Raw genomic sequence first — 272,039 nt, forward strand, 5'->3', positions numbered from 1 at the left:
TTACGCTCAAGTTCAATTCTCCTCCTTCTACAGAATAATTAAAGTATCGATTTTTCAAAAAAAGGTATCGTGCTTACACTCGTACACATGACAAATTTTGAGGAGCTAGCTCATTAAAAGAGTTAAACACAAATAAACTCCATAGCAAAGCAATTGACTAATTGATTAATTGTACGCAATTAATTATTAATGAGGCATCACCTGCATGAACACAATTTCCTACATCCTAATGTGGTATGGGATCGATAGTATACGTTGTGAAAACTCAAAGGTCAATCAATAAACAAAATTTTGCTAAAAGTTCCAATACACTTTAGTATTTTAGATTTTCCCAAAAAGAAATCGTCGAAATTAAATTATATAAAGTAATCATATCGCTTTCACGTTGTTTTTGGACCGTTGGGTACTCATTGACTGGGCCCGTCGCAGTATCCCAACGTAAACACACCGCCCACTGTCTACTGCCCACTGTTTTTTTGCTCCCAGACCGAATTACCCTTAAGATTCTTCACAGAATCTCGTAGGTGTGGAAGGCTAGTTTAGTAATATGATATGACATAGAATGAGAGAATATTTGCTTTGCCGAAAAGATTCACGAGGGAGGGTCCTTCCAAATAGAAGCTGCAGTCGCCAAGTACAAAGCTCTGCAGTCTGCTCCTTCCTTGACCCAGTGTTGTTGTTCTTCTTCATGGACGGTTCACGGGTCATGGAGGAGACCATGGACTCTCTCTGGTTTTTCAGTAATGTCTTCATCTCTTCAAGAGCTACAATTTTGGGTCCAATTGAGCCTGTTGAAGAACCTGTCAAGGAAGAGTGCTCCAAACCCATGTCACCAATTGCTCAAAATCAGCAGAAAAACTCCCCACCAGAGGCTCAAATGTCAGTTCCATTGTGCCCAAAATGTGAAGAACCAGAAAGTTTGAAGCTTGATATGGAAGTGGTGGAATATTATTATTCTCCAAGTCCAAGGTCAACAGAGAAGGAAAAGAGTAGGAGGAGGAGGAGGAGGAGCAAGAGAAGTGTGCAGCAGCAGAGACACAGGAGAAAGATTCTTGGAGAGCTTGATGAGTTGGGTTTGGATGATCATGTGAAGGAGGTGATTTCTGGGTCTTGGTCGTCCTCTAATTGGATGGTTGAGGGAAATTGTGGGTATAATCAACAATGTCAGAACAATACAATGCCTTCAATCAGTGATAATATGGCCATGAAAGAGCATCTCAAGTCATGGGCTTATGCTGTTGCATGCACTGTCAGATGAAATTAACCAGCTTCTAGGATTGTCTAATTATAGACCTGAAGAACACTAATCTCACCTTTGCTTCTCTCTCTCTCTCTCTCTCTCTCTCTCTCTCTCTCTCTCTCTCTCTCTCATATGCGACTAATTCTGTTGTCTGATCTGGGCATGCCCTTGACAATGTAATGATCTGATATCTGATTCTGATTAATGGTATTTTAATTTAATTCCAACTGAATAAAGCATTTTGCTGTTTCCTCTTCTTCTCTGTTTTTCGGATTTCATTCTTTAATTATGTCAATTTAATATGTGTCAGATGACTCTACATGAAGTTGAAATGTGAAGGCAAGTTAGGAACTTTCAGGGTCAGCTTCCTCCTAGTTCTCTATAGTCTCCGCTATGTGCACCTTGCAAAATGTTGAATGACAAACCAAAGCTTCGCTTATTTAGCAGAAAAAAACCCATTGCTGGGAAACTTCAGTACCAAAAAAATCCAAAATAAGAACTCACAGGGAAAGTTTTGTGTCATGTCAACTTATGCAAGTAAGTGTTCAGAAAAAACCAGAGGGGTTCACATGCATATAATAGACCCATTGACTATCTATCCCTATAGCTAGGCTGACTATTCTACTACAGTGCAGCCCATGTCGTCCAATAAAAAAAAATGCAACTTTCTGCTTTAAACTTTTGGCAGAAGTGAATAAAGGCAGAACATAATCCATCAACCATCTGCAACTTGTCAATCAAAGTTAAATTTTTTGTTTTTATCAGTTTTAGAAGTCGGGGAATGCTAGCAACCTTCTCTCTAACCTTCTCCTTTGGACTTTCTCCCCTCTTTGTTTGACATGTGTCATTCTCTCTACACTTAAAACAATGCCATTAATATAGAGTGTTGCTAAATGAACCCTAAAATTAACTGAGTACACCCTACTATCAAACTATTTATTGAATTACTAATTTACCCTGATATAAAATGACCAAAAGGGATATATTGAATTGTGAAACAAATGTAATTTTAATAAGTACACCCTACCCTAAAAAAATAAGAAGTACACACTACTCACCATGTTCAACCAAATTGGATTTTTTTTTTTTGGTTTGTTTGTTAACCTTAATAATAATAATAAATGAATGATTAGGGAGGGACCAACCATAAAGCCAAGTTGGATTAATAAATGTGTCCAGAAATAGGTAAGTTAAGAATGGATCTTGTACTATGAGACAACCATCACAATGTCTGTCTCATTCATATAGAATTGCAGAATTAATGATAATGATGATATTTCTTCTGAAAAATTTTCAAACAGAAGAACAAATATGAGTCCTAGACTTGTGACTCCGCATACAAAAAAAGGTTCCAGCCAACCATCTGCATTTGATTCTGAATTTGAATGAGGTTCCAGCCAACCAAGGCCAACAACGCTGCAAATTTAAAGGTGACACTACAGTGTGATTCCCAGTTACTCCACTTCACACTGTATTTTAATCCTTGGCCTCCAAATCAACATGCTTATGCTTGTTCTCAACTTTAAATATGGAGCTTGAATTGATCTGGCACCAAACAAGTAATATGATTAAAAATAATAATGTAAAGGTGGAGTCAAGATCAATAGATACCATTTAATTGAAGGTACTAAATAAACATTGGATAGGCAAACCTTGTGATCAAGCAGATCATTGTATCACTGAGTTTGGCTTCATCATATGCTATGCCCGATTCTTCAATAGCCTTCAGAACAAGTTTTTTCCAGTTTCCTCATCTTCAGGACTCCATCATTCTGCACCAATGCATACAAAAAGCAGATTTGAGTGTATATATATATAAACAAAGCTGTTTTAAGTTTTATAATGGTGTATTAGGATGTAATGGGGGTATTTTTGGAAGTTAAATAGGGTAAACTTAGTTAATTTTATATTTTGATTTAAATATTAGGGTGTACTTAGATCATAGGGTGTACTCAGTTAATTTTAGAGTTAGTTTAGCAGTATTCTTAATATATTATACATGCTAACTTTTGCTTTCCGAGTTTACCCTTATTACATGTATTCAATTTATCCAAAAAAAATTCACAACTTTCTTACCATCTTATTAATCTTTTTTTAACGTAAATTATTTTTTTAAAGAAAATATGTGCTTTTTTTCTTAAAAGAGGAAATGTCCCTTTTTTTTAATTTTATTTATAAAACACAAAGGGTTTAGATTTTTTTTATAAAAAGTCTAAACTTGACGTTAAAAAAAAAAGGGGACATTTCCTCTCTTTTTTTATAAAAAAAAACAGATATTTTCTTTATAAAAAAATAATAATAATAAGATGGTAAAAAAGTTGAGAATTTTTTTTGGATAAATTGAATACATGTAATAAGGGTAAACTTGGAAAGCAAAAGTTAGCTTGTATAATATATTCATGGCATTGTTTTAAGTGTAGAGAGAATGACACATGTCAAGCAAAGAGGGGAGAAGGTCCAAAGGAGAAGGTTAGAGAGAAGGTTGCTAGCATTTCTCTTTGAAGTTTTCTCTTGAGTATTGGGGGGTCGTTTGGTACGGCGGACTGTCATGGACTGGACTAAATCCTGGGACTGTCTCGGATTAGCTAAGATTGGCCTAAGCTGGATTAAGTACTGACCTACGTTTGGTGCTGCATCGGACTAAGAAGCTGGAGTGTCAAAATAGTGAAGACCTATGTTTGGTGCTGTGTCGGACTAAAAAATAATTATTTAAATATTTAAATATAATAATTTTTAGATAATTAAATGTAATTTAATAAGATCTTAAAACTATGAACATATCTTAAAACTATGAACATACTTTCTAGATACCAAATTTACATGTAGATTCAAAGTTAGAATTTCTCCACAAAGTCCTAACAAATCAACAAAGAAAGCATTCCAAAAATGCCATCAAGCCCATTCATAGCAATTTTTGAATGCCATTATATATGTAAATTTCAACACCCATTCAAGAATAAATAATAAAAATCAATACCCATGTAGGAAAATTTCATTTCACAATATAAGTGGAATACAAATTTACTCTCATTTGTCCTTACAAACGACTAATTCTTGGGCCTAATTGTAACTAGCATAAGTCTAGTATTTTGCTAGTTCTCTTCAGAAGTCATGATCCAAAAGTTTCAATCATTGCCAAAATACAAGTGCAAGCAATGCAAGCCCTTGATGTCTTCTTCAATCACAAAAAGCCACCTACCAAAGTGAAAAAAAATGAAAAAATCTATCTTAAGTATGTGATTACATTTCATCAGGCAAAGCTAACAATATAAATTAGAAACCTAGTCAATGATGACCGTCCATGGAAAGTAATTGAATACTGAACATAACAAGATAAAACTTTACTTCTTATTGCTTTGATCTTCAGTGAGGCCTACATTTCTTTAGATTTCCACTCCATCTAAAAACACCTGAATCCGGATTGTAAGAGACCAAAAAATCAAAATCAACAAACTCATGTAAGGCTTAAAAGTCAATGTCAATTGCAGACATACAAAAAACATCTATCTCAATTTGAATGTTCAAAAGCACAAAGTGTATGATTCATATCACATATATGACTAATGTAATGTGACGAACCGATGACTACTCAACACAACCACAAAAAAAGGGGACACGTTATCTAATAGATAAGCTAGACTACTCAACACAACCGCAAAAAAGACTAAAATTTGGCATGTTTTGGTGCCAAACCAATGACTAAGCATGTCATTAGTCCTCCAATGAAGCAACTCTTGAGAAACTCACCACTACCTTTGTCTCGAATGCCCATGTGGTAGCCAAGATCAAAATCAAGAATTGCATTACCACCCCATTGCATAACCCAACTGAGTGCCACATTTTAGCAAACAGTTGGAATGCATGTTGTGCTATGGACTTTTGCCCAACACCAGAAGCATTAAGCCCCAAACCCAATTCTTCAAAGATTGAAACCTATGAATCTTATGAACAAAACCAATGGACTCTGAACCAGCAATAATGGCAACAAAATAAGACAAAGAAACAAGCAAACCTTTCGTGCATTTGGGTTCAGGAATTTGCGATGTCGCTGATATCCACGATTGAAAACCGACAAAGCCCACTTCAAGTACAAACAGAGTCGTTCAATTGGTTGATGACCATGTTGTTCACAGCATTCATAGGCTCTGTAATTTCAGGTGGCCTAAAAGCATCATCAGAAACAAGAAATTCACTCTTGCAATCAAGACCGACAAGGATGGCGCCCTCAGAATGGAGAAATATTTCAAGTGCTTCTCACTCCTGCAATCAAATCCGTCGTGAAGGTCAATGGAAGAATTGTGTGGCAGAGTCGATACACACTGAACCAAGATATCACGAAGCAGGACAAGAAGAAGAAGAAACTGGTTTGCGTTGTGTCGGACTCGCTTGTTCTATTCAGCGAGAGCGCTATTTAGCGAACCCATTTTCGGCCGCACTATATTAGAAGGGCGAGTGAGCCCTTTTTTTACTGTTTGGGCTATATAGTCTCATTTAAGTTAGTCCAGCCTTAAACCAAACATGGATTTGAAGTATTATTTTGTCCAGTCCAGTCTAGTGAGGCCTACCAAACAAGGCCCTGCACTGATCAAATTGTTGGGTGTATTTAGAAGAGGAAAAAGAAGAAGACTTGAGGTTGCCCTGATATTACCTCTGGGCTGGGCCCAAGTATATATTGGACTGGGCTTGATTTGGCGGTAAACCAAACCCGACCTAAAGAGAATCGCCGCCACCCACCAATCCAACTTCTCTGCGTACAACATGTCTGATGACGAAAGACCAAAACGAAGAGAGTGAGGAAAGGTGAAGGAGGAGATGACGGACCTAAAACCAAGGCGGCTGAGGGGCCACAAGGCCACTGCCACGTGTTGCATGGCCTCTGTTGCTACCCCTGGCCTCGTCGCCACTGCCGGAGAGGTATGGTTATGGAGGAAATTTGAAAAAAATCAAAATTATGGTTTGTTTACATTTTATGGAAAATTGGGTACTTTCGTGTTGAAATTAAATAGAGCTTGGTGTTCATGTTGTATATTCAGGATGGCTGCGTTTGCTGGTTTGATATGCGATGCAAAGATGTGATAGATATTATGGAGGTGGGAGAGGAACCCGTTTCATCATTATGTTTCAGGCCAGGTAATGATATATATGATTATGTTTCACATATATGTTTAGAATGAAAAGTTTGCAAATTGAATTTTGTGGGTTGGCTCAGGAAATGAAAATATGATATTTGTTTCATCTGAGAAGCAAGTCAAGAGCTTTGATGTGCGTCTGGTAATCATCTCCTCTCTCTCCTCTCTCTCCTCTCTCTGTTTGAGTGTTTTTTATATTTTTACTTGTTCAATGCTTATAAAGTTTTTTTTTTTTTTTTTTTTTTCCATTTTGAAGGGGAGTTCTTGCTCATGGAAGCCATTGGAGAGTTATGATTATAATAAAGAGGAGATAAATCAGGTATCAGTATTCAGGTAGACTTGGTTTTGATTGCTTAATTAACTTAAACTTAGCTACCCATTTTCTGGAGCTTATCTGCATGTATGTTTGTCTACTCTATGTAGATTGCATGCAACTCTAAGTCTTCTTTTCTTGCTGCTACGGATGATGGCGGTGAAATTAAGGTCACTCCTTATTACCCATTTTGCAGTTTTTGCAGTTTTTGCAGTTCATATATAATCTGTTATCTATCTCATAATGTATGTAGTTTGTAATTTCAGCTGCTGACTGTAATCACTGTGGCAGATTATTGACATTTGTCAGAAACGCATTTACAAAACATTAAGAGCTGGCCATACAAGTGTATCCTTTTTTTTATTTTTTATTTTTAATCATTTAAGCACTTCCCTTTTTGTTCTTCTTCAAATTATGTGACTCATGGTTGGCTATCAACAAAATACTCTGCTGCATATCTTTTTATTTTCCTTCTTTATTTTGTTAAATTCCAATTGCTTCCTTCCAAGCATGATCCTTTCCCTTGAATTCTTTGCTATCCTTCCCTTCTATTTCCGTCACCTTAACTATATACTACACACAGATTTGTAGCAGCGTGCAATTTCTTCCTTGGAGACCGTGGGAAGGTATATCTATAAGATTTTCCTTGCCCTCTCTCTCTCTCTACCATCAATTGTGCTGATGGTTCCTGGTTTAAAATATGCCTGAAATATATCAATTCAGCATGTTGAAATCATTGAATATTAGTTGGCACATTCTAAAACGAAGGCCATCCCTTCATGTTAAGCATTTTTCATCTATCATGGTAATTTCAACGAAGCTTTGAGTGTCTCTTATCATGTTTTGATTATGTGCTAACATATACAAATCTTAGCTGTATTGTGAGTCCACTGTTGGGTATCTTTAGGATATACTTGAACAAGGTACATAGAGCATAGATGTCATATCAGTGTGAGTTTCTTGAAGAATCCAGTAAAACGTTTATCTCTTTCTACTCACAGATAATTGACTGCCAACTTCTGTCTTGGGGTATCTTGGGCAGTTATCACTGGAGGTCTTGATTCAAAGCTTGTGATGTGGGATTTTTCCAAGGGGCGCCCTAACAAAATTATGAATTTTGGTAAAGCATCTATCTTTTGTAATCTATAACTTTCTCTGCATATTGGTTGCTTTTCATAGCTCTTATTACATTTAATCAAAGTTGGAATTGTTTCCACTTCAGCAATTCATTGGAACATGAATTCCTTACCTACAGAGTTTGCCACTTTGCATTGCTTGGGGCAAAATATGTTTTATTTTTTTTCCATTTTTATTTCATACTCTTTCAAGTACTGGAGAACCTTTGTAGAAATTTTTTTATTGATTTTCTGGTCTATAAGATACATAAGAGTAGATCTCTGTCCCGTAGCATTCTGAATATGTTTAGGCCATATAACCAGGTGTGAAGTGTGTGGTCTACGAAGTTGGAGATAGAGCAGGAACTGATAAGCTTGTGGTAGGCTAGGAGAAACTTTGACCTTGAGTAATCGAAGGTTCAAGGTGTATAGAGCCACGCATGCACGTGCATGCATGCATATACGCTCAAAAGTTTAAAATATCTAGGGCAAAAAAATGCATGCATCTTTGCAGCTGCAGGTGATTGGACAGGCTGTGCACACAATAATTTAACATGAAAGTTAGAAGTTTAGAACCAAAGCCTCTCAATCCTCTCGACATGTTGATGCACTTTACTTTGCTCCTAAAAAGATGACCATTTGATGATTTTATCTTTTATAAGAACAGATGAAAATCAATGTGGTTCAGTGGTTGGATTGATCTTCTGTACAAATCTTGCTTTCTATTCTTCACTGCAGGCTTGTCTGACGCAAATAATGGTGATGGCAAGGAACAGTGTTTCAATCCTGCTTTTGTTCACGCAATAGCAGTTCCAGAAATTGATATGTTAGACAAATCAGACAAGGTTTGTGTTGTGGCTAGGGGTGATGGTGCAGTTGATGTGATTAATATAGAAGCTGAACTTGCTACCATGAGGTCAAAAGGTTCTAGAAAACCTCAGAAAGGATCTCAATCAAGATCAAAAGAAAAGGAAATCCCAGATCAAAATGGATGGAAAAGGTTGCATTTGGATTACTCATCAGGCGGTCATACTGCTGCAGTCTCTTGTGTGTGAGTAATAGTCTAATAGACTTAAATGCAGTGCAAGGAAACTTAATTCATTTATTGACTAGTATGTATTTTTCAGGGCATTTTCGTTGTTTGGGGATAGAGGAAGATTTATAATTTCAGGTGGAAATGATAAGTTGGTAAAGGTCTGGGATTGGACCAAGTGTCTTGATGCGGGACAGACAATCAGCAGCAGTGATCTTCTACATTTGAATATCAACCTCAGCAAAAAAGTGAGTTATCGTTGCATCTTCACCACCACTGCTTGAACTTCAGTTTCTTGCTTGTTTCCATGTCATTTTATGTGAAGCTTCTGATCATGGAGTTAATGCCTTTGCAGGTCAATTGGCTCTGTACTACTCCGGCTGATATGGAAAACCTAGTTGTTTGTGATACAACTAAGGTGGTAAAGGTCTATTCTGTTGCCTAGATTAAAGCTGCGGTATCATTGAATATAGAAGCTTATAGTCTCGTGTGGCAAACTCATTCTGGCTCTAGGAAAACTTGTCTACTCTTTGCATTTTGTGCCTTGAACGATGCAATCCTTGATCGCCAAAATCAGCTTGATGCAATCCTTGATCGCCATAATCAGCTTGATGCACTTTTAAGGGTTCGTTCACCCCTGTATCCCATGATTTGTAGAAGTTTTCTACTTGTGTTAAGTTGGGAAATCAGATGCTAGTCTGCAACTCTCTATCATGTCACTGCTGGGATCGCCTGTTATTTGTTTTGTTTTTGGAGTTTTTGTTGGTATGTCTTAAACACAAAATTGTGAACTCCATATTGATATTGGTGTTTATGAAGAAAATGTTTATCCAAATATAATTGAAAAGGCCATTTTTCTTAAGAATTTAAAGCTGTAATTATGGATTCTATATTAACTTAAGAACATTTTACCCATTGATTCTGCAGGTTCGAAGCCATTTATGTAATGAGTTAATTGAGCAATTCCCACAAAATTTGAAGTTAAATTTTTCTATCCGATTTATAGTATCTTTCATTTTTCTTTCTGCTTATATATTCCAAAGTAGAAACTAGAAAGACAGAACGTTGCCGATTCTTTCATAAACGTGTGACAAATTCACCATGTTGTTGCCTCTGTGACTTATGACCATCATTCTTAATCATAATGGCCAATTCAAACGTTGAGGCCCATTTTATAAGGCAAGCTTGTAGGGCCTTTATTTGGGGACTACAGATTATAAAAGAGAGACAGCTGCACTCTTCTTCTTGGGTTTTTGGTGGGAAAGATAACAGACGTTGGTTAGTTAAGGATGTACCTTGCCCAACCGAAACCTTCCTTAGACTTCCCGCAAAAATTTCAAATCTTTTTTCTTTTAGGAAAAACAAAAGAAAGAAAGAGGTAGCTTCCCATCTCTCTCTCTCTGCAGATACAATGACACCAACACCCCAACTTCCACACCCTTCCAACCACCATACTCCACCTCCTTCTCACCATTTCAAAAATGGGGTTTGGGTAATTCGTATAAAACCAGCAACAAGACCTAGATTGGGAAGAAGAGTGAGACCCCTTTCAGGCTTAAGGTATTGGGTTTCCAAGGAAATTAAGGAAACACCAATATTGTCAAAATGATGCAGTCTGGGATTCCTCTATGCAACACCTGTGGTGAACAAGTGGGGCTTGATGCCAATGGGGAGGTTTTTGTGGCTTGCCATGAATGTAATTTCCCTGTTTGCAAGACTTGTTTTGATTTGGATATCAAGGAGGGGCGTAAAGCTTGCTTGCGGTGTGGCACTCCCTATTATGATGGTATACTTGGATTTCTCTGATCTATGTCTATATTTTCAGATGCTTTAGTATATGTGTTTTACTTGGATTTTTCCAATATGATGCTTTTACTTTTTGAGGCTCACAATTTAGTTTACCACCATTAGTGCGTAGTGGCAACACCCTGTGACAATCATATGTATAATTGGAAATTATATACCTGTAAGTTATAGAAATAGTTTGGTTGATGACATCATAACAACTTTTTAGGATAGTGATTAAGTTCACATGCACTTGACGGGGGATCAAAATCAGACCTTTTCTTTCTCTTATGCTGATTTGGGCAAGTTAATCTTGTGCAAGGTATGCGAGGTTTGGTTCCCCTAAGTGCTATTTGGATTTAGAAATTATGCAAGGAGAGTATAAAACCAAACTACGCATAAAGTTGGAGAAGTTCTGAAATTATGCCTTTTTAACTTTTAAGCAGTTAAAATAGTTTTTGGAAGGAGATTGAAAAATGGGTTCATTTGGTCTTGATTGATATGTATCTTTTTTACAGCTTGTTACGTACTAAAATTGGTAGCTTTCATGATTTCTAAGCTATATAATGGTTTGTAAAATTCTTCAGAGAACTCACTGGCAGATGATGAAACAAAGGTTTCAGGCACTCGATCCACAATGGCAGCTCACCTGGATAATTCTCAGGTATGAAACAAAGGTTTCTGCAATTCTGTAATTTATAGGTACTTTAAGTAGAATGAGATAGTATTTTGTTTATACTTAAGAATATTAGATTTCTTACAGCTTGCTAATTTTTATATTTGTTTAAGCAGGAGATCGGAATTCATGCTAGGCACGTCAGCAATGTGTCTGCAGTGGATAGTGGTAAGTCATATTTCTTTTTCCTGCATGATTTAGTCCCCTTGTCTCATTTTTTTGATAATTATCTTATTTTGTTATCTTTGAAGAATTAAATGATGAATATGGGAATCCAATTTGGAAGAATAGAGTAGAGAGTTGGAAGGATAAAAAGGATAAAAAGAGCAAGAAGAAAAAGGGTGCACCTAAGGAGGAAAAAGTGGCTCAAATTCCACCTGAGCAGCAGATGACAGAGAACCAGTAAGTACAATTAAAACTTGGGTGATTTATATAAGATGCTATACAAGAAAGAAGATAAAGCCCTTTCAAAAATAAAAGGGCATTGCAGTGCTAGTTTTCTGATGTAGGGTCTGTTTTTAGATTCTTTTCCAAAATTTCTCTATCTCATTCAAACATTCATGTGTTCATGAAAGGAAACATTTATGTGTTTAGGCTTAGATGAGATGGAATTTCTACATACACTGTTATTTCGGGTTGGGATGATGTTCTATTTCCATTATAGTTATCCTGCCATTCCAAATGTTGGATACAAGAAAAGAGAGGAGCATTCATTCTATAGGCTTGTCTATGAGTTATGTTGAGATGTAAAAATCCCACATGGGGTAATCCAAGCTTACATCTCAAAATATAAATCATCTGCCTTTCCATCCATTACCTATAGGTTCTTTGTTTTGGGTTTGGATGCTAACTTTTGCAAGTTAGATCTATGATTTATCAGTTATATTCCATGCTTGGGGATAGAGAGACACAATCAGGTTTTACACAGGACATTCTGTTTCATATCTTTTATATCAGTATCGTGAAAATGGTTCATATACACAGTTAATGAAATGATTATATCAATGTTTTGGGAAGTTTCAGAGTCTAATTTTCTAAAGAAAGGAAAAGAACCAATACGATGCATGTACGAATTTGGATGTGTTCAAATCAGATTCATATGTAGCATTTGATGCTTTTTCTTGTGTGTTATTTGACTTATGGCCTTCTTTGCAGTTCACCAGACGCTGCGGAACCACTTTCAACTATCATTCCACTTCCACCTAACAAAATCACACCATACAGAGTTGTAATAATTATGCGGTTGATCATTCTTGCCCTTTTCTTCCATTATCGAGTGACAAATCCTGTTGACAGTGCTTATGGTCTCTGGCTCACTTCTATCATATGTGAGATCTGGTTCGCTTTTTCTTGGGTGTTGGATCAGTTTCCCAAGTGGTATCCAGTTAATAGGACTACATTTACTGACAGGTTATCTGCCAGGTATATATTTATAGCTGGATTTCTTATGCTTCAACCTGGTCCAACACTAGTCAGTTGATGTTTCAAACCTTCATATAATTACATGTCATGATTAGTGAGTAAACACAGGGTTTTCTGAGACCTTATAACCCGAAGAATATGAAAGGAAAGTACAAATGAATAGTATATGTTTTTAAAAACTGTTAATTTCTGAATTGGATTCTGAACATCATTTTAAATGTTCCTTTTGGATGTTATGTGAAATGGTTGTATAAACTTCCATGCCAGGTATGAAAGAGAGGGTGAACCCTCCGAGCTCGCTGCTGTGGATTTCTTTGTGAGTACAGTTGATCCATTGAAAGAACCACCTCTGATCACTGCCAATACTGTGCTTTCTATCCTTGCTGTAGACTACCCTGTCGATAAAGTTTCTTGCTATGTGTCTGACGACGGTGCTGCAATGCTTACTTTCGAATCTCTTGCCGAAACATCTGAATTTGCAAGAAAGTGGGTTCCATTCTGCAAGAATTTTTCGATTGAACCACGTGCACCTGAGTTTTACTTCTCACAAAAGATTGACTACTTGAAGGACAAAGTGCAACCATCTTTTGTGAAGGAACGCAGAGCAATGAAAGTAAGTACCTAAAGGTTGAAGCTTCCTTTAGTTGCAGCTGAATACTCATGATATTATGATAGCTGAAAGCTTTCATTAATAATCACTTCATGAACTTTTACAGAGAGATTATGAAGAGTTCAAAGTGCGAATGAATGCTTTAGTAGCAAAGGCTCAAAAAACACCAGAAGACGGATGGACTATGCAAGATGGAACAGCTTGGCCAGGAAATAACTCACGTGACCATCCTGGCATGATCCAGGTAGACAGCCTATGGTTTGTTGAGTTCAACTTCTGAAAATTTTCCATTTTGAAAATGTCATACTTCTCTAAGGGGTTCAATATTTGTCGGTGCTCGAAACAAAAGTCTGGACAAGGTTCACTTGAGATATATTTAGATACCTGTAATACATAAACACTCTGTTCATGTGGGCCAACCAAGATTTTGAAAAGCGTTTTGCTTTTGCATCTGGAGTGATACTCTTTTTTAAGTGCCTTGGTGAATACTGTTTTTTCATCAACTATCAGTCCATGCTCCTTGTTGTGTCTCTTTATAAAGAGATTTTCAGCGCTTCATCATATTGTAAATAATTGATTTTGACGTATAACTCCTCTTTTTCACCCTCCTCAGGTTTTCCTTGGACATAGTGGTGCCTATGATATTGAGGGAAATGAACTCCCTCGATTGGTTTATGTCTCTAGAGAGAAGAGACCCGGCTACCCACACCACAAGAAAGCTGGTGCTGAAAATGCTCTGGTATATATACATGCTTTAAGAATGATAATATCCATGTGAGCACTATAAAGTTTCACTCAAACTTGAATGATTGGCTTGATACAGGTAAGGGTGTCTGCAGTTCTCACAAATGCTCCATACATCCTCAACCTTGACTGCGATCACTATGTTAACAACAGCCAGGCAATTCGTGAGGCAATGTGTTTCTTGATGGATCCGCAAGTTGGTAGAGAAGTATGCTTTGTGCAGTTTCCTCAGAGATTTGATGGCATTGATCGCAGTGACCGATATGCCAACCGCAATACGGTTTTCTTTGATGTGAGTTCAAAGCTATCATACATATCCACACATTTTAATAGTAACCTTAAATGTCCTTGTATAGGTAAACTGTTACAAGGGAATGCAAGACTTGGAACATTCAAGCTTTTTTAAAAGTAAAAGAAAAATAAATATAAGAAAGAATTGAACATTGCCTTATCATTAGTCAGAATTTTAGCATTACACTCCTTGAGATTCACACTGTGTTTGAAAAGAACTGTGAACATAGTTTTGAAAATCTCTAAATCTCTAATTTCAGGTTAACATGAAAGGACTGGATGGCATTCAAGGTCCGGTATATGTGGGGACAGGTTGTTGTTTCAATAGGCAAGCCCTTTATGGCTATGGCCCACCTTCTATGCCCAGCTTACCCAAGGCTTCCTCATCCTCCTGTTCATGGTGCGGCTGCTGCTCTTGTTGCTGCCCCTCTAAGAAGCCGTCTAAAGATCTGTCAGAGGCTTACCGAGATACAAAACGAGAGGAGCTTGATGCTGCCATATTCAACCTCAGGGAGATTGATAGTAAGTCTAATCACTCAATGAAACTGGATATAGACAAATGGTTTGTTGAGCTTTCAGTATATAAAATATTTTGGGCTTTCTTATGCAGACTATGATGAGTATGAGAGGTCAATGCTGATTTCCCAGACAAGCTTTGAGAAAACTTTTGGCTTATCAACTGTATTTATAGAGTCTACACTAATGGAGAACGGAGGAGTTGCCGAATCTTCCAACCCATCAACATTGATCAAAGAGGCGATTCATGTCATTAGCTGTGGTTATGAAGAGAAGACAGCATGGGGAAAAGAGGTAGGATTTTATTCCACCTTATGTAAAACAAATGGATGGGACTCTTGCAGTTTTACCAAAACTAGTGTCAATATTATTCTGGAAGATATCATATCTTGCAAACTTGAACAATGTGTGGCATTCTAATCAATTCTTGGCTGCCCTTTTGCTATAATCCTCCTATGTTGTAGATGTACTGCATTTACTAAGCAGTGTGTTCTTTTACTCAAACAGTTTTATATTCTCTTTTTCTCAGATTGGTTGGATATACGGATCAATCACTGAGGATATCTTAACTGGTTTCAAGATGCATTGCCGTGGATGGAGGTCAATTTATTGCATGCCCTTGAGGCCTGCATTCAAAGGGTCAGCTCCCATTAACCTTTCCGATCGACTGCACCAAGTTCTCAGGTGGGCACTTGGATCTGTGGAAATTTTCCTCAGTAGACATTGTCCTCTCTGGTACGGGTTTGCAGGAGGCCGCCTCAAATGGCTTCAGCGGCTGGCATATATTAACACTATTGTTTACCCCTTCACATCCCTCCCTCTTGTAGCTTACTGCACAATTCCTGCAATATGCCTTCTCACAGGAAAATTTATCATACCAACAGTAAGTTTTGTTTACCTTCGTTGTCTCAGACTAACATGGAAAAAGCAAGGATAGTGTGTTACCAATTATCTTTTTATGCATGCGTATGATACATCAATACTTACTGTGGATCATTCTTGTAACTTGATTCAGCTTTCAAACCTGGCAAGTGCCTTGTTTCTTGGTCTCTTCATGTCCATCATTGTAACGAGTGTGCTCGAGTTGCGGTGGAGTGGTGTGAGCATCGAAGACATATGGCGTAACGAGCAGTTCTGGGTGATCGGAGGTGTCTCAGCCCATCTCTTTGCTGTCTTCCAAGGATTTCTAAAAATGCTGGCAGGAATTGATACCAACTTCACTGTCACAAGTAAACAGGCCGAAGACTCAGATTTTGGTGAGCTCTACATGATCAAATGGACAACACTTTTGATCCCCCCAACTACACTCCTCATTGTCAACATGGTTGGCATTGTTGCTGGATTTTCTGATGCATTGAACAAGGGATATGAAGCTTGGGGCCCGCTTTTTGGCAAGGTTTTCTTTGCCTTCTGGGTGATTCTTCATCTCTATCCCTTCCTGAAAGGTCTCATGGGACGCCAAAACCGGACCCCAACCATTGTTGTCTTGTGGTCAGTGCTCTTGGCCTCTGTCTTCTCTCTTGTTTGGGTCAAGATCAATCCATTTGTCAGCAAAGTTGATAGCTCAGCCCTTGCTCAAAGCTGCATCTCCATAGACTGTTAAACAAAGTTTTCCACGATTTTGGCTTCATTATATAGTTTCAAGGTCTGAGTATCAAAAGTTCGCTTCTTTCTGGAAGTGCCAATCATAAATTTTTTATTTTTAAGTTTAGAAACATTTGTAATGATTCTTTTTTACTTTCTTCTGGGTTTTGGACAATCAGTGTGTAAAGAATTAAGCATTCCTGCACAGTATCAATGTAAAAACCAGTGTTCGACAATTCGGCCGCCTAGGCGGGTCTAGGCGGGTCTGGGGGTCCTGGGCGGGTCGGGTCCTTTTTATATTTTTTAATTGTTCCCTTTTCGATTGCGTAGGGTAAGAAAGAGCTGGACGCCACGCAAATACAGACCATGGGCTTTCGGCCTTTGCCTTTAACGGAAAACTAATTTTTAAAAGAAATTTGTCAGACTTAGATAGCCCTTAACTTATTATTTAATTACATCTTTAGCCTGCTGAAACTTGAAAGTTGAAATCGGGCGTTGACTCGTTGACCCATTTTCTGGTATTTATAGCATGAGCGGATATTGTTCATATGTTTTCAAACAATGTACACGTGTGCTCTCACATAACTCTTAACAAAGCCCTTGGTTTTATCTATTATTTACGCACTCAACCTGTTAGCCTTTGCATACAAGCTAGCATCCTTTTATTTTAATAATTAATGTTTCATAAAGAAACGGAAAGAGAAGAGGTTTGGCAATTTTGGATTTAGGGAGATTCATCAACTAAATTATGATCAGACCAAATAATTTCATTCAAAACCAACTAGGCCTGATCAAACTTGCTACCCCAACTTCGTGGCTTAAAAACTGTAAGTGTTAATATAATAGCTTATAATGTCAACAGTTAAGTAGAAGAGTGAATAAAGTATCGATACGGGATATGAAGTAAATTATATATATACAATTTATAAGTGCGAATGTCGTTAAAAGATAGAGCATGAAGTGAGCTATAAACTCAGATACAAACTTCAAATATACATTTTATAGATGTGAAATGTATGTTTTATTATACACACTGCAAATTTAACTTAGAATCCTGTTATGAGGAAATGGATTATGGAATTTTCCTTCTCTCCAAACAAAACGACAGAGAGGATGTATAGTAGAAATTAGACAGGTAAAAGGGTAGCAGCATGAGTACTATCAGCAACAGCTGGACAAAGAAAACAAAGTCCCATTCTGCAATTTTATGCAGAATTCAAGGGCATAGAAGTATTTTAACCAGACAGACACACCATCCTAAATCTGATCTCATGGTCTTCCCAAGCTCTCTCACTAGTCACTGTACACACACACACACACACTCAAATACCTCACATAAATTCATACAAACACTCTTCCCCACAACCCCAAGCTCTCTCTTTCTCTCTCTCTCTCTCTCTCTCTCTAATGGAACCACCATTGCTGCCCACTCTGCTTCTCCACCTCCTCCTCCTCTCCACCACCATCACCACCACCTTCTCAGCCTCTGCTCCTCCTCTCCGCCCCACCCCATCTCCTACCTCCTCCCCAACCCCACCAAAGCCCACCACCCCCAAAGCCCCATCTCCTACCTCCTCCCCAACCCCACCAAAGTCTACCACCCCCAAAACCCCATCTCCTACCTCCTCCCTAACCCCACCAAAGTCCACCACCCCAAAAATCCCATCTCCCATCTCCTCCCCAACCCCACCAAACTCCTCCACCCCCAAAACCCCATCTTCACCATCTTCCAGCTCTTTAGACCCAAAGCAACTCAGAGCCCTCCAATCTCTCAACATCCCAACCTCCAAAGACCCCTGCACCCAACCCTCCCTCCTCCCCCCCAACACCACTCTCTGCGACTCCTCCAAGCCCTTCCGCCACATCCTCTCCCTCCGCCTTGCCAACTGCTCCGACGACGTCGCTTTGTCCTTCACTGCTCTCAAGTCCCTCTCCACCCTCCAGTCCCTCCAGTTCTTCAACTGCCCCATTGCCCCTATCCGCTTCCCGGCCGATCTCGTTGCCTCTCTCCACTCCTTCACCTGCATTAACAGCCTCCGTAGGCTCACTGGCGTCTGGCTCGCGCGCCTCCAAAACCTCACTGATCTCACTGTCTCCAATGTCCAAGTCAATGCCTCTGGACCCTTTGTCATTCTCGGCAACATGAAGAAGCTCAGGTCTGTGACCATCTCTCATGCCAATCTAACTGGTAGTATTCCAAGACACTTGAATTTGAACCTTACCCACATCGATTTTTCGGGTAATAAGCTACAGGGGAAGATACCCTCTTCAATCACACTCCTTGAAAACCTTGAAAGCTTGAACCTTTCCTCTAATTCCTTCAATGGAGAAATACCCACTTCGTTTGGGGACCTGATTTCACTAAAGAACGTGTCTTTAGCTTCAAATTCGTTGTCTGGAGCCATACCAGAGTCAATGTCTGCAATTCCAGGGTTGGTTCATGTTGATCTGAGCTCCAATCAGCTGAATGGTACAATTCCAAAGTTCCTCTCAGATATGAAGAGCTTGAAGCACTTGAATCTTGCAAACAATGACTTCCATGGAGTTGTGCCTTTCAATGTGTCATTTATAAACAAATTGGCAGTGTTCAAGATTAGCAGGAACAGCAATTTGTGCTATAACCACTCTGTTTTGTCATCAAAATTGAAGCTTGGGATTTCTCCTTGTGACAAGCATGGATTGCCCATGTCACCTCCTCCGGCCAAAGGCGATTCATCAGCGGATGACAGCAGTGATTCAGATTATGATGACAGTAATGGGGATGACTCTGATCAGAAGAAGGATCGTCATCATGGGCCAAGTAAGGTTGTTCTTGGTGTGGCCATTGGGCTTTCTTCCATAGTCTTCCTCATTATTTTCTTGGTTCTTCTCTCCAAATGGTGTGGTTGAAACTTGAAATTGAATTGTTTGTTGATTAAAGTTTTATTAGATTAGGCCAAATTGGTTATTGAAATTGAATTTTGATTAATTTATTATTATACTCAATGATGAGGAGGAAGAGTAGATGGGAAGGTGAAAAAAATTGAAACTAAACAAAAAAAGAAAAAGGAGGGAGAGGAATCATTAATTTGGAGTGTTATTTTTATCATTGCTTTGATGGCTTGCTGGAGAAAAGAGCAGTGGCTTTCCATTATTTTGTGATAGATGTGGCCAGTGGCCACTTGGGTGTTATGATTTCTTAGCTGCCAGAGAGCCTAAAAGCGGCTTCATGTGTGTTCCCAGATTATATATATGTAATTTTTTCTTCAGCCACAAGCATTTATCTTTTTTTTTTTTCTTGATCAGGTAGCTTTCTCTGAGTTTAATTGCTTTCTTTTTAGTGTATATATTCATGAATTGATAACAATGTGGATTGGCCAAATATTTTCTTGTATTAAAGTTTTGGTACAATTGGGTATATTCTTAGTTGATAAGTTAAGAGGTCAAGTTCTTTATGCTCTTTTGGTATACACAACACATATGACATGTAAATTTTCAATTATTTTAGGTCACTAGATTCCTTTTGAGCACACCCAGAAAAAGAAATTTATTTACAGCTGTCTCTACTTGAATAGAGAAGAGGACAGTGGTTGGTTGATGATGATTGATTTATAAAGTGGAGTTATGAAGAAGAATGATGGTATGGTAGATATGTGAGAATTTATGCTCTTTTTCTTTTTCTACCAACAAATTTTATACAGAATCACTTTCCCAACAACACAATCTTGCAGTATTTTCTCGTAATTTCATACAAAAGAGAGATAATTGTATAGAGGCCAAAGTCGTATTTTAGGCTCTTTACATTTGTTTCGTTTTTCAACCCCGAAAAAAAAAACAGTAATTCTATTTGGACACACTAAATCAACCACATGCATTTTAAGCAGCCTAATTAAAGTTAATTAGGGCCGTCACGGTGTACCAGCATGAACGGCCATGTTGGTGGCACAAAGACAGAATTTGAGGGGGAAATAATGGCTCTGACAGAATTTGAGGGGGAAATAATGGCTGTCAATGAGGAGAGAAGGGAGGGGGAGGAAGAAAAGCTTGTTTTGCTCCTCTAGGATTTCCGATGGAAACCTATGTCACCGGTGGCTATCAATGGAGAGAACAAATAGGGCAAAAGCTCATAAGGTGAAAGGCCAAAAATAATTATTTTGTATATAATAAATTAGCATTAACAAAATTATAGGCACTAACAAAATTATGATTTTGTTTCATCAAACCAAAAGAAAAAAGATAATAGGTATGGTAATTGGGTGCTATTTCAGTGCCATGGACATGTACCAATTTATCTTTCTATTCTTTCACAAACCAGGTTAAAGCTTTCCTATTTTCAATTTCCAGACCCAAGAAAATAAATAAATAAAAATCAATTTCCAAATTCTAAACTAAAGCAAAAAGGTATCAAATAAATCGTTCAGGCAATTTATTGATTTTTATTTCATAGAATATAATTAATTCCCATAACAATAATACCTAGTAGAAGCCAAAAAAGAGACCCTAAACAAAGAACGAGAAAGAAGACAGAAAAAAAAAAAATACATAAAAGAGACCCTAAAAAAACAATACCCTTTTTTCTCTCCGGCCTGAACATAAAATCTACCGAAGGGTTGCCATCGATTACTTCTTTTACGAGCTCTGGTGGCATATCATTCTTGAGCTTAAACACTTGACGAATCTCGTCAACTTTCTTTCCCTTGATCATATCTGCAACCTTTTGAGAAACTTGAGCCAATAATTCCTTGTTGTATAGATAGTCCGCGGCGATGAAGATATGGCGCAAAACTGCTTGATCAACATTAAGAAACTCAGCGTCCCACTCTTTGAGTTCCTCCCTTTGCATGCCTTTTGCACCACTCCATCACCTTGCCTAGGATTTCAGCAGTCACGTTTGGCACTGAAATCTCGTCGCCGTCACAGCCTTCCTCCACCATGTTCTTGATGGTTTCACAAAGTACGGCCGCAGCCTCATTTACTTCAATTATTTCGTCATTCAAACACCTCAATCTGAAAACCCTACTCTTTGAGGAGGACATGATGATGTTTGAAGAAACTCTGAACCGCTGTGAATTAATTGAGAAGAGAGTGGAAGATGGTGATATATATTGGAAGACTTCTCCTAATTCTTGCAGGACAAGTAATATTGTATTTCCAACTATAACCAGAATTTCCACTTTTGTTCTCCTCCTCAGATAAGGAAGTCTTTTTTATTTTTTTTCATGAATTAAAAGTGCAAATTCTCTTGGGATAATTTGTAGAAAGAAGGTACGGTGTATTGGAAGGCCTTCGATAGGCACTGGGATATCAAGAGCGTATCCTTTCTTTTTTCAATACAGAGATTCACTATTCAAAGAGCTTATCCTTTTCCTTCTCTCTATCTGTGAATTTACAAGACAAAATTCTCATGGTTTCAACTTACAATACAGAGCCTGGTTAGCAATTTCGAGTAATACTCGTATTATACATGCACATACACAGCGGCGGACCCAGAAATTTTTCAAGGAAGGAGCAATATTTCAAAGCCTAAAACGATATTTAAAAAGGCTAAAAACACTATATTAATCACATTAACCAATTCACCATGTTAATTATATACAAATAAACACCACATTGAAATATTAACCAATTCACCATATTAATTATTTAATCAAACCACAACAATCTTTATTAATTAATAAAAACTAAAAATATATACAAAAAAATAAATTCAAAAAAATCTATACAAAATAACCAAAACAAAAACTCAATCTATTAACCAAAACCCAACAATCCATCCTAATTAATTAAAGCATAAAGAGAAATAACTTTGAAATTTGCGAGAGAAGTTAATTTTCCAAACAAATTGTGGAGGGTTGGTCCATTGGTGGATGGCTTATCTCTTTTGGTTTTGGAGCCATGGCTTATGCCCACTTCACAACCCTTCTTTTGCCTCTAAAACAAATGGGTTTCTACCAAATGAATCAAAACATAGAGGGAGAGAGATCCTTTCAGGGTTTCGTTGCTGAATGAATGTAATGGAATTTACTTGTACCAATTTGAGAGAGTGAGAGATAGTCAATGATAATGAAAAAAAGCACAAAGAGAAAAGCTAGTGGATGATGGAGGCAAAGGAGTATTGAGAAAAAAGGAATGTGGTTGGGGAGTTGGCCGGCGTGGGTAGTGGTGGCCCTTTCTTTTTATTTTATTATTATTTTTTTGTTTCACTTGGACCAAAACTATGCGTTTTGGACATATCACTTATAAAAAAAGAACCCAAGCAGCCCTGCGCGCTGTAGCCTGCGCAAAGGAGCTGTTGCCTGGAGCTTCTTTGGAGCAAATAATCAAACAACTGGTGGGCAGTAGCAGAGGGGCATTTCTAGCTTCTCAAAGTTATTTTCCGGCGAGGGGAGGTGCAGATGCACCTCCTTGTGCCTCTGTAGATCCGCCAGTGCACATACATATTTTTGAAAAATACTTTCAAACATACAATACATGTATGTCCATATTCTTCATGTTTCATACACATACTTTTTACAAAATTTTCAATAATACGGACAAAAATAAAAATAATTTATATTAAAACATTATCTAATTTCATTGTCCTTTTAAAAAATTTTGCCGAATAATACACATACGTATTTTACTAATTATGATATAGACAAATCAAATCCTGCATCTCTACTGCAATTAACAGCCGTAAAATAGGAGGCCTCTTCAAGGAAACACCACAGCATAGACAAACTGAGATCGACGCTTAGTTAGCCCTTTGTAAATGAGAATGATCATAGCCTTTCAAATTGAGTCACATCGAAACTGCGGAGCAAGCATCTCTTCAAATTGGCCCATATTAAGATCCTAACTCAAATGTCTATCTAGAGTGTTTTATGTTGGTCGATCGAAAAGCAGTTATATACAACAATAGCTTGATCATGTGCGTGACAATCAACCTTTGGAGGAGGTACTTTGCAAGTGTATCAAAATTGATGAGCCTACTTGCATTCAAAGTCCAACTTCAGTTTACCAGAAACCCCTGCAAGAACAACTCCCATCTTTCATATGGTGAAAGCGGTTAGAATCTCTTAAAACAATCTCCCTTCTAGATGTCTTAGAGATGAACTTGGCCATCTCATGACAGTCACCGCATACTCGTAGATTCTTGGTCACCCGTATGGTTTTCCCAGGTGGCAAGTTCAGTATCCCAAATGCTATGGCTAACTTCTCACTATGCCCACAGAGAGCCACTTCTTTCTCCATCTCATCTGCATCAATCAAAGCATACTGCATTTTAGGAGAATAGCCTTCTTCCTTCATCTTCAATCTTAATCGCTTCAATAGAGACTCTATCTTTGTGGCTTGTGGGTGTGAACTATTTCCAGCGACAAAGATTTGAACTTTCCCCTTGATCTCTATCCAACTACAGCCTGGATTCTTTTTTAAGCCTTGCCGACCAATCCTCTCTCTCAACGTTTTCACTGCTTCCCACTTTTCTGCCTCTGCATAAATATTTGCTAGAAGTACATAATACCCCGTGTTTTCTGGCTCTAGTTCAAAAACATGTTCTGCGACTTTCTCCGCTAGTTTTACATCGTGGTGGATCCTACAACCGCAGAGCAAGGAACCCCAGATAGTTGCATCTGGCTCAATGGGCATCTTGTTAATAAACTTATATGCCTTGGTTAGATTCCCAGTGCGGGCAAGAAGATCCACCATACAAGCATAGTGCTCTAACTTTGGAACAATGCTGTACTCATTTCTCATACTATCAAAGAATCTCCATGCTTCATCAAGTAACCCAGAATGACTGCAAGCATAAAGTATAGAAATGAAGGAAATACCGTCAGGTTTTATTCCTGATTTTCTCATCTCATTAAAGGCAGTAATAGCTTCCCTTCCAAATCCATGCATGCCATATCCAGCAACTATGACAGTCCAAGAAATCAGATCCTTTATGGGAATAATGTCAAAAAGTAATCGTGCAAGAACTAGTACCCCACACTTGACATACATGTCAACAAGTGCATTGGCAACATACCGATCCGAAAAGTATCCATTTCTCAATATATGGCCATGGATCTCTTGACCTCTGTTTAGAGCTGCTAGGCTGGCACAAGCCGGAAGGACACTCGCAATTGTCATGCCGTCAGGTTTTGATTTCCGTTGCATATCAGAAAAGAGTTTAAGAGCTTCATTGGGAAGACAGATTTTCGAGTAACCCCCTATCATGGTATTCCACGAGACAATGTCCTTCACAGGCATATTAGAAAAAACCGAGTGAGCATCTTCCATGCTTCCACATTTCGCATACATATCCATGAGAGTATTGCAGACAAATAAACTGGAGTCCATGCCATGTTCCCTAATGTACTTATGTATATCCCTGCCTTTTTTCAATGAACCATTACAAGCACACGCATGAAGTATGCTTGTGATTGTATAAACATCTGGGCTAACGCCATTCCTTTCCATTTCTGAGAATAATTCGATCGCCTCATCTGAAAGCCCTTCTCGGACATACCCTGCTATCATTGAAGTCCATGACACAACACTTCTTTGACCCATCTTCCCAAAGACTTGAGTTGCACTACTGAGATCGCCACATTTTGAATACATGTCTAGAACATTATTACAGAACATGATATCCATGTCCAAACAAGTTTTTATTGCATAAGAATGAAGCGCCCTACCCAATGAAAGATTTCCACCATCTGAACAAGCCATTAGAACATTGATAACAGTAGCCAAATCCACATCTACCCCAAAAGAAAGCATCTGTCTGAAAATCTCAACCCCCTTCCCCGCAAGACCGTTGGACACATATGCACTTATCATTGAATTCCACGATATAACATCTCGATCACTCAATTCATCAAACACCTTACGTGCACTTTCAATTCTTCTATTCTTAAAATAGAAGGCCATTAGCGAATTACCAACTGTGTTATCAGAACCAAATCCCAATTTGTACAGATACCCATGAACCCATTCACCTTCTCGTACATATCCTAGGGAAGAAAAACACTTTAAAATACAAGAAAATGTATAAGAATTTGCTTGGATACCCAGCTCCTGCATCTTCCTAAATAAATGTATACCTTCCCTAAAATTACCAACCTTTGCATACTCATTGATCATAAGGTTCCAAAGAAAAACCTTTCCATTTGATAATTGATCAAAAACTCGCCTAGCTTCTCTTAAATCCCCACACTTTACAAACATAAAAACAAGTTTTGCACCCAGAGGTCCATCAACTTCTGCGCCATTGTTACATATAACTGAATGAACCCTTTTACCATCTTGCAGCGACTTAAGTCCAGCACAGAGCTCCAAGACGGAGCAGTAACCCTCCAAATCAAGCTCGGATTTTTGAGACCCGCATACCAATTCCACGGCGTTTTTTAGATTACCCATTTCACAGTATTTGCGAATCTTGACATTCTTGTCTATAACTTCCCTGTTAGTGGATATGGCGACCGAGGCTGAAACACGAAATTTGGCACAAGAATGATCCAAATTCGAAGAGAACAGAGAGGTTCTTGAAGAGGGTTTGGAGAAGAAGAAGCCATTTGAGGATCTAGAAGACTTTGCGTCATTGTCATTGTGCGGCAGAGGAGAGACCGACAACAAGTTCGGTGAGGTTGTGGCTAGCATCAACATAGTCCCTGTAAACCAAAACAAAGCCGCGCGAAAATTTCAATTAGCCTGAACCTAGAAGATAACTAACCAGAGTCTTTATTTATACATATAAATTTTATTTTTAAATACCAGAAAGGCAAAATGGCGCGCGTGCTTTACACACACCACCAGAAGTTGTGGACCAGAAAATTTTGTAATAAAATAAGAGTTACTGAAGAGAAGGAACTGTCAGAATCTAATCCATTTGTATACTCAGAATCTTGGTTTCTCATTTTCCACATTCAACTTCAAGAACCCAAATTGGCCTTGAATTTAACATATGGGTGCAATTGTTCATGAATATCATTCTGTGCTTCGCTTTCCCACTTTCTTCTCTTTCAGCAAGCAGCCCAAGCTGGGAAAATCCATTTTCTCTCTGAAAGGTATTAAAAGTTTTCACTTTTTAGGAATTCCACTTTGAATTCTGCAATGGGTTCTTCTTGGAATTGTGTTTGGTATCTGTTAAAAAGAAAGATATCAGCTTGGTTTAAGTGTTTTTCTTGTCTGGGATTGTTGGACTTTTTACTATTTTGAAGTCGAATATGGTGAAAATTATTTCACTTATTATGTTGTTTTTTGTTGAATTGAATTATCATTCCTCTTTTGATTAGCTTGAACTGAAGTTCGGATTTGATATCAACAAATGAATTTGTTGTTTGCTGGCTATAGATAATAGACTGAGGGATCATTTCTTGATGCAGCTTGTTAAATTTGGCTGAGATTGCAGATGTGCCTTCACCCTTTGAGCGAAACGGCCTTCACTTAACTGTGTCCTGCATTAGATCTGAAGGAAACGGAGGAGACCAACCTCCTCGGAGACGTTCTTCTTCAGGAAGAACGAATAAGAACGATGGAACTAAGAAGAAACGTGAAGCAGGTGGTAAAAAATCCAAGGCATCTGACCAGGAAGAGATCATTTCTCTATTCAGACGGATACAGACTTCGATCTCGAACAAAGAGTCTGTAAATGCTAAGAAGATAAATTCCAATGTCTCTGAAGATAGCCCCTCTTCTGAGTCAATTCTTCAGGCTCTTTATGGATCGAGGAAGCAAAAAGGTAATGCAGATGAATGTCGTGTTTGATGCAATCACTTGTCATGCACAACACAGCACAGCTACCACGTCTGCACCTAAACACGCACATGTTCAAGCCTTATTTCTAGTTATGATGATTGAATTTCTTTTCTTTCACATATTATTTCTTAGTCAAATACTAATTACTGCAGGCAAAGCTTTAGACAAGGCAGGGCAAGGGGTCTGGACAAGGAGGAAAGATGCGCAAGAGCAGCAAATACAGGAGGATCCCTCAGTTGCAGAGTTCAAGTTAACACGCCCGCCGTCTAAATTTGTGAAAAGATCTCCGATTCCATCTCAATCAATCCGAAGAGTTCAGGTTCTTGAGCTGAATAACGGAGCATCACCTTCTGCGGCTGGAAGAATAGAAGAAATGAAACTCCCTGAGTTGAAAGAACTGGCAAAGACCAGAGGAATTAAAGGTTACTCGAAACTTAAAAAGAGCGAGCTCGTTCAACTGCTGAAGTCCTAAAGCAATGTAAAAACCTTGCCCATATATTTGTACCAGAGCATTATTTGTAAGTGACAGATTGAATTTCACCTTACGTTCTTCAAAATGTTGTGCAGTCCTAGCTACCCACATTTTACAGGGTGGCCACCAAAGTATGGTTGTTTTTAAACTCTAAACTCAATGACCCCTGGCTCCTAATTGATTTTAGAGTTCTGATACTGTTGTGTTGTGGTTGCTTGTTCCCTTATTTGCTATGTTTCTCTTCCCATGCTATAGCCAAGAGATAGAACAATGAAAAATCAAGCCTGTTAAACAGCTTTCAATACTGGCATGAACATCTGGGCAGCCATTTTATATTGGCAACAAATAATATGACAGATGAGTAACAAAATGGTCACAAAGCAAACTAAAATTTGCTGACAGTAATAATGGCTGCTCCATATAGCAACAAGAGTCGAAACAAGAGGGCATCATCAAGTTTTCAAGATCAAAATTACTGGCACATCTCTTTAATGGAGATACTAACTCCTGATACATAGAAATTGGTAAAAAGTAGCAGCTTGCCAAAACTAAAACAAAATATCCAAGACTAGTAGATCTGTCTAGTTAACAATATTTTGGGACTTGTTAAGAATGACCCCTTCATATTTGACCTGGAACCACTTCATTGCATCCTCCTTGGTAACCCTGTGCTGAATTCCAACACGCGACTTGCATCTGCGACGACGACCCACACGGTATCCTGGGCGCTCTAAAACAACAAAAAAGTCCATGCCATAGATACCAGTTGAAGGGTCATACCTGAAGGAAGAACAACAAAACTGGTTAGTGATACCCAAATATGCATGCCACTTACTGGTCATCCTTTCAAGTTAAGGCAACCTCAACTATCCGACGTTTTAAATAGTAACAGCCCAGGAACATTATAGGGTCAGTTATTTCAAAATTATGCCTCCTATGTTACAACATAATATTCAACACATATTTGAAACAAACTCATAAAAGGTAAAAACGAGTCCTAGATATATGGTTTGTACCTCAAAGTCAGCATATTCAACTGCTTTCGAAAATGGAAAGAAATAAAACCCCTTAGCAAATACACATGAAATTTTCACAAGATGCCCTATCTCCATTGTTACCCACGCTGCACACCTTTTTCAGCCTATGCCAATCGTAAAGGTAAATTGTACGGAGTCAGCCTAATTCCCACCCTATAAGTAGTTCGAACTTGCAAACCATTTTGAGCTAAATCCAAGAAACTTGATGAACAAATCTAATTCCCATATAAAATTATTGAACTTTTCCCAATCTCATTAGAAATTAAATCTAAAGCCCAAACCACAAAACCTATCAACAAACTACACGATTCCACAAACTCAATATACAAATGATTCCACAAAGACAATTATCATGAGGTTATATGCCAAAATCAAGAATAAAGGAGCACTAACTTGATCCCAAGATCGATATGTTCCTGAATACCGAAGCCGAAGCAGCCGGTGTCACTGAAGTTCCTGCGCAAGAGCTCGTATTCCTTGACCTTCAGTCCACTCTCCAGAAGTTGCATTGCCTTGTCGCCTCTCACAGTCACGTAGCAGGCAATCTTCTCATTACGCCTGATACCGAAGGATCGCACCGTGTACCGAGCTGCAGGCAAACATAACTCAAAAAATTAATAAATCCATAAATAACAAAAAATGTAAAAACGAAAAAGCAGAGAGAATCTAATGGAAGCTCACCTTTGGAGAAGACAGGGGTTTGGCCGCTGAGTTGTTCCAAGACCTAGGGAAAAGGGGCAAAATTGGAAATAAAAAGATCAGTATATGATTTTGATATCATTTTTGTTTTGGGTAGTTTTGTTGTGAGGTAAAGGAGGAACCTTGGCGGCTCTGGTGAGTCGATCACCACTTTCTCCAACGGAGATGTTGAGGACGAGCTTCTGGACTTTGATTTCCCTCATGGGATTCGCCAGCTTTTTCTCCGACGCCTGAATTTGACACACAAAGACAACTTCATCAGAACAACCACAACAATAACAACAGCACAGAAATTCCAATAAACATCAAGAGAGAGAAAGAGGAGAGAGAGGAGACCATTGTGGTATGAGAGTGTGCAGAGAAGGCGGAGCAGAAGAAACTCGGAGAAGGAAATACAAATATAGGGGGAGAGACGATGCGAGTGATGAGCGAGCTAGGGTTTTTATTTCTGATTTGGGCTGCCTCAGAACCCAGATTTGAACCCGAGCCTTTTGGGTGGGATGTAGCCCAACTATACTTGTGGGCTTCCAGGAGCTCGAACTCTCAGATGGGCTTGTGGGATTCTTGATCCCTTAACAAGATGAGACAGAGGTTCATGAGTAGGATAATTATTCGCAAGTATCTGATGTAGTAAAATTAATTTGGAATTAGACAATTCCGGGTTCGAATACAGGCAGCGGGATAATTTTTTTCTTTTATTTATTTAAGTAAAATTATTTGCAAGTGAGAGAGTATATATATATACTCTCTTTTCTCTTAGGTTAACAAGAATCCGCTGTAGCAAAATTAATATGGAATTTGACAATTCCGGGTTCGACTCCCGTCAGCGGAATAATTTTCTCTTTTATATGTTTACGTAAAATTATTTGCAAGTGAAATAATATGTTATTTACATAGTATAGCCGATCGGCTATACTCGGGTATTTTTTATTTTAAAAAAATAGTATAGCCGCGCAGCTATACTTGTTTTGACACCTAGTCACTAGGCGGGTCTTTTTTACCCTATAAATAGTATAGCCGCACGGATATACCCTGGTATTTAAAAAACAAATTAGTATGGCCGTATAGCCACGCGGCCATACTGAAATAGTATAGCCGGCTATACTCTCCTCGTGCTTTTTCCAAAACAGGTATAGCCGCGCGGCTATACCTGTTTTCACAAGTAACCCCTTTTTATAAATAGTATAGCCGCACGGCTATACTCGGGTAATTTTTTTTCCAAAATAGAAGGGTAATTTTTATTTTTATTTTTAATAAAAATATAATATACTTTCATTTCTCTTAAATGCATTTGAATCCGCTGTAGCACAATTAAAATTGATTTGGAATTAGACAATTCCGGTTCGACTCCCGGCAGTGGAATAGTTTTTTCATTTTTCCATTTCAAGCTTACCAAGAAAGAAAAAACTTAAACATGTAAAAATTATTTGGAACTAGTTAGTTCCTGGTTCAACTCCCAGCAGCAGAATAAGTATTTCTTTTATTTATTTACGGCAGGTTAGAATTGAAACAATTCTTGACATGGATCGGTCTTGGTCATGATCCCATTCAATATCGCATTATGGCTTTTTGACTGGTCAAATCCATCATTCTTGAGTTGTTTTAAGGCAGAGCAAATCAAATAACACGTTGAAGAGAAGAAGGAAATCCACTCTCTGCAGCAAAGACTTGTAAAATGCAGGCAAGCAGGTTTCTTGAACCCATCTATGGCCTTGACGAGGTGATATCATTGTTGTTTTATCATATATTTGTCTGGTTGGTTGCTGCCTCCCAAGTACCAAACCATGGATGCTTCCTTCCCCTCTCTCTCCCATTCACTAGTTTCTGCTTGTGGGTTTCTTACCCTCTACGGTCATTTTTGCTCTGTTTTAAAGTTGGATTGGAGTTGCTGACTTTTGTGCAAATGGTTTCGTGGCGTGGAGGCAAAGGTACCAAAAAAGAAACAATAAATGGTTGCTTACGCGTCCAGTGTGCGCCTTGGTCTTCCAAAGTAACATAGAGAAAAGTCATGCTGTATGCATCATCATAAGTCTCTGTGACCCAACATTTGAACTAGTACGCAGAAATTACGGAAGCTATGTATATTCAATTTTTGCTATTACAAATTTACATCAAGTGCAGTATAAAATGAAGTTTGTTTATCATATTGAAATAAATCTATCAAACACTAAAATATTAGCAAAATACATAAAACCAATGATGGGTTTTCACTTGTATAATGGAGTCTACAACAAAGATGGCGTATGGCAAAAGGTAGCTCCAAGGAATACGAACAACTTTTTCGCTTTCTAATTTCATGTCCTAGCCCCTTTTTTTTCTTCTTTTTTCCAGCAACAAATGTTAAAGATTATGCCAAAACCCGCCAGAAAGTAAAAGAATATAAGAATATCACCAGTCACACTGAAAGAAAACACCAAATAACTGCACTCTGCTCCTAAGATGTCAAGATGGCAACTCTACTCATTTGAAACCTCAAATCTTCAGGGCTTATATGCAGAAACCGACAGAGTATGTTTACAAGTGAATGGAAGACCAGAAAATCCCATTTAAGGCAACATGTCGCAAGATTCCACATGACGCATGCTACGGATGCAGCCTTGAAACATAATGCAACACGACCTCAATACTTTATTCACATCCCTGACTAGAACATATCTACACGAAAAAACCATGGAAGTACAAAGGCTATTACCAGACATGCCATTAAAAAGTTGCAAAATGGCTGTCCCCGCCAACATCCTCCATTCCTGTCCGATGAGTTATTTTCAATACCAGAAAGCGTTTCTTCATTCCACTCCTCCATAAATCTGCTATCCCCATGACCAGTGACATTGTTCGCTGTCTCACCACAGATTTCGCACGTCCTGCATGAATAAAAATAAGAAAGGAATCAACTTATATTGTGATCTCTGATGCTAGGTTCTTGTGCAGAGAATTTCACTAGCTCTACTGTTTATTTAGACTTTGAAAATACTTCCTGACTAAAAAAAAACCACTCCACAGATAATTGTAACAGAAAACAATTTTAAAATCAAAATTAACCACAGCAAAGCTTAGTTATTGGAAATGAAAAAAGTTTCACTTTCTCTTCTGCTACCTTGCGGCTACTTCATATCAGATTCACTTTAACTTTCCCAGGGTTTCAATGCAGAAATGGAGCAAATGACAAAAGAAAAACTTGAATACCATTTATAAAATAGAACAAGATCTTGTTACTTGTCACTTGTGTCATTTACTTTGTAACACTACAATCATTTCAGAGTCGTAACACTTCCAAGCAGGGAATCCTGACATGAGATTTGTGTTAACTTAAAAAACCAAGTTTGAAAACAAAAGCGGACCAAAAAGAAGAGCAGTAGTGCCATTTATAAGCATTCATGAGAATTTTCTCCGCCTTACTAATACAGAGATTAATAATGTTATTCACATTCTGTAATGCCAAGAGTCTTGGTTCAAGTGGTAGAAGGCTGGGGTATGTTCATATAGTTAGGTTTACATCTTATTAATCAAAGTGCAGAAAACATTTTCTGCCATAACAATACAGTACAACTCTTAACTTTGATCTTTGAATATGGTGAAGCATGGAAAAAATTTTATGGGGTCATACTTAACACTTCTTGGCGGTTCAGTTTCATTCCACATTTCAGAAAAGAAAAGACCATCGTGAAACCAAACATTACAAACGCAGAAATATCAAACAAAAATGCAACAAAAAAAAAAGGTACCCAATACAAAATATAATCAAACATGCACACATGTAAGAATATGCACACACCACTTTTTCACACCCACAAAGCTTAAAGCATATTGTTGAACATCTATTATTACCACCAAAAACAAAAATTGACAGTGGGAAGCATTGAGAGAAAGAAAACAGGGTGGAAAGATGGAAATATTTACCTGTTTCCTTTTAGCTTAAACCATGCTTCGGCACAATGACCATGTGCAACACCTAGCTCATCTTTACACTCACAACCAAGATGAATTAATTCCGTAGGGGTAGAACTATTAGCAGTTTCAATTTTTTTGTCCGGTGATTGTTCAGAACTTAAATGGCAAATCCTACAAACCCTTTCCCCATCCCATTTATCACCAGAGCCTTTACCACTCCCACACCTCACATCAATCACATGTGAATCTTTCTCTGCTTGAGGCACCTTCTTCTTTGATTCTTCCACCGATACCTTACTCGACCCCAATTCGTCAACCTTAGTAACCAATCTTCCATTATCTCCAGTAACACGGGCAGCCTCATCCGAATTAATGACCACCACAGTCTCAGAAACATTCCCATCAGCCAAATTGTTTGAATTCTTATTATATCCTTGCTCAACTTCACTAGGAACCACACCACTACCAGGCTGGTCGCATGCCTCCTTATCATTCAGTTTCTCAAGCCCTTCCACCACTTCTTTTTTGGACCCCAATTCCTTTCCCAATGCTTCCAAATCTTCATTTTTTCCAATAACACAAGCACCCTCTTCTGATTCAATCACAATGACAGTTTCAACAACCGACCAAACAACAGAATTTCTTGATTTCTCAGTCGTCTTTTGATCAATTGCACCCAAAACCTCACTGCTACCTTGCAGATCATGCGCCCCCGAATCCATTGCCAAACAAAAGGTTTCCAACCTCCAAATTCCAACTTTCACAAACACCCAGCAAAAATATACACCATACACCCACTTCTAAAATTCCAAAACAAACCAACTCTAACAGTTGACGCACAAACCCAAGTTCTTATCTTTCTAAAGCATACGCAATGTGATGAAACGGAAAGTGACTAAACGAACGAATGAACCACTCCAAGAGTGTCTATATGGTAATCTCCAATCATCAAACAATCGATAAATAAATAAAAGCTAATAATAAAAGAAACTCAACAACGAAAAACCAAACCTTCTCTTCCGCACAGACCAGTTCAATTCCGGGAAAGGAGCTGCAAAATTGGAGCTTTAATCCTAAGATACTAAAACATAAGGAATTTCAGATCTGGGTTTTATCCAATATCAACTTCACCAAGTGTGTGATTTCATTCTCTAGGAATTGGGTTGTTAATCTTAACCTTATTATATAATGTATACACAGGAAAGAGTATGAGGTTGGTGAAGAATGGAGCCAAAAAAATTGTTAAAAGAATATAGAAAGGTCGAGGGAACAAACAATAAGAGGTTGAAGAGTATTAAACTATTAAATGGGGCAGTGTGTACGCTGTGAAGAAGAAGATAAGGGCTTGAAGTGGATTGGATGAATAGCTATCTGCTCATTATTATGATATTATCTGTGTGCTAGTGCAGAGATTTTTTGCTTTTTTTATGTAAGCTGCAGGTGCAGGGAATTAAAGCTTTTTGATTTGCCAGTTGGGGTTACATTTATTTATTTAATTCCATTTGGCAGAGATTGTGGCCCTTTGGCTTACGTTTTGAATGGGTAAACTTTGTGGTTTGTGAGTGGCATTTTGTGTGTTGGAGTGTTTGTGCCGCGACTTGAGGAATCAGAGGAGAAGTTTACAAGGTCACAATATGTTAGGTTTGATGTCTGTCTCTTCCTATTGGCCATATCATTTTTTATTTTATTTTTTAGTTCCTAAGTTATGAAGAAATCAGACTCTTGCCGGTTTGGATTTAGAAAAAAGCCCGAATAGGTGCACCGCCCCATTGACAAAAACATGTTGATACTCGTCTTGTTTTAGTGGTAGAACATCTTATTTTTTATATTTTATAATAAGTATTCGGTTCTTATATTCGTCCCTTGATCTTATCATACAATACATTTGCGTCAAATGTTATCAATTGGTTTGTAGCTAGTTGATACTGACCCAAGTAAACGCTCGTAAGTAACCTATGAGATGCAGACTGGTGAGGATTTATGCAGACTCATAATTTGTTCAAAGTTGAATAGCCAATTGGGTGAGGTGACTTTACTTCAACGGAGAACCACTTATCTCTTCTAATTAGTATACATCTGGGGGTCTTGGAGGTCAAAACTTTAGATATTTTAATTTAAGTTGGTGTGATATGGGGGAGTTGATCTGTAGGAGAGAAGGCTTTTCTTGGTGCAAGTGAAGTATTACTAGTTGACAACAATATTATGATCATTAATTTATGGTTAAAAAATTATTAGAGTTTCTTGTGCATATACCCAAAACAACTTGGTTTTAGGCTTCCATGTTTATAATCAGAGGATCCTACTTTTATGCCATGACTCACTTTTTTACCTTATCAGTATGGAATTTGAAAAAAGATTTTGATTGGGTTAGATCCTCAATTTAATATATATTTGCATCAGATCCTTGAAACGATTCTATTTTTGGAGGGAGATGCAGAAACTGTGGACAAAATGAATGGAAGCGTTTGTGGTCAAAATGCAATAATACCATTTGTCCTTACAATGACAGAACTAAGTTCCTCAAGAAGAATATCTGATTAAGATAATGGAATGAAAGACCCCTGCAATAATTGCATAAATTACTCAGTCAAATCTGTCTGCACCACAAAAAATGCCATAACCTCAACAATTCAAATCCAGGAAATTCATGTAAGGCCATGGAAATTCTGCAGATGAAAACGATACCTGTGTAAATCCAACACGTATATACCTCAACTCACAGATGACGTTGAGAGAAGGCTGGTCCTACAGGCACTCACCCACCAAATAGGGTTGTACATTTAGCCGCCTAATTAAGAACGAAGACTAAGAACTTTGAGAATGAAACCAAGACTGGCAATTTGGCATTAGCATGTGCTGTGCCAACCAATCTTTTGTGGTACACGTTACAAAAGGGAATAGACTCTTGTCCCAAAGGATCTCAATCATTGGTAAAGTGGATGTTCAATCTCATTTCAATGTGCTGTCTAGTGTCTATTGTGCCATCATTCTAGTCACTTGTTTTTTATTAGGAAACAACTCTATAATTAGTAACTTAGTAACTCTCAACAAAATGCCAAATTCATTTACAGTTAATATTTTGATGTTGCAATTTGATATTTTCATGTCACCGAGGTCCCGAAAGCTCCATAGCTTCAATGATGAAAGAAGACTCTTGATGCACATCACTGCAATTCCTGGAGAAATCACAAGCCCTGGCGTCAAAAATGTTGTTTCCACCTTGTGATGCCTCTGTATGTCCTGATTGCCCAACTAAGCCTTCCAAAATCTTCAAGACCTCTGACATCTTTGGCCGGAGGATGGGACTTGACTGAGTACATTGTAGAGCCAACTCAACACATTGTTCCAGCTCTATTGCATCGAAACATCCTTTAAGATCTCTGTCTACTAGCACTTCCAACCTCTTCTCCTCATGTAGGGTTCTAACCTGCATGATTCAACAATTGGTAAACATTTTTAAAAATTACAAAATAAAACTGAGACAACAATAGGAACAGTGCAGAAATAAGAACCATGAAGGATAAAAAACCAATTTTGTGCAGCTTAGATATTTACAGGATGGATGAAAGACACTATTTTTTACTCAACATAGTCCATGAACAATGAGACTGACAACTTTCAATACAATAGAGACACAGAAAACATGTCAAACTACTTACCCAATCAAGAATCATTCCCTTCTGAACTTGACCATTTCCCGCATCTAATGCTTTTTGCCCGGTTATGAGTTCCAGAAGCAGTATTCCAAATCCAAAAACATCAGTTTTTTCAGAAGACTGTCCGGTCGAAAGATACTCTGGTGCTATGTGTCCCACAGTGCCCCGCACTGCAGTAGTGACATGTGATTCCCTCCGATCTAACAGCTTAGCAAGACCAAAGTCCCCAACTATAGCTTCATAACTTTCGTCAAGTAAAATGTTTGCCGCTTTGACATCCCTGTGAATAATTTTTGGATTACACTGTTCATGCAAGTATACTAGTCCCCGGGCAGCCCCAAGGGCTATACACAGTCTTCTGTTCCAATCCAATGATGGTTTTTCTCGACCAGTCTCTGTTGATTAGACTCAAATCATAAGAAACCACTAGCAAAGAAATAAAAGAGACGAGCTACTTAGACATAAATTCAAATTTCACAAGAACACAAATGCATAAAATAACTTTGATTAGATGCAGAGAAAAAAATCCAACCATGAATTGAATGTTATTACGTCTACAATGCCTTACTAGTCGAAGAATATAGATGTTAATGTTATGAAGAACATAAGTATTTTCTGAAACAATTTCTGAACTAAGATAACAATTGGATTGAGAATTTCTTTAACAGAAAGCACAATTGAGACAGTAAATACATAACATCATTCTGCAGCGTCTAAACCCAGTATTAGTCAAGCAACAAAATGAATTATCAGAGAGAGAGTGAGTTGCACGTGCAAGCAAAAAAGAAAAGAAAACAAACCTCTCAAACGGTCAGCAACACTCCCATTTGGCATAAAAGGATAAACAAGCAACCTCTCATTCGGAGTCATACAAAAGCCATATAAACGTAAAAGGTTTCTGTGCAAAGCCAAGCCAATCATTTCAACTTCAGTTTGAAACTGCACTTCTCCAGTGAAATTCGGATCTCTCAGCCTCTTAACTGCCACCATTGTCCTATTTGGAAGACATCCTCTATAAACGACTCCATATCCACCTTGTCCTAGGATATTTTTGGAACTAAAATTGCTGGTAGCAATTTGCAATTCCCGATAGGTGAACCGCTTCAGATGACTAATATCAAATTCATAATCTTGCTGCACTGCAGATATGAATCAGGGTATCTCATTAATATATATTGTCATATATTATGCTCAATAAAATGAGTTGGCATAGATCAGGAAGTACCATAAGATGTAAAGAGAAGACGAGATCTGTACCAATGCAACCAAAAAGCAAGTAGCATCACAGAAATGACAAATGTGCAACTAATGCCTACAGCAACAGAAAGCACCCATCGGTGGTGACCGTTGGCTTTCTTTGATGAGCCTGTCTCTGCAAATAAATTTTCATGAACATGTAACCTTATCTAAGGAACTGCACAATACAAATTTGAATTTCAGAGGTTGAATTACCATGTACTGGTTTGAAGACGCCAAAGCAGATTTGTGCTGAGTCTGCTGTTGAAGGATTACAAAGAAAGCTGTTCCCTGTAATGCTGCAGTTAATCATGTAAACTCTCAGCAGAATTTAAGCTGTTCAAACAAACCTCATACTGGTTTGAGTTTTATAACCATCCCCCTCATTAATTTCCTGAAATAAACTCTTACTCTCTCAACAAAATCTCTTTCTGCATATAGTCTCACCTGTAGCCTTTTGCCTGTATTTTTGGAGTAGGACCGCTAAGATTATTAAACGACAAATCTCTGTGTAAAATAGTTCCAAAACAATTAGAATTGCTCCAAGCAATCCAGAAATAAAAGTACACAGTTAGAAATGATAGAACACATACAAGAATGAAAGACCTGTGAGATTGGCAACAAGTCTAGGAATTTGACCACCCAACTTATTTCTACTAAGCCTCCTGAAATGCTTGGCATGGAAAGGGTTTCAAACACAAAGAAATATCACTAATAACCAGTAGTTATAGCAAAAATGAAACCAGAATCAATAGAAATAATAGTGCCCTGTCTATTGTAATCCCTACTCACAAGTAACTTAGGTGAGTCAGAAACCCCAAAGAACTTGGAATGTTTCCAGAAAACTGGTTACCCGAAAGGTCAAGAGTTTGAAGCTCTGAGAGTTTCCCAATCTCCATCGGGATAGGACCAGATAACTGATTGTTTTGTAACAACCTGCAATTGTAGAAACCAGAAACATAAATTCACAAGCCATAACTGTAAAAACGCTTAGATTCCTTTACATGTACACAGTTAGTTACGAAAAGAAAGATAAAGAGCTCCTACAATCAGGCCTCCTAACACGCATAGATTTATCCTAGTGTTCCAAAAGTTCACAATCTGAAAACTAATCTACATTGCCATGAAGCATGTTTCAACAGATTTACAATAGAAAATACAGTTGGACAGGCAACCAAACATATTCAGGAATGCCCCCAAAGAAAGAGGCTTACAGTGTACGAAGGTGACTCAAGTTCCCGATACTCGGCGAAAGCATTCCCGATAAACCCGTGCTGGCCATTTCACTAGCAAAAGCAATAACATAAAATTTCAGTTCGAGCTCAGCTAGACATGCATGCCGATAAAAAAATTATCTGATTCCATAAAATTCATAACTTGAACAGAATGAAAAAACACTCTGGTTTCAAGTTTCAACATACCAAGAAAACATCTTTTTTGTTTCATTGATTTCCAAACAGCAAAAATGCACCTCTTTCTTGCGAAACAAACAGAAGCTAATGGAGAATGAGGGACACTTACAGGGAGATTACAAAGCCCTCAACGGAGCAACCGACCATGTTCCAAGTGCATGGATCAACGGAGTTTATGTCCCATCCCTCCATCACTCGCAGCTCATCCTTCATCTCTCTCTTCACTGACATCAATGCAGCCACTGACCCACGCAAAACAACCATCAGCATTCATATTTTTCATCACAAAAAGAACAGAAAAGTAGAAAATGGAACTTTGGGTTTTAAATCTTGGAGGGCCAGACCTTCATAGTTGACACCCTTGGGAGAGAGAAGACTGTCAGAGGCTGTAGCCAATGGCAAACACATCAAGTAGAAGAAGCAAAACCCAAAAGGCAGCTTTACATGTTTCTTTCTCATTTTCAACTGGAAAAAGAGACCGGAAAACAAAAGCACGAAGCAGACAACTTGTTAGGGCAACTTTTTTACTGCAAACTGCAGAGAGTCAAGATTGTGTTGAAACTTTGATTCAACTCCACAGCTTCTCCTCTCTCTCTCTCTCTCTCTCTCTCCTTCTGTTTCTTTGTTAATGGAATCTCTCTTTACTCTTTACCTCGAAAACGAATAAATTAATCATAAAATAAAAAGAAAGCTTTGGTTTAATGGAGATCGTAAGACCAGGAGGCCAACTCGAGATTTGGGAAGTGACAGAGATTGTCTGCCAGGTTAAGATGGTGGAGACTTCTGTGTGGTTAGGTGTAGGATTTTAGAAAATGCGATTGAATTCTGATTGTTGGATTTGTCAACTGACTCGATCGCAAGGACCTTATAGACCTTATCGTTTGGAATCTCTCTTTACTCATTACCTCAATGTCCCTTTTGGAGCAGACAAATAATGTAAAAATTTCTCAAATGGCTACTGGCGCCAACTTTAACGCTGCCGGTATTTTGGACTTTTCTGCGCGCAAAAGACACGCTCACTCTTTCCAGAAACGACTTCGTTTCTTTATCAATTTTAATATTTTCTTCCATAAACTCATGCGGCTCATCTAATGGGAGGAAATTGCTGGAAAATGATAACAACCCTCAAAATGGACGTGTGAGAGAAAAACATCAAGTTCATTTGAGCATGCAGTGCAAAAAATTCTTCTAGACATTAAATTCACCATTAGGAAGGGTGAACCTACAATGCAGCGAGACAAATGGCAGAAACCACGAAAGGTTGGTATGGGGGAAGGGTGTAGAGAGCAGTACATTAAACCAGAGAACAATGCATTACACTTTTAAGTTTGCACAAACAGTAAAGTAATGGCATTCATCCGTAATTTCAAGTCAGCCAGCCACCACAAACCACCTTCAGGACTAATAAGAAACAACATTTAAGTAAAACGAAAACCATCCAGCAACCAACATTCTATTAGGAGCCCTCTTTCCTAGCTATATAAATACACTTTTCCAGTTTCCTAGCTTTTCCTCTCTAGCAGCTTTCTTACCGGTCCAACTCAGACTATCATTACTATCAAACATTTACAGGAACAAAAAGGAATTTCGGGAAAAAGGAGGGAAGGAGTGAGGGATAAGGGAGGAAATCACAGAAGATAACACATTACGGGAAGCCATCCATCCGCCCCAATTTGCACTCTTCTTGGTAGAGCAACAAAAGATGATCGTTAGGCCTCAATACACGGTGATTTAACCACAAAGATACTAAACCTTTGTGTCACACATCAACTGGAAGATAGATTCTGCATATTAACTTCTCCACGTTTATGTGCCGGCTGGATGCAAGAAATTTAGACCCATCTGGCGTTTCACATGCTCAGGTATCAACCTATTGATTAGCTCTGGAGAGGCTCCGGACAACTGTCAGAACAATAGATTAGTCCAGGTAGTAATTGGCTGAAATAATGAAATCTTAGAAATTAAACAATTGAAGAAAGAATATTGGAGTGCCCAGCTTTATATTGAGATTGGACATGTAGGATGAGTTAAATATCATTCATTTTACCAAGACAACCCAACTAACACCCCTCAAAACAGAGTTTTGTTCTTTTGTACAAAAGTAATTCCCAGTAGATTATAACTTAGAAAGGAGTGATGCGCCCATATATAATAACTGACAGCTAGTGAGATATACTCCCATGTGCATTTTCCATACAATGCATTTTTTTTTTTGGTTTCTTCTAATTATGGACAGGCATTTTCAGGCCCCAGAAATATATAATTGGAGGAAAACAACATACATCCTGTTTGAAATTAAAGAGCGGTGGAAACGGACGACCATTCGGTAGGCGAGCATTGGGCTCACGAAGTTCATCAAAGAAAGGATGTGCACATGCTTCTAGCTGCAAAGACAACAGTAAATCCTAGTCAAACAGGAGAGCCACTACAGATATGAAAGAACTTCATATGTCAAAACAAGATACTAAAAGTAAAACTTCTGACATCAGAAAAATCATTTCTCAGTAGCGACCAAAGCTGAACTCATGAGTATTGAGCATCACAATATAACATATACACGAAGAAAACAAAATTCTTTATACCCTAATTTAGAGAAATCAATGACAACCTATAACACAAAGGATTCATTAGCGATTATAGAACAAGACTGGAACCTCAAACAATACATAATGACATCCATATCAAATTAAAAGCATTGAACTTACAGCTGTGCAACGAAGACTTGGTGAGTATTGCAGAAGTCGTGAAGCCAAATCAATTGCTTCTGGAGGCATCCTTTTGTGGAAAACCTATATCAAGGACCCAAGTTAATAGGACTCTACCACCACCACGTTAAAGAAACAAAATAATTGTAATTTTTAAATCCAGTAAAAGTTCCTGTATGTTTTAAAAGATCAATTGGAATTCAACAAAAGCAAGAGCATATATGTTTATCACAAACTCCAATAGAAAATGCCTCAAGGCCCCAATAGATTATCTAAAGCCATAGAAGACCATGGTCATCTACGCTAATGTGACCTGTGCAATATTCTTATTAAGAAGGAAGCAGATCAAATACCTTGTGCCAAGGGTGTGCTTTTATCTGTGGAAACCTAAAATCAGTATAGTTTGGATTCATACAACGAATTTCTTCACGTGTTGGTGTGCCAAGAACCTACAAGACAGATTGTTAGTCGCTGACTCATGATTATACAAATTGCATAAATCAAGAATTGATGATTACTATGCACCTTGATGATCTCAACAAGCTGGTCCACAGCATTTTCTCCAGGAAACAGTGGCTGCAAAACCATAGAATATATATGAACATCTATAGTAGGGACTAAATTACTTGTGCAAATATAATCCACTAACGTCTTGGAATACTATGAAGAACTTCTAACCTGGCCCAAAAGAAGCTCTGCTAGGACACAACCAGCTGACCAGATATCGATTGAGGTTGTATAATCCGTGGCACCAAATATAAGTTCTGGAGCCCGATAGAAACGTGAACATATGTAAGATATGTTTGCTTCACCTTTCACCTTCAGACATGAAAATTTGTGATGAGTGCATGAAACCCTATAATAGAAAGATAGATATACAGACAACCAAAAGATTTAAAGCCTCAACTAGCATAGAAACTTCCTATCCAGAAAAAGAGAAAAAAAAAAAACACAGCGGAGGAAATCACAGGAGCAAGAACAATATCTTCCATATACACTGTCCTAAAGATTATCCGAAAGGGAACTCGAAAGTGGGTCCAGAAATAATATGTTCAACGCTGAAGGATAGTCAACATACCAGCACTTTTGCACTTCCAAAATCACAAAGCTTAACCTGGTGAGTAAGAGGATCAACCTGTAGAAAGCCAAGAATGACATTAGAAAACCAGAGGTAATTGTAGACATGGGTATATGTATATGAGTCTGTAACTCCTCATAACTATATATATTGCGAACTAAGAGAATAAGTAAATAGGATACCAAAAGATTTTGAGGCTTCAAATCTCTATGGCAAACTCCAGGAACGGTGTGTATATAGGCCAGCCCTCTAAAAATCTGGAACAAATCACCAGATTAATGCCATGAATAGTATAAAGTAACAAGGCAACATCTGAAAGGTGCATCATGCATTACCTGGTACATGTAAAGTTTGACATAGATTAGTGGCATTCTCTGGTTTGCATTGCTGTAATGCTTCAAAACCCGGTACATGGTCTCCGGGACATATTCCATAACCAGGTTGAGAAAGAGCTCATTTCTACTCGTTGTGGAAAAGAAACAATGCTTCAAAGAAACCACATTTGGATGGTCCATCACACGCATCAATTGAAGTTCCCTGTTCTTATATCTTCTGTCCTGCAAGACCTTCTTTATAGCCACAGTCTCACCACTTTCCAAGCATTTTGCCTGAGATAAAAGAACTATCAGCATCAGACATGACAAATAAATTGGTACCAGGACGCAATAACTAAGAAGATGATAATTTAACATACCTGGAAAACAATTCCAAAAGAGCCAGTTCCCACGACACGCTCTGCCATGTAACTAATGGTCTGCAAAAAGCATAATAGCCAAACACATCAACTTCCCAAGAGAGGAAAAATTAACCCTGGTAAGGTATAAAAACATCTAGATCCAGAATGTTGATAATCATATTTTAACCTTTCAACTCAATCAAGACGCATACTTTAACAATGAAACAGGGTGAAAATAACAAATTCCAAGAATGGTAACCTGTTTTGGTTCTCCATTTTTCCCTCCGATGGTTGTGGAGATGATGTGGCCCGTTGGATCACTACCGTCTACAACAGGTGCAGAAATTTCCTGCATAACACATCAAGTTAGATCCTGAGAGAAACAAATTTCCCATAAAGTGCATGAAATTTACAGTGGAATTCACGGATTAGCAGCCATACACAACCGCAGACCACGCAAAGAATATAAAAGTAAATAAAGGCTATACAAAGTACATTCTGAGTCCCAAATATGCCTCATGAAATGAAACTAAATGCCTAAAACCCAAAAAGAACATCCACAAAATTTCTTCTTTTTTTTTCTTTCAGAAAAGAAACAGATCGGTTGGCTCATAAGCTAAGCGAGATGCAGATTAAATCAATTGCAAATCAAACCCAAATTACACAAAAGCATCCGACTTTAATCAAACCTAACCAAGCTAATATCCCTATGATCTGAGTAAAAAACTGGAGCTAAGCAAACATCATTGCTCGTCAAACCCAAACAAACCCCAGAGCTAGAGTAAATCTAGCTCATAACAAAACCCAGATCAAAGAAAGAGAAATCAAACTGCAGTAAGCTGAGAAAGTTGCTTTCTTTGGCAACCAAACAAAAACCCAAAAATTACCGAGAAAGTTACCTTATCGTCGGCCATGTTGAGATGGGAAAGAAAGAGAAGGAGAAAAAGGGAAAGAGGAAGACGAACGAGCGAATCAGACTGCAAGTGCTGGGGGGAGGAAGAAGGAGAAGGTCATGGTGGAGATGGAGTTAGAGCGGTGGTGGATGAGGAAGAGGAAGAGGAGGAGGAAGAAGAAGAATGAAGAATGGAGAAGAATTAGAGGTCACTGCCACAGACAATTAGACAAACAACAACCCCCATGTGATTCCAGCTCTTCTTTTTCAGTTTTTGCTTCTTCTCTCTCTCTCTCTCTCTCTCTTCCCCAATGGGGTGGGCCCCTTTCCTACTCTTTGCCTCCAATTACGACTTTACCCCTTTCCTTTCTGTCTTCCGCCGACGTCGTCAATTGCCCGATTCTCAAACCTTTGTCTTTTCCTTTTCCTAGTTTCCTTTTTTATTTTTCTATTTTCTATTTTCTATTTTCAACGGTTAGTAATCTGTCTGTGTATCTCTATTGCCTCTTTTTCCTTCTGCCAAATTTTTTCAGCCAACAAGAATCATACAATTTTTCCAACAAATACCATTAGCCATGAAAGTTGAAAAGACAGGGTGCGTGAATGTTGAGAAAATTCTCGAAATTTGACTGATAAAATGATTAGAGATGGTAATCTTCTGAACCATGGCTTTATATGCATAAAACCCTAATTTTACTAAGAGACATAAAAAGGAAAAACAAACGACTATAATTTCAGTAAGGGACACAAATTACCCATACTTTGACGTTTTAATAATCTCTTAAAACATAAGAAAATTAACAAATAGGAAATAAAATCTATGACTTGACAAAATCAACTTCATTGAAATTGCTAAGTACTCTCAAACTTCCAACAATATGTCTTTACTACTTTTTCTTGCTAAATACTTATTGGTTGAATGTGAATTTTCCTTATCATGTGGTTGTCAATTCTTAGCCACTTTTCCTTTTTTCTATACTTTAATTGACCTATGTTTTCTAAACCCTAAACTCATTATTGTCAAATTTAGATATTTCGATTATACGTCGCGGCTGGTCATTATCTCTTATCACGTGACTCATTTCTTTCTTTCTCTTTTTCTGTTGTATAAACACTTGCATTTAGCAATTATATTCATCGGTAAATGTGAATTTTTCTCTTGTCATTCTGGAACTATGATTGTGTGAAAAATGCCATATTGTTTTATCTTTCACATAAACAAATAGTTGTGTAGTATTGCCTTGTGTTTTGAAGCATTAGTTGTTGTGGTAGATCAAGAGCTTATTGCAATCAAATTTTAGAGTAAACCATAACATCAAACATGTGAAAATTATCAAAAGCTTTATGAATATTTTTTTATATTATAAAACTTCATATCCATGAAACTTTTGAAGTAGCTAAGTTTATGTTTATCCGACAATAAGAATTGCAGGATTGCTATGTGGTCCAATGGCAAACAGGGTAGTAGGGTTACACAGTTGAACTCCATTTATGCCAAGAAGGTCAAGTCTGTTTTTGGATTTGGCAGTTGAAAGGGTTAGCTGTGAAGGAACCAATATAAAATTGAAAGAAGAATAATGAGAGAAGAGTGAGTCACAAAGTTGAAAGAGCCCTTGATTTATTTTGAAGTTAACATTGTCCTTTTCTCAGTCTTCAAAGACTGCATACATTGACCATTTATATGAACTTGTATATTTTATTATTCTTTGACTCATCTCATCTATCAGCCTCTGCATTTTCCCCATTTAACCCCCACAAAAGCATTACATAATCATATTGCCTTTGCCTCTTGATTAGCCGAAAGAAAAAAGTTAAAAACTAAAATAATATACTCTTTTCTTTTTGAAGGTCTTTAAAATAATACTTCTTACTGTTATTTAATCACTCTTGGAAGACAGTGTAATCGATGGAGTTTAGTTCGGTAAAAAATGGCATTGGTTTACAGATTCGTGATTTCACATTCGAACCTGTATAACATCTTTGGTCAAACAAAAAGAATATTAATTTGAATTTTACCTTGAAAGCATAAAATCCACTTTCTTCAGGTCACCAGCCCCTGAACATTTGTCTTTACAACTAGCCCAGCCATTAGCCAAGGTGTGAAAAGGGTGAGCCTAATGATTTTGTCTGAGACTGCCTTGGTCTAGTAATGTCTATCCATAAAGCACTGTTTTGACCACTATTACATATGAGTATGATTTTCTAATAATTTAATGTATATTTCCCTTTCGTAAAAGCTGTTAATATCCTTTTTATTCAATTATTAATATTATCGTCGTTATTACGGATTTGGAAAATAAAAAACCTGTTGTGAAGGTTGCAAAAATACAATAACAACTTTCATGATGGTAATGATTGTGACCAGACCAGATACAAAATTATTTGTTTTCATGTGTTGGCAAAATAAGATTATATAATTACTAATTAGTTTCTTAGAAAGTGATCCACTTAATAATAATAATAATGGGAATAAAGTTGGGTTAGTGTATAATTGTAGCGTCGGTGGTCAGTGGAGCAATAGTATTTGGATTTTGGTCAAACTGAAAAACTTGGTTTGGTCGTCTTCTGAACTCTGCAAGCCTCTGCTCTACAGCTACTGAGGAACCTACTGTAGTGCCCGCACGGTAGCTCAATCACACGGTCCAGACAGCACCACGTGTCACGGTTGAGAGCTGAGTTGATGTTGGGCTTTGACCATAATCAAAGAAACGAGTAGGTTTACAAACAGTTAGGCCATCAGGCCAGTGTATCTTGTGGGCTGTTTGTGTGCGCAAAGCTACTGGGTTGGGAAGTAGATGGCCCAGAAGTGTAAAGCATTGACTGGACCACCATTGCCGCCGCTGCCGCCACCTCAACCACCACCATCACCACCATCGCCGCCACCACTTGACATGATCAGTACCACCACTCTACCCACCACCATTAATGCCTCTACTATCCCCACTACCATCACCGTCTTTACTACCACAACCAACATTAAACATGATGACTCACCACTATTTCGAATTTATTGAAGTTTATAAAAATCTATCAAACAAACAAATTTCATTAAAATTCTTATGAAATTCAAACAAAGTTTATGTGAAGTTTATGAAAATCAAATAAAATCTATAGAGTCCAACAACGTATTTTAAAATCCATTAAAATCTTAATTGAATACGCCCCTAAGTTACAAATCTACAATTCCAACCAAAAATAAGAAGAAGAAAAAGTTACAAATTACAATCACTTTGGTTCCTCCATATGAAATTTGTAACTTGGAGAGCTTAGCTGATCGCCAAACTTTTGTCTTATGGTAAACTCTTTAGACTGTGAGGCTTAATCAGCTGAAAAATCAGAGAGATCCAAAGCAACCAACCAAGAAACGAGTAAGAAATTCAAGAAGATAAATAAATATGCACAAATTAGACCAAGAGCCTTGGTAAAAAATTAAACTTGATTAGTTGCACAGACCAGTCTGCTCTTCTTGCGCTCAAATCCCATATCACCACTGACTCTCAAAACATCTTGGTCATGTGATATCCCTTGACTTTAACAATGTTGAAGGTAATGACTGGTTGCTGTGCGTTATATAGACGGAGCCTTAGTATACATTACAAGGGCTGGCTGGTGAGCTTAATATGTACCTATTGTTTTTTTTTTCCCTTCCAGAAATTCCAAACGAGATCAGCACTTTGGTGGAGGGGTTGTCTATGCAATTCAATGCCCTAAAGGGTCATGTTCCTGCGTTTGTCTTCAACATGTCTTGTTTAACCCTAAACCCTTTAGCTCTCTCAGGAAACAACTCGAGTGGTGGTGTTCCAGACACTATATGTCATCATCTTCCAAGTATTCAACGATTGGCTCTCTCTTACAATCAGTTTGGTGGTCCACTCCCATCCAAATTACGGCAATGCAAAGAGCTTCTTATATTATCTATGGGGTTTAACAAAGCATACCCAAAAGTGTTGGCAACTTGACCCAGTTAAGGGAGATTTATCTTAGCAGCATAGTTACAAGCACTCTTACAGCTCAAGGTTCCACCATGCAAAAATACTAGCTAAACGAAATTGGAGGAAAGGCAAATATGTCATCCTAGGGATCTTATCAGCAATATTCCTTGTGGCCTCTGTATCGATGTTCATACTACGCAGGAATAGGAATGTGGAAGTTATTGCAGCAGAGTGGTTGGAAGGAACTAACTCATCTCTTAACAGAAAAAATCATACAATGACAGCTGGCTACTAGATTACATATGACTAAAGAGTGGTTGCATCTACCTTGGACTAAAAAATGCAACTAGCGACTTTTGTACCCCAGGGTGCATAAGTCTCATTCTTCCTTTCTCACCTGTCTATGTCATTTGCCCCACTCTTTGACAACTTGTTCTATCTTCATAGACTGCCACTGCAACAAATTTTTCAATGATTGCAAGTTTTCAATCGGAAAAAGAGAAAGAAAAAAAGGAAAGGAAATAGACATTGAAGTTGGAAGGAACTTCGCTCTGCTTTCAGTACTCATGGAGAGAAGTCTCCTCCTCTTGTCAATAACGTTGTTGCTGGTACACTATGGTTGTATATATATGGCTAAATCAACTCTAGGCACAGGTGCAGCACAAACTAACATCACCACGGACCAGGGTGCTCTTCTTGCTCTGAAAGCCCATATCACCGGTGACCCTAAGAACGTCTTGGTCAATTGGTCAGCCACCACCTCTGTTTGCAACTGGGTTGGTGTTACTTGTGGTGCTCGCCACCTTAGAGTTTCAGTCTTAAACCTCTCTTACATGGGACTTACCGGCACCATTCCTCCGAACCTTGGCAACCTCTCATTTCTAGTTGAGATGCGCTTCAGAAACAACAGCTTCCACGGCACCTTGCCCCATGAATTATCTTATTTGCGCCGGCTGAAGTTGATTAGCTTCAGATACAACAATTTTATGGGATTCATTCCATTGTGGTTTGGGTCCTTCCCTAAACTTCAATCCTTCAACTTGCATGGCAATCAGTTTTCAGGCTCCATACCCTCGACTATCTTCAATTTATCTACACTGCAAGGAATTGATCTATCAGAAAATCAACTATCAGGCACGTATATATCAACACGGTATCTAAGAATCTATTGTTGATCAATCATTACATTTGACCTTCTTGTTTTATGTGTCTTTGGCATACATAACAGGGAGGGTACCAAGAGAAATAGGGAACTTAACAATGCTGAAGGAGATGTACCTGGGGGACAACAATTTCAACGGTATAATTGTTGCCTTGCCTTGATGCATAAACGGCCTAATCATATACGTGTGTGATCTAGTTATATATATGACTGGGCTTTTGTTGCAGTGCATTATATATGCATAAATTACGAGTTTAATATACACATATATCCTGTTTTAGGGCATGTTCCTGTGGGTGTTTTCAACATGTCTTCTTTAACTACTTGGAATCTATATGGAAACAACTTGAATGGTGGTCTTCCTGACAATATATGCCAGCATCTTCCTAGTCTTCAGAAGCTGAATCTGGGTCGCAACCAATTTGATGGTCCACTTCCATCCAAATTATGGCAATGCACACAACTTCTTTATCTAACATTGGAGGAAAACAATTTCAGTGGAAGCATACCCAAAAAAATTGGGAACTTAACCCAGTCAAGGGAAATTTATCTTGACGCCAACAATTTGACAGGTAATTGATATTTCATTTAGTTAATGAATTATTCAAATTATTCATGTATAAGCCAAGCCGCTGAAAATTTATCTTGGCGCCAACAAACTATGAAAATGATTTGGTAATTATTCAAGTATAACCAGAATAAAATAGATGGATAGATTAGATTACATATGTTGTATCGAAGTGATTCAAATAAAAGCACAATAGAGTACATATGGTTAGATTAGATTACGTATCCGTATGGTTGGCATTTTGGACTAGTGCTAAGGCTACAAAGTTAAACACGCAAGTGTTGTGTTGTGTTGTGTATATGTGGCAGGCACTATACCAGATGAGATGGGTGATCTTCAAAATTTAGAGTTTTTGTCAATCGAACAGAACAATCTCAATGGCCTCATCCCATCTTCAATCTTCAATATGTCAAGGATGAGAGGGCTGTCGCTTAGTTTGAATCAGCTATCTGGTAGCCTCCCAGCAAACATAGGCCTTGGGCTTCCAAACCTACAACTCCTTTATATAGGAGCAACTGACCTCAGCGGAGTAATCCCCAACCTCTCCAATGCTTCTATGCTCACGCGGCTTCAATTGGAGGGAAACTCATTTACAGGGTTTATTCCGAGGACGCTCTGTACCTTAAAAAATCTTCAGCTGCTTGCCTTATACATGAATAATTTGACGATTGACACTTCCACTCTCTCTTGTTTGTCTAATCTTGGAAATTTGACAACACTAGATTTGTCAAATAATCCGTTAAATGTCAGACTTGATGATTCTTTTCAGAATTGCTCTACACCGTCGCTTCAATATCTTTATTTATTCAATTCCAGCATGAGGGGTAGCATTCCCATTGATGTTGGCAACATTAGCAGCTTGGTAACCTTATCCCTGGGATACAATGAATTGAGTGGATCAATTCCAACTTCACTGGGAAGACTTCGGAATCTCCAAGCTTTGTATTTGGATGGTAACAAGTTGCAAGGATACATCCCATATGAACTTTGTCAACTAGATAACCTAGTTTACTTATCTCTGGGAGGAAATCAGCTCTCTGGTTCTATACCTTCCTGCTTGGGCAATCTAGCCGGATCTCTCAGAAATCTATTACTGGAGTCCAATTCGTTGAGTTCCACAATACCATCTACTCTATGGAGACTGGCCTATATCTTGCATGTAAACTTATCATCCAATTCTCTAATTGGACCTCTCTCACAAGATATTGGAAACTTGAAAGTTGTCCTAGAGGTAGATTTATCAAATAACCATTTATCTGGTGTTATACCAAGCACCATTGGGGGTCTTTTGGATTTGAATATTCTATCCTTGGCAAATAATAATTTGGAAGGCCCTATTCCAAGTTCATTTAACCACTCGCTAAGCCTGCAACTCTTGGATTTATCCAGAAACAATCTGTCTGGAGTTATTCCAAGGTCTTTAGAAGCTCTCTTACTTCTCAAGTATCTAAATTTGTCTTTCAATAGGTTCGAAGGAGAAATTCCAACTGGTGGACCGTTCCAAAACTTCTCCGCTCAATCATTTGTCTCAAACAGGGCACTTTGTGGTGCACCCCGACTCCATGTTCCACAATGCAAAAATGGTACACTTGAACCAAATTGGAGGAAAGCTAAATATATCATCCCAGGGATCATATCAGTTATTCTCCTAGTGGCCTCCGTATTTATCTCTGTACTACGCAGGAAAAGGAATGTGGAAGTTGCAAGAGAGGCTAACTCGTTGCCTCAACTTCTTTGGAGAAGAATTTCACACCTAGAACTTCTAAGGGCAACAAATGGACTTCACGGAAACAACTTACTTGGAAGTGGGGGTTTTGGCTCAGTATATAAAGGGACGCTTTCAGATGGAACAGATGTTGCAGTAAAGGTTTTCAGTTTACAACTAGAAGGGGCTTTCAAGAGTTTTGATATCGAATGTGAAATACTAAGCAATATTCGCCATCGAAACCTTATCAAAATCATCAGCTGTTGCAGTGAAATTGATTTCAAAGCCCTGGTATTGAATTACATGCCAAATGGGAGTCTCGAGAAGTGGCTGTATTCTCAAAACTATTCTTTGAATATCTTACAGAGGATGAACATAATGATAGACGTTGCGTCTGCATTGGAATACCTACACCATGGTTATTCAGTACCTATTGTCCATTGTGATATGAAGCCCAGCAATATACTACTAGATGATGATATGGTTGCATATGTTGCCGATTTTGGCATTGCAAAACTCCTGTGTGTAGGAGATTCTACAACGCAGACCATGACTCTAGCCACAATTGGGTACATGGCTCCAGGTGATGTACTTGCAAGTTAGTTTGTCTTTCAATTTATAACTTGTCCTTAATTGTGAAGAAGGTCAATAATTTTTCCATCATATATATATATAATTAATAATATTGCAGAGTATGGAATGGATGGAATAGTTTCAATAAGAGGGGATGTATACAGTTTTGGTGTTGTCCTGATGGAAACATTCACAAGAAGGAAGCCAACAGATGAGATGTTTGTTGGGAAAATGAGTTTAAAGCAATGGATTGCAAATTCACTATTACCAGATGCAACAATAGATGAAGTTGTGGATGCCAATTTACTCGGGAAGACACAACAGGAGAATCATGATGTTGAGACCAGGAGGGATTGCTTATCATCCATCATTAGATTAGCTCTCACTTGTTCTGCAGACTCTCCGGCACAGAGGATTAATATGCAAGAAGCTGTAGCCACACTCAATAAAATCAAGAATAAGCTTTTGAAGGACAATCCTTTTCTTCATGACGAAGAAGGTCAACTTGTGGTTTCTTTTCATCAAGATTAATATGTTGTCCTTCATGATTAAGAAGATCAACTTGTGATTTTCTTTTCATTGTATATGCTAAAATCACATATATAACATTGCAGAGTTTGGAGCCTCTCTGTCTTTTGTTTTTTTTCCTGTTTCTGTTTTGTTTGGGCAGCTCTCTGGTTTTGCTGAAGGAAACATGCATTCAATGCTTAGGAAATGAATTTTAGCCACAACATATACAACAAAAACATTCTAAATGGCGGATTCATTTTGTTTATACTAGTTGAGCTAAACCTTTTTCATTTTAAACCAAGTATCTTAGCCTAGTCTCTTTGAACACAAATAGAAAAGGGAAAAAGGGAATAGATCTTTATCATTGATGACCTTTTTTTGATTTCTCAAGAATGAAACCTTTGTTGGAAAGACCTTTTCTTTCTCTTGATTTTGACTCCTTCACCTTAAGGCTCCAAGATTGGAGTCCTCTACCTCACCACACCAAATGCTCCTAGAGATGAAGAGAAGGTAATCAAGAAGTATGGATGCTAGTTTACTTCTTGATTGGACCAATTTTTGGTTTATGGAAGATGAGATACAAAGATGATCACTCATCAACCAAAGTAGGAAACCAAAAACCCTAGCTAGGTTTTCTCCAACACTTAGCTTAAATAGGACAACACAAAAAAGCAAAGGGCTTAGGTGCCGAATTTTTGGGTGGGTATTGGGGCTTCATTTGCTCTACGGGTCATGTCATCTTATGCCACTTTATCCCTTGGGCCCAATAGCCTTTTGGGCTATTTTGTCCATTTTCTTTTAAATCATATTTAAAGGCCCAATCCAATATTTCTATTTGTCAATATTAATTCAATAATTAATCATTTAATTATAATTATAGTCTTACTCAATTGATCTGGTCGAACTATTAGACTTTGGTCAATTGCTCCGGTCAACATGTTGACTTTTGACCGTTGACATTTGATTATCAACCATTGACTTGTGCTTCCTCATTTCATTTCTCCTCATTTGTACCTCTAATCACGTTTTTTGGGTGTGCAGATCTGTAGGTTCCCTTTAGCAAGGTAGTGGGTTGACTCAACTCCTTAGAGATGATATACGAATTAAATTCCACAATTTAATTCTTCCTATTAATAAAGGTTAATTGAAACCTTTTAGGACATCCACAAACCATGGTTGTCGCCTAGCAATAAGTCACGGTTACCCGAGCTAAATGAGACGTTGTGAAAGAACCTATTCAAATTGGAATGATCGTGCAATTGAATCATTCTCTTATGTCAATACTCCTTATTCACATTATTAGATCATGAAATCCGATTGTCAATATCATAATGTGAATAATTCCTTTTATATGATTATCCTGGTAAAACTTGAAGACTTCTTCTTTCAAGTCTCATCCACTACTCTGCGTAGAGATTTGACAGATTTGACCAATCATATCTTGGAGTATTCTCTCTCCTTTACTGAGAGTAGAGATTCCTTGTTGTAGATTCATTTGCTTCCATGACTCTATTGAGAATCCTGATGAGCACCTTTAAGCTATGCCTAATTCAGCATGATCGTATAGTGCCCTCAAAGATTAATAACATAGCCACAAAACATCTATGATGCCTTAGGTCTAAGGATTAGTTTGCACCATTGCAATTTATGAGTTCCAGCTTGACATGTGAGTAAAGACTTCCAAGCTGTAACTCATGTGTTGGATTGCGTTCAGTGTGCTTATTCTTCTACAAGCACATACACACATATCGATGTGTCTCCACACTTAATGACTTGAGACCTTGCCATTCCCTACATATAGAGACGATATTGTGTGTACTGGTCTTTGCGGAATATTGACGCCCAATCAATATTCCTATGAATAGGAACATATTCAGGATCTAGGGATGATGAGAAGTCTCCATGTATGCAATCTCATTACATAGCTCTCGTATCCACTTGTGTATTCCTTATACTATGGCTGTTCTACATATTGAAAGATAATATAAAATGATTTAATATATAAAACAACCTTTCTTGCCCATTAATAACATAATATGTCTTTTATCAAAGATGTCTTTAACTCTAACTATTATATAATTAGTTGGCTCTAAGGGCATATTTCTAACATTTGCCCCTTTATTGCTTTTTGGCTTTCGTCTTGAATGACCTTAGGCAAAGGATTTATATTAGTAACACCCATTAATTATATATTTTTTCTTCTCATCCAAAGAATTGTTATAATACCGAAAAACCAATGTAATAAGATCCTGAGAAGGAAGAAAGAAAGTTACAAAACAAAAAGCTCTCCACTTCTCCCCCTCTCAAACCCTAGCCGCCACTCCTATCCTAGGGGAGGGGGAGGAAAGGTCATTGTCTTTCCTCCTCCTTCCTTCCTTCTCATTCCCTATCTTCTCTCCTCCTCTTCCTCACTTTTTTTCTAGTTTTTTTTTGTCCCATATCTCTTTAAATCCCTCTCACCTTGGCCTTTCATGAGATGACCCGATTCTTACATCATTTGGTCTTTCATGAGATGAAGTTGGTTCTATATGAAGGAAAATAAGACTGTTTCATAAAAATAATAGACTAATTTAAAGAATTGTTGTAGTTTTACTCATTAAGTAATACTAAGAGTAATTTATAAAACGTAATAATCTTTCAATTTGATTCTAGAAGTCGACAAGAAAATTTGAATGGTAGAAAAAAAAAAAGTCCAACCAAACTATATATTTAATTAGTTATGGCTTAAACTAGCAGTTAGGTCTCATTTGATGACTAGTATTGGATTGGATAACTCCTCATATTTAAAGCATATGTTTAAGGAACTGTTGGAAGTTTGAATAAAATTCATGGACTTTTGTCCTACATTAGTAGAAAGAAGAAAAAGTGAAGTCTTTATAAGTATGGTAGTCCCACACTAAGTAATTGGAAGTTGGGCTATAGAATTGGGGCGCTTGGGCACTTTAGATTTAAATTTCTAAAAGATGGATTACTCATGAAAAAAACTTATCCCATCTATCCCCACAAAATTGAAGGATAGCAACACTTTATAATTAATCCCCCCAAAATGGAAAATCATTCACATCTACCTTCATTTACTCCTTCACAATACCTTAGATTTAGTGACTTATCTAATCCAATCCTAAGTGAGCGATCTTGAGCTGGAATTGGTGGAGTTGGTATATGGAGGAATTGTCGTCGTTGCCGTTGAGTGGTGAGGTGAACATGTTGTTTAGGAGAGAGTGAAGAGAGAAGAGAATAAGGCGTGAGAGGAAAAGAGACTTAGTATACATATACATATTTAAAAAGTTATATATATATATATATATAAGCGTATAGCCGCCCAGCTATACCGCACTTAAAAATAAAACTAAAAAAATCGTACAGCCGCGCGGCTATACCTAAAAATAAAAATAAAACAATAGTATCGCCGCGTGGCTATACTGTTTAAATATATAGATATTTATAAAAATACCCAATCCTAGACATGTATTTATAAAAATACCCAAGCACTATTTAAACATAAAAACATACCCAAAATGGGTTTTGGGTATGTGTGTAATGATGGATTTTGGGTATGTTTATAAATGGGTTTTGAGTGTGTGTAATGATGAGTTTTGGGTATATTTATAAAGTGTTTTGGGTGTTGGGTATTTTTATAATTTCAGCCCCCATTTTGGGTATTTTAGTGAAACTCCCTTAAATATATCCGAATAGTTAAATAGTATTGCCGTAAGGCTACAGTTAAAAATAAATATAAAGTAGTATAGCCGCGCGGCCATTCGTTTTAAATATATAAAAATATATAAAAAATAGTATAGCCGCGCGGCTATACTATACTTTAAAATTAAAAAATAGTATAGCCGCCCGGCTTTACTATTTAAATATTCGAATATATTTAAAACACATAACCGCGCCGCTATACTTAAAATTAAAAGTAAAAAATAAATAAAAAATAGTATAGCCGGACGGCTATACTGAAAAAAAAAAAAAATAGTATTGCCGCGCGTATCTTCAAAATTTAGAGGTTTTGGGAATCCCATCCTCAATCTTCAATATTTCCACGGTAACAGAACTGGGGCTTGGTCAGAATCAGCTATCGGGTAGAAACTGACCTACAACACCTTTTTATAACAGAAACTGACCTCAGCGGAGTAATCCCCAACCTCTCCAATGCTTCTATGACCATGAACCTAGACTTAAAAAACCTAGACTTAGAAGATCAACTCATTTACAGGGTTTGTTCCAAGCACGCTATGTGCCTTAAAAAACCTTCAGTGGTTTAGCTTATACATGAATAATTTGATGATTGATAATTCCACTTCATAAGCAAGCACTCTCTCTTGTTTGGTTAATCTTGGAAATCTGACCACACTAGACTTGGGAACAATCCATTAAATGCCAGACTTGATGATTCCTTTCATAATTGCTCTACATCGTCGCTTCAACATATTGATTTAAGCAATTGCAGCATGAGGGGTAACATTCCCATTGGTATTGGCAACTTGAGCAGCTTGATATTCTTATACAATCAATTGAGTGGATAGAAATTGACGGAAGTGTTAAGTGAGAAATTTTCATGAATTTTTAGAGATTCAGGAGGTTAAGTGAGAAAATTTCATTTCCAGGGGGTAAAGTGAGACCGAGTGTCCATTCTAAGAGTAAAACAATCATTAAGCCTGGTCTTAACCATACCTATGATTTTGTCAACTTTTTATTTTCAACTCCCTTAACAATCGTGAATCCCATAACATTTATTAGGTAAGGTTAAAGGAGTTGAAAAATGTTTTATTTTTTGGCCGGAGAAGAAGAAAATGTTGAATGAACATAATTATGTTCTTATATATTTTGTTCGATCAATTCTATGCCTCCCTTGTCACATTAAATGCCTACATTTTATCTGGTTGACCATGTGGGAAACGCCTTGATTTTAAGAACTCCCCTTGAACAAGTCGATCTCAATAGTTTCTACAAGTAGACAAAAAACACCTTTTCAGAGTTGGTTGTGTCAACGTTTTCTGGCTGTTGGTAAAAAGTCCATCAATGCCGCTTGTAGGAATTTGAATCTTGCATTGATTGAAATAGTTGGCACTTAGGAAGAAGAAGAAGTAGAGTTTTGACTATCCAACTTCACTGGGAAGGCTAGGGAATCTCCAAGGTCTGGGCTTGAGTTACAAAAAAATGCGAGGATACATCCCATATGAACTTTGTGAACTAGATAACCTAGTTGAATTATATATGGGTAGTAATCAGCTGTCTAGTTCTATACCTTCCTGCTTGGGAAATCTAGCCGCATCTCTAAAAACTCTATCACTAGAGTCCAATTCGTTGAGTTCCACAGTACCATCTACTCTCTGGAGACTGGCCTATGTCTTGCATGTAAACTTCTCATCCAATTCTCTAATTGGACCTCTCTCACAAGATATTGGAAACTTGAAAGTTGTCCTAGAGGTAGATTTATCAAATGACCATTTATCTGGTGTTATACCAAGCACCATTGGGGGTCTTTTGGATTTGAATATTCTATCCTTGGCAAATAATAATTTGGAAGGCCCTATTCCAAGTTCATTTAACCACTTGCTAAGCCAGCAACTCTTGGATTTATCCAGAAACAATCTGTCTGGAGTTATTCCAAGGTCTTTAGAAGCTCTCTTACTTCTCAAGTATCTAAATTTGTCTTTCAATAGGTTTGAAGGAGAAATTCCAACTGGTGGACCGTTCCAAAACTTCTCCGCTCAATCATTTGTCTCAAACAGGGCACTTTGTGGTGCACCCCGACTCCATGTTCCACCATGCAAAAATGGTACACTTGAACCAAATTGGAGGAAAGCTAAATATATCACCCTAGGGATCATATCAGTTATTCTCCTAGTGGCCTTCGTATTTATCTCTGTACTACGCAGGAAAAGGAATGTGGAAGTTGCAAGAGAGGCTAACTCGTTGCCTCAACTTCTTTGGAGAAGAATTTCACACCTAGAACTTCTAAGGGCAACAAATGGACTTAACGGAAACAACTTACTTGGAAGTGGGGGTTTTGGCTTAGTATATAAAGGGACACTTTCAGATGGAACAGATGTTGCAGTAAAGGTTTTCAGTTTACAACTAGAAGGGGCTTTCAAGAGTTTTGATATCGAATGTGAAATACTAAGCAATATTCGCCATCGAAACCTTATCAAAATCATCAGCTGTTGCAGTGAAATTGATTTCAAAGCCTTGGTATTGAATTACATGCCAAATGGGAGTCTCGAGAAGTGGATGTATTCTCAAAACTGTTCTTTGAATATCTTACAGAGGATGAACATAATGATAGACGTTGCGTCGGCATTGGAATACCTACACCATGGTTATTCAGTACCTATTGTCCATTGTGATATGAAGCCCAGCAATATACTACTAGATGATGATATGGTTGCACATGTTGCTGATGTTGGAATTGCAAAACTCTTGGGTGGAGGAGATTCTATTACCCAAACTATGACTCTAGCCACTGTTGGGTATATGGCTCCAGGTGATGTACTTGCTAATTTAATATCTTTCAATTCTATACATGTTGTCCTTAATTATACACATGAATATATTTCACACATATATGTATAATTCATAATGCAGAGTATGGATTGGAAGGAATGGTTTCAATAAGAGGGGATGTGTACAGTTTTGGAATTTTAGTGATGGAAACATTCACAAGAAGGAAGCCAATAGATGAGATGTTTGTTGGTGAAATGAATTTAAAGCAATGGATTGCAAACTCACTGGTTTTGCCAGATGCAATGATAGATGAAGTTGTGGTTGCCGGTTTGCTTTGCACACAGCAGGAAGATGATGATCTTGTGAGGAAAAGAGATTGCTTATCATCCATTATGAGATTAGCCCTTACTTGCTGTGCAGAATCACCTGAAGAGAGGATAAATATGGAAGAAGATGTAGCCACACTCAAGAAAATCAAGATAAAGTTTTTGAAGGACGCTGCTGCTCAAATAAACTGCCCTCTTGTTCAGCGCTTCAATTAATGGGTCCCATCCTTCCTTCCTATGCACTTTGATTCAATTTGAGTCATGCGGCTTTGTTTTGGTATATTTGAATTTTAAAGACAATATGTGACATAGATAGATGGAACAAGTCATGATAAAGAAATTCAAAGCTTCTTACTTACTTGGAGTATGGTATCAGAGGAGCTCCACTGCTGCTTTCCCCATGCCAAGAAGCGACAAACGACTGATTACGACACCCTCTTTTGTGGGTTCTCTGTGTGTAAACAACTTGGGTTTGGGCCCTTTTGGGAGATATTAGCCCAAAATGTTGAAGCATCATTATAGAAGCTCTCAATAACTAAATATTTTAATTACCAAAAAAAAAAAAAAAAAACAGAATAACTGAATGTTTGGATATGATCATATATTAATTTGATGACATGATGATTTCCATGCATGCATCCATGATAATTTGAGAAGAAAAAAAAGGAAAAAACAGAAATAGAGGAAGATATTGGCGGTGGTCCAGGATTTTTCCCTTCAACTAGGATCAATTTTTATGTTTGTACATGATGCAAAAAGTGTGTTTTCACAATGAAATATCACCACCCACCACAAGCACAAAACACTAGTCCAATCCATGAGGCCTATTAAATACGTCCTTGAGGTCCAATGCCCGTAATGGTGATATTTTTATTAAATGTCGTTTCAGTAATGTTTTATTTGGTATTTCAGATTCACACTAGATTTTATCTAAATTCAAATCAACTCCATGAAACTTGTCCTAAACATGAAGATTTGGATTTGGACTCTCAAATCCAAATCTTCCTAAACAAACGTGCCCTTAAGTTTTGTTCTTTTCTAATCAGAATCAGCAATTTGGTTTATTTTCTTCTTAGATGTTCTCATTGACTAACATGGTATCTTGGGACTGGTGCTATTAAGTCTCTTTTAGGAGTAACACTTGTGTGAAATGAGGATAACATTATTTTGCTATTCCCGGCCAATCATGATGCCACCCGTAATAACTTTTTCATGTGGCAGTTTGTGATTGGTTGGAGATAGCAAAACAGTGCTATCTTCGTTGAGGATACCAAAGGAGCCACTTGATAATTAAATTCTTCGCCAATCCCTCTGAAACCCATATATTTATTAAACTTAAATTTAATGTTGGGATACTTGCTCGATGAGCATTAGCTGTGATTGCAATATACCTTACTACTTGCTATGATTAATGTCTTTATAGAAATAATAATACTATTTGTACCATATTTATTGACCATCTAATGTATATGGGACCCACATAGAGGTGATCAACAGTTTGATCAGTAAATGTAATACAAATAGCACTACTCTTATGGAAATTGACCTACAACAACCCTCAAAGACTTGTTATATTATTTGCATTGCAATCCTACAAGTATAGTTTCACTCAAACTTTTCCACATCTATACGCATCTTGCATGTCCCCTCTCTTTCACTTGACAACAATTTTATGGGATCCATTCCATCATGGTTTGGGTCCTTCCCCAAACTTCAAAGCTTCTATTTGTATGGTAATAATTTTTCAGGTTCCATACCCGCGACTTCAACTTATCTACACTACAAGTAATTGATCTAAGCATTAACCAACTATCAGGTACGTATGTGTCAACATGTTATCTAGACTCTACTGTTGGTCTATCATTACGTTTTAAACATTTTGATATTAATCTATAAGTCCAGTTTGTTCTTTTTTCTTTAGAAAATTAGACTCCGTTTTTATTATTTGCAGGTCATGCAATACTAAAGAACTCTCACTTTGAAGAGATTATGTATTTGGTTTTTAATTGTGAGGGTAGTTGGGTCTATTCATGTTGGATTTTTTTTTATATACTATATTTGAAAGTTTGTACAAAATTTATATTAATGAAACTATAGGGACTACATATAGGCTATTTATGAGAAAAACTTGTTGGGTATTGGGGGATAATGACATAGATAGTAAATAATGAATAATATATGAGGAATAATTAATTCTACATGGCATTTGTCCGTTCTAAATTCAGGTTCCATACCTTCGACTATCTTCAACTTATATACACTGCAAGAAATTGATCTAAGCAACAATCAGCTGTCAGGTACGTATGTATCAACAAGTTATCTACACTATACTGTTGATTGATTATTACCTTTTAACATCTTGTTATTACCAGACTCAACGTCTATAAACCCAGCTCAAAAGCTTGAAACAACCTTTCCTTTTCATTCTTTGAATTTCCCAGTTGACAACTCCTGAGGAATTTTCTTTATCTTGCTCTGCCAACTCTTGGTATGATTTATTCTTCTACAAGACTGAATACAGAAATCTTCAATCTCCATTTTAATTTTATGTACCAGGTCTGAATAGAGAAATCTTCAGGCTGTGTTGTTGATGTATTTCCTTTTTCTTTCAAGTTTTCTGAATAGAGAAATATTCCAATAAACTTCTGTCATTTCCATTACCGTTCAATTTCAGCTTCTATCAATTACCATTTTCGCACTAGATAAATATTGAAGTCCTCTTAATTGAGGCATAGAAAAGAACCTTGTATTGGGTTAGTTCCCCGCCCAATCCACAATCGATTGATTAAAGTCAATATCGGTGCGCATTTTTCAGTCTTACCATTTTCAGTCTGTTGGAAGGAACTGCACGCCAGTTGTGTAGTTAGTCAAATCTACATCAACTGTTATCAGAAATGGTTAGTGGCGATCATACATTTGATCATTTATTAGATTTGGATCTCCCTCCAGTATTTGATCGATGTTCAGATGGTTCTTGCGAAATTTGTTGTGATTATTATTTTACAGTTGAGAAGGTTTTTGACACGAAACCGAAACAAATGGAATGCATTGAAGAAGTTGTGAAAAATTATGTCAACCTTCATATTGCAAATGTCGATGATTCCATTGCTTTATTCAACTCTCATGATACTTTCGAAGTTGTTGAATATATTGATTTCATGAGGGTTGAAAATTTCAGTCATCGTAGTGCAGCCACTTTGGTTGATACCATAATTCAGAATATCTGGGTTAAGAGATTGGCCATGGAGAATTCACACAATTGGAGAATATTCAAATATTCAAAATATTTATTTCTTTGGAGTGGGAGATTTCAGTTTGAAGACCAACAATCAATGATCATGATTTTAATCCGAGAAGGCATAAATTCGAGGGCGAATTTTTGCCAACCCGGGGAGGATGATGCAGCGAGTTTAGTAAACACATACATGGACCATTGGGATCACATTCAAGCATGAGGAAAGTCTTAATAACCTATATTAAATAAGTGTCTCTTCGTACGTAGGAGTTATCTAGGTTCATGAATGAAGTTATAGAGAGTCTTTTCATCTTTGTGAGTTATAGGGAGATTTAATGTGAAGTTATCACTAGGAGGGAAGTTGGGATATGAAAGGTTTAGGAGAGTTATGAGGAGTTATGAGGAGTTATCTCATCTTGATTGAGAGGCACCTATAAATAATGCATGAAATTGTAAGAAAGGGGAATTGATGTTTTGTTATTGAATGAAGATTGAGATTTTTCTCTCATCTCTTTACTCTTTTCCTGGTTATTCTCAGAATTAACATATTAGAGTTTTAATTCTGGGTATTCTTAGAATCAACGGAGTTAAGTGTGCTCACAATTATCTTTTGTATTTGTTACGCCTTCGCAATCGCAACAAGCAAACTCCAAGGCCAAACCCCACGCGAATGGCCAGCGGATCCTTTTTGGGGTAAACAATTAGTTAATTCTTTTCTTTTTCCTTTTCTCTTCTTTTTCTGTGGCATGTGCACATGTTTAACAGGCATCATACCAAGAGAAATAGGGAACTTAACAATGCTCAAGGAGATACACCTTGACTCCAACAATTTCGAAGGAATGCTATTCTTATACGACTCGGCATTTTGTTGTAGAGCATTATATAGTATTCATAAACAGATTATACATATAATCCTAGGGCCTGGTTGATGATAATGGGGTTAAATATATACACGTTGATTTTTCAGAAATTCCAAACGAGATCAGCAGTTTAGATCAGTTAGAGAAGTTGTTTGTGCAGTGGAATGCCCTAGAAGGTGATATTGTTCATGTGGGTTTCTTCAACATGTCTTCTTTGATTGTTTTGGCCCTATATTAAAACGACTTGATTGGTAATCTTCCAGACAACATATGTGAGCATCTTCCTAGTATTCAACGGCTGGGTTTGGGTAACAACCAACTTGATGGTCCACTTCCATCTAAATTATGGCAATGTAGACAACTTCTTGTACTAAAGTTGAATAAAAGCAATTTGACTAGAAGCATACCCAAAAATATTGGGAACTTGACTCAGCTAACAGAGATTCATCTTGTCATCAACAATTTGATAGGTACTTGCAGGGTCAACTCAACTCTATTTTTTATTTTATTTCTTATGCTTAACATACTATATATAGTAAAAATATATGTCAATACAAAAACATTCTACCATACAATAATAACCGGCCACATCCTCCTATCTCCTCTTCATATACCCAATGATTCCTCAGTTTGCTTAAAAAAGATATTCCATTTTAAGTTTGTATCCTATGTATGCACACGCCGGCCAGATGTGATTAAACTTGGGTGCTCGGGTTTATTGCATGTGGCAGGTGAAATACCAGATGAGATTGGCGATCCAGACAACTTACAGGGTTTGGCACTCCATGTTAATAATCTCAATGGTGTCATCCCATCCAGAATCTTTAATTTATCCATGATAAAATTTATTTCTCTATCTAGTAATCAGCTCTTAGGTAGCCTCCCAGCAGACATAGGCACTGGGGTTCCAGACCTGCAACAACTTCTTGTAGGAGATAATAAGCTTAGTGGAACCATCCCCAGCTTTATCTCCAATGGTTTCTAATAAGCTCACAAGGCTAGACATCACCGCTAACTCGTTTTTCGGTTTTATTCCTACGACACTATGTGCCTTTACAAACCTTCAGTGGCTTAACTTACAGTGGAATAATTTGACGGTTGATGCTTCTATTCCGGTAAAAAACTTTCCCTCTTGTTTGGCTAGTCTTAGAAATTTGTCGATGATCAGCTTGGAAGGTAATCCATTAAATGCCACGCTTCTTGTTTTCTTTGGGAATCTCTCAACAAAGCTGGAAATTGTTGATTTAGGCAACTGCAACATGAGGGAATGCTTTCAACAAGTGGGGATGTGTACAGTTTTGAAATTACAGCCACAGCACACAGTACACAATGAAGGGACATAAGTCGGGCTCCTCAGTTAATGCACAAGGCCTCAGCAAAGATAGATGAAGTTTGAAAAATGGCCAGGCGGTAGGATAAAAGAACAAAAGAAAAGAACCAGACCCACCCTGGCACCCAGACCCGCCTAGCGCCGCCTAGACCAGCCTAGCGCCGCCTAGGGCCGCCTAGAGCCGCCTAGAGCCGCCCAGACCTACCTAACGCCTCCCAGACCAGCCCTCCAGTGCATAAGTTTGAAAAATCGCTAGGCAGTAGGCTTAAAGAACAAAAGAAAAGAACCAGACCCACCCTGGCACCCAGACCAGCCTAGCGCCGCCTAGACCCGCCTAGCGCCCCATAGACCCGCCTAGACTCGCCCAGCGCCGCCCAGACCTGCCCAGCGCCGCCCAGACCTTCCTAGCGCCGCCTAGACCAGCCCTGCAGTGCATAAGTTTGAAAAATCGCTAGGCAGTAGGCTTTAAAAAACAAAAGAAAAGAACAAGACCCACCCTGGCAGCCAGACCCGCCTAGCGCCGCCCAAATAAACCGCCCTCTTGTTCAGCGTTTTAATTAATGGATCCTATCCGATGACATATATTTCATGCCGTTTTGTTTTGGTATAATTTTATTTAAATTTCAAAGACAATAATATATAGATGGAAATTCAATGCTTCTTACTTGATGTGGTTGCTGCAAGCCTGCAACTACGGCCTCTTGGGTGCTTTGCCGCTGCTTTGTTAAGAATATTTATTATTCTATTTATTATGTTTATGATTATCTCTTTAAGTTGTGGAAGTCCTATTCTTTAGGGACTTGTTGTTTAGTTGCTAGTTAATAGGAGTCCAAGTTGTCATGGAGTCATGGTTAGTGGCTGAATGTCATGGTTTAGTCGTTTAGTTGATCCTATTATTTAGCTTAGTTGCTTTCTTATTTTGCTATTTAAATTGTATTAAGTATTCCACCGAATTCTGACGAGGTCTTTTTTAACGTGTTTCTGATTATAATAATTCAATATATTTACTTGGGTGAGAACCCATGTAAATATACAATCCTAAAGTTGACTAATTACATAGCTGAAACATAGCTCTAAATTACAGCATATAAAATAGGAGACTTAGTTGACTAATCATCTAAATTACAGGAGATGAAATAGGCAAAAAAACATAATAGACGTAATTGACTTTAACATCTCTAACCTTGAGCACTTTTGTTTTTTAGTTTTTGTATAAGAAATTGAATATAAGAAATTTTAGTTTCCATATATTATTATGTCGCCTTTTCATGATTGATAGTTGATGCCCTTAAAGAAACATTGAAAGTTTAATGGTGATTCTTGCTAACCAAGCCCAAGTATGACGCACATCATTTTCCTTTGTCCCCCTCTTTGCCCTCACGGTTTTGTTTCTGGGAACTCACGAGCACTGGTAGACCCATAATTTTTTTAGCGGAGGTGCAATATTGAATAAGTATGAAAAATGATTTTTCGGAATAATCATTTTCTCAAGATAATTTTTGGCGGCTTTTATTCCTTACACATCAAATAAGAAAACTTGATTTTATGGGATTTTAGTATGAAGTATATATTGACTTAATGAGCCATCATTTTTAGCCTAAATTGTATTTTGCACTAAAATCGAATTTTCATATTTTGATTTGGTGGGAATTTGATTTTCTAGTATTTTTATTTGAATCCAAATGGAGGGCACTTCCTTATTTACATTGTAAACTTAAGTAAATGGAGTAATATAAAAATAAATAAAAGTAAAAGGACAAAGACATTTACTTAAGGTAATCTGTACACCAGTTGAGCAAAAGGGCAATTTCAAGAACCTACAATGGTTTTTCCGGTGAGGGAAGGTGCAGCTGCACCTCCTTGCGCCTTAATAGGTCCGCCTCTGCTCACGAGCAACTTCCCAATGGGTCACTCATCTTGGGATTGCTCTAGCCTCAACTTGCTTAACTTCGAAGTTCTCATGACTCCGAAGCCAGTGTGCTCCCAAAAGGCCTCGTGTTAGATGGAGGTGGGCATGTACATATAAGGTACATCACCCCTTCTTCGTTGGTCGATGTGGGATGTTACAATCCACCCCCCTTAGGAGCCCGACGTCCTCGTTAGCACACTCGCACCACACGGCAGAGTGGCTCTGATACCAATTGTAACACCCAGATCGGCTATGCCATAGCACGATATTGTTCGCTTTGGGCCCCCTTCTCTGCCCTCACGGTTTTGTTTCTGGGAACTCACGAGCAACTTCCCAGTGGGTCACCCATCCTGGGATTGCTTTAGCCCCAACTCGCTTAACTTTGGAGTTCTCATGACTCCTAAGCTAGTGAGCTCCCAAAAAGCCTCGTGCTAGATGGAGGTGGGCATGTACATATAAGGTCCGTTGGTAGATGTGGGATGTTACATGAGCACTATTTTTCATTTTTTATTTTTGTTCATCATTATATTTTTTCAGTTTTACACCTCTGTCTTAATTTTTGCAGGAGACAACTTGTGTTGTCAAGATGAAAGAGTACTGGCCAAATCCAACAACGAAGGATTTGACTGAGAATAATTTTTTTTGGGAAAGACAGTGGAAAGAGCATGGTAAATAAATACACAGATCTGCTTGTTGAAGACTATTTCAACTTAGCATTTAAGTTTTATGAAGACGTTAATGTGACAAAGATGCTTGAGGATGCTGGAATTTCAATTGGGATGGATTTTGATCCTATCGTGATCATTCAAGTGATAGGGAAGAGGACGAAAAGCTTCGCAAATACCAGGTGTTATAAGGGAATGTTGTGGGGAGCCCGAATCTGCTTCGGAAAATATGGAATGTTTCGGGACTGTAACAAGAGGATTGAGGATATGTTTTTGGGCTGTAAAGGGACACAAAATGTATATCACAAAATTTCTCTTCCTGCGATGCCACCTACAATAAAGGCAGAGGTAATACCAAATTGTGCTTTCCAAGTTCTATGTTGTAATAATACTTTTATAACTTGCCTCTGTGATTGTAGAAATGTGATGGTGGAGATGCGGATGAAGCTGGTTAAACTCCAACTGTAGCTGATTAGCCCAATCAATGAGCACTAAAGTCTGGTGGTGTGGTGACGAGTACGTTAAAGCTCACCCTTGGGTCTCACCTAAAAAGTAAAGCTGTGGATGTGGTGGTTGACCAGTTGACCAAGCAGTGCAGGGCAAGGCGTACTTGTGTAGAAGAAATGGAGCAAGGACTTGACTTGTAAAGAGAAACTTAGTGCTTTTCATGCTGGTTTTTATGTGTGTATTATGTTGCGCCTTGCTAGTCAGAACTTTAGTCACAAAACAAGGCCAAGCAGAGTGCCAATGGTAATATCTTAATTTTGGGAAGGTTTTTGTTGTAGCGGTGGTGGTTTTATATGTTTAAACCGTACTAGGCATAGTATAAGTGCTTTCTAGCTTAGACTGAGCGTGTCACAGGGGCACTAAGTTTCTCTTTACAAGTCAAGTCCTTGCTCCATTTCTTCTACACAAGTACGCCTTGCCCTGCACTGCTTGGTCAACTGGTCAACCACCACATCCACAGCTTTACTTTAATTGTGAGTAAGTGAGTGAGTGAGTGATAATCTTTTTAGACCTCAACTTTATCTCTTTAACAAATAAGAAAATGAGAATTATTATAAAAGGGCTATCATTTCATTGAAAAGTGAAACCAAAATGGGACCGGCAATTGACTCCGAAGTTGCAAGGAACTTCCCTGTTCATTTTGTGAAAACAGATGCGTGGAAAGGAAACCGATGCGTCCATTCTTCCTTTCTTACAAGTCCAAGTCGTTGCAACTTGCAATGAAATAACCAGTTGCATTTGGAGAGAGAGAGAGAGAGAGAGAGAGAGAGAGAGAGAGAGAGAGAGAGAGAGAGAGAGAGAGAGAGAATTTGGTGCATAGGGAGTGGACGGAAAGATTGGATTTTGGGTCTGCAGCTTCAAGCTTTCTGTTTACTCCAATTGTACTATGGACCAGTGCCTTATGCTTTTTCTTGGTATGATTTATTTAGACATAAAGCCGTCACCTTTAGTTCTAAACTAGCTCTCATCGTTTAGTTCGTTTTAAATAATGAATTACAAGACCTTAGACCCCTGTTGCTAGATTTGCCATTGCTTAATTTTGTTTTTCTAATATACATGTCTGTTCGTGTTCAGGTTTTCACCAATTTTTGAAACAATCGTTTTGTCATTTTTTCTCAAGGTTACGTATTTGTGCCATAGTTTTGTTTTGTAGATGCAAATTGTTGGAGCACAACCGTGGACAGTCAAGGGCCATTGTACAGAAGAAGCATTACTTAAAAATCAGAGACATATGATTAGTAGTTTTGGGAATGAAAGATCATCAATTGATATTTGAATCCTATAATCTGGTTGATGACTAATAGCCATAAGTGCCCCTCTTCAAGTGCTTTCTATAGATGAGCCTGTCACAAGTGCACCATTCAAATGTAGGGGAGGCACGCACGCACGCACTAAGTTTCTCTTTGCAACCTCTTCCTTTATTCCAAATCTCCTTTGCTCCATTTTTCTCCAGTGTTCCTTTATTAATTGAGTAATATCTTAGCATTTTTTAGTTACTTTCATTTGTAATTATGTTTTAATTATTATTTATTTAGTGAATAATTAGTATTAATTTTTTTAAATAACTTCATAAATTATATTACTTATTAATTATTAATTATTTTTTATTTAATAAAATATTTAAATACAATTATTCACAAACAAAATAATAATTAAAAAATAACTGCTAATTAAAGTAATTAAAAAATAGAAATTCTTATTATGCTATTTAACGGTATAGCCGCGCGGCTATACTTTTGAAACTTCCTATTTAAAGAGTCTAGCCACTCGGCTATACGTTTGAAACTTCCTATTTAAAGAGTCTAGCCACTCGGCTATACCGTCGAGACTTTCTATTTTAGCCTACAGCCGTGAGGTGATATCTCTGAAATATTCTACTTATAGAGTATAGCCGCGTTGCTATACTTTTAAAATATTCTATTTAATATTCTACTTGTATAGTCTAGCCGTGCACTTTTCTGTTAAAATATTCTATTTAAAATTCTACTTACATAGTATAGTCGTCTATACTTTTGAAATGGTATGTAGTTTATAAAAAATAAATATAAACTTAGTTTCTTTAAGTCAATAATTTTCTTAAAAATAATTTCTTTTTAGAATTAAGCAATATCTTAGCATTTTTTAGGTACTTTGATATGTAATTACGTTTTTATTTTTATTTCTTTAGCGAATAATTTGTATTAAATATTTTAATTAACTTCATAAATTATATTACTTAATAAATATTAAGTATTAATTTTCTCTTTAATATAATATTTAAATACAAATTATTCACTAACTAAATAATAATTAAAATTTAACTACTAATTAAAGTAATTAAAAGAGAGAAATCCATATTATGCTTATTTAAAGGTATAGCCGTGCGGCTATAAGTTTTAAACTTCCTATTTAAAGTATAGCCTCGGTTATACTTTTGAAAGGATATGTAGTTTATAAAAAATAAATATAAACTTAGTTTCTTTAGTTCAATAATTTTTTTTAAAAAAATTTCATTTTAGTAATTAAGTAATATCTTAGCATTTTTTAGTTACTTTGATTTGTAATTATGTTTTACTTATTATTTTTTTAGTGAATAATTAGTATTAAATATTTTAATTAACTTCATAAATTATACTACTTAATAAATAGTAATTATTTTTTTTTCTTCAATAAAATATTTAAATACTAATTATTCACCGACTAAATAATAATTAAAACATAACTACTAATTAAAGTATTTGAAAAAGAGAAAGTTATATTATGCTATTTAAAGGTATAGGCGCACGGCTATGGTTTTGAAACTTTCTATTTAGAGAGTATAGCCGCGCGCCTATACTCTTGAAATATTCTTCTTACAGAGTATGGCTGTGTTGCTATACTTTTGGCATGGTATGTAGTTTATAATAAATAAATATAAACTTAGTACCTTTAGGTCAATAATTTTTTTTTTTAAAAAATTCTTTTTAGTAATTTAGTAATATCTTAGCATTTTTTTAGTTACTTTCATTTGTAATTATGTTTATATTATTATTTCTTTAGAGAATAATTAGTATTAAATATTTTAATTAACTTGATAAATTATATTACTTAATAAATAGTAATTAATTTTTTTCTTTCATTAAATATTTAAATACTAATTATTCACTAACTAAATAATAATTAAAATATAAAAACTAATTAAAGTAATTAAAAAAGAGAAATCCACATTATGCTTATTTAAGGGTATAGCCGCGCGGCTATACGTTTGATACTTCCTATTTAAAGAGTATAGCCGCGGCTATATTTTCGAAACTTTTTATTTTGGCGTATAGCCGCGTGGCCATACCTTTGAATACTTGTAGAGTATAGGGGCGCGGCTATACTTTTGAAATATAACCTTCTTCTACAGTAAAGCCGCATGGCTATACGTTTGATATATTCTATTTAATATTCTACTGACAGAGTATAGCGGCGCGGCTATACTTGTGAAATACTATATTTAATATTATACTTGCAGAGTATAGCGGCGCGGCTATACATTTGAAATGGTATGTTGTTTATAAAAAATAAATATAAACTTAGTTTCTTTAGGTCAATAATTTTTTTTTTTAGTAATTAGGTAATATCTTAGCATTTTTTTTGTTACTTCCATTTGTAATTATGTTTTAATTATTATTTCTTTAGTGAATAATTAGTATTAAATATTTTAATGAAATTCACAAATTATATTACTTAATAAATAGTAATTATTATTATTTTCTTCAATATACTAATTATTCACTAACTAAATAATAATTAAAACATAACTACTAATTAAAGTAATTAAAAAAGAGAAATTCATATTATGCTATTTAATGGTATAGCCGTCCGGCTATACTTTTGAAACTTTCTACTTAGTATCGCCGCGTATAGCTTCTATTTAATATTCTACTTGTAGAGTATAGTCGCGCGGCTATACGTTTGACATGGTATGTAGTTTATAAAAAATAAATATAAACTTAATATCTTTAGGTCAATATTTTTTTTTTTAAATTTCTTTTTAGTAATTTAGTATCATCTTAGCATTTTTTAATTAGGAAATACATAGTTTACTACCATAAGTGGTAGGTTTCCATCACATATGGAAGGTATGGTGTGAGAGTAAAGTATTACATTGTGGATGTAGGTATGATAGGTGTGAAACAAAAGGAAAGGATCCCTAAAACGAAACCAATTATCTTTGCTACGAGAATTAATACTGCATTTGACGGATTGGAACTCTCCGTAGATCAAAGTGACAGATTGCTCGGACCGAAAGTAAAAACTCACAGGGTCTCTATATTTTCAATTAGGGTTTTTGTGACATTGTAGATGCTAGCTTTAAACTAGAAGACTCACCTCTATGTTATCGATTGAAAACTATCAGGTTTTTGTTTTGTTTTATTTGATCTAAAAACGAGCAGATCAGATTAAATAAATATGGGACATTCAATGGTTATAAAATTGTAGTGTTGTATTGGACAGTGTAGTATGGTTAATTACCACAAATTAAGGACGTCCCTTGGGCCCTATCTCCTACCACAGCATCCTAAAGTTAATCATGTCCTTGTGGAAAAATGGGGTTGTCCAGCTTTCACTCCCCGCGCTTTTCTTTTTTAGCCCTACCCGTTTAGTCAATCAAGACTTTTATCCCAAATTAATTAATAAAAACATAATTGGTTAGGTAACATCACATAATTATTAGGTTAACATACACATTATCTGGGATCTCAAGCCTCTACATTTATTCTACATTTATGAGAAATTGTTAGTTGTAGAAGTTTCTACACTCCGATTTATAATCTCATTTCCTATCTCCTAATCTTGATTTTCCTTTTTTTTTTTTACTAGTTAAGTATTGCAGAGACCCGTTTTAGCTGTAGACTCTGTGATTTGTTAGCAATTATCTTTTACTTTGTTGCAAATGTGCATCAATCTGAATAGAATATCGACCAAGGGTTATCAGTAGAACTGTGATCGAGTTGACGAATTAAGACCTACATCATCAAAGATTAAAGTAACCAATAATACACTTACTAACCAAGAAAAGTTGGGCATTTTAGAAAAGAAAGCCATATCCATTTGGATTGTTTCTTTTGGATGCACATATCACAACAAATCTCCATTTTTAATGTCAAAATCAGTGATTGATTTAGATGCACATTCCATGTTCTAGCCGAAAGGAGAGTCCCACCTCATCTCAGAAAAACATCATTTTCTCTTAATTCTACAGTCATCTTCTTCCTTTTTAGTTTCATTTTTTCTTGACTGTCATACAAGAAACTTGGTCATCCCGTCAAAGGTAGCCTGTGGTGGACCCACGGTAAAATCATGCATGCATGTACGCTTCCACTCCTCATTAAAAAGGACCATTTTTTATTTATTTTTAACACGACTAAAGGATCCTTTGTTTTTCCTTTAACCCGGGATTTGCCAATTTCATTATTTTTTAAATTACTTATCTTTAGCAACAACAACATAAGTTATTTAAGTTGTTAGACTGCGAATTTTTACTCGAGTTGTGAGTATTTTATGTTGTTATGATAAGCGTACATTTACATTTATTAAAGTGAACACACACTTGATAGAGGTCCTCAGGTAGAAGCATGTTTAGTTTGAACAGTACATCCATTCTTACATGTCACGTAGAGTAAGAGTACTGCACTTTGATGGTTGAATGTACCCAGCTAAGGTGAAAAAAGAAAATGAAAAAAAGGAAATTAAAAGTGAGCTTTTCTGCTGCCACTTGAATGGATATACCCAGCTACGGTCTCGCATGCAGGATCTTAATTATAACAAGATTCTTATTACAAAAACTTGATGAAAATTCTGTTTTCCTTTTGGCATTTTTAACTTTTCATTTTTTTTGGTCAGATTCTTTTTTGGTCGGATTCTTCTTATTATTTAAACACAAATAAACTAGCCAACTGCATCATCGGGTACAAAAATTTTGTATGCTACTTAAACCTAAAAGCTCCCAAAAAGGAAATAAAGAAATCAAATGCTTTAGAATTCGTTTACAGTAAACAAGAATAATCATTTAATTTCCCAATAATTAAAAAACAAAACAGATTAATCATTCAAATGTTTCTGACATTAGAAATTCTACGAAAACTTATTAAATTCTACCAATATTTGACAACACCAACACCAAGTTTAGTTTCTTTAATTTTCGGCAAAGGCACCATAACTTGCATCTCTTATTTTGATACATTTTTTTTAGTTAGTAGGTATCACAGAGTTGAGATGTGCTGTCCCCAAATTCCATGTCTCATCCATGTTCCCTATCTAAACGTTTCACACGTGTCTCTACCTTAACTAGAATATGTTGAAATTGTTACTATAATTTTGGATTTATATTTAATTGAGTTAGCTATTTTAATTCTTAAATATAGTGTCTTTAACCTTTTGAGAGGAAATTGTGGGTTTTCAATCTGACATGTTGCGAGTTGGAAGAGAGAGGAAGTGACGGTGCCACTGCCATGGAGAAAGAAGAAGAATCCAAGGGCAGAACTAGAAATTTTTCAATGGGTAGGCTAGCTAAAGTTATTAGCTTAAAATCTAATGATAATTTTTTTTTTGTACTTACATTTTCTATAGTTTTTCTAGAAATAAAAGTATACATTAAATCACATAAATCATGCTAATTGTAAACACAAGAAGAAATAAAATATAAAATAAATTAGAGCCATATTATTCACGAAAAGGTGAATTTTATTTAGAAAAATGCTTCACTTTTGGAGACAAATTAATAGAATTTTTTTAAAATTGTTGTTGGCACAAACTTTAACACCAAATACAAATGTGGAAGACCTCTTACTATGCATATTGGTGTTGAAATTATATATATATATAGTTAAAATATTAGACTATATGTATATATAATTTGTTTTTTCCCAAACTGTCCCTTGGCTACAGCCAAGGGCAGCCCTTGCCTTGGTTCCGCCCATGGAAGAATCGAAAGCAGCATATTATTAATATTTTACATATCATCTATACGAGTTAACGGTGTTTGTGTACTGTTAAAGGTAGAGACATGTATCAAAATTTTAAATAAGGAACATGGAAGAGACAGGGGATTTGGGGACAACAGATCTCAGGAGGGTCACACAAGATTCATATAGAGAGTACCGTATGACAATTGAAATTCATAGTTTACTACCATAAGTGGTAGGTTTCCATCACATATGGAAGGTATGGTGGGAGAGTAAAGTATTACAATGTGGATGTAGGTATGATAGATTGTATAGTGGGCATCCATCTTATCATGAATTTACAACAGTTTAGAAATTGATGAGCTATTCTTCGTGTGAAATAAAAGGAAAGGATCCATAAAACGAAACCAGTTATCTTTGCTACGAGAACTAATACTGCATTTGACGGATTGGAACTCTCTGTAGATCAAAGTGACAGATTGCTCGGGCCGAAAGTAAAAACTCACAGGGTCTCTATATTTTCAATTAGGGTTTTTGTGACATTGTAGATGCTAGCTTTAAACTAGAAGACTCGCCTCTATGTAATATCGATCGAAAACTATCAAGTTTTTGTTTTGGTTTATTTGATCCAAAAGCGATCAGATCAGGGGCGGAGCCACATACAGGCTTGCAGTGGCCGTGGCCCCCCAAAAGCTCCATGAAAAAACCAATAACTCTTAAACACATATTGCAATATCAGTTGAAATATAAGGCTATAAAACCTTATAATTACAGTACTGGCCCTCCAAAGACAAGCTACAAGCTCCGCCACTGAATCAGATTAAATAAATATGGGACATTCAATGGTTATAAAATTGTAGTGTTGTATTGGACAGTGTAGTATGGTTAATTACCACAAATTAAGGACGTCCCTTGGGCCCTATCTCCTACCACAGCATCCTAAAGTTAATCATGTCCTTGTGGAAAAATGGGGAGGGAGTTCTTGTTGTCCAGCTTTCACTCCTCGCGCTTTTCTTTTTTAGCCCTACCCGTTTAGTCAATCAAGACTTTTATCCCAAATTAATTAATAAAAACATAATTGGTTAGGTAACCTCACATAATTATTAGGTTAACATACACATTATTTGGGATCTCAAGCCTCTACATTTATTCTACATTTATGAGAAATTGTTAGTTGTAGAAGTTTCTACACTCCGATTTATAATCTCATTTCCTATCTCCTAATCTTGATTTTCCTTTTTAAAATAATTCGGGTAGTCCAAAACGATCGGAGGTCACTGAGTTGGATGAAATATTGGCTCATCTTCCTGCAAACCTTGAACTTAGACCTCCAATGACTTATTATAATCCCAATTTTTGAGAACAAATCCGAAGAGCCTATCTACAAAGGGGTCCTTGTTAGCCTAAAACCCAAAATGACATGCCCCAAACACTTATGGGGGAGAGTAATTGACGTTTTCTTGTCAAATTGTTTGATTCATTTGTTTGGTTGGAGTATAATAAAGAAAAGTATGATGCATTTTGTCTTTATTGTTATCTTTTTAAAATGCGACTTTGATAAACAAGGAAAGGCTGGAAGTGATGTCTTCACTGAGAAAGGGTTTAAAAATTGGAGGAAGGGACCTGAGAATTTTAGGGACCATGTTGGACAAGTTGGAAGATTTCACAATAAAGCTACACAACATTGTACATATTTAATGAATCATAAGTAACACGTTGAAACCATTGTGATCAAATAGACAGACCAAGCTTGTATTAATTATCGCATTCTATTTACTGTCGCACTTGATTGCACTAGATATTTATTGCGACAAGGTCTTCTTTTTCGCGGCCATGATGAAAGCGAAACATCTAGCAATAAGGGTAATTATGTGGAGCTTTTGCAATTTCTTGCCGATCATGATGAGAAAGTTCGTGCCATTGTGTTTGAGAACTTTCCAGGGAATCTGAAGTATATTGCTCCTAAAATTCAAAAAAGATCTTGTCAATTCTTATGCCGCTGAAACCATTGATGCAATTATTTGTGATATGGATGATGCATTACAAAAGAAAGATCAAGATATTGTGAATGCAATGACGTTGGTCCAAAGTTGTAAGCAAAAACTACAATCCGTGAGGGATGCTGACTTTGATGGTTTGTTTGGCGAAGTATCAATATTTTGTGGCAACAATGATATATTGACATTCCTAACATGGATTATTTATTTGTACCACAAGGGAGATCACAACATAAAGCTCAAAAAATCACAAACCGCCATTATTATCGTGTGGACCTATTTCTTACTATCATTGATAAGCAACTAGTGGAATTAAATAATTGATTCACTTAGGTAAATACTGAATTTCTTCTTTATATGGCATGTTTGAGTCCGGCTTATAATTTTGCAGCTTTTGACAAACAAAAAATACTTCGTTTTGCTAAATTTTACCCTCAAGAATTTAATGACTGAGACCTCATGAAGCTTGAAGATCAACTTGGGCTTTATATTGTTGCTATGCAGAGCAGCACTGAGCTTTCATAATTGAACGGGATTATTGATCTGGCAAAAAAATTGGTGAATACAAGGAGTAAAATATACAACTATGTGTATTTACTTCTTACATTGGCTTTGGTTTTACTCATTGCAACTGCTTCGGTTGAGAGAGCTTTTTTAGCTATGAATATTGTAAAAACACCATTGCGTAACAAAATAGAGAATCAATGGTTGAGTGATAACTTGGTTGTTTACATTGAGAAAGATGTTTTTTCACTTGACCAAAAAAAAAAAGAAGATGTTTTTTCTTGTATTAGTAATGCAAATATAATGCGATGTTTTCATGATATGAAACCTCGTCGGCAACAATTGTAGGTTAATTGTCATGTTATTTTTTTCAATTAATTATGAATAACATTAGTATTGTTTAAATTATATGGATATTTAGTTGTTTTTTTTTTTTTTTGAGCTATTAGCTTTAAAAAATTGCATATCCGCTGAAAAATTCTTCTACTTTTTTGTTTTGCTTTACAATGTGATGGGTCATGTGTCTTAAGCATCACATTATACACCATACAAAAACCATTAAACGTTTAAAAAAATGTTAACGTGTAATAGTGATTCATATATATATATTTTTAAAACAATATGTACTTTTGTGAACATGCGTGGAAACAAACAGAGCCTAAATTGTCCATTCTTCCTTCATTACAAGTCTAAGTCGTTGCATTTGACTACTTGCGAATTTCTTCCATGAGGGTGGAATCATGTGCCCACTGTTAGGCAACTTTTTCTGTCTTCATATAGATTGGCGCTGCAACAAATTATTCAATGATTTCAATCGGAAAGGAGAAACACTTTTGAAGTTGGAAGGAACTTCTCTGTTTTCAGCGCTCATGGAGAGAAGTGGTTTTCTCTTGTCAATCACGTTCTTGCTGATGCTGCAGTATATGGCTAAATTAACTATCGGCACAGGTACATCACAAATCAACATCACCACGGACCAGTCTGCTCTTCTTGCTCTGAAAACCCATATCACTAGTGACCCTTACAACATCTTGGCCAACTGGTCAACCACCTCTGTATGTAACTGGGTTGGCGTTACTTGCGGTGCTCGTCACCTCAGAGTAACATCATTGAATCTCTCGTACATGGATTTCATAGGTACCATTCCACCACACTTAGGCAACCTCTCATTCCTTGTTGCACTGAACTTCAACAATAATAGCTTCCATGGTACTTTGCCCCATGAATTGTCTTATTTGCGTCGGCTGAAGTTGATTAGCTTCAGATACAACAATTTTATGGGATCCATTCCGTCGTGGTTCGGGTCCTTTCCCAAACTTCAAGCCTTCAATTTGCGTGGCAATCAATTTTCAGGTTCCATACCCACGATTATCTTCAACTTATCTACACTGAAAGCAATTAATCTAGTTAATAACCAACTATCAGGTACGTATGCGTCAATAAGGTTATCTAGACTCTATTGTTCATATAACGTTATGTTTTAACATTGTTTTATTAATCGATAAGCTCAGTTTGTTCTTTTTTATTTAGAAAATTAGACTCATTTTTTCTTACTTGCAGGTGATGCGATGCTAAAAAAACACTTGAATAGAATATGCATTTGATTTTTAATTTGGAGGGTAGTTGGGTTCATGGTTGTTTTTTGCTATACTCAAAAACTTTTACAAAACTTACATTTATGAAACTAGAGACTACTTGTCGGCTACAAATGATAAAAACATGTTGGGCATCGAGGGATAATGACATAGATTGTAAATAATGAAGGATCTATAGGGAATATTTATAGGCTTTTTACATATAGGCTCATTGTAACATGACATTTTATTTTATTTTATTTTATTAAAAACACCCTTCAAATCCAATACTATAGAAAAACTCCATATTGTACCTTTAGGTGAAAATATTGTAACATACTAACCAATTAGAAAGTGACAAGTGACAAGTGAGGGTTTTTTTTTTCTCCAAATAGGCATTGTAAGAGTTTTTCTATAATATTTGTCATGGTGTTTTTTATAATTTCATTTATTTAAATGTATTATGAGTCTTTATTTGGCATACATAACAGGTGGGATACCAAGAGAAATAGGGAACTTAACAATGCTAAAGGAGATATATCTTGACTCCAACAATTTCAACGGTATATTTGTTGCATTGCCTTGATGTGATCCAATTATTATATATGACTCGGCTGTTGTTGCAGTACATTATATGTGCATAAATCATGAGTTTAACATATACATGTGCATCTATCTTAATTATTTTTTCAGAAATTCCAAACGAGATTGGTTCTTTAGATCAGTTGGAGATGTTGATTGTGCAAGATAATGCCCTAAAAGGGCATGTTCCTGTGGCTATTTTCAACATGACGTCTTTGACTACTTTGGCTCTATATGGAAACGGCTTGAGTGGTGGTCTTCCAGATAATATATGCCAACATCTTCCTTATATTAAGATGGTCAATTTGGGTCGCAACGAGTTTGCTGGTCCAGTTCCATCCAAATTATGGCAATGCAGACATCTTCTTGTATTATCACTAGAGGATAACAATTTCAGTGGAAGCATACCCAAAAATATTGGGAACTTAACCCAGTTAACCGCGATTGCACTTGGCATGAACAATTTGACAGGTAATTGAAATTTCATAATTATGGTTAGGGATGACAATTTTCCCCATGGGTAAGGGTCTTCGCGGGGATTCAATCCTAATGGGTCTGGAATGAATGATAAGAAACGGATATAGGGACTGGTTCAGGGAATTTTTCGGGTATGGTGTTCGGGGAGGGGTAGGGATGATATTCTATTCCCCAACTTAAACCCTCCTCGTTTAGAATATACAAAAATTATTTTTCATAAAATATATATTATTAAGATGTGTGATGGTGGTGCTACCGCTATAATAATGATCATGTCTTGAACATGTTTTAATTTGTTTTAAATAGTCTAGATTTTTAGTTGATAAAAATTAAATTTATGCATATCTTATAGTGCTTTTTTCTCATTCAATAAAGTAGCTTTTTATTTTTTAACTTTTTCATAATGGGGCCGGTCGTGGAATCCTTTTTCTAATAAAGACGGCTATGGGGAATCCCCAATTTAAATATTGTGGGTATGAAGGAGGGTATGGGAGGAAAATACTTAACGGAAATGGGGATGAGAATTGCATACCCACCCCCGATTCGACCCATTGCCATTCCTGTATGGTGCTCCAACTATGTTTTGTCTTCTTTTTTTTTTATTGCATAATTTATCATTATTTAACTATTTCAAATTTTAGTAAATGAGGGAGATAGTTCATTATGAATATAACAGATTGACTTGCCTAATAAAACGTTCTATCTAAGTCAGAATGTCCAAATGAAAGGTTAACCAAAGTAGGAAAAAAAAAAAGATGTATAAAGACATGCAAACTCAAACGTGTTTTGCTCAAGGGAATATGACATTTTGTAAACCATATATTTTCATCTCCACTACATAGGCCCGATTTCTCAATTTGTTTCTAACACAAATCTTTTTAGTGCTTTTATTTTCTTTTTAAAGATTTGCCTGTAATTATTATTGTATTAATTAATAATATGACTGTGACATTTTATACTAAAAGTCATGATCGAGTACATGGGGTAGGTTAGATTATATTACATATATATTACATAATGCTGAGGCAAAGTTAACATGCAACGGGTGTGACATTGTGGCAGGCACTATACCAGATGAGATAGGTGATCTTCAAAATTTAGAGTATTTTGCAGCCGGTGATAATAATCTGAATGGTCTCATCCCATCCTCAATCTTCAATATCTCCACGGTAAAAGTAATGGTGCTTGGTCTGAATCAGCTATCGGGTAGCCTCCCAGCAAAAATAGGCCTTGGGATTCCAAACCTACAAGGACTATATGTACCAGAAAATGAGCTCAGCGGAGTAATCCCCAACCTGTCCAATGCTTCTATGCTCACGAAGCTAGACTTGGGCGTAAACTCATTTACAAGGTTTATTCCGGGGACGCTCTGTGGCTTAAAAAACCTTCAGTGGCTTAGCTTATCAACGAATAATTTAACGATTGACACTTCCACTCCAGAAGCAACCACTCTCTCTTGTTTGGCTAATCTTGGAAATTTGAAAAGACTACAGTTGTCAAAAAATCCGTTAAATGCCAGACTTGATGATTCCCTTCGGAATTGCTCATCATCGTCGCTTCAACAATTTGATTTAAGTGGTTGCAACATGAGGGGTAACATTCCCATTGATATTGGCAACTTGAGCAGCTTGATAGCCTTAGACATGGGATACAATCAATTGAGCGGATCAATTCCAACTTCTGTGGAGAGACTAGGAAATCTCCAAGGTTTGTATTTGAATGACAATGAGTTGCAAGGATACATCCCACGTCAACTTTGTCAACTAGATAACCTAGTTGAATTATTTTTGGGTAGTAATCAGCTATCTGGTTCTATACCTTCCTGCTTGGGCAATTTAGCCACATCTCTAAGAACTCTATCACTAGAGTCCAATTCACTGAGTTTCACAATACCTTCTACTTTTTGGAGACTTGCCGATATCTTGCATGTAAACTTATCATCCAATTCTCTAACTGGACATCTCTCACAAGATATTGGAAACTTGAAAGTTGCAACATTGGTAGATTTATCAAATAACCATTTATTTGGTATTATACCAAGAACTCTTGGGGGTCTTCCGAATTTGGTTAATCTATCCTTGGCAAATAATAATTTGGAAGGCCCTATTCCAAGTTCATTTGACGGCTTGCTAAGCCTGCAACTCTTGGATTTATCCAGAAATAATCTATCTGGAGTGATTCCAAGGTCTTTAGAAGCCCTCTTACTTCTCAAGTATCTGGATTTGTCTTTCAACAGGCTCCAAGGACAAATTCCAACTGGTGGACCCTTTCAAAATTTCTCCGCAGAATCATTTGTCTCAAACAGTGCACTCTGTGGTGCACTCCGACTCCATGTTCCACCATGCAAAAATAGTACACGTGATCTAAATTGGAGAAAAGCTAACTATATCATCCCAGGGATCATATCAGTGATTTTCTTAGTGGCCTCCGCATCTATCTTTGTACTACGAAGGAGGAATGTGGAAGTTGCAAGAGAGGCTACCTCGTTGCCTCAATTTTTTTGGAGAAGAGTTTCACGCCTAGAACTTCTAAGGGTGACAAATGGATTTAACGAAAACAGCTTACTTGGAAGTGGGGGTTTTGGCTCAGTATATAAAGGGACACTTTCAGATGGAATAGATGTTGCAGTAAAGGTTTTCAATTTACAGCTAGAAGGGGCTTTCAGGAGTTTTGATAGGGAATTGGAAATGCTAAGCAATATTCGTCATCGGAACCTTATCAAAATCATCAGCTGTTGCATTCAAATTGATTTCAAAGCCTTAGTACTGAACTACATGCCTAATGGGAGCCTTGAGAAGTGGTTGTATTCTGAGAACTGTTCTTTGAATATCCTAGAGAGGTTGACTATATTGTCAGATGTTGCGGCAGCATTGGAATACCTTCATCATGGTTATGGAGTACCTATTGTCCACTGTGATTTGAAGCCAAGCAATATACTACTAGACAATGATATGGTTGCACATGTTGCTGATTTTGGAATTGCAAAATTGTTGGGTGGAGGAGATTCTATGACCCAAACCATGACCCTAGCCACAGTTGGGTACATGGCTCCAGGTGATGTTTCTAATTTATTTTCCAACATAATATATATATGTTGTCTTTTTTTGTTTCTAAGAAGCAAGCAATGAACAATGAACTTATAATCATATTTTTCTCATCATATATATTGCAGAGTACGGAATGGAAGGAATTGTTTCAACTAAAGGGGATGTGTACAGTTTTGGAATTGTACTGATGGAAACATTCACAAAAAGGAAGCCAACAAATGAGATGTTTGTTGGGGAAATGAATTTAAAGCAATGGGTTTCAAATGCACTGCTACCAGATGCAATCGTTGAAGTTGTGGATGCAAATTTACTTGGGGCAGAGGAAGATCATTTTGTAGCCAAAAGGGATTGTTTATCATCCATTATGAGATTGGGTCTTGCTTGTTCTGCAGAATCGCCAGAAGAAAGGATGAGTATGCAAGAAGTTGTGGTCACACTCAATAAAATCAAGATCAAGTTTTTGAAGGATACTAGAGTTGTTTAGTGTTAGTTTTGTTCCTCTGCTTTTACATGTACAAAATAAGGAAATTCATTTACCTCAAATATTTATGTTTCTCTGCTTTTGCATGTCCTTCCAACTAAAATCTGAATGAGGAAATTCATATAGGTTGGTTAGTCCACCAGAAATTTGTCATTTGGCGCGTTAGAGAGCTCGTTGATAACATTTCTTTGTCTAAATAGTCAACCCTTTGGATTTGTGGTGTATAATATGCTGAAATGAGATAAATCGAAATCACCAAGGAAGAAGTCATATAATGATTACTTACTTGTTAAGTCATTTTTTAGATTAATGTATTGAAAATTATTTAAGAAGCTTACAAGTTACCACCATATTAATTTAATTAAGAATTATTGACTAGTGATCATTCTAAAGATAAGAAATAGGTTGTTAAGGCCATCTCCAGTCATAAGGCTAAATGTAGTCCAGAGTTAAAAATTTAGGCCTTTAAAATATTAATTTTTTAAAGAATAGTGCATGGCTAAATTTTTCTATCTCCAGCCATGCAAGCCTATGTTTTAGGATCCTTCATATTTTATTATATATATTCACCTATAACATCAACTTACTTTACTATTGGCTTTTAAAAAGCAAATGCATGGGCCCACAAAAATTTGGCCTAGACTAAAGGTGGGCTATATGTGGCCTGGTTGAAGGGCTAAAGGGCCAAATGTAGCCCTCCAAATTTTGCCAAAATTTTATTTAGCCCACGGCTGGAGATGGATTTTGCATTATTTTAGGGCTATATTTGGGATATAGCCCATGATTGGAGATGGCCTAACTTCATCAAATATAGTCTTTGTCAAAAATTAGTAATATTCCACAAAATGTCTTCGTTAAGAAAAAAAAAAAAAAAAAAACACAAATGTTACAACTATGTAATTTTATTTTTGGCTTATTTACTGTAGCATCCCCTGAAACTTTGGTCAAATCTCACTTTACCCCCTGAAAGTTAAAATGGCCCATTTCGCCTCCTTGACTGATGTTTTGCATCTCAATTTACCCCCCACCGTCAAGTCAATCAAAAACTCTGTTAAAAATGCCAACGTGGCACGAATGGGACCCACAATTTTGTTAAATTGGATGCCACGTAGGTGCCATGTGTAAAAAATTAAAAAGAAAGATTTTCTTCTAAAAAAATATAATGCATTACATAACGTAATACATTAAAAATAAAAAAACTTATTAATTAATTCCAAAAGAGGCTCTAATTGATGGTGAATTGCCTGTACGCCCCTTTCCTAACATGGATGATGATCCACTTACGATTTCCTTCAGGAACAGAATCAATGGCAGCCCGAACAAAAAGCCAAAGCTTTCCTCTTCTCTTTGTTTTTTTCAGCAAATTAACCTCACCAAATGCTAATTAACGACCGGATTATCTCCACACTATTATGAGTTCAGGTTTTGAAGCTTACAAAGTTGTAAATCGAATTTCATGCTTACCAAGAACTGCAATACGTATTAACAATAATTTCATACTTACAAGTAAAACAATAAATGAAGTTGCTGATCAATTAAAGAAAACAAAATTACCCAGACCAAGGAAAAAAAAAACCTACTGTGTCGTTCTTCCTTGCCATTGATATCGACCTTGATGGAGCGGTTGGTGTTGATCTTTTGGGTCAACAGGGGAGATAGAGTCAATTACTTTTTGCGCAGTCAATCCATCGACAACATTTGTGAAAGTTACCGCGATGGAAAAAATGATTGCCCCCATCATTCTTCCTCCTCCCTTTGCAACCAACCACCACCCATCATCATCCATATCCACCCAAACCCACCACAAGCCATTCCCACAGAAAAAATGGATATGGTATTGCGGATAGGTTGAGTCTGCAACAAATCTGGGATGGCAGTTGGGTTGAATCCTCAGCAAATCTGGAGTTTCAGGCTTGTCGGATCTGGAGAGAGATAAGGGATGGCTTGGGGTAGGGGGGCATTGGGATGGAGGCCCTTCTTCTCCCCTCTGCCTTGAAAGTCCAGCCGACCTTTTACACCATCATCATCAAAATCACAACAATCATGAAGGATAATCATGATCTAGGCAATATTTTAAGGCAATTCCCTATTACAAGGAGACCACATTTTATAGATACTAGGTACGAAGGGATGGGGTGGGGTGAGGGAAGAGATCTGTTAGTTGCGAATGGTGGAGGGGGTGGCGTGGTGTGGAGAAGACGACGCTGCTGGTTTTTTAATTTCCTGTTAATTTTTTCTTTTGTTTTTCTTTTATTAATAATAGTTGAATTAACTTTTTAAAAAGAAAATCTTTCTTTTTATTTTTTTTACACATGGCACCTACGTGGCATCCAATTTAACAAAATTCTGGGTCCCATTCGTGCCGCATTGGCATTTTTAACAGAGTTTTTGACTGACTTGACAGTGGGGGGTAAATTGAGATGCAAAACATCGATCAAGGAGGCAAAGTGGGCAATTTTAACTTTCAGAGGATAAAGTGAGATTTAACCAAAGTTTCAGGGGGCGCTACAGTAAATAAACCTTTATTTTATCTACTATGTTCGTACTTTATTTTACTTTTACTACAAAAAAAAATTAAGATTAAAATTAAAATTGGCAAGGTTCGATTGTTTTCTTCTCTCCGTTTTCCCTCATTTTTCTTAATTGTTGAAGTTGTGATCGATTACCTCCTCGCTTTTCCCTTCTAGCTTTTCCAGAAAGCACTGTCAACAATTTCACATTTGCATACATCTCCAGCCACATGCACAAAATGGACAGAACTCGTTTCCTCTTGTTGTCTCTTGTACACTTTTATTCTATATATATGGCTAACTTAACCACGACAGAAGCACAAACCAACATCAGCACAGACCAGTCTGCTCTTCTTGCTCTCAAATCTCATATCACCACTGACCCTCAAAACATCTTGGTCAACTGGTCAACCACCTCCTCCGTTTGCAACTGGGTTGGCGTTACTTGTGGTGCTCGCCACCTTAGAGTTGAAGTCTTGAACCTTTCTTACATGGGACTCACCGGCACCATTCCTCCGCACCTCAGCAACCTCTCGTTTCTTGTTGAGCTGCCCTTGAGAAACAATAGCTTTCATGGCACCTTGCCCCAAGAATTGTCTTATTTACACCGGCTGAAGTTGATTAGCTTCGGATACAACAACTTTATGGGAACCATTCCATCGTGATTTGGCTCCTTCCCCAAACTTGAAACCTTCAACTTGTATGGCAATCAATTTTCAGGTTCCATACCCACTTCTATCTTCAACTTATCTTCACTTCAAGTAACCAATCTCAACAATAACCAACTATCAGTACGTCCCTTTTAATTAACATATTACTAATATATGACATAAAACTTTGTTTTTTTTCGTGCCTTTTTTATATCTTGCCAAATGCACATATTGAACAAAATAAAAATGGCCTCAGCAAAGATAGATGAAGTTTGAAAAATGGCCAGGCGGTAGGATAAAAGAACAAAAGAAAAGAACCAGACACACCCTGGCACCCAGACCCTAAACCCTAAAGAACCAGACCCACCCTAGCACCCAGACCCGCCTAGCGCCGCCTAGACCCGCCTAGTGCCGCCTAGGGCCGCCTAGCGCCGCCTAGCACCGCCTAGGGACGCCTAGCGCCGCCTAGACCCGCCTAGCTCCGCCCAGACCCGCCTAGAGCCTCCCTGACCCTCCCAGCGCCGCCCAGACCCGCCTAACTCCGCCCAGACCCTCCCAGCGCCACCTAGGCCAGCCCTGCAGTGCATAAGTTTGAAAAATCGCTAGGCAGTAGGCTATAAGAACAAAAGAAAAGAACCAGACCCACCCTGGCAGCCAAACCCGCCCAGACCCGCCTAGCGCCGCCCAAATAAACCACCCTCTTGTGCAGCGCTTTAATTAATGGATCCTATCCTATGACATATATTTCATGCCGTTTTGTTTTGGTATAATTTTATTTAAATTTTAAAGACAATAATATATAGATGGAAATTCAATACTTCTTACTTGGTGTGGTTGCTGCAAGCCTGCAACTACGGCCACTTGGGTGCTTTGCCGCTGCTTTGTAAAGAATATTTATTATTCTATTTATTAGGTTTATGATTATCTTGTTAAGTTGTGGAAGTCCCATTCTTTAGGGACTTGTTTGTTTAGTTGCTAGTTAATAGAGAGTCCAAGTTGTCATGGAGTCATGGTTAGTGGCTGAATGTCATGGTTTAGTCGTGCATTAGTTGATCCTATTATTTAGCTTAGTTGCTTTGTTATTTTGCTATTTAAATTGTATTCAGTATTCAAGTTAATGGTTAAGAGAAGTTTGAAGTTTTCCAAATTTCTTAATATTATTTCATAAGATAAAAATTAAGAAATAAATCCAACTGTAAAAAAAGTTTGATTTCTATTTTAAAGTGGACACATGACAATATCTCAAAATCTATGACTTGACAAAATCAACATACACATGAATATAATTCACACAGTTGATGTACTGAGCATGTTCATGTTTACAAGATGGTCCCTCCCGAAACAATCAAGGGTTTTCACCAGAACTGCTCTCTGTTTTCAGATGAAATTTTAGTTAAGAAAAAAAATTAATTGTTAAAAGGAACACTATAAAAACAGGTAAGGTGCTGGTAGTTCTACTAAAGAATAAATGAGCACAATAACTACTGGTAAGAAAATCTGTAAGCAAAGCGATTATTCTACTTCTAAACCTTAAACCTAGAAAACTGGAATTTCTACCTGGAATCAAAGTAAATAATCCCATTTCTAGAGCAAACTCAAACTCAAACTCATTTATTTAGAACCATTAAGCAGGTGTCATATTTACGTAATCATATAGCAACAAATATTCCAACTTATGAGTGCAGGTGTCTTTTTTTTCTTCTTAAAGGCAATATAATCATAAGTTAATAAATCCATGTTAGCATTCATCACCTATTGTAGATATGAAAAAAATAAATTAAAGTATGCTTGACGAGAAGATTATTACTTCAACTTCCTTCACATATGCATCATCGTAACCAGACTCTTCAATAACATCCAAGTATGAAACAATTAAAAAACCTCCAAGGTACTTGTGGAGGAGGTTAGTAGTAGCATGGTACCGTCCGTTCCTACATTAGACATATCAGGGGATGATAAAACTCATAATATTGTAAAAAGTAAAAAGCAAAAAAGAAATGACACAAAATAAAAATAGCATGCTCAAATATGGGTATTATGCGCACACACAAGCACAAAGTTCACTCACTTAGTCAAATCATCAGAGCATATAGCAAGCCAACGTTTCAATGAAGAGCTCTTCTTGCGGATTCCTCTGAAGGCCTTTGGCGGTCTTGGCAAGTTTGGAAGGTGAATGTCATCAAGATCTACAGAGTTTAGTTCATGTGAGTGTGCAAGAGATTTTAATAAAGCTTCCTCTGTAATTCCGGCAAATGAATCTGGAGAATATCCATTCCATGAGAATTTACGTCAAACAAACCAGGAAATGCAGGACAAGGATAATAATGTATCAGCTCACCATCCAGTAGTTTCCCAGAAATTGTCATAAACTCCTTCAAAAGCTTACCCAAACTCCAATTTCATCTACCACTGCTTGCATGTACCTATTAGACTTCCATCGAGTCAATTAACAACAAAGGTGCGGAAGGAAATGTGATATTTGCACGTTAAATCGAATAGGAGAATTTAGTAAAAACAAGAATATGAAACTCAGCTAGATTTATTAACAAATAAAGCAAAGATGTATAAAATATGAAAAACAGGCCAAGCAAGATATGGTCGCAGCAATCAGTAATACAAAGGCATGCTTACTAATATACACTATCTATTTATTTTTAACACAAAGGCATTCATACATTGATAATTTTTAAACTGATTACCTACTGTATTCTAGTTCAAAATATAGCAATACATTTGAAGTACTGACACAATGTTTAGAATAGTGAGTGTTTATTAATTAAGAAGTTTAAGTAACACAAAATGCTACTATATTTGGGTGATAAATTAGACGGCAGGGAGAATGAAGTTGGTGAGACTCAGAAACTTACTATTTATTAAGTAATATAATTCATGAAGTTAATTAAAAAAATCAATACTAATTATTCACTGAATAAATAATGATTAAAATATAAATACTAATTTAACTAATTAAATAAGGCAAATATGTTATTTAATTACTAACAATAAAATTTTAAAAAATTAATTAACCTTTAAATATCCTAAGTTTATATTTATTTTTTTTAAGAAGACCTCTCCCGACGAAATTTCGTCGGCAGAGGTATTTTCGTCGCAAGAAACCTAATCCGGCAAATTTTTGCCGGCATAGACCTGTGCCGATGAAATTTTGTCGGGAGAAGTGTTTATTTAATTTTTATTAAAATTTTTAATTTTAAAAATATAAAATTAGTTTCTTTACTTTTTCTTTTTGGCCAACTTCTTTAATTTAATATATGTAATTAAGTAATATCTTAGCCTTTTTGAATTACTTTAATTAGTAGTTATGTTTTAATTATTATTTCTTTAGCGAATATTTAAATATGTTACTTATTTCATAAATTGCTCAATAAATAGTAATTAAGTATTTTAAATTATTTTGTGCAATTTTCAAACCTAATTTCATTCAAATTTAAATTGAAAGGATATGTCAAAAATGAAAAAAATAAAATGCTTATTTTCGTTTGGGTGTCTTAATTAAATTTTTCCAAAGCCCAGGAGCCCCAAGGTCCGTGTCTTTGATTAATATAATTATTATTAATCAGCGCCAAATCCAAAGCTGAACCTATAGCCAAGCCCATTATCCCAACTCTCCAATGTTATTATGTACCTACTGTTTTTTTTTTTTTTTCCCTTCCAGAAATTCCAAACGAGATCAGCTCTTTGGTGGAGGGGTTGTCTATGCAATTCAATGCCCTAAAGGGTCATGTTCCTGCGTTTGTCTTCAACATGTCTTGTTTAACTAATTTAGCTCTCTCAGGAAACAACTCGAGTAGTAGTGTTCCAGACGCTATATGTCATCATCTTCCAAGTATTCAACGATTGTCTCTCTCTTACAATCAGTTTGGTGGTCCACTCCCATCCAAATTACGGCAATGCAAAGAGCTTCTTATATTATCCTTGGGGTTTAACAATTTCGATGGAAGCATACCCAAAAGTGTTGGCAACTTGACCCAGTTAAGGGAGATTTATCTTAGCAGCATAGTTACAAGCACTCTTACAGCTCAAGGTTCCACCATGCAAAAATAGTACACCTAAACGAAATAGAAGATAGAACAAGTTGCCAAAGAGTGGGGCAAATGACATAGACGTTATTGAAAAATTTGTTGCAGTGGCAGTCTATGAAGATAGAACAAGTTGCCAAAGAGTGAGGCCGTTCTTCCTTTCTTACCCGTCTATGTCATTTGCCCCACTCTTTGGCAACTTGTTCTATCTTCATAGACTGCCATTGCAACAAATTTTTCAATGATTTCAAGTTTTCAATTGGAAAAAGAAAAAGAAAAAAAGAAAAGGAAATAGACTTTGAAGTTGGAAGGAACTTCTCTATGCTTTCAGTGCTCATGGAGAGAAGTCATTTCCTCTTGTCAATAACGTTGTTGCTGGTACTCTATGGTTGTATATATGTGGCTAAATCAACTCGAGGCACAGGTGCAGCACAAACTAACATCACCACGGACCAGGGTGCTCTTCTTGCTCTGAAAGCCCATATCCTCGGTGACCCTCAGAACATCTTGGTCAACTGGTCAGCCACCACCTCTGTTTGCAACTGGGTTGGTGTTACTTGTGGTGCTCGCCACCTTAGAGTTTCAGTCTTAAACATCTCTCACATGGGACTCACCGGCACCATTCCTCCGAACCTTGGCAACCTCTCATATCTAGTTCAGATGCACTTCATAAACAACAGCTTCCACGGCACCTTGCCCCATGAATTATCTTATTTGCATCGGCTGAAGTTGATTAGCTTCGGATACAACAATTTTATGGGACTCATTCCGTTGTGGTTTGGGTCCTTCCCTAAACTTCAAACCTTCAAATTGTATGGCAATCAATTTTCAGGTTCCATACCCTCGACTATCTTCAACTTATCTACATTGCAAGTAATTGATCTAACAGAAAATCAACTATCAGGCACGTATATATCAACACGCTATCTAAGAATCTATTGTTGATCAATCATTACATTTGACCTTCTTGTTTTATGTGTCTTTGGCATACATAACAGGGAGGGTACCAAAAGAAATAGGAAACTTAACCCAGTTAAGGGAAATTTATCTTGGCATCAACAATTTGACAGGTAATTGATATTTCATTTAGTTAGTCAAATTATGATTTATTGCCTTGCCTTGCCTTGATGCATAAACGGCCTAATCATATACGTGTGTGATCTAGTTATATATATATATATATATATAACTGGGCTTTTGTTGCAGTACATTATATATGCATAAATCACGGCTGCTACCCCATGCCAGAGGAGGGTTTTTGGGAGCTCCACTGCTGCTACCCCATGCCAAGAAGCAACAAACTTGGGTTGAAGCATCATTATAGAAGCTCTCAATAACTAAATATTTTAATTACCCAAAAAACAAAAAAAAACAGAATAACTGAATGTTTGGATATGATCATATATTAATTTGATGACATGATGATTTCCATGCATGCATCCATCTCCATCCTCACGGTCACCTACCTTTCTCCTAAATATTAAAATATACATGGAACATGACTAGACCAGAAACTGAATGTGTTATAGCAAACACATCAACCCCATCGGACGGACATGCAAGATCTTCCATATAATAAATCTTCTACCTTGACAAACCTTGAGTTGCTTACCTTAACTCAAGGGAAGTAAACATCTTTTCGGTTTGGATCCTTCGGTTGGGAGGTAGTTGCCGAAAACCTAAAGCAGAATGACTTGGATGTCATTGAGCCTGAATAACTAGATATTTTTGAAGCAAAAAATGAAGAAATACAAAGTCAATGAAAACATTTATGAAAAAAAAGGAAAAAACAAAAATAGAGGAAGATATTGGCGGTGATACAAAACACTAGTCCAGTGATGCCTTTTAAATATGTCCCTGAGGTCCAATGCCCGTAATGGTGATATTTTTATTAAATGTCGTTTCAGTAATGTTTTATTTGGTATTTCAGATTCACACTAGATTTTATCTAAATTCAAATCAACTCCATGAAACTTGGCCTAAACATAAAGATTTGGATTTGGACTCTCAAATCCAAATCTTCCTAAACAAACGTGCCCTTAAGTTTTGTTCTTTTCTAATTAGAATCAGCAATTTTGGTTTATTTTCTTCTTAGATGTTCTCATTGACAAACATGGTATCTTGGGACTGGTGCTATTAAGTCTCTTTTAGGAGAAACACTTGTGTGAAATGGGGATAACATTATTTTGCTATTCCCGGCCAATCATGGTGCCACCCGTAATAACTTTTTCATGTGGCAGTTTATGATTAGTTGAGGATAGCAAAACAGTGCTATCTCTGTTTCATACAAGTTTTTTTTTCCTCTTTTAGAGGAATCTACAATGTTGGAGTTTAGAAACCGAATTCTGACAAAGTCCTACAATATTAATTGGAGTGAACCACGCCAAATTCTCACAGGGCCGTTGGTTTTTCTAAGGTCAGTTTCAATTCCTTTCATGTCATGTTCAAATGTCAATTAATTAATTTGATTCCATCCCCACTTGTGGTTTCCAAATCACCAAAGGAGCCACTTGATAATTAAATTCTTCGCCAATCTCTCTGAAACCCATATATTTATTAAACTTAAATTTAATGTTGGGATATACTTGCTCGATGAGTATTAGCCGTGATTGCAATATACCTTACTACTTGCTATGATAAATGTCTTTATAGAAATAATAATACTATTTGTACCATATTTATTGACCATCTAATGTATATGGGACCCACATAGAGGTGATCAACAATTTGGTCAGTAAATGTAATACAAATAGCACTACTCTTATGGAAATTGACCTACAACAACCCTCAAAGACTTGTTATATTACTTGCATTGCAATCCTACAAGTATAGTGTCACTCAAACTATTCCACATCTATACGCATCTTGCATGTCCCCTCTCTTTCACTTGACTATAATGATAGAAATGAGGTAGGGTTACATGGATTCCATCCCTCACGGTGCAATCATGTGGTAGAGATGGAGAATTTGGTGCATAGGGAGGGGACGGAAAGATTGGATTTTGGATCTGAAGCTTCAACCTTTCTGTTCACTCCAATTGTCTCATGGACCAGCACCGTATGCTTATTTTCTTTTTACAATATACATGTCTGTTCGTATTCAGATTTTCACCAATTTTTCAAATAATCATTTTTTCCAAAAATGGATTCAACTTAGAAATGGGCTTTGGAATCACAGACATACGATTAGTAGTTTTGGGAATGAAAGATCATGTGTTTGTGTGTGTAAAATAATTGAGTTTTGGAAGAAGGTGGCCTAAGAGCGTAAAGCATTGGTTGGGCCACCTGGGCGTTTTATGAGGTTGTAAAGTTCTCCTACTTTTGTGAAGAAGAGATGCCCATTGTCAATTCTTCCTTAATTACGAGTCTGCGTCGTTGCATAGGGGAAACGCCGTGGTGTCTCGGAAACAGATGCCTTTAGGACAAGGATTCCATCCCTCACGGTGCAATCATGTGCCCCACTCATTGCCAACTTGTCTCTGTTTGCAACTACTATTATTCAATGATTTCAATTTTCATTTGGGGAAAAAAAAGAAAAGGAAACACACTTTGCAGTTGGAAGGAAAAGTTCTCTGTTTGCGGTGCTCATGGAGGAGAGAAATCATTTCCTCTTGTCAATCACGTTCTTGCTGGTGCTGCAGTACAGTTCTCTATATATGGCTGAATTAACTATCGGCACAGATGCAACACAAACCAACATCACCACGGACCAGGCTGCTCTTCTTGCTCTGAGATCCCATATCACCAGTGACCCTCACAACATCTTGGTCAACTGGTCAACCACCACCTCCGTCTGCAACTGGGTTGGCGTTACTTGTGGTGCTCGCCATCTCAGAGTAGCATCATTGAATCTCTCATACATGGGTTTTATTGGCACCATTCCACCACACTTAGGCAACCTCTCATTCCTTGTTGCACTAAGCTTCAAAAATAACAGCTTCCATGGTACTTTGCCCCATGAATTGTCTTATTTGCGTCGCTTGAGGTTTATTAGCTTCGGATACAACAATTTCATGGGATCCATTCCATCGTGGTTTGGGTCCTTCCCCAAACTTCAAAGCTTCTATTTGTATGGTAATAATTTTTCAGGTTCCATACCCGCGACTATCTTCAACTTATCTACACTACAAGTAATTGATCTAAGCATTAACCAACTATCAGGTACGTATGTGTCAACAGGTTATCTAGATTATCTAGACTCCTCTACTGTTGGTCTATCATTACGTTTTAAACATTTTGATATTAATCTATAAGTCCAATTTGTTCTTTTTTCTTTAGAAAATTAGACTCCGTTTTTATTACTTGCAGGTCATGCAATACTAAAGAAATCTCACTTGAAGAGATTCTGTATTTGGTTTTTAACTGTGAGGGTAGTTGGGTCTATTCATGTTGGGATACATGACAACTAATGATGCATGCTGGAGAACACTATAATGCATGCAATGCATATATAAAAGTCTTACATTCACTAAGCTTGATTGCATTGGGCAATTATGAAGTTGATCTCAGCCAATGTAGTCAACTTAGCACTAACTTGAACTAGCCTAAATTTTTTGAGCTTGATCATATATACATATGAGATTATATGTTTGTCAAGGAAAGCTAAAAACAACAGTAGCTAAACAAAACCTAACATATATTCAAATATATTCTAACTCTTAGGCATACATAACAGGTGGGATACCAAGACAATTAGGGAACTTAACAATGTTGAAGGAGATATACTTGGACCGCAACAATTTCAAAGGTATATTGTTTCATTCATTGCCGCGCATTTGTATGTGATAAAGTTATTTATGACTCGGCTTTTGTTGCGGTGCATTATAAATGCATAAATCATTATTTATCTTTTGTGTTTGGTTGCATAATTTATCATTATTTAACTATTTAGTAGTTTGTACCCCCAAAAAATTGTTTCATATATATATATAATACAAACGATATTCTACTTTAATCTAATCTAAATTAAGGAGAGGGGGTTCGAACTCGGTTGCGGAGTGGGGAGCACATCCATTCTAGCCAACTTAGTTAAATGTCTGTCTTGTTTCATATCTTATTTTAGTAGTTAAATTTATTTCATAGTTAGTAATGGGGGAGATAGTTAACCATGAATATTGGTTGTTCAACTATGATCAGAATAAAATAGATTGACTTGTCTAATAAAGGTTCTATCGAAGTCAAAAAAAAAAAAAAAGCATAAAGACACATGCAGCCAATCGATGATTAGAACTTACGTAAACGTGTTTTGCTCAAGGGGTTGTGAAATTTTTGCAGGCAGTATCCCATCCTCAATCTTCAATATGTCCAAGATAACAGTACTGACTCTTGGTATGAATCAGCTATCTGGTAGCCTCCCTGCAAACATAGGCCTTGGGCTTCCAAACATACAACGTCTTTATACACAAGCAAATGACCTCAGCGGAGTAATCCCCAACTTCTCCAATGCTTCTATGCTCACGCACCTACAATTGCACCTAAACTCATTTACAGGGTTTATTCCAAGCACGCTCTGTGCCTTAACAAACCTTGAGTGCCTTAACTTATACATGAATAATTTGACGATTGAGACTTCCACTCTCTCTTGTTTGGCTAATCATGGAAATTTGAAAAGACTACTCTTGGCAGCTAATCCGTTAAATGCTAGACTTGATGATTCCTTTCGGAATTGCTCTATATCGTCGCTTCAACATATTGATTTAAGAGGTTGCAGCATGAAGGGTAACATTCCCATTGATATTGGCAACTCGAGCAGCTTGATAGACTTAAACCTGGGATACAATCAATTGACCGGATCAATTCCAACTTCTGTGGAAAGACTAAGAAATCTCCAAGGTTTGTATTTGAATGACAACAAGTTGGAAGGATATATCCCATATGAACTTTGTCAACTAGACAACCTAGGTTACTTATATCTGGGTGGAAATCAACTTACTGGTTCTATACCTTCCTGCTTGGGCAGTCTAGCCGGATCTCTCAGAACTCTATCACTGGAGTCCAATTTGTTGAGTTCCACAATACCATCTACTCTCTGGAGACTGGCCTATATCTTGCATGTAAACTTATCATCCAATTCTCTAATTGGACCTCTCTCACAAGATATTGGAAACTTGAAAGTTGTCCTAGAGGTAGATTTATCAAATAACCATTTATCCGGTGTTATACCAAGCACCATTGGGGGGCTTTTGGATTTGAATATTCTGTCCTTGGCAAATAATAATTTGGAAGGCCATATTCCAAGTAAATTTAACCACTTGCTAAGCCTGGAACTGTTAGATTTATCCAGAAACAGTCTGTCTGGAGTGATTCCGAGTTCTTTAGAAGCTCTCTTACATATGAAGTATCTGGATTTGTCTTTCAACAGGCTCCAAGGACAAATTCCAACAGGTGGACCCTTCCAAAACTTCCCGGCTCAATCATTTGTCTCGAACAGGGCACTATGTGGTGCACCCCGACTCCATGTTCCACCATGCAAAAATGGTACACTTGAACCAAATTGGAGGAAAGCTAAATATATCATCCCAGGGATCATATCAGTTATTCTCCTTGTGGCCTCCGTATCTATCTTTGTACTATGCAGGAAAAGGAATGTGGAAGTTGCAAGAGAGGCTAACTCGTTGCCTCAACTTCTGTGGAGAAGAATTTCACACCTAGATCTTCTAAGGGCAACAAATGGACTTAACAAAAACAACTTACTTGGAAGTGGGGGATTTGGCTCAGTATATAAAGGGACACTTTCAGATGGAACAAATGTTGCAGTAAAGGTTTTCAGTTTACAGCTAGAAGGGGCTTTCAAGAGTTTTGATAGGGAATGTGAAATTCTAAGCAATATTCGTCATCGAAACCTTATCAAAATCATCAGTTGTTGCAGTGAACTTGATTTCAAAGCCTTAGTATTGAATTACATGCCAAATGGGAGCCTCGAGAAGTGGTTGTATTCAGAAAACCATTCTTTGAATATGTTACAAAGGATGAACATCATGATAGACGTTGCGTCGGCATTGGAGTACCTACACCATGGTAATTCAGTACCTATCGTTCATTGTGATATGAAGCCCAGCAATATACTTCTAGATGATGTTATGGTTGCACATGTTGCTGATTTTGGCATTGCTAAACTCGTGAGTGTAGGAGAGTCTACAACCCAGACCATGACTCTAGCCACAATTGGGTACATGGCTCCAGGTGAGTGCTTGCAAAGCTAGTTTATCTTTCAATTTTATATCTTGTCCTTAATTTGTGAAGAAGGTCAAGAATTTTTTTTCATCATATATATGTAAATTTAATTAATAATATTGCAGAGTATGGAACGGAAGGAATAATCTCAACAAGAGGGGATGTATACAGTTTTGGTATTGTACTGATGGAAACATTTACAAGAAGGAAGCCAACAGATGAGATGTTCTCTGGGAAAATGAGTTTAAAGCAATGGATTGCAAATTCACTACTATTACCAGATGCAATAATAGATGAAGTTGTGGATGCCAATTTACTTGGGAAGACCAAGCAGGAGCATGATGTTGAGACCTGGAGGGATTGCTTATCATCCATCATTAGATTAGCTCTCGCTTGTTCTGCAGAATCACCGGCACAGAGGATTAATATGCAAGAATCTGTAGCCACACTCAATAAAATCAAGAATAAGCTTTTGAAGGACAATGGAGGTGTCCAGTAGTTTTCTTTTCATCATGATGATAAATGTCAACTTGTGATTTCTTTTCATCCAGTAGTTTTCTTTTCATCAGGCTTAATATGTTGTCCTTGATGATTAAGAAGGTCAACTTGTGATTTTCTTTTCATCATATATATACTAAAATCACATATATAACATTGCAGCATCTCTGTCTTTTGTTTTTTCCTGCATCTATTTTGTTTGGGCAGCTCTCTTTTCATCAGGCTTAAACTGCTTAACTTTAAAGTGAAGCAGGTTTTTGGCGAAAAAAGCAATCCCAATCGTGGTCTAACACCCATTAATTATATCTTTTTTCTTCTCATCCAAAGAATTGTTATAATATTTCTTTTGCCAAAGAAGTAGGCAAGTTAAATTTGTAGCTTATCTTGAATGTCTAAGATTTGAGTTACAAAGAATTGTATGGATCTATCCAACTAATTAGCTGATTACCTATCTCTATCTAATAGTCAAACTCTCTGGCTTCTGATGTTTAATATGCTTAGAAATCAGAGCAATGCAAATCAACCAACAACTTCTACTTTATTAGTTACTACTATCTTGAATACACAGAAAATATTGTTTACCATCTCTAGAATTTATACTTTATTGGTCGGTTATCACTCTGAAGACAAGAACTACTAATTTATGGCCAACATGTTTAGTATTGTATTAGTACAGTCCTGATCTCTTGGACCACAGGAGTCCAAGAAATTGTGGTCATCTACCGTTGGATATTAATCCAATGGTTCAAAAAAGTTTCTTAAAAGGAGTGCAAAAGTGAGGATTAGTATTCGTATTAGTACTGATATTCCACATAATTCATGACTTCAAGTATTCAACTTGTGATGATTGCCATATGTATGCCAACAGGGCTGACCTTCAATTGCTCACAGATTTGCAATGCTGTTGCTGTGGCATCTCTTCTTAATGCTACTCTTGTTCTTCCAAGATTTCTTTACAGCAATGTATGGAATGATCCGAGGTTTGAGATAATTTTCTGATCATTTTTAAATATCATTAAAAGCTTCAATTTGATGTGTCTCAGTAAGCCTATGTTGATGTTGCGGCTTTGAAATAATTATTGATGCATGCATACATTCAGTGATTTGTACAGAGTACTAAGTCTGGTTTATTCATTGTAAGTGCAGCCAATTTGGTGATATTTACCAAGAACATTTTATGGATGTACTCCCATCCCACTTGAAATCACTAGACCAATCGGTAGCCTTGTATGTCGTTCACCTATATGATTACTTTAATTTGTGAAGCAAATTTGTAAACTGATTACCTTTTTCTCTTTCCAGATTACTGATGCAGATCTTGTGAAGGAGGCAAAACCCATTGATTATATCAGAGTTGTACTACCTCTTCTCTTTCCAGTTGTACTGATGCAGAGCTTGAAATTGTTGATTTAGGCAACTGCAACATGAGGGAATGCTTTCAACAAGTGGGGATGTGTACAGTTTTGAAATTACAGCCACAGCACACAGTACAATTAAGGGACATAAGTCGGGCTCCTCAGTTAATGCACAAGGCCTCAGCAAAGACAGATGAAGTTTGAAAAATGGCCAAGCGGTAGGATAAAAGAACAAAAGAAAAGAACCAGACCCACCCTGGCACCCAGACCCGCCTAGGGCCGCCTAGGGCCTCCTAGCGCCGCCTAGGGCCGCCTAGACCCGGCTAGCTCCGCCCAGACCCGCCTAGTGCCTCCCAGACCCTCCCAGGGCCGCCCAGACCCGCCCAGACCAGCCCAAACCCTCCCAGCGCCGCCTAGATCAGCCCTGCAGTGCATAAGTTTGAAAAATCGCCAGGCAGTAGGCTTAAAGAACAAAAGAAAAGAACCAGACCCACCCTGGCAGCCAGACCCGCCTAGCACCGCCTAGACCCGCCTAGCTCCGCCCAGACCCGCCTAGCGCCGCCCAAATAAACCGCCCTCTTGTTCAGCGCTTTAATTAATGGATCCTATCCGATGACATATATTTCATGCCGTTTTATTTTGGTATAATTTTATTTGAATTTTAAAGACAATAATATATAGATGGAAATTCAATGCTTCTTACTTGGTGTGGTTGCTGCAGGCCTGCAACTACGGCCTCTTGGGTGCTTTGCCGCTGCTTTGTAAAGAATATTTATTATTCTATTTATTAGGTTTATGATTATCTTGTTAAGTTGTGGAAGTCCTATTCTTTAGGGACTTGGTTGTTTAGTTGCTAGTTAATCGGAGGGTCCAAGTTGTCATGGAGTCATGGTTAGTGGCTGAATAACATGGTTTAGGGCTAGAGTCAGGACTCTTTTACTTGGTATGGTATCAGAGGAGGCAAGAAACGACTGATTACAACACCCAGGCCTCCCTTCCTATCTGTTGGTCTCTCTGTGTGTGTAAACAAGCTTGGTTTTTGAGACTTTTGTCTTGATCGTTGCTTAAGTTATGGATAGAACAAATAATTAACGGTTTTCAGTTTCACCAACCCAATCGAATGATAATTTTTTTTATATACTTATTTTCTATAGTTTTTCTAAAAATAAAAGTATACATTACATCATAAAAATTAAATTATTTGCCAAACTCTGAATATAAGAAATTGATTACCTTGAACCCATATAATGTTGATGTTTGGGTTGGGCTACAGACCAGTGCCTTTTAGTAGTAAACTAGCTCTCATCGTTTGTTCTATTAAGTCTATTTTAAAGGTATTTACAGTGCTAATTGAATTGTAGCCACCGAGTTCTTGCAAGGTCATACAATATATTTATTATGTGATCTTTCTCTCTCATGATGGATATAGTTGATGCTCTCCAAGAAACAACTAGTATCATGGGTGCAAAGCATTTGAAAGTTTAATGCTGATTCTTGCGAAATTGATATGGTTGCCTTGCCTCCTAACCCACCCCAAGTGTGGTGCACATAAGTTTCGTTTGTTTAATTGTGCTCTCCATGTCAGCCGCCACTGGCACTGTTGTTGGAAAATATGGTGACTACGATGATTTCAAATTTTACACCTTATTGAAATGCCCAAACCCTGTTCAATGGCGAACATTTCAAATTTATAATTGGATTGTAGCCACCGAATTCTTACGAGGTCTTTTTTAACGAGTTTCTGATTATAATAATTCAATATATTTACTTGGGTGAGAACCCATGTATATATACAATCCTAAAGATGACTAATTACATAGCTGAAACATAGCTCTAAATTACAGCATAGAAAATAGGAGACTTAGTTGACTAATCATCTAAATTACAGGAGATGAAATAGGAAAAAAAACATAATACACGTAATTGACTTACCTTGAGCACTTTTGCTGTCTTAGTTTTTGTATAAGAAATTGAATATAAGATATTTGTTATAAAACTAAAGAAATTGAGGAGAGAATTTAGAGAATTCAAATAGTGATAGAAATATTCTTCTGATATTTTCATTGAGTCTTTCTGTATCTCTCTCGCAATACAAACGAGAATGAAGCCATAGTTTTATATGCAAAGCTTTGGCTAACTATTCGGTAAATAGAAGACTCGTGAAGGTCTCTTGGCTCCCCGTGGATGTGCAGTGTATCTTCAGAATTTTCTTCAATCAATTAAGTAGTGGACCCTATCATTTTGGGCTCCACATTCTTGACTTTACAACACTCCCCCTTGGAGACCACAAATGATATGAAATATGCCTCGTTAAAAACCTTGCCAGTAAAACCCAGTGGGACAAAAACTGGTCGAAGGGAAAAAGAGTACATAACCATGTATAACATAGAATTCTGTGGATATGGACGCGCGTGCGACACTGCCTCGTTAAAACCTTGCCAGGAAAAACCCAGTGGGATAAAAACCTGGACGAAGGAAAAAGAGTACAGTGTGTGAAGGTCTTTATTGACAGCACGCTCCCCCTGATGCTTGACAAAGTATCTTTCGGATTGAGTGAATGATGTAGCCACAAACAATTCATGTAGTTGAGTAAGTAAGTATATTCCCAGTGAGCTATATCTATGTAAATCATAGAAATTTCCAAAGTCCGCTTATCTAACAAAACCTGGGCTATTTGTAAGTTCACTTGAAAAGAATATGCCCGTATATGGTGTTATGCGGAGATAGCATCAAATATGCCTCACATCATCCCAAAGTGGTGGTGATGGAGCTGAGCTCAATCTGGAAAATACAATGTCCGGTTCAGTATATTTCCGGGAAATCATTTAAGTGCTCAACGGATAATCCACACAAAATGCTTCAATACTTTCTTAGTATAAGCAATAATCTTATTGGCATAATGCTCGATCTTCAAGCCGAGACAAATGTTACTTGAACTTTTCAGGAGTTTTAACCAAGTATTAACTCTTCATGAGTTTTGATCAATTATCAACTCTTTAAGAGCTGTAATGGGTTGCAACCATATCGTAATTAGTGTACTCACTGAGGCAATTTATACATATTAGTATTGAGTACAAAATTTGTGCTTCATGCACACGTCCTTCAAGGACTTGCTTCATGCAATTTCAATCCTTCATGGATTTAAGGGATTATATATCATGACACATTATATAGCTTTATATCTAGCTATTTGTTTTGCTTATACATCTTTAGGGAATCACTTCTGGCGATATGCTCCGTGCATTTAATAACCCTTAAAGATAATATGTTGGTCTCCGTAAATGTGCAATAAGAAGGCATAATTGCATCTGTAAATATGGAGAAACCCAACATTCCTTGTTTCTGCCAAAAACATTGTGTCATACAAAATGGGTATATTCCCATTTATTCTGAACACCCAAGTATATCTTTTAGTATAACATCTTTTGGGGTTCGTACTATGGGTTTGTTCTTTCACGTTCATTCTCATCTGTAATGGAATTGCCTCTTTCCATTTTGGCCAATGATATTGTCGACATTTAATAATAGAACGTGGTTCCAATCAACATAGCCCATTGATGATTTGAGTAGCTACTTCAAAACCAAAATTTTTATTCATCAATTCATGATCCCACCATTCTCATGTGCATGCGCATGCATCAATTATAAGCATTTCTTTGCTTTTGGGTACCCGAGCCACTTCAAGGGGCTTTTACTGTCTCTTTCCAGACAGACATATCTTATAGAATGAATTATGTGAGAATGTGGATCATAACCTCCAGTGGAGCGTTATTTTACAGTAGGGCGTGGATAATCTCCATTTAAGGAGTTGGAACATTTAGAACTCATATATCTGTCATGCTACAGGCATGCCACAGATTAATACATACATGTCAATTAATTGTCCTTCTGGAACTTGAAACCATATAATTTGCTACGCATCAAGCGTGCACTGTATCACCATTGACATGTTAAAGGATTGTCCTTCAGGGACTTCAATCCATATCATTTGCTACGCAACAGGCGTGCATCATATTGATCACTGCTATACCCATATTCTATTCTTATGGGACTTTAATCTGTGCAGTGTATTATCAATGTATCCAACTTGCAATCTGTGAAATTTGCATTAATAATTCATGGATACATATTAGAACGATACAAGCCATTCTTTTTGAAATGGTCATTTGCACGGCGTTCTTCCTGAACGGCCTTATCTCCTCATTTGGTTACTTTTAAGCATGTAGTACAAAATATCAAAATAATATTACAAACATGAAATAGCACAAGTATTTCTTACATCATTAGGTGGGAGAAACTTTTCTCAAGTATCATTCAAGCTCGTATCGGTTCTGCAAATATAATGTGATGCTTGATGATCTAGTTATATCCTGCAAGAGCAAAAATCACAATCCTTCTGTTTCTGTCAAAAATATAACCCTCAGTGTTAGGATCACTACATGGATTTGTTCTTCTGATGGTGGATCTGAAGAAACAAAATCCCTTATGAACAGAGAGTTATAAAAAGAAAGAAAAAATACAAAAAAATTGTGATATTGATTGCAAGGTAAGGTAAGCAATCAAGGAAGGAAGCTGGTGGGAGCAAACTACAAACTCTCATCTCTCCTAGTCAAGGAGAACTTCAGGAGATCAGAGCATGTGTTCATTCTAGCAGTTCCCTGATGTAGCGGAAACGTGATCAGGGATAATCTCGCTTCCAGAATGGATGATCAGAGATAGTCTCGCTTCTAAAGCACATCGAGGGCTCACTAATATGAAAAATAAGTAGATATTGCATCATTGGATATGAAGAAAATTGGGGGAAACTAAGTGTGTTCTGCAAAGAAAATTTCATTAGTAACATATTTATACACAAATAAGGGGAATAAGTAAATTCGGTGAATTTCAAATTAACCGTAGAGATTTGCGAGATTCTCGGGGAGCTTTTGAAAAAGTAACTCCGTGAAATCCGCAAAGCAAGATCGGCTTTGATGAAAATAATCCTGAAAACGCCGAAAGTGCCGACAGATATTACTGGAGACCATGTGAAGTTTTGGAACCTGGGAAAAGAAAAAGAATATGGGGATCCGGGGAAATATTGGGATCCTGGATACGGTGCCACATTTCCACCTATAGATATTGCATCTGCAAGATTTGATTGGAGCAACTGTGTTTCAACTCAATTCATTTCCATTCTCTGAAAGTCCAGTTTTTCTAAAACTTTCCTCAAAAACCTTCTAAAAATGGCTTCCTCTTCTTCCCGCCCAAATCATCTTGATTTAAATGTTGACCCCAAAACAGCTCGTGACATCAAAATATGGCAGCCATCCTTTGCATCCCAAAATCGTCATCTCACAGTTGATGATTCTGTGATGATGAATGATGCTACTGCTGTCACAGTAGCTAGGAATTTTCTTATTCCTATGGATGACATGTTGTTAACCTGGAGGTCTGAAGAAGAGGCCATTGATGACTCATTGGCTTTTAGCATTCAGAGTGCTGCTTCTGTTTCTAACATGGCTAATCGTTTGCGTGCTAGAGCAAATGAGATTCAGGAGTTGAACACTGAAAATTCGTCTCTTCAGAGAAAACTTCAGGAGTCTCAACAGGAGGTTGAGAAACTTAAAGAGGAGAATAATGCCTTGTTGAAACTAGTGAGTTCATACTCCACTGATACGCAGACAAGGCTTAACATGCTGCAGATTTCCAATGAAAAGATTCTGGAAGAACACGAGTGGCTCATGGCTAAGCTTAAGAGGCGTCGTCCTCTTCCTGCAGAGGCTTCCAGAACATAATGGAATTTTATAGATTTTAACAGAGCCTGCTCCGTTCTTGCAGGTGAAGAAAATCTATCTGTTGTATGCTCCTTTTCTGTTATAATAATTGGGCAAATTCTTAAACTTGCACCTTGTGGTTTTTGCGTCTTTTCAAAATGACGGTTTGGAACCTTGTGCCTTATAGGTTCAAATAACCACAACAAATCTCTCAACTTACATATTTCAATGCATGTGAGTCCGGAGCTTCTGCCCAAGGCTAAACACGACTTCAAAATTTATTTGCCCTTTTCAAATGGGCATGAAATATGAATTGAGTAAAAGCCATGATAATATTGCAATATAGTAGTGAGGAGCATTAACTACTATATACCCAAAACTTCAAGTTCGGGATCTCTCATATATTTGGATCCATGGGTTTCCGGCCGAGATCATATAATATAACAAAATATGTGGGGAGCCTCAATTCATCCTTTGAGGTTTATCCTGATATTATCCATTTCACGGTGTATTCTTAACAACTGGAATTCACAAAATATATTTCTTTCTTGAGGTGTCGATTGTAACAGAATCGAACTTTACCAAATTCATCATTTTCTTATGCCAAAGAAACACGTGGTGTTCCATAATTTGCAATAATACCTCAAGGGTTGTCCATTTAATTGTTGGAACTTCAGGCTCTCAATATTGCCAGATTTGAACTTCATGCCAAAATCACATATTCTCATGGTATAGACATTTTTATAAATTCCTATACATATTTCAGGACTTTAGTCTTTTACATAATTGTCCATGAGGATCTCCTGGCATCTCATTTAATTACTCATCCATGAGTTTAAGGAATTGCAGGTTCCCTTTGGTATATAGTGACGGTTTACCCAAAATGGTTAATATTTATGCATACGTCACTATTCATGTATATGGTACTATTCATCAGGTCATGAATACGTATCTATTCATGCGTATAGTACATTTGCCAGTACAATTACTATTCATGTGTACGGCACTATTAACCAATACGGTACTGTTACATTATCAAGGAACTCCAAGTCCTTATTTACATGTCAAGGATCAAGGATCTTCAGATCCGATCTCTTATTTACAAATACAGTACCGGAGAGACTGCCAGCTCTCATATCATTATCATTATCAAGGATCTTTCAAGTCCTGATGTAGTTGTATGATGAGGATCAAGGAACTTCTAGTCCTGATCTCTGTATTCTGTAAAAACTCATCATACCACACAATTAATTCATAAAATAAATAGCTTGTAAATAAATTACTGGTAAATAAATTGCTGATATGGACGATAAACCCGCACCATACTTTAAATAAATGTAAATGTGCGGTAAAGTAAATTCATAAATTAAATTGCTTGCTGTATGGACGTTAATCCCGCACCATACTTCAAATAATAAAGTAAATGTGCGGTAAAGTAAACGTGCTGGTATGTGCACTAATTCTGCTCCATACTTTTAAATAAAAGTAAAGGCAGTTGTGTGGACGATAAACCCGCGCCACACTTTTAAATAAATAATGTTGTATGGGCAATAAACCTACACCATACAGTAAATAAAGTAAATGCGGGATTAAAAACCACCACTTAAAAATATAGGAAGTTAAACCGTCCATAGAATTACTATATATATGAATAAAGTAATGGCAATTATTTGTGGGTTCTTATCAACACCACAATTAAATAATATAATATTATATTATTATTGTTTGCGGAAGACATCATGCTTTTCTCGCCAAATTAAATGCTTTCCACCTATGTTCTGCACACCTGCACTAATGTTGATATTAAAAAGTATAGATTAATAATAAAATAATAGAAAAGGTGAAAGGAAGCTTATCCTTTTTTCTGGTGTTTGCTAGCTTTCTTCATTTGTCATACCGAGGGCTTTTCAAGTGGGGAAATGATGGCACATGTCATCTTTATTAAAAGTCTAGAGATAAAAGGTTGAGTGGGTGCCAGCACTTGAGTGACCTACATCTGGGTAAGTCAAAAGAGTCGGCCTTCCAAGCATACTTGAGGAACTGCTTATTTTTTTTTTTTTTTTTTATATTTTATTTTTAGCACCACCGAACTTGCGTTGGCTTCCTATCCAGCCACTGTGAATGGGACTGTTCATACCACCATTGAAAGCAGCTTTAGAGAGCAAGATCATGCAGTGAGAACAAAGCTTCACATAAGGATTGGAGTCCAAGATCTTCAAGATGCTGGCGCAGACATCAGAGAGTTCGACCTCGACCTTAGATCTATATTCCTTCACCAGAGCCGCGTGCTCCTCGTTCTTGCGACCCTCCTCCTTTTGCTCGATCGACGACACGATGCGCCACGCGGCTCGGAGCGAGCCGATCACGTTCTTGTAAGCCACGGAGAGCAGGTTGCGCTCCTCCACGGTTAGCTCGCCGACGACCAGCTTCTCCATGAATTGGACCATCTCTTCATAGCGCTCGGCTTGCTCGGCTAGCTTCACGAGGTATACGTATTGCTCCCTGGTTAGGTTGTCGGGGACCACGGACGCCATTGGAGTGTTTGAGAAAGAGCTCTGCGTTGCGACCGTTGGATTGGGTCGTGGTGGAGAGGGAGAAGTGGAGATTTGGGGTCATCAGAGATGGGATGATCCATATGATGATTAATTGAGTTTTGGTTGAATATCTCAGCTGGAATTTTAGAGATATTCGTGCTGATAACGTGTTATAAAACTAAAGAAATTGAGGAGAGAATTTAGAGAATTCAAATAGTGATAGAAATATTCTTCTGATATTTTCATTGAGTCTTTCTGTATCTCTCTCGCAATACAAACGAGAATGAAGCCATAGTTTTATATGCAAAGCTTTGGCTAACTATTCGGTAAATAGAAGACTCGTGAAGGTCTCTTGGCTCCCCGTGGATGTGCAGTGTATCTTCAGAATTTTCTTCAATCAATTAAGTAGTGGACCCTATCATTTTGGGCTCCACATTCTTGACTTTACAACAATATTTTAGTTTCCAATATATATTATTATGTCGCTTTTTCATGATTGATAGTTGATGCCCTTAAAGAAACATTGAAAGTTTAATGGGGATTCTTGCCCCCTAACCAAGCCCAAGTATGACGCACATCATTTTCCTTTGTTTAATCGCGCTCTCCATGGCAGTCGCTACTGCCGCTGGCAAATACGGCAACTACTATGATTTTGAATTTTACACCTTATTGATGACTTTGCCTATAATCAGGGCCGGTCCTGACTTTTGGGTGGCCCTAGGCTAGAAATGAAAATGAGGCCCATTTCTCTTTCATTCTCTTGAATATAATAAGCTAACATGGAAAAAATTAATGCAATTAAATACAATTTGGGGAAATAAACACATCTCCAGTATTGGTTATATAATCGTTGACCCTAATATGAAAATAAACAAGAATGATGATACAATTAATTTGCAACTTTTCATATTTCCTTGCTAAATAATCTACTAACAAGAATTTTTTAATAAATAAAAAATTTCTAGTCCATATTGGCTTTCTTTCATTGATTACTACTTTTAGCAATTAAATACTTTTTGACAATTAAATACTTAAATACATGCAATTGATGTTCGTATATTACATAATTTTCATTTGGACTCTTCAAAAACACTTATAATCATATTTAGGGCCTCCAAATGCCAAACTATTGAAATTATTCTCCTCTAAAATCATATTCTTCAACTTGGTGTGTGTGTGTATATATATATATAATTTGGGGCCCTACAAATGTGAGGCCCATGGCCATTGCCCTCCTTGCCCACCGTCAGGGCCGGCACTGCCTATAATATCTACTGCGTGCAAATGAAAGACCTTGCTAGACGTAATTGCTATGAGCCTGTCGCACAGAAATTTATCATGAATGGTCTATGGTCATTATATAATGATTTTAATGCGCGTCCAAAGTACAGATCAGCTTCAAATGCCCAAAGAGAGTTTGATGGCGAACAGTTCAAAATTGCGGTATTGTATACTTCGTGAACATCCATAACCTTGAGCACTATTTTTCATTTTTTTATTTTTGTTCATCATTATATTTTTTCAGTTTTACACCTCTGTCTTAATTTTTGCAGGAGACAACTTGTGTTGTCAAGATGAAAGAGTACTGGCCAAATCCAACAGCGAAGGATTTGATTGAGAGTAAATTTGCTTGGGAAAGACAGTAGAAAGAGCATGGTAAATAAATACACTAATTTGCTTGCTGAAGACTATTTCAACTTAGCATTTAAGTTTTATGAAGACGTTAATGTGACAAAGATGCTTGAGGATGCTGGAATTTCAATTGGGATAGATTTTATTTCTATCGTGATCATTCAAGTGATAGGGAAGAAGACGAAAAGCTTCGCAAATATCAGGTGTTATAAGAGGATGTTGTGGGGAGCCTGAATCTGCTTCGGAAAATATGGAATGTTTAGGGACTATAACATAAGGATTGAGGATATGTTTTTGGGCTGTAAAAGGACACAAAATGTATATCACAATATTTCTCTTTGCGATGCCACCTACAATAAAGGCAGAGGTAATACCAAATTATGTTTTCCAAGTTCTATGTTGTAATAATACTTTAATAACTTGCCTCTGTGATTGTAGAAATGTGACGGTGGAGATGCGGATGAAGCTGGTAAAACTCCTACTGTAGCTGATTAGCCCAAGCAAGCAATGAGCGCAAAAGTCTGGTGGTGTGGTGACGAGTACATTAAGGCTCTAAGAATATGCTTTTCTTTGGTTTTTATGCTGGTTTTTATGTGTGTATTATGTTGGTCCTTGCTAGTCAGAACTTCAGTCACACAAAGGAGGCCAAGCAGAGTGCCCATGGTAGGAAGGTTTTTGTTGTTGTAGAGGTTATGGTTTTGTATGTTTTTTAAAAAATAGTATAGCCGTGCGGCTATACTTATTTTCACACGTGGCCACAAGCACAAGGCGGGTCCCTTTTATTTATAAATTGTATAGCAGCGCGGCTATACTTGGGTTTTTTTTTCCCAAAAATAGTACAGCCACGCTGCTGTACTCGGCAGGGTTTTTTTTTTTTTTTTTAAGTACAGCCGACCGGCTATACACAATATATATAGGGTTTTGGGTAGTTTAGAGCATTATCCATTACTATTATGGCACTACTTGAATCTCTATTGTCCCCTTTAATTTATTATGTCCCTTTTCCATGATGGATAGTTGATGCTCTTCATGAAACAACTAGTGCGATGGGTGCAAAGCATTGAAAGTTTAATGGTGATTCTTGCCTCCTAACCCGGCCCAAGTATGACGCACATAATTTTCCTTTGTTTAATTGTGCTCTCCATGGCAACTGTCGTTGCTGCTGGCAAATACGTCGACTACGATGATTTCAAATTTTACTCCTTATTGATAACTTGGCGTAATACCTACTGCATGCTAATGAAAGACCTTGTTGGAAGTGATTGCTGTTGATACCGTGACTAACCGAGCAACTAGCTAAGTAGGGTCGGCCCTGACTTTTGGGTGGCCCTAGACTAGAAATGAAAACGAGGCCCATTTCTCTTTCATTCTCCGGAATATAACAAACTAAAATGGAAAGAAAATTATGCAATTAAATACAATATGGATAAATAAACACGGCTCCAGTATTGGTCATATAATCACTGCCCCAATTTAAAAATAAATAAAAATGAGGATACATTAATTTGCACTCTTTGGGCATGTTTGGGAGGCCTCACTGGACAGGACAGCTTTAAATAGTACTTCAAACCCACATTTGGCAGGTAAAAGGGGACTAACTTAAATATATAGCCCAACAGTACAAAATTGCCTCGCTCGCTCTTCCAATATAGCGAGCTTGAAACACGGTTCGCACAATAGCGAGCTCACTGAACAAAACACGCGAGTCCAACGCGATACCGGTTTCTTCTTCTTCTTCTTCTTCACTTAGACACGAGTCCAGGCAATGGACCTCAAGTCCTCCACTTCCAAGCCCAAGTTCATCGAAAAGGCTTGAAACCCAGTAATCACGTTGAGATCTTGCTGCTGCTAATGGTCGCCGAAGGCCGAGCTCTGGTTGTACATGTGGGTCAGGGACGACGAGGCTTGGGTCTCTGTTTGGCTATCAGAATAGCGCACGGTGTCGGCCTTGAGCTCGGAAGGCAACGACCATGGGCTCAAGTCGTGAGGAAGAATTGATGAAATTAGAGAAAGAATTGATGAAATTTGTGAGAGAATCACAACTGAAGAGTTTTTGGCAGGGAAGAAAATTTGAGAAAAAGGCAAAAATGAGGGAAGGATCAAAAGTCGTGAGGAAGAAGAGAACAGGAAGAAAGGAAAAAAAAAAAAAAAAAAAAAGAGGACGGGCTGGGAAGGAAAGGTAGAAGAAAAGGAGAAAAAGGAGGAAAAAGGAAAAAATGAAGAAGAGATAAGATAGTTTAGCTTTTAAAAAAATATTAAAATTTATTTGTTTTATTATTATTTATTTTTAGGTCAAAATCCTTAATTAAAAGTAAATATCAAATATTAACATAAATATTAGAATTTTATTTATTTATAATTAAAATTAATTATTAAAATAATTATTTTTTACTCCGATACAACTCCAAACATAGGTCTTCACTATTTTCACAATCCAGCTTCTTAGTCAGACACAACACCAAACATAGGTCAGTACTTAATCCAGCTTAGTCCAATCCGAGCTAATCCAAGACAGTCCCAGGATTTAGTCAAGTCCATGATAGTCCGCCGTACCAAACGACCCCTTTGATATTTCCTTGCTAAATAATCTACTAACAAGAATTTTTAGATAAATAAAAGAATTTCTAGTCCCTATTGGCTTTCTTTCACTGATTACTACTTTTGGCAATTAAATACTTTTTGGTAATTAAATACTTAAATACATGCAATTGATGTTCGTATATTATATAATTTTCATTTGGACTCTTCAGAAACACTTGTAATCATATTTAGGGCCTCCAAATGCCAAACTATTGAAATTATTCTCCTCTAAAATCATATTCTTCAACTTGGTACATGTATAATATATATATATAAATTGGGCCCTACAAATGTGAGGCACATGGCCATTGCCCTCCTTGCCCACCCTCAGGGCTGGCACTGTAGCTAAGCAAGATCCGCATGATGTCATCCCTCCCAATCGGCATGCACCGTGCCAATCGTGCAGGGGACTCTCCCACAACAAGTGGTGGAGACTCTCCTTCACCTAGAAAAGAAGACCACTCTCTACTTAGAAAATGATTTTGACCCTTGGGTCTTGGACTTTGTACCTTAGGCCTTGGGCCTTCTTCCCTTTATCTTTGGGTCTAATCCCCTTGTTCAAATGTAAACAAACATTATCATAATGAGAATATCCTTATCCGTGGACGTAGCCCATCATTCGGGTGAACCACGTATACCTTGTTTTATGTATGCTTATTTATTTTACTTGTGTTGAATATCACTGACTGCCAAAGGCATGCCTTGCCTCCCAAAGGCACATACACATGCTGAAGGCCCACGCCTTCACACATCATCCACCACTCCACATCTATCTAAGCTGAACTTCATTTTGGGAGTCAACAATTGCTATGAGCCTGTTGCACAGAAATTTATCATCAATGGTCTATGGCCAATATATAATGATTTTCATGTGCGTCCAAAGTGCAGATCAACTTCAAATGCCCAAAAGCAATTCAATGGCGAACAATTAAAAAATGCCGTATTATTTTATTTTTCAGTTTTACAACTTTGACCCATTTTTAGCAGGAGACAGCTTGTTTGATCAAGTTGAAAGAGTACTGGCCAGATCCAACAGCCAAGGATTTGACTGAGAATAGAAAAATTTGGAAAAAAAAATGGAAAGACCATGGTAAATACACCGATCTGCTTGCTGAAGACTACTTGAATTTAGCATTCAAGTTTTATGAAGAAGCTAACGTGATGAAGATGTTTGAGGATGCTAGAATTTCAATTGGGATGGATTTTGATCCTATCTTGATCATTCAAGTGATAGGGAAGAAGACTAAAAGCTTCGCAAATATTAGATGTTATGATGGAATGCAGTGCATAAGTTCGAAATATCGCTAGGCAGTAGGCTTAAAGAACAAAAGAAAAGAACCAAACCCACCCTGGCACCCAGACCCGCCTAGACCCGCCTAGCGCCACCCAAACCCTCACAGGCAGCCTAGGCCGATTTTTCATAATGCAGAGTATGGATTGGAAGGAATGGTTTCAACAAGAGGGGATGTGTACAATTTTGGAATTGTAGTGATGGAAACATTCACAAGAAGGAGGCCAATAGATGAGATGTTTGTTGGGGAAATGAATTTAAATTTATCAGATGTTGCGGTAACATTGGAACAGCTTCATCATGGTTATGCAATACCTATTGTCCACTGTGATTTGAAGCCAAGCAATATACTACCAGACGATGCTATGGTTGCACATGTTGCTGATTTTGGTATTGCAAAACTGTTGTTTGGAGGAGATTCTATGACCCAAATCATGACCCTAGCCACAGTTGGCTACATGGCTCCAAGTGATGTTTCTAATTTATTTTCCAATACAGTATATGTTGTCTTTTTTTTCTTTTTTTTTTCTAAGAAGCAAGCAATGAACAATGAACTTAAAATCATATTTTTCTCATCATATATATAGCAGAGTACGAAATGGAAGGAATTGTTTCAACTAGAGGGGAAGTGTACAGTTTTGGAATTGTAGTGATGGAAACATTCACGAAAAGGAAGCCAACAGATGAGATGTTTGTTGGGGAAATGAATTTAAAGCAATGGGTTTCAAATTCACTACTACCAGATGCAGTCGTTGAAGTTGTGGATGCAAATTTACTTGGGGCAAAGGAAGATCATTTTGTAGCCAATAGGGATTGTTTATCGTCCATAATGAGATTAGGTCTTGCTTGTTCTGCAGAATCACCAGAAGAAAGGATGAGTATGCAAGAAGTTGTGGTCACACTCAATAAAATCAAGATCAAATTTTTGAAGGACACTGGAGTTGTTTAGTGTTAGTTTTGTTCCTCTGCTTTTACACATGTATAAAATGAGGAAGTTCATTTACCTCAAATAGTTCTGTTTCTATGATTTTGCATGTCCAACTAAAATCTGAATGAGGAAATTCATAGGTTGGTTAGTTTTTTCTCTGCTTTTACATTTTAGGCCATAAATTCATAGGTTGGTTCGTCCACCAGAAGTTTGTCATTTGGCGTTAGAGAGCTCGCTGATCACATTTCTTTGTCTAAATAGTCAACTCTTTGGATTTGTGGCGTATAATATGCTGAAATGATAGAAATCGAAATCAACCAAGGAAAAAGTCATATATAATGATTAGTTACTTGTTAAGTCTTTTTTATATTAATGTATAGAAAAATATTTAAGAAGCTTACCACCATATTAATTTAATTAAGAATTATTGATCAGTGATCATTCTTTCTTTTTTTTATACCAGTGATCATTCTAAAGATAAGTAATAGGTTGTTTCGTCAAATATAGTCTTTGTCAAAAACTAGTAATATTCCACAAATGTCTTCGTCAAGAGAAAAAAGAACACAAATGTTACAACTATGAAATTTTATTTTATCAATTATGTTCATACTTTATTTTACTACAACAAAAAATTAAGATTAAAATTAAAATTGGCAAGGATCGATTGTTTTCTTCTCTTCTTTTTCCCTCATTTTTCTTAATCGTTGAAGTTGTGATCGATTCCTCATTGCTTTTCCCTTCTAGCTTTTCCAGAAAGCACTGTCAACAATTCCACATTTGCATACATCTCCAGCCACATGCACAAAATGGACAGAACTCGTTTCCTCTTGTTGTCTCTTGTACACTTTTATTCTTTATATATGGCAAACTTAACCATGACAGAAGCACAAACCAACATCAGCAGAGACCAGTCTGCTCTTCTTGCTCTCAAATCTTATATCACCACTGACCCTCAAAACATCTTGGTCAACTGGTCAACCACCACCTCTGTTTGCAACTGGGTTGGCGTCACTTGTGGTGCTCGCCACCTTAGAGTTGCAGTCTTGAACCTTTCTTACATGGGACTCACCGGCACCATTCCCCCGCACCTTGGAAACCTCTCGTTTCTTGTTGAGCTGCGCTTGAGAAACAATAGCTTTCATGGCACCTTGCCCCAAGAATTGTCTTATTTACACCGGCTGAAGTTGATTAGCTTCGGATACAACAACTTTATGGGAACCATTCCATCGTGGTTTGGCTCCTTCCCCAAACTTGAAACCTTCAACTTGTATGGCAATCAATTTTCAGGTTCCATACCCACTTCTATCTTCAACTTATCTTCACTTCAAGTAACCAATCTCAACAATAACCAACTATCAGGTACGTACCTTTTAATTAACACATTACTAATATATAACATAAAACTTTGTTTTTTTTTTCGTGCCTTTTTAATATCTTGCCAATTGCACATATTGAACATGTACATGTTACGTATTTGACAGGTAGCATACCGAGAGACATCGCAAACTTAACCATGTTGAAGGAGATATACCTCGACTATAACAAATTCGAAGGTACAGACTGACTTAAGTTCCCACCTTCTGATATTATTTGCTGATGTTTTATGTGCTTTCCATCTAGTAATATTGCTAGAAATCAAAGCTGACATGCAACTGCAGGGTGTTTTTTGTAAAAATTGGTATTTGATATATTTTGAATATTCACAACGTTGAATATATACAACGATTTATATAGCAGTGCCTAGTACAAGCACCCTACGTTTAGATCCTACAATTTAGTAATTAACCTGGAATCCTAACTTGAGCCGACGAATATACAAGCTAGGAAAGAATATATTTACAATGATTTCATATCTTAACAGCTTTAAGGTTTCGTTATAATAATTTCGAACATTATTGCACCACAACATGTAAGATAATCCTCCATTTATAGCCAAATAGGTGTGAGATACATTAATTTGTTTTTCCTGTGCATTATGTTGGGCCTGTTTGTTATGAGTATAATACGTATGTGTTGAATTTTCAGAAATTCCAAAAGAGATCGGCAGTATAGAGCTGCAGTTCTTGTCGATGCAATTCAATGCTCTAAAAGGTCATATTCCTAATGTTGTCTTCAACATGTCTTCTTTGAAAAATCTGGCTCTATCTGGAAACAGCTTGAATGGTAGTCTTCCAGACAACATATGTGAACATCTTCCTGTTATTCAAGGGTTGTATTTGCTTTACAACCAACTTGACGGCCCACTTCCATCCAAATTATGGCAATGCAAAGAGCTGCTTCAACTGTCATTGTCGTATAACAGTTTCTCTGGAAGCATACCCAAAAATATTGGCAACTTGACCCAGCTAAAGATCATTCATCTTGGCTTCACCAATTTGACAGGTACATACTATCTACCGCCCCGGGTCAACTCTATTTATTTTATTTATTATGTGGTTATTGTCATGATTGATCATTACCTATTGATTTCTTAATAAATGTTGGGAGATAGTCAAACTAATGACATACTATATATATAATATTAAATTACCTGAAGCAACCAACAAGGTCAAATACCGAACCTGCAGCTTGTTTGGCTTAAGAGAATATTTCAATACAAAAATTGGACCTTACAAGAACTTATTACCATCCTTCCTCGACTGGATATGCCCAATTTTCCCAAGTTTGTTTAAAACAAGGATCGTTTCTGCATTTTTATTTTCCTTTTAAAAGACCATGTGGTGTGATTACATTAATGATCTATATGTACAGTGAGCTGAAGCTTCTAAGAATCCAATGAAATGTGGAATTAAAGTTGGGTGCATACCCATTGTTTTATGGCAGGTACTATACCAGATGAGATTGGCAATCTTCAAAATTTAGAGATGTTGGCACTCCATGTTAACAATCTCCATGGACTTATCCCATCCACAATCTTCAATATTTCCACCTTAACAACAATTTCACTTACTGGTAATCAGCTCTCAGGTAGTCTCCCAGCAGACACAGGCCTTGGGGTGCCAAACCTACAAGAGCTTTTTTTATCAATAAATAAACTCACTGGACCAATCCCCAAGTTCATCTCAAATGTTTCTAAGCTCACAAAGCTAGACATGGCCACTAACTCATTTACTGGGTTTATTCCTAGCACACTCTATGCCTTGACAAACCTTCAGTTGCTTAACTTTGAGGAGAATAATTTGACGATCGATACTTCTACTCCAGAACTAAACGTTCTATCTTGTATGGCTAATCTTCAAAAGTTGAGGAGATTACACTTGGTAAACAATCCATTAAATACCACACTTCCTGTTTCGCTTGGAAATCTCTCTCCTTCACTTCAATACATAGATTTAAGCATTTGCAACTTGAGGGGTAACATTCCAAATGATATTGGCAACTTGAGCAGCTTGGTACTCTTGAACTTGGGACGCAATCAATTGAGTGAATCAATACCAGCTACAATGGGAAGACTACTGAATCTCCAAGTTTTGTATTTGAATGATAACAAGTTGCAAGGACACATACCCTATGAACTTTGTCAACTAGAAAACCTTGGTGACTTGGGTTTGGGTGGTAATCAACTCTCTGGTTCTGTACCTGCCTGCTTGGGTGATCTAGCAGCTCTAAGAAGACTATCATTAGGGTCTAATTTGTTAAATTCAACAATACCATATACCTTGTGGGGTCTTACATACATTCTGCAGGTAAACTTATCATCCAATTCTTTAGCTGGATCTCTCTCAGAAGGTATTGGATATTTGAAAGTTGTGACAGATATAGATTTATCGAATAACCATTTCTCTGGTATTATACCAAGCAGCATTGGGGGTCTTCAGAATTTAGTTAATCTCTCCTTGGCAAATAATAATTTAGGAGGCGCTATTCCCAATTCATTTGGCAACTTGATAAGCCTGGAACTCTTAGATTTATCCACAAACAATCTGTCTGGAGTGATTCCAAAGTCTCTAGAGACACTCTTGCATCTCAAGTATCTGAATTTGTCTTCCAACAGGCTCCAAGGAGAAATTCCATCAGGTGGACCTTTCCAAAACTTCTCTGCAGAATCGTTTGTCTCAAATAGTGCGCTCTGTGGTGCACCACGGCTCCACGTTCCACCATGCAAAAATAGTACACTGGCGAGTACATCTGTCTTGAAGTATATTATTCCAGGGATCTTGTCAGCAATGCTTCTAGGGATCTTTATATCTGTATTTATACTACGCAGAAAAAGGAATGTGGAAGTTGCAGAAGAGACTACCTTGTTGCCTCAACTGCAATGGAGAACAGTTTCATACCAAGAACTTCTGAGGGCGACAAATGGGTTTAATGAAAGCAACTTACTTGGCACTGGAGGTTTTGGTTCCGTATATAAAGGAACACTTCCAAATGGGACAGAGGTTGCGGTAAAAGTGTTCAATCTAGAGCTAGAAGGGGCTTTCAAGACTCTTGATAGTGAATGTGAAATGCTGAGCAATATTCGTCATCGAAATCTCATCAAGATCATCAGTAGTTGCAATGAAATTGATTTCAAAGCCTTGGTACTGAACTACATGTCAAATGGGAGCCTTGAGAAGTGGCTGTATTCTGAAAATTACCGCTCCTTGAATATCATAGAGAGGTTAAATATAATGATAGACATTGCATCGGCATTGGAATACCTTCACCATGGCTATCCAATACCCATTGTCCACTGTGATCTGAAGCCCAGCAATATACTACTAGACCATGATATGGTTGCACATGTTGCTGATTTTGGAATTGCAAAACTCTTGGGTGGAGGAGACTCTATTACCCAGACCATGACCCTAGCCACAATTGGGTATATGGCTCCAGGTGATTTACTGTTGCTAGCTAGTTTTATCTTTTAATTTTATAAATGTTTTCTTTATCTTTATGAGAAGGTTAGTTTATAATTTAATTACATCATATGTATAAAGTTCACTTACATACATATTGCAGAGTATGGGACAGAAGGAATAGTTTCCACAAGAGGGGATGTGTACAGTTTTGGTATTGTTCTCATGGAAACATTCACAAAAAGAAAGCCAACAAATGAGATGTTTGTTGGGGAAATGAGTTTAAAGCAATGGATTGAATATTCAATATTACAAGATGCAATAGTTGAAGTGGTAGATGCCAATTTGCTAGAGACAGAGGCAGATCATGATTTTGTGAGCAAGAGAGATTGCTTATCATCCATTATGAGATTAGCTCTAGCTTGTTCTACAAAATCACCACAGAAGAGGATAAATATGCAAGATGCTGCAGTCAACCTCAGTAAAATGAAGATGAAGCTTTTGAAAGATGCTGCAGGAGATGTGTTGTGTTAGCATTTGTTGTTTTGTCCTAATGATTTATGAATAATACTAATCTTGCCACATTTCTATACCACATGATGTGGCAGCTGATGTGTATATACCACATCAACTAATGTATGTGATTAACACCTTTTTTTTCTTCTTTATTAAAATATACTTCATTGAGATTTAATTGATGTGGTATATGATATGACATGCCACATCATGTGATCAGGGCCGGCCCTGGGTGATTTAAGGCCTAGGGCCAAAGTTTAAGAATGTGCCCTTTATCAACAAATAAATAAATATAATTACAATTTTTTATTAAATAATAAATTTTATTAAAATTATAAGAGTTTACAACCGATGATATAAAACACTTTGGGTCTCATTAAAACCTTGTTTGAAAACATTACAATCAACAACAAATTAACTTGCATGTCCCTATGCTTCACCTTCATATGCACCTACAAAATAAAAATAGCAATGAAATCCTAATCACAAAAGATCATTTAAAATGTCTTCTTGTTGCAGTTTTAGAAGCAAAATCATCAATTATACTATTATAAATGTTCAAACTAGTTTCAATTTCATTTTCATTTGTGTTCTCATTTTCATTATGTTCTTCAGCTAAATTTGGTACTTCACGGTTCAAATTAATTTCAATTTCTTTTTCTTTTTCGTTCTCATTTTCATTATGTTCTTCAGCTAAATTTGGTACCTCACTGTTTTTAAGGAAATATTTATTTAAAGATCCTCTTAGGTTTTGAGCAATTTCTTCTTCCTTTTTCTTTTTTTGTCTTTTGAGATTTCCAGAAAGTTGCTTTTTAGGAAACATTTTTAAAAATTTAGCATAAACACACAAGCAATCAAGAACAATAAAAGTAAAACAAATTAAATGAAGACAAAGAAAGAACAATAAAACCTGAATTTTGGGTCTTGTATGCTGTGCTTTGGTGTTGGTGCTCCCAATTTCGGAGAGAATAATCAGCTTTCAACTCAAAATATGGCTTTGTTCCATCCACACTTAGTTCCAGAGAGAATTAGAATTAGAAATTGATTTCAAAGTAAAGCTGCAGACGGAGAGGGAGAGGTTTGCTTCTTGGGAAAAAATAAGGACGTTGTTGGCATCATTCTTTTTTATTATTGTTTTATAATACCAAGTAAAACTCTCAACTAATATCACATATGCCCTTTTACTTGTAGTTTTTATTTTCCTTTTTTTGCATATGCATATATATATATATATATATAGATTAAAAAAAATTTGTGTGCCCCAATCAATTGTGGGCCCCGGGCGATGGCCCTAGTTGCCCTGGCCAAGGGCCGGCCCTGCATGTGATATAGAAATATAGGATAAAAATATGGTAAGTGTAGCATTACTCATATTTATGTATTAGGGCTCTATTGCATTGATTTATAGGATGTGTGAAAATGTACTTAATTAATTTAATACTCGTGAAGTCGTTGTTTGTTTAATTTTATCTAGCTAAGTTCAAACCAAAAGCACAAGAAGCAACAATTGATTAATTAATTTTTTGTTCTGTTATTCAACAATTAATTATTATGCTAAACAATCACTTGGGCTCCTGCAAAAGAAAACCAAAAAAAAAAAAGGCCCCTTGGGCTTTGGACGCAAGCAACCCAAGTGTTGGGCAGTTGGGCTGAAAGCCTCTGTTCATTTGGCGCTTTTTCCCCATGTGATTTTGGGCGCGCGCTTGCCACTCTCTCTCCTGCCCTCCCAATATCCCAATTCTAGGGTTAGGGATTTTCTGAAGCCCCCCTTTAACCAGATTTTAACTCAATTGTTGAATTCATCCTCCAGAAAATCTAATTTATACTACTCCATAATGTGAGGAATAATTATTTCTCATTCTTGTTTGATAGAGATGGTGAATTTGGTGCATTGGGGAAGGAAAGATTAGGTTTTGGGTCTGAAGCTTCATGCTTTCTGTTTACTCCAATAATCCAATTATCCCACAAACCTAAAGCAAAGCCCTTTCATAAAAATTTAAAAAATAATAAGAAGCAAATCCCTCGCCTTTAGTTCCAAACTAGCTCTCATCGTTTAGTACGTTTTGGGTAATAATTACAAGACCCCCTTTGCTAGTTTTGGCATTGCTAATTTTCTTTTCTCCAACATACATCTCTGCTCATATTTAGATTTTTCACAAATTTTGAAAACAACCATTTTGTCATTTTTCTCAAGATCAGTTAGTAATTTTTTTTTTTTTGGGGGGTACTTTCAGGTTTTAGATGCAAATTCTTGTAGCAGCACTGTGGAGAGTGCCGTGGATATTAAGGGCCATTGTACAGGTAAAGCGTTATGCTAAAACCACAGAGATTTTGTTAGTAGTGTACGAAACTTAACATCATCTATTGATATCCTATAATCTGCTTGATGACTATTATAATAATAAGTGTCCCTCTTTCATTGGGACATAGTGTGTGTGTTTTCTAGCTGACCCTTCGACCCTTTGGGCACCATTTGAATGTCAATGGACCTGGAAAGTTCCCAATGTGAACTGTCTCGTGGATGAATCTACTGTCTATGGATACCTTGGCCTGCATTTGGCACGTTAAGTTCTGTGTTGTACTGATAATTTGATAAACATATTTTATATGTATATGTATGGTAGTTGGGTTGACGAAGGCACTACTTCCCTCCTTCCGATTGATGTATCTGATAAAGAAAAACTCCAAGCAGCTTTATCTGACTCCTCTTAGTCAATAAAATCTTTTGTTGTTGGCCAGTCTTAATCATAAATCCAAAGTTTTCATTCGAAAAGAAAAAACTTTGAACTTCCATCCTATATGAACATACTTCTCTTTGTCCTTGGTTTTCATATAGTGTTAACTGTTGGCAACAATTCCACATTTACAAATCTCCAGCCATATGCGCAAAATGCAGAGAACTCGTCTCCTCCTGTCGTCAATAATTTTGATGTTGGTCCCGTCCTGTTCTATATATATTTATAACTTAACTGTTGCAGTAGCAGCAGAAACCGACATCACCACAGACCAATCTGCTCTTCTTGCTCTCAAATCCCATATCACTAGTGACCCTCAGAACATCTTGACCAACTGGTCCACCACTACCTCTATTTGCAGCTGGGTTGGCATTACTTGTGGTGCCCGCCACTTGAGAGTTTCAGTCCTGAATCTTTCTTACATGAGTCTCACAGGCACCATACCTCCGCACCTAGGCAACCTATCTTTTCTTGTTGAGCTGCGCTTAAGAAATAACAGTTTCCATGGTACCTTGCCCCAGGAATTGGCTTACTTACACCGATTGGAACTAATTAATTTTGCATACAACAACTTCATCACAGGAGAAATTCCATCATGGTTCGGATCCTTCCCCAAACTTCGAAACATTGATTTGGGTGGAAATCAGTTTTCAGGAATACCCACTGCTTTCTTCAACTTATCTACACTGCAAGTAATTGATCTGCAAAAGAACCTACTATCGGGTACGTACGTACCAACAAGCTATAATATTGAATTAACTCCTCCTAATCATTATTTAGAGACCAATTCATTAAAATCTTGGTAACATATCTATAAGATAAGCTTATTTCTATTTGTTCTTTTTTTCTTTTCTCATTCTTCTTCTGTGGTACATATATGTAACAGGTGGCATACCGAGAGGAATAGGGAACTTAACAATGCTGAAGGAGATAAACCTGGACTTCAACAATTTCAAAGGTATATATATGACTCGGGTTTAATATATATGTATCTATATAATAACCTTATGACTCAGGTTTGATGATCATGAGTTTAATGTATACGGGTTGATTTTTCAGAAATTCCAAACGAGATCGGCACTTTAGATAAGCTGGAGATCTTGTTTGTGCAGTGGAATGCCCTAGAAGGGCATGTTCCTGTGTCTCTCTTCAACATGTCTTCTTTGTCTACTTTGACTCTAATAGGAAACAACTTGACTGGTAGTATTCCAGACAATATATGTCAGCATCTTCCAAGTCTTCAGGACTTGAATTTGGCCTACAACCAGTTTGATGGTCCACTGCCATCTAAGTTCTGGCAATGCAGACAGCTTCTTGTATTAAAATTGTCTGGAAACAACTTCCATGGAAGCTTACCCACAAACATCGGGAACTTGACCCAGTTAAGGGGGTTTTATTGTGGCTACAACTATTTGACAGGTACATGTAGAATATTGTCTACTCTGTTCATCTTATTCTGCTGTTCTTATTTTGCTTTATCATTATTTGATTATTTGTCAACAAATACATAGATAATCACGAATGGTTCAACGTACTAAGCATACCCTAATCATTATTTGATTATATTCATAAATCTTGAATCCAATTTTGAAGTGCACTGCTAAGGCTACAAAGTTAAACTAGCAAGGGTGCTGAATTTTGGCAGGTACCATACCACATGAGATTGGTGATCTTCGAAATTTAGAGATTTTGACACTCGGGGTTAACAATCTCCATGGTCTCATCCCATCCAGAATCTTCAATATCTCCACGATAATAGTATTATCACTTGGTCTTAATCAGCTCTCAGGTAGCCTCCCAGCAAACATAGGCCTTGGGCTTCCAAACCTACAACAGCTTCTTGCAGGAAAGAACAACCTCAGTGGAGTGATTCCCCACTCCATTTTCAATGCTTCTAAGCTCACGACCCTAGACATTGCTACTAACTCATTTTCTGGGTTTATTCCTAGGACGCTCTGCTCCTCAACAAATTCCTTCCAGTGGCTTAACTTACACACGAATAATTTGAGGATCGATACTTCTACTCCGGAAGCAAACATTCTCTCTTGTTTGGCTAATCTTAGAAATTTGACGTCATTAGTTTTGCAAGGAAATCCATTAAATGCCACTCTTCCTGTTTCATTTGGGAATCTCTCTTCATCATTTCAGTATTTTGATATAAGCATTTGCAACATGAGGGGTAACATTCCCGATGATATTGGAAACTTGAACAGCTTGATATTCTTAGACCTGCGAAACAACCAATTCAATGGATCAATTCCAAAAACAATGGGAAGACTGCAGAATCTCCAAGGTTTGTATTTGAATGACAACAAGTTGCAAGGACACATCCCATCTGAACTTTGTCAACTAGGCAACCTAGCTGAATTAGTTTTGGGTGATAATCAACTCTCTGGTTCTATACCTTCATGCTTAGGCAATCTAACTGCAACATTAAGAACTCTATCCTTACAGTCCAATTTCTTAACTTCAACAATACCATATACCTTGTGGGACCTTACAGATATATTGCACCTAAACTTGTCATCCAATTCTCTGCTAGGACCTCTGTCAGAAGATATTGGAAAATTGAAAGTTGTGATAGATATAGATTTATCAAATAACAATCTGTCCGGAAAAATACCAAGCAGCATTGGGGGTCTTCAGAATATGATTAGACTCTCCTTGGAAGATAATAATTTAGAAGGCACCATTCCCAGTTCATTTGGTAACTTGCTAAGCCTAGAACTCTTGGATTTATCCAGAAACAATCTGTCTGGAGTGATTCCGAAGTCTCTTGAAGCACTCTTGGGTCTCAAGTATTTGAATTTGTCATTCAACAGACTCCAAGGAGAAATTCCAAAAAGCGGACCTTTCGAAAACTTCTCTGCTCAATCATTTGTCTCAAATGGTGCGCTCTGTGGTGCAGCTCGGCTCCATGTTCCAGCATGCAAAAATAGTACACTTCAACCACATTCAGAGAAAGCTAGTAAATCCTCCTTGAAGTATATTATTCCAGGGGTCATATCAGCAATTCTCTTAGTGGCCACCGTGTTTGTGTTGATACTACGCAGGAAAAGGAATGTGAAAGCTGCCACAGATACTACCCTGTTACCCCAATTTGTGAGAAGAGTTTCACACCATGAACTTGTAAGGGCGACAAATGGATTTAGTGAAAGCAACTTGCTTGGTGCTGGGGGTTTTGTGAAATGCTAAGCAATATTCGACATCGAAACCTTATCAAAATCATTAGTTGTTGCAGTCAAATTGATTTCAAAGCCTTGGTACTGCAATACATGCCTAATGGGAGCCTTGAGAAGTGGTTGTATTCGCAAAACTGTTGTTTGAATATCCTGGAGAGGTTGAATATAATGACAGATGTTGCGTCGGCATTGGAATACCTTCATCATGGTTATTCAATACCTATTGTCCACTGTGATTTGAAGCCGAGTAACATACTACTAGATAATGATGTGACTGCACATGTCGCCGATTTTGGAATTTCAAGACTCTTGGGTGGAAGAGATTCTATGACCCAAACTATGACTCTAGCCACAATTGGGTATACGGCTCCAGGTGATTACTATTGCAGCTATCTTTCAATTTTTCATAAATATGTTGTCTTTATGAAGGAATTGAGTTGGTCTTATCATTATATATTATATAATGTTTAAAAATTCACATGTTGCATGCAGAGTATGGAAGGGAAGGAATAGTTTCAACAAGAGGGGATGTGTATAGTTTTGGTATCGTGCTTATGGAAACATTCACAAAAAGGAAGCCAACAGATGAGATGTTTGCTGGGGAAATGAATTTAAAGCAATGGATTGCAAATTCACTATTACCATATGCAATAATAGATGAAGTTGGGGATGCCAACTTACTTAGGACAGAGGATGATGATGATGATGATGATGATGATTTTGTGAGCAAGATGGATTGTTTGTCATCCATTATGAGATTAGCCCTAAAATGTTCTGCAGAATCACCAGAAGAGAGGATAAGTATGTAGCCACACTAAACAAAATCAAGATCAAGTTTTTGAAGGGCGCAGGAGATGTCAAGTGTTAGTTTTGGTTTTTGGTTTTCCCTTCAAATATTGTATATGCAGTTTGCTCGTTCTTTTTGTTCCTTTGGACAATCTGGGCGTCACATGTTTTGTTTAATTTTTTTGGGCCTATCTTTGGGCTTATAGCAGATCTTGGCAGGGCTTGCTATTTACATAGGGTTTTTTTTTTTTTTTTTTTTTTTCCAAATACATATTTTTAATTCTTTAGGATTTACATATACAACATATATCACTGTCGAGAACGAATTTCCTATTTTTTAGGTATTTCGATTCAAGAAAAGTAAGATATTAGGGTTTGTTAGAATTGGGTTCTTTCAAAGGATGAGAAATGAGAATCATAGGATCATAATTTTCAAATCAAAATTTTGTATGGGTTCAAGAACTATTAGCTTACTTTCGTATAATAAATCAAGATAAAGCCCATATCAGCAAATTACATTCTAGCAGAGGGTCATAGTCCCAATTTCTGTTTTGTAGCTTTAGTTGGTTGAAAGGGCCCGCCAAATCTAACAAACCAACCGAAAAATAAACTAAAAAGGGTAGCATTTTGCTGAAACTTTTCTTCCTCTTTGCAACATCTTCATACCCTTCCCTTTTGACAATGGAAACCCAGAAAGCTCAAGAGTCAGAACCGATGTCTGTTTTGGTTGGTAGAATGTAGTTATTCCATGTGTAAGTAATATGTATACATACATATATAACTTACAGAGTATTCTTGGTCTACAAGTTTAGTTTTCTTTTTTAATATTTAATTGGTAAAGCTGAGTTTTCATTTTTCGCTTGCATTTCACTCCTTTGCTTATGTGTTTCATTTTCAACTACTTCTTAGCTTCACTTTTAATTCATATCTTGATTGTTCTGCTCCGACCATATATTTTTCTCATTCTTGATATGCCAATGTGTGACACCAAACCTGAATTTTCCTCACATGGTCTAATGGGTTGGCGGGTCGTTTTGGAGAACAAAAATATCATAGATTTAGAGGGTGGTGCAACCTTCTAGAGTTGTTTCTTGTGCTTGTTGCTAGAAGTGATTTTCTGCTCTCGGTTTCATCACTGGCTGATATTTTTCTTGACACATTTGGGAAACTAGAACGGTAATGGTGTGCTCATTGAAGCATTGTTGAAAGATAAACAGTCTAATGGGGAAGCAAGGGTCCCCAAGAAGTCCACGTCCTGAGCCACAGATTGATGATGACTTATCGTCAGGGACTAAAGACTATGATCCTTCTAATGTTGGGAGGAGAATGCCAGGGGGAGATAACCATTTGAATTCCAAAATGTTGTTGCTTCATGGTCTGAGAAATGATTCTGTGAAATATACTACTTGTAAGGGGAGTTTTGTGGGGAAAAAGCATTTGTGGCTTCGAAAGGACGTCCGTTCAATCATTTTTGTGTTTGCTCTGATGGGTTTCCTTCTCCTGCTTGATTCTTTTCTGGTGTCCATTTTTGATTCTATGGTTCTTCAGAATAGTTCAGCTATAAGAAAACTTCCCGTCCTTAAGGTACGACATTTGATCATACTGTACGCATGCTCCTTTTACTAATTAGCAGTCAAAATTAGCAGGAGTCACTCTAAGCATACATCCATATGTTCCGAGTATTGGTTAAAGCTACAAATATCTTCATTCATAGGTTCAAGGATGAGTCCAGTTTCCTCCATTTTTCATTTTTCTAGCTTTTCTGTTTACCAACTCATGAATATGCAATCGGATGCCATTTATCATCATTTTTAATCTGTTACAATTGTTTCCAAAGGAGGAGGACAGGGATGCCTACCTTATGAAAGAAAAAGCACCAGTACAGATGTATGACCGACTTCTAAAGTTGGCAAAAGGCGCCCTTGCAGAGGTTTGCTTCATAACTTTATAGTATTTTGACTCGGATTTTGTTATATTTGATTATTGGATCTTCCTTTTTTTCCTCACCTAAATCTTTTGCTTTAGAAAGAGTTTAAGCCAGAGTTGTCAACTTTATGGAAAGAACCATACAGGCAGGTTGCTGCATGGAAACCTTGTGCAGACAGAAAAGTTTCACCAAGCCTAGGTACTTGATTATTCTCATCCCAACTTCTTTTTCAAGTACTACCACTGAGATAACTAATAATGACTGTATTAGGTCTTAAATTATTTAGTGGTAAAATATTTCTATAATTAAAACCCTTCTTCCTGTTACTTAGTCAATTGGTTTTATGCTCTTCCCTCAGGGAAATACAAGAAAAGTAATGGTTACATAGTAGTCAGTGCAAATGGTGGTCTCAATCAACAACGAGTTGCGGTAAGTATTCAACTTGTGATGATTGCCTTATGTATGCTGACAGGGCTGACCAGGCTATTTCAATTGCTCACAGATTTGCAATGCTGTTGCTGTGGCATCTCTTCTTAATGCTACTCTTGTTCTTCCAAGATTTCTTTACAGCAATGTATGGAATGATCCGAGGTTTGAGATAATTTTCTGATCATTTTTAAATATCATTAAAAGCTTCAATTTGATGTGTCTCAGTAAGCCTATGTTGATGTTGTGGTTTTGAAATAATTATTGATGCATGCATACATTTAGTGATTTGTACAGAGTACTAAGTTTGGTTTATTCATTGTAAGTGCAGCCAATTTGGTGATATTTACCAAGAAGAACATTTTATGGATGTACTGAAGGATGAAGTAAAAGTTGTCAAGGAACTCCCATCTCACTTGAAATCACTAGACCTTGAAGCAATCAGTAGCCTTGTATGTCATTCTCCTATATGATTACTTTAATTTGTGAAGCAATTTTGAAAACTGATTACCTTCTTCTCTTTCCAGATTACTGATGCAGATCTTGTGAAGGAGGCAAAACCCATTGATTATATCAGAGTTGTACTACCCCTTCTCTTGCGAAATAGAGTCGTTCACTTACTGGGATATGGGAATCGACTAGGCTTTGATCCATTGCCTTCTGAGCTTCAGGTATAGCTTGGATATTTGAACATAGACATTTTATTATGGGAGTTGAGCAGGACATTGTTGGTTATAAATGGGCTTTATTGTTATTTTCAATGCTTTTGTGATGCAGTAACATGTTTTCCAATCTATTGCAGAGACTAAGATGCAAATGTAACTTTCATGCTTTGAAATTTGTGCCCGAAATCCAGCATGTTGGTTCGTTGTTGGTCAGAAGGATAAGAAAATATGATGCTGCACTGAGTATGTTGGACAAACAATTGCTTGGAAACTTCATGCACAGCAGTCCCTCAAAAGAGCATGATGCTGCAAGAGGTCCATCCAAATATCTCGCTCTACACTTGAGGTTTGAGATTGACATGGTGGCCTACTCCCTATGTGAATTTGGAGGTGGAGAAAGTGAGAAAAAGGAACTCCAAACCTACCGGGAAGTCCATTTTCCTCTGCTCATTGAGCGCTTGAAGAACTCAAAGTACTTTTTTTCTATTGGCTTCTGAAGTTGTTATTTTCTCTAGTTTTGTTTCGTGGACAATATTAGTTAACTGATGCATCTTCCGTGTGTTACTGGCACTTGCAGGCCTGTTTCTCCAAGAGAGTTGAGAAAGTTAGGGAGGTGTCCATTGACACCAGAAGAAGCAGGACTAGTTCTTGCTGGTATAGGTTTTAAGCATGGAACTTATATTTATCTAGCTGGATCTCAAATACACGGTGGAAATTCCAGGATGAATTCCTTCACAAGCCTCTATCCTAATTTGGTTACGAAGGAAACTCTCCTCACACCAAGCGAACTTGCACCTTTCCAAAACTTCTCTTCTAAGGTAACTGAGCATTTTTATTCCTTTTAGTTGTAAATTGTAATGTACCCTTTAGAGGATAACAGATTTTGACCCTTCATGCATAATTGGTTGCCTTACTAAATTTAGGGGTTTTCTGGTGCAGTTAGCAGCATTGGACTTCATTGCCTGTGCAACTGCGGATGTGTTTGCTATGACTGACTCTGGGAGCCAACTATCCTCCCTAGTGTCTGGATTTCGAACCTACTATGGCGGCGGCCATGCTCCTACTTTACGGCCTAACAAGAAGAGGCTAGCAGCAATTTTGTCTGAGAATAGCACCATACAGTGGAACAGCTTTGAAGACAGAGTAAAGAAGATGATTGAGGAAGGTCAAAGGGTGCACATGAGGAGGTTTGGTCGGAGCATTTATCGACAGCCAAGATGCCAACAGTGCATGTGCAAATCTCACTAACTGTGCTCGATCTGGCAACCCTTCGGATGTTCTTCAATCGTTTTGACATTTGTTTTTGTCCAGTCAACAATAACTCTGTTTTCTTTTGGTGTCGTATTACATGTGATTCTTTCATCTTCTTCCTCCAGGGGATGGTATATAAAGTGCGGCAGCTGCATTAGTTTTGTAAAGGTTCTCTTTTTCCCATTTATATAATCTCTATGACTGTAATTCATTTCAAAGAAGATCTGAACATTAACCAAAAAATTTATAGCTGCGAGGTGGAGTACAACTCTTTGTAACTCAGCTTTGCCATGTCAAAATAACGACTCTCAAAATTACACCAAAATAGGATCAAATATAATGAACAAAACTGGACACAAGGGGTAATTAATTAAATTTATTGGATTAAACCCGAATAATCCGAGTCAAAATATAATAGTAAAATATAGGGAAGCAGAAGGACTCTTGTCATTTTCCCTGCATGGGTCATTGTTTGACTTCTCCTCCAAGTTCCAACCGGGTTCCTGACTGATCTAATCCCTATCTGGAAATGATGTTTTTCCACTAAACATCTCCTTTTTCTGGCACTGGAATAATGGTACCACTTAAGATGGAGGGAAGAATCGGTTAAGGTTGAAAGGGAGAGTGTAAAACTCCTCATTGCGGCTGTCCCCTTTGAATGCTCGAAATTTGACCCACCATGGCATTCCTCTGTCTCTTGCACTGTCCTTGTACTCGAGTGTGTTATCTAAGAAAACGGCGACAATCAATGCCACAGTCGGAGATGAGGAGAAGATGGTATTAAGAAAATCGTTGAACTGCACATCAGAAAAGCAGAAGTTAGTATGAATGATGACGTTACCCCCTTGAATATGGCTCAAAATTGATCAACTGTTCTTGCCATTCTGAGGTTTTAGGGGAACTCACCCATCCGGCATTGGTATGAGCAGGGCCATGAAAAGCCTTCAAAGTGTATTCTCTGAAATACTCGGGAACAGACAAACCCAAGAATAAAGCTACACCAGTGATAAAGAGGTTCCTCATCGAGTTCATGTTTGTGAATTGCAAAAAGGATAGCCCCACCGAAGCTGAGAACACATTAATATAGATTAACAATTAGATGCAGATAAAAGGTTGAGAAGAGATGCTTAATGAAATCTAAAACAGAAAAGTAAAATTGGATGCTCACCAACAAGACCAAACAATACACAATATGCAGCAGCAAATATAGTGAAGGGTATTGATGCAAACAAAGCACCAAATTTTCCTGCCAGAGCGATGATTCAAGTTAGTGATGATTCAAGTTAAAAAGTGGAAGACCGATTGAAAGAGTCTGTGTTAGGAAAAATAATACATATGCCATCCAGTCATCATATGTTTGTGCAGGACTAACCTAGCATGGAGAAGAATATCATAAAACCAGCTGATATTTGAATGACCCTACGGCTTCCAACACGAGTGCTTCCAAGAAGCCCCACATTTTCTCTGTAATTTTTTCCGAAAAATTAGTCTGGTTCCATTGAGTGGAGATATTAAAGAGCAAGAAGCATCAATACTTACATAGATACTGTTGAGCCGGTCAATGTTCCAAAGAGTCCATTAAGTAGGATTCCTATCCCCTGCCAGCCAATTCCACGACTAAGAACATGTGCTGGAGGTATTGTGGCACTTGCTAGACGTGATGCAGCCTTGTATGCTCCAGTTGACTGTCAAAATAAGCATTAGTTTAAGTTTACTCATATCATCTATACTTGAATGGAACCCAAGTTCGTTTGAGTTATACCTCAATCAATGAAACAAGAACAGCAGCCATCATTCCAAAAGCATGGCCAGCATCAAAGGTAGGGGCACCCCATTGAAGAGGATAAGGTATTTTTATCCTGTTTAGGAGGAGAAATGTACATATCTACAAATTAAATGTGTCCTAATGACAGTGTCACATTTCAATGCACAAGCAATTTGAAGAATGAAGGTACAACAAAGACCCTTCCGTTATTTTTAATGCTAAAAATGCACTTTACAGAAACATTTGGTTGAGTGAAAATTTCTCAAGCATGTTGAGAGTGAGCCATCATTCCAAAAGCATGGCCAGCATCAAAGGTAGGGGCACCCCATTGAAGAGGATAAGGTATTTTTATCCTGTTTAGGAGGAGAAATGTACATATCTACAAATTAAATGTGTCCTAATGACAGTGTCACATTTCAATGCACAAGCAATTTGAAGAATGAAGGTACAACAAAGACCCTTCCGTTATTTTTAATGCTAAAAATGCACTTTACAGAAACATTTGGTTGAGTGAAAATTTCTCAAGCATGTTGAGAGTGAGCCATCATTCCAAAAGCATGGCCAGCATCAAAGGTAGGGGCACCCCATTGAAGAGGATAAGGTATTTTTATCCTGTTTAGGAGGAGAAATGTACATATCTACAAATTAAATGTGTCCTAATGACAGTGTCACATTTCAATGCACAAGCAATTTGAAGAATGAAGGTACAACAAAGACCCTTCCGTTATTTTTAATGCTAAAAATGCACTTTACAGAAACATTTGGTTGAGTGAAAATTTCTCAAGCATGTTGAGAGTGAGCAAGTGAACACGGATTGTGCAACCATAAAAGCTAATTTTGGCACCAACCATGGAGCAGAAGAAATGAGGTTGGCCTTGTCAGTTCGGCAATTGACTTGGGTTACGTCTGGGCGGTGTCTGTATGCACCACTGGCGGTCAAGAGGTGTGCATATGCCCATATCACTGTGATTGATATGAGAAGAGCAAATCGCTCCAGTACTGGTAGCTGTCTTGCATGAAAGTTCTTCAGGTACTGTTCACACCAACAGGATAAACACAGCACAAATAAGAAGATTGAATGAATTTCAACCATCAAACTACCATATGCTACTACAGAAGAAAGATTAGTATTACCTGAGAGAAAACTACAAAAAGGATAAGCATGGGGATGCCAATTTCCACACACCTTCCAACCTGATAGGCATTATTAAGTGAAGGAAGTTAAGAGTACTGGAATAAGTGATAGGGAAAGTTAATACTGTCATCTTTCCAAACTCGAGAAAATTAATAATTGAGAATAATGGAAATGGTTGTTTTTATTATACCACGGGGAATCCTCTATCAAACAGGCCAAAACCAACCAATGAAATAACAGGAACCATTCCGAGTGGGCTGAAGAACCTGTAAGGAGAAAGATAGAAGCTCTCATTCATCTATGAAATAGAAAATACCAAAACTTGCTTCCTTGATTCGGAGATAAAATTTGTACCTGGAACAGATGGCCCAAATTTGACTGTATCCCAGAATGATTTGTATGCTTGATGCTACTATGAGAGCACCTTGGACTGCTCTCATGGTGTTAAGAAATCTCTAGAAATACATGAAATGCTATTAATTTTTCTCCAAAGAATAATAAAGCATACTCCCAAAATTTCACAAACCACCAAACTAAGTTAAATGATTTGAGAAACTTTATTCTAGAATGCGAGCATGAAGGAATTCCAACTAAGTAATTGGTTGCTCAGTGAAATTTTGGCAAGGATTTATATAGTGAGCAACAATACAACAATCATAATCATGTTTTCAAAATTATCAAGTTTATTCTGAATAAGGCCAATTAGCAAGCAGGTCCTGGGAGTGGCAACCACAAGAACACATTTCAAGTTGCACCAAAACAAATCAAATTCAGAAGTGAGATCAAAATTGAGCTTACAATATGGTCGTCCTCAATACTCGTCAATGATGAATCATGAATTATGGATATAATTGGGACCATGAAAGCGTAAGACCCTCCAATCACAGTTGGTAACCGGGTTCCGAATAATGTTTGTAGAAGTGTATTGATTCCTTGAATAAAAAGTAGAGTCTGCACCACTCTCACTTTGTCACCCTGATCAAATGAGTTAAATAAGGAGCACATTCATCGTCTATATTAATCCTTTGTAAAACACACAAATTTTACTATTCAACATTTTTGCTATTCACTACAGCCTTTTTCTTTTTGCTATCTGAAAATGACACTTATTATTCTTCAAGAAATTAGCAGGACTTAGAAAGACACAGAATATATTTGAATCTACTCTGCAATTAAAGGAAAGGTTACAAAGATATACGAATCAATGAAAGTGAACCACAAAATCTAAAAAAGACAGATAAATCATTATGAGATTGAGCTCACATCAGTGCCACCCATAAAAGGAACAAGGAAGGATGGGATCATCACAGCAGTTCCTAAGGACAAAATGTAGTGCTGGAAACCCAAAGCTATTGATTCCCCTGTTTTTAAAATAAGATTAAAAATTAAGAACCAAAATGGAGAAGGAAAAAAAGATAACAAACCAATTAATGGAGATTTGGGGTTGAGAAAACACTAAAAATGAACGTACCCCAAGATGGGTTTGAGTCAATGCAGTACTCTAAGCCTTGAAGTTGGTCCATTGGTGGATGGCTTATCTCTTCTGGTTTAGGAGCTGCCATGGCTTATGCCCACTTCACAACGCTCTTCTGCCTCTAAAAACAAATGGGTTTCTACCAAATGTAGCAAAGAATACAGAGAGGGAGAGAGATCCTTTCAGGGTTTCGTTGCTTAATGAATGTAATGGAATCCAATTTTAGAGAGAATGAGAGATAGTCAATATAATGAAAAAAGCACAAAGAGAAAAGCTAATGGATGATGGAGGCAAAGGAGGACTGAGAAAAAAGGCTAGAGAGAGAAAGATAGAGAGAGAAGGAGAAAGAGAGTTCACTGCTGAAGTGTGAGACTTGGAAAGCAGTGAGAGGAAAAATGTGCACTTGTTGGCGCCCACTATTAATAAGTTGATTTGGGTTTATATCTCTCTCTCTCTGCTTTATGTACTACTACTAACAAAAGTTCCGTTCAATTTTTCATATTCCCAAATTGCCCTTTAAGGAACTTCCAAACTGGATGTTACCGTTGCCTGCCACACTGTTCCCACTAAATTTCACAACTCAATTTCTTAATTGTTCAGAAATCTAATTACCTAAAAGGGTAAAACATTAAATAAGCGTTCCGAGTATTAGTTGCTTAAATAAATGAAAATTCCTAATTCTCTCCTTGCAAATCTAATTTTCTTCTTAGGAGGGAAATGTAGATAAGCTGAGGTAGGAGTTATGAACTCAAAATAGAACATGAGGAAAACCTCTTTCTTCCATCAAATAACACGTAATGAGAGAGACATAAGTAACCGACACAACTTTCCTTGAGCAGTTATTTTCATTTTCCTTCTACATGAATCAATATTACACGCAAACTTTTTTTCTGAACGCCTAATGGTTTGTATATGCTGCATAATGTGAACCTTAATAGTAAGACATCACATTAAAACACACACAAAAATTAAGAAAAATATGTATAGGTTTAGGATACCATGTTAGAATAATTGTTGGAATTGCATAAATTTGAATTGGCAATAGATTATAGACATGAGGAAGTTCAATTGATACCTAAGTAGCTATATATGTGGTCCTTCACACAATAAATGATTAACAGCAACGTATCAAAATAAATACCAACTTTTCAGGAGCATGTTGTATGGTGCCTTTGCCCAAAATTAAAAGGACAAACTTATGTTTTCAAATTTTGGTAGAGTTTGATAAGATTCGTATGATTTCTAACATGAGAAAAGTTTGAATGATTATATTCTTTTTTGGAGGCAAGGGTTTAAATGATTATTCTTGTTTACTGTAAACAAACCCTAAAGCATTGAATTTATTTATTTCCTTTTTGGCCTTTGGGTGCTTTTAGGTTTAAGTAGCATACAAAATTTTTGTGCCCGATGATGCAGTTGGCTGATTTCTTTGTGTTTAAATAAGAAGAATCTGACTAGGCCTCAACGTGTGAAGAGCAGTGTTCGAATCTCCAACGTCTATATTTCTGCAAGCTTAAGACAAGCCAGCAGCTTGGAAATCGGAGCCCATCTGCCCATCTCTGGTAATAATACAGACACTGTGTCTGTGTGTACTATACATATAGCTCGAGTTTTCCCTTTTCTCCTGCACCACCACAGCTGCAAAATTCATGGTATTTATCGCTCTGTACCCACCTCCCCAGACCAGAACAAATAACCATTAATGAACTTTTCCAAAAGAAAAAGAAAAGAAAAGAAGAAAGGGTCCCTATAAAAGTATAAAATACATTAAAAGGTTAAATAGAAATGTGTAACATTTATATGTGTACATTTTTAAAGGATGGGAATGACGATTTGAGATAATACGTGACGAGAAAGATAGAGAAAGAATTAACTCAACTAATACGAAAAGGAGGATATAGACTCATTTCCTTTTGATAAAGGATGTCATTGCATGCACCCATGGCAGCAAGAAGATAACAATTAAAACAATTTTTCGCAAAAGTGAAAAGGGAGAGCAGAAAGGAGAAAGCTAGATAAATATATATATCGCTTTCGAGGATGAGTTATCCAAAGGATGACACTAGCCATACTCATAGGAAACACCAATCCAGACAATATGACACCAAAAAAAAAGTGTAAAGTATAAAAAAAGATACCAAACTTAGAATCTATCCCACCCCCCATCCCACTATCACTATAGTTTAACGCCCAGGTGGCCAAAAGGAAAACAGAATTTCCATCAAGTTTTGTAGTAAGAATCTTGTTATAATTAAGAAGCTGCATGCGAGACCTCAGCTAGCTGGGGGGTATATCCATTCAAGCGGTAATCAGCAGAAAAGCTCACTTTTTCTTTTTCTTTTTCTTTCTTTTTTCACCTTAGCTGGGTATATTCAACCATCAAAGTACTCTACGTGACATGTAAGAATGAATGTACTGTTCAAACTAAACATGCATGCTTACTTGACGTTCATATATGTAAATGTAAATGTTCGGTTATTATAACAACATAAAATACTCGCAAATCGCACAAAAATTTAGAGTCTAATAACAACATAAACGACTTATGTATGCTCTTTAGAAAAAGAGTAAGCAAAAGGGGAAGCTATATGATATAAAAGATAGGTAATCTTAAAAGAAGAATGAAATTGGCATATCCCGGGGTTAAAGCAAAAACAAAGGATCCTTTTGTCGTACAAAGAATTAATAAGGTCGTGTAATCATCATGCGATGTTAAAAAGAAAAATGCTCCCCTTTTAACATGAGGTAGAACAAGTAAAGAAGTGGAAGCATGCATGATTTTGTCGTGGGTCCACCACAGGCTACCTTTGACTACGATGACCAAGTTTCTTGTATGCCAGTCGAGAGAAGATGAAACTAGAAGGGAAGAAGACGAGACGACTGTATAATTTGGAGAAAATGATGTTATTGTCAGTGAGATGAGGTAGGTAGGGACACTCCTTTCGGCTAGAACAAAGCATCTGAGTTTGACATTAAAAATGAAGATTTGTTGTGATATGTGCGTCCAAAAGAAACAATCCAATTTTTCTTGGTTAGTAAGTAAGTGTATTATTGGCTACTTTTATCTTTGTTGACGTAGGTCTTAATTCGTCAACGAGATCACACTTCTTCTACTGATAACCCTTTGGTCGATATCCTATTCAGATTCCTTTATCATAGCTAGGATTAGATGCATATATTTGCAACAAAGTAAAAGAGAAGGTGCTACCTCATCACTCATCAAAGAGTCTACAGCTAAAAGGGGTCTCTGCAAAACTTAACTAGTATAAAAAAAAAAAAAACAAAGGAAAATTAAGTTTAGGAGATAGGAATGAGATTATAAATCCGAGTCCAGGAACTTCTACAACTAACAATTTCTCGTAAATGCAGAGACTTGAGATTCCTTAATAATGTGTATGTTAACCTAATAATTATGTGATGTTACCTAATCGGATATGTTTTTATTAATTAATTTTGGATAATAGTCTTGAATTGATTGACTACAAGGGTAGGGCCAAAAAAGAAAAGCGCGGGGAGTGAAAGCTGGACAACAAGAACTCCCTCCCCATTTTTCCACAAGGACTTGATTAACTTTTTGTATGCTAGTGTTATTTATAGGGTGCTATGCTAGGAGACAGGGCCCAAGGGACGTCCTTAATTTGTGGTAATTAACCATACTACACTCTCCAACACAACGCAACAATTTTATAACCATTGCATGTCCCATATTTTATTTTTTTAATTTATTTTTAGAATATTTTTTATTGAGATGAGCGATAACATAATAAACTCAGACATACTATACGAATACTATAACTTGAATTTAGGACATTCTCTGGAGGTAGCAATTGCTCTAGACTACTACTACACTAGTAGGTCCCTTGATGTCCCATATTTATTTAATCTGATAGCTTTTGGATCAAATAAAACATAACAAAAAACTGATTGTTTTCAATCGACGGTACATAGAGGCGAGTCTTCTAGTTTAATAATTAGAGCTTTTGCTAGCTAGCATCTACCGAAAAAAATCATAATTGAAAATACACCCCGTGAGTTTTTACTTTCGGCCCGAGTAATCTGTCACTTTGATCTACAGAGATTTCCAATTCGTCAAATGCAGTATTAGTTCTCGTATCAAAGATAATTGATTTGGTTTTTGGGATCCTTTATTTTTATTTCACACAAAGAATAGCTCATCAATTTCTAAACAGCACCACAATGGAAAATTAAGACCTTAAGCAATCGATAACTCGGTAAACTTGATTACTTAATTGATGAAGCCCTTGACCTCCCTCAAACTGTAACAGCCATCAAGCGGATTTCATTCTGACCATGTACAAGATGTGTTATTCATAACAAAAATACAGGCCCCCTGGCATTGGAACTAAAGGTGAAATGGTGTATATGCTGCCTGCACTTCTCTCCGTCCCTGCTGCTAGGAAGAAATACATGAAACGGGTCAAGATCTTCTGTCTAACTTCCTTTCACCAGATCGTTTCTCCTCCACCTCTCTCCGTCTCTGTTGCCTGCCAAATAATCCCAAGCGGTCATTATGTCAGAAAAAACTATCATGCTCTGCTTCAGTAGACAATAAAAACAGGAAAGGAATTCATAATAGATTAGCAAATAAGAAGCAGTTAATAAAACATACGCAAAGGCCATGTATCCAGCACCAGAAGATAAGAGTGTTGCTTGAGTCCCCACAGTGGACATAGAATCCTGCACTCCAGAGGGAAGAGGATTCTTTCGATCACCATCTACCTGAAAGACAAAAAACATTTGTTACAGTCAGTGAATTAATATCTATCACAATCTATATGGAAGATAAGGACGCATATCCATAAATTAAAACCTTATCCCACTTTGACTTCTTGTTCTGTCTACCGTCCCGTGGCATGACATCAGGAGCAGGCGGCAAGGAGTTCAATCCAGAAGCAGCCATGGTCGAAACACCTGAAAAATGACTCCATACAAGAGAACCATAATTCAGGATATCTCATTAAATTAACCTATAAGGTGATAAGCCAAGGCCAGGTGACAAAGTTGTGCCGACTGGGCATAGATCTTCAGATCAATCCTAAGTTCCTAACTATTAAAGATTAATATTAAATGGTTTCGAACCTGGAACAGGTACGTTAATTTTAGGTGCAGCACCAACTATTCCAGGCTGTGTTCCTCCTGAAACATATTCAATCTTTTGACTCCTCTTCCTTTCTTGATCTCTCCTTTCCATATCACGCCTCATCTCAGCCTCTGCTTACCAAAACATACAAAACATAAGCAGCAAGGAGAATCATTCCAGATAGACAGAGAGAGTGAGAGAGCAACAAAGTTGAATACATTCCACATTTCTCCTCGAATTGGCTGACGTACACTTAAACCCGACAGAATTGCAAAAACATAATTCAGTAGAGAAAAACATGATTGTATATGCAACTCTTCATTATAGTCTACAAACTTGGAATTTGTGATGGCAGCAGGTCATTTATTTCTAGAAAACATAAATTTCCTACTGCAATTTCGTCAAATCTCTCCACATACCAAACAAAGTCTACCGGAACACATTCCCAAAAAACTAACCACAATAGCTCAATTGACGAAGAGCATATATGATAAAACTAATATTTATATTGTTAAACAGGACCTAGCACTGAAGCACAATAGGTAAGAGAGAGAGAGAGAGAGAGCATATTCCCAAAAAACTAACCACAATAGCTCAATTGACAAAGAGCATATATGATAAAACTAATATTCATATAGTTAAACAGGACCTAGCACTGAAGCACAAAAGGTAACACAGAGAGGGAGAGAGAGAGTATTCAAAGAATTGCAAGTGACCTATTTCATCATAGTAGTCGCTTTTGTCAAATCCATGAGGGTCAAATACATCTTTACTGAAGCAAGACCCTATCTGATCAATATCTTGATACCTCACTGCATGCAATAGAAAGTCTGGGTTTCTATAGTCCTTCTTATTGCGCAATCCTGCATTGAAGCTTTTCCCAGATCTCTTTAATTCAAGAAACTTATTTATCCTCCTCTGCAATCAAATGAAATTTAAAGTTAATCAAATACAGGACATTTAAATGACTTGTGAAAAAAAAGACACAAACTTGCAATGACTGTGTGGAATAAAGGAATGGTAATATAAGGCAACTGCAGGACCCTATGGCACATACTCTGTAAGCCACTATTCTGTCTCTGCGAATCCTTGAGGGCCTCCTACTGGTTGGTTCTCTTATAGATTTGAACAAATTCATCTTTGCTTATCATGCTTTTTAGTTTTAACAAGGCCTATCATGCTGGAACCTTTAGAAGAATCAATTTTTCCACAGCCTTAAATCAGCAAAGGAAACCAAATACAAAGTATCATTTAGAATTATCCATTAGAGTGAACAGTCCCCGGAAGAAGGTGACCCGTTATCACCAGCAGATGGAACCAACTGGGAAACTGAACTATTTAGTTGTGGTCTTGCAAGGCAGACACAATAGCCAGATCAATTCATGTTTCTCTTTCTCAAACCTTTCTTGGAACAAAAAAGATCCATTTCTATGTATCAACCCACATGGGATCCATGACTCTATATTCAAACAGAAAAACCACCTATCCTAAAGTTTCAACAACAAAAAACATTTGTCACTTTATAGTTTTCAAACCATATTCATACAAGCAGCTTAGCATCAGAACTAAACGCTTGACAGATTTTAAATAAAGTTTCATACATAAAAAGGTCACGTGTCAAAACAGTTTTCCTATTTATCTTAATTTGGGGGGAAGTGGGAAAAGGCCTCATCTGTACAAAGTACAAACCATGAAGCATTAGATGCATGCCACAGCCAAAGCCTCGAAAGAGTTCCAGGACTTGAGTGAAAAGGTCACATAACCACAGAGCACTAAGCTATACAGGGACGACTTAAGGCAGCAGTTGTACAGTTCAAGCTTTATCAATTGACACTGAAAGGAGCTATATTAAGAGGGTAGCTCTGAGATGAACAGTTATGTACTTTAAAATCCCTAGAGGAACCTGAACTTTGGAAAGCAGTATCTATTCTGCAAATAGTAAACCTGTTAAAAGGAACTTACTTGCAGCTCCTCTGAACACTTGGCTTTCACTGGTGGCGGGAGAAACTTATCTAACGGATCAACATCTTTTTGCTCTTCTGCAACCGCCTGTTCAGCATCTATACCCTCTGATTCAAGTGCAGTATCGTTCATTGTATCAGATTGAGATGGTTCAGATAACTGAGGAGTCGCTTGATTGAGAGGTGTTAGGATGTGAACTGTTCCAGGAGGTGTCTTATCGTGGAAATCACCTGCAACAAACAATTATAGGAAGTTTGAGATACGACGAAGGGCCATTAGTTGGAAATATGAAAACAGTAAATGCTCTGAAAACAACATTTGTACCATTAGCAGATAAAAGATCTGCACCGAACCTCACGCGACCACTTCCTTCTATTTCACCTTCCTGCAATCAATTAGCACCAAAAAAACGTACTAATAAGTTCAGCAAAGAATAAATTTTCCTCTACCCATATTTATGTATGAATCAAACAATCACCGAAATATGGGTCATAAGCTATAAACTACTTAGATAATTTGTGAAAGCCCAATATAGAATTAAATTTTACATTTGATGAAGCAAAACCCAACATGACAACCGCTTTTTGAACACTCAAAGTTATCATCCTTTGCGATAAAAAACATACACATGATAAACGCCCAAATCATTTTTCATTTAGCTTCTTCACGTTTCACAGCAAGCAAAAAACCTCCACCAGAAAGAAAAAGGGGAAAAGAAAAATGAAGAGAATACCTCAGGCTCAGGAGACATAGCAACTTCATCATGCCCATAGTCCACAATCGTAAGCGCCCCTCTCCTACTTCTATTTAAACTATCCGACGGCACCGGCTGTCGTAGTTGCGGCGTTGAATGACGAAATTGAACTTCATTCGGAGTCAAATTCTCATTATCGCCAGCATTAGGCGGTGCGCTATCGTCGTTACCAGAATCACCAGCTACTATTCTATCCATGTCTACCATTGAAGCATCTTCCGAGCTTCTTCTCAGCTCTCCGTAATCGTCGTATTCTCGCTGTTCTCGTCGTTCTTGATATTCATCGTATTCTTCTTCTTCTTTTAGGTCTTGTTCAATATCCTCCATGTCTTCATCCTCTTCCTCATCGTTGTAATTGGACACCAGCAAAGCCATGGCTTCGGATTGCTTCTTTCTCGAGGCCATGGGGTTTGGGAGCGGACAGAATTTGGGAATTTAGGGTTTCCACAGTGGATTCGCGCTAATTAATTAACTAACAATTTGAAATTGGAAGACACGCAGTAAAGTGAGGTGCAGCAATCGAATGGGTTTCGATTCTAGAATTGAAATGTAGTAAGAAAACGATGGCAGGGGGAAGATCTATCGCCGATGGTGTTTGAGGCTTTTGGATCGCAGAAATGGCCAGGATCCATGTAACTTTAAAATAGAGACCCAAATTGCGATTGAGCCTACTGGGTTGACACATTTTCTCCTCAGAGATTTTAGGAGAGGTTTGAGAATATGAATTGGGCCTAAGGCTTAGAGGACAGCAATCTACTTTTAAGGGCTCGAATGCCTGATTATTGGGCTTAGCCCATATTATCAAGTCCAACAAGAAGGAGGACTGGAAAATGGTACGTGTATTTATAAAGGATAATCGGACATAGACAAGGGTAGAAGCAGAAATCTATAGGCACTTTTTGATTTACGATCCCTCAGAGCGAGGGGAGGAGAAATACCACTAAATTAAGAATTAGGTGATGGTATAAGAGGAATATAACTTTTGAATACAGGTTTGATGTGTTTAAGATTAGGAGATCAGCATGTTTACTTGTTGTTTAATCGACAATTGTCGTCTCTAAAATCTTCTTTCAACAAAATGAAAACCGATGTCACTATACTAAATGATCAATAGCAAGTTCTGCATATTCATTGAATATACATTTTGAGTAACATATCTGTGATGGATTGTACAAAGAGAAGGGTCGATATCCAAAAGGTAAGAAGGTCAAACTTGACAAACACTCTTCAATTAAATCACCTTATTGTGATGTGGATTTGCAGTACACTTGGTGATATAGTTGCTTGTGAAGCTAAGTGATGTGACAACGAAATTAATATCGTTCATTTTCTTACTTGACTCTCTTATGTACCAACCTTGTTATTAAAGACATCAAAGAAATTAATATAGTTCGATCCTAAAAAGACATCAAAGATTAGCCAGTGCTGGCCAGACACCACATACAGGGCACGGAATTCTTGGTCAGCTTTCTCTTTCTCTCTCTCTCTCTCTCACTATCGTTGTCTGCTTTAAAAAAATACCCAGATTCTTTTGCTTTTGGATTTTAATTTGTTCCACAGATAGCTTTGATAACGCGTTGCATGAAAATTCTTCTAATTCTAGTCTTCCAAGTTCCCACAGACTTTAGAAAATGTCAGATCAAAAGACATGGAGCTTAATCATAAGTGATAACAACTGGACGATCGACCACTTAAGCTTTTTACTTTTTATTACCTTTACCTAGCTAGGAGTGAGAATGAGATCCACCGCGTTATCTGAGCTTTGGACATAGACTTCAAACTTATAAAGCTGGACAATGACCTATACACACCATTTCTGACTCGGAAAAGCTCTCCACTTTGGCTTTAACAATGACATGATTAGCGACTAAACATAATCAATCAAGTTTACAACAAAATCTTACCAACACCGCATATACAAAGCTCTCTTTATATGTTATTATTGATGTTCGGAGTCTCACAATACATCAACGGCTCAAGATAATGAACAAACAACTCACGCTAGGGTAACCTTGCAACTAGAAGCATTTCCGTGAACAATATACTTTTGTACAAAATCAGTCAACTTGTATGTTTGCTCACATTGCAACTAGGGTTTCCATGCGCAATACCTCAAATGGAATTTGCATTGGCCGATTCTGCAGACAAAAATAGCCAAAAAGATTGACGACAAGAACAACGTGGGGTCAAATCATTGAATAAATCCAACAACTAGAACTTAACATACAGCCAAACCAATTAGCGTGGGCCAAACAAACGCCGCCCCACTCCCACTAGAAAATTCCATTAGAAAATTCTCTCGCAAAATGAAGGCAGCCTAAACACGTAATTACTGTCATGCATAGATGAGACGAGATTGAATCATGCATAGGAAGAGGTAATCTATCGAACCCAACTGTCCAGGTATAAAGTATCTTAACATATCTTGTTTCTTCTTTTCTCTTTTTCCTTGGGAAATTAAAACAATCAAAAACCCAAAAAGATGAAAAGAATAAAGCAGAGCAGACAGTAGAAACAAAAAGAAAGGGGAAAAAGAAAACTCAAGAAACTTAAAAAATAAAAGGTAAAGTGTTGATGATGAGAACCCATCCACAAGAAGAGACAAGCAATAAGTGGGATTCTCTGCGCAGTCTCTGCTCACCTAAACCTCAACATCTCTCTCCCACCACCATTCCCGCCCATGCTTTCATGCATGGGCCCAAAACCCTTTATCTTTTCTTTAGATTTGTGTATCCATGTCACAAATGTGTAAAATAAAATAATTAAATTCTTAAATTTGAGACAACCAAACGTGGTCCCCTTCATTCACCCTTTGATCTTGAATATTAAAAAGAGGAAAAATAAATAATAAAAAAGCATCTCGTTTTCATTTCTAATTTCCCAATTCCACGCGATTTCATAGCGCGTGAGGAGAAGGAGGAGGAGGAGGAGTGGAGTTAGCCCAAGCCCATGGTGAGAGTGGGACTGGGATGTATGTCTTTGAGCAAACCCAGGACCTGTTGCATGCTGGGCCTTTTCCCAGGTGACTCTGCCGTACACAAGTACCCAACTCGCAGACTCTCCACCATCTCCCTCTCCAATTCCCCACTCTCTCTCAACCTCTCGTCCAGCGCGTCCATCCCACGCGCCTCCCTCACCAGCCTCCTCACCCATACCACCATCTCCGCCGTCCCGGTCCTCCCCGTCAACAGCTCCATCAACACCACCCCAAAACAATACACATCCGTCTCCGCCCCACTGCCGCCAATATCTATGCGGCTTCCCACATTTCGCAACCCAAAATCCGCTATTCTTGGATCGAAATCTGCCCCCAACAATATGTTGGAAGTTACGAGGTGGCCGTGGACTACGGGCCTGGACCCAGCGTGGTGTAGGTACGCCACTCCACGCGCTATCCCGACAGCAATGCGGTGGCGCGTGAGCCAACCCTTCTTTTCGGGTGAGTAGGCCCCGTATTGCTCCCATGTGTCACCAGTCCAGTCCTCTACGTTGGGCTCCCCGGTTGGAAGCTCGTGCAGCCACCTGTGTAAGTCTCCGTTTGCCATGAACTCGTATAACACCAGCTTCTCTCTCCCTGCCAAAAACAAAAATTGGAGAAACCATTCGGTGTAAAGAACTCGCACCGTCACAAATTTACATGTTTTGCAACCATAGCCTGTTCTGTGCTGTGCTAATAACTAGATTTACGTGACGATGCTGCCAAAAACAGTGTCGTACGTACGGACTTTGTCATTTACGACACTGTAATAAAAACCCGTGTGCTTCATTAAATGCGTTTGGTATGGAAGATGAGAGTGACTGTACAGTACCTGCAATGCAGTAACCGGAGAGAGGCAACAGATTGGGGTGCTTGAGCTTCGACAGATTTTCAAACATGTTCACCGCGTCATCATAATCAACGTCTCTGGCGTTTTCCAAGACTTTGATCGCCACGTGGAGGTCTCCTGGGAGCACGGCGGTGTAGACGGGCCCACACCTGCCCTCTGCGAGTTGGGAGTCCCTGCCGAAGTGTGACGTGGCAGCGATCAGGTCCTTGAAGGTGAGGTTCATCAGTGGCTTCTCGAACATCACCACCGGAGCTGAAGTTGGCTCTTTGATGTCGGCAACCCATGAAGTCCCTGACTCTGTTTCGAAAGAGAAGGGCCCTGATTTTTCGATCTTGAAGGGGACCAATTGGACCGGTTTTGAGATTGCCCATTTGTGCTTTTTGGCCACTTGCTTTCTTCTACATCTGTACGCTATGCAAATGCCTACGGATACAAGGACTAAAAATGTAGATACAGAAGATAGGATAATAGTCAGAGTCTTTTTGGGTTTTCTGTGGATGGGTTTAATTTGGTTTGTGGGTTTGTGTTTTTGGAGGGGTTTGTGAGGTGGGTTTGCGATGGAATTGTGAAAGCTTGGGGCTTTGGTTTTGGAAGTGTTGAAATAGGTGAGATCTTTCCCGGCGTGGATGAAAGCGGCTTTGCCAAATTTTTGGTACTTTTCTGACCCAACTATGCCTGTGAAGTTATTGAACGAAATGTTCAAGAATTTGAGGCTGCTAAGGGGAGGGAAATCTGAAGGGAAAGTACCATTGATGCTGTTGTCTGAGACGTCTAGGTAGCTCAATGTGCGCAAAACAGAGATGGGTTTCAACTCGCCTGAAATTTTGCAGCTTGAGATGTCGAGGTGCTTGAGATTGGTGAGGTTGGCGAAAGCAGATGGTTGCAGAGTGCCCAAATCGTTGTGAGAAAGGTCAAGAACTCTAAGCTTTGGGAAACCCGAAAGCTGAACAGAGTTGGTGAACCTGTTGGTTGAGAGATTGAGCACCTGAACCGAGGAAAAGGAGCCATTTCCCGAGATGGGTTCGAGCCCAAAGCTCCCTCCGAACCTGTTCTTGGACAGATTGACTTGGACCAAGCTTGAAAGAGACCAAAACCAACCTGGAACAGAGCCTTTGAGATTGTTGCTTGAGAGATCAAGGGTGCTCAGCTGTGACATGTTTCTGAGGTACTTCCATGATATGATCCCGCTGAGATTTCTGGAGGGGAGCTTTATTTCTGTGATGGGCGGGCTTGAACAGTTGGATTGATATCCTTGTTGTTGATGAAGCCAAGAGAGATTGAAACCTGCGACTGATTTGAAAGCCTTGGAGACTTGTTCTTGGTCTGTGCTGTTGCATTTGGATTCTGATGTTGCAATCAGCACCAGAAGAACCAAAAACCTCAACAAGATTCTCATTTTCTTTTTCTGCAACTGGGTTTCAGTTCTCAAACTCTGCCTCCTGTTTTGTTGTCCATGAGAGAGAGAGAGAGTAGTGAATGAAATGGAGGAGGGATGGAGAAAACAGGGGCAGGCACCAGTCAATGTTATGGGTTTAATAAGTGGAGCAAGTGAAGTGGGAGATTAAGGCGTTAAGTTAAACGGAAAAATCTGACGTCGGGAGGAAGTGTAACAGTTGGAGGACAACAGAAGTCGGACAGGTTTGGTTGACTAGCTGCTCTGACTCACTCAAGGCTCTTAAATTTCACCGGTGACTGATGCGGTGATTGCGAAATTTCTTTCAATTTTTTCCCCAATGAAGAAATTCTACATGGCTTATTAGTTTCAAAATTACAAGGTTTGCATGCGAACCAAAAACATGTTGCTTTTTTCTTGTTTTGGTGGTAATTTCAGTCATTTGTTGTATTGGTTGGATAGATTTAGGCCCAGCCAGAGATGAATAAGCTTATTGGGGCTTTAAATTAATTAGCAGGGGAGGGGACCCTGGTCAAAAGAAAAAAGACCTGGCCACCTGGGGACCCAAATTTTTCAGAAATTAATTAAAATTTATGGGTTTGCAGCGAATGATAGTTTTCTTGTTTAGAGTTTAGTTTAGCGGAAAAGAGCATTGATTTGCAAATTAATGTTTTCAAGTTCGAACTCTTATGACACTTTGGTAGTGTGTGTGAGAGAAATTCCTATTGCTTATACTAAAAAAAACATCTGTTGTTTTGAGCTTGGTTAAATTAATTACCAGAAGATATGATATTGGGTTTACCTAATATTCCAAATGACCCACTCTACTGTGGTTTAGTCTAGATTTAGTAATATAAATTGTTTCATGCGGGGGAAGAGGATTGGTGGGTGCTAGCTAATTACAATTTGAAACTGAGAGGGACAGAGAGACAGAGGGTGCAGTTGTGAGGATAAATTGTCAAGCATTCTCCTGTATGGGGCTTCTTGACATTTCCAAGTTTCTGGTTTAGAGCTTCTTGTCAAAGATTGGGCACTCTAATTTCTGCTGATATGGAAAATGGAGATGACAAGACAATTACTCTGCATAATTGAGAGCATTTTGAAATGTGTTGTTCCTTGTGTTTGCATGTACAATTTTTGCTTGTTGGCTTCACTGAATCTGTGCTGATATGGAAAGGAAAATGTGTGTTTCTTACTTTTGGGTAAACTGCTGTGGTGCTGCATTTTCTTGGATAACTCTCTTATTAAAAAGATGTTTGAATCCAATATGCAATGCTGAATTTTAGACATTTGAATGGCTATAAACCTGCAGCAAATTAACATTTACATCATGATCAAAGATGAACTTCATATCAGAAAGAAATAATGCCCTCCTACTACATTGACCTTTGACGAAAAACCCCTATAGTGATATGATATCCACCTCTGACCTCAGTCAAAGAGGTTCTCTCCTCTCAACGAGTAATTGCAAGTATGAACCTGCTGCTAATATGAAAGGTTTCCACTCAGCTCTTCAGTCCAAACCATCTAGTATAATAATACCAGTTCATTTTAAATTCATTTAAATAGCTTAGATGGAAAATAAGTAGATAAATTAATATATAATGTGTCATGATTAGTGGGGCCCTTGGAATTAGACTTTTAAGGGGTAGAGTGCAATTAATCAAACTTTTAGTTTTTGCTCTGCAGTCTGCAATTCTGCATCAAATAAATTCCAATGGATTTGGAAGCCGCGCAAGCAAGCTTGATCCCCTGATCACCACCACCTACAGGCTACATACATACATGACTTGAGTCCACGTGGTCAAATTTACCTGCCCTGGCCACGTGATCTTTGGCTCAGTTCAGCTGGGTGTTTTCTTATTTGTGTGCATAAAATACATTAAATTTGAATCAATTTGGAGGTTTAGTTTAAAATATGCACATAAGGCATCACCTAATCCACAAAATTCCAAACCAAACCCTCCATGGAATGACAGCACATTTGGATTGGAACTATGAAAAAAACCCAACAACAGTTGGGAATATTCTAAACATAATTTAAGCTAACAAACCCTCTCCAACCAATTTTTTCTTTCTTTATTCATAATTCTATGAAAATCTTTGGCGACTCCTTCTTTTTTTTTTTTTTTTTCGAGAGCCAAATACAAAGTTAAGGTAGGTGGATTGATTTGTCTACGCAAATTCAATTAGGTATTTTACTTTGTTGGGCTTAGGCCCGTCACGTGTGTATGATTTGAGCTTTTAGTCTAATAGCTCCCAAAAGGGCCCAAACCCAACTGGTTTGTTTACAGACAACAACTATGGGGTGGGAGGCCTGGCTGCCATAATCAGCCCTTTTTTTCCCTCTTGGCATGGCGAAAGCAGCGGTGGAGCTCCCAAGAGGTCGTGGTTGCAGCCACAACACAACAGAACAAACCCTCCTATAATACTGATACCATAACAACTACCAAGACTAGTATATTATATAATAAGTCTTCACACTCCACCATAAAATCAGTCTGAAATAAAACAGTATGCCTTCCTCCACATTGTCTAAATAAAAGACTGAAATTGAATCAAATCAAAGTGCATGAAATACATGTCATAGGATAGTACCCATTAATTGAAGCGCTACTGAACAAGAGGACGGTTAGCATCCTTCAAAAACTTTGTCTTGATTTTGTTGAGTGTGGCTACAACTTCTTTCATACTTATCCTATCTTCTGGGGATTCTGCACAGCAAGTAAGAGCTAATCTCATAATGGCTGATATGCAATCCCTCTTCCTCACATGATCATCATCTTCCTGTTCTGTCCCAATACCAAGCAAATTGGCATCCACAACTTCATCTATCTTTGCATATGGTAATACTAGTGAGTTTGCAATCCATTGCTTTATATTCATTTCCCCATCAAACATCTCATCTGTTGGCTTCCTTCTTGTGAATGTTTCCATCACTACAATTCCGAAACTGTACACATCCCCTCTTGTTGAAATCATTCCTTCCAATCCATACTCTGCATTATGAATTATACTTATATATTCACGTTTATGAATATATATTAAATGAAAATTATGCATAATTAAGTACAGCATGTATAGAATTGAAAGATATTAAATTAGCAAGTACATCACCTGGAGCCATATACCCAACAGTGGCTAGAGTCATAGTTTGGGTAATAGAATCTCCTCCACCCGAGAGTTTTGCAATTCCAAAATCAGCAACATGTGCAACCATATCATCATCCAGTAGTATATTGCTTGGCTTCATATCACAGTGCACAATAGGTATTGAATAACCATGGTGTAGGTATTCCAGTGCAGATGCAGCATCTATCATTATGTTCAACCTCTGTAAGATATTCAAAGAATTTTGAGAGTACAACCACTTCTCGAGGCTCCCATTAGGCATGTAGTTCAGTACCAAGGCTTTGAAATCAATTTCACTGCAACAGCTGATGATTTTGATAAGGTTTCGATGACGAATATTGCTTAGAATTTCACATTCCCTATCAAAACTCTTGAAAGCCCCTTCTAGCTGTAAACTGAAAACCTTTACTGCAACATCTATTCCATTTGAAATTGTCCCTTTATATACTGAACCAAAACCCCCACTTCCAAGTAGGTTGTTTTCATTAAATCCATTTGTGCCCCTTTGAAGTTCTAGATGTGAAACTTTTCTCCAAATAAGTTGAGGCAACGAGGTAGCCTCTCCTGCAACTTCCACATTCCTTTTCCTGCGTAGTATAAAGACAGATACAGAGGCCACAAAGAGAATTACTGATATAATCCCTGGGATGATATATTTAGCTTTCCTCCAATTTGGTTCAAGTGTACCATTTTTGCATGGTGGAACCTGAAGTCGGGCTGCACCATAGAGTGCTTTGTTTGAGACAAATGATTGAGCGGAGAAGTTTTGGAACGGTCCACCAGTTGGAATTTCTCCTTGGAGCCTGTTGAAAGACAAATCCATATACTTGAGAAGTGACAGAGCTTCTAAAGACTTGGGAATCACTCCAGATAGATTGTTTCTGGACAAATCCAAGAGTTGCAGGCTTAGCAACCCGTCAAATGAACTTGGAATAGGGCCTTCCAAATTATTATTTGCCAAGGATAGATTAACCAAACCCTGAAGAACCCCAATAGTGCTTGGTAGGATACCAGATAAATTGTTATTTGATAAATCTACCTCTGTCACAACTTTCAAGTTTTCAATATCTTGTGAGAGATGTCCAATTAGATAATTGGATGATAAGTCTACAGACAAGATATAGGCAAGTCTCCAAAAGTTAGAAGGTATTGTGGAACTCAACGAATTGGACGCCAATGATAGATATCTTAGAGATGCGGTTAGATTTCCCAAGCAAGAAGGTATAGAACCATAGAGCTGATTACTACTCAAATCTAAGTAAGCTAGGTTATCTAATTGACATAGTTGATATGGGATGTACCCTCGCAACTTGTTATCATTCAAGCCTAAACCTTGGAGATTCCCTAGTCTTCTCAGTGAAGTTGGAATTGATTCACTCAATTGATTGTATCCCAGGTTTAAGTATATCAAGCTGCTCAAGTTGCCAATACCAATGGGAATGTTACCCCTCATGTTGCAATTGTATAAATAAATATATTGAAGCTTGGATGTAGAAGAGCAATTTCGAAAGGAATCATCAAGTCTGGCATTTAACGGATTAGCTGTCAAGGCTAAAAATGTCAAATTTCCAAGATTAGCCAAACAAGAGAGAGTGGAAGTATCAATCGTCAAATTATTATTGAATAACTGAAGCGTCTGAAGGTTTGTTAAGGCACATAGCGTGCTAGGAATAAACCCTGTAAATGAGTTTTGCGCCAATTCAAGCCGCGTGAGCATAGAAGCATTGGAGAGGTTGGGGATTACTCCGCTAAGGCCATTTGCTGCTATATAAAGGCCTTTTAGGTTTGGAAGCCCAAGGCCTATGTTTGCTGGGAGGCTACCCGATAGCTGATTCAGACTAAGCGACAGAACTCTGATGGTGGAGATATTGAAGATTGAGGACCATGGAATAGTGCCTGCCAGTGCCACAATGTCACAATCCTATCTACAACAATTTCAGTATATATGGATTTATGTAACCTAATCTAACCCTATCTAATCGTTCATGACTTTTAGTATAAAATGTCACATCATAATATTAATTAATACAACAATTTTCAAACAGAAATCTCTAAAAATAAAATAAAAGTCCTAAATAGATTTGTCTTTTGAAACAAAACACGTTTGAGGTTGCATGTCCTTATACTTCTTTTTTTCTTCTGTTGGTTAACCTTTTTTTTTTTTTGGTAACTTTCTGTTGGTTAACCTCAGATTTGAACATATTGACTTAGATAGAGCGTTTATTAGGCAAGTCAATATGTTATATTCATGATTGTAAATAACATTACAATTAACCTACAATTATATGCATCTGACTTACTTTGGATTGGCATACTCAAGAAGAAAAAGAAAAACGTAGGATTCTTGTAATGCATACACACTTTGATGAAATTGGGTGATGTTAAATTGGTCATTTGTAAAGAGAATTCCAAATCCCAATTAAATAAGGAATTCCCAAAACCCAATTAAATGAAGAAAACTTAATTGAGTTTTAATTGGAATACAAAAACCCAATAAAGTGAGGAATTACAAAAACACAATCAAAACCCAATTCAGCAAGGAATTGTAAATACCCAACTAAAACCGTATAGAAGCCCACGAAATGGCCCAGCTGTTTCAGTTTTTTTTTTTTCAAAAACCCTTGTCCAAAACGACATCGTTTTGGCCAGGCTTCATTAAAAAAAAAAAGAGAAGCGCGCGCGCAACAGACAGCAGCGCAGTACGCAGCTCTCTTGCACATTTCATCGAACAGGTTCCGTGCATCTCTGATCTGAGCAGAGGTGCAACTCCAGCAGCTGTTATGGACTTTTCCGGCAACCGGAGGTGCAGGTGCACCTCCTTGCGCCTGCACAAGTCCGCCACTGCCTAGGTCTTACCGAGCATTTCTCGTTTTGCAGATCACACGCTCTACCGAGATCCAACGCATTCCGAAGGCCCAGACATCACTAAGTTGAGCCTAAAAAGTGCCGAACCACTTTTTCGCATCAACAGACTTCACTGAATCTGTGCTGATATGGAAAAAAAAAAAAATGTGTGTTTCTTTCTTTTGGGTAAACTGCTGCAGTGTTTTGGCTATATACATGGTTGACCACATTTTCTTGGATAACTCTCTTATTACAAAGATATTTGAATCCAATATGCAATGTTGAATGAATACCAGCCCCATTGAATCCATGGCTATAAATCTGCAGCAAATTAACATTTACATCATGATCAAAGATGAACTTCATATCAGAAAGAAATAATGCCCTCCTACTACATTGACCTTTGACTAAAAACCCTTATAGTGATATCCACCTCTGACCTCAGTCAAAGAGGTTCTCTCCTCTCTACGAGTAATTGCAAGTATGAACCTGCTGCTAATATGAAAGGTTTCCACCCAGCTCTTCAGTCCAAACCATCGGGTATAATAATACCAGTTCATTTTTAATTCATTTAAATAGCTTAGATGGAAAATAAATAGATAAATAAATATATAATGTGTCATGCTTGGTGGGACCCTTGGAATTAGACTTTTAAGGGTTCAGCTAGGTGTTTTCTTCTTTTTTTTTTTGATGAAGAAAAAGGGGGGAAACCCCAAGCACCAACACAGCAACTAACTAGAACTAATCAGGCGGGACTTAACAGTTCCCAAAGAATCATTAAGCAATAAAAAATCAAGCCAAGCAGGGCTCTCCTCAAGATAGTAACAGCCTAGATCCAAATTGTGACTCCAAGTAGCCAACCCGTCAGCTACATCATTCATCTCTCTATAGATATGTTGAAGCTTGATCCTTCGAAACAAGTTCATAAGTCTTTTACAGCTACTAATCATCCCTGCATTAGGATGACAAGCATTCAAAATCTTACTCTGAACAAGAAGCACCGCAGTCTCAGAATCCATCTCAATAACAATATCCTCTACTTTTTTCTCAACAGCCAAGTTCATCCCAAAAAATAGCCCCCACAACTCAGCTTCAAGAACTTCTCCCTGGCCTGAGTTGACAGCAAATCCACCAATCCACTGACCCAAATGATCCCTCAAGACACCTCCAGCACCAATGGCACCAGTACTGTTCATGCGAGATCCATCGACATTTTACTTGATCACACCAATTTCAGGAGGAACCCAAGCCAACAACACTTGCACCTTATTAGCTCCCCTATTATTACCAGCAATGGCTTGAAACCAATCCTTTGCAGCAGTAAAGATAAAATCTTTGGGATTGAAAGGCAAGTCAGTATTATCTTTAAAAATAAAGTCATTTCTCCATTTCCAAATATACCAGCAAATGAAAATAAACATAATTCTCCATGGAATCTGAGCAAAGTGAGCCTTGGAACACAAATTGCTTAATAGCCAAGGGTGAAAATCAGATTGGAAAAAAGGTCTAGCATGCGTAGAGTTCATAAATAGATTCCATACCTTTCTTGCTCTAGAACAATCTCTTAAGATGTGCAAGGTAGATTCAATAGGCCACTTACAGTAATCGCAGGCACCGTTTCCAGTGAGATGCCTTCGAACTCGCTGCTCATTGGAGAGAATTTTCCCCTGAAAAACCAGCCACAAGAAAACTTGGAGTTTGGGAGGGATTCGAAGCTTCCATAGAACTCTCCACCAAGGGTTTAGCCAATCTGCCTCCTGAAAAAGCAAGCTGTAAGCAGACTTGACAGAGAATAACCCATTAGAAGTAGGTTTCCAGATCCGGCAATCCTCCAATAATCCCTGAAAATCAGCTGAACAACCAGTAACTTTTTCGACCCATTCCTCAGGGAGAACACTCCTCAACTTCTCCACATCCCACCAACCATTCACAAAAAAATCAGAAACAAGGGAATTCAAATTGAGATCAGGAGCAAGGTCCACTGTCTGCATCAAAGGTATATCACTGATCCATTTATCTCTCCAAAACTTAACCTTGTCGCCTTTCCCGAGTCTCCAAGATAATCCTTTGTCAAGCAGTTGAGCACCAAACATAATCCCCTTCCAAGTAGGAGAACAATTTTGTTTTGGGGCCAAATTAGGCTCACAAAAGGAATGGCTCTTAAAATACTTCTTTTCAAAAATTTGGGCCCATAACCCCTCATCCTTCCTCAATAACCTCCAGCCAACTTTAGCTAGTAGAGCTTGATTCATATCATGAGTTTTCTTCAAACCCAACCCTCCCTTACTTTTGGGTTTACAAACAAGGTCCCACTGGCACAAGTGGATCTTATGCTTCTTCGCACTGCCTCCCCAAAAAAAATTGCGATTCACTTTATCCAAATCCTCACAAGTGCTCATAGGGAGTTTAGAGGTTTGCATTGCATAAATTGGTATAGCTGAAGTGACAGCTTGAATTAGAGTAGCCCTTCCAGCTGTAGAGAGAACCTTACTTTTCCAAGAAGCCAGCCTGGCATGCATTTTGTCCACAAGATTGCTATAAGTAGCCTTAGTTACCCTAGAGTGTAACAGAGGCATCCCCAAGTAATTGCCTAGGTTCGAAGTGAGAGGAGAACCACATATACTACTAATATTAGCAGCCATTTCTTTGCTAATATTAGGGGAGCAGTATATTGCAGACTTTTCAAAGTTGACAATCTGACCAGAAGCTTTACAGAAGAGGTCCAAGCAATTCTTCATTATTCTTGCTTGGTGAGTACTAGCTTCAGCAAAGAGAATTAGGTCATCAGCAAAAAATAAGTGGGATACAGCAGGCCCAGCTTGGGAAGCTTTCACCGGTTTCCATATATTCTTTCCCACAGCCTCCACAATGAGGTGTGAGAGCTTTTCAATGCAAAGAACAAAAAGATAAGGTGAGAGTGGGTCACCCTGTCTAATACCATTGGACGGAGTAAAAGTCGAAGTGAGCTCCCCATTCACACAGACTTGATAGGTGACAGAAGAAACACACTGCATGATCAACTGAATCAAGGTAGTAGGCAAACCCATTTCATGAAGAACTACCTCGATAAAATTCCAACTCAACCGATCATAGGCTTTAGATAAATCAATCTTCCAAGCCATAAACCCTTTTTTCCCCTTAGTACTCCGAAATTTAAACATAATCTCTTGGGCAATGAGGATATTATCTGTAATATGTCTACCGGGAACCAAACTCACCTGATGGGGACTGATTAGCTTAGGCAGAATAGGCCTCAGCCTAGCAACAATCACTTTAGAAATCACTTTATAAAGAGTGCAGCAAAGGCTAATAGGGCGAAAGTGCATCATAGAAACAGGGTTAGCCAATTTAGGAACTAGAGTGATGAGAGTAGCATTCAAACCTTTGAGAATGTGACGCTCCCTGAAAGCTTGAGAAACCAGGTCATAAATGTCATTACCACACATATTCCACTGATTTTGGTAGAAGCAAGCAGGAAACCCATCCACTCCAGGGGCTTTGAGACCACCTATATTGAAGAGACTTTCCTTGACTTCACTAATATCAACACGAGCCACCAGACCATTCAAATCAACATCATTGATACTGGGAAACAGATTAGGCATGGATAGCCCACTGTGATCCCTGGGAGTCATAGAGAAGAGGCCTAGAAAATAATTCACAGCAAGCTCTTTTAAACCTTCAGCCTCCTCTACCCACAAATCATTATCATTTTTCAGCTTTTCAATCCTATTTTTCCTTCTTCTAACAATGGTGGTTAGATGAAAGAACTTAGTATTACGGTCACCTTCTTGAAGCCATTTTATCCTTGATTTCTGTTGCCAAAATAAGGCCTCCTGCTCAAGAACGGCATTATACTATGTAACAAGAGATTCTTCCAACTGACTGAGAGATCTATTAGACCTGTGATGCAACACCTTTTGAATACCATTGAGCCGAGCTAGAAGCTTCACTTTTCTTTGCTTTAAATGCCCAAAAACAGCCACATTCCACTGCTTAAGAGGTTCCACCAAATCCCAAGATTTATGCAGAGCCGACCCAGCCCCTTGTTCCCACTTTGGAATCACAAAATACATTAAATTTGAATCAATTTGGAGGTTTAGTTTAACATATGCACATAAGGCATCACCTAATCCACAAAATTCCAAACCAAACCCTCCATGGAATGACAGCGCATTTGGATTGGAACTATGAAAAAAAACCAACCAACATTTGGGAATATTCTAAACATAATTTAAGCTAACAAACCCTCTCCAACCAGTTTTTTCTTTCTTTATTCATAATTCTATGAAAATCTTTGGTGACTCCTTTTTTTTAATAAAAAATTAAAAAATTGTTTTTTTTCCTCTTTTCGGAAACCAGATACATAGTTAAGGTAGGTGGATTGGTTTGTCTACGCAAATTCAGTTAAGTATTTTGCTTTGTTGGGCTTAGGCTATATCTATAGGGGGTTTCACTAAAACACCCAAAATGGGGGCTGAAATTATAAAAAAACCCAACACCCAAAACACTTTATAAACACACCCAAAACCCATCATTACACACACTCAAAACTCATTTATAAACACACCCAAAAAATATACAATTGTTGATTTTGGGGTTGATTTTGGGTGTGTTTCTATGTTTAAATAGTGTGTGGGTTTTTTTTATAAATACATGCCTAGGATTGGGTTTATTTATAATAATCTAATATCTATATCTATCACATGTGCAAGCTTTTACGCTAAGCGCTGGGGTCTAACGAGGACTCCTAAGAGCAAGTCCACCCCAGAAGGCTAAGACAAGGCAAAGGCAAGGCAAGGGCTATCGCTATTCATGTGAATAGTGGCAGCCTTGCCTTTTTTGGTTCCACCTCAAAAGGCAAGGGCAAGGGCAAGGGCAAGAAAAAAAAAAGATTATGCAACAAAATATAAACAATTTAGAAATGTAAGAAATAAAATGATTATGCAAGAAAAAAATAAATATGGAAGAAAATATAAACAATTTACAAATGCAAGAAAAAAAAAGACTACAATTGACAATTATTGGAAGGAGAAGAGTTTGTGTGAGGATTTGGTGTGGAAAGTGAATAAAATTATTATGTATTTATAGGGAAAACATCCATAATTTTTTGGTTTTTTTTTTATTTTTAAAAATTGAATTTTTTTTGGATTTTTTTGCTCGCTGACGTCAGCGTCTTCAAGATTCAGCCCAGACAATCATCAGCTTCCCCAGGCGTGGTAAGTGAATTGCAGCAAAATCAATTTTTTAGAACCCTAGGATTATATTCGTGTTCTGACAGGAAAAGAAAAATGATTATGTTCATTTAAATTTATAATTGTAATTGAGAATTCTTAAGAAACCGATTCCATTGGTTGAAATATTCTCTTAGCAGAGGATTCCATTTCTTTAGGGGTTCTAGGTGTGTTTATAATAGTGTGAGTAGGGTATGATGTCTGTGTCTTCGTTTGTAATAGTCTGAGTTGGAAGGATATGGGTATACAGATTGTAGAGCAACCAAAAGTTAATATTTGTTTGGCTGCTGAGAAGACATTAGAGAAAGTATAAGAAGTAAGTAATATTATAGATTAAAACAAATTAGAAAGAGATTATAGAGAAATTCCTAGAAAGATTGTATTTAGGTTCGAAAGGAACAGAAGAACATACCAATGCTTTAAAGGAAATGAAAATAAAATACAAGAACATGATGAAAATATACTGAAAGAAGAAAATGGATACCATATATCTAACAGAATTTGTAGAAGATTCCTTCACGAGTAGTGCGATTTTGTTGTATTCATGTTGTGATATAGTATTTTTGTTGGTTGATCTGTATAATTTTATTTTCGCGTTTATAATGTGCGATCACTTTCTAGTGGGTCCTGGATTGTTGGTGATAAAGCCAAGTAGGTGAGCTAACGCACCCATATGGGTCTCTATCCGATTCCATTTCATTGTTTTAGAGGTCAAGTTTTCAAACCCACTAGCCCATCACAATACAGTAGCTTCTTCACCCAATTATTTTTAATTGAAATGACATATTTTATTACAAATGGTAATTAGGGTACTGTTGCTTCTAGCTACTAACAAAGTGTTGGACTCTCCAGTCAACCAGTCCAAATTGAAATGTCGGGCGACTAATTGACTTGTGGACGCACTACTTTCGGCAAATCATGTTTTATTTTATGTCAAGATAAAAACTTAAAAAGCATATTTGACTGGTGATTTGGGCAGATATGAGGTGTGTGTGGTTACAGATGAAATAAGATCATTTTTCATATTTTGTAATTTGTTCTTGTCCTCATGTGCAGTTTTTTTGACACTTCCATAGTGAGAATTTTTATGCTAATTAAGGTATCAATCCTTAAGTAATATAGTTTCGGGTTCGAGTAATTTACAAATTGTTTTTTTTTTACCAACTAGCTAATTTAGTGGTAATTTTCTCACTAATGTTGAAAGAATTCCCATGTTCAAATTTGTTAACAGAAATTTAGAGTCGATTTGAATAGCGAGTTTAAATCCAAACATATAAGTATAAGATATTAGTTCAATTGACTCATTCAACTTTAAGTTAATATCTGCATGGGATTGTATATGCTACGGGAGCGGCAGAACAGGTGTGCTAAGTTGGTTGATTTGGGCTCGATGATACTAGATACTATGTTCTAGATTTGGGTGATTTGGCATCTGCTATGATGCGCTTGGTATTTGTTGTGATGCATTTGCTATATGTTTTGATGCATTTGGTATATCTTTTGCTATCTGTTATGATTCACTTGGTATCTGTTTTGATGCATGTTGTATCTGTTATGATGCATTTTGTATATGGTATGATGCATTTAGTGTATGTTATGTTGCTTTTGGTATCTGTTATGATGTATTGTCTATCTATTATGAAGTATTGGCTATCTGTTATGATTGAATGGACGATAATAATTATGGATGCTCAGTTGGTTCAGTTACTATCTATTATTATGCATAACTGGTATGTCTCTATTTAGAAATATGCTGCAATAGATTTGACTGATATGCAGGATGATGGGAGAAAGGAAGACATGAAACATAATAAGAGTCCGGTGACAATGGTGAACGGTGAATCCCTAAGTTTGGTAAACCTTGGTCGTCTGTGAAGAAGGTGTTTCTGTCCTTTAACCTTGAAATGCGAAAGCACTAGGTGACACTTATTTTAGATTTATCTAGGATTCGAAATTAGATTTGTGTAGGACTCCATCATTGTTCTAGTAGTTTAAAATCTGTTGAAAATAGTTTTCTAGCTAAGAGTTGATCTGGTAGTTCAAAATCCGTTGAAAATAGTTTTCTTGCTAAGAGTTGTTCTATGTGTTGAAAACACTTCAAGGTATGCAACCGTGTGAACACACATTGTTCTTACATTTGATATGCACTGCACGATTCACAAATGCCACATTGTGGATAGTATGTTAATAAAAAGAACTTACCTTTTCCTGAATCATCTAAAAGGCAAAAGGCTTAATATTGGAAATACAAATGTAACCGGTTTTCAAGCCAAGCCGAGAACTTGTGTTGTGAGACAGTTGTGTACATGTGATGTAGTCATATGACGTTGCACACGCTTTCAGGATACGTCAATTACCATACAAAGTTGACTGGAATGATTACAAAATTACAAAAGAAAAACTGGAAATGATATTCATATTTCCAGAAACCCAAAAAACTCCTTACATTTTCATGGAATTCACTGCTACCTTCAGAAATGACAGATTGACATTGTGGACAATATTTTATAAATAAAAAAACACTTACCTTGATTCCAAAAAAAAAAATACATGACAATATACTGGGCAATACTATACTCAAACATTCCTAAACTTATTTATCCATAAAAGGCAAAAGGCATTATAAAATTGGGAAATAATATACACATGTAACCAGTTCCAAGGCAATCATGAGGACTTGTGAGACAGTTGTTGTGAATATGGGATGCATGCATATGAAATGTTGCACAAACATTGTTGATACGTACAAAAAATTACAAAATTGCACATAAAAACTGGAAATGATATTCATATTTCCAAAAAGCCAAAACACTTTTGACATTTTCATGAAATTCATTGCTAAAATTGAGAAATGATACAACTAACAACAGTAGCAGCATATCTTTAATGTCCTTCACTATATGAATTATGTGAGCATATTTTGATCGTTCGAAATGGAGTTTTGAATTATGTTTCATGGGGGTTGTGAAAAGTAGGTGGTTGTTGTTAATAATATGTTAACTCGCAATTGTACGGGGCAATTAGTAGTATAGCAAGACAAGTACGAGGTCGTACCCACGAAGACTGAGAAGTTCAAATTAGTTATGTACTTTAGATTACCAAATTCAAGAAGTTAGGAAGTTAAATCTAAAACAGAATTTAAAGCAAGAGTGAGTTTGAAAACAAATGCAGCAAGATTAAAATGAACTTTGAAGTGAGAATGCTTGTGATTATAGAAAGAAATGAACAAACTGAAATTGCAACGGAAAGCAAGTAAACAAAAGTAACAAAGGGTGATTTTGAAAGTTAAAACACAGGTTTGGAGACTAGGGCATTCGATTCACCATAACAATTCAATTCTGGGTTATAAAGATTCAAGTAACAAGTCTAATTCAGATTCAAAGATTGATTCTAGCTAAAGTATGATTAGGCCATGGTGTTTGGTCCTAACCTTGTGTTCCTAATTCCCTAATTTGATCATTTGTTGTCTAACCTAAAATTAAGCATTAGGAACCCATTAAGCATAGAAGAACATTTTAAACAACCAAGTATGTATCTAATCCCTGTTGTCGAATGTCCATACATACTCTTCCTATTCATAGTTCAATTCGAATTAAAGCATGGTGTATACTCTTAATTCAAATCAAGATAGTTAACAAACAAGTTCTAATGGTGATCAATCATTCAAACAAGCATGTTAACTTATAAGCATAATGAATAAGAACATGAATCATGAATCAAACTTGAAACTCCAAACTTATAAACCCAGAATATTCATGTTAGGTTACATCGAAGCCCTAGTTATGGATTTAGCTACTCATAATGGAAAAGAGACTTGAACAGAAATGAGAAAACATAATGAATGCAATAAGAGTAGAAAAACCCTTTTTCTGAAGTTCTTGTGGTGTCCAAGGCTTCTCCAAGTGCTTCTCCACTTCTAATGCTTCTCCAAGAGCTTCCCCACTTCTAGAAAGATGTATGAAGAATATGGAGGTGATTTGGGATGAGTTTGAGTGAGTGGTGATGGCTAAGGAAGATGAAATTCGTAGGGAAATGGAAGAGAAGTTTGCTGGAGTTGTTTTGGTGATTGTTGGAGTGTTTGGGATTGTGAGAGTGTTTGAGGATGGTTGGAGTGAATTGTGGGGGTTGTGAATCTCAGGATTTGTTGTGTTTTGAATGTGGAATGGATGTGGTATTTATAGGGAGAGGGGAGTGATAAATCTGAATTCAATATGGCTAATGCATTCAACACTTGCATTATACAATCTAAATTGGTTGATGCACTTCACTAATGCATACAACACTTGCATTATAAAATCTGAATTGGTTGATGCACTTCACCAATAAATCCCACCAGCAGCCCTAGCTCATCTTCATGTCACCATGACCAAGCTTCCAACAAGCTCAATAGCTCATGCCTAGCTCACCATGACCAAGCTTCCAACCAGAAACAATAGCTCATCCTGAGGTCAGCATGACCAGCAACTTCAAGGGCTTACGAATTGGGCTTCCCTTAAGCAAATTAAGACTTTAAGCACTCAAACTTGAAGTTCAGAATGTCTTCTTTCCAGCCATATATCATTTGGGCCAATCCAAGGTCGGAGGAGGAAGTTAAGGCCAAAACAAATTGCTAACTCATTTTGCGCGCTGATAAAATCCATCCTGAGCATGGCTCTGTGTTTGCTAGGTAACAGACTCCATATTTATCCAATGGGGCTGAATTTTGGATATGTTATAGTACACACCCATTGGAACAACTTTCATGAAGAATGCTGCCTCATCCGAGCTGTGTAGATTGCTGAAACAAAGCTTGCAATATGACCCACGAAACTGGACTGGCAAGAGGCTGTAGGAAAAATGAGTTTGTCTTTAAGCTCTTCTTCCATTCATCCAAATTAGGCCTTAACATGCTTGAATTGCATGAATTATGCTCTCTTGCTCTATTGGCCTACAAAACACACAAATAGAGGCAAATAACTCAGAATTATAGGAAACTAAGCAAAAGAAGTAAGTAAATTGGGCATGTATATGTATGAAATTATGAGCTTAACACACCCCCAAACCTAGATTTTGCTAGTCCTCGAGCAAAACAAAAGAAAAACAAAGGTAAAAACAAAACAAGAAGTTAACTAGACCACTTTCGTAGGTAACTCGATTGCATTGAGCGTATGCAATAAGCCTTTAAACCTCTAGGCATCCCTAGTAGGAGGAGTTGTGTCTCCTGAGGGTTTAACAGATACGATACCCACAAACGTTTTTCTAACTCTACAAAACAAAATGGTTAGAAAAACAACTTTGAAATCAACTAATGAAAATGAAAGAAAGTTTTAGTCATACCTTCAACACCATAGAGTTGCCAAGATAGGTCATCAATCAGTGTGTACAAGTGGAAGCTATAGCTCAAAGGCACACAGTTTCAAAGCAAGCACACTCAAACCTTGAATAGAGAACATGCTTCGACTCTAATTCTCACAGATAACACTCAATCACTCAGAACCTATGTTTTAATTCTCTCAAGAAAGCATAAGTAAGTGTATGAAATAGAAGCACAAATTTGGTTAGATCTCATGAAAGGAATTAAATACTAAGAATAGAGATACACACATACTTACCAGCACCCATGAATACATCCTCAAAGATCAGCTAGGTCTTTCACAATGTTGTAATGAAAGGCTAAGGTTTAGGGGAAATGGAAGAATTGGAAGAAAAAACAAATAACTTAAGAACATACCAAGGTTGCATGCTTCATTAATCTGCAAGGCATCATTGATTTAGATTGGCATGGCAGCAAACTTCATGGTATCACCTGGCATAGACTTTATTTTTCACACTTAGATCAAATCGAAACACTTTCATCTTCGTTGATTTGATCTGCGTCTTCATTAACTTCATTGCACAGATTTACACCAAATTTCATTTAGGTACACGGCAGCAACTTCCTTGCATCAAACTTTATCTTGGCACACCTTGGTATATTTCTAAGTTATAGGGTATGGCTACAAGAGGTTAAGTATCTCAGATTGAGATACAAAGGTAGGGAAAATGATGAGGGTGATAAAAGAAAAGGCTTTGAGTGTTTGGCTTCAAGAGGGCTAATGGAACACACATATGGGTAGGGTGAAAAGAAAGCATATAGAATGGTTATACACACATAGCCTAGCATCACTTCAATGAGTTCATTCATGAATGAGAGCAAGCATATGATATCTGCAAAAGAGAATCATCCTTAGTATTCGATCAAAATGAAATGATGAGATCAATTAGAGTGAATTGAAGAAAATAAGTATGGATGAGAAATAGAACACTTTAAACCCTCTCAAGAAAGCAATTAGGCTCGATATAGCTCACTAGGGTAGTCTCCACTATTTTCCTTCAAGAATTTGAGCATGGTACTTTAGCCACCAGAATTCTAAGAGCCAAAGCTTTGTGAAGTGCAAAATTCTGATATGAAAACCTCAATGGCAGCTCCATAGCATCGATTGTATGACATTTAGAAAAAAAAATTAGTGACAAATGAACGAAAATTGAAACACAAATGAATGAAATTTGAAAACCTTCTCCCAGACCTGAATTAAACATTGTCCTCAATGTGAAAGCATACAAAAGATGATTGAGAACAAACAAATGATAAAGGGAAAAGTTTAGAAGAAGGTTTAGGAAAAAAAAGAAAAAAAAGAATATATAAGCAACTCATGGATGACCAGTTAAGGGCCTCAGAAAACACAGCCAGGGGATCCGGGAAGGTTGGAGGGGTCACAATGGTCCCGCTTAAAACCCAAACTTCTTAGACACCGAAGGTGTCGCCTAAAGAACTCCTAGACACTGTATTGACGGAGGTGCTCACTGGGGTTACCAAAAGTTAGCTTATATGAATTTTTTTTTTTTTTTTATATAAAATTTTTAAATTTATTTATTTATAAAAAGGAACAGAAACTTAAAAATAAAAACAAAACAAGTAAAGAGAAAGGATTGAAATGCTTCCCCTTGATGCGATTAGGTCGATTGCTACCAAGCACCTTCTTCTTGAACACATGGGTTGCCTCCCAAGAAGCGCCTTAGTTACTGTCTTGGCAAGACATTGTGCAATCAGCTAAGTTGATGGTACGAAGGGAAGTTGATCTACCACATGGCCAGTTTGGATGCCAGCTGAAACTCCCTCATAGAATGGCTTTAAACGTTGTCCATTTACTTTGAAAGTCGAGCCATCTTTAGGGTTTTGAATCTCCACAGCTCCATAGGGAGAAACATTGACCACGGTGAATGGGCCTTGCCATCTAGACTTCAATTTTCCTGGAAAGAGACGCAAACGTGAGTTAAACAAAAGAACTGACATACCTTTGGAGAACTCTTTCCGTTGAATGTTTCTGTCATGGTAACTCTTGGTTCGTTCTTTGTAAAGCTTTGCATTCTCATAAGACTCATGTCTAATTTCTTCCAATTCATTGAGCTGAAACTTTCTTGCATGGCCTGCCTTGTCTAGATCAAAATTTAACTTCTTGATGGCCCAAAAAGCATTGTGTTCAAGCTCCATTGGCAGGTGACAAGCTTTCCCAAACACAAGACGATAAGGGCTCATTCCAATGGGAGTCTTATATGCAGTCCTATAAGCCCATAATGAATCATTGAGCTTAGCTGCCCAATCTTTCCTTGTATTGTTCACCACCTTCTCCAGGATGTGCTTAATTTCTCTATTGCTTATTTCCACTTGACCAGAAGTTTGCGGATGATATGGTGTAGAGACTCGATGGGTGATGTTGTACTTCTTCATGAGTGCTTCGAATGGCTTGTTACAGAAGTGGCTGCCTCCATCACTAATGACAGCCCTTGGAGTACCAAACCTTGTGAAAATATTATCCTTCAAGAACTTCAGCACCACCTTATAATCATTGGTTTTGGTGGCTATGGCTTCCACCCATTTAGACACATAATCAACAGCAACAAGTATGTAAGTATAACCAAAGGAAGATGGGAATGGTCCCATGAAATCAATACCCCACACATCGAAGAGCTCCACAACAAGTATGTTATTCAATGGCATTTCATTCCTGCGACTTATGTTCCCCATCCTTTGGCACCTATCACACTTAACACAAAAATTAAACGCATCTTTGAATAGAGTGGGCCAAAAGAAACCAGATTGCAGAATTTTAAGTGCTGTTTTCTTAGCTCCAAAGTGACCTCCACAAGCCAATTCGTGGCTATGCCTAAGTATGCTTTCTTGCTCTTCTTCTGGAACACATCTTCTGATGAGTTGATCCGGGCAATGCTTGAATAAGAAAGGTTCATCCCAGACATAATGTTTCACCATGGAAAAGAACTTCTTCTTGTCCTGAGAAGTTAGATCATTTCTAAGAACACCACAAGTAAGATAATTAACAAAATTAGCATACCATGGCTCTTTGACTTGGGCAGCATATAGTTGTTCATCAGGGAAAGTCTCATTCAAGGGTAGCATAGCTGCTCCTTTTTCTTCAACCACAATTCTGCTCAAATGATCAGCTACCACATTCTCACATCCCTTCTTATCTCGAATCTCCAAATCGAATTCTTGCAGCAAGAGAATCCATCTAATCAAGCGTGGTTTGGCATCCTTCTTAGTGAGCAAGTATCTAAGAGCTGCATGGTCAGAATAAACAATTACTTTAGAACCAACAAGGTAAGAACGAAATTTTTCTAAAGCAAAAACCACAGCAAGCAACTCCTTCTCTGTTGTGGAGTAGTTGATTTGAGCATCATTCAAGGTCCGGCTAGCATAATGAATCACATGGGGCAGCTTGTTCTTCTTTTGACCTAAAACTGCACCAATAGCAAAGTCAGAGGCATCACACATTATTTCAAATGGTAAAGACCAATCCGGAGCTATGATAATAGGGGCTGAAGTTAGCTCCCTCTTCAAGGTAGTAAAAGCTTCCATGCAAGCTTCATTAAACTCAAAAACAGCATCCTTAGCAAGGAGATTACACAATGGCCTTGTAATGCTTGAGAAATTTTTGATGAACCTTCTATAGAATCCAGCATGACCTAGAAAGCTTCTAATTCCTTTAACAGAGGTAGGGGGTGGAAGATTTGAGATGAGGTCGATCTTGGCTTTATCCACTTCGATTCCCTTGCTTGAAATCACATGGCCTAGCACAATGCCTTGTCTCACCATGAAGTGACACTTCTCCCAATTCAAAATCAGATTTGTTTCCTGGCATCTTTTAAGCACTAGAGACAAGTGGTGAAGACAATTATCAAAAGAGGAACCAAAAACTGAAAAATCATCCATAAATACCTCAATGAATCGTTCCACCATATCTGAAAAGATTGACATCATGCATCTTTGGAAAGTTGCTGGGGCATTGCACAAACCGAATGGCATCCTTCTATAAGCAAACGTACCAAATGGGCATGTGAATGTGGTTTTCTCTTGGTCTTCCGGAGCAATGGGAATTTGATTATAACCTGAAAAACCATCAAGAAAACAATAGTAAGCATGGCCAGATAAACGTTCAAGCATTTGATCAATGAAAGGCAAGGGGAAATGATCTTTTCTAGTGGATGTGTTCAACTTCCTGTAATCAATGCAAACTCTCCAACCAGTGACAGTTCGTGTAGGAACTAGCTCATTCTTCTCATTCTTCACAACGGTGATTCCGGACTTCTTTGGAACAACTTGCACAGGGCTCACCCACTTAGAATCTGAAATTGGGTAGATGATTCCTACATCGAGTAGCTTTAAAACTTCAGCTCTAACCACCTCTTTCATGTTGGGATTTAGCCTCCTTTGGGCATCACGAGATGGTTTGCTGTCTTCTTCCATTAAAATCCGGTGCATGCACATGCTTGGACTAATTCCTTTGATGTCTGCTATGGTCCACCCAATGGCTGTTTTATGCTCTTTTAGAACTTTAATTAAGCTCTCTTCTTCATGTGAGGAGAGACCTGCAGCAATTATAACAGGGAGAGTTTCGTTAGCACCCAAATATGTATATTTAAGATTATTGGGAAGAGGTTTAAGTTCTAGCTTTGGTGGGATGACAATGGATGGCTCCAATTTCGTGGATGATGGTCCAAGAGGCTCGATTGGTGGCCTAAAGGATGGTGGGTATGGCGGAAACACTTCTAAGGCAGCCACCACTTCTTGGAACTCCGGTTCACAAAGATCTTCCTCTTCTTGTGTTAAGACAGCTTCTAGAGCATCATTAGACTTTCTCTGCAAAATTTTGGAAGAAACCTCATGATCCACAACATCAATTGAAAAGCAAGAATCAAGAGAGATAGAAGGTTGAGATAGAGCATTAAGCATTTTAAATTCAACAGTTTCACCCAAAACAGTCATGGAGAGGGTGCTATCTTTCACTTTGATGATTGTGTCTGCAGTGGCCATGAATGGTCTGCCTAGGAGAATGGGATCAACACGATCTCCATTTGGATTGTCTTCCATGTCCATCACTACAAAATCAGCAGGGAGAATTAGTGTATTAACTTGAACTAGAATATCTTCTACAATACCTTTTGGATATTTTATAGAATGATCAGCTAGTTCAAGTCGCATTGAAGTCTTCTTCATCCCTTCTAAGCCAAGCTCTTGATAAACTGAATATGGCAAAACATTGATGCTTGCTCCCAAGTCCAACATGGCTCTTCCAACCTTCTTGCCTCCAATGTTAATGGGAATGTCAAAGCTGCCAGGATCATCTAGTTTTGGTGGAAGCTTCCTTTGCAATACAGCACTTACATTCTGGTCGAGCTTTACTCCTTCATTTGGAGCGAAATTGAGCTTGTGAGTTTTCAAGTCCTTGATGAATTTTCCATATGCAGGAATCTGTTCAATAAGATCAAGCAAAGGCAAATTGATATTAACTTTACTCAAAATATCATAAATCTCTTTAAAAGCCTTATCTTGCTTTGCTTTCTTAAGACGGCCTGGAAATGGAATCTGTGGAACATATGGAGCGGGTGGCACGTATCTATCTTCTTGAAGATGTGGTGGCACAAATTTGTCATCCCTTTTATGCAATTGGAATTGATCGGATTTCTGAGAATCTGATTTGGCCTTAGGAGCAGATTGAGAAGTTTTGAGTTGTTCTCCTTCCGTAGCCATGGTCTCCTCGTCTTCATCTTCTACAATCACAACATCATTTGAAAGATTAGAATCATCTTTATTATCAATGATCTTACCTGATCTGAGCACATGAATGGCCTTGGCTTCTGGGTTCTTTGGATTGATCTCAGTTTGGCTTGGCCATTTCCCAGGCACTCTTTGAGTTATTTCAGCAGCTATTTGGCCTAATTGGACTTCCAACTTGGAGATGGCAGCTTGTGTAGTTTGCTGAAAATTGGATTGGTTGATTGCCATCTGCTTCACTATATCTTCCAATGATGATGATGATTGTTGTGGCCTTTGGAATGAAGGGGGATTTGCTTGATTCTGGGTATTTCTCCATGAAAAGTTTGGATGATTCCTCCAACCTGGATTATAACTTTGAGAGTATGGATCATTTCTTGGACCTTGGTTGTAGGAATTTACCAACTTAGCTTGCTCTTGCACAAATTCTGGATATCCAGCCCCAAGTGGACAAGCTGTGGTAGCATGGTCATGAGATTCACAAATGCTACACACTTCCTTCGGAGGGCTTCTTGAGTTTAATGCAAGAAGAGCATCTAGCTTTTGTTCCAGTTTTGAAATCTGCACACTAGAAGCATCATTAGAACCACTAATAACACGTTTACCTCTTGTATCCGTATGTTGGGTCTCCATTGCTATCTCCTCAAAGAGTTCGTACGTTTCTTCTGGAGTTTTGGTTTTAAAAGAACCACCTGCAAAATTGGTGACTATATTATGACTAGAAGGGGTTAGTCCTTTATAAAACATACGCATTTGAAGCTTCAATGGAATCCCATGATGAGGACATTGGTTGAGCAACCCATTGAATTTCTCCCATGCTTCACAAAACGATTCATCATCTTGCTGTGCAAATAACAAGATCTTGTCCCTAAGCATGTCGGTCTTTTGCGTGGAGAAGTATTTTTCTAGGAACTTCTTTTGAATGGCAGACCATGTAGTGAGTGAACCAGGCTTCAAAGAATTCAACCAATACTTCGCCTTATCCTTTAAAGTGTATGGAAACACTCTCATTCGAAGTTGATCTTCTGTCACACCTGTCAAGGGAAAAGAACTCACAACATTAAAAATATCCTTTATATGAGTCAATGGATCTTCATTAGGTAAACCATAAAAGGAAGGCAGCATATTAAGATGAGAAGATTTAAGCTCATAATTTCGAGCTACAGTGGGCAGCAAAATGCTTGAAGGAGATGCTGGAATTGTTGGGATATCAAGTTCTCCCATGAACTCAATGGCAGCCATCATTTCTTCTTCTTCTTGGTCTGAACTTGCTTCCGAATTTGAAAGTGAAGAACCAGGAAGTTCAGTGTGGAGAGCAAGACTTGTAAATGTAGCAAGAGCTTGCTCTTTTGCAGTTGACAACTCCCTTTCTAGACGATTCTGAATTTCAGAGGTCACTCGTCTGGGTTGCAATGATGGTCCTGCGTTCAAAGATCTAGAACGTTGGAACGAAGACCTCACTTGTTCAAGGAATGGCCTGTTAGACATAAACTACCTGAAACAGAAAATTAGATTAATTAGAAACACTAAAAAGAATAGGGTAACCTTGGGCACATAACCAGGGAAGAACTTTCGTTCAGTCCCCGGCAACGGCGCCAAAATTTGTTGTTAATAATATGTTAACTCGCAATTGTACGGGGCAATTAGTAGTATAGCAAGACAAGTACGAGGTCGTACCCACGAAGACTGAGAAGTTCAAATTAGTTATGTACTTTAGATTACCAAATTCAAGAAGTTAGGAAGTTAAATCTAAAACAGAATTTAAAGCAAGAGTGAGTTTGAAAACAAATGCAGCAAGATTAAAATGAACTTTGAAGTGAGAATGCTTGTGATTATAGAAAGAAATGAACAAACTGAAATTGCAACGGAAAGCAAGTAAACAAAAGTAACAAAGGGTGATTTTGAAAGTTAAAACACAGGTTTGGAGACTAGGGCATTCGATTCACCATAACAATTCAATTCTGGGTTATAAAGATTCAAGTAACAAGTCTAATTCAGATTCAAAGATTGATTCTAGCTAAAGTATGATTAGGCCATGGTGTTTGGTCCTAACCTTGTGTTCCTAATTCCCTAATTTGATCATTTGTTGTCTAACCTAAAATTAAGCATTAGGAACCCATTAAGCATAGAAGAACATTTTAAACAACCAAGTATGTATCTAATCCCTGTTGTCGAATGTCCATACATACTCTTCCTATTCATAGTTCAATTCGAATTAAAGCATGGTGTATACTCTTAATTCAAACCAAGATAGTTAACAAACAAGTTCTAATGGTGATCAATCATTCAAACAAGCATGTTAACTTATAAGCATAATGAATAAGAACATGAATCATGAATCAAACTTGAAACTCCAAACTTATAAACCCAGAATATTCATGTTAGGTTACATCGAAGCCCTAGTTATGGATTTAGCTACTCATAATGGAAAAGAGACTTGAACAGAAATGAGAAAACATAATGAATGCAATAAGAGTAGAAAAACCCTTTTTCTGAAGTTCTTGTGGTGTCCAAGGCTTCTCCAAGTGCTTCTCCACTTCTAATGCTTCTCCAAGAGCTTCCCCACTTCTAGAAAGATGTATGAAGAATATGGAGGTGATTTGGGATGAGTTTGAGTGAGTGGTGATGGCTAAGGAAGATGAAATTCGTAGGGAAATGGAAGAGAAGTTTGCTGGAGTTGTTTTGGTGATTGTTGGAGTGTTTGGGATTGTGAGAGTGTTTGAGGATGGTTGGAGTGAATTGTGGGGGTTGTGAATCTCAGGATTTGTTGTGTTTTGAATGTGGAATGGATGTGGTATTTATAGGGAGAGGGGAGTGATAAATCTGAATTCAATATGGCTAATGCATTCAACACTTGCATTATACAATCTAAATTGGTTGATTTACTTCACTAATGCATACAACACTTGCATTATAAAATCTGAATTGGTTGATGCACTTCACCAATAAATCCCACCAGCAGCCCTAGCTCATCTTCATGTCACCATGACCAAGCTTCCAACAAGCTCAATAGCTCATGCCTAGCTCACCATGACCAAGCTTCCAACCAGAAACAATAGCTTATCCTGAGGTCAGCATGACCAGCAACTTCAAGGGCTTACGAATTGGGCTTCCCTTAAGCAAATTAAGACTTTAAGCACTCAAACTTGAAGTTCAGAATGTCTTCTTTCCAGCCATATATCATTTGGGCCAATCCAAGGTCGGAGGAGGAAGTTAAGGCCAAAACAAATTGCTAACTCATTTTGCGCGCTGATAAAATCCATCCTGAGCATGGCTCTGTGTTTGCTAGGTAACAGACTTCATATTTATCCAATGGGGCTGAATTTGGGATATGTTATAGTACACACCCATTGGAACAACTTTCATGAAGAATGCTGCCTCATCCGAGCTGTGTAGATTGCTGAAACAAAGCTTGCAATATGACCCACGAAACTGGACTGGCAAGAGGCTGTAGGAAAAATGAGTTTGTCTTTAAGCTCTTCTTCCATTCATCCAAATTAGGCCTTAACATGCTTGAATTGCATGAATTATGCTCTCTTGCTCTATTGGCCTACAAAACACACAAATAGAGGCAAATAACTCAGAATTATAGGAAACTAAGCAAAAGAAGTAAGTAAATTGGGCATGTATATGTATGAAATTATGAGCTTAACAGTGGTCAAATGCCGTTCCTAACCTTGCATTAGCGGGAAAGAAAGTTATTGTAGGAATTATTTTTTTTTCTAACACTTTTTGAATTATTATTGACCCTAAAAGGTAATCAATTTTAAAGTGTAAAAATTAAAATTAGGGGCTCATCCCTAATATAAATAGCATTCCAAACACGGGTCTAACAAGTAATGGGACAATCGCTTTTGAGCAATTGTGAATAGCATTCCTCTATGCCTCACCCTATATATACATATAATATGAAAAGTCTCTTGTATGAAAAAGTTGATTCCATAATACCCCTAACGCCTAAACCCCAAACCCCAAACCTCTAAACCCTAACCCCTAAAACCTAAACCATAAACTCTACCATTTTGAATCAATTTTGAAGTACAAAGAAATAGTTAATTGGATGATATGCCAAGTGGCGGTTTTCCTTGCTAATGATGCAAATGAAAACATAACCACACTTTGTAAACCCTTAGCTATTGTTTATTTGATCACATAAGGACGGGATCGAAATTTGAAGTATGTAATCGAAGGAAATGTCATACCAATCCTGACACTATTTTTTTTGGAAATTGTTTGAATTATGAACGATTTTTAAATAAGTTGTGAAGTAGAAAGAAATAATTAATTGCATGAGAAAAATACAATAACAAAACAATACATAGCTACTTGTCACACTAATACATAGGAATATCACAATATATTCATAGGAATTTTCTGTGTATTTTTATGATTTTTAATTTATTATGAATTTTAGAAATTAAATTACCGATAAATAATATGAAATATATTAAATTGACACGTGGCAGAGTCTTGGACATTGATTTTTATGACATGGCATGTGTGTCATAGACATTGATTTCACCTCCCTATTTTGTTTTCGCTGGCGCTCTTTTTTGAGTGAAATTCTAATTTCGCGCTATCCCTCTCATTCCCTCATCCTAAAAAAAAATCACGCTTTTTTCTCTTTTCAGCCCCAAATCGAAACCACTTCCCCCGTCCTCTCTCCTTATCTCTTTTCCAGACCCAAACCCTAAAATTCGCACACCCACTATCTACTCTACCTCTCCCTCTCCCTCTCCTCATCTATCTGTCTCTGTCTCTGTCTCTCTGTATGTGGCTACATGGTCTCTAAGAAGAAGTATGATTGCTTTGTAAGTATCTATTTCAAGAATTCAATTTCTTATTTCGTATTTGGGTTTCAAGTTTTATTTTTATTTTTGCAGAATCTAGGTTGGTTTGTCTCCTCTCTCCCTCTTCGTTCCAGTAACCCTCTCGCCCTTGGTTTGTATCAATTCCTAAACGCCAATTTATTTTTTCTTTAAATATGTTTCCTGATTAATTTTTCTGTATTGGTTCTGAAAAAAAAATGGGTATTTTGTTGTTGGTTCATTCTATCTAGTTCACGGTTTTGATAAATTTTCAACCATCCTAAGCCCATTGTACAGATTGATGGTAGAAAAAGTAGCAGATCTTGATAGTCTTGAAAGTTTGTGAATCTCCTTTGTTTAATTGTGTTGTGAATTTTTTTTTTTAGGGGATAGGATGTGCTGTGATTCTTTGGTGGTATTATTATATGAGGAGAGGGACTTGCAGATTTGGCACTTCTTGTAGGTTTCGCCATCCTGAACATGTAATTAATTTTCTGCTCTTCTTCTTTCTGTTTATAGATGAAGACTCTGGTTGGTACGATGGTCAGGTACATAGGTTTTTAGTTTACGTTTTGGTTTTTACCAAGTTGAATGATTATGTTACATCTAAAGTTGATTCAATGCTCACAACTCTTTTAGCATATTTCATTGCCTTAAAAGTTGGAAGTTTTTCCTTTTCAATGCAATTTCCTTCCCTTTTGTAGAATCATAAAGCTTGCTTTCGAACTAATTCTTTTTGCTTGTAAAGAAGTATATGACAAGGTAGTAAAAGTTGGATATTCCATTGAAGTTGCCTGGAGGATATATATATATATATATCATTGTTAATTATGTAGTCAATTAATGTGTTAATTATGTAGTCAATTAATGTGTTGATTATGTAGTCAATTAATGTTTGGCACCTACTATGTTTGGCACCTACAATATTTGGGGGGCTTGACTAGGTTGGTTGCCTAACTAGGTTGGTTGCCTAACTTGGGGGGCTTAGGAACTTGTATATATATGTGTTGATTGTAAGTAATGTAAGACATAAGAAAGAATTCTAAAACCAGAAAATTATCTTCTCTCATTCTCACATTCTCATATTCTAGCTTATCTCTACACAAATCTCTACACTTTGTTTGGCATGGTATCAGAGCAATCGATTTTGGTTGCCTCTGCATAACCTTGTTTTACCTTGCTCTTACCTTGTTCTTGCCTTACCTTGCCTCTACTTAATCTTGCCCTTACTTCTTTGCTCCTATATTGTTCCAACACAAAATTTTTGTTGAGTTCCCTTTGTTGTTTTATCCTTCCGCTGCATATACTTATCCCTACGTAATTTTGTTTTTCCCTTATCCTTGCCATTGCTTTGCCTTTGCTTAAATCTTGTCCTTGCCTTGCTGTGCCTATGCATAACCTTATCTTCCATAACCTTGTCCCTACATAATTCAAACTTGTGTCCCTTTGGTTACTTTGTTCTGTTGTACCCCTATTGTGTTCTTTAAATCTTCCGCTACATTTACGTATCCATACTTTCACACAAGACCCGCAACATGGCACCCAAGGCTGCTTATGTCATGACTACCGGTGAGTCTCCATCTCCTGCCTTACTCTCCGACTCCAACCCCGACTCAGGTACACGCTCTACTACATGGATAATTGATACTGGTGCCACTGATCATATGACTTTTGACTCCACTGTTTTTTCCACCTTATCTCCTAAATCTCATTATCCTTACATCACTAGTGCCAATGGGGCTTCTTCTAATGTTGCTGGAGAAGGGACTATATCACTTTCCCCTAAATTATCTTTATCTCATACACTACTTGTCCCCTCTATTAAATGCAATTTGTTGTCTGTTGGGAAATTCCTTGACTCACATAATTGTTATGCCACATTCTATCCTTCTCATTGTAAGTTTCAGGACCTTACGACTCACGAGACGATTGGGCATGGTAAAAGGAGAGGGGGGTTGTATACCTTGACGGTCTCATCACCACCACGAGCTATCCATGTTCAAAACTCACGTGCTCAACAACAGATTTGGCTATGGCATCGTCGCTTAGGACATCCATCATTTGGCTACCTTCGACGACTGTTTCCATCTTTATTCCGAGGTTTAGTTGATTCTCAGTTTCAGTGTGAAACCTGTGTGTTGGCCAAGAGCCATCGCACTGTATTTCCATCAAGTGATAGTAAAACAGAATTTCCTTTTGAGTTGATTCACTCCGATGTTTGGGGCCCTGCTAAAGTCTCTTCTACTGGCAAGAGGTGGTTTGTTACATTTATAGATGACTGCACCCGCATGACATGGGTGTACTTGCTCACCCATAAAAGTGATGTTACTACCACAATCCGTGAATTCCATGCTATGATCACCACTCAGTTCCAAGCATCCATCAAAGTGTTCCGGTCCGACAATGGTGGGGAGTATGTAAATGGTGCCTTGGCTCAATTCTTCAAGGACCAAGGCATCATCCATCAAACCTCCACACCCTTCACTCCACAACAAAATGGTGTCGCCGAACGGAAGAATCGCCAATTACTTGAAGTTGCCCGTGCCTACATGCTTGATAAATCTGTTCCTCACCACTTATGGGGTCATGCTCTTCTCTCTGCAGTCTATGTGATTAATCGGGTACCTAGTAGCGTTTTGAATTTCCAAACTCCACTAAATACCTTGGCTCATCACATCTCTCTTCCTACCATCCTCAAGTTGCCTCCTCGTGTGTTCGGTTGTGTTGTTTATGCTCATGTTCCTTCTCATCAACGGAGTAAGCTGGATCCATGTGCCCTCCGATGTGTGTTCGTTGGATATGGCTTGAATCAAAAAGGATACAAGTGTTACCATCCTCCTACTCAAAAACTCTTTGTCACTATGGATACCACTTTTCATGAAGATTTGGCTTACTTTATGGTTTCCAAGACCCCTTCTCTTCAGGGGGAGAGGGGGAGTGAAGAGAAGGACTTGTCATTTGAAGAGAAGATCGAAACAAATGCTGAAAAAAACGTTGAAGATTCTCACGAAGTGCCCCAGGCGACCGGTCGTGACCCATTGACAACCAGTCACAAAGTACCCCATGCAACCGGTCGTGAAGAATCTAGTGACCGGTCGTTTTTTCATAGAGTTGAAAATTCTGAAGAAAATCATGATTTGTTCAGTCCTGACCTCAGTGAAGACCTTGAGACTATGGAACCAGAAGGTGATCCAGATGCCCCTGATGATCAACTACAAAATACAACCCCTCCTGCCCTGCCATCGCATCATTCGTCTAGTGATGAAGAAGTACTTGAGGTAATCACTGAACCACCTAATGTTGCACCATATACACTTCCACCTAGATCCACTAGGGGAAAACCTAAACCTCAATATTGCCCTGACCTTAATGCTAAATCTAAATATCCCATCAATAACCATGTGTCCACTCATAGATTGTCAAAGTCATATGCATCATTTGTCAATCAATTATCTACTGTATGTGTTCCAAGTAAGTGGCAGGATGCTGTGACAGATTCTAGATGGACTGAAGCAATGGAAATTGAAATGGAAGCTTTGAAAAAGAATTCTACATGGGAAATGGTTCCTTTACCACATGGGAAGAAACCAGTTGGATGTCGGTGGATATACACTGTTAAATACAAAGCTGATGGATCCATAGACCGATACAAAGCTCGATTAGTGGCCAAGGGATATACACAAACATATGGAATTGACTACCAGGAGACGTTTGCACCAGTTGCCAAAATCAATACTGTACGTGTTCTCATATCCTTGGCTGCAAATCTTGACTGGCCACTACTGCAATATGATGTAAAAAATGCATTTCTTCATGGGGACTTACAAGAAGAAGTATATATGGATCCACCACCAGGGATTCCTATGACATCCGGTCCTAATACCGTATGCAAGCTAAGAAAATCTCTGTATGGGCTAAAGCAATCACCCAGAGCCTGGTTTGGGAGATTTACTGATTCCATGAAGCGATTTGGGTACACTCCGAGTAGCTCAGATCACACATTGTTCTTAAAGCGTCGTGGTGGAAAGCTTACGGCCCTGATCATCTATGTAGATGATATGGTGGTTACTGGTAATGACAATGAAGAGATGCAGAATCTACAGAAGCTCCTTGGAAGTGAATTTGAGATGAAGGAACTGGGTGAGTTACAATACTTTCTTGGCATTGAGGTTGCTAGATCTAAACATGGCATATTTCTATCCCAAAGAAAGTATGTGTTAGATTTGTTGACAGAAACAGGAATGCTGGATTGCAAGCCAGCTGACACACCTATTGAACAGAATCACAAATTGGGAATGTATCCAGATCAAGCTCCTACTGATAAAGAAAGGTATCAAAGGTTAGTTGGGCGATTGATTTATCTATCCCACACACGCCCTGACATAGCTTATGCTGTGAGTATGGTAAGCCAATTCATGCATCAACCAAGTGAAGCTCACATGAATGGAGTAATACGGATAATGCGATACTTGAAGACTGCCCCTGGAAAAGGATTGATGTTCTCCAAACATACACACATGGATCTTGAAGGATACACTGATGCTGATTGGGCAGGGTGTATCACGGATAGACGTTCAACTTCTGGATATTTTACATTTGTGGGTGGTAACTTAGTTACTTGGAGGAGTAAGAAACAAAGAGTTGTAGCAAGATCCAGTGCTGAAGCCGAGTTTAGAGGAATGGCTCAAGGAGTATGTGAATTGCTTTGGTTGCGGAGATTACTAAAGAATCTTGGCATTAAACAAGTGAATGCCACAAACCTATATTGTGACAATAAAGCTGCCATCGAGATAGCACATAATCCAGTACAACACGACCGTACTAAACATGTGGAAGTCGATCGACACTTCATCAAAGAAAAATTGGAAAAAAAGATGATTAAGTTTCCGTTCGTAAACTCAGAAAATCAACTGGCTGATATTCTGACAAAGGCAGTATCAAGTAGAGTTTTCAATGAGTCTATTGACAAGTTGGGCATGCGTGACATCTTTGCACCAACTTGAGGGGGAGTGTTAATTATGTAGTCAATTAATGTGTTAATTATGTAGTCAATTAATGTGTTGATTATGTAGTCAATTAATGTTTGGCACCTACTATGTTTGGCACCTACAATATTTGGGGGGCTTGACTAGGTTGGTTGCCTAACTAGGTTGGTTGCCTAACTTGGGGGGCTTAGGAACTTGTATATATATGTGTTGATTGTAAGTAATGTAAGACATAAGAAAGAATTCTAAAACCAGAAAATTATCTTCTCTCATTCTCACATTCTCATATTCTAGCTTATCTCTACACAAATCTCTACACTTTGTTTGGCAATCATCATATGTTCTCATTGACAAATGTGGTATGCATGGTGCCAATTGCCTAGAATGTCCACTATTTCTTTATGACCAGTTCGTCAAATGCAGGAAATCATCACGAATCTGAATTTGAAACAACATTTAATTATCTTGTTTTTTATATTTTAGTATTCTACTTGCTGGCTATTCTGATGTAGATATTGAAATTTATTGTATTTGTCACCAAAATATGTTTTGTAAATGCTTCGAAATGAAAGGTTTAGTGCTGCTTAGAGTTGCTATGGGTTCATTTTTATATTCTTGTTTCAGGTGTTTGATTGAATTCTTATATTCATATTGTTGAATCCTGCCATCCAACGAGTGGGTTTCATTTGAAATTCTTAGTTTGGGTGTTTAATTCTTGTTTTTATTCAAATTTAAGTTTTGGGTTCAACAAGAATTCCAATTATTATAATATCTTGGTTATGCGCTTCACTTTTGCATAGCCTGCATTCTTTTGTACACATTTTCTTATTAAATTTCTCAAATTTTAATAAGTATTGAAGCCCTAATGACATCTTCGTGATGCTTTTAAGAAGCATATTTTGACAAGAAAAATGACATTTTTGGAGCTTAGGCTTTGTTGGGTAGGTGGATTGGTTTGTCTACGCAAATTCAGTTAAGTATTTTCCTTTGTTGGGCTTAGGCTATATATATCTATCACGTGTGCAAGCTTTTAGGCTAATAGCTTCCAAGAGGGGTAGACCGTTGGGTGGGAGGCCTGGCTGCCGTAATCAGCCGTTTTTTGCCTCTTGGCATGGCAAAAGCAGCGGTGGAGCTCCCAAGAGGTCGTGGTTGCAGCCACAACACAACAGAACAACCCTCCTATCATACACTGATACCATAATACAACTACCAAGACTAGTGTATTATAAGTCTACACACTCCGCCATATAATCAGTCCGAAATAAAACGGCATGCCTTCCTTTACATTGTCTAAATTAAAGACTGAAATTGAATCAAATCAAAGTGCATGAAATACAAGTTATAAGATAGGACCCATTAATTGAAGTGCTGCTGAATAAGAGGACGGTTTAACAGCACACCTCTTCTTGTAGCAGTGTCCTTCAAAAACTGTCTTGATTTTGTTGAGTATGGCTACAGCTTCTTTCATACTTATCCTCTCTTCTGGTGATTCCGCACAGCAAGTAAGAGCTAATCTCATAATGGCTGATATGCAGTCCATCTTCTTCACATGATCATCGTCTTCTTGCTGTGTCACAATCCCAAGCAAATTGGCATCCACAACTTCATCTATCTTTGCATCTGGTAATACTAGTGAGTTTGCAATCCATTGCTTTATATTCATTTCCCCATCAAACATCTCATCTGTTGGCTTCCTTCTTGTGAATGTTTCCATCACTAAAATTCCGAAACTGTACACATCCCCTCTTGTTGAAACCATTCCTTCCAATCCATACTCTGCATTATGAATTATACTTATATATTCATGTTTATGAATATATATTAAATGAAAATTATGCATAATTAAGGACAACATGTATAGAATTGAAAGATATTAAATTAGCAAGTACATCACCTGGAGCCATATACCCAACAGTGGCTAGAGTCATGGTTTGGGTAATAGAATCTCCTCCACCCGAGAGTTTTGCAATTCCAAAATCAGCAACATGTGCAACCATATCATCATCCAGTAGTATATTGCTTGGCTTCATATCACAGTGCACAATAGGTATTGAATAACCATGGTGTAGGTATTCCAGTGCAGATGCAGCATCTATCATTATGTTCAACCTCTGTAAGATATTCAAAGAATTTTGAGAGTACAACCACTTCTCGAGGCTCCCATTAGGCATGTATTTGAGTACCAAGGCTTTGAAATCAATTTCACTGCAACAGCTGATGATTTTGATAAGGTTTCGATGACGAATATTGCTTAGCATTTCACATTCCCTATCAAAACTCTTGAAAGCCCCTTCAAGCTGTAAACTGAAAACCTTTACTGCAACATCTATTCCATCTGAAAGTGTCCCTTTATATACTGAACCAAAACCCCCACTTCCAAGTAGGTTGTTTTCATTAAATCCATTTGTGCCCCTTAGAAGTTCTACATGTGAAACTCTTCTCCAAAGAAGTTGAGGCAACGAGGTAGCCTCTCCTGCAACTTCCACTTTCCTTTTCCTGCATAGTACAAAGATAGATACAGAGGCCACAAAGAGAATTATTGATATGATCCCTGGGATGATATATTTAGCTTTCCTCCAATTTGGTTCAACTGTACCATTTTTGCATGGTGGAACCTGAAGTCGGGCTGCACCACAGAGTGCTTTGTTTGAGACAAATGATTGAGCAGAGAAGTTTTGGAACGGTCCACCAATTGGAATTTCTCCTTGGAGCCTGTTGAAAGACACATCCATATACTTGAGAAGTGACAGAGCTTCTAAAGACTTGGGAATCATTCCAGACAGATTGTTTCTGGACAAATCCAAGAGTTGCAGGCTTAGCAACCTGTCAAATGAACTTGGAATAGGGCCTTCCAAATTATTATTTGCCAAGGATAGATTAACCAAATCCCAAAGACCCCCAATAGTGCTTGGTAGGATACCAGATAGATTGTTATTTGATAAATCTACCTTTGTCACAACTTTCAAGTTTCCAATATCTTGTGAGAGATGTCCAATTAGATAATTGGATGATAAGTCTACAGACAAGATATAGGCAAGTCTCCAAAAATTAGATGGTATTGTGGAACTCAACGAATTGGACGCCAATGATAGATATCTTAGAGGTGCGGTTAGATTTCCCAAGCAAGAAGGTATAGAACCATAGAGCTGATTACTGCCCAAAACTAATTGAACTAGATTATCTAGTTGACAAAGTTCATATGGGATGTATCCTTGCAACTTGTTACCCTGCAAATACAAACCTTGGAGATTCCCAAGTCTTCCCAGTGAAGTTGGAATTGATCCACTCAATTGATTGTATCCCAGGGATAAGGTTACCAAGCTGCTAATGTTGCCAATACCAATGGGAATGTTACCCCTCATGCTGCAATTTTTTAAATAAATATATTGAAGCGACGATGTAGAGAAATTCCGAAAGGAATCATCAAGTCTGGCATTTAACGGATTAGCTGCCAAGGCTAATACTGTCAAATTTCTAAGATTAGCCAAACAAGAGAGAGTGGAAGTATCAATCGTCAAATTATTTGTTTGTAACGTAAGCGACTGAAGGTTTGTTAAGGCACATAGCGTGCTAGGAATAAACCCTGTAAATGAGTTTTGCGCCAATTCAAGCCGCGTGAGCATAGAAGCATTGGAGAGGTTTGGGATTACTCCGCTGAGGTCATTTGCTGCTATATAAAGGCCTTGTAGGTTTGGAAGCCCAAGACCAAAGTTTGCTGGGAGGCTACCCGATAGCTGATTCAGACTAAGCGACAGTTCTATGAGGGTGGATATATTGAATATTGACCATGGAATAGTGCCTGCCAGTGCCACAATGTCACAATCCTATCTACAACAATTTCAGTATATATGGATTTATGTAACATAATCTAACCCTATCTAATCGTTCATGACTTTTAGTATAAAATGTCACATCATAATATTAATTAATACAACAATTTTTAAACAGAAATCTCTAAAAATAAAATAAAAGTCCTAAATAGATTTGTCTTTTGAAACAAAACACGTTTGAGGTTGCATGTCCTTATACTTCTTTTTTTTCTTCTGTTGGTTAACCTCAGATTTGAACATATTGACTTAGATAGAGCGTTTATTAGGCAAGTCAATATGTTATATTCATGATTGTAAACCTTGCTATTCGATTCTAATGAATTTTCCAGCGATTTTGACCAAATTTTTTTTTTATATTCATGATTATTAACTATCTCCCTCATTTACTAAAATATGAAATAGTTAAATAACGATAAATTATGCAGCCAAAATAAAAAAGATAAATCATAATTGGATCAACATAATGAAATATCAATTACCCGTCAAATTGTTGACGCTAAGGGATATCACCTTCATCATTGTTAAGTTCCCAATATTCTTTGGTATGCTTCCACTGAAATTGTTTTCACTCAAATATAGTATAAGAAGCTCTCTGCATTGCCATAATTTGGATGGAAGTGGACCATCAAACTGGTTGCGACCCAAGTACAAGTTTTGAAGACTAGGAAGATGTTGACATATATTGTCTGGAAGACCACCACTCAAGCTGTTTCCATATAGAGTCAACGTAGTCAAAGAAGACATGTTGAAAACAACCACAGGAACAGGGCCTTTTAGGGCATTGTACGACACATACAACTCTTCCACGTGATCTAAAAAGCCAATCTCTTTTGGAATTTCTGAAAAATCATTAAGATATATGCACATTTATATGTTAAACTCATGTTTTATGCTCATATGCACTGCAACAAAAGCTGAGTCATGTATAACTGTATCACATCAAGGCAATGCAACAAATATATATACCATTGAAATTGTTGGAGTCAAGGTATATCTCCTTCAACATTGTTAAGTTCCCTATTTCTCTAGGTATTGCACCTGTTAAGTATGCCAAACAAAGACTAAGAATACATGTAAATAAATGAAATTAGAACAAACACCACACTACATAATTTATAGAAAAAGCTGTTAGAGTGGCTTGGTCACTTTCTAATTGGTTTATTAATATGATACAATTTTTTCACTTGAAGGTACAATATGGAATTTTTCAAGGGTGTTTTTTATATTTATAAAATATCATGTTATAATGGGCCTCCATGTGAAAAAGGTCATACATATTCCCTATTATTTACAATCTATCATCTATGCATTTATCCCCCGACACCCAATCAGTTTTATCATCGTAGTCTACAACATGTACTCGCTAGTTTCATAAATGTAAGTTTTGTAAAAACTTTATGAGTATATTTAAAAAAAAAAACAACATTATAGACTCAACCGTTCTTAAAATTAAAAACCAAATACATAATCTATTCAAGTGAGAGTTTTTGAGTATTGGATGACCTGCAAGTAAGAAAAAATTAGCATAATTTTCTAAAGAAAAAAAAAGATATTAGGCTTACAAATTAATAACAAGATGTTGAAACATAATGATAGATCAACAATAGAGTCTAGATACCTTGTTGACACATACGTACCTGATAGTTTGTTATAGCTTAGATTTATGAATTGCAATGCAGACAAGTTGAAGATAATCGTCGGTAGAGAACCTGAAAACAGATTTCCATACAATCCCAATCCTTGAAGTTTGGGGAAGGACCCAAACCACGATGGAATGAATCCCATAAAATTGTTGTATCCAAAGTCAATCGACTTTAGCCGATGCAAATAAGACAATTCCTTGGGCAAGGTGTCATGAAAACTGTTGTTTCTTAAATCCAGCTCAACAAGAAATGAGAGGTTGCCGAGGAGTGGAGGAATGACGCCGGTGAGTCCCATGTACGAGAGATTCAATGATGCTACTCTGAGGTGACGAGCACCACAAACAACGCCAGCCCAATTGCAAACGGAGGTGGTCGTTGACCAATTGACCAAGATGTTGTGAGGGTCACTAGTGACATGGGCTTTCAGAGCAAGAAGAGCAGACTTGTCCGTGGTGATGTTGGTTTGTGCTGCACCAACTGTGCCTATAGAATTGTACTGCAGCTGCAGCACCAGCAAGAAGGTGATTGACAAGAGGAAACAACTTCTCTCCATGACCATGAGCACCGAAAACAGAGAATTTCCTTCCAACTTCAAATTGTTTTTCGTTTGTTTTTTCCTTTCCGATTTAGAACTTGAAATCATTGAATAATTTGTTGCAGTGCCAATATATGAAGGCATAAAAAGGTGCCAAAGAGTGGGGCACATGATTGCACCCTTGTGGAAGAAATTCGCAAGTAGCCAAATGCAACGACTTAGACTTGTAGGAAAGGAAGAATGGACAAATAGATCTAACGAAAGCAACTTACTTGGAAGTGGGGGTTTTGGCTCGGTGCAACTAACAGGGCCTTTCAAGAGCTTTCATATGGAATGTATGTTTTCGGTGTTAAATCCATTTGTCTGTTTGTTTTCATCACAACGACTTAGACTTAGACTTGTAGTCTTGTAAGAAAGGAAGAATGGACAATTGGGCGCCTGTTTCCACGCGTCTTCACGTCAATCATGATTCGTGATATTCCGTCAATCATGATTCGTATATATATGGTCAATCAATCTAGTCTCCTTTCAGACCCCCCCAAAAAAATAAAAAAAATAAAAAAATAAATCCAGTCTCCTTCGCATAATGAGGGCCCTTCACTTTGATTTTTTTTTCTTCATTTTTTCAGAAATGTGTAATTATCTAGGCATAACGGGACTTAAATTCATTGCATCAGGTTATGGTGAGTTCATTCATAATCCATTGCTTTAAATTCATATCCCCAATAAACATCTCATTTGCTTTGTTGGCTTCCTTTTTAGTGAATGTTTTCATCTTCTATATATATAGCAAAAGATAGAGAATGGTGAAACATTCAAAAATCCCAAAATATTCTTGGTTAATTAAAAACACTAAAACAAAAATAAATATTCAATATAAATGGGACAAAATGGTCAACACGCTAACAGATTTAAAACATGGTGTTGATATTAAAAGTCCTTAATCAAACCTTTATCTTAAAATTTTTGTTGGTCAAGATAAAGCTAAAGCTAAACCTTTAACTTAAATTTTTATTTAATTAAAAGATGGTTGATATGAAGCCCAAGCTAAAGCTCCCTAGCCTACATATTTAAGTCAAGGAAAAAATTTCCCACTATCTTTAGCTTTTGAGTTTTTATTTCCTGTTCATGTCTTTTTCAGAAATATTTAGTTATTCTTTGTTTTTGGTAATCAAAATATTCAGTTATTCAGGCTCAATTATATAGAAAGCTCAATGATTTGAGCTTTTAGCCTAACGCTTGGTAGAATTTATACAAGTTCAATTTTTATCGTTTTTATATGACAGCAGCAACCATGTCATGATCAAGTAATATATTGCTTGGCTTCATATCACAGTGCACAATATGTATGGAATATTGCTTGGCTTCCTCTGATACCAACTCGATTCAAAGTATGTAAGAAGCTATGAATTTATTTATCCATCTAACCCTTGCATTATTAGTCTACAACAATTTCACTGTGTATGGATTGATGTAATCTAATCTAACCCTATGTACTCGTTCATGACTTTTAGTATCAAATGTAAATTAATACAACAGTGTTTTCATTGAAATCTCTAACATGAAAATAAGATTCCTAAAAAAATTAATTGAGGACCTATGTAATGGAGATGAAAGGAGACAAAATGTCATATTTCTTTGAGCGAAAACACGTTTCTTCAGTTTGTATGTCCTAGTTTATTAGGCAATTTATGAAGGCAGAACAAGTTGCCAATGCCAATGAAGGAAGAAATTCGCGAGTAGCCAAATGCAACTTGTCCATTCATTGCAACGACTTAGACTTGTAAGAAAGGAAGAATGGACAATTGGGGCATCAGTTTCCTTTCCACGCATCTGTTTTCACAAAATGATTCCTTCCAACTGCAAAGTTTGTTAAATGATTAAATACTCAATTGCCGGTCCCATTTTTGTTTCGCTTTCAATGTTTTCAATGAAATGATAGCCCATTATAATAATTCTCGTTTCTTATTTGTTTTTTTGTTGTTGAAGGAAACGATCAGATATATTAAAAAACATAACATGTTAAAACATATATTCAACCAATACGTCATGAATGAGCTGAGGAGGGACCCCAACCCATGTGATCGAATCGGTTAAAGCAAAAGCAAGGTTTGCATTCCTATTTGCCACACCATTATAGCATCTCTAATAGACTCTTTAACAACTTTGAAATTCTAAAATAAGTAAGTCACATCAGAAAAACTCTCACAAACAGCTTCTTCAAACTTAGTCATCAAAGCTGCAACATCTTTCTCTCTCTTCAGGACTGGTAAGTTAAATTTGGCTCTTCAAACATTTAATTTTACTTTGAAAAAACAAAACCTACATTGAAAATGTTTAAAACGTGCGTTTTTTCTTTTCATATAATAAATACATAGACATTTTTCACATGTTTTCATATTTTTCAAATTTTTTATATAATATTGCATTAATTATATTGAAGAGTTTGTTAAAGCAAAAATTATTCAAGTAACAAATAAGGCTTTTCAAATTACCATATAGGTCAACAAACTTCAATTTAAAAAGTTTTATTTGCTACTACTCTTGAAGATGCTCTTAGCCTCACAAAATGAAAAGAGGAATCAACTAGTTGCTGAAACAGCCCATTAAAATATTCTCATTTTCTTATTTGTTACGGTCTGAAAAGATTACCTAATACCACTCACTCACTCACAATTAAGAGTCACATAGTCAAATGTATGCTTATATCAGAATTGCACTTCCCTTCCCACTCACGCTTAATTAATTGTGGTGGAGACATTAAGGATACTGGTACACATTAATTGTGCCCATAATCACATTCGTCATTATGGCTTGTGAGTATGGGTTGGTGGGTTAGTGAAGCTTTTTTTTGGGTCAATGAATGTGGGTTGGTGGTTGACCAGTTGACCAAGCAGAGCAGGGCAAAGTGCACTTGAATGGAGAAGAAATGTAGCAAGGACTTGGCTTGTAATAAAGAAAGAGGTTGCAAAGCGAAAGTTAGTAGTGCATGCGTGCGTGCATCCCCTATATTCAAACTGAAGACATTTCAGGTTGGTTTAGGTGTAAATATAGCTCTATTACTCTTAGGGCTCGTTTGGAAAACATTTTAGGCGGGTTTAGCTGTAAATATAATTCCATTACTCTATTGTAGAGATATTGAAGATTGATGATGGGATGAGGCCATTCAGATTATTATCAAACTACAAAAAAACTCTAAATTTTGAAAATCAAAGATCTCATCTGATATAGTGTCTGCCACAATTTCACAATCCTTGCCTATTTAACTTCGTGGCCTTAGCATTATTAGTCTACAACAATTTCAATATATATGGATTTATGTAATCTAATCTAGCCACCCTATGTACTCGTTCATGACTTTTAGTATAAAATTTAACACTCATAATATTAATTCATACAACAATATTTACACGGAAATCTCTAAAAAGAAAATAAAATGTCATATTCCCTTGGGTATTGTTTTTGCTTATTTCACAAATATATCAAAAGAAAATTAATCTATTTGAGAATCCCAAATCTCCATCCGACTATTTTTTGCTGCCGATCATCTTATTGGGCACATTTTAGACCAAGTCTCTCTCATCAATCTTGTATTTCTAATCTGATCTGTTGGCTGCAGATGTCTTAGGCCGAGCTAACACACTCACATATTTAATAGATGGGTGAAATTAAAAGTCCTTAATCAACCTTTAACTTGAAATTATTATTGAAGAAGCTCCTTACAAACATGAAAACAATTCCTAGCTGAACTTTAGCATTAAATATTTAAGTCAAGGAAAAAATTGTGGCCACCGCCACCACCACAACCACCAATAATCCCACTATGTCTTTAGCTTATATTTAAGTCATAAGATCCATTAGTTGAAGTGCTGAGCAAGAGGACGGTTTAACAGCTCACCTCCTCCTGCAGCAACATCGATCATAAACGTCATCTTGATTTAGTTGAGTGTGGCTACAGCTTCCTTCATACTTATCCTCTCTTTTGGTGATTCTGTACAACAAGCAAAAGTTAATCTCATAATGGATGATAAGCAATCCCTCTTCCTCACATGATCATCATCTTCATGCTCTGTCCCAATCTCAAGCAAATTGGCATCCACAACTTCATCTATCATTGCATCTGGCAATCCATTGCTTTAAATTCATTTCCCCACCAAACATCTCATCTTTTGGCTTCCTTCTTGTGAATGTTTCCATCACTACAATTCCGAAACTATACACATCTCCTCTTGTTGAAACTATCACTACAAAAAAAAACCTTTTTTGTGAAGGCAAAACGATGTCGGAAATACCCTTTTTTTTGTCGGAAAAACGTTGTTCCGAGAGCAGATGGCCGTCGGACGGCGTCGGAAAAGCGATCATCGGAAAAGGTACATTTTCGACGAGCCGTCAGAAAAGTTTTTATTTTCGACCAGTGATGTGTGTCGTAAATATTATGACGTCGTCGGAAACTAATTTGGCAAACAATGATAATTTAGTATTTCCGATATACCAACATTGTCGGAAATGATTTGAAGTTAGTCGGAACTGTTTCTTATACGACGAGCTTTTGTTGTTTCCGACCAAACTTTTATGACAACAAATCTTGTCTAAAATACTATTTCCGAGGACTAAATTTACTTCCGACAATGTTTGTTCATCTGAAATAGATAGTTTCGATAGCAAAATTGCATCGAAAAATAATTATTCTTTGTTGGAAATAATGCATAGGATCTATTTATGAGGAACTGTTCACCCGTTTTGATTTACTTCCTGAGATGACAGGGCAAAGTTCCCCATTAATTCAAAGACCATGTTTTGGTCAGTGAATTAACTTTCTTTATGTGTTGAGCGTGCCACTGTTAGCAATTTTTCAACCCTAACAGACTTATGGTAAAATAACTTGCGCCCCAAGTTATTAACTTTTACCAAACGATTGTGAATTTGGGTGAGGAATATCTCCCAAGTAAGTTCTTTTCTATGCCTTAGACTGGTAAGGACTTTTACAATTTATCTCAGTATAAAAACCGGCAGTTCTGGCCAGAATGAAAGATGACAGATTGAACCAATTTCAGGCAGAACTCCCTTTTACAAGACTCAAAAAGGGAAAAAACTGACTATACAAGGACAAGGAGAGGGCTGCGCTTCCATTTCTGTCTGGATAGTTGCCTCTGTTCTGGGCTGGACTGGATACGCCTGTGCTGGACTGGACTTTTAACAACTTCAACTGTTAGGCTTCAGCTGTAAATCGATACCAAAGCTTGAGTTTGGCAGAGCTTTAATCTATTTCGAACCCTAGAAGGTTTTTGGATGGGCAGAACTGGGACTTCTCCAGTCTGAAAGGGGCAGAATTGGCTGGACTCGAGCTGGAAGTGGGCTGTAATACCTGTGCTGCTTAGTCAGGGCTCTTCACAAATTTGTTGAGTTTTTCATATTTGAGAAAACTCGAAACTCTGCTTAGCTTGGCTTGTACTAAACCAAATTTGTAACGAGAGAAATCTCGTTATTGTTGACTAGTGAACTGGGATTCAAACCAGAGGTAGCGATTTAAACTTGTCTTTGCTGGGAGAAGACAGGATGATTCTGCAAGCTTGTTGGCAAGCTTTTGAATATTTTAGGCTCGAAGTCTGTTGGAACTTGTTTAGGATTTTGTGATCAAGTGATCATTTGAGTGTTTGTCTTTTGACTGAGTTTTGGTTGATTGGTTGATTGATTGTGTTTTGCTCTATTCACCCTCTCTTGTATATATAGGAAGTGTTCCTCCGAGAATGGGCGGTCAAGTAATCAAAAGATCTTTTAATTTTAAAATGAAATAAACAGGGGTTCTATCCATTTTCTGGCGAGTAAGCACTCAACGATTAGTTCCTGAGGTGACCACTTCTGTATTTTTGATGGAGTGCCCTGCCTGTTCTTCCATTCCACCTGCTTCTGCAAAAGGTCTGGAGCCTTGGAGATGGCTGGCTCTCAGCTTTTGGACAGTTTCATGTTTCCCGCTTATCTCTCTTTTTATAAAAACAGAGTCTGCTTATCCTCGAAAATGGTATTCCTCCAAAATATCAGAATATCTTTTAGATAAACTAAGCGGGCTCTAATCTTCTGGCAGCAAGCTACTTTAGATTTTTTTTCTTCTTTTATACCTGCTCCTGTTCTATTTCCAGTTTTCAGCCGAAATTATTGACTCCTCCAAGTCAGGGATCACGTGGGACTGTTCCGTTTTGAAGGCCAGCTTGAGTCTAATTTGCTTTTGAGCCTAATTTTGGATTTCTTCGAGGCCCAAGTTTTTTCTGATTCCTATTGTTCACAAGCCCTTTAATATTTTGGGCCGTGATTTTGGCCTGGCCGCTCATTTAATAGGCTGGGTCGTGCTGATGGGCTTGAGGTCGTCTGATACAAGCGGCCCAGGAGATGGTGTGGGCTCTTGTTTTTGGCGTGCTAAATTTGGGCCCAAACAATGCCCCCATTAAATATGAACCGTTTATCAACCGGTTTTCAGAGTTAATGTTTTTTCGGCTATTAATTTGTGCGCGCCAGTTTAAAATGTCCCCTGTCTGCCACGTCCACCTACCTAGACTTCGTGGGAAACCGGTCAGTTACTAGCTGGTCACTAGCTCGTCACTATTGGCTTTCAGCTGGCGTCTTGTCTTCCCTTTCCCACGATTTTGAGTCCTTTAAAAGAAATTTGAAATTTCCAGTTCCTATTCATCTCAAAACCTAGCTTTCTCAGGGTTCAATTTTCTCGGTTTTTGTCAGAATCCTTTTCCTTTGCTTCGTTCAATCCCTAAACCCTTTTTCGTTCCTAACCTGTAAACCCAGAAAATGTCTTCTCCAAGGACTCGTGCCCACAGTGCTTCCTCCTCGGTTCCTCCAGACTACATCACTGGGAGTGGAATCGATGCTCACGCCATGGAAGTTCGAAGCAGACTTCATCCTTTTGTTCAGAAAAAATTGGACGAAAACGTCCTTCACTTGTTTGACAGTACTCTGACTGTGGGACCTCGCTGGTTTGGTCCTGTCCCAGCTGAGATGGCAGAGTTGGTTAAGAAGGATGCCGAAGCGCCTCTATGTTACCAAGGGAACTCTGCCCTATCCTCTTATTCTTGGGTCAGCAAGAATTTAAGTCGTTCATTTCCGTCCAGTGAAGTAAGGAATAGTCCTGTGAAGTGGGCGGACTGGATTGACAAACTTCTTCCCAAGTTTGGAGCTCACTGGAGGCGGGCAGGAATTTATGATGCGATTCTTCTGTCTAAGCAATCCATCAACCGGGATGAGAACCTGCTTGCTGCTGCCCTATGTTTCTGGAATTCTGCCAGCAACACGTTTGATTTCCGTGTGGGTCCAATGGCGCCAACTCTGCTGGACATGGCTCAGATCTTTGGGTTTAGGCCCCATGGACGACCTGTGGATGCTGTTGGAGACTATCATCGTAGGAGGAACCAGGAGAAGCTAGCCAAGCCCTTCACTGTCTCTCCTGCCACTATCAATCAGAACTGCTCCTTTTCTGTTTTTCTGAGGAAATTCAGTGTGGAGAAGGACAAGGATCAGCAGCATATGCTATTCCTTCTGTATTGGCTGAACAGATTTGTGTTCCCCAATCGTTCTTCTGCTGTTCTGCTTGAGTATAGGCATTTGGCAGAAGCTTTACACAACCATACCGACGTTGGACTTGGGCCGTCAGTTCTGGCTCACCTTTTCAAGAACCTGCATACTGCCACAACGGAGAATCCCCTGAATTTATCTGCTCCTGGCTCGTTTTGGATGATCCAGGTCTGGTTGCAGGTGTATTTTCCAGAGTTCCGGTTTCCTGATCTAGTTCTGCCTGAAAAGCAGGTTCTGGCTCTCCCTCTGATGTCGGCAGAAGTGCCCAAGCGTTCCATTGACGAATACCTGATGTGGTTCAGACACTGTCTTAAGCGCTCCGCGGCTCAATGGCAAGTGGTGATCAGAAGAACCTATCCTTGGTTCCAGCCTGGGCACCGGCTTTTTGAAAAGGAGCCAGAAGACGAAGCTGCCAGGACAGAATACAGGAAGATATTTCTGAGTGTAGCCTTGCTGAGGGATCTGCCTCATGGAGGTGGGAAGCCACCAAGCTATCATCTGGGGGCGGAAGTCTACCATCCCAATTTCTGTGCACGACAACTTGGCTGTCCACAGGTCATTCCGTTCAAATACTATCGAAGTTGCAATCGAGCCTCGTCCTGGAGAGATTCAGATAATCTGGAGGTGCACAAGGATGCTCGTTGTGCAGTTAATAAAATCAATAACAGTATGGATGGTCTTTATCCATCCTGGGAGCCGAATTCATCCAGTTCCTCCGATTTTGATGCTTGGTGGAAGGCCAGGTTTCGAGGGATGCCTGCTTCGGCTGCTGCAGTCAAGGTGCTTTTTGAGGGCTGGGCCTGTGGAAATGTGTTTGGCGAGGCTGAGGCCAGAAAATTCACAGTTAAGACTATTCAAGATGTCAATGATCAGATCATAGAAGGTGAATTCTTCGTTCTGTCTGCCATTTCTTGTTCTGTCGTTTATACTTTGTCTGACAAATCAATTCTGCCTGTATCAGACCCCTCCATGAAGAAAATCATTGGTGAACAGACGGCTCAAGCTGGAGCAATGTTTGGTAAGCTTCGATCTACCCTGTTCCTTTTATTTCCTTATACTGTGTTTAGTTCTGACTTCAAATTTTTTCCTCATATAGTCAGTTCTGTCATTGCTGCTGGGGACCTAGAGCCTCCTTCTGGTGAGGAGGATGAAGATCTGGCAGAACAGCCTGCCGTGGCCAGTCCAATTGCTGGAAAGAAAAGGAAAGAGAGTACTTTTGCTCAGGGCAGCGTTGCCCGGTCTGAAACTTCTGGTAGGGTCCTTGTGTTTAGGTCCCACTTCCTTTTGACCTGTTCTGCCTTGCTCTTTCTTCTAATACTTGCTTCTTTTGTGCAGCTGAAAGCCCTCCTCCTCCTCCTCGCACCAGGCCTAAAAGACTTAGGAAGAGGCGTGAGATCGATTCTGATGAGACAGAAGAGTTTGCCGCCAATCCGAATGAAGCCTCTGGGACTGATGATGAGCTAAGAGAAGCTTTTGAGGCTGTTGAAAAAGAGGGACAACAAGAAACGGCAGTGGAAACTCTAAAAACGAAAGGGAAAGATCTCGACGAAGAGGTGGGGTTGAATTCTGGTCATTTGTAGACATGCTCTTTCTGCTTTTCTTTTCTAACTCCTGATTTCTGTTTGTCTGTTTAGGAGGAGATCCCGGCTGAGGTGATCGCAGAGAGCATTGCCTTGGCTCAACAACAGCGTGCCATTCCCTGGACAGAGCTGACTAGCTCAGAACTGGCCGCCTTTGAGGACACGGAGGCTGAACATTCTACTGCAACTCCAGTATTTGAGGAACAGCCAGAGCCTTCTGTTTCAGAGCCAGTGGAGCAGGTAGAAGTTCCTGTAGCCGCTTCAACCGATCAACCTGCATTCGAGCCTGTAGAACAAACAGAACTCTCTGTCACAGCTTAAGCAGAACAGGCAATGCTAGGGTCTGGGGAGCTATGGAGGCTTTGGCAGAATCGGGACTTGTGGGACGGGTAGAACTTCCGGTTGCGAGCCTGGCAGAACCATCTGCCTCGGGGCCTGTGGAGCAGGTGGAGCTTCCTGCTGCAACCCCAGAATCTGAAGCAGAATTAACTGCTACTATTTCTAAAGCCGCAGGAGCCATGGCAGTGGTTATCAGCCCTTTGAAGCCTGTTCTCGCAGCTGTAAGTTTTCACCATGTCATGAATTTTTCTTTTGTTTCTCCCTTTTTTAATCCACAGTTTTGGTTTTGCAGATGCCCGTCCAATCCCGTGCTGTTTCAACCATCACAGCCTCCTTTGCTGACCCAGAATTGGCTGAATTCGAGGCTATGGACTTGGACGCCCAACTGGACAGGCTGGAGAAACTCAGTTCTACCCCTACCAAGACCAAATTCAAAGCAGTGGATGAGGCCATGGAGAGGGTAAAGGTCTAGCAATCTACTGAGCTGGAACTGGAGGAAAATAGGGAAGCTGTAGAACAACTAATGAAAGATCTGGACCTGCTGCACAGGCAGAACATGGCTCCTAGGCCAATTCTTGAGATAAGTCTGAACCTGGCCAGAGATGTGCTTAACCTTCGCGATCGCTATGAGGATCTCAAGCCTACCTTCGAGACTTCTGAACTCTGCAAGACAACTCATGACGCTAATTTGGCTGATTATGCAAAACAGAAGGCAGAACTGGATCAGATGGTCGCGGGGTACAAAGAGGCCAAGGCTACTGTAGACAGGCTGGAGAAGCAGATTGAGGAGCTTCAAAAGCAGCTGGCAGAACGCAGGGAGGTACAGCGCAGGCTGGGTGCTGGACTGAGCTCCAAGACTAAGGCCACTTTCCTGGTGCAGACCATGGTTTCAGCCTCCAGGCCAGCTTTGGAAGTTGCAGAGGCTTCAATCCATCAGGGAGTACTGCTTCAGAAAGAGCTTTCGATTAAGAAGACGAGTCTGCAGGAAACCCTTAGAAAACTAGGATTTTAACATTCAGATTTTGGAATTGTAATGAACTGGTTGAGTCACCAAAGTGACTATTTGAAAATGAAAGTTTATTTATTTATATTTTTTGGAATTTCGATTTCTCTTGACAAACTGAAATAAAAGCTTATACTAATACCGAATTAAAACTTAAAACAAGATCAAACAACAGTTTCAAGTTGTTGTCTTTCTATCCCAGGATCTGTCTGCACAGCCTGTGAATCCCACATAGTTGGATAGAATTTCTTTAACCATTTGCCATTGATTGGCGCAGCATGGACTTCTCCATCTCGATCCTGTAGTCTGTACGCCCCTAATCCTAGGACTTGGTTAACTATGAAAGGTCCTTCCCAAGTTGGTGACCATTTTCCATAACCAGCTATATGTGTTCCGAGGGGCAGAACTGCTTTCCAGACTATTTCTCCTTCTTCAAAACTCTTGTTTTTAACTCTCTTGTTGTATGCTCTTGACACAGCCTGTTTTCCTGCTAAGAGTTTGTTGAGGGTATCAATCCTACTTGCGTCCAACCCTTCCAGTTCTAATAACATGGCTTGGTTATAGTCTTCTCCAACCAATTCGTTTTGATGGGCAATTCTGAGGGATTGGACTGCTATCTCCATAGGCAGAATTGCATCGTGACCATAAGTCAAAGCATATGGAGTCATACCAGTCGCCTCCCTTTTCGAAGTTCTATATGCCCATAAGGTTTCTGACAGCTTCTCATGCCATTGCTTTGGATTCTTCTCAAGCATTTTCCTGATAATATTGATTATCACTTTGTTACTTGATTCTGCCTGTCCGTTGGCTTGAGCATAATAAGGCGTGGATTGGAGTAGCTTAAATTTGAACGCTTCTGCCATGTTCAGCATATCTCCGGATATGAAAGAAGATCCCCTATCGGTAGTGATTGATTCTGGAATACCAAATCTCTGTATGATCTGTTCCTCTATGAAAGTGATGATTTCTTGAGACGTGGTAGACTTAACAGGCTTGGCTTCTACCCATTTGGTAAAATAATCCGTTGCTATAATGATGAAACAATGCTGTTGGCTGCTGGCTGGATAAATCTTGCCAATGAGGTCCATTGCCCATCCTCTGAATGGCCATGGCTTGACTACTGGGTTCATGGGAACCGAAGGAACCTGCTGGATCGGTCCATGTCTTTGACAAGCTTCACATCCCTTGGAGTAGTTAATGCAATCTTTCATCATGGTTGGCCAGAAATAACCATACCTTCTGATTAGCCAACACATTTTCCTTCCACCTTGATGTGTGTTGTTAATAATATGTTAACTCGCAATTGTACGGGGCAATTAGTAGTATAGCAAGACAAGTACGAGGTCGTACCCACGAAGACTGAGAAGTTCAAATTAGTTATGTACTTTAGATTACCAAATTCAAGAAGTTAGGAAGTTAAATCTAAAATAGAATTTAAAGCAAGAGTGAGTTTGAAAACAAATGCAGCAAGATTAAAATGAACTTTGAAGTGAGAATGCTTGTGATTATAGAAAGAAATGAACAAACTGAAATTGCAACGGAAAGCAAGTAAACAAAAGTAACAAAGGGTGGTTTTGAAAGTTAAAACACAGGTTTGGAGACTAGGGCATTCGATTCACCATAACAATTCAATTCTGGGTTATAAAGATTCAAGTAACAAGTCTAATTCAGATTCAAAGATTGATTCTAGCTAAAGTATGATTAGGCCATGGTGTTTGGTCATAACCTTGTGTTCCTAATTCCCTAATTTGATCATTTGTTGTCTAACCTAAAATTAAGCATTAGGAACCCATTAAGCATAGAAGAACATTTTAAACAACCAAGTATGTATCTAATCCCTGTTGTCGAATGTCCATACATACTCTTCCTATTCATAGTTCAATTCGAATTAAAGCATGGTGTATACTCTTAATTCAAACCAAGATAGTTAACAAACAAGTTCTAATGGTGATCAATCATTCAAACAAGCATGTTAACTTATAAGCATAATGAATAAGAACATGAATCATGAATCAAACTTGAAACTCCAAACTTATAAACCCAGAATATTCATGTTAGGTTACATCGAAGCCCTAGTTATGGATTTAGCTACTCATAATGGAAAAGAGACTTGAACAGAAATGAGAAAACATAATGAATGCAATAAGAGTAGAAAAACCCTTTTTCTGAAGTTCTTGTGGTGTCCAAGGCTTCTCCAAGTGCTTCTCCACTTCTAATGCTTCTCCAAGAGCTTCCCCACTTCTAGAAAGATGTATGAAGGATATGGAGGTGATTTGGGATGAGTTTGAGTGAGTGGTGATGGCTAAGGAAGATGAAATTCGTAGGGAAATGGAAGAGAAGTTTGCTGGAGTTGTTTTGGTGATTGTTGGAGTGTTTGGGATTGTGAGAGTGTTTGAGGATGGTTGGAGTGAATTGTGGGGGTTGTGAATCTCAGGATTTGTTGTCTCTTGAATGTGGAATGGATGTGGTATTTATAGGGAGAGGGGAGTGATAAATCTGAATTCAATATGGCTAATGCATACAACACTTGCATTATAAAAGATGAATTGGTTGATGCACTTCACTAATGCATACAACACTTGCATTATAAAATCTGAATTGGTTGATGCACTTCAGCAATAAATCCCACCAGCAGCCCTAGCTCATCTTCATGTCACCATGACCAAGCTTCCAACCAGCTACAATAGCTCATGCCTAGCTCACCATGACCAAGCTTCCAACCAGCTCATCCTGAGGTCAGCATGACCAGCAACTTCAAGGGCTTACAACTTGGGCTAGGCTGAATCAAATGAAGACTTTAAGATATCCATTGTGAAGTTCAGAATGTGTATGATCCAACCACACAAGTATTGGCCCAATCCAAGCTCGGAGGAGGAAGTTAAGGCCGAAACAAATTGCTAACTCAGTTTGCTCGCTGACAAAATCCATCCTGAGCATGGTTCTGTGTTTGCTAGGTGACGGACTCCAGATTTATCCAATGGGGCTGAATTTTGGATATGTTATAGTACACACCCATTGGAACAACTTTCATGAAGAATGTTGCCTCATCCGAGCTATGTAGGTTGCTGAAACAAAGCTTTCAATATGACCTACGGAACTGGACTGGCAGGGGGCTGTAGCCAAAATGAGTTTGTCTTTAAGCTCTTCTTCTCTTCATCCAAATTAGGCCTTAACATGCATGAATTGCATGAATTATGCTCTCTTGCTCTTTTGGCCTACAAAACACACAAAGGGAGGCAAATAACTCAAAATTATAAGAAACTAAGCAAAAGAAGTAAGTAAATTGGGCATGTATATGTATGAAATTATGAGCTTAACAATGTGCTCCACATATCCCTTCATGTGTTTCTCCCATGACCTTCATGTATTCTTTCTTTCCCAAGCATCTTAATAATACTTCATCCTTGCTTTTCCGGACCAAATCTTCATTCCACATAAGATAATTTGAAGCCATGATTCTGACTTTCTTTTCAGAAGGCAGAATTGGATACTGCAGGTAGTTTATGATGGGAGTTCTCCAATCATCTTCAGTGATTATGGCAGAATTGACATCTACCTCCATTCCTCTGGTCAGAACAGATGGCAGACTTTTCTTTCCTACAATAATAATCCTTTGCACACAATCTTCCGGGATTTGTATTCCTGTAGCTATTTGAGCCAGTTCATTGGCTGCAAAGTTCTCTTCTCTTGGGATGTGTTCCCAAGTGGCTTCCCTGAATTCTGTCAACAGATTCCTAGCTGCTACTAAATAGACAGCTAGGGCAGGGTTCAAACATTTGTATTCTCCAGCAATCTGTTTTAAAACAAGCATAGAATCTCCCAAAATTTCCACAGACTGGACTCCTAGTTCCACCAACATTTCAAGGCCAATGATTAAAGCTTCATATTCAGCTCTATTGTTGGTGCATTGGAAATCCAACTGGAAAGAATAGCAATGTCTGACTCCCAAAGGTTCTTCTAGAACAATTCCTGCTCCGGAAGTTAAGTCAGTTTTTGATCCATCAAAATACAGCTTCCATGGTGTGAGATGAATCGAATAAATGGGATTGTTAAGGCAAACATGAGCTCTTGTCAATAGATCTACATTTGCTATATCCAAAGAGTCCATATTTTCGATTTCTTCTCCTGGATGATCAGCTAGGAAGTCTGCTACAGCTTGCCCCTTGACAGCTTTCTGAGGGACATATCTGAAGGCAAATTTTGTCAGAGCCAGAGTCCATTTCCCAATTCTGCCTCTTAGCATTGGCCTTGTTAGCATATATTTGATTAGGTCTGTCTTGGCAATGACATAAATGGTAAATGGCAGCATGTAGTGTCTGAGTTTTATGGCAGTGAAATATAAAGCCAGACAAAGCCTTTCGATCACAGAATAATTTCTTTCTACTTCTGTCAAAGTTCTGCTCAGATAGTATACCGCTTGCTCCTTCCCTTCGTTGTTGTCTTGGGCTAACAGACTTCCAATAGATGTTCCTGACGCAGACACATAGAGTTTGAGCGGTCTGCCCTTCTTTGGTGGGGACAGAACTGGTGGATTTGACAGATAGTGTTTGATTTCTTCAAAAGCCTGTTGGTGCTGTTCCTCCCATTTGAAGATCTGTTCCTGTTTTAGCCTTAGCAAGGAAGAAAAGGGCTGAATCTTTCCCGCGGAATTGGATATGAATCTTCTTAGGAAGTTAATTTTTCCCAGAAGACTTTGCAGTTCCTTCTTGTTCCGAGGTGGTTGAGCTTCTATGATGGACTTTGCTTTATTTTTATCGACTTCTATGCCTTTTTGATGGACCAAAAAACCCAAGAAGTTTCCTGCCTGCACTCCAAAAATACATTTTTTAGGATTCATTTTCAATTTATGCTGTCTCATTCTTTGGAATGCCTTTCTCAAATCCGACACATGACTTTCAGGTTCCTTGGATTTAATTATCACATCATCTATATATACTTCTAGAGAATGTCCTATCATATCATGGAAAACAGAATTCATTGCTCTTTGATAAGTGGCTCCTGCATTTCGTAAGCCAAAAGGCATCACAGTGTATTCAAAAGCACCTATGTGCCCTGGACACATGAAAGCTGTTTTGTGGATATCTTCTTCTGCTACCATGATCTGGTTATACCCTGCATTGCCGTCCATGAAAGATAGCATTTGGTTCTGGGCAGCTCCATCTACTAGCATATCTGCCATAGGCATAGGATATTCATCCTTGGGGGATGCTTCATTCAGATTTCTGTAATCCACACAGATCCTAACTGCCCCTGTTTTCCTTTTTAGAACTGGCACAATATTGGCTAGCCAGTCAGTGTAGATGGCCGGCCTGATGAATCCTGTTTTAAGCAGTCTTTCTATCTCTTCTTTGACTTTTAATTCTGTTTCCATGGACATTCTTCTTCTGGCCTGTTTAACTGGAAGGTAGCCTTCTTTGATAGGCAGCTTGTGCTCTACCAGTTTCCTGTCTAATCCTGGCATCTCGTGATAATGTCAAGCAAAACAGTCTTTAAAATCATGTAAAAGTGCGATGATTTCGTTTTTGAGCGGTTCTTCCAATAGTGCACTAATGAAAGTGGGTCTTGGATCCTCTTCTGTCCCTAGATTAATCTCCTGTAATGGATCTTCCACTTCTGGTAAGGAATCATCTAGTGCTGATGGTGCAAAGTCCAATATTTCCTCCTGTAAACTCTCTTCCTGTTCTTTGATGCTCTCATGTGTGAATTCTGCCATATTAATGGCTGGATTCTGCACAATGAGTTTCTTTTCTTCCCAGTATATCAACAATCTTTTTGTAATGGATCGGATTGTTGCAGCTCGATCCTTTTCCTGTTGATTGGGACTAAACATCGGAGTTCTGGAGGTTCAGAACAAAAGGCCTATTCCAGTCTTCTAGAGAACTGGCCAGACCGTCTTCAATGAGCCTTTGGGCCGTGACACCATGAGGGCGGCCGTTCTGGTTGACTCCAAAGAAAGTGAAAGGACCAAGGTCATCGTGATAGTATCTTGCCTCAAAACACATGGCAGAAGGCAGAAATGGCCGTGGATCGGCCTCTACTATCTCCATGTAACCTTCTTCATGCCAAAGAGCTAGCTGCTGATGCAGAGTAGAAGGAACGCAGAGGCTTTGGTGAATCCAGTCTCTTCCGAGCAATGCATTGTAGGTAGTAGAAGTAGTGTCCACCACAAAGAATGCAATTTTCAGCTTTTTGGTCCCAACAATGACATCCACGTCCAAAATTCCATGAGTCTTAGTGATGCCCCCGGCAAAGTTGGTGACGGTCAGACGTGTTGGAATTAGATCCTTTTCTGTTCTGCCCATTTTACTTAACAGTCTGTGTGGTAAAAGGTTAATGGCTGCGCCTCCATCTATCATTACCTTGGAAACAGGAATGCCTCCAAAGTTTGCAGTTATGAATAGAGGCCTGAGGTGATTGGCCATTTCCCCGGTTGGTTTGGAGAAACAAAGCTGTTCTGCAACTAGTTTCATGGTGGTTCCGCCTGTTCTGGCAGCAGGCACTTGCTGTTCTGACGCTCCTTCTATTTCCGTCAGTCTGCACTCGAAGCTTTCTTGCGAAAGTACGTCTCCCTCTAGAGTGCTTCCTTGTCCTTCTGCTGCCCTGAATTTCTCTGATAGGATAAATACCATGTTAATGCCAAGATCACCTTGCAACAAGTTCTCCAATTCTGCCCCAAAAGCTTCGGTTTCTTCATCTAATCCCCCATCGTATTCCATCTCCTCTGTCCATTCTCCTTGTTCTCCTGTTTCGAGGGAACCAGCTTGATCATCTGCAGATGGCTCATAGTCCAACTGTTCCTCCTCGTTTTCTTCTGTCCAGCCTTGTTGTTCTTCTTCTGGAACAGGTTCTGGCCCTTCTCGTACTTGTTGAAGTTTGGGTTGATCGGCGGGAGATGAGGTTGAACAGATGAAGGATTCTGTCTTTATCAGCTTTTGGGACTTATGTTTTGTCTGTTCTGCATGAGGAATTGTTTCTGGATCTTCTCTTCTCCTGGCAGAATTTGGTTCTGTCAACTCCTGCACATCTTTCCTGTTTCTAAGGAAGGTGGAATATTGCCTCTGAACCCTTCTTTTCTGAGTTCTGGTTAATTCCAAGGTTGGTCTGCCGCTTTTTCCGACGGAATACCATCTTCCCTCTATGATAGTTGCCAAAGGCTTGTCATTTCCTGGCATCCTAATTGGTATCTCCTCCTTAGGTTGTCCTGGCATTCTTCTGTTTTGCTGAACTGGCCTGAGATAATCCCTTTGTCTGACTCTGTTTCTGGGAGGAATCGGAGCTAGGCCTTGCTGGTGCGATGTTCCAATCCGGTCAAATACGCTGTGTGTGGGCTGTTTCTGCCTGTCCAGAGTAACTTCTAACTCACTTTCACACTTGCATTTACTGCATAGTACTATCCCGGCCGAGATGGTCGCCTTTGGCCTTTGAAAATTCTCCTTTGTAGTTCTCCTGCTTCTGCTGGAACTGGCATCTTCCCTCCGTTCTGGCCAATTTAAATTGACCATGTTAACTTGAGGTTGGGGAAACGGGTCTGTGGTGACTGAAGGTGGTTTTTCTGCTAGTTTCAATCTTCCTGCAATTATTCCTTCCTGTATGACATCTCTGAACACGACACAACTGTTAGTAGAGTGATTCCAAGAGTTGTGCCATCTGCAATACTGCCTGCCCTTAAGCTCATCTGGTTTGGGCAGCTTGTGAGGCGTCTCTATTGCCTTTTGTGCCAACATTTCATCGAACAGAGCATCGACCTTGGTTAGATCGAAAGAGTAAACCTTGTTCTGTGTTGGTTTGTTTGGAACAAATCCTCCTGTAAATGGTGGCGGTTTCTGGTCCTTTGGTGGCTTTGTAAGAGCTTTGCAGCTGATAGGATGCTTTAACTTTGCCATTTCTGCCACTGCAACCTCTCTTTCCTCCGAGCCATCTGTGTCTTCTTCTGATTTTACTTCAATCAAATGAATTGAAGAAGAAGGGGACTTGTAGTATGTGCCTTTGGAAGAGTTCCTCTTCTGCTGTTCCTCCCTCAGCAGTTCCTCATATTTGGACGCTTTGTCTGCCAGTTCTGCCAGATCTCCGAACAGCATCCCGTCAAATCTTTTTCTTAATGAAATTTTGAGGGAGGTCTGAGCCATCTGAATGAAATGTCTTTCTTCCATGGGAATTCGGCACTTCATCTTGAGCTTCCTGAATCTGGTTATGAAATCCTGGGCGGGTTCGTCTTCGCTTTGCTTAAGAGCTGCAAGATCACTGATGGTGACTTCTGGCTGGATCCTGAAATAATAGTCATGAAAAATGTTTTCCATTTGCTCCCAGGTTTGAACAGAATTGGGTGGCAAACTGGTATACCAGGTGAAAGCCTGTCCGAAGAGAGAATTCCCAAAAAGCCTTAGCTTTAACAGAGGATTATTCTCTATGGCTATACACTGGACAGAAAACCTGCCTATGTGCTCAACGGACGAAGCATGAGGATCTTCTCCGTTAAATAAGGTGAAGTTTGGTACTTTGAAACCTGCAGGTAAAGGAATCTGATCTATGTAAGCCGGGTACGGCTTTCTGTAGGTGGGCCTTTCTCCTCTCCTGGCCTCTGGCTCCATCATTTCTCTGATCATTCTCTGTAGTGCCCCCATGTCATTCAAAGCATTGACAGGACGTGGATTTCGTCCCTGTTCTGGCTGATCATTATCAAACCTATGCTCTATTCTGTATGGTCGGGGCAGAGCTTCCTCCCTGTGTTCTTCCTCTTCTTCAATCTCCAGATGGTTTCTCCAATTTGCCCCCGGTCTGTTCCTGTCATTGTTGGCAAAAGGGTTAATTCCCCCTCTGCCTCTCCTGCCCCTTGCTAATGGAGGGAATGGATTGGGGTCCATTCTTCTTGGTCTGTAGGGTGGCACGGCTGGCGCCTCAGGCAGAAGTGGCAATGGTTGATCTCGTGGGGCCACAGGTTGTGGTGCAGGCGGTTCTGGCCGATTCTGGAGAACCTGAACTGGTGCAAGACCTTCTGGCCTGGCTGGGGCCTCGTGTTCTTGGGCTAGAAGGGCTCCGCCCCTCTGTCCAGCTTGGATTTCTTCGGGTCCCGGTACTCCAGCTATCTGTGCAATAAGAGGATTCTCTTGATATGGCCATGCCAGTCCTGGTGGAGGACCGTAGGGAAGGTCCAACTGTTGCACTACGGCGTCAGGATTTGGAATCCTGGCCATAGCGGCCTCGCGGTCTTTCCTGAACTGCCTGTTAACTTGCCACTGCATCATGGCTGTTATGTTGTTCAAAGACTCCTGACTCCTTTGTGTTGTGGCCTCTTGTCGGAACACGGCTTCCTGTATTTGGTTCAGCCTCCTGGAACCAGTTCTGGAACGTCTGCTTCCTGTACTGCCATGAGCTGATTGTCTAGCGTCGCTTTCTTCCGAGTCTGGTCCTTCTTGGAAAGCTGCTTGGTCTCGTTCCATCGTGTGATATGGGTTCTGGCTAGAACTTCCAATATACATATACTTTCAAAATACTGCAGGGTGTGTATACTGAGAAGTCCCACTGGGCGTGCCAAATTGTTCACCCGTTTTGATTTACTTCCTGAGATGACAGGGCAAAGTTCCCCATTAATTCAAAGACCATGTTTTGGTCAGTGAATTAACTTTCTTTATGTGTTGAGCGTGCCACTGTTAGCAATTTTTTAACCCTAACAGACTTATGGTAAAATAACTTGCGCCCCAAGTTATTAACTTTTACCAAACGATTGTGAATTTGGGTGAGGAATATCTCCCAAGTAAGTTCTTTTCTATGCCTTAGACTGGTAAGGACTTTTACAATTTATCTCAGTATAAAAACCGGCAGTTCTGGCCAGAATGAAAGATGACAGATTGAACCAATTTCAGGCAGAACTCCCTTTTACAAGACTCAAAAAGGGAAAAAACTGACTATACAAGGACAAGGAGAGGGCTGCGCTTCCATTTCTGTCTGGATAGTTGCCTCTGTTCTGGGCTGGACTGGATACGCCTGTGCTGGACTGGACTTTTAACAACTTCAACTGTTAGGCTTCAGCTGTAAATCGATACCAAAGCTTGAGTTTGGCAGAGCTTTAATCTATTTCGAACCCTGGAAGGTTTTTGGATGGGCAGAACTGGGACTTCTCCAGTCTGAAAGGGGCAGAATTGGCTGGACTCGAGCTGGAAGTGGGCTGTAATACCTGTGCTGCTTAGTCAGGGCTCTTCACAAATTTGTTGAGTTTTTCATATTTGAGAAAACTCGAAACTCTGCTTAGCTTGGCTTGTACTAAACCAAATTTGTAACGAGAGAAATCTCGTTATTGTTGACTAGTGAACTGGGATTCAAACCAGAGGTAGCGATTTAAACTTGTCTTTGCTGGGAGAAGACAGGATGATTCTGCAAGCTTGTTGGCAAGCTTTTGAATATTTCAGGCTCGAAGTCTGTTGGAACTTGTTTAGGATTTTGTGATCAAGTGATCATTTGAGTGTTTGTCTTTTGACTGAGTTTTGGTTGATTGGTTGATTGATTGTGTTTTGCTCTATTCACCCTCTCTTGTATATATAGGAAGTGTTCCTCCGAGAATGGGCGGTCAAGTAATCAAAAGATCTTTTAATTTTAAAATGAAATAAACAGGGGTTCTATCCATTTTCTGGCGAGTAAGCACTCAACGATTAGTTCCTGAGGTGACCACTTCTGTATTTTTGATGGAGTGCCCTGCCTGTTCTTCCATTCCACCTGCTTCTGCAAAAGGTCTGGAGCCTTGGAGATGGCTGGCTCTCAGCTTTTGGACAGTTTCATGTTTCCCGCTTATCTCTCTTTTTATAAAAACAGAGTCTGCTTATCCTCGAAAATGGTATTCCTCCAAAATATCAGAATATCTTTTAGATAAACTAAGCGGGCTCTAATCTTCTGGCAGCAAGCTACTTTAGATTTTTTTCTTCTTTTATACCTGCTCCTGTTCTATTTCCAGTTTTCAGCCGAAATTATTGACTCCTCCAAGTCAGGGATCACGTGGGACTGTTCCGTTTTGAAGGCCAGCTTGAGTCTAATTTGCTTTTGAGCCTAATTTTGGATTTCTTCGAGGCCCAAGTTTTTTCTGATTCCTATTGTTCACAAGCCCTTTAATATTTTGGGCCGTGATTTTGGCCTGGCCGCTCATTTAATAGGCTGGGTCATGCTGATGGGCTTGAGGTCGTCTGATACAAGCGGTCCAGGAGATGGTGTGGGCTTTTGTTTTTGGCGTGCTAAATTTGGGCCCAAACAGGAACATAGGTCGTCAGAAATGTTATTTACGACGGGGTAGACCGGTTGTAAATAATGAAACGTGTCATCGAAAATAGACAATTATGATGGGAATGTGGTGTCGTAAATGAAATCACTATTCTCGGAAATGACTCGTAAGTTATATTTCTGATCAACATAGATTGTCGTAAAAGTTTTTTTTTACGATGAACAAGGATGTCGAAAATGTAATCAGAGCTGTCGTAAATAGAGCTGTCGTAAATAGAATAATTATTCTCATAATTATTACATTTTTATAGTAAAATATATAAATAATATTTCAAATAAGAAACTGTTTTCATAAATATGTTTTTGTCATTCATTAATATAAAAAAACTAAACAATATTCATTTCATATCAACTCGTATATGTCTCCAACTTCTAACATTTGAATATAATTTCTAAGTCTGACATTACTAAATAAAATGTCTTCGGGAGATGATAAAAGAACTAGTTGGGCTCCTCCACGACATTGTCACTAAGATAAGCATCGGAACAGCTTGCAACATTGTCCTGGTATAATAACAACAAAAAATAAAGAATTATGATAAGACTTGATAGAATTTGAAAATGGGAGTAACAAATACAATTAAGAAGTAATATACATAACAAAAGCTATACCGCATTAGGTGATTGCCTTGCACAGTTAGCAGAATTTTGTGGGTTATTGTTAATCAACATTTGAACTTGTTGTTGCAAAGTGCTCAATTGACCTTTGACATCATTCAATTCCTCTTTCAAATGCCCATGATTTTCTTCCAATTCCACGCACCTAACTTTATTACAGTTTTGGTTGGTTGAGGCGTAGTATACATCTTTAGCTTTGACGCCACCGCCTAAGCCAAGAACACGACCATGACTAGGGGCAATCACCTCCTTATATATATCCCAATCATTGACATCAAGGTTTTCCTGTTCAACAGCAGCCTTTTTGTTTTCCATTTTTTTCCTGTAGTGAAATTATAAACACATGTTTCATATATAGACACAATATCATGCTAATGGAAAAATATGAAGCTGGACATTGAAGTGTAAACCATACATAAAGTTCTTTCGCCTTTTCGCTTGGCCAATTTTCTCCTTCTCCATTCTTACCCTTACTTATATGAAATTTTTTGAAACAATCGATTGGACTAGGTTCAATTCCAGTTCGATCAAGCTGTTAACAAGAAAACATGAATATGATAAGACAAATAAATTCAGTCATCCAGGTTCCCTTAAAAAAAATGACATAAGCTCTAATCATGATACCTAGTGCAATCACCAACTTCACAATCATAGCTTCAACAATGAAAATAGTTGAAGACCTTTACATACATGCCTTACATAAAATATTCAATTGTTTACCTCATCTTTTTGGTATTTCGCCATTGGAACTGAACCTGTGGTATGCACTATTGTTGATTTTTCCCGATTAGCTTTGTTTCTTTTACTTTGATCCTGCAAATATAATTCAAAGTAGATGCCATCAAATAGATGGTTATTGCCAATGATGTAAAAATTAATAACCCACCGTAGAATGGTAACTTAATAATTATGTATAGCTAAAACATCTTATTTAAATTAACTTTTACCTGCCACTCAGGCTTTAACCATTCATCAACCATTGCAATCCATATTGCAGGATCAGGTACATTCTCTGGGCGGTTTGCATATCTCTGACCAGTGCTTTTGTATTTTTGAAAAATTGGCCTTCTCAAGTTCCACATCCAATCAGCAATTTTTTTTTTAATATGTCCAATGAATGCAACCTTCAATTCTTCCTTAGAACATGTGTAAGTATATCTAGCTTCGATGAAACGCTCAAATAATAGATTTACTTGGGTCTCTAGATAATCTGAAAATTTTACCCAAGCTCCTTTAATCTCTTGCTTGAAAAGTACACCTATATTCCGAGCAGCTTCTTTGGTTACAATGCTGGAGGAAATTGAAATCATTAAAGAACTTTATATGCCATCAAATAAACCAATAAGTGATAATTAATTAAGCTACACTTGTCGAAGTCTAAGAAATAACTAGAATAACTATTGGTAATAGTAATAAGTAGTGTATATGTTTACCTTCCCTTATATATTTCAATTAGCATACCCTTTCCTTTTCCTCCCTTGGCCTTCCTTCTGCCTTTTTTTTTCGCAGCACTGTTGCATTCCTAAAAGGACACAATTTAATGTGCAAACAACCAATTAAAAATACCCGCAAGTGCACGAATCTATCGAAGTATAGATTATGTAAGTACGGGGTCGATCCCACGAAGAACTTGTCGGTTGCCTATAAGTTCTAATTCGAGTACAAAGAGAACACTTAACTAACACACCACAATGCACAAATGCAAATTTGAAACTAAAAGAAATGTAAAAGAAACGTAAAAGAAACAAACAAAACAAAAAAAGAATTGTGCTGTGAACAGTGACCAGCGACCGGTCGTTAGTTAAGAGCGACCGGTCGTTTTTGTCTGGCGACCGGTCGTGAGGTAAAAGAGACCGGTCGTTTTAGTACAGAGTCGAAACTTCAGAATTGTGTGCTGAGCGACCGGTCGTGAGACACTAGCGACCGGTCGTTCTTGGGCAGAGTCGTTTTCTCTGTTTTTCCAGTTTCGACCTCTGTCCAGTGTTTTGCCTATAACTTTCCAACCGTACGTCCAAAATTCATGTTCTTTATACGGTTGGATTCAGCACAGAAAATGGAAGAACACAACTCGGACCAAAAGTCCAAAACAATTACGGAAACAGATAAAATTTAGTAACAAAGACACGTAACGTGTCAAACACGCAACTCACACACACATTGGGGGGGGGGGGGGGGTTTGATTTGTTTGAAGTAACCTATTTCTATTGCATGAAAGTAAATGGACTTGAAATTAAATGAGAATGGCAGAGATGAATTATCAAAGAGTGGAATCAAGATGTAACAAACACTAGGGTTTCGGAATCCACCCTAAACAATTCTACCCAAGTTCATGAATACTCAAGTGATGAACTCTAAACGTGTTGATGAAGATGTTCGCAATCAAGACCATGGGTCGTGGCTCAAGACGCATTGATTCTCTCTAATATACGTAAAGTGCATGGTTCGTGCTACAATACTTGTGCCCTCCCCATAACCGAACCTAGGTATGGTTCGTACTTCGATTCAATTACAAGGAGAACCCATTAAGTTCAAAGAGAATATGAACATCACAAGAATCCTAATAGCATGGTGTTTACATTAGGTATTCAAGAAACCAATTCACATGGATAATTCTTACTTCATCCATTTATTGCTTAGGATAACATGAGGATACACATAATCCCAACAATCTCAAGAAGCATGCTTTCAAAGGTGATCAATCAAAGAAGAACATACATCAAGGATAGATTAATTTGGTGAATTGGAATTCATCAACAATATCTAGAAATTCATACACTCAAGCATCAAAACAATAAGGTAATCATGTTTAGGGCTTCAACCTAAGCCCTAGCTATGGAGTTTAGTTCCTCATAATCATTTCAAACACAAATTCGAAATATAACTAGAAAGAGTTTACAGATTTGGAAATGATGAAAGCTTGAAGTCTTCAATGGTGGTAGTCTTCCCCCTTCTTCCTCCTTAGCTTTTAGCTCTCCAATTTGCTCCTCAATTGTGTAGAATGATGTAATGGATCCACTTCCCATGTTGAAAAGCCTCTCCAATATCAGATTGCACTTCCTTGTGCTTCCCTCTCTCCTCCTTTCCAGCTCTACTTTTTGTATTATATTTCCAAAATCTTCACCCATCATCCTTTGTCTCCTTTGTCATGATGAAGCCTTGACTTCACAAAGATGTCAAATGCTTCAGAATATATCTTTTTTACAAGGGTAATTCCTTGTTACCAAGAGTTATGGTAACAAGAAATTAAGATGACACAAAAGAGGTGAAAGCTGGCCAAAATCGGATTTCCAGAGCTGTGGTGACATGCTGGATTGGTTGGATAGGCAATACTTGTCCAATTGAGCTCAAATTTGGATATGTTGTAGTTAACATCCATTGGAACAAGTCTCATGAAGATCATGACCTCATCCGAGCACCAGAGCATGCTGATCCCAGGCCAAGAAGTTGACCTAAAATGAACAAAAACAAAGTTTATAACCAATAATGCACTTTTAGCTCATTTTCATTCCAACCAATGTAAAATCTAAGAAAACACAAAAAGGAAGTAAAAAGCTATAAAATGTCAAGAACTAACTCAAAATAGTGGGTGAAAAACATGAAAAATCATGTGTAAAAATGAACCGAACAAGCACTTAATCCTATTTTAAGAACAACAATTAATAACATAATATTATTTATAGTTTTCAAATAATATAAGCTATACCTTGGGTATTTGAAGGTTGAGTCTCAGAGCATGTCCCTTGAGTTTCTTGTACTTCATTATCTTGAGATGGTTCAACAGAGGCATGTTGGACTGCAGAGGATCTAAGTAACTCTCTCTGTTCATTGGTTGATGATGTATTGCGACTCCTTCCTTTTCTTGCCATAGCTACCATTTGTGTTCATTAGCAAAATAGACAATAATAGAAAAGAAATACTATTATAATAGAATTAGACATAAAACAATCAAAATAGAAATAAAAAATGCTTCACCAAATATAATAACAACTGAAATAACAAAAGAGTTTCGTATTCCAAACATAAATAAAAATACTATCCATTTATAAATAAAACATTGACGACACCAAATAATAAAAAGAATCACACTATATCTCATTCCAAATCCATATGATTAGTCTCATCCTCGTCCTCATCCCCACCCTCATCCCTACTGTTATTAATATCATTACTTTCGTCTTCATTTTGGTTGGTAGTTGCGTGTATACACCTTTGCAAATTGATAAACAGATACTACCAAATTAATTTTGCAAACAAATAAATAGACACTACCAAATAAGAAATTGGAAGAAAAAGAAAAAGATGAAGACATAAGAAGAAGAAGAAACTATGAAGAAGAATACCTAACGAGTTGGCAAACTGGAGTTACAACCTAGACCTGGGTATCCTTTATTTTGATGAAGCTCCTGCTTGGATTGGTTCTCTTCTCCTTGATGATATTGCTGGTGTAGTGAAAGCTAGATTAGTCTGTCCTAATTCCTTTTAGTTGTTGTTGTGTTCGGGGTTTTTCCCCTCCAGTTTACCCACACACAAAAAAAAAAGGTAGATCATGAAGACTTCCCTCTCTTTTAAAAGCATGATACCCTTTGGCCATACAAAAAAATTGATGCAATGATTTATTCAAAGAAAAGGTGGTGGCTAAATTATTCATGAACTCAACTCATCGAGGTAATATCCTGCTTGCTTGCTGGCTAAATTACAAAAGGTGGTGGACTTTGTTGTCCCACTTGATTTTCAATCTACGTTAACATTTTTCCTGCACTTCAAAACTTTGTTGTCATGCATTAATATATATATATATATATATATATATATATATATCTGTTTTTTTATAGTAAATTGAGCTTAGACCCATAAAATTCATTTTAAATCACCTACAACCCTTTTCTTTAGTTTTCTATGTAAAATACCCAATTTTTTCAAATAATACCCGATGACTAGGATCCAACTAAGCAAGTTACCTAATATAACTTAAAATCTGATTTATTGTATTTTTTGGATTCCAAAACTACCCCTATTTATAAGTTAATGTGTTATTGGGGGTGTAAATAATGACACCCATTGAATTTGGAAATATCTCCAAATAGTTGTAATGGATGTAGGAACTAATTTAGAAACTTATTTGAAATTAAATATCAAATTCCACATTAAAGTATTAGTAATCTATTTTTGAATTAATGGTGTTTTCCTTCTATGAATTACGACTAGTAATCTATTTAATAATTTAAATTCAATATTAAATTTAGGAATTAATGTTGCTTTCTTTTTATGAATTATACGACCAATATTCTTTTTTATTATACTTTTATGAATAATAGTGTACATTCTAATTATGTTGAAAAAAAATTTGATAATCTATTTATTGTTTTGTTTTTAAAACAATTTTTTTAATGAACCTATTTTTTCTCCAAATATTTTACCTATTTTTTTTTTCTTTATTACTTGTTTTATAAAAAATAATTTGATCATCTTTTTATTGTTTGTTTTATGAAAACAATTTTTTTTTTTAAATGAGCCTATTTTTTCTCTCAAAATAATGCACATATTTTTTTTTCTCTAATAATGTACCTATTTTTTTCTAAATAATGTACTTATTTTTTCTCTCAAAATAATGTACCTATTTTTTTTCTCTAAATAATGTACCTATTTTTTCTCTCTAAATAATGTACCTGCTATTTTTCTCTCTCAAAATAATGTACCTATATTTTTATACGTATATATTTATATTTATATTTTTCATATGTACATTATTGGATATGTAATTTACATATTTTTTTTATTTGCAATTTTAAGGGTCATATGTTAGAGGGAATGACAACCAAAAGAAATGTGGTGATTGATATGCTATTAATACTACTAATAGGGAGTTTTAATTACAATTATGGCAGTTAATGAAATGCTTGGAATAAATTATAAATAAAATATGAAGTCTAATGGCAATGATGTAAAAACATAGGAATACTACGACCTCTTATATCCTACTGGTCATTTAAATTTGAAATTGGGTTTTACACATAGATTTATAGAATGATGGGTATATGTCTAGGAAATAGAAATTGTAGGGACCTATATTGGACAAGCCCTTTTTTTTAAATAGCAGTGGCCGCCTAAGAGCTTTCGCCTTCACCAGGCTTGAGAGCTTGTGCTGCTTTTATCCTTCCTTGGATGTCTGAGGCTTATTTTCTTATACAATCAATCAAATTGGCATTCTAATTATGTTTCTTGTTTTACATCTACTGTTTTTACAAGTTTGTGTTGCTTTTCAACTGGTGCTGATTAATCACATGAAACAGTCCCTGATTCCTATTTCTACCGGAAATTTTAGCACTGGAGACATTGAAAATAACAACATTTATAATTTAAAGTAAAGACATTGAGAAGGAGAAGTTAGAATACTTTGATGCTTGGGACAATTGGTGGTTGAACTTTTGCGAGTTAAAGGCTTCCATGCATACTTTGAAATGATGGGAACAAGTATTATTCAACCATGCCATTAATAAGTTGTCACAAACTTCTTTTGTAATAGTTGACCGCTGCTAGGAAAGAAGAAAAAGTAGAGTGACAGAGGATAGGGGGAAAAAAAAGAGAAACAGAGAGAGAAAAGGAATCTGGTAGAGATAAAGAAGAAGAAGAAGAAAAAGAGAGAGAGAAGAAGAAAGAAAGAGAAGGGAAGGGAATAATGGATGCCATTCACACGTATCATTAAAAGTAAAAGCATCTTACAATCATAAAAAAGTACAAGATGAAATGTCATTAGGGATTAGGGTTTTAAATGAATGTAAAGAATGGGTTAATTATTCGATGCCACGAAGTATGGGTTAATTATTCGATGCCACAAAGTATCTTGGTTGATGAGGTGTTTTGTTCCACAATGAAAGTTTAAATAAATGTAAAGAATGCTCCCTGCTTGTTATTATCTTAACTACTCACGCATATTTAACATACTTTTCATAAAGAGTACAAAAGCTGAAGCGTTTTTCATATTCTTGTCCTCGGCTGCCCGAGTTAATATGGGGTTTTTGTTTTGCAATGATGTGAAGATATCATCATTTGTCTTTAATGATGCTGTCTTTAATGATGCTATTTTTTGCACTTCATTTTTCCCGTACTTTATTTCAAGCCACTTTCTCAAAGTGGACCAGCTCTCTGAGAATCGAACTATTTTGGTCGAGACCACTTGAAGATGAAAGGTAAGAGGTCAAGAGACGTTATGTCCAAATTTACAGAAAATGATTCTCTTCTCTTTTACATGATCTTTTTGCCTATTGGTGGTACACTATTATCAAAAGCTTTCAAATCCCTTTTTTTGTTTTTTTTTTCTTTTGGTTTTAATGACCAACTTGGAAACCATCAGCAGAGAGACACGTGTATAGCAATCTTTGTAAGAAGAAATCAGGTTTTGTCTTGTGTGTGCAGAAGGATTTTTTTCTTTCTTTGGCTGGCCATCACGTGGTTTGGCATGTGGTCATTAATTGAAGGTGGCTGGCCTTCCCTTGATGGAAATTGCATAGGATTGCACTTTTGACTCCCCCTGATACATTCTATGCACTTTTCTTTCACGAGATGACTAGTGATGAGAGTGACCCATACCAAGAAGCAGAGACTCAAAGTCAAAGCATGCATGCCATCCAAAATGATGTTGATGACAATGAAATTGATTGAAGAAGTGATGTGATTCAACTTACAACTCTGGGATGAGTTGTCATGTAATTGTGATTGTCTATTTTTTTTGTGATTGTCTAATTTTTTTTTTTTTGGATTGGCTATTTTCAGTTATATATTTTGGAGTGTGATTGATTATTATCAATCAAATTGTTTTTACTTATTCTAATGGGAAATTGACATTCAAACGTTTTCCTAGATGACATATTTCTCCTCGAAAATAGTCAAACAATTCAAACGAAAGGAAAATCCCTCGGAAATAGTCAAGCAATTCCGACGGAATAAGAAGCCCCTCAGAAATAGTCAAACAGTTCCGACGGAATGAGAAACCCCTTGGAAATAATCATCCTATTTCCGTCAAACATACTTTTGGTCGTTAATAAAGTTGGCGCCAATTCTTCCCGCCAAATAAATTACATTTCCGATGACAATAGAGACTTTTTCCGAGGGTATTTCCTTTGTCGGAAATAAATTTCAGGCCCGTGACATATTTCCAACGGACAACATTTTTTGGTCGGAAAAAACACTTTACCGAGGGAATTTCGGGGCCCTCGGAAAATGTTGGTCGGTAATGACCTCTTTTTTTGTAGTGTATTCCCTCCATTCCATACTCTGCAATATGAATTATATTTGAGTTGTACTTATATATATCTAAATTATATTCATATCATATATATGATGCAAAGACCATTTTAAGTTATGTTGTTCATAATTGAAAAATATTAAATTAGCAACTACATACTTGGAGCCATATACCCAATTGTGGCTAGGGTCATGGTTTGCGTAATAGAATCTCCTCCACCCAAGAGTTTTGCAATTCCAAAATCAGCAACATGTGCAACCATATCATCATCTAGTAGTATATTGCTTGGCTTCGGCCGGTAATCAGAACTAACGGCATATTGCCTATTGATATGTCAGTTTCATTTACTAAATCCGTACTTACTTAAGCATCGGAGAGCCTTCGGCTTGTACCACACCGGTGCCCTAGGTCTTACCGATCATTTCTCGTTTTACAGATCACATGCTCTACCGAGGCCCAGCGCATTCCAAAGGCCCAGACATCACTAAGTTGAGCCTAAAAAGTGCCGAATCAATAGGCTTCACTGAATCTGTGCTGATATGGGGAAAAAAAAATGTGTGTTTCTTTCTTTTGGGTAAACTGCTGTAGTGTTTTGGCTATATACATGGTTGACCACATTTTCTTGGATAACTCTCTTATTACAAAGATATTTGAATCCAATATGCAATGTTGCATGAATACCAGCCCCATTGAATCCATGGCTATAAATCTGCAGCAAATTAACATTTACATCATGATCAAAGATGAACTTCATATCAGAAAGAAATAATGCCCTCCTACTACATTGACCTTTGACCAAAAACCCTTATAGTGATATCCACCTCTGACCTCAGTCAAAGAGGTTCTCTCCTCTCAGTATGAACATGCTGCTAATATGAAAGGTTTCCACTCAGCTCTTCAGTCCAAACCATCGGGTATAATAATACCAGTTCATTTTAAATTCATTTAAATAGCTTAGATGGAAAATAAATAGATAAATAAATATATAATGTGTCATGCTTGGTGGGACCCTTGGAATTAGACTTTTAGGGCTCGTTTGGTACACGGGATTGGCTTGGACTGGCTTGGACTAAATTTAGTACCATGTTTGTTTTATCTCATCCTAGTCTTAGATGGGATTGCTAATACCGGGCCCACCAAAAACACCTCCTTAGGAGGGGACTACTAATCCCATGTGGAAATGGAGGATTAGCTAGTCCCAATGCTCACCAATATATAAAATGCATATATTATATTGTAAAATTAATAACATATATTATTATTATTAAACTTACTTACACATATACTATAATGTACATATATACATGTATATACATATATATATATATACATATAATATATATATATAATATACATATACAACCATATAAACATATACATATTAATATTATAATAATAGCATACATGTATATATGTAATATATATTATATATAATATAATAGCATACATGTATATATGTAATATATATTATATATAATATATTATAATACATATATATATATATATATATATATACGTATATATACATATATGTGTATATATATTATACCCATGTATGTATTATAGTATACATATACACACATATATACACAAAATACATACATATATATGTATGTATTATACCCATGTATATATTATAATATACATATATACACCTATATACACATATATTATATATGTATAATGTATATATACATGTATATACACATACATGTCACATATATTATAAAATACATATGTACACATACATAATACATGTATTTATACATATATACAGATACATAGATAGTTTTGAAAAAGAAAAAAAAAACTAGTCCTAGTCAAAGCATACACCAAACGCAGGATAAGTGTTATCCAACTTAGATCAAGCCAAGCCAAGCCAAGGCAGTCCCTAAGCATAGTCTATGCCAAGACAGTCCTGTGTACTAAACGAGCCCTTAAGGGTTGAGTGCAATTAATCAAACTTTTAGTTTTTGCTCTGCAGTCTGCAATTCTGCATCAAATAAATTCCAATGGATTTGGAAGCCGCGCAAGCAAGCTTGATCCCCTGATCACCACCACCTACAGGCTACATACGTACATGACTTGAGTCCACGTGGTCAAATTTACCTGCCCTGGCCACGTGATCTTTGGCTCAGTTCAGCTGGGTGTTTTCTTATTTGTGTGAATAAAATACATTAAATTTGAATCAATTTGGAGGTTTAGTTTAAAATATGCACATAAGGCATCACCTAATCCACAAAATTCCAAACCAAACCCTCCATCGAGTGACAGCGCATTTGGATTGGAACTATGAAAAAAAACCAACCAACATTTGGGAATATTCTAAACATAATTTAAGCTAACAAACCCTCTCCAACCAGTTTTTTCTTTCTTTATTCATAATTCTATAAAAATCTTTGGTGACTCCTTTTTTTTAATAAAAAATTAAAAAACTGTTTTTTTTTTCCTCTTTTCGGGAACCAGATACATAGTTAAGGTAGGTGGATTGGTATGTCTACGCAAATTCAGTTAAGTATTTTGCTTTGTTGGGCTTAGGCTATATCTATATCTATCACATGTGTAAGCTTTTACGCTAAGCGCTGGGCTCCAACGAGGACTCCTAAGAGCAAGTCCACCCCAAAAGGCTAAGGTAAGGCAAAAGTAAGGCAATGGCTGCCACTATTCACGTGAATATGGGTATGATGTCTGTATCTTGATGTGTTGAAAATAGTTTGAGTAATGTGGATATGGGTGTGACATGTATGTTAATGTGTTGATAATACTCATACACAACTTGCTCTTGGATTTCTTCTTCGTTTTTTTTCCTCAACTGTTATTGGTAGAGAGCCTCTTTCGAAAAACAGTTAGCATTTCATCCTCATCTATAATCATAAATCTCATGGATATACAGATTGTAGAGCAACCAAAAGTTAATATTTGTTTGGATGCTGAGAAGACATTAGAGAAAGTATAAGAAGTAAGTAATATTATAGAAAACAAATTAGAAAGAGATTATAGAGAAATTCCTAGAAAGATTGTATTTAGGTTCGAAAGGAACAGAAGAACATACCAATACTTTAAAGGAAATGAAAATAAAATACAAGAAAATGATGAAAATATACTGAAAGAAGAAAATGGATACCATATATCTAACAGAATTTGTAGAAGATTCCTTCCCGAGTAGTGCGATTTTGTTGTATTCATGTTGTGATATAGTACTTTTGTTGTAGTGATTGATATGGTTTTGGATGATTGTGCTAATATATTATTGTTTGAGTTAATTTTGGAAACACCTTTGTGTAGAACATGGATATGGGATTGTATATGCTACGGGAGCGGCAGAACAGGTGTGCTAAGTTGGTAGATTTGGGCTCGATGATACTAGATACTATGTTCTAGATTTGGGTGATTTGGCATCTGTTGTGATGCATTTGGTATCTGCTATAATGCATTTGGTATATCTTTTGATAAATTTGCTATCTGTTATGATACCGTTGGTATCTGTTATGATTCACTTGGTATCTGTTTTGATGCATGTTGTATCTGTTATGATGCATTTTGTATATGGTATGATGCATTTAGTGTATGTTATGTTGCTTTTGGTATCTGTTATGATGTATTGTCTATCTATTATGAAGCATTGGCTATCTGTTATGATTGAATGGACGATAATAATTATGGATGCTCAGTTGGTTCAGTTACTATCTATTATTATGCATAACTGGTATGTCTCTATTTAGAAATATGCTGCAATAGATTTGACTGATATGCAGGATGATGGGAGAAAGGAAGACATGAAACATAATAAGAGTCCGGTGACAATGGTGAACGGTGAATCCCTAAGTTTGGTAAACCTTGGTCGTCTGTGAAGAAGGTGTTTCTGTCCTTTAACCTTGAAATGCGAAAGCACTAGGTGACACTTATTTTAGATTTATCTAGGATTCGAAATTAGATTTGTGTAGGACTCCATCATTGTTCTAGTAGTTTAAAATCTGTTGAAAATAGTTTTCTAGCTAAGAGTTGATCTGGTAGTTCAAAATCCGTTGAAAATAGTTTTCTTGCTAAGAGTTGTTCTATGTGTTGAAAACACTTCAAGGTATGCAACCGTGTGAACACACATTGTTCTTACATTTGATATGCACTGCACGATTCACAAATGCCACATTGTGGATAGTATGTTAATAAAAAGAACTTACCTTTTCCTGAATCATCTAAAAGGCAAAAGGCTTAATATTGGAAATACAAATGTAACCGGTTTTCAAGCCAAGCCGAGAACTTGTGTTGTGAGACAGTTGTGTACATGTGATGTAGTCATATGACGTTGCACACGCTTTCAGGATACGTCAATTACCATACAAAGTTGACTGGAATGATTACAAAATTACAAAAGAAAAACTGGAAATGATATTCATATTTCCAGAAACCCAAAAAACTCCTTACATTTTCATGGAATTCACTGCTACCTTCAGAAATGACAGATTGACATTGTGGACAATATTTTATAAATAAAAAAACACTTACCTTGATTCCAAAAAAAAAATACATGACAATATACTGGGCAATACTATACTCAAACATCCCTAAACTTATTTATCCATAAAAGGCAAAAGGCATTATAAAATTGGGAAATAATATACACATGTAACCAGTTCCAAGGCAATCATGAGGACTTGTGAGACAGTTGTTGTGAATATGGGATGCATGCATATGAAATGTTGCACAAACATTGTTGATACGTACAAAAAATTACAAAATTGCACATAAAAACTGGAAATGATATTCATATTTCCAAAAAGCCAAAACACTTTTGACATTTTCATGAAATTCATTGCTAAAATTGAGAAATGATACAACTAACAACAGTAGCAGCATATCTTTAATGTCCTTCACTATATGGATTATGTGAGCATATTTTGATCGTTCAAAATGGAGTTTTGAATTATATTTTATGGGGGTTGTGAAAAGTAGGTGGTCAAATGCCGTTCCTAACCTTGCATGAGTGGGAAAGAAAGTTATTGTAGGAATTATTTTTTTTCTAACACTTTTTGAATTATTATTGACCCTAAAAGGTAATCAATTTTAAAGTGTAAAAATTAGAATTAGGGGCTCATCCCTAATATAAATAGCATTCCTCCATGGGTCTACCATTTTAAATCAATTTTGAAGTACAAAGAAATAGTTAATTGGATGATATGCCAAGTGGTGGTTTTCCTTGCTAACACCTGGAAGTGGATGGGATATTAGGCTCACTGTGCGCACAAAAAAATATATACGTATTTCTTAGCACCAATACTTCGTATCCCAAGTCCAAAAATTGGTTTACAATTGTTTTAAAATTACAATTTGGGGGGCATCCTTAAATGTGAATGATGCAAATGAAAACATAACCACACTTTGTAAACCCTAAGCTATTGTTTATTTGATCACATAAGGACAGGATCGAAATTTGAAGTATGTAATCGAAGGAAATGTCATACCCATCCTGACACTAATTTTTTTTTGGGAATTGTTTGAATTATGAACGATTTTTAAATAAGTTGTGAAGTAGAAAGAAATAATTAATTGCATGAGAAAAATACAATAACAAAACAATACATACCTACTTGTCACACTAATCTATATATATAAAGCAAAAGGCAGAGAATGGTGAAACATTCAAAATACCAGAAAATGCCCTTGGTTAATTCAAATATTAAGAATTGAAATTATTAATTAAATGAGGATAATATGGTAAATTCACAATTAAAAAAAATTAAAATTAAAAACAAAATCAGATAATGTATCTTACTTTTAGGGAAAACAACTACCCATTTTTTCTTTTCTTAATTCTAAAAACTAAAAAAAGAAAACCAATTGACACACGAGTTGGGCCTAATACATAGGAATATCACAAGATATTCATAGGAATTTTCTGTGTATTTTTATGATTTTTAATTTATTTATTATGAATGTTAAAAATTAAATTATCGATAAATAATATGAAATATATTAGATTGACACGTGGCAGAGTCTTGGACATTGATTTTTATGACATGGCATGTGTGTCATAGACATTGATTTCTCCTCCCTATTTTGTTTTCGCTGGCGCTCTTTTTTGAGTGAAATTCTAATTTCGCGCTACCCCTCTCATTCTCTCATCCTAAAAAAAAATTCACGCTTCTTTTCTCTTTTCAGCCCCAAATCGAAACCACTTCCCCCCCCCCTCTCTCCTTATCTCTTTTCCAGACCCAACCCCTAAAATTCGCACACCCACTCTCTACTCTACCTCTCCCTCTCCGTCTCCCTCTCCTCATCTATATGTCTCTGTCTCTGTCCCTCTCTCTCTCTCTCTCTCTCTCTCTCTCTCTCTCTCTCTCTCTCTCTGTATGTGGCTACATGGTCTCTAAGAAGAAGTCTGATTGCTTTGTAAGTATCTATTTCAAGAATTCAATTTCTTATTTCGTATTTGGGTTTAAAGTTTTATTTTTATTTTGGCAGAATCTAGGTTGGTTTGTCTCCTCTCTCCCGCTTCGTTCCAGTAACTCTCTCGCCCTTGGTTTGTATCAATTCCTAAACGCCAATTTGTTTTTTCTTTAAATATGTTTCTTGATTAATTTTTCTGTATTGGTTCTGAAAAAAATGGGTATTTTGTTGTTGGTTCATTCTATCTAGTTCACGGTTTTGATAAATTTTCAACCATCCTAAGCCCATTGTACAGATTGATGATGGTAGAAAAAGTAGCAGATCTTGATAGTCTTGAAAGTTTGTGAATCTCCTTTGTTTAATTGTGTGGTGATTTTTTTTTTTGGGGGATAGGATGTGCTGTGATTCTTTGGTGGTATTATTATATGAGGAGAGGGACTTGCAGTTTTGGCACTTCTTGTAAGTTTCGCCATCCTAAACATGTAATTAATTTTCTGCTCTTTGTTCGCACCACTTTGCAAAACCCAAGGGAGATGTCGTATAGCAGTGTAGCTCGGAAGTCCGAGTGTCGTATCCACAGAGAGCAGTGTAAAGAAAATAACAGAGATGAAAAAGAACAATTATGATTGAGAGGTAGATTTATGCAAGATTTGATTTAGAGAAAATTTAATTGATTAAAACACTAGGGCATTGGGGTTCCACTTTTAACATAAGCATGCAACTCTTAATAATTTGATCCACAAAATAGTTTCCATTGTAGTTGTTCAAAATAATTAAAGCTCTTTTTAATTTCCTTTAGAAGTATTCTAAGCATAACTTGTACCATTGGCAACAAACTATCAAAAAATAAACTTCATCGAAATTCTATTAATCTTTAGTAATTCTCTTCTCTTTTAAAAGCATGAAAGTTTTTACTACACAATGGGAAAAACATGATTGAACCCATGAAATAGATTATCAAACATTCATCAATTAATTAAAAAGAAAACTACAAATTCCATTTGAACAAAAAACTACAAATTCACATTAAAGCTTAAGTTTGGATCAAACTAATAACAATTACACACTCATATTAAAAGCTTTCCCCCTAGCCTTAGCTAGGGAGTTAGTTCCCCATAAAATAAAACTAAAACAGAAATTTAGAACTAGAAGAATTGGAGGAAGGAGAGAGAGCTCAAGAGAAGATTGTGAGCTTGGTGTATTTTCCTTCTATGGCAACACTCTATTTATAGAGAATGGGAATTGCTCATGTTGCAACTTGCTTTGATTAAACTATTATTCCACCTTGCTACTACCAAGTGTTTCACCCGTCAATTGCCATCAAATGCTTCCTTTTGCTTAATTCATTGTGTTGATGACTCCACTTCCTCTTGCTTTTGTTATTCAATCTCTTTTATTTTGGCTAAGTGCGGCACCTTCTATCTTCATTCTTCATTTAATTTGCTGCACTCATAAATTTATTATTCCATGATTCCAAATCTTCTCAAGCCACCATCCAAACAACAATTGTTTACTTCCATTAAGTCTTGTTTGTTGCTTCATCCACTTCATGTTTTTCTTTCTTACTCTTTTATGTGTGGTGGGTATGAACATAGCCAATGAACCTCAAAGTCTAGCTACAAAGAGATAAACACACAAAATAATATCAAATTAAATAAAATTAGTTACTAACAAATATAATGTAGGGATAATAAATGTGATAATTATGTACTCATCAAATACCCCCAAACCTATAATTTGCTAGTCCTCGAGCAAACTAAAATTAAAAACTAAGCATAAATGAAAACTAACTAAGCCACTTTCGTAGGGATCTCGATTGCATTTAGCGCATGCAATAAGCCTTTAAACCCCTAGGTTGCCCTAGTGGACGAGTTGTAGTCTCGTGAGGGTTTACAGGGATGATACCCCCAAACATCTGAAATTTTAAGTAACTCTCCTGCCAAATCATCATCAAGAATGTCAAAGCTCAAAAACCAAGATTCTCAATTCATGAACAAATTTAAAAGAGCGAACACAAATCCAAAACTTTAAGTTCTCCCAGTCTAAAGTCAAAGTCATTTATCACCATTAATAAACTTTTCATTTGCTTGCTTTGGTGTAAAGTGAACTAACACAGTTGAGAAGACAAAAATTCAATCATAATCACTAGACATGGCAAAATCCCATACGACACGATAACACGACACGAATTCGCACGAAAAAATCAGTATTCGGGTTGGAGTTATCGTGTCGTGTTGCTATCGTGTTGACCCGTTAGCCACCCGTTAAGCTAACGGGTCGTTTCGGTGTCCATTCGCGAATACACGAACCAACCCGTTAAGTGGGGGTAATTTTGTAATTTTCTATTCTAAAAAAAAACCCTAGCATCTCTTTCTCTTCATTCATTCAGCCGCTTTCTTTTCTTTCTCTTCTTTGCAGTTTTCTTTCTTTCTCTCTCAAGTCCTCATCTTCTCCTTCTTCTTGCGATCTCTCCTCTCTCTGTCTTTGAAGATCTTTTCTGCTGTTAAATCCTATCTTAAGGTATGAATGTTTTTCTTAATTGATTCGGTAAATTTATTTGATTTTCAGTATGGAAATTATATATTTATGTGGACTTTGGAAATTATATATTGATGTACTGGACAGGTTTGATTTTTCTTAATTTACTATGCTGTCAATTAGAGATATAGAGGCTTCTGACTTGGTATTTGCTAGAGACACAGAGTGCACGGGAGAAGAAAGAGGAAATGAGGAGAGAGAGAGAGAGAGAGAGAGAGAGAGAGAGAGAGAGAGAGAGAGAGAGAGAGAGAAACATTAACAAATGTTCAGATTATTCCCATTCATTGGAGTTGGACGCCTCCCTGGCCCTCCATAATTCATGGTGTTTTTGCTCTTCACATTTCTTCTTTGTCTGGGGCCTTGCTTTTTCCCCTGCTGCTGGACTTTTGTCCTTCTAAAGTTATTGTGATTGTCTTGTTTATTACAGTTCTTCTGTTTCCTTGTGCTGTCCTGGTGGATGCTTCATCCCCAGATGTTTGTGGTTCTGGCCCTCTCCAGGTTTGCTTATGAAAGCTCCGTGTTGACCAAAAAACGTTGGAATGGCCCAACTTCAATTTTTTTAATTTATATATATATATATATATATATATATGTTTAGTGTTACAGTTTCAAACCAACAATAAAGCATGAAGAAGAATCAACCTTGTATTTTGATTTAGTGTTACAGTTTCAAACAATTTGATCTTTGTATGGTTTTGGGTTGTATTAATATTATTTATTTTTATGTATAGAATTGATATTAAAAGCAATATTAGAGAAGAATTTTTATGTGCAGTTCACAACAATTTCTGTGAGTTTGGAATTTTCATACTAACTGCTGTCTAACAATTTCTGTGTTTTTTTTTTCTTCCAGGAAAATTGCAATGGTGAAATGTTGAAGTTTGGATCATCTTAATGGATTTTTTTGTGTGCAGAGCTTCATGGATTACTTCATATTTATTTTGCCTTTTCCTTTTGTTATGATGGATCATGTTCACGGATGTTGATGTTGAAGTTTGGATTAAATTCAAGAATATTAGCTTTTGTTGGAATGATTTTGATTTTGTGGGCATGTAAAAATATAGGTTTTTTAAATTTTTATTAAAAAAGTTTATTTTCTTAACGGGTGAAACGGGTCGTGTCGTGTGATTCGCGAATTAGAGCGGGTCGTGTTCGTGTTTGATATTTTCCACCCGTTTTCTTATCGTGTCGTGTCGTGTCAACCCGTTAAAAAAAACGGGTTGACACGAAAACGACACGAATACTGATAACACGACACGAATGCCATGTCTAATAATCACACCATCCTTGCTATCTTAGATTTTTTTTATTTTTTTATTTTTAATAAATATATACATGCTATTATGTGGACTATGCAATGTTTAGCTCCCTTAAGCTTTCTAATTAACCCATGTAGCGAGTGTTAGGCCAATGACTCTCAAACACAAAGGCTTTAAGGCATTAGGTGTTGAAACACCCCGATGAGCTTAATAACTCGAGTTAAAAAGGCTACAAAGCTAAACAAGTCACACATGTTTTTTTTTATTTTTTATTTTTTATTTTTATTTTTTTTAAGAACTTCACGGTTTGACGCGAACACTCACTACTGATTAGGCAAGAGGCTCGGTTACTAAGTGAAAGTTCTCTTTTTATTCTTTTTTATTCTTTTTTTTTTTTAAGACAACAAAGATAAATACAATCAATCTCAAACTCTATCTTCTCAAGTGCATTAGTGTGAGTGTGAATTTTTCAAAGCTTAGCTCATAAATCATTCATTAAGTAGAAATAAATGAAAAAGACTAAAGACTGGATTAGTTATCGTATCGCTCAAGTGTTCTCAATTTTAAACTCATGCATGAATATCAAATCTCAATTTAATGCAAATATATTTCGATGACAACAAGCATAGAGGTTTTTTTTTTTTTTTTTTTTTTAAGGAGAAAATTTTAGAAACAAATTGTGATAACTAATTCCACTCCCCCCCAACTTGAATGAAACATTGTCCTCAATGTATAAAACTTAGAAATAAGCAATGTTATAACAACAAATGAAGGGTATTAAAGTAAAATAAAAAAAAAATTAAAATACAAAATAAATAGAAAATACAATTACAAAACAAATAACAAACAAACAAAAGAAACAGGAACCCTTAATCACACAAGTATACAAGCAACTCATGGATGACCAGTTAAGGGCCTCAGAAAAGACAGCCAGGGGTTCCGGGAAGGTTGGAGGGGTCACAATGGTCCCGCTTAAAACCCAAACTTCTTAGACACCGAAAGTGTCGCCTAAAGAACTCCTAGACACTGTATTGACAGAGACGCTCACTGGAGTTACCAAAAGTCAACTCATATTATTTTAATTATTAAAAAAAAAAAACAACTTAAAATAATAACAAAATAAGTAAAGAGAAAGGATTGGAATGCTCCCCCTTGAAGCGATTAGGTCGAGCATGATACCAAGTAAAGATAGTCTGAAAATTCAATCCTGATAAACAGGATTCTCCAAGTGAATCGTGTCATCCTGCAAAACAAAATTCTCCAAAAATGGTTTAAGACGTTGACCATTAACTTTAAAAACATTACCATTCTTTGGATCCTCAATCTCTACTGCTCCAAAAGGAAAAACTTTTGTGACCACAAATGGACCTGTCCATCTGGAACGCAGTTTACCAGGAAAAATATGCAATCTTGAATTATATAAGAGAACTTTCTGTGATGGTTCAAAGTTTTTCCTCAAAATATTTCTATCATGAAAAACCTTCATTTTCTCTTTGTAAATTCGAGAGTTTTCATAAGCATCATTCCTTAATTCTGCCAACTCATTCAACTGAAGCTTCCTATTCGAACTTGCATTATTTAAACCAAAATTAAACAATTTAATTGCCCAATATGCCTTATTGTTCGGTTCATTTTTACACATGATTTTTCATGTTATTCACCCACTATTTTGAGTTAGTTCTTGACATTTTATAGCTTTTTACTTCTTTTTTGTGTTTTAATAGGTTTTACCTTGGTTTGTATGAAAATGAGCTAAAAGTGCATTATTTGATATAAATTCTGTTTTTGTTCATTTTCGTAGGTCAACTTCGTGGCCTTGGATCAGCATGTTCCGGTCCTTGGATGAGGTGATGATCTTCATAAGACTTGTTCCAATGGATGTTAACTACAACATATCCAAATTTGAGCTCCATTGGGCAAGTGTAGCCTATCCAGATGATCGGACAATTGACGCTGGCTCTGGATGTTTGTTTTGGCCCAGTTTTCACCCCCACTTAATAGCATTTTATTTCTACTTGTTACCACACCTTTTGGTAACAATGGATTGCATTTGAGTGGCATTTCCTGAGTCAATTGGAGCCTTGGATTATACCTTAAAACAAGGTTTCATCATTTGCAAGGGGACAATGGGCAATAGCTTTAGAGAAAGAATAAGTTTTATACTAAAAGAAAAGCTGGAAAGGAGGAGAGAGAGAAGTCAAAAGGGATTGCAATCAGATTTGGGGGAGTTTTTGCAACGGGAGAGAGGGGATTCCACCATTCTACACAATTGAGAGCAGATTTTGGAGCTTGGAGCTAGGAGAAAGCCAAGGTGCAGTCAAGAAAAGTGGAGAAGAAGACTTCCACCATTGATGATCTTGAAGCTTTCATCATTTTCTGAAAATCTGTAAACTCTTTCTAATTTCATTTTGAATTTGTGTTTGAAATGATTATGAGGAACTAAACTCCATAGCTAGGGCTTAGGTTGAAGCCCTAAACATGATTACCTTTTTGTTTTGATGCTTGAGTGTATGAATTTCTAGATATTGTTGATGAATTCCAATTCACCAAATTAATCTATCCTTGATGTATGTTCTTCTTTGATTGATCACCTTTGAAAGCATGCTTCTTGAGATTGTTGGGATTATGTGTATCCTCATGTTATCCTAAGCAATAAATGGATGAAGTAAGAATCATCCATGTGAATTGGTTTCTTGAATACCTAATGTAAACACCATGCTATTAGGATTCTTGTGATGTTCATATTCTCTTTGAACTTAATGGGTTCTCCTTGTAATTGAATCGAAGTACGAACCATACCTAGGTTCGGTTATGAGGAGGGCACAAGTATTGTAGCACGAACCATGCACTTTACGTATATTAGAGAGAATCAATGCGTCTTGAGCCACGACCCATGGTCTTGATTGCGAACATCTTCATCAACACGTTTAGAGTTCATTACTTGAGTATTCATGAACTTGGGTAGAATTGTTTAGGGTGGATTCCGAAACCCTAGTGTTTGTTACATTTTGATTTCACATCTTGATAATTCATCTCCGCCATTCTCATTTAATTTCAAAGTCCATTTACTTTCATGCAATAGAAATAGGTTACTTCAAACAAATCAAAACCCCCCCCCCAATGTGTGTGTGAGTTGCGTGTTTGACACGTTACGTGTCTTTGTTACTAAATTCTATTTGTTTCCGTAATTGTTTTGGACTTTTGGTCCGCGTGGTGTTCTTCCATTTTCTGTGCTGAATTCAACCGTATAAAGAACGTGAATTTTGGACGTACGGTTGGAAAGTTATAGGCAAAACACTGGATAGAGGTTGAAACTGGAAAAACAGAGAAAACGACTCTGCCCAAGAACGACCGGTCGCTAGTGTCTCACGACCGGTCGCTCAGCACACAATTCTGAAGTTTCGACTCTGTACTAAAACGACCGGTCGCTTTTACCTCACGACCGGTCGCCAGACAAAAAAACGACCGGTCGCTCTTAACAAACGACCGGTCGCTGGTCACTGTTCACAGCACAATTTTTGTTTTGTTTTGTTTTGTTTGTTTCTTTTATATTTTTTTTTAGTTTAAAATTTTCATTTGTGCATTGTGGTGTGTTAGTTAAATGTTCTTTTTGTACTCGAATTAGAACTTATAGACAACCGACAAGTTCTTCGTGGGATCGACCCCGTACTTATACAATCTATACTTCGATAGATTCGTGCACTTGCGGGTATTTTTAATTGGTTGTTTGCACATTAAATTGTGTCCTTTTAGGAATGCAACAATTTTTGGCGCCGTTGCCGGGGAACTGGCACGGTTGCTTATATGTTTTGTTTGAGTATATTTAGAGTACTTAATTTTATTTTCATTTTTTTTCTTTGTTTGTCATTTCATTTTATTTGAGTTTGTTTTTGTTTTCTTCTTATTGCAGGAACATTTTGCTTATGTCCCTTCTGAATTTGGATATTTCATTAGATTGCACTGTAGAAGATATCCAAGCTCAAGCTTTGAGAGAAAGGAACATCCAACTAGCTGTGTCTACTCCATTGCCTTTTTCACTCTCGCCATTTTCATCATCACCAAGCTCACCAAAAGTCGAGTCACCTCCACCTTCACCAATGGCGGCAGCAGCTGCAAATGCGGAACTTACTATGCAAGAATACTCTTCACCGCCAACAACTGGACAACCATCTTGCATAGTATATCCCGCAAGCACTTTGGAAAACTTTGAGTTGAGATCGGGCATGATACACATATTGCCTAAGTTCTTGGGAAATCCTGGAGAAAATCCTAATGCACATATCCTAGACTTCGAGGAAGTGTGTTCCACAATAAAGATCGAAGGCATGAGTAGTGATGAGATAAGAATGAGACTTTTCTCATTTAGTTTAAAGGATACAGCAAAGGAATGGCTTCACTATCTACCTCCAAATTCCATCACAACATGGACGGATCTTGCTTCAAAGTTCTTGCAACATTTTTTCCCAGCACAAAGGACAAATGAACTCCGAAGTCAGATTACAGGAATTCTGCAAAGGCCGGGAGAAAGCTTCCAGGATTATTGGGACCGTTTCAAGAAGCTTCTAATCACTTGTCCGCATCATAACATACAAGCTTGGCTTCTAATGCAACACTTCTATGAAGGACTTTTTGAAGCGGACCAAAATAATGTGAATGCAGCTGCAGGAGGGACTATAATGACCAAGACTCCAACAGAAGTGCGAGCAATATTTGATCTTGTTGCTGCAAATGCTCGCCAATATAATTCAAGGCAAAGACCAGTCAGAAAAGGGGAATCCTATGATGTAAGTACCCTTTCTAGTATGGAAGCTCAGATTGCAAACCTAACCAACATGGTGAAGAAATTGGCACCGGGATCATCCAAGGTTTGTGCATTTTGCTCCACAATTGGTCATGACACTGAGGATTGTCCCTTGGCACATGAGGAAGCAAATGCAGTGGGCTCATTTCAGAGAAATCAGTGGCCTAAGAATGATCCTTTCTCACAAACATACAATCCGGGGTGGAGAAATCATCCAAATTTCAGGTGGAGTGACAATTCGAATGTTCAACAAGGGCCAACTCAACCACCTCAAGGTCAACAACATACTCGCCCACCTCATGGTCAAATGCACTACTACAATCCACCACAACCACCACCTCAACCACAATCTACAGGAAAATCTTTGGAAGAACTTGTTGCTTCCATGGCTAGAAACACAGATAGTTTCATCACTGAGACAAAAAGCTACATGCAGAGGAATGATGTTCGGTTCATTTTTACACATGATTTTTCATGTTATTCACCTCTTATTTTGAGTTAGTTCTTGCCATTTAATAGCTTTTTACTTCTTTTTTGTGTTTTAATAGGTTTTACCTTGGTTATAATGAAAATGAGCTAAAAGTGCATTATTAGTGATAAATTCTGTTTTTGTTCATTTTCGTAGGTCAACTTCTTGGCCTGGGATCAACATGCTCCGGTGCTCGAATGAGGTCATGATCTTCATGAGACTTGTTCCAATGGATGTTAACTACAACATATCAAAATTTGAGCTCCATTGGACAAGTATTGCCTATCCAACCAATCCAGCATGTTACCACAGCTCTGGAAATCCGGATTTGGCCAGCTTTTACCTCCTTTGTGTCATCTTAATTTCTTGTTACCATAACACTTGGTAACAAGAATTTACCTTAGTAGATGAGATATTTTCTGAAGCATTTGGCATCTTTGTGAGGACAAGGCTTCATCATTTGCAAGGGGACAAGAAGACAATGGGTGAAGACTTTGCATTAGAATACTAAAAGTAAAAGCTGGAAAGGAGGAGAGAGGGAGGCAAAGGGAATTGCAATCTGATTTGGATGAGCTATTGAACGTGGGGGAGGAATTGAATTCCATCAGTCTACACATTGAGAGCAGATTTTGGGAGAGTTGGAGCTAAGAGAAAGCCAAGGTGCAGCCAAGAAAAGTGGAGAAGAAGACTTCCACCATTGATGATCTTGAAGCTTTCATCATTTTCTGAAAATCTGTAAACTCTTTCTAATTTCATTTTGAATTTGTGTTTGAAATGATTATGAGGAACTAAACTCCATAGCTAGGGCTTAGGTTGAAGCCCTAAACATGATTACCTTTTTGTTTTGATGCTTGAGTGTATGAATTTCTAGATATTGTTGATGAATTCCAATTCACCAAATTAATCTATCCTTGATGTATGTTCTTCTTTGATTGATCACCTTTGAAAGCATGCTTCTTGAGATTGTTGGGATTATGTGTATCCTCATGTTATCCTAAGCAATAAATGGATGAAGTAAGAATCATCCATGTGAATTGGTTTCTTGAATACCTAATGTAAACACCATGCTATTAGGATTCTTGTGATGTTCATATTCTCTTTGAACTTAATGGGTTCTCCTTGTAATTGAATCGAAGTACGAACCATACCTAGGTTCGGTTATGAGGAGGGCACAAGTATTGTAGCACGAACCATGCACTTTACGTATATTAGAGAGAATCAATGCGTCTTGAGCCACGACCCATGGTCTTGATTGCGAACATCTTCATCAACACGTTTAGAGTTCATTACTTGAGTATTCATGAACTTGGGTAGAATTGTTTAGGGTGGATTCCGAAACCCTAGTGTTTGTTACATTTTGATTTCACATCTTGATAATTCATCTCCGCCATTCTCATTTAATTTCAAAGTCCATTTACTTTCATGCAATAGAAATAGGTTACTTCAAACAAATCAAAACCCCCCCCCCCCCCCAATGTGTGTGTGAGTTGCGTGTTTGACACGTTACGTGTCTTTGTTACTGAATTTTATTTCTTTCTGTAATTGTTTTGGACTTTTGGTCCGCGTTGTGTTCTTCCATTTTCTGTGCTGAATCCAACCGTATAAAGAACGTGAATTTTGGACGTACGGTTGGAAAGTTATAGGCAAAACACTGGACAGAGGTCGAAACTGAAAAACAGAGAAAACGAATCTGCCCAAAAACGACCGGTCGCTTTTACCTGACGACCGGTCGCTTTTCAAGTCAAATTTTGAGTTTCGAATCTGCCCAAAAACGACCGGTCGCTTTTACCTGACGACCGGTCGCTTTAGCACTGTTCATAGGTGATAAATGGGTGATAAAAGGGTGATAGAAAATGCTGTTTGTGTTTTTGTTTAGTTTTCTTGTGTTGTTTCATTTCTTTTACACTTCTTTACTCATTTTTAGTTTCCATTTTGCATTTGTGCATTTGTGGTGTGTCAATTAAGTGTTCTTTACGTACTCAAATTAGAACTTATAGGAAGCCGACAAGTTCTTCGTGGGATCGACCCCGTACTTACATAATCTATACTTCAATAGATTCGTGCACTTGCGGGTATTTTTAATTGGTTGTTTGCACATTAATTTGTGTCCTCTTAGGAATGCAACAATTTTTGGCGCCGTTGCCGGGGAACTGGCACGGTTGCTTATATGTTTTGTTTGAGTATATTTAGAGTACTTAATTTTATTTTCATTTTTTTTCCTTGTTTGTCATTTCATTTTATTTGAGTTTGTTTTTGTTTTCTTCTTATTGCAGGAACATTTTGCTTATGTCCCTTCTGAATTTGGATATTTCATTAGATAGCACTGTAGAAGATATCCAAGCTCAAGCTTTGAGAGAAAGGAACATCCAACTAGCTGTGTCTACTCCATTGCCTTTTTCACTCTCGCCATTTTCATCATCACCAAGCTCACCAAAAGTCGAGTCACCTCCACCTTCACCAATGGCGGCAGCAGCTGCAAATGCGGAACTTACTATGCAAGAATACTCTTCACCGCCAACAACTGGACAACCATCTTGCATAGTATATCCCGCAAGCACTTTGGAAAACTTTGAGTTGAGATCGGGCATGATACATATATTGCCTAAGTTCTTGGGAAATCCTGGAGAAAATCCTAATGCACATATCCTAGACTTCGAGGAAGTGTGTTCCACAATAAAGATCGAAGGCATGAGTAGTGATGAGATAAGAATGAGACTTTTCTCATTTAGTTTAAAGGATACAGCAAAGGAATGGCTTCACTATCTACCTCCAAATTCCATCACAACATGGACGGATCTTGCTTCAAAGTTCTTGCAACATTTTTTCCCAGCACAAAGGACAAATGAACTCCGAAGTCAGATTACAGGAATTCTGCAAAGGCCGGGAGAAAGCTTCCTGGATTATTGGGACCGTTTCAAGAAGCTTCTAATCACTTGTCCGCATCATAACATACAAGCTTGGCTTCTAATGCAACACTTCTATGAAGGACTTTTTGAAGCGGACCAAAATAATGTGAATGCAGCTGCAGGAGGAACTATAATGACCAAGACTCCAACAGAATTGCGAGCAATATTTGATCTTGTTGCTGCAAATGCTCGCCAATATAATTCAAGGCAAAGGCCAGTCAGAAAAGGGGAATCCTATGATGTAAGTACCCTTTCTAGTATGGAAGCTCAGATTGCAAACCTAACCAACATGGTGAAGAAATTGGCACCGGGATCATCCAAGGTTTGTGCATTTTGCTCCACAATTGGTCATGACACTGAAGATTGTCCCTTGGCACATGAGGAAGCAAATGCAGTGGGCTCATTTCAGAGAAATCAGTGGCCTAAGAATGATCCTTTCTCACAAACATACAATCCGGGGTGGAGAAATCATCCAAATTTCAGGTGGAGTGACAATTCGAATGTTCAACAAGGGCCAACTCAACCATCTCAAGGGCCAACTCACCCACCTCAAGGTCAACAACATACTCGCCCACCTCATGGTCAAATGCACTACTACAATCCACCACAACCACCACCTCAACCACAATCTACAGGAAAATCTTTGGAAGAACTTGTTGCTTCCATGGCTAGAAACACAGATAGTTTCATCACTGAGACAAAAAGCTACATGCAGAGGAATGACACCCACATGCAGAAAACGGATAAGGCCATTGCCAATCTAGAAAATCAAGTGGGACAAATTGCTCAAGCTTTGAGTCAAAGGGAACCTGGTATGATGCCTAGCCAACCAGAGATTAATCCAACTGGGCGTGAGCATGTTCAAGCAGTTACCTTGAGAACTGGTAAGGTAATTGGTGAAATAAATGGTTCTAAAGATTTGATTCACAATGTTGATGACATGCAGGTTGAACAAGTGGCTGAGCCTAAAGAAAAGGATGAAAGCAACAAAGAGAGAGATAAGCAAGCAGCTTCTTCATCCGAGTGGATCCCAAAGCATGAACTTGCAAGAAGGGCAAGAAAGGAGAAGGTAAGTCGTGAACCTACTGACGAAGAAATCTTACGTGCTCCTTTTCCTCACAGGCTTATGAGTTCTAAAAAAATTCAACAAGCCAAGGAAATATTGGAAACCTTCAGAAAAGTGCAAGTCAATATTCCTCTCCTGGATGCAATCAAGCAAATTCCGAGTTATGCAAAGTTCTTGAAGGACCTTTGTACCAACAAGAGGAGATTCCAAGATCATGAAACGGTTGCACTAACGGAAGAAGCTTCTGCTGTTTTGCAAAGGAAGCTCCCTCCCAAATTAAAAGATCCAGGAAGTTTTACAATTCCTTGCATTATTGGAGATAAATTGTTTGACAAAGCTTTACTTGATTTAGGTGCTTCAATTAATCTGATGCCTTATTCTGTTTTTGAAGCCCTTAACTTAGGTGATCTTAAACCAACTTCTGTCAGCATTCAATTGGCGGACCGATCAGTGAGATATCCAAGAGGAATTTTGGAAGATGTACTTGTGAAAGTAAATGATCTCATTTTACCAGCTGACTTTTTGGTGCTAGAAATGGAAGAAGCTCCTATTCCGGGTGCGGATCTTCCATTGATTCTTGGCCGCCCTTTCATGGCCACTGCAGATACTGTGATCAATGTTCGACAAGGAACATTGACAATGACAGTTCAAGGGGAAACAATAAAGTTCAAAGTATATGATGCCTTCAAACTCCCCAATGATGAACATGAATGTTTTCGTATTGATACATTGTGTCATATTGTGCAAAATACATTTAATAGTACTCATGGTACAGATTCATTAGAAAAGGTGTTGACACAAAATCCTCAAGTTGCTGAAATTGTTGATAATGAGTTACTTGAGGCTGTGAAATTCCTTGATGCATGTCCAGCCATACCACGTAAGTACACTCCAAATTTTATACCTTTGCCAGTCAATACTGAAAAGCTTGTTCCTTCTCTTGACAGGGCACCCGAGTTAGAGCTCAAACCATTGCCATCTCACTTGAAGTATGTTTATTTAGGTAAAACAGAGACATTGCCCGTGATTATTGCTAGCAATCTCAATGTGGAAAATGAACAGAAGTTGATGCAAGTGTTAAGAGAACACAAGAGAGCAATTGGTTGGAGTATTGCGGACATCAAGGGCATAAGCCCAACAAGATGCATGCATAGAATTTTATTGGAAATTGATTCCAAACCCACAAAGGATGCTCAACGCAGGTTAAACCCAATCATGACAGAGGTAGTCCGAAAAGAAATTCTGAAGCTATTGGATGTGGGTATAATTTATCCTATTTCCGATAGCAAGTGGGTAAGCCCGGTCCAAGTGGTTCCTAAAAAGTCAGGAATAACTGTTGTAAGAAATGAGGAAAATGAACTTATTCCTTCTCGTGTCAAAACGGGATGGCGTGTTTGTATTGATTATAGAAAATTAAATACCGCCACCCGAAAAGATCATTTTCCATTACCATTTATTGACCAAATGCTTGAACGTCTTGCAGGTCACAGTTACTACTGCTTCTTGGATGGCTATTCAGGATACAACCAAATTGTCATCGCTCCTGAAGACCAACACAAGACGATGAAGTGCTCCACTTCATTGATGTACCTGCTGGGATGCAACACTGAGTTGGGAAGGTAAGTCCCTAAAAAATAAAAAAATAAATAAATAATAATTTATAAATAAATAAATAAATAAATAAAAAAACGACCGGTCGTTCTTCCATCGCGACCGGTTGCTCTGCGCGAATTGCTGAAGATTTGATTCTGTATAAAAACGACCGGTCGCTTTTGCCTTGCGACCGGTCGCTCATTTGGTGTTTTAAAAAAAAAAAAAAAAAAAATTGAATCTGTGAAGAAACGACCGGTCGCTTTTCACAACGACCGGTCGCTCTTCGCGCAATTCTCTTATTTTGAATCTGTTTCAGAACGACCGGTCGCTTTGCACTTGCGACCGGTCGCTCGTTGCGTTTTTTTTTATTTTATTTTATTTTTCTACAACCGCCTCTGTTTTTCTTCTTTTCCCTCTTGTCTCTTCTCACATTTTTCCCTCAAGTATTTCATCAATTCTTGAGAGATTTGCAGTTAGGGTTCCAAGCCGTCCAAGGTAAAGTTTCGTTTCGTTTTTTCTTGTTCTTCCTCTTTGATTTTCTAACTCTAATTGTTTTTCTTATTATTTTTTTTCTTGTTTCTAACTTGTTTTTCTTTTGAATTGTGGCATATTTGTGCATAATTGTGGTTAATTGTTTTGGGTATAATTGTGGCATATTATAAGTTTGGGAAGTGTTTTCAATTCATTAATGCACAATCAGAATTGGGCGTGAATGCTTCTTCTATTTCATAACATGTGATTACATACATACTAGTGAAAATGCGTACAGTAAATTCCTAATCACATGTTCATTGTTGAATTCTGCGCCCCCAGAGGCTTCTGCTAATTGCCTCTGTCTGTTCTTGCTTGTAGAATCTGCAGCAGCTCTACATGATCTTCGTTCCTTTTCTGCAGCATCTCTACATGCTGGTTGGCGCTGTAGAGCCGCTTCTGCAGGTCCGCCACCAGAGCTTTCAGGGCCGCCACTTCCTCACTCAGTGCCCCGCACTCCCGTGTTCTCGCCAGTAGGCGCATGCCCAAATTTGTGGCCGAGACCGCGTTGAGCACGGTTAGGTTGTGGGACTCGTCCACTGCCATCTGGTCAGACCTCTGCGCCACATGCAGATGATCTGCAACTGTAAGTCTGCTGACAGTCATGCCCTCCGGCATTACTGCCCTACGCGGCACCACCTCAGAGAAGTTTGAGGCCGAGCCATGGTGGTATGAGGAGTTTGGGAAGATAGGGTTTGGAGGAGCCCGTATCTGGGCATTTGGTGGTGCAAGCGACAACTCAAGGTTAAGGTCATCAACAAGCATATCTGGGGATGCCATTGATTTTTCTGTCTGGGCTTTTTGATGGTTTTTCTTGAGTTTGCAGGTGAAATGCAGGATGCTCCTTCTTTCAACCGAGAAGTGGTTTAAATAGCCATATGCTCATAAGGGAGCCGACACCACTTTGCAATTCCTGCGCAATTTGCGGTTGCGTCCGGTTTAAAGGGGAAGCATTTCTACTTTCACTTTGCTTTCTTTTCCTCCCTGTTTTCTGGTGCATTATGTTTTGATTTCTTTTCAGTTTGTCGTTTTTGTTTTATTTCAGTTGGGGAAGTGTGATTTGTGTCTTTTTCGTTTGTCGCATTCCTTTTATTCCGGTTTGGGGAAGTGCGTTTTGTTTTTCTTCTTTGTCTTTTGCAACTTTCTTTTCTTTTATTTCCGGAAACGAGAAATTTAAATTTAAAAAAAAAAAACAAAACAAATACACGGAAAGGGCAAAGACAACCAGGCACACCACTAATACACTAGAATCATTTTTTTCCAGTGCTCGGTGTCTCGACCATAGGACCCTTGAGTTTAGCCCTTTGGCTATCCACTTCCGGGGCTTCACGCACAGCCTCTTGGGGCTCATCACTCGAGCTCCCAAAGATTGCATTCTTAGCTTGAGCGTAACCACTCTCGCGGTCTGTTTTCTTGCGTTTTCCCGGTCGGTCTATGTCCTCCAGCTGCTTTCTCATGTCATGGGCGTAAACACTTACCATCTTTGAGAGATTTTTGTTCTCTTCCCGCAACGCCTCCAGCTGGTGTCGATTCACCTCTAGTATCCTTGCCCTTTCTGTTTTCAAACTTTTAATAATACTCTGGCACTCTTCAACCATACTTCGCTCTGCCACCAACTGACCTCTTAGCACCTCCACCTCATGGGACTTCGCAATTAGGCGATGACCCACACTTGCGACTGTTGCCGAGCTTTGCACGCTTAGTGCCAGAGCATCGCTCACGACCCGGTTGTCATCCCTTGATCCCAGCACCCGTATATCCTTGGGAGTTACTAGATTTCTAGCAACTCCAAGGGCAACATCGTTGTCCAGCAGTATCGAGTCATTCACTGTCACGTGCCCCCGTGCAGAGGCAAAGTAAGGCATCCACACTGGTGCCACTGCTTGGCCCCGAGTCTGAGTCGGTGGAGCTAGGTTGAGGTCCAGCGAGAATGGGTAGGAAGAAGCCATTTGAACTTTCTTTTCTTTTGTTCTTTCTTTTCTCTGTTGTGTGTTTCTGCGTTTGTGTGTTTTTCCCCAACTCTTTCTCTTCCTCTTTTATAGAGTTAGTTTCTACGTAACCCTAGACACGGCGCTTCTGCGTTTTGCGCGGCCCTTACGGCCTATCCCCTTAGGTCACCTCACCTGGTCCCCAACCCCTTTAATTACAGTTCCGCCTTTCAGCACTTTTGAGAAACGAAAGTCGTCACGCCTTCCTATGAAGCCAATAATTCTGGCTTTGGGACGTGAGAGGGACCTCTGCTTGTCGACACGTCTCTCACTTTGTATCCCGTGACTCACAGGTGCCGAGACTTCAGGGCCCACTTTTTCTATTTTACTGAGTCCTCGCTCTTTGTGCTTCTGACTTGGTTTCTTTGTTTTATTTACTTTCTTCGCTTTTGGGCTTTCGTTTGGGTTGGGCTTTCATTTTGGTTTGTGCGTTTCTTTGGGTTGGATTTCTGCATGTGTAAGACTGTTGTTAGGGCTTACTGTTTTATTTGTTTCTGTTTGGTTTCGTTTTTGTTTTTGTTTTTACAACCGTGTTGTAGTTGTTTTTCGTGTTTGTTCTTGTATTTACTTGCTTTATTCCCTTTAATTCTTGTTATAACGTTGTTGGTGCCTGAATTCTTTAACATTGAGGACAATGTTTGTTTCTAAGTTTGGGAAGGGATAGCAAGTCTTTTTCGTTTCACTTAAATTCTTACTTTCTTTTATTTTGTTTTCTTTTCTGTTTTGAGTCTTTTTTGTTCTTAAGTCACTTTCCGGACATATATGATGAGATTGTGATGAATGTTTAAATGACTTGATTGAAAATGCTTTAAAAAATAATAATAATTTGTTATTCACTAAATGGCATCGTTCTAGCATGATATGTTTGAAACCCTCTACACACTTGCCTTTTGTTTCATAATTCTCTAGTTGAGGGACTTGCATGATCCAAAGAATTGTATCAAGCATGAATTAGACTTGTACAACCATATAATGTGAGCTTTGAGCCTTGTGCTTCAATTCATGAGTGTTATACACATATTCTTACTTTTCTTGTCATCTGAGTTGTTGTTTGATCTCATTATTCATTGATTTGGTTGAGCACTTAAAAGTCACTCATTCTTGTGCAATTTGATTACATGACATTTGAGAAATGATATTAAGGCCCTCTTTGGACCGTTTGTGCCTTTCAAGCTAACCCTATGCATGCTTAAGCATGATTTTCCATTGTTAACCACCTTGAGCCTATATGTATGCCTTTTCTTTCAAGTAACCAATTTTTACTTCTAGCCTTAGCCTGAAAAACAAGAATTTACCTTTCTAAGGAACTCGTGAGCTTTAATTTAGATGTGTTTTTCATGCTAAGTTTGGGAAGGGTTATTACACCAAATTGAAAAAAAAAAAAAAAAAAAAAAAAAAAAAAAAGTACTTCACTCAAAGGGTGAAAGAAAGGAGAAAAATTGTGGTTAAGTGGCAATGGTTTCAAATTCAATTCCATGTTTCTTGGTTGTTCGAATGGAAGGAAGGAGTGTGAATCGTAATTAGTGGAGGTATAAGGCTTTGTGGTCTAATTGATCACATATAAAAAATAATAATAATAATAAAACAAAAAGAGTGAAAATCTCAAGCGTGATGTTTCAAAGTCTTTTAGTCAACGATTATATGCTCTTACATTGTGAGTTCCTTGGACTTTGTTGTATCCATATCCTTCATTTCTTACTCACCTTACACCCTTAGCCCCATTACAACCTATAATAAAGACCTAAATTGATCCTAAATGTCATGTGGTTGATTTGCACACATTTTTCAGCTTTTAAGTGTTTAGCATCCTTCTTGAGATCATATTCATGCATGTTTTTCATCTTGCTAATTGTGAGTTAAGTCCCGTATGGTTTAACTCTATTCTCATATTTACTATTGAGTGATGCATTGTAACCCTCTTCCGAGTGATTCATTTGTGAGAGGACAACTTTGGTGAGATTTGAAGTTACATTTGTGCTTGGTATGAGTTTTGAAGTTGTGTGAAAACTGAAATTGGAGAATGAGTTCCATTTGGCCATCACACTACTACACTTGAGCATGTTGTGTTCTGAACTTTGCTGCCTTGTGAATGATGTCTAAACTGAGTTTTTCTTGTGAAAACTTTTGAGTCAGTTGCATAAGTCACTCTCTCTTTGGAAAGTGTTCGGAAAGTTTTGTTTCGAGTCTTGTTTTAGTTTCTGTTTTGCTCGAGGACTAGCAAAAGATAAGTTTGGGAAGTTTGTTCGGTTCATTTTTACACATGATTTTTCATGTTATTCACCTCTTATTTTGAGTTAGTTCTTGCCATTTAATAGCTTTTTACTTCTTTTTTGTGTTTTAATAGGTTTTACCTTGGTTATAATGAAAATGAGCTAAAAGTGCATTATTAGTGATAAATTCTGTTTTTGTTCATTTTCGTAGGTCAACTTCTTGGCCTGGGATCAACATGCTCCGGTGCTCGAATGAGGTCATGATCTTCATGAGACTTGTTCCAATGGATGTTAACTACAACATATCAAAATTTGAGCTCCATTGGACAAGTATTGCCTATCCAACCAATCCAGCATGTTACCACAGCTCTGGAAATCCGGATTTGGCCAGCTTTTACCTCCTTTGTGTCATCTTAATTTCTTGTTACCATAACACTTGGTAACAAGAATTTACCTTAGTAGATGAGATATTTTCTGAAGCATTTGGCATCTTTGTGAGGACAAGGCTTCATCATTTGCAAGGGGACAAGAAGACAATGGGTGAAGACTTTGCATTAGAATACTAAAAGTAAAAGCTGGAAAGGAGGAGAGAGGGAGGCAAAGGGAATTGCAATCTGATTTGGATGAGCTATTGAACGTGGGGGAGGAATTGAATTCCATCAGTCTACACATTGAGAGCAGATTTTGGGAGAGTTGGAGCTAAGAGAAAGCCAAGGTGCAGCCAAGAAAAGTGGAGAAGAAGACTTCCACCATTGATGATCTTGAAGCTTTCATCATTTTCTGAAAATCTGTAAACTCTTTCTAATTTCATTTTGAATTTGTGTTTGAAATGATTATGAGGAACTAAACTCCATAGCTAGGGCTTAGGTTGAAGCCCTAAACATGATTACCTTTTTGTTTTGATGCTTGAGTGTATGAATTTCTAGATATTGTTGATGAATTCCAATTCACCAAATTAATCTATCCTTGATGTATGTTCTTCTTTGATTGATCACCTTTGAAAGCATGCTTCTTGAGATTGTTGGGATTATGTGTATCCTCATGTTATCCTAAGCAATAAATGGATGAAGTAAGAATCATCCATGTGAATTGGTTTCTTGAATACCTAATGTAAACACCATGCTATTAGGATTCTTGTGATGTTCATATTCTCTTTGAACTTAATGGGTTCTCCTTGTAATTGAATCGAAGTACGAACCATACCTAGGTTCGGTTATGAGGAGGGCACAAGTATTGTAGCACGAACCATGCACTTTACGTATATTAGAGAGAATCAATGCGTCTTGAGCCACGACCCATGGTCTTGATTGCGAACATCTTCATCAACACGTTTAGAGTTCATTACTTGAGTATTCATGAACTTGGGTAGAATTGTTTAGGGTGGATTCCGAAACCCTAGTGTTTGTTACATTTTGATTTCACATCTTGATAATTCATCTCCGCCATTCTCATTTAATTTCAAAGTCCATTTACTTTCATGCAATAGAAATAGGTTACTTCAAACAAATCAAAACCCCCCCCCCCCCCCCAATGTGTGTGTGAGTTGCGTGTTTGACACGTTACGTGTCTTTGTTACTGAATTTTATTTCTTTCTGTAATTGTTTTGGACTTTTGGTCCGCGTTGTGTTCTTCCATTTTCTGTGCTGAATCCAACCGTATAAAGAACGTGAATTTTGGACGTACGGTTGGAAAGTTATAGGCAAAACACTGGACAGAGGTCGAAACTGAAAAACAGAGAAAACGAATCTGCCCAAAAACGACCGGTCGCTTTTACCTGACGACCGGTCGCTTTTCAAGTCAAATTTTGAGTTTCGAATCTGCCCAAAAACGACCGGTCGCTTTTACCTGACGACCGGTCTCTTTAGCACTGTTCATAGGTGATAAATGGGTGATAAAAGGGTGATAGAAAATGCTGTTTGTGTTTTTGTTTAGTTTTCTTGTGTTGTTTCATTTCTTTTACACTTCTTTACTCATTTTTAGTTTCCATTTTGCATTTGTGCATTTGTGGTGTGTCAATTAAGTGTTCTTTACGTACTCAAATTAGAACTTATAGGAAGCCGACAAGTTCTTCGTGGGATCGACCCCGTACTTACATAATCTATACTTCAATAGATTCGTGCACTTGCGGGTATTTTTAATTGGTTGTTTGCACATTAATTTGTGTCCTCTTAGGAATGCAACAAATGACACCCACATGCAGAAAACGGATAAGGCCATTTCCAATCTAGAAAATCAAGTGGGGCAAATTGCTCAAGCTTTGAGTCAAAGGGAACCTGGTATGATGCCTAGCCAACCAGAGATTAATCCAACTGGGCGTGAGCATGTTCAAGCAGTTACCTTGAGAACTGGTAAGGTAATTGGTGAAATTGATGGTTCTAAAGATTTGATTCACAATGTTGATGACATGCAGGTTGAACAAGTGGCTGAGCCTAAAGAAAAGGATGAAAGCAACAAAGAGAAAGATAAGCAAGCAGCTTCTTCATCCGAGTGGATCCCAAAGCATGAACTTGCAAGAAGGGCAAGAAAGGAGAAGGTAAGTCGTGAACCTACTGACGAAGAAATCTTACGTGCTCCTTTTCCTCACAGGCTTATGAGTTCCAAAAAAATTCAACAAGCCAAGGAAATATTGGAAACCTTCAGAAAAGTGCAAGTCAATATTCCTCTCTTGGATGCAATCAAGCAAATTCCGAGTTATGCAAAGTTTTTGAAGGACCTTTGTACCACCAAGAGGAGATTCCAAGATCATGAAACGGTTGCACTAACGGAAAAAGCTTCTGCTGTTTTGCAAAGGAAGCTCCCTCCCAAATTGAAAGATCCAGGAAGTTTTACAATTCCTTGCATAATTGGAGATAAATTGTTTGACAAAGCTTTACTTGATTTAGGTGCTTCAATTAATCTGATGCCTTATTCTGTTTTTGAAGCCCTTAACTTAGGTGATCTTAAACCAACTTCTGTTAGCATTCAATTGGCGGACCGATCAGTGAGATATCCAAGAGGAATTTTGGAAGATGTACTTGTGAAAGTAAATGATCTCATCTTACCAGCTGACTTTTTGGTGCTAGAGATGGAAGAAGCTCCTATTCCGGGTGTGGATCTTCCATTGATTCTTGGCCGCCCTTTCATGGCCACTGCAGATACTGTGATCAATGTTCGACAAGGAACATTGACAATGACAGTTCAAGGGGAAACAATAAAGTTCAAAGTTTATGATGCCTTCAAACTCCCCAATGATGAACATGAATGTTTTCGTATTGATACATTGTGTCATATTGTGCAAAATACATTTAATAGTACTCATGGTACAGATTCATTAGAAAAGGTGTTGACACAAAATCCTCAAGTTGCTGAAATTGTTGATAATGAGTTACTTGAGGCTGTGAAATTCCTTGATGCATGTCCAGCCATACCACGTAAGTACACTCCAAATTTTATACCTTTGCCAGTCAATACTGAAAAGCTTGTTCCTTCTCTTGACAGGGCACCCGAGTTAGAGCTCAAACCATTGCCATCCCACTTGAAGTATGTTTATTTAGGTAAAACAGAGACATTGCCCGTGATTATTGCTAGCAATCTCAATGTGGAAAATGAACAGAAGTTGATGCAAGTGTTAAGAGAACACAAGGGAGCAATTGGTTGGAGTATTGCGGACATCAAGGGAATAAGCCCAACAAGATGCATGCATAGAATTTTACTGGAAATTGATTCCAAACCCACAAAGGATGCTCAACGCAGGTTAAACCCAATCATGACAGAGGTAGTCCGAAAAGAAATTCTGAAGCTATTGGATGTGGGTATAATTTATCCTATTTCCGATAGCAAGTGGGTAAGCCCGGTCCAAGTGGTTCCTAAAAAGTCAGGAATAACTGTTGTAAGAAATGAGGGAAATGAACTTATTCCTTCTCGTGTCAAAACGGGATGGCGTGTTTGTATTGATTATAGAAAATTAAATACCGCCACCCGAAAAGATCATTTTCCATTACCATTTATTGACCAAATGCTTGAACGTCTTGCAGGTCACAGTTACTACTGCTTCTTGGATGGCTATTCAGGATACAATCAAATTGCCATCGCTCCTGAAGACCAACACAAGACGACATTCACATGTCCTTATGGTACCTTCGCCTACCGGCGTATGCCATTTGGATTGTGTAATGCCCCGGCCACCTTCCAACGATGCATGATGAGTATTTTCTCCGATATGGTAGAAAAATTTATTGAAGTATTCATGGATGATTTTAGTGTGTTTGGTCATTCATTTGATTCATGCCTTAACAACTTGTCTTTAGTTTTGCAAAGATGCCGGGAATGCAACTTAATTCTCAATTGGGAAAAGTGTCATTTCATGGTACAACAGGGAATCGTTTTAGGTCATGTGATTTCCAGTCAAGGCATTGAGGTTGACAGAGCCAAAGTAGATGTGATAAGCGGGTTGTCACCTCCCACATCAGTGAAAGAGATCCGATCCTTCTTAGGACATGCCGGGTTCTATAGAAGATTCATAAAAGATTTTTCTAAGATCTCTCGACCATTGTGTAGCTTGCTTGCCAAAGATGCAAATTTTGATCTTAATGATGAATGTTTGGCAGCTTTTCAAAGGCTCAAAACTCTTCTCACAACTGCACCTATCATTATGCCTCCAAATTGGAATTTACCTTTTGAATTAATGTGTGATGCATCTGATTTTGCAGTTGGAGCTGTATTAGGACAAAGAGTTGAGAAGAGATTGCATGCAATATATTATGCAAGCCGTACCCTTAATGATGCTCAGTTGAACTATTCAACTACTGAGAAAGAGCTGTTAGCTGTAATTTTTGCTTTAGAGAAATTTCGTTCGTACTTGATAGGCTCTAAAGTAATTGTTTTCACTGATCATGCAGCTTTGAAATATCTCTTGGCAAAGAAGGAAGCAAAACCAAGATTGATACGATGGGTTTTGTTGCTCCAAGAGTTTGATATTGAAATCAGAGATAAGAAGGGATCGGAGAATGTGGTAGCTGACCACCTTAGCCGATTGATCACTAACTCCAATACCGAAGAAGACACTCTTCCTCTTCGTGAATCCTTTCCTGATGAGCAACTTTTTGCATTACAAATTTCTGACCCATGGTATGCTGACATTATCAACTTTCTCGCTACAGGAAATATACCAAGGGATTTGTCAAGAGGTCAAAAGGACAAATTGCTGAAAACCACTAAGTCCTATGTGTGGGATGACCCATATTTGTGGAAGTATTGTTCGGACTCCGTGATTAGGCGATGTGTTCCCGAGACCGAATCTCAGTCCATACTCACATTCTGTCATTCGAACGCATGTGGTGGCCACTTTGGAGCCAAGAAGACAGCTTTAAAAGTTTTGCAAAGTGGATTATATTGGCCAAGCTTGTTCAAAGATGCATCACAATTCTGTCTATCTTGTGATAGGTGTCAACGAATGGGTAACATTTCATCTCGAAATCAAATGCCTTTAAACCCAATTCTAATTGTTGAAATATTTGATGTTTGGGGAATAGATTTCATGGGTCCATTTCCTTCATCTTTTGGAAATCTATTTATTCTACTTGCGGTTGATTATGTTTCAAAATGGGTGGAAGCAATTCCAACCAAGACTAATGATGCGAAAGTTGTTCTTAGCTTTCTTCGAGCCAATATCTTTTGTAGGTTTGGAACACCGAGGGCCATCATTAGTGATGGGGGATCCCATTTTTGCAACCGATCATTTGAGACCCTACTCAAGAAGTATGGCATAACTCACAAGGTGTCCACCCCCTATCACCCTCAGACTAGTGGACAAGTGGAGATTTCTAACAGAGAGGTGAAGCATATATTAGAGAAGACTGTTGGTCCTACTCGAAAGGATTGGTCTTTGCGCCTTAACGATGCTCTCTGGGCCTACCGAACTGCTTACAAAACTCCAATCGGTATGTCTCCATTTCGCTTAATCTTTGGTAAACCTTGTCATCTACCTGTTGAGCTTGAACACAGGGCCCTTTGGGCAATTAAGAAGTACAACTTCGACATGAAGGAAGCAGGAGATATCAGAAGGTTACAACTGAGCGAACTGGATGAGCTTCGCAATGATGCTTATGAGAACGCAAAAATTTACAAAGAAAAAACAAAGGCGTTTCATGATAAGCATATCATTAGAAGGTCGTTTGAAGTAGGGCAAAGAGTATTACTCTTTAACTCTAGGTTCAAACTCTTTCCAGGTAAGCTTCGTTCCCACTGGACTGGCCCATTTGTTGTTACTAATGTCTTTTCCTATGGTGCAGTTGAAATCCGACCAATAGGCATAGGAAAGGAATTCAAAGTTAATGGGCATAGGTTGAAAATCTACCACGAAAATACTTTGCATCAAGAAGATGAAGTGCTTCACTTCATTGATATACATTCGGGGATGCAAAACTGAGTTGGGAAGGTAAGTCCTTAATAAAGTTTTCAACCCAAAAAAAAAAAAAAAAAAGAAAAAAAAAAGAGAGAGAGAGAACGACCGGTCGTACATGCCTCGCGACCGGTCGCTCGTTTGGAGTTTCAGAAAAAATTGAATCTGCTTCGAAACGACCGGTCGCTTTTCACTCGCGACCGGTCGCTCGTTGTTTTTCTTAAAAAATTGAATCTGCTTCGAAACGACCGGTCGCTTTTCACTCGCGACCGGTCGCTCGTCGTTTTTCTTAAAATTGAATCTGCTTCAAAGCGACCGGTCGCTTTTCACTCGCGACCGGTCGCTCGTCGCAATTTTTTTTTAAAAACCGTCTTTTTCTTTCCTTTCTCTCTTCTCTCTCCTCACTTCCTCTTCTTCCCAGCGACAGACCCACCCCCCCCCCCCCCCTTCGACTTCTCTCTTCTCCCTCCCTCTACCTCCCTCACAACCCACCCTAATCCTAACCCAAATCACACTTTTCTCACTTAATTTTTCGAGTAGAATCCGTTTTTGGCATCTATTCCTTGAAATTTCAAGTGTTTTCTTCAATTTGAGGTGATTTTCAGTTAGGGTTACTGTAGCACCAAGGTAATTTTCGAATTTTTCTTGGTGTTTTCTCTTTGATTTTCTTACTCTAATGCATTCCTATAGTTGTTTTGTTTCTAATTTGTTGTTTCTCTTGTTTTTGTTTTGGGTTTGGCTTGTGTTTATCATTTGGTGTGATTTTCCTCAATTGGGTATGTTTTTCTCACTCTCAATCTCTTATTTGATTATTGTTGTTGTTATTTGTGTTTATTATTGGAATTTTGTCATTTTGGTTGAATGTTGGGAATGTTGTTTACATTTTGGAATTTTGGCTTAATTGTGCATTATGATTAATATTGTGGCATTGTGGTATTTTACATTGTGATTAAATTGTTGACTCGTTCGAATTGGTGTATATTTGTATTGTGGCAAATTTTGGCTATGTGCATGCATTTTGGTTTTGATATTGGTATAATTGTGGCGTATTGCATGTTTGGGAATTGTGGCATGAATTTTGTTGTTGATTTGTTTTGTGCATATTGGTTTTTTTTCTCCTTAGATGTCTAGAGCTAGACAGGGTACCAGAGGGGGTGCATCTTCTTCACGAAGTGCACCTCAACCGGAAGAGGCAATGCTCACTGCCACTGTGGTTACTGAGCGTAACTTAGATCTTAGTCCCTCCATCCAAACCGCTGGACTTATTCAAGTCCGGCACCTTATTAGGGACCGAAACCTCCTACCCTTAGCTCACATCTATGCAAAATATAATGAATCAATTGTGCGTGAGTTTTATGCCGCTTTCCCTAGGGAAGAACTTAGACGTAATGCAGAGGTGCCCCTTAAGGTTCGGGGCAAAAATATTGTACTATCCACCTCCATTATCTCTGAGGTTCTTCAAATAAGTGACAGAGAGAATACTGTTAATTGGAGACAATTTTTGGGTGAGGATTTTGACATGCAAAGGGCAGCTGAAACACTTTTTTATGCTGACCCTGCTGCCTTTGCATCTCAAACTAAAAAGACTGTCCTCATTCAGGGTAAGTTGACACCCTACTTTGCCATCCTGTGGAGCTTTGTGCGCCACAACATTTATCCATCCGGCCAACGGTCGGAAATTCCATCAGTAGGGGTCAAGCTCCTGCAAATTTTGCATGAGGGAACTTTTATCCTACCAGTTGTTGACATCATTTTTGAACGCCTGAAGGCTTGTGCACGTAAGAAAAGCATAATTTATTATCCTTGCCTTGTTAGCATGATTTGTGACCGCTCAGGTGTTCGGGCTCGCCCCACTGATATATATGTTGAGCCCATGGGTCCCATTTCGGACACTTCTGTGTCCAAGAGTATCTCTCAGAGGCGCCATGCACATGCACCTGCACCCGCACCTGCTCCAGTGCCGCCTCATATGCCACCACCACCACCACACGGGCCGGCCTCATTCCAGCCATTCCCGCCTGCTCCCACTGTCGACACTTCTGCTTGGGAGCCCTCTCTCCAAGCCATTTGGGACTTGCAGATGCTCCAGTATCAGCAGATGCAACATATGAGCACTTCCATTGACGCCATTTGGACGCACCTCCAGATGCCAGGTCATCCCGGGACCTCTGCACATGTTGATGGTGATGATGTTGATGGTGATGATGATGATGAGACTGATGATGATCAGTAGTACTTTGAGCTTTGTACCCTTTTGAACTTTTAATTTATTTTGTTTTTGGGTTTTATTTTGAGACGGTTATTAGTTTGTTTGTTTCAACTTTTACTGTTAGTTCAACTTTTAATTGTTTACTATTTCTTTTATTTTGTGATTATCCATCCCAATTTTTCTATATGGCATTGTTTAGTATTAAATCTCCATCATTTATAAACATTGTTTCATATAAGTTTGGGAAGTAGGTTGTTTATGTTTATGCACTCAGAATTTTGGCTCAAATGCTTATTTCATTCCAAAACATGTGATTCTACACACAAATTTATAAATAAATAAATTAAAAAAAAAAAAAAAACAATAAATTTATGAATCACTTGTTTCTTTTGCATTTTGAGCTAGCTGAGGCTTCTGCTAATTGCCTCTGTCTGTTCTTGCTTGTAGAATCTGCAGCAGCTCTACATGATCTTCGTTCCTTTTCTGCAGCATCTCTACATGCTGGTTGGCGCTGTAGAGCCGCTTCTGCAGGTCCGCCACCAGAGCTTTCAGGACCGCCACCTCCTCACTCAGTGCCCCGCACTCTCGTGTTCTCGCCAGTAGGCGCATGCCCAAATTTGTGGCCGAGACCGCGTTGAGCACGGTTAGATTGTGGGACTCGTCCACTGCCATCTGGTCAGACCTCTGCGCCACATGCAGGTGATCTGCAACTGTCAGTCTGCTGACAGTCATGCCCTCCGGCATTACTGCCCTTCGCGGCACCACCTCAGAGAAGTTTGAGGCCGAGCCATGGTGGTATGAGGAGTTTGGGAAGATAGGGTTTGGAGGAGCCCTTATCTGGGAATTTGGTGGTGCTAGTGACAGCTCAAGGTTGAGATCATCAAGGTGAGTACATGTGGATGCCATTGTTTTGTCTTTGGATGTTTTTGATGGTTTTCCTTGAGTTTGCAGAAAGAATTGCAGGGTACTCTTCCGCTTGCAGAGGCGTGGCTTAAATAGACATATGCAGATGAGAGGGAGAGCCAACGCCATTTCGGATTTCCCGGGCATGCTCGACCTAATCGCTTCAAGGGGGAGCACATTAACTTTCACTTTACTTTTCTTTTTTCCGTGTTTTTCTAGTGTTTTGTGTTTTTGCCTTTCCCTTTCGGCTATCACCTTTGTCTTATTTTAGTTAGGGAAGTGTGTTTTCCCTTTCGGCTGTCGTCTTTGTTTTGTTTGGGAAGTGTGCTTCTTTTTCTTTTGCAACTTCATTTCTTTTATTTCTGACAAAAAAAAAAAACAAAAAAAAAAAAAAAAAAAAAAACAACAAACAAATACACGGAAAGGGCAAAGACAACCAGGCACACCACTAATACATTAGAAATTATTCTTTCACAGTGCTCGGTGTCTCGGCCATTGGACCTTTGAGTTTAGCCCTATGGCTATCCTCTTCCGGGGCTTCACGCACAGCCTCTTGGGGCTCATCACTCGAGCTCCCAAAGATCGCACTCTTAGCTTGAGCATACCTACTCTCGCGATCGGTTTTCTTGCGTTTACCCGGTTGGTCCAGGTCCTCCAGCTGCTTTCTCATGTCATGGGCGTAAACACTTACCATCTTTGAGAGATTTTGGTTCTCTTCCCGCAACGCCTCTAGCTGGTGTCGATTCACCTCCACTATCCTTGCCCTTTCCCTTTTTAAACTTTTAATAATACTCTGGCACTCTTCCACCATACTTCGCTCCGCCGCCAACTGACCTCTTAGCACCTCCACTTCATGGGACTTCGCAAGTAGGCGATGACCCACACTTGCGACTGTTGCGGTGCTTTGCACGCTTAGTGCCAGAGCATCGCTCACGACCCGGTTGTCATCCCTTGATCCCAGCACCCGTATATCCTTGGGAGTTACTAGATTTCTAGCAACTCCAAGGGCAACATCGTTGTCCAGCAGTATCGAGTCATTCACTGTCACGTGCCCCCGTGCAGAGGCAAAGTAGGGCATCCACACTGGTGCCACTGCTTGGCCCCGAGTCTGAGTCGGTGGAGCTAGGTTGAGATCCAACGAGAATGGGTAGGAAGACGCCATTTCAACTCTTACTTTCTTTTGTCTTTCTTTTCTCTTTTGTGTGTTTCTGAGTTTGTGTGTTCTTCCCCAACTCTTTCTCTTCTTCTTTTATAGAGTTAGTTTTTACGTAACCCTAGCCACTGCGCTTCTGCGTTTTGCGCGGCCCTTACGGCCTATCCCCTTAGGTCACCTCACCTGGTCCCCAACCCCTTTAATTACAGTTCCGCCTTTCAGCACTTTTGAGAAACGAAAGTCGTCACACCTTCCTATGAAGCCAATAATTCTGGCTTGGGACCGTGAGAGAGACCTCTGCTTGTCGACACGTCTCTCACTTTGTATCCCGTGACTCACAGGTGCCGAGACTTTAGGGCCCACTTTTTCTATTTTACTGAGTCCTCGCTCTTTGTGCTTCTGACTTGGTTTCTTTGTTTTATTTACTTTCTTCGCTTTTGGGCTTTCGTTTGGGTTGGGCTTTCATTTGGTTTGTGCGTTTCTTTGGGTTGGATTTCTGCATGTGTAAGACTGTTGTTAGGGCTTACTGTTTTATTTGTTTCTGTTTGGATTCGTTTTTGTTTTTGTTTTTGCGACCGTGTTGTAGTTGTTTTTCGTGTTTGTTCTTGTATTTACTTGCTTTATTCCCTTTAATTCTTGTTATAACGTTGTTGGTGCCTGAATTCTTTAACATTGAGGACAATGTTTGTTTCTAAGTTTGGGAAGGGATAGCAAGTCTTTTTCGTTTCACTTAAATTCTTACTTTCTTTTATTTTGTTTTCTTTTCTGTTTTGAGTCTTTTTTGTTCTTAAGTCACTTTCCGGACATATATGATGAGATTGTGATGAATGTTTAAATGACTTGATTGAAAATGCTTTAAAATAAAAAATAATAATTTGTTATTCACTAAATGGCATCGTTCTAGCATGATATGTTTGAAACCCTCTATGCACTTGCCATTTGTTTCATAATTCTCCAGTTGAGGGACTTGCATGATCCAAAGAATTGTATCAAGCATGAATTAGACTTGTATAACCATATAATGTGAGCTTTGAGCCTTGTGCTTCAATTCATGAGTGTTATACACATATTCTTACTTTTCTTGTCATCTGAGTTGTTGTCTGATCTCATTATTCATTGATTTGGTTGAGCACTTAAAAGTTACTCATTCTTGTGCAATTTGATTACATGACATTTGAGAAATGATATTAAGGCCCTCTTTGGACCGTTTGTGCCTTTCAAGCTAACCCTATGCATGCTTAAGCATGATTTTCCATTGTTAACCACCTTGAGCCTATATGTATGCCTTTTCTTTCAAGTAACCAATTATTACTTCTAGCCTTAGCCTGAAAAACAAGAATTCACCTTTCTAAGGAACTCGTGAGCTTTAATTTAGATGTGTTTTTCATGCTAAGTTTGGGAAGGGTTATTACATTCTTTAAATAAATAAAAAAATAAAAAAAAAAGTACTTCACTCAAAGGGTGAAAGAAAAGAGAAAAGTCGTGGTTAAGTGGCAATGGTTTCAATTTCAATTCCATGTTTCTTGGTTGTTCAAATGGAAGGAAGGAGTGTGAATCATAATTAGTGGAGGTATAAGGCTTTGTGGTCTATTTGATCACCAAAAACTGAGTGAAAATCTCAAGCGTGATGTTTCAAAGTCTTTTAGTCAACGATTATATGCTCTTACATTGTGAGTTCCTTGGACTTTGTTGTATCCATATCCTTCATTTCTTACTCACCTTACACCCTTAGCCCCATTACAACCTATAATAAAGACCTAAATTGATCCTAAATGTCATGTGGTTGATTTGCACACATTTTTCAGCTTTTAAGTGTTTAGCATCCTTCTTGAGATCATATTCATGCATGTTTTTCATCTTGCTAATTTTGAGTTAAGTCCCGTATGGTTTAACTCTATTCTCATATTTATTATTGAGTGATGCATTGTAACCCTCTTCCGAGTGATTCATTTGTGAGAGGACAACTTTGGTGAGATTTGAAGTTACATTTGTGCTTGGTATGATTTTTGAAGTTGTGTGAAAACTGAAATTGGAGAATGAGTTCCATTTGGCCATCACACTACTACACTTGAGCATGTTGTGTTATGAATTTTGCCGCCTTGTGAATAATGTGTAAACTGAGTTTTTCTTGTGAAAACTTTTGAGTCGTTTGCATGAGTTGCTCTCTCCTTATAAAGTGTTCGGAAAGTTTTGTTTCGAGTCTTGTTTTAATTTCTGTTTTGCTCGAGGACTAGCAAAAGATAAGTTTGGGAAGTTTGTTCGGTTCATTTTTACACATGATTTTTCATGTTATTCACCCACTATTTTGAGTTAGTTCTTGACATTTTATAGCTTTTTACTTCTTTTTTGTGTTTTAATAGGTTTTACCTTGGTTTGTATGAAAATGAGCTAAAAGTGCATTATTTGATATAAATTCTGTTTTTGTTCATTTTCGTAGGTCAACTTCGTGGCCTTGGATCAGCATGTTCCGGTCCTTGGATGAGGTGATGATCTTCATAAGACTTGTTCCAATGGATGTTAACTACAACATATCCAAATTTGAGCTCCATTGGGCAAGTGTAGCCTATCCAGCTGATCGGACAATTGACGCTGGCTCTGGATGTTTGTTTTGGCCCAGTTTTCACCCCCACTTAATAGCATTTTATTTCTACTTGTTACCACACCTTTTGGTAACAATGGATTGCATTTGAGTGGCATTTCCTGAGTCAATTGGAGCCTTGGATTATACCTTAAAACAAGGTTTCATCATTTGCAAGGGGACAATGGGCAATAGCTTTAGAGAAAGAATAAGTTTTATACTAAAAGAAAAGCTGGAAAGGAGGAGAGAGAGAAGTCAAAAGGGATTGCAATCAGATTTGGGGGAGTTTTTGCAACGGGAGAGAGGGGATTCCACCATTCTACACAATTGAGAGCAGATTTTGGAGCTTGGAGCTAGGAGAAAGCCAAGGTGCAGTCAAGAAAAGTGGAGAAGAAGACTTCCACCATTGATGATCTTGAAGCTTTCATCATTTTCTGAAAATCTGTAAACTCTTTCTAATTTCATTTTGAATTTGTGTTTGAAATGATTATGAGGAACTAAACTCCATAGCTAGGGCTTAGGTTGAAGCCCTAAACATGATTACCTTTTTGTTTTGATGCTTGAGTGTATGAATTTCTAGATATTGTTGATGAATTCCAATTCACCAAATTAATCTATCCTTGATGTATGTTCTTCTTTGATTGATCACCTTTGAAAGCATGCTTCTTGAGATTGTTGGGATTATGTGTATCCTCATGTTATCCTAAGCAATAAATGGATGAAGTAAGAATCATCCATGTGAATTGGTTTCTTGAATACCTAATGTAAACACCATGCTATTAGGATTCTTGTGATGTTCATATTCTCTTTGAACTTAATGGGTTCTCCTTGTAATTGAATCGAAGTACGAACCATACCTAGGTTCGGTTATGAGGAGGGCACAAGTATTGTAGCACGAACCATGCACTTTACGTATATTAGAGAGAATCAATGCGTCTTGAGCCACGACCCATGGTCTTGATTGCGAACATCTTCATCAACACGTTTAGAGTTCATTACTTGAGTATTCATGAACTTGGGTAGAATTGTTTAGGGTGGATTCCGAAACCCTAGTGTTTGTTACATTTTGATTTCACATCTTGATAATTCATCTCCGCCATTCTCATTTAATTTCAAAGTCCATTTACTTTCATGCAATAGAAATAGGTTACTTCAAACAAATCAAACCCCCCCCCCCCCCCCCCAATGTGTGTGTGAGTTGCGTGTTTGACACGTTACGTGTCTTTGTTACTAAATTCTATTTGTTTCCGTAATTGTTTTGGACTTTTGGTCCGCGTGGTGTTCTTCCATTTTCTGTGCTGAATTCAACCGTATAAAGAACGTGAATTTTGGACGTACGGTTGGAAAGTTATAGGCAAAACACTGGATAGAGGTTGAAACTGGAAAAACAGAGAAAACGACTCTGCCCAAGAACGACCAGTCGCTAGTGTCTCACGACCGGTCGCTCAGCACACAATTCTGAAGTTTCGACTCTGTACTAAAACGACCGGTCGCTTTTACCTCACGACCGGTCGCCAGACAAAAAAACGACCGGTCGCTCTTAACAAACGACCGGTCGCTGGTCACTGTTCACAGCACAATTTTTGTTTTGTTTTGTTTTGTTTGTTTCTTTTATATTTTTTTTTAGTTTAAAATTTTCATTTGTGCATTGTGGTGTGTTAGTTAAATGTTCTTTTTGTACTCGAATTAGAACTTATAGACAACCGACAAGTTCTTCGTGGGATCGACCCCGTACTTATACAATCTATACTTCGATAGATTCGTGCACTTGCGGGTATTTTTAATTGGTTGTTTGCACATTAAATTGTGTCCTTTTAGGAATGCAACACTTATGTTCAAGTTCAACTGGTAAATGACAAGCCTTACCGTAGACAAGTCTGTACGGTGACATCCCTATGGGGGATTTGTATGCTGTACGGTATGCCCATAAAGCATCAGTTAATCTCAAAGACCAATCTTTACGGTTAGGACTCACAGTTTTTTCCAAAATTTGTTTTATCTCCCGATTAGCAAGTTCAACTTGACCGCTTGTTTGTGGGTGATATGGGGTAGCGACTTTATGAGTGACACCATATTTTTTCATTAAAGCCTCAAAAGGTTTATTACAAAAGTGTTTCCCCCCATCACTTATTATAGCTCGAGGTGTTCCAAATCTTGAGAAAATGTTTTCTTTTAAAAACCGCAAAACAGTTTTATGATCATTATGTCGACAAGGAACAGCCTCAACCCATTTGGAAACATAATCAATACCAACCAAGATATAAAGATATCCAAAAGAAATAGGAAATGGACCCATAAAATCAATGCCCCAACAATCAAATATTTCAATTACCAAAATTGGGTTCAAAGGCATCATATTTCTACGGGTAATTGCCCCTAACTTTTGACAACGGTCACAAGTTCGACAAAAAGAATTAGTGTCTTTAAAAAGCGTAGGCCAATAAAATCCACACTGCAAAATTTTTGCAGCGGTTTTCTTTACAGAAAAATGACCGCCACATGCTTCATTATGACAAAAAGAAATTACTGCATGGATTTCATTATCAGGCACACACCTCCTAATGATCTGACCAGGGCAGTATTTAAACAGATAGGGGTCATCCCAAAAGAAATTTCGAACCTCTGTAAGAAATTTCCTCTTGTCTTGAGCAGTCCAATCAGATGGAATTTTACCTGTAGCAAGAAAATTAACAATGTTAGCAAACCAAGGTAATTCCGAAATAGTAAATAATTGCTCATCTGGAAAAGAATCATTAATTGGCAATGTTTCAATGGAATCCTCAAAACTCAATCTAGACAAATGATCAGCCACTACATTTTCTACTCCCTTTTTGTCTTTGATTGTGATGTCAAATTCTTGAAGTAGTAGGATCCACCTAATCAGTCGAGCTTTAGCATCTTTCTTTTCAAAAAGGTATTTTAAAGCTGCATGGTCAGTGAAAATAACAATAGGTGATCCAACTATATAAGGACGAAACTTATCCAAAGCAAATACCACAGCAAGGAGTTCTTTTTCAGTTGTAGAATAATTCATCTGAGCACTGTTCAAGGTTCTGCTTGCATAATGGATGACATGTGGCTTCTTATCCTTTCTTTGCCCCAAAACAGCTCCAACCGCAAAATCACTGGCATCACACATAATTTCAAAAGGTAAAGTCCAGTTAGGTGGTTGCATAATTGGAGCAGATGTGAGCAATTCAATTAATTTATCAAAAGCCTTTTGACATGAATCAGACCACTCAAATTTACTGTCTTTTAATAGGAGATTACACAAGGGTCTAGATATTGCACTAAAATTCTGAATAAATCTCCTATAAAAACCAGCATGACCTAAAAATGATCTGACATCTTTAACAGTTTTTGGAACTGGCAATTTTGAAATCAATTCAATTTTAGCTTTATCCACTTCAATTCCTTTAGATGAAACAATATGACCAAGAACAATTCCAGAAGAAACCATAAAATGACATTTCTCCCAATTTAAAACAAAGTTTTTCTCTTGGCATCGAACCAACACTTTTTCCAAATTACTCAAGCAATTATCAAAAGAATCACCGAAAACAGATATATCATCCATGAAAACTTCAAGAAATTGCTCAACCATATCACTGAAAATACTGATCATGCATCTTTGAAAAGTAGCAGGAGCATTACATAATCCGAAAGGCATTCTACGAAAAGCAAAAGTACCAAAAGGACATGTAAAAGTAGTTTTTTCTTGATCTTCAATGGCAATTTCAATTTGATAATAACCTGAGTATCCATCTAAGAAGCAATAAAATTCATGACCGGCTACCCTTTCTAAGATTTGATCAATAAAAGGTAAAGGGAAATGGTCTTTTCTAGTTGCAGAATTTATCTTTCTATAATCAATGCACATGCGCCAACTTGAAACAACTCTAGTAGGTATCAATTCATTTTTATCATTTTCAACCACAGTTATGCCAGATTTCTTAGGTACAACTTGAGTAGGACTTACCCATTTACTATCAGAGATGGAATAAATAATACCTGCATCTATTAATTTCAACACCTCAGTTTTAACAACATCTTTCATGATTGGGTTTAACCTACGCTGTGCCTCCCTGGAAGACTTGGCTTCATCCTCTAAAAATATTTTATGAGTACAAACAAGAGGACTAATTCCCTTAATGTCAGCAAGAGTCCAACCAATGGCAGATCTGTGAGAATTCAACACATTAAGTAACTTACCTTCTTGCAAAGAGTCAAGTTCAGAAGATATTACCACTGGAAAAGTGTTGTTGGACCCCAAGAATGCATGTTTAAGTCCTATGGGTAAAGGCTTCAATTCCAGCTTAGGAACTTCTACATTTGATGGCAATGTCTTTTCCTTCCGAGGTGGAAGCTTCTCAAACCTTGGTGTCCATTTATCAACCTGCAAGGAATTAAACAATGAATTAAGATAAGTAATTTCCGGATCCTCAAGTAATTCAGATTCTTTAGAATTCAATAAAAGAGCCTCTAGAGGTTCAGAAATACTGGTCTTCTCAAATTGATCTTGCACAAGAGCTTCAATCAAGTTCACCACTGCACATTCATCATCTTCATAAGGTCGCCTGAAAACATTAAAAATGTTAATTTCCAATGTCATGTTACCAAAACTGAGTTTCATTACCCCACTTCTGCAACTAATGTGTGCGTCACATGTAGCAAGGAAGGGACGTCCTAAAATGACAGGAATTTCATTTTCAGAATGCAAAACAGGTTGTGTATCCAAAACAACAAAGTCAACAGGGTAGTAAAATTTGTCCACTTGGACCAACACATCCTCAATTACCCCTCTCGGCACTCGTACAGACCGATCAGCAAGTTGCAACTTCATTGTTGTGGGCTTCAATTCACCAAGACCTAACTGCAAATATACTGAATATGGCAATAAATTTACACTAGCCCCCAAATCAAGCAAAGCACAATTGATGTAATTATTTCCAATTACACATGAAAGAGTGGGACTTCCTGGATCTTTGTATTTAGGAGGGACCTTATGTTGCAATAATGCACTCACATGTTCAGTCAAAAATGCAGTTTTCTTCACATGATGCTTTCTTTTAAATGTGCACAGATCTTTTAAAAATTTAGCATATGAAGGGATCTGTTTAATAGCATCTAACAAAGGAATATTAACTTTGACTTCTTTAAAGACATCCAAAATTTCAGAATTTTGATTCAATTTCTTTGGAGGATTTAAAGCTTGAGGAAAAGGAGCAGGAAAATGATATTCATTTGATTCATTCAAGTTGGACATGTTAAGTTTATCATTATTCTTAGATTTTTCAACTTCCTTCGGTGAAGGTGTGTTATCAATTATTTTACCACTTCTAAGAGCAATGACAGACTTAGCATGTTCAATTGAGGTTTCACACGAATTAACATTCTTTGGATTTGGTTGAGTTTGAGAAGGAAATTTTCCTTTTTCATTTATTGCAAAAGAATTTGTCAATTTAGAAATTTGGCTTTTAATTTCTTTATTTTCTTCAACCATTTGACCAAACAAGGTATCATACCTTTGATTTTGCTTCTGTTGTTCCTGCATAAATGCTTGAAGAGTATCGCTCAAAGAAGGTCTAGCATTAAATGTATTAGTTGCAGGAAACTGATGATTGAAAGAATTTCTATCACTTACCTGAGGTTGTGAATCATTGCTCCAACGAAAGTTTGGATGATTCCTTGTTGCTGGATTCTAAGTGTTGGAAAAAGGAGAATATTGTTGTTTGAAGTTTCCAACAGTAGCACAACGCTCCTCATAAGCTCCTTTCATTTCCTGAAAAATTGGGCAGTTTTTAACAGTATGACCAATCTCATAACAAGAATCACATACTTGATTAACATCAGGTTGAAAAACAGGTTGAGGCAAATTTGATTTTTTCGTTTTCAAAGCAGCTATCTCTTTAGTCAAAACCTCAAATTTTAATTTCCAATCATCTTCTTCTTTTAATTGGTAAATTCCTTTATTAGTAGAAGATGTGACAATTCTTGAACGATCAGTGGTTTCAACTAGATTGGGGACAGTCCATTGATGAGCTTTTTCAGCAATTTCATCCAAAAATTCTAGGGCATCATCAGGGTCTTTTTGCATGAAATTTCCATTACACATAGACTCAACAAATTGGCGATCACGAGGGAGAAGTCCCTCATAGATATAACTAGCAAGACGCCAGTTTTCAAAGCCATGGTGTGGGCACAAATTCAAAAGCTCTTTAAATTTTTCCCAAGTTTGGTACAAAGTTTCATTTTCTTTTTGAGAGAAATTTGAGATTCTTTTCTTAAGAGCAATTGTCTTGTGATTTGGAAAATATTTGTTGAAAAATGCTTGAGTCATTTCCCCCCAAGAACCTATGGATCTAGCCCTTAATGAATACAACCAACCTTTGGCCTTTTCTTTTAAGGAAAAAGGAAAAAATTTCAACCTTATGAAATTAATCCTATCAAGTTGAACATTGTAAAAGGTGCCAATTGCTTCTTCAAATTCCCTAACATGCACATAAGGATTTTCACTTTCCATGCCATGAAAAATGGGAAGCAGTTGAATCATTCCAGGTTTGAAATCATAATTTGGCATGTTAGGTGGAAACATGATGCATGAAGGATTTGGTGCACGAATAGGATGCAAAAATGTCTCTAAAGTTCTAGGTGCAACTACTTCTCTTATTTCATCATTCACAATCTGAGCATTAACCATTTGTTCATTATTCGCAATTTCTTGTTCATTATTCGCAATTTCTTGTTCATCATTCACAATTGCTGCCATGCTTTCAGATTTGTTGGATATTTCAGTTGAAGAAGTTGAAGCAGAATGTTCTAAATTAACAGTTTCAGACTTTTTGACAAACCTTCCTAGATGATCTCTAGGTCGCATAAAGTAAATAAATAAATAAACACAAACAAAAACAAAAACAAAATAAAACAAAAACAAAAACAAAACAAAAAAAAATTCAACAAAAATTATTAACAATAAGATGAAAGTTGGAAAGAGTGTACCATATGTGAAGAATTTCACATAACCAGCAAACCTCTGACCAAGGGGATCTCTGTACTCTTTGACCAGCCGCTCCCCAGCAACGGCGCCAATTTGTTCGCACCACTTTGCAAAACCCAAGGGAGATGTCGTATAGCAGTGTAGCTCGGAAGTCCGAGTGTCGTATCCACAGAGAGCAGTGTAAAGAAAATAACAGAGATGAAAAAGAACAATTATGATTGAGAGGTAGATTTATGCAAGATTTGATTTAGAGAAAATTTAATTGATTAAAACACTAGGGCATTGGGGTTCCACTTTTAACATAAGCATGCAACTCTTTTAGCATATTTCATTGCCTTAAAAGTTGGAAGTTTTTCCTTTTCAATGCAATTTCCTTCCCTTTTGTAGAATCATACAGCTTGCTTTCGAACTAATTCTTTTTGCTTGTAAAGAAGTATATGACAAGGTAGTAAAAGTTGGATATTCCATTGAAGTTGCCTGGAGGATATATATATATATCATCATATGTTCTCATTGACAAATGTGGTATGCATGGTGCCAATTGCCTAGAATGTCCACTATTTCTTTGTGACCAGTTCGTCAAATGCAGGAAATCATCACGAATCTGAATTTGAACCAACATTTAATTAACTTGTTTTTATATTTTAGTATTCTACTTGCTGGCTATTCTGATGTAGATATTGAAATTTATTGTATTTGTCACCAAAATATGTTTTGTAAATGCTTCGAAATGAAAGGTTTAGTGCTGCTTAGAGTTGCTATGGGTTCATTTTTATATTCTTGTTTCAGGTGTTTGATTGAATTCTTATATTCATATTGTTGAAGCCTGCCATCCAACGAGTGGGTTTCATTTGAAATTCTTAGTTTGGGTGTTTAATTCTTGTTTTTATTCAAATTTAAGTTTTGGGTTCAACAAGAATTCCAATTATTATAATATTTTGGTTACGCGCTTCACTTTTGCATAGCTTGCATTTTTTCGTACACATTTTCTTATTAAATTTCTCAAATTTTAATAAGTATTGAAGCCCTAATGACATCTTCATTTTGACAAGAAAAATGACATTTTTGGAGCTTAGGCTTTGTTGGGTAGGTGGATTGGTTTGTCTACGCAAATTCAGTTAAGTATTTTGCTTTGTTGGGCTTAGGCTATATATATCCATCTATCACGTGTGCAAGATTTTAGGCTAATAGCTCCCAAGAGGGGTAGACCGTAGGGTGGGAGGCCTGGCTGCCGTAATCAGCCGTTTTTTGCCTCTTGGCATGGCAAAAACAGCGGTGGAGCTCCCAAGAGGTCGTGGTTGCAGCCACAACACAACAGAACAACCCTCCTATCATACTGATACCATAATACAACTACCAAGACTAGTATATTAAAGTCTACACACTCCACCATAAAATCAGTCAAAGGCTGAAATATAACGTACGGCATGCCTTCCTCTACATTGTCTAAATTAAAGACTTGAAATTGAATCAAATCAAAGTGCATGAAATACATGTCATAGGATAGGACCCATTAATTGAAGCGTTGCTGAACAAGAGGATGGTTTAACAGCACACCTCTTCTCGTAGCGGCGACCTTCAAAAACTTTGTCTTGATTTTGTTGAGTGTGGCTACAGCTTCTTTCATACTTATCCTCTCTTCTGGTGATTCTGCACAGCAAGTAAGAGCTAATCTCATAATGGTTGATATGCAATCCCTCTTCCTCACATGATCATCATCTTCCTGCTCTGTCCCAATCCCAAGCAAATTGGCATCTACAACTTCATCTATCTTTGCATCCGGTAATACTAGTGAGTTTGCAATCCATTGCTTTATATTCATTTCCCCATCAAACATCTCATCTGTTGGCTTCCTTTTTGTGAATGTTTCCATCACTACAATTCCGAAACTATACACATCCCCTCTTGTTGAAACCATTCCTTCCAATCCATACTCTGCATTATAAATTATACTTATATACTCATGTGTATAAATATATATATTAAATGAAAATTATGCATAATTAAGTACAGCACGTATAGAATTGAAAGATATTAAATTAGCAAGTACATCACCTGGAGCCATATACCCAACAGTGGCTAGAGTCATGGTTTGGGTAATAGAATCTCCTCCACCCGAGAGTTTTGCAATTCCAAAATCAGCAACATGTGCAACCATATCATCATCCAATAGTATATTGCTTGGCTTCATATCACAATGCACAATAGGTATTGAATAACCATGGTGTAGGTATTCCAGTGCAGATGCAGCATCTATCATTATGTTCAACCTCTGTAAGATATTCAGAGAAGAGCTTTGGGAGTACAACCACTTCTCAAGGCTTCCATTTGACATGTAATTCAATACCAAGGCTTTGAAATCAATTTCACTGCAACAGCTGATGATTTTGATAAGGTTTCGATGACGAATATTGCTTAGCATTTCACATTCCCTATCAAAACTCTTGAAAGCCCCTTCTAGCTGTAAACTGAAAACCTTTACTGCAACATCTATTCCATCTGAAAGTGTCCCTTTATATACTGAACCAAAACCCCCACTTCCAAGTAGGTTGTTTTCATTAAATCCATTTGTGCCCCTTAGAAGTTCTAGATGTGAAACTCTTCTCCAAAGAAGTTGAGGCAACGAGGTAGCCTCTCCTGCAACTTCCACTTTCCTTTTCCTGCATAGTACAAAGATAGATACAGAGGCCACAAAGAGAATTACTGATATGATCCCTGGGATGATATATTTAGCTTTCCTCCAATTTGGTTCAAGTGTACCATTTTTGCATGGTGGAACCTGAAGTCGGGCTGCACCACAGAGTGCTTTGTTTGAGACAAATGATTGAGCGGGGAAGTTTTGGAACGGTCCACTAGTTGGAATTTCTCCTTGGAGCCTGTTGAAAGACAAATCCATATACTTGAGAAGTGACAGAGCTTCTAAAGACTTGGGAATCACTCCAGACAGATTGTTTCTGGACAAATCCAAGAATTGCAGGCTTAGCAACCCGTCAAATGAACTTGGAATAGGGCCTTCCAAATTATTATTTGCCAAGGATATATTAACCAAATCCCGAAGACCCCCAATAGTGCTTGGTAGGATACCAGATAAATTGTTATTTGATAAATCTACCCCTGTCACAACTTTCAAATTTCCAATATCTTGTGAGAGATTTCCAATTAGATAATTAGATGATAAGTCTACAATCAAGATATAGGCAAGTCTCCAAAAGTTAGATGGTATTGTGGAACTCAACGAATTGGACGCCAATGATAGCTCTCTTAGAGATGCGGTTAGATTTCCCAAGCAAGAAGGTACAGAACCAGAGAGCTGATTACTACTCAAATATAAGTAAGCTAGGTTATCTAATTGACATAGTTGATATGGGATGTATCCTCGCAACTTGTTACCATCAAAATACAAACCTTGGAGATTCCGAAGTCTTCCCAGTGAAGTTGGAATTGATCCACTCAATTGATTGCCTCCCATGGATAACATTACCAAGCTGCTCAAGTTGCCAATACCAATGGGAATGTTACCCCTCATGTTGCAATCGGCTAAAAAAATATATTGAAGCGACGATGTAGAGCCATTTCGAAAGGAATCATCAAGTCTGGCATTTGACGGATTAGCTGACAAGGATAACATTGTCAAATATCCAAGATTAACCAAACAAGAGAGAGTGGAAGTATCAATCGTCAAATTATTTGTTTGTAACGAAAGCAACTGAAGGTTTGTTAAGGCACATAGCGTGCTAGGAATAAACCCTGTAAATGAGTTTCGCGCCAACCCAAGCCGCGTGAGCATAGAAGCATTGGAGAGGTTCGGGAGTACTCCGCTGAGACCAGCTGCATTAAGATAGAGTTCTTGTAGGTTTGGAAGCCCAAGACCCATGTTTGCTGGGAGGCTACCAGATAGCTGATTAAAAGAAAGCGACAGCCGTGTGATGGTGGAGATATTGAATATTGAGGACCATGGAATAGTGCCTGCCAGTGCCACAATGTCACAATCCTATCTACAACAATTTCAGTATATATGGATTTATGTAACCTAATCTAACCCTATCTAATCCTTCATGACTTTTAGTATAAAATGTCACATCATAATATTAATTAATACAACAAATTTTAAACAGAAATCTCTAAAAATAAAATAAAAGTCCTAAATAGATTTGTCTTTCGAAACAAAACACGTTTGAGGTTGCATGTCCTTATACTTCTTTTTTTCTTCTGTTGGTTAACCTCAGATTTGAACATATTGACTTAGATAGAGCGTTTATTAGGCAAGTCAATATGTTATATTCATGATTGTAAACCTTGCTATTCGATTCTAATGAATTTTCCAGCGATTTTGAACAAAAAAAATTGTTATATTCATGATTAACTATCTCCCTCATTTACTAAAATATGAAATAATTAAATAACGATAAATTATGCAACCAAAATAAAAAAGATAAATCATAATTTGATCAACATAATGAAATATCAATTACCCGTCAAATTGTTGTAGCCAAGGGATATCTCCTTCATCATTGTTAAGTTCCCAATATTCTTTGGTATGCTTCCACTGAAATTGTTTTGACTCAAATATAGTATAAGAAGCTCTCTGCATTGCCATAATTTGGATGGAAGTGGACCATCAAACTGGTTGCGACCCAAACTCAAGCGTTGAAGACTAGGAAGATGTTGGCATATATTGTCTGGAAGACCACCACTCAAGCTGTTTTCATATAGAGTCAACGTAGTCAAAGAAGACATGTTGAAAACAACCACAGGAACAGGGCCTTTTAGGACATTAGATTGCACATACAACCTCTCCAGCTGATGTAAAAAGCCGATCTCTTTTGGAATTTCTGAAAAATCATTAAAATATATGCACATTTATATGTTAAACTCATGTTTTATGCACGTATAATGCACTGCAACAAAAGCCGAGTCATATATAACTGTATCACATCAAGGCAATGCACCAATATACCATTGAAATTGTTGGAGTCAAGGTATATCTTCTTCAACATTGTTAAGTTCCCTATTTCTTTGGGTATCGCACCTGTTAAGTATGCCAAACAAAGACTCAGAATACATGTAAATAAATGAAATTAGAAAAACACCACATTACATAATTTATAGAAAAGTTGTCAGGGTGGCTATTTTTGGAGGAAAAAAAAAGAACTCTCAACTAGTCACTTGGTCACTTTCTAATTGGTTTATTAGTATGTTACAATTTTTTCACTTGAAGGTACAATATGGAATTTTTCTACAGTATTAGATTTGAAAGGTGTTTTTTATATTTATAAAATATTATGTTATAATGGGCCTCCATGTGAAAAAGGTCATAAATATTCCCGATTATTTACAATCCATCATCTATGTCTTATCATTTGTAGCCTACAACATGTACTCACTAGTTTCATAAATGTAAGTTTTGTAAAAACTTTGAGTATATAAAAAATAAAAATAAAAACAAAAACAACAACAACAACATTATAGAATTAAAAACCAAATACATAATCTATTCAAGTGAGAGTTTTTGAGTATTGGATGACCTGCGAGTAAGAAAAAATTAGCATAATTTTCTAAAGACAAAAAACATATTAGGCTTATAGATTAATAACAAGATGTTGAAACGTAATGATAGATCAACAATAGAGTCTAGATACCTTGTTGACACATAAGTACCTGATAGTTTGTTATAGCTTAGATCTATGTCTTGCAATGTAGATAAGTTGAAGATAGTTGCAGGTATGGTACCTGAAAACTGATTACCATACAAATAAAAGCCTTCAAGTTTGGGGAAGGACCCAAACCACGATGGAATATATCCCATAAAATTGTTGAATTTGAAGCTAATAAACTTGAGGCGACGCAAATAAGACAATTCATGGGGCAGGGTGTCATGAAAACTGTTGTTTCCTAAGTCCAGCTCAACAAGAAATGAGAGGTTACCTAAGTATGGTGGAATGGTGCCTGTGAGATCCATGTACGAGAGATTCAATGATGCTACTCTGAGGTGACGAGCACCACAAACAACGCCAGCCCAATTGCAAACGGAGGTGGTCGTTGACCAATTGACCAAGATGTTGTGAGGGTCACTAGTGACATGGGCTTTCAGAGCAAGAAGAGCAGACTGGTCCGTGGTGATGTTGGTTTGTGATGCACCTACTGTGCCTAGAGAACTGTACTGCAGCTGCAGCACCAGCAAGAAGGTGATTGACAAGAGGAAACAACTTCTCTCCATGACCACGAGCACCGAAAACAGAGAAGTTCCTTCCAACTTTGTTTTTCGTTTGTTTTTTCCTTTCCGATTTAGAACTTGAAATCATCGAATAATTTGTTGCAGTGCCAATATATGAAGGCAGAACAAGGTGCCAAAGAGTGGGGCAAGTAGCCGAATGCAACGACTTAGACTTGTAGGAAAGGAAGAATGGACAAATAGATTTAACGAAAGCAACTTACTTGGAAGTGGGGGTTTTGGCTCGGTGCAACTAACAGGGCCTTTCAAGAGCTTTCATATGGAATGTATGTTTTCGGTGTTAAATCCATTTGTTTGTTTGTTTTCATTGCAACGACTTAGACTTAGACCTCTTCATGTCTGTTAAATCCATTTGTCGGTGTTAAAAAATTTCCCACTATCTTTTAGCTTTTGAGTTTTTATTTCCTCTTCATGTCTTTTTCAGAAATATTTAGTTATTCTTTGTTTTTGGTAATCAAAATATTCAGTATTCAGGCTCAATTATATAGAAAGCTCAATGATTTGAGCTTTTAGCCTAACGCTTGGTAGAATTTATACAATTTCAATTTTTATCGTTTTTATATGACAGCAGCAACCATGTCATGATCAAGTAATATATTGCTTGGCTTCATATCACAGTGCACAATAGGTATGGAATATTGCTTGGCTTCCTCTGATACCAACTCGATTCAAAGTATGTAAGAAGCTATGAATTTATTTATCCATCTAACCCTTGCATTATTAGTATACAACAATTTCACTATGTATGGATTGATGTAATCTAATCTAACCCTATGTACTCGTTCAGGACTTTTAGTATCAAATGTAAATTAATACAACAGTGTTTTCATTGAAATCTCTAAAATGAAAATCAGATCCCTAAAAAAATTAATTGAGGACCTGTGTAATGGAGATGAAAGGACAAAATGTCATATTTCTTTGAGCGAAACACGTTTCTTCAGTTTGTATGTCCTAGTTTATTAGGCAATTTATGAAGGCAGAACAAGTTGCCATTGCCAAAGAGTGGGGCACATGATTGCCATGGAGGAAGAAATGCGCGAGTAGCCAAATGCAACTTGTCCATTCATTGCAACGACTTAGACTTGTAAGAAAGGAAGAATGGACAATTGGGCATCAGTTTCCTTTCCACGCATCTGTTTTCACAAAATGATTCCTTCCAACTTCAAAGTTTGTTAAATGATGAAATACTCAATTGCCGGTCCCATTTTTGTTTCACTTTTCAATGTTTTCAATGAAATGATAGCCCACTATAATAATTCTCGTTTCTTATTTGTTTTTTTGTTGTTGAAGGAAACGATCAGATATATTAAAAAACATAACAAGTTATAACATGTCATATCTTCAACCAATACGTCATGAATGTGCTGAGGAGGGACCCCAACCCATGTGATCGAATCGGTTAAAGCAAAAGCAAGGTTTGCAATCCTGTTTGCCACACCATTAGAGCAAGTCCACCCAGGCTAGGGCAAGGGCAAGGGCAAGGCAAGGCAAGGGCTGCCACTATTCATGTGAATAGTGGCAGCCTTGCCTTAGTTGGTTCCACCCATGAAGGCTAGGGCAAGGGCAAGAAAAAAAAAAAGATTATGCAACAAAATATAAACAATTTAGAAAGTGAATAAAATTGTTATGTATTTATAGGGAAAACATCCATAATTTGTTGGTATTTTTTATAATAAAAAAATTGAATTTTTTTGGATTTTTTTGAATTTTTTTTGAATTTTTTTGCTCACTGACGTCAGCGTGACATCAGCGCTGGCGTCAGCGCCTTCGGGCTGCAGCCCAGGCAAGATCTGCCCGTGGGCTTGCCCAGGTTGGTGGAACCCACCACTTGCCCGGGCTTGAGGCTGCGCGCTGGAGGCCTGTTTGGCTTGACTGGGCTGCCTTTTGCCCGGTTTTGTGCTCCCGCTGGACTTGGCCTTAGAAGCATCTCCAACAACCTCTTTAATAATTTTGAAATTCTAAAATAGGTGAGTTACATCAGAAAAACTCTCACAAACAGCTTCTTCAAACTTAGTCATCAAAGCTGCAACCTATTTTTCTCTCTTCAGGACTGGTAAGTTAACTTTGACTCTTCAAATATTTAATTTTACTTTGAAAAAACAAAACGTACATTGAAAATGTTTAAAACATGCATATTTTCTTTTCATATAATAAATACATAGATATTTTTCATATTTTTTTTATGATATTACATTAATTGTATTGAAGAGTCTGTTAAAGCAAAAATTATTCAAGTAGTAAATAAGGCTTTTCAAATTACCATATAGATCAACAAACTTCAATTTAAAA

At 37.7% G+C, this 272,039-nt stretch overlaps 24 protein-coding genes, 2 long non-coding RNA genes, 3 other non-coding genes and 5 pseudogenes across 35 annotated transcripts; 19 read left to right on the forward strand and 15 right to left on the reverse strand.

The window, feature by feature from the left end:
* Positions 1-607: 607 nt before the first annotated feature.
* Positions 608-1,479, forward strand: LOC110756120 (uncharacterized). Its single transcript, XM_021957512.2, has one exon. The coding sequence runs from the start codon at positions 689-691 to the stop codon at positions 1,256-1,258; it is 570 nt and encodes a 189-aa protein (XP_021813204.1). The 5' UTR covers positions 608-688; the 3' UTR covers positions 1,259-1,479.
* A 4,486-nt stretch (positions 1,480-5,965) lies between these two features.
* Positions 5,966-9,695, forward strand: LOC110756131 (Transducin/WD40 repeat-like superfamily protein). The gene is made up of 11 exons (XM_021957524.2): positions 5,966-6,154; positions 6,274-6,370; positions 6,450-6,511; positions 6,626-6,688; positions 6,793-6,852; positions 6,974-7,030; positions 7,266-7,308; positions 7,725-7,802; positions 8,536-8,848; positions 8,925-9,078; positions 9,186-9,695. The coding sequence occupies exons 1-11, from the start codon at positions 6,053-6,055 to the stop codon at positions 9,273-9,275; spliced, it is 1,119 nt and encodes a 372-aa protein (XP_021813216.2). The 5' UTR covers positions 5,966-6,052; the 3' UTR covers positions 9,276-9,695.
* A 652-nt stretch (positions 9,696-10,347) lies between these two features.
* On the forward strand, positions 10,348-16,694 carry IRX1 (cellulose synthase family protein). The gene is made up of 13 exons (XM_021957525.2): positions 10,348-10,616; positions 11,203-11,279; positions 11,408-11,459; positions 11,543-11,693; positions 12,447-12,713; positions 12,981-13,326; positions 13,430-13,567; positions 13,937-14,062; positions 14,147-14,359; positions 14,619-14,880; positions 14,969-15,168; positions 15,404-15,757; positions 15,890-16,694. Exons 1-13 carry the CDS (start codon positions 10,436-10,438, stop codon positions 16,475-16,477), a joined length of 2,955 nt encoding a protein of 984 aa, XP_021813217.1. The 5' UTR covers positions 10,348-10,435; the 3' UTR covers positions 16,478-16,694.
* A 1,066-nt stretch (positions 16,695-17,760) lies between these two features.
* On the forward strand, positions 17,761-19,857 carry RLP51 (receptor like protein 51). Its single transcript, XM_088251301.1, has one exon. It carries the CDS (start codon positions 17,866-17,868, stop codon positions 19,345-19,347), a length of 1,482 nt encoding a protein of 493 aa, XP_088107427.1. The 5' UTR covers positions 17,761-17,865; the 3' UTR covers positions 19,348-19,857.
* A 1,021-nt stretch (positions 19,858-20,878) lies between these two features.
* Positions 20,879-21,527, reverse strand: LOC110756087 (SKP1-like protein 1A pseudogene; annotated as a pseudogene).
* A 1,363-nt stretch (positions 21,528-22,890) lies between these two features.
* Positions 22,891-26,132, reverse strand: DOT4 (Pentatricopeptide repeat (PPR) superfamily protein). The gene has a single exon (XM_021957466.2). It carries the CDS (start codon positions 26,068-26,070, stop codon positions 23,434-23,436), a length of 2,637 nt encoding a protein of 878 aa, XP_021813158.2. The 5' UTR covers positions 26,071-26,132; the 3' UTR covers positions 22,891-23,433.
* Positions 26,133-26,276: 144 nt separating this feature from the next.
* LOC110756089 (Rho termination factor) lies at positions 26,277-28,362 on the forward strand. The gene is made up of 3 exons (XM_021957468.2): positions 26,277-26,471; positions 26,816-27,145; positions 27,315-28,362. The coding sequence occupies exons 1-3, from the start codon at positions 26,369-26,371 to the stop codon at positions 27,632-27,634; spliced, it is 753 nt and encodes a 250-aa protein (XP_021813160.2). The 5' UTR covers positions 26,277-26,368; the 3' UTR covers positions 27,635-28,362.
* Positions 28,005-29,865, reverse strand: LOC110756116 (large ribosomal subunit protein uL5). Its single transcript, XM_021957508.2, has 5 exons — positions 29,707-29,865; positions 29,493-29,600; positions 29,353-29,395; positions 29,065-29,260; positions 28,005-28,414 (listed from the first exon to the last, which is right to left on the reverse strand). The coding sequence occupies exons 1-5, from the start codon at positions 29,707-29,709 to the stop codon at positions 28,216-28,218; spliced, it is 549 nt and encodes a 182-aa protein (XP_021813200.1). The 5' UTR covers positions 29,710-29,865; the 3' UTR covers positions 28,005-28,215.
* A 1,571-nt stretch (positions 29,866-31,436) lies between these two features.
* LOC110756105 (uncharacterized) lies at positions 31,437-34,808 on the reverse strand. 3 transcript variants are annotated; one of them, XM_021957494.2, is made up of 4 exons: positions 34,439-34,808; positions 33,271-34,334; positions 32,063-32,234; positions 31,437-31,966 (listed from the first exon to the last, which is right to left on the reverse strand). In XM_021957494.2, the coding sequence occupies exons 2-4, from the start codon at positions 33,981-33,983 to the stop codon at positions 31,805-31,807; spliced, it is 1,047 nt and encodes a 348-aa protein (XP_021813186.2). In that variant the 5' UTR covers positions 33,984-34,334; positions 34,439-34,808; the 3' UTR covers positions 31,437-31,804. The 3 variants fall into 3 exon arrangements, with proteins under 3 accessions (XP_021813186.2, XP_021813185.2, XP_088108639.1); XM_021957493.2 differs by having other exon boundaries at positions 33,271-34,808; XM_088252513.1 differs by having other exon boundaries at positions 31,811-32,234; positions 33,271-34,798.
* A 1,380-nt stretch (positions 34,809-36,188) lies between these two features.
* LOC110756124 (Leucine-rich repeat protein kinase family protein) lies at positions 36,189-40,426 on the reverse strand. Its single transcript, XM_021957516.2, has 11 exons — positions 39,910-40,426; positions 39,675-39,807; positions 39,368-39,439; positions 38,946-39,089; positions 38,747-38,818; positions 38,601-38,660; positions 38,370-38,452; positions 38,143-38,289; positions 37,718-38,056; positions 36,921-37,312; positions 36,189-36,688 (listed from the first exon to the last, which is right to left on the reverse strand). Exons 1-11 carry the CDS (start codon positions 40,022-40,024, stop codon positions 36,368-36,370), a joined length of 1,878 nt encoding a protein of 625 aa, XP_021813208.1. The 5' UTR covers positions 40,025-40,426; the 3' UTR covers positions 36,189-36,367.
* A 406-nt stretch (positions 40,427-40,832) lies between these two features.
* Positions 40,833-45,186, reverse strand: BIN2 (Protein kinase superfamily protein). The gene is made up of 12 exons (XM_021957484.2): positions 44,924-45,186; positions 44,284-44,373; positions 44,043-44,102; positions 43,684-43,956; positions 43,531-43,605; positions 43,349-43,405; positions 42,949-43,089; positions 42,796-42,846; positions 42,624-42,719; positions 42,271-42,354; positions 41,848-41,949; positions 40,833-41,467 (listed from the first exon to the last, which is right to left on the reverse strand). The coding sequence occupies exons 1-12, from the start codon at positions 44,936-44,938 to the stop codon at positions 41,372-41,374; spliced, it is 1,140 nt and encodes a 379-aa protein (XP_021813176.1). The 5' UTR covers positions 44,939-45,186; the 3' UTR covers positions 40,833-41,371.
* A 4,138-nt stretch (positions 45,187-49,324) lies between these two features.
* LOC110756091 (uncharacterized) lies at positions 49,325-53,478 on the forward strand. Its single transcript, XM_088252126.1, has 5 exons — positions 49,325-49,986; positions 50,081-50,148; positions 50,292-50,582; positions 50,887-52,866; positions 52,975-53,478. Exons 1-5 carry the CDS (start codon positions 49,415-49,417, stop codon positions 53,385-53,387), a joined length of 3,324 nt encoding a protein of 1,107 aa, XP_088108252.1. The 5' UTR covers positions 49,325-49,414; the 3' UTR covers positions 53,388-53,478.
* A 4,324-nt stretch (positions 53,479-57,802) lies between these two features.
* LOC110756115 (putative LRR receptor-like serine/threonine-protein kinase At3g47570) lies at positions 57,803-60,514 on the forward strand. Its single transcript, XM_088252131.1, has 3 exons — positions 57,803-57,890; positions 58,465-59,853; positions 59,955-60,514. Exons 1-3 carry the CDS (start codon positions 57,818-57,820, stop codon positions 60,353-60,355), a joined length of 1,863 nt encoding a protein of 620 aa, XP_088108257.1. The 5' UTR covers positions 57,803-57,817; the 3' UTR covers positions 60,356-60,514.
* LOC148295292 (uncharacterized) lies at positions 60,506-65,577 on the forward strand (annotated as a pseudogene).
* Positions 62,354-99,330, forward strand: LOC110746114 (uncharacterized). 2 transcript variants are annotated; one of them, XM_088252129.1, is made up of 4 exons: positions 62,354-62,436; positions 96,090-96,161; positions 96,689-98,596; positions 98,713-99,329. In XM_088252129.1, the coding sequence occupies exons 2-4, from the start codon at positions 96,122-96,124 to the stop codon at positions 99,084-99,086; spliced, it is 2,322 nt and encodes a 773-aa protein (XP_088108255.1). In that variant the 5' UTR covers positions 62,354-62,436; positions 96,090-96,121; the 3' UTR covers positions 99,087-99,329. The 2 variants fall into 2 exon arrangements, with proteins under 2 accessions (XP_088108255.1, XP_088108256.1); XM_088252130.1 differs by lacking the exon at positions 62,354-62,436 and adding an exon at positions 94,957-95,575 and having other exon boundaries at positions 98,713-99,330.
* Positions 78,785-84,221, forward strand: LOC110746115 (uncharacterized). Its single transcript, XM_088252128.1, has 6 exons — positions 78,785-79,482; positions 80,123-80,194; positions 80,325-80,684; positions 81,753-81,806; positions 82,017-83,744; positions 83,863-84,221. Exons 1-6 carry the CDS (start codon positions 78,798-78,800, stop codon positions 84,219-84,221), a joined length of 3,258 nt encoding a protein of 1,085 aa, XP_088108254.1. The 5' UTR covers positions 78,785-78,797.
* On the reverse strand, positions 88,666-89,773 carry LOC110746111 (protein translocase subunit SECA2, chloroplastic-like). Its single transcript, XM_088252457.1, has 4 exons — positions 89,717-89,773; positions 89,447-89,636; positions 89,186-89,309; positions 88,666-88,749 (listed from the first exon to the last, which is right to left on the reverse strand). The coding sequence occupies exons 1-4, from the start codon at positions 89,742-89,744 to the stop codon at positions 88,666-88,668; spliced, it is 426 nt and encodes a 141-aa protein (XP_088108583.1). The 5' UTR covers positions 89,745-89,773.
* An 8,926-nt stretch (positions 99,331-108,256) lies between the features above and the next one.
* On the reverse strand, positions 108,257-108,727 carry LOC148295293 (14-3-3 protein 10 pseudogene; annotated as a pseudogene).
* Positions 108,728-114,385: 5,658 nt separating this feature from the next.
* LOC110746113 (putative receptor-like protein kinase At3g47110) lies at positions 114,386-115,179 on the forward strand. Its single transcript, XM_021946329.1, has 2 exons — positions 114,386-114,698; positions 114,818-115,179. The coding sequence occupies exons 1-2, from the start codon at positions 114,386-114,388 to the stop codon at positions 115,177-115,179; spliced, it is 675 nt and encodes a 224-aa protein (XP_021802021.1).
* A 735-nt stretch (positions 115,180-115,914) lies between these two features.
* On the forward strand, positions 115,915-120,526 carry LOC110746112 (uncharacterized). The gene is made up of 5 exons (XM_021946327.2): positions 115,915-116,517; positions 116,640-116,711; positions 117,184-117,540; positions 117,982-119,973; positions 120,100-120,526. The coding sequence occupies exons 1-5, from the start codon at positions 115,956-115,958 to the stop codon at positions 120,468-120,470; spliced, it is 3,354 nt and encodes a 1,117-aa protein (XP_021802019.2). The 5' UTR covers positions 115,915-115,955; the 3' UTR covers positions 120,471-120,526.
* Positions 120,527-123,342: 2,816 nt separating this feature from the next.
* On the forward strand, positions 123,343-125,921 carry LOC110746109 (uncharacterized; annotated as a pseudogene). Its single transcript, XR_015835264.1, has 4 exons — positions 123,343-123,910; positions 124,074-124,145; positions 124,247-124,606; positions 124,833-125,921. The product of XR_015835264.1 is annotated as an uncharacterized LOC110746109 (transcript).
* Positions 125,922-126,155: 234 nt separating this feature from the next.
* LOC148295294 (putative LRR receptor-like serine/threonine-protein kinase At3g47570) lies at positions 126,156-127,178 on the forward strand. The gene is made up of 2 exons (XM_088252127.1): positions 126,156-126,742; positions 126,862-127,178. Exons 1-2 carry the CDS (start codon positions 126,376-126,378, stop codon positions 127,176-127,178), a joined length of 684 nt encoding a protein of 227 aa, XP_088108253.1. The 5' UTR covers positions 126,156-126,375.
* Positions 127,179-128,122: 944 nt separating this feature from the next.
* LOC110746118 (O-fucosyltransferase family protein) lies at positions 128,123-131,591 on the forward strand. Its single transcript, XM_021946334.2, has 10 exons — positions 128,123-128,739; positions 128,993-129,085; positions 129,181-129,280; positions 129,441-129,511; positions 129,585-129,673; positions 129,840-129,960; positions 130,036-130,179; positions 130,311-130,645; positions 130,751-130,991; positions 131,113-131,591. The coding sequence occupies exons 1-10, from the start codon at positions 128,377-128,379 to the stop codon at positions 131,419-131,421; spliced, it is 1,866 nt and encodes a 621-aa protein (XP_021802026.2). The 5' UTR covers positions 128,123-128,376; the 3' UTR covers positions 131,422-131,591.
* A 196-nt stretch (positions 131,592-131,787) lies between these two features.
* Positions 131,788-136,217, reverse strand: LOC110746119 (Xanthine/uracil permease family protein). Its single transcript, XM_088252132.1, has 13 exons — positions 135,796-136,217; positions 135,588-135,685; positions 135,123-135,299; positions 134,679-134,779; positions 134,515-134,590; positions 134,324-134,383; positions 134,038-134,222; positions 133,187-133,283; positions 132,964-133,109; positions 132,797-132,888; positions 132,593-132,670; positions 132,331-132,491; positions 131,788-132,221 (listed from the first exon to the last, which is right to left on the reverse strand). Exons 1-13 carry the CDS (start codon positions 135,884-135,886, stop codon positions 132,009-132,011), a joined length of 1,575 nt encoding a protein of 524 aa, XP_088108258.1. The 5' UTR covers positions 135,887-136,217; the 3' UTR covers positions 131,788-132,008.
* A 3,708-nt stretch (positions 136,218-139,925) lies between these two features.
* On the reverse strand, positions 139,926-144,250 carry LOC110746117 (transcriptional regulator family protein). 2 transcript variants are annotated; one of them, XM_088252693.1, is made up of 8 exons: positions 143,595-144,250; positions 143,186-143,246; positions 142,862-143,091; positions 141,616-141,817; positions 140,899-141,030; positions 140,630-140,730; positions 140,451-140,538; positions 139,926-140,303 (listed from the first exon to the last, which is right to left on the reverse strand). In XM_088252693.1, the coding sequence occupies exons 1-8, from the start codon at positions 144,018-144,020 to the stop codon at positions 140,251-140,253; spliced, it is 1,293 nt and encodes a 430-aa protein (XP_088108819.1). In that variant the 5' UTR covers positions 144,021-144,250; the 3' UTR covers positions 139,926-140,250. The 2 variants fall into 2 exon arrangements, with proteins under 2 accessions (XP_088108819.1, XP_021802025.1); XM_021946333.2 differs by having other exon boundaries at positions 140,429-140,538; positions 143,595-144,243.
* A 1,559-nt stretch (positions 144,251-145,809) lies between these two features.
* On the reverse strand, positions 145,810-149,289 carry MEE62 (Leucine-rich repeat protein kinase family protein). Its single transcript, XM_021946332.2, has 2 exons — positions 147,425-149,289; positions 145,810-147,189 (listed from the first exon to the last, which is right to left on the reverse strand). The coding sequence occupies exons 1-2, from the start codon at positions 148,836-148,838 to the stop codon at positions 146,552-146,554; spliced, it is 2,052 nt and encodes a 683-aa protein (XP_021802024.2). The 5' UTR covers positions 148,839-149,289; the 3' UTR covers positions 145,810-146,551.
* Positions 149,290-151,319: 2,030 nt separating this feature from the next.
* On the reverse strand, positions 151,320-153,804 carry LOC148295295 (putative LRR receptor-like serine/threonine-protein kinase At3g47570). Its single transcript, XM_088251968.1, has 2 exons — positions 151,953-153,804; positions 151,320-151,834 (listed from the first exon to the last, which is right to left on the reverse strand). Exons 1-2 carry the CDS (start codon positions 153,682-153,684, stop codon positions 151,449-151,451), a joined length of 2,118 nt encoding a protein of 705 aa, XP_088108094.1. The 5' UTR covers positions 153,685-153,804; the 3' UTR covers positions 151,320-151,448.
* An 18,099-nt stretch (positions 153,805-171,903) lies between these two features.
* On the forward strand, positions 171,904-172,010 carry LOC148295296 (small nucleolar RNA R71). Its single transcript, XR_015835532.1, has one exon. It is a non-coding gene; the product is annotated as a small nucleolar RNA R71 (small nucleolar RNA).
* Positions 172,011-175,790: 3,780 nt separating this feature from the next.
* LOC110767335 (uncharacterized) lies at positions 175,791-176,724 on the forward strand. Its single transcript, XR_015835110.1, has 3 exons — positions 175,791-175,945; positions 176,018-176,075; positions 176,329-176,724. It is a non-coding gene; the product is annotated as an uncharacterized LOC110767335 (long non-coding RNA).
* Positions 176,725-182,091: 5,367 nt separating this feature from the next.
* On the reverse strand, positions 182,092-187,335 carry LOC110767330 (uncharacterized; annotated as a pseudogene). Its single transcript, XR_015835193.1, has 5 exons — positions 186,395-187,335; positions 185,724-185,795; positions 185,237-185,596; positions 182,822-184,726; positions 182,092-182,703 (listed from the first exon to the last, which is right to left on the reverse strand). The product of XR_015835193.1 is annotated as an uncharacterized LOC110767330 (transcript).
* Positions 187,336-225,931: 38,596 nt separating this feature from the next.
* Positions 225,932-227,578, forward strand: LOC148295297 (uncharacterized). The gene is made up of 2 exons (XR_015835134.1): positions 225,932-226,458; positions 227,330-227,578. It is a non-coding gene; the product is annotated as an uncharacterized LOC148295297 (long non-coding RNA).
* A 4,638-nt stretch (positions 227,579-232,216) lies between these two features.
* On the reverse strand, positions 232,217-232,323 carry LOC148295298 (small nucleolar RNA R71). Its single transcript, XR_015835587.1, has one exon. It is a non-coding gene; the product is annotated as a small nucleolar RNA R71 (small nucleolar RNA).
* A 30,383-nt stretch (positions 232,324-262,706) lies between these two features.
* Positions 262,707-262,813, forward strand: LOC148295299 (small nucleolar RNA R71). The gene has a single exon (XR_015835576.1). It is a non-coding gene; the product is annotated as a small nucleolar RNA R71 (small nucleolar RNA).
* A 2,082-nt stretch (positions 262,814-264,895) lies between these two features.
* LOC110746605 (uncharacterized) lies at positions 264,896-270,073 on the reverse strand. Its single transcript, XM_088251430.1, has 5 exons — positions 269,177-270,073; positions 268,476-268,547; positions 267,991-268,350; positions 265,574-267,484; positions 264,896-265,453 (listed from the first exon to the last, which is right to left on the reverse strand). Exons 1-5 carry the CDS (start codon positions 269,733-269,735, stop codon positions 265,032-265,034), a joined length of 3,324 nt encoding a protein of 1,107 aa, XP_088107556.1. The 5' UTR covers positions 269,736-270,073; the 3' UTR covers positions 264,896-265,031.
* Between the last annotated feature and the right edge of the window lie 1,966 nt (positions 270,074-272,039).

The sequence above is a fragment of the Prunus avium genome, chromosome 4 (genome assembly GCF_965620075.1).
Source record: "Prunus avium chromosome 4, drPruAviu1.hap1.1, whole genome shotgun sequence".
In the NCBI taxonomy this organism is placed as follows: Eukaryota; Viridiplantae; Streptophyta; class Magnoliopsida; order Rosales; family Rosaceae; genus Prunus; species Prunus avium.

What these genes read in the sequence shown, in the direction of transcription:
- LOC110756116 (XM_021957508.2), bottom strand. An exon ending in AACCCCTGTCTTCTCCAAAG is followed by an intron (nt 29,261 to 29,352) that starts GTGAGCTTCCAT and finishes GTTTGCCTGCAG; the next exon opens with CTCGGTACACGGTGCGATCC. An exon ending in CATATCGATCTTGGGATCAA is followed by an intron (nt 28,415 to 29,064) that starts GTTAGTGCTCCT and finishes TTCTTCCTTCAG; the next exon opens with GTATGACCCTTCAACTGGTA.
- LOC110756131 (XM_021957524.2), top strand. Translation starts at nt 6,053, where the DNA reads ATGACGGACCTAAAACCAAGGCGGCTGAGGGGCCACAAGGCCACTGCC. An exon ending in TCGTCGCCACTGCCGGAGAG is followed by an intron (nt 6,155 to 6,273) that starts GTATGGTTATGG and finishes TTGTATATTCAG; the next exon opens with GATGGCTGCGTTTGCTGGTT. An exon ending in TAAGAGCTGGCCATACAAGT is followed by an intron (nt 7,031 to 7,265) that starts GTATCCTTTTTT and finishes TACTACACACAG; the next exon opens with ATTTGTAGCAGCGTGCAATT.
- LOC110746113 (XM_021946329.1), top strand. Translation starts at nt 114,386, where the DNA reads ATGGTTTCAACAAGAGGGGATGTGTACAATTTTGGAATTGTAGTGATG. An exon ending in AGTTGGCTACATGGCTCCAA is followed by an intron (nt 114,699 to 114,817) that starts GTGATGTTTCTA and finishes TCATATATATAG; the next exon opens with CAGAGTACGAAATGGAAGGA.
- LOC110746111 (XM_088252457.1), bottom strand. Translation starts at nt 89,744, where the DNA reads ATGACAATTTCTGGGAAACTACTGGATG. An exon ending in TTCTGGGAAACTACTGGATG is followed by an intron (nt 89,637 to 89,716) that starts GTGAGCTGATAC and finishes GATATTCTCCAG; the next exon opens with ATTCATTTGCCGGAATTACA. An exon ending in TGCTCTGATGATTTGACTAA is followed by an intron (nt 89,310 to 89,446) that starts GTGAGTGAACTT and finishes TGTCTAATGTAG; the next exon opens with GAACGGACGGTACCATGCTA.
- LOC110756115 (XM_088252131.1), top strand. Translation starts at nt 57,818, where the DNA reads ATGAGGGGTAACATTCCCATTGGTATTGGCAACTTGAGCAGCTTGATA. An exon ending in ATACAATCAATTGAGTGGAT is followed by an intron (nt 57,891 to 58,464) that starts AGAAATTGACGG and finishes AGTAGAGTTTTG; the next exon opens with ACTATCCAACTTCACTGGGA. An exon ending in TGTTGGGTATATGGCTCCAG is followed by an intron (nt 59,854 to 59,954) that starts GTGATGTACTTG and finishes TTCATAATGCAG; the next exon opens with AGTATGGATTGGAAGGAATG.
- LOC110746117 (XM_021946333.2), bottom strand. Translation starts at nt 144,020, where the DNA reads ATGGCCTCGAGAAAGAAGCAATCCGAAGCCATGGCTTTGCTGGTGTCC. An exon ending in AGTGTTCAGAGGAGCTGCAA is followed by an intron (nt 141,818 to 142,861) that starts GTAAGTTCCTTT and finishes ATTTGATTGCAG; the next exon opens with AGGAGGATAAATAAGTTTCT. An exon ending in AGAAGTCAAAGTGGGATAAG is followed by an intron (nt 140,539 to 140,629) that starts GTTTTAATTTAT and finishes TTTGTCTTTCAG; the next exon opens with GTAGATGGTGATCGAAAGAA.
- LOC110756105 (XM_021957494.2), bottom strand. Translation starts at nt 33,983, where the DNA reads ATGGATTCGGGGGCGCATGATCTGCAAGGTAGCAGTGAGGTTTTGGGT. An exon ending in TTTAAGCTAAAAGGAAACAG is followed by an intron (nt 32,235 to 33,270) that starts GTAAATATTTCC and finishes TTATTCATGCAG; the next exon opens with GACGTGCGAAATCTGTGGTG. An exon ending in ACTTTTTAATGGCATGTCTG is followed by an intron (nt 31,967 to 32,062) that starts GTAATAGCCTTT and finishes TTATGTTTCAAG; the next exon opens with GCTGCATCCGTAGCATGCGT.
- LOC110756089 (XM_021957468.2), top strand. Translation starts at nt 26,369, where the DNA reads ATGGGTGCAATTGTTCATGAATATCATTCTGTGCTTCGCTTTCCCACT. An exon ending in ATCCATTTTCTCTCTGAAAG is followed by an intron (nt 26,472 to 26,815) that starts GTATTAAAAGTT and finishes CTGAGATTGCAG; the next exon opens with ATGTGCCTTCACCCTTTGAG. An exon ending in TGGATCGAGGAAGCAAAAAG is followed by an intron (nt 27,146 to 27,314) that starts GTAATGCAGATG and finishes TAATTACTGCAG; the next exon opens with GCAAAGCTTTAGACAAGGCA.
- LOC110746115 (XM_088252128.1), top strand. Translation starts at nt 78,798, where the DNA reads ATGTGCCCACTGTTAGGCAACTTTTTCTGTCTTCATATAGATTGGCGC. An exon ending in AGTTAATAACCAACTATCAG is followed by an intron (nt 79,483 to 80,122) that starts GTACGTATGCGT and finishes CATACATAACAG; the next exon opens with GTGGGATACCAAGAGAAATA. An exon ending in TGGCATGAACAATTTGACAG is followed by an intron (nt 80,685 to 81,752) that starts GTAATTGAAATT and finishes ACATTGTGGCAG; the next exon opens with GCACTATACCAGATGAGATA.
- LOC110756091 (XM_088252126.1), top strand. Translation starts at nt 49,415, where the DNA reads ATGGAGAGAAGTCTCCTCCTCTTGTCAATAACGTTGTTGCTGGTACAC. An exon ending in GAAAATCAACTATCAGGCAC is followed by an intron (nt 49,987 to 50,080) that starts GTATATATCAAC and finishes CATAACAGGGAG; the next exon opens with GGTACCAAGAGAAATAGGGA. An exon ending in TGACGCCAACAATTTGACAG is followed by an intron (nt 50,583 to 50,886) that starts GTAATTGATATT and finishes TATATGTGGCAG; the next exon opens with GCACTATACCAGATGAGATG.
- LOC110746605 (XM_088251430.1), bottom strand. Translation starts at nt 269,735, where the DNA reads ATGGAGAGAAGTTGTTTCCTCTTGTCAATCACCTTCTTGCTGGTGCTG. An exon ending in AAGCTATAACAAACTATCAG is followed by an intron (nt 268,548 to 269,176) that starts GTACTTATGTGT and finishes CATACTTAACAG; the next exon opens with GTGCGATACCCAAAGAAATA. An exon ending in TGACTCCAACAATTTCAATG is followed by an intron (nt 268,351 to 268,475) that starts GTATATTGGTGC and finishes ATGATTTTTCAG; the next exon opens with AAATTCCAAAAGAGATCGGC.
- LOC110746119 (XM_088252132.1), bottom strand. Translation starts at nt 135,886, where the DNA reads ATGGCAGCTCCTAAACCAGAAGAGATAAGCCATCCACCAATGGACCAA. An exon ending in CTCATTTCTTCTGCTCCATG is followed by an intron (nt 133,284 to 134,037) that starts GTTGGTGCCAAA and finishes CCTCCTAAACAG; the next exon opens with GATAAAAATACCTTATCCTC. An exon ending in TGTATTGTTTGGTCTTGTTG is followed by an intron (nt 132,492 to 132,592) that starts GTGAGCATCCAA and finishes ATGTGTTCTCAG; the next exon opens with CTTCGGTGGGGCTATCCTTT.
- LOC148295294 (XM_088252127.1), top strand. Translation starts at nt 126,376, where the DNA reads ATGCTAAGCAATATTCGACATCGAAACCTTATCAAAATCATTAGTTGT. An exon ending in AATTGGGTATACGGCTCCAG is followed by an intron (nt 126,743 to 126,861) that starts GTGATTACTATT and finishes TGTTGCATGCAG; the next exon opens with AGTATGGAAGGGAAGGAATA.
- LOC110756124 (XM_021957516.2), bottom strand. Translation starts at nt 40,024, where the DNA reads ATGAGAAAGAAACATGTAAAGCTGCCTTTTGGGTTTTGCTTCTTCTAC. An exon ending in GAGGGCTTTGTAATCTCCCT is followed by an intron (nt 39,440 to 39,674) that starts GTAAGTGTCCCT and finishes TGCTTTTGCTAG; the next exon opens with TGAAATGGCCAGCACGGGTT. An exon ending in CTGACTCACCTAAGTTACTT is followed by an intron (nt 38,819 to 38,945) that starts GTGAGTAGGGAT and finishes CAAGCATTTCAG; the next exon opens with GAGGCTTAGTAGAAATAAGT.
- LOC110756120 (XM_021957512.2), top strand. Translation starts at nt 689, where the DNA reads ATGGACGGTTCACGGGTCATGGAGGAGACCATGGACTCTCTCTGGTTT.
- LOC110746118 (XM_021946334.2), top strand. Translation starts at nt 128,377, where the DNA reads ATGGGGAAGCAAGGGTCCCCAAGAAGTCCACGTCCTGAGCCACAGATT. An exon ending in GAAAACTTCCCGTCCTTAAG is followed by an intron (nt 128,740 to 128,992) that starts GTACGACATTTG and finishes TTGTTTCCAAAG; the next exon opens with GAGGAGGACAGGGATGCCTA. An exon ending in CATTGCCTTCTGAGCTTCAG is followed by an intron (nt 130,180 to 130,310) that starts GTATAGCTTGGA and finishes AATCTATTGCAG; the next exon opens with AGACTAAGATGCAAATGTAA.
- LOC110746114 (XM_088252130.1), top strand. Translation starts at nt 95,002, where the DNA reads ATGGAGGAGAGAAATCATTTCCTCTTGTCAATCACGTTCTTGCTGGTG. An exon ending in AAGCATTAACCAACTATCAG is followed by an intron (nt 95,576 to 96,089) that starts GTACGTATGTGT and finishes CATACATAACAG; the next exon opens with GTGGGATACCAAGACAATTA. An exon ending in AATTGGGTACATGGCTCCAG is followed by an intron (nt 98,597 to 98,712) that starts GTGAGTGCTTGC and finishes ATAATATTGCAG; the next exon opens with AGTATGGAACGGAAGGAATA.
- BIN2 (XM_021957484.2), bottom strand. An exon ending in AAAATGGAGAACCAAAACAG is followed by an intron (nt 44,103 to 44,283) that starts GTTACCATTCTT and finishes TGCTTTTTGCAG; the next exon opens with ACCATTAGTTACATGGCAGA. An exon ending in TCTTTAATTTCAAACAGGAT is followed by an intron (nt 41,468 to 41,847) that starts GTATGTTGTTTT and finishes TTGTTCTGACAG; the next exon opens with TTGTCCGGAGCCTCTCCAGA.
- DOT4 (XM_021957466.2), bottom strand. Translation starts at nt 26,070, where the DNA reads ATGTTGATGCTAGCCACAACCTCACCGAACTTGTTGTCGGTCTCTCCT.
- RLP51 (XM_088251301.1), top strand. Translation starts at nt 17,866, where the DNA reads ATGGAACCACCATTGCTGCCCACTCTGCTTCTCCACCTCCTCCTCCTC.
- LOC110746112 (XM_021946327.2), top strand. Translation starts at nt 115,956, where the DNA reads ATGCACAAAATGGACAGAACTCGTTTCCTCTTGTTGTCTCTTGTACAC. An exon ending in TGGCTTCACCAATTTGACAG is followed by an intron (nt 117,541 to 117,981) that starts GTACATACTATC and finishes GTTTTATGGCAG; the next exon opens with GTACTATACCAGATGAGATT. An exon ending in AATTGGGTATATGGCTCCAG is followed by an intron (nt 119,974 to 120,099) that starts GTGATTTACTGT and finishes TACATATTGCAG; the next exon opens with AGTATGGGACAGAAGGAATA.
- IRX1 (XM_021957525.2), top strand. Translation starts at nt 10,436, where the DNA reads ATGATGCAGTCTGGGATTCCTCTATGCAACACCTGTGGTGAACAAGTG. An exon ending in GCAATACGGTTTTCTTTGAT is followed by an intron (nt 14,360 to 14,618) that starts GTGAGTTCAAAG and finishes CTCTAATTTCAG; the next exon opens with GTTAACATGAAAGGACTGGA. An exon ending in AGACAGCATGGGGAAAAGAG is followed by an intron (nt 15,169 to 15,403) that starts GTAGGATTTTAT and finishes TCTTTTTCTCAG; the next exon opens with ATTGGTTGGATATACGGATC.
- LOC148295295 (XM_088251968.1), bottom strand. Translation starts at nt 153,684, where the DNA reads ATGCTCACGCGGCTTGAATTGGCGCAAAACTCATTTACAGGGTTTATT. An exon ending in TGTTGGGTATATGGCTCCAG is followed by an intron (nt 151,835 to 151,952) that starts GTGATGTACTTG and finishes TTCATAATGCAG; the next exon opens with AGTATGGATTGGAAGGAATG.
- MEE62 (XM_021946332.2), bottom strand. Translation starts at nt 148,838, where the DNA reads ATGAGAATCTTGTTGAGGTTTTTGGTTCTTCTGGTGCTGATTGCAACA. An exon ending in CTCCGGTTACTGCATTGCAG is followed by an intron (nt 147,190 to 147,424) that starts GTACTGTACAGT and finishes TGTTTTTGGCAG; the next exon opens with GGAGAGAGAAGCTGGTGTTA.